Below are 288358 nucleotides of genomic sequence, written 5' to 3' on the forward strand. Positions count from 1 at the left end.
TGCTATGTTATTCTCCCGATAACCTAAGCTTGACACCTTAGCCACCTCACCATGACTTCTTCATTTCAAGGTGATTGAATCCCTGAGTCTTCTTGCAGCAAGGCTCTCTCCAGGTAGACCCTCAGGGCCAAAACTAGGTGAGGTCCTAGCAAGGCGCCTCGGGTGCGGCAAACTGGGGTGCGGCAAACTGGGGTGACAGCCGTTAAGGTGGCACCACTCCCAGGGTCGCACAAGTGTGGGGACAGCCTTGAGAGTGGGTGCCTCCTTAAGCTTTGCATCCTAGGGACCTCTCTGGCCTCATTTGTATAGACTGAATGCCCACACCCCCGCCCCCAAATCTGTATGTTGAAATCCTAACCCCAAGTATAATGGTGTTAGGAGGTGGAACCTCTGAGAGGTGATAAGGTCATGAAGGTGGAGCCTTCATGAATGGGATTAGTGCACTTATAAAGAGACCATAGAGAGCTCCTTCGCCCCTTCAACAAAGGACAAAAGACCGTTAATAAACCAGGAAGTGGGGAAACAAACCTATACAGTGTATTACAAAGCAGAGACATCACCTTGCCAACAAAACTCCATATACTCAAAGCTGTGGTTTTTCCAGTAGTCATATATGGATGTGAGAGTTGGACCATAAAGAAGGCTGAGCACTGAAGAATTGATGCTTTCAAGCTGTGGGGCTGGAGAAGACTCTTGAGAGTCCCTTGGACAGCAAGGGGATCAAATGAGTCAATCTTAAAGGAAATCAACCCTGATTATTCATTGGAAGGACTGATGCTGAAGCTGAAGCTCCAATATTATGACCACCTGATGTGAAGAGCTGACTCTTTGGAAAAGACCCTGATGCTGGGAAAGATTGAGGGCAGAAAGAGAAGGGAAGACAGAGAATGAGATAGTTGGGTGGCTTCACCAACTCAATGAACATGAGTTTGAGCAAACTCCAGGAGATGGTGAAGGACAGGGAAGCCTGGCATGCTGCAGTCCATGGAGTAGCAAAGAGTTGGACACTACTGAGCGACTGATCAATAACAACAACAAGAATGTGGGATCTTAGCTCCCCAACCATGCTGAGTCCCCTGCCTTGCAAATCAGATTCTTAACCATTAGACCACCGGAAGTCCCTGCTATGACTTTCTACCTGGCCTCCCCATTTCCACTCTTCCCCTCTCTTTTAAGAACGAGACAAGTCTACTGTTGTCGTCTTCTAGCATCGAGGCAGACTTTGCTATGCACCATTTGTGTTCTCACAACAGCATTAAGCGCTTACCACTCATCATGGTGGATGTTTCTAGACTTGTCTGGCCTGTCTTGAAGGCAGGGACTGTGACGCTCATTGCGTGTCTACAGAGAACACACTGGCACAGCCGTTCGTGACATGAGAGATGTAGCACGTAGCTGATTGTGAAGGGAGCTCTGGATTCGAATCCTGACATTTCTCTTTTTACTCACCAGTGACTTTGGACAAGTCACTTAACTTTTCTCACCCTTGGATCCTCCATCTGTAAAACGAGTATCTGGGACACCCTGGTGGTTCAGTGGTTAAGACTCCCAATGCAAGGGGCATGGGTTCAGTTCCTAGTTGGGGAACTAAGCTCCTGCATGCTGCATGGCACGGCCAAAAGAAAATAATAAAATAAAAATAAATACAACAAGTTACCCAAACTATCCTTATCATGGGACTGTAGGCAGGATTGAGCAAGTCTGTTGCAGTGCTTGCCTCCATAAATACTAGTGACCATAAATTCATTAATAAACATTTGCTGTACTGAACTGGCCCTACCGACACTTCACTGTCCAATTACTCCTCCTACATTGGCATCTGCGTCATATTCTCAGATCAAAATCCTCCTTGTTGGGTGAAATCGCAAACCCCTTGGCTTTAGTAGGTATTGATTTATCTTGATTTTAAAAACATATCTGTTATTGTGTAAATGTTTCTTTAAATACTATTTTTGTAAAGCTTGTTTTGTAATGACTAGTTAGTTGGTCACAAGAAAAGGACTCAATCAGAAACAGCCTTCTAGGGAACAATTCTGTGAACCTACCTTTAATCCAGGGTTCCCAGTCCCAGGCTCCCTGTTCAAATTCCCCAGGGAGCTTTTTAAAGCATTCCAACACACAACCCCCAGAAATTCCAATCTAATTTGTTTGGGGTGTGGCTAGCTATTGGGATTGAAAAACACTCCCCAGGAAGCCTGCTGAGTGGCACCCTTGCCACCTCTGCTTTGTCACACACGGTAGGACCTTCGCCAACTCACCTGTAACCACACTGTTCTCAGGTTCCTGCTGGCTTTTCCTGCTCCCAATTTGCCTGGTGTAAGCCCGAGTCACACAGGCTCCTGCCCTGAAGGATTCGTAAAGAGGTACCTTCTGATGCAAATAAGCCCTGTCTTCAAACCAGGCCACAAACACACCTTGACTCACACCCATGGCTTCCTGGATTCTCTGGATCTGGTTTATAGCTTACTGATAACATCCTGGATGGAGAACCAGTTTCTGCCTTGGAGTGACCTATTCACCCCTTGGCTGAGGCTGGGGCTGGGACTGAGGCTGGTTCTGGGTCCCTCCCTGGTCCCAGACTAGTGGGAGTTGATAACTTCTTTGGCATCTGATGTTTTGCCTCCTGATTTCTACCTTGATAGATCCTGCCTTGTGAGCAGACGTCTACAAACTCTAGCTTTCCTCCTACAGTTCTAACCCCATCTCAGTCCCCAGTCCTGGATCTTGGTGACTTTTGGGTGGCTGGTTTTCCCTTACCTTTTTGATAGAGAGCTGGGTGATAAGCTGAACACTGAGCAAGGAAGAGACATGTCTGGAACAGGTTAATCCAGTGTAAGGGGAAGGGGTGGTTTGGGGGGTTATTCAACACAGTTTACCTTTTTGTGGGTTTTAGAAACCTGAGGGTAATGCATAGGGTAGCCTAGTAGACTGTCAACAATCACAATACTTCCTTTTTTTTTTTTTTAATTTTGATGTAGCCCATTTAAAAAATCTTATTGAATCTGACAGTATTTGTCCACAGTCCATAGGGTTGCAAAGAGTCGGACATGACTGAGCTCGCACACATACATTGGATGATGGACTTTTCCAGGCAAGAGTACTGGGTTGCCATTTCCTTCTCCATCTTTTTTTTTTTAATTCATTTTTTTTTCCCATCTTATTTTTATAAGGCTATTCTTTTCACCATTAAAAGATGTGATTCAAAAAATTAATTAAATAAATACTATAAGGGAAAAAATCAAATATAAAGTAAAAAAAATTTGACTACAGAAAACTGGGAAAATTATAATAAATAATTAAATTTAGGCATTACCCTCCCACTCAAATGTACCATTCTGGGAATTCCCTGGTGGTTCAGTGGTCAGGACTCTGCTTTCAAGGCCCAGGGCCTGAGTTTGATCCCTGGTCAGGGAACCAGGATCCCATAAGCCTCAAGGTGAGACCAAAAAAAATTTTTTTTAAGTACTATTCTGGGGTAGTTCTAGTTTCTGTTTCTCTTTTTACTATATAGTTTTATATGTGTGTATAATAAATATAGATATTAAATGCATATTTAGGTAAAATGGAATTGTACTATAAATGCCTCAAAGTTATTGTTAGACTGTACTTTTCCACACCATTTAACATTCTCCCAAAACATGAATTTTAATGATTGCATTTAATTACTACATCTCACTGTAAACAGTATCACAGTCTATTTCCCTTTGTTGAAAGCTGAAACTCTTTTCAATTTTTAAATGTGATAAGTAAAATCCAGTTGGTTCTCCATAGTCACAAATGTTTATGACCTCCTCTCCTTATCTCCTTAAGATGAATTGCCTAGAAGTGGAATGACTGGTTCAAAGGTCTGTATGCTGCTGCTAAGTCGCTTCAGTCGTGTCCGACTCTGTGCGACCCCAGAGACGGAAGCCCACCAGGCTCCCCCGTCCCTGGGATTCTCCAGGCAAGAACACTGGAGTGGGTTGCCATTTCCTTCTCCAATGCATGAAAGTGAAAAGTGAAAGTGAAGTCGCTCAGTCATGTCCGACCCTCAGCGACCCCATGGACTGCAGCCCACCAGGCTCCTCTGTCCATGGGATTTTCCAGGCAAGAGTACTGGAGTGGGGTGCCATGGTTCTTGAAATTCACATCTAGGCTACCTCTCTAGAAAAAGTGCACCAATATATATACTTCTGACCAGAAATATCTCCAAGTGCTATTTTCACAGGGACTCTGCCCTCCTGTGGTTTTAGCAGTTAAAGTGCCATGTTCCAGGAAAACCAATTATTATACATGAGAAATGATGGTTTTCATGGTGAGTGTGAAAGATGGAGGAAAGACACAAAACCCGTTATGGAGACCAAAACCTAGGGGCTGAAACAACACCCTTCATGTCAATTGGATGTGGCATAGATTACCCACCTTCCGTGGTCACTGACTTCTGAGGTTGACCCCCAGGATTTTCGGTTCCCATAACCGATCATCCACTGGTACATCACTGGGTGTGATATGACTCATGTGTGCAACTCTGCCGTATAATCTTTAACAGACTGTCTTCAGCTCGGCCTGTGGATCACCTCTTGGGCTTTGTGTCTATTGAGAATTTGCTTGTACCAAATGCTAGTTTAATTTTTAACATCGTGAATATTGTGCTCGTGTTTTCTAAGAGTTCAGATTAGAATCACAGCACCAATATGACTTAGACGTCACAGCTAAAAGGACTGTGACGTTTTAATGACTAATGGAAGGACACGGGTGTGTGATTAGGGAGCTGACACGACCAAAACAGAGTGTACTAAACAGGTGCAGAAAATGCTGGGGGGGACTCCTCAGGTGGCTTAGTGATTACGAATCCACCTGCCAAAAGCAGGGGTCATGGGTTTGACCCCTGGTCCAGGAACTAAGATCCCATATGTCTTGAGGCAGCTAAGTGCATGGGCCACTGCTGCTGAAGCCCAGGCTCTGAAGCTACAACAGAAGTCACTGCACGGAGAAGCCCGGGCACCGCATCTAGACAGTAGCCCCACTCGTGGCAACTAGAGAAAGTTCATGTGCAGCAAGGAAGATTTAGCACAGCAGAAAAAGAAAATACAGTGGGGTTGAGCATGATGCAGAAGGGGATGTAAAGGCACACGTGGAAACTGAATGGTAAAGGTCTGCGTGAGATGGGCAAGTTCTTCTAAATCAATTCCCACCCCCCACCCCGGTGTTGTCTCTCCCTCCATGTGCACAAAGCACGCTGAGGAACACACACTCTCCTATTGCTCCTTGATTGCTCTGCTAAACCCGGTAAAGCTGCATTTCCTGATCCAAAGGTTAAGACTGAAGAGTCTTCTGGGGAAAACAAAAGAAGAAATTGTGATAACAAATGTCCTGGCCTCTAACAATGCAGGGCTAATTCTGGCAGAATTTACCAACCACTGTGCTTTCTACAGTGTATCAAGTATCACAGTAACATTAGTAATCATGAAGGGGGTCCGGATAGGCCACCTCAAAGTTGACTACTTTGGTATTATTTTGCACTAAAGGCACTTGAGTAACAGCACTTGCAGGAAGAACAGTCTGCCCTCTCCCATAGGCCTAAAAGCAAGGCATCAATTTCCTCCTCCGAGTCCTCCCTCCAACCCCTTCTACCAGGAAGAGCACTCTTATCAGGAAATAAGGAGTTGACACTGAGATAAATTTGCATAAACAGGCCTTACTAAAGTAACTATTCCTCCATATATTTTTCTAATTACTTCCCTACCATTTAGCATCCTTTGAAGTCCGAAGTCCTTTCCTCTCTAAAAATGGTATATAAGCTCCTGAACCTAACTGCTTCAAGTTTCACGTCTTTTCTGTAAACTCCTGTGCCTTTAATTATCAATATTAAGTAAAAATTGTGCCATTTCTCCTGTTAATCGGTCTTGAGCCAGTTTAATGCACTGGCCCCAGGTACTGGATCTAAGAGGGTAAAGGAAAAGTTTTTTTCCTCCCCTATAACAAACAACATATTCTTCAGTCAGTACAGTTGCTCAGTTTTGTCTGACTCTTTGCAACCCCACATAGTGCAGCATGCCAGGCTTCCCTGTCCATCACCAACTCCTGAAGCTTAATCAAACTCATGTCCATGGAGTCAGTGATGCCATCCAACCATCTCATCCTCTGTCGTCCCCTTCTCCTGCCTTCAATCTTTCTCAACATCAGGGTCTTTTCCAGTGAGTCAGTTCTTCACATCAGGTGGCCAAAGTATTGGAGCTTCAGCTTCAGCATCAGTCCTTCCAATGAATATTCAGTACTGATTTCCTTTAGGATGGACTGCTTGGATCTCCTTGCAGTCCAAGGGACTCTCAAGAGTCTTGTCCAACACCACAGTTCAAAAGCATCAGTTCTCTGGTGCTCAGCTTTCTTTATGGTCCAACTCTCACATTCATACATGACTACTGGAAAAATTATAGCTTTGATTAGACGGACCTTTGTTGGCAAAGTAATATCTCTGCTTTTTAATATGCTGGCTAGGTTGGTCATTGCTTTCCTTCCAAGGAGGAAGCATCTTTTAATTTCATGGCTGCAGTCACCATCTGCAGTGATTTTAGAGCCCCCCCAAAATAAATTCTGTCACTGTTTCCATTGTTTCCCCGTCTATTTACCATGAAGTGATGGGACCAAATGCCATGATCTTCGTTTTTCTAAATGTTAAGTTTTAAGCCAGCTTTTTCACCCTCCTCTTTCACTTTCATCAGTTCTTCACTTTCTGCCTTAACGGTGGTATCATCTGCATATCTGAGGTTACTGATGTTTCTCCCGGCAATCTTGATTTCAGCTTGTGCTTCATCCAGCCCAGTGTTTCTCATGATGTACTCTGCATATAAGTTAAATAAGCAGGGTGACAATATACAGCCTTGATGTATTCCTTTCCCAATTTCGAACCAGTCTGTTGTTCCATGTCCAGTTCTACCTGTTGCTTCTTGACCTGCATACAGATTTCTCAGGAGGCAGGTCAGGTGGTCTGGTATTCCCATCTCTTTCAGAATTTTCCACAGTTGTTGTGATCTACTTAGTCAAAGGCTTTGGCGTAATCAATAAAGCATAAGTAGATGTTTTCCTGGAATTCTCTTGCTTTTTCTATTATCCAACAGATGTTGGCAATTTGATCCCTGATTCCTCTGCCTTTTCTAAATCCAGCTTGAACATCTTGAAGTTCATGGTTCACATACTGTTGAAGCCTAACTTGGAAAATTTTGAGCATTACTTTGCTAGCGTGTGAAATGACTGCAATTGTGCGGTAGTTTGAGCATTCTTTGGCATTGCCTTTCTTTGGGATTGGAGTGAAAACTGACCTTTTCCAGTCCTGTGGCCACTGCTGAATTTTCCAAATTTGCTGGCATATTGAGTGCAGCACTTTCACAGCATCATCTTTTAGGATTTGAAATAGCTCAACTGGAATTCCATCACTTCCACTAGCTTTGTTCGTAGTGATGCTTCCTAAGGCCTACTTGACTTCACATTCCAGGATGTCTGGCTCTAGGTGAGTGATCACACCATCGTGGTTATCTGGGTCATGAAGATCTTTTTTGTATAGTTCTTTTGTGTATTCTTGCCACGTCTTCTTAATATCTTCTGCTTCTGTTAGGTCCATACCATTTCTGTCCTTTATTGTGCCCATCTTTGCAAGAAATGTTCCCTTGGTATCTCTAATTTTCTAGAAGAGATCTCTAGTCTTTCCCATTCTATTGTTTTCCTCTGTTTCTTTGCATTGATCACTGAGGAAAGCTGTCTTATCTCTTCTTGCTGTTCTTTGGAACCCTGCATTCAAATGGTTTATCTTTCAGTTTCTCCTTTGGCTTTAGCTTCTCTTTTTTTCTCAGCTTTGTAAGGCCTCCTCAGAAAACCATTTTGCCTTTTTCCTTTTCTTTATCTTGGGGATAGTTTTGCTCACTGCTTCCTGTACAATGTCACGAACCTCTGTCCATAGTTCTTCAGGCACTCTGTCTTTCAGATCCAATACCTTGTATCTGTCACTTCCACTGTATAATCATAAGGGATTTGATTTAGGTCATACCTGAATGGTCTAGTGGTTTTTCCTACTTTCTTCAATTTAAGTCTGAATTTGGCACTAAGGAGTTCATGAGCTGAGCCACAGTCAGCTCCTGGTTTTGTTTTTGCTGACTGTATAGAGCTTCTCCATCTTTGGCTGCAAGGAATATAACCAATCTGATTTCAGTATTGACCATCTGGTGACATCCATGTGTAGAGTCTTCTCTTGTGTTGTTGGAAGAGGGTGTTTGCTATGACTAGTGTATTGTCTTGGCAAAACTGTTCGCCTTTGCCTTGCTTCATTTTGTACTCCAAGGACAAATTTGCCTGTTGCTCCAGGTATCTCTTGACTTCCTACTTTTGCATTCCAGTCCCCCATGATGAAAAGGACATCTTTTTGAGGTGTTCTAGAAGGTCTTGTAGGCCTTCATAGAACCATTCAACTTCAGCTTCTTCAGCGTTAGTGGTTGGGACATAGACTTGGATTACTGTAATATTGAACGGTTTGCCTTGGAAACAAACAGAGATCATTCTATAATTTTTGAGATTGCACCCAGCACTGCATTTCAGACTCTTTTGTTGACTATGAGGGCTACTCCATTTCTTCTAAGGGATTCTTGCCCACAGTAGTAGATACAATGGTCATCTGAATTAAATTTGCCCATTCCAGTCCATTTTAGTTCACTGATTCCTAAAATGTCGATGTTCACTCTTGCCATCTCCTGTTTGACCAGCTTTAATTTACCTTGATTCATGGCTCTAATATTCCATGTTCTAATGCAATATTGCTCTGTAGAGCATCGGACTGTACTTCCATTGCCAGTCACATCCGCAACTTGATGTGAGTCTAACAATATATTCTTAGGTACTTTGATGTGAAAAACAGAATCTCAAATGTTCTTGATTTTTATGAAGATTTAAATGAAACTACAAAAAACATAAAACAAAAGCTTGTTGATATATTATTCGACTGCAAACTAGACCTTGCTTATCTATGTGTCTATTGGGAGCAGTCCAAATGTAAATTTTGACAGGTTCAGTCAGTACATTTGTTTTCAACCACAGACAATGAAAAAAAATCTTTCCTACTGAATGTTTCGCTACCTTATAGACCACACTGCTAAAGAGAAATATGATTTGCTCACTTGTGAAGTTAAGGTTTTCATTATGAAAGTTGTAGTCACTTTTCAGTTTCCTGAAAACTGCAGAATTACTTAATGAGATAGTTGACTTTCAGAAATGGAAAGAGATCGCTTTCTTAGACATATGACACATGTCTTAGACATAAGCTATCTTTGCTGCTAGCTCTAGAAAAGATCTTAAATACTGTCCATAAAGTTATATTTTCAAAATGAGGGCCAAGAGGCTGTCCTCTAATTTGAAAACACAATGGGGATACAAAAGGGAAAAAGGACTGTAAAGCAGAGATTTCTATGCTGTTTCTCCAAAAGTGTTTGATGGGTTTTTTAAAAAAATGATTTAATTAATTTATTTATTTCTGGCTGCCTGGATCTTTGTTGCTGTGAGGGTTTTTCTCCAGTTGTGGTGAGCGGCGGCTGCTCTCTGCTTCTGGTACTCGGGCTTCTCATTGTGGTGGCTTCTCTTGTTTCAGAGCAGGGGCTCTAGGGTGCACGGTCTCAGGACTTGCACTTACTGGGCTCTAGAGCACTGGCTTAGCTGTGGTGCAAGCTCTGAGGCACGTGGGGCCTTCCTGGATCGGGGGTCAAACCCGAGTTTCCTACACTGGCAGGCAGCTTCTTTACCACTGAGCCACCAGGAGAATCGATTTGATAATCTTTGAAGAAGCCATAAGGAGCCCAGCCAAGGATGGACTGAGCCCACTTGAGTTGTCTGGTGTGATGTGAGGGTTGACAAAAAGTTCCATAAGAAATATTGTGTAATTAAGACTGCTTCAGAACTCAGAAAAGAAAGTATGTCACCAAAAAAGGGCTACCAAATTAAATTGGACTTTCTCATTTCTTTCCTTAAGCTGTAATTTATTTGGAATCAAATTTTGATTTCACAAGTTCGGACTACATCCATGCTTTAATATTATTTTCCCTGAGAGAAATTTAGCTCATGATGTCATCCAAGGTGTTTTAGAGTATTCACAAATGATGGACATTTTTGATACGGACAGTCTGTAAGATGAATTTATAGGGACTTCCCTGGTGGGCCAGTGGCTAAGACTCCATGCTCCTAATGCAGGGGGCCTGGGTTCAATCCCTGGTCAGGGAAGTAGATTCCACATGCAGAAACTAAGAGTTCACATGCCGAAACTAAAATATTCCTGAGCTACAAGTGAGACCTGATACAGACAAAAAAATAAATACAGTTTTAAAGATTAATTTATAGGTGTAAAGGACATTATTGACAATCAGCTGACCTACTGAAACAAGCTTGTAAATACAAAGTTGATGAACATCTTTAGAAAGCTAGAAACAAATTGCCACAAGTTTAAAACCCCGCTATTACCAGTAAGTAAAATCCTACATAGTCTATGTCAAATGCTTTTGTTGAGAGGATAGTTAGCTTGTTGTCATCGCGTAAGACTGACAGCAGACATTAGAGTCATGGGCGCATGGTGAGAATCAACCAAGTTTCACATTTGAGTATATTCAGTCTGTAACTACACAAAAGTAAAGAAGGAGGCTCTGCTGCTGCTGCTGCTGCTAAGTCGCTTCAGTCGTGTCCGACTCTGTGCGACCCCATAGACGGCAACCCACCAGGCTCCCCCATCCCTGGGATTCTTTAGGCAAGAACACTGGAGTGGGTTGCCATTTCCTTCTCCAATGCATGAAAGTGAAAAGTGAAGGCTCTAGGTTATTGAAAAAAGGAACCTAAGAGTGAAAAAAAAGGGTGGGGGTGGGGGGGCTTCCCTGGTGGCTCAGACAGTAATGAATGTGCCTGCAATGCAGGAGACCCAGGTTCAATCCCTGGGTCAGGAAGATCCCCTGGAGAAGGGAATGGCTACCCACTCCATGCTTGCCTGGAAAATCCTATTGACAGAGCACACTGGCGGGATTATAGTCCATAGGTTCATAGAGAGTCAGACACGACTGAGTGACTATTCATTGTAAAGTGCAGAGTAAAAATATCCTATGGTACTTTGGGAGAAAAAGAACCATGTCTTTGAGCTTTTTTCTTAAATACAAGTTAACATTTGCTGAATTAGTCCTTTTGTATTTTCACTCTTTGTTTAAAAAGTATTACATTTGTGTATCTTAGGCATTGTTCACATTTCTCTCTTAGGAAATAGCCTGTTACCTGTGATTGGTCTCTTTATTTTTTAGTAAGTGTTCTTTACTATAGTTTTACATTACTATCACATATTGCCGAAACTTTCTGCTTTGTTGCTGCTTCTTTCCATTTTTGGTGAGCTCTTCGGGCATGCTTAAGAAATATTTGTTTTCTGAACTACCTGTTTTTATTTTCTTCTTAAAGGAGAGCAGGGCTCTGGTGTAGCAGAGACCCCAGTTTTGCCTACAGCCCTGGAACAAGTTTCTCAGCGCTTTTACTATTACTGACAACTTTTTTTTGCTTGAGCTCAGCTAAATATTCGCTTTTTCTTCTATTAGTTTCTCAGGTTTTTACAGCCTTGAATGTGTCTGGAGTCTGAAAGTTATACTGATGAAGGATGGCTACATCGTTCTCTATTCCTTTTTCCTTTTGAAACCATTTACAAATTTTGTTTTTTTGTGAGTTTTTTGTTAATTTTTTTTTAATTTTCATTATTGGAGTATAGTTGCTTTATTAATACAATGTTGTGTTACTTTCTGCTGTACAGCAAAATGAATTGGCTATGTGTATACACGTGTCCCCTCGTTCTCTAAGGCAGTTTTACTCACCTCCATAGGTGGTACCAAAGTGCAAGATGCTCACAGCTGCCCTGCTCTGTCCTGGGCCTTGTTCAGCTGCCCCTGAGTTGTGCTGTGGCCCTTGGGGAGGTGGGGGTGGGTGGGGTTATAGCCTCTGGCTTTCTAGGGGGCAGAACAACTTCCAGACTGAGTCCCAGCTGAAAAAAAAGCCTTCCTCAGTGGCAATGAACTCTAGGATCCTTCTGTTACTGAGCCCCTGGCAGCTGCAGCTGCCCTGGGTTTCACTTTAACCACTTCGTGCACGGTGTCTAGAAGATTCATACCACAGAGGCATGAATCCTGGCCAGGGGCCATTTCCTCTGCCCTCTCTTCCTGCCAGCATTATTGGCACTCCCCTCCCCTGCCCGCCTTCATGCTTCTTACAGAGGTGACCTCCTAGATCGGAATCTGGGGTGACTCAGAATGTGCCTTCTCTCTCCTCAGCGAGACTCAGGCCTCCACCCCAGCCACCTGCGGCTGCCGCATGTGACACCTTCCCTGGGAAGACAGGATCTTAATTCCCTGCCGTATCCAAGGAGGACTTTGATTGACAGTTTTTTCCTTCTACTGGAACAGCATCATTATTTTCTAGTAAATTCTAACCTGGAAACGCAGTGTATGATTCCTTATCAGGCAAGTACCTTGTGTTGATTACATATGCCATCAAATTTTGATTTTTTAAAAAATTTATTTATTTTTTAATTGAAGGATAATTGCTTTACAGAATTTTGTTGTTTTCTGTCAAACCTCAACATGAATCAGCCATAGGTATACACATATCCCCTCCCTTTTGAAACTCCCTCCCATCTCCCTCCCCAATGCACCCCTCTAGGTTGATACAGTGCCCCCGTTTGAGTTTCCTGAGACACAGCAAATTCCCGTTGTCCATCTATTTTAATAAGCGGGGAGAGTGTCTTTCACAGCAGGGATTCCTCCCCACGTACTTTTCTGGGGGATTTCTTTTTTTGTGTGAACTCTAACTTCATCCAGTATTTCTCCCGGGAGGTTTTGCTTCTCCGGATGGCCCTCCCTGTGAGAAGTCAGGCTACTTCTCCTTAGGGTGGGTTGTTACTGTTCCTGTTGTTTAGTCACTTCAGTTGCGTCTAACTCTTTTGTGACCCTATGGACTGTAACCCACCAGGCTCCTCTGTCCATGGAGTTTTCCAGGCAAGAATACTGGAGTGGGTTGCCATGCCCTCCTGCAGGGGATCTTCCTGACCCAGGAATCGAACCCATGAATCCTGCATTGGCAAATGGGTTCTTTACCTCTGAGCCACATGGGAAGCCCCTCAGACTGAGTTTTGTTCAGTTGCTCAGTCGTGTCCAGCTCTTTGCAACTCCATGGACTGCAGCACATCAGGCTTCCCTGTCCTTCACCATCTCCAAGAGTTTGCTCAAACTCATGTCCAGTGAGTTGATGATGCCATCCAATCATCTCATCCTCTGTCACACTCTTCTCTTTCTGCCCTCAATGTTTCCCAGGATCAGGGTCTTTTCCAGTGAGTCTGCTCTTTGCATCAGGTGGCCAAAGTATTGAAACTATGGCTGGGAGACCTGGGCGAAATAGTCATCTGCAGCTAATTTTCTCTTGCGGCCTCAAAAAAAAAAAATGTCTTTAAATTCTAAATCAGATTTGTTGATGAGCTGTGGAAACCTCTGAGTTTAAGGGAGCAGATGGCTGCAACCATGGATTTGACAAATCTCATCCCTTAGGCAGTGGGTCCCCTCAGAGTCGATGTATTTGTCCTACAACCTATGAATATTTTATGGATGTCCTTTTGTGTTCATTAATGGGGCCTGAACTGTACAGTCGCTTGGAATAATACCAAAAGAATACCCTCTCCTGACCTCGGCCCCTGAATGATTTATGGAGATGAGCTAGGCCTATAAGAGATTCCGTATTTCCAGACACTTTTCAACAAAGAGGGAAGTAAGTTTATGCTCGTAAAGAGAGTGAGCTCTTTGGGGGAGTTTAGTGTGAAATCTGTGTGTTCAGGGAAGGCTTTTAGTTCTGGATCTTCAGGGATGAGGAGGATTTTTTTTTCTTTAAATAATTTTATTTACTTATTTTTTGCTATGCTGAGTCTTCATTGCTCAAGCTTTTCTCTAGCTGTGACGAGTGGGAGCTACTCTCTAGTTGGGGTGGGCAGGCTTCTCATTTCAGGGGCTTCTCTTGCGGAGCACGGGCTCTAGAGCACAGGCTCTGCAGTAGTGGTACTGGGGCTTAGTTACTCCATGGCATGTGGGATCTTCCCAGACCAGGGATCGAACCGGTGTCTCCTCATTGACAGGCGGGTTCTTTACCACTGAGCCACCAGGGAAGCCCAAAATGGAGTTTACATTTCCTCAATAAGGAGGGCAACGTGATGTTTGAAAAGATCTTCCAGCCCATCACCCGTGCTTATTTTGTGCCTGGAATTTCTTGTCCCTGTAGAATATCAGTCAAAATAATGAATGTGAAGCCCTCCTCTTGTCTCCTGGCCTTTCCGTTCTGTGTCTTTTCAATTGAAATTGTTCAGTCTCCTGGTACAGATGGAGTTGGCTGTGCACTTGTCACCTGGAGCAATACCAAAGACAAGACATCATCATGACTGGGTTCTCCACATAATTAGAGATCAGACCTACACAGATGCGGGTTCAGTCTCTAGGTCAGGAAGATCCCCTGGAGGAGGACATGGCAACCCACTCCAGTATTCTTGCCTGGGGAATCCCATGGACAGAGGAGGCCGGCGGGCTACAGACCATAGGGGCGCAAAGATCAGACATGGAGCAACTTAGCACGCACACACACGCACACACGTAACTTACATCCACGTGTCACGGATGCTCATATGGGACAGAGCCAGAAGTGAACACTAACGTGTGTAGGACTAGCAGAGGGTGCCTATATGAAGAAAACCGGGTTCGAGTGGTTAGAAGTTAGCTGGCAGAGGGAGGGAAGACATCCTAGGAAAGATAGAAATGTGAGCAAAAGTGCAGGGTAAGAGAGACCTCCCAAGTCATGAGGGGCAGGCAAGGGGGTGTTTTTGTGTTTGTTCAGCTGTGTCCGACTCTTAGTGACCCCATGGACTGTAGCCTGCCAGGCTCCTCTGTCCATGGGATTTTTCAGGCAAGTATACTGCAGTGGTTTGCCATTTCATTCTCCTGTAAGTAAGCGGATGCCACCTTCTATAACGAAGTAAAATCCAGGGGTGTGTGGTTGGTATGAAGAGCCCTGGAATCTCAGATCTCTACTTCTGATTGACTTGTGTTGTGGTCTTTCCCCCATCCCCACCGCCTTCACCACATCGGCCTCAGAGGCAGAGTTCTTCCCTTTTAAAGCTCTGTCAAAAGTCCCTTCTTTTGCTTCCCCCTAGCATAGGTCAAATACACATACATTAAAGAAAAATTTACTAATGGGGGAGGAAGAAATCAGGAGTTTGGGATTAACACAGACATGCTACTGTATATAACATAATCAACAAGCACATACTGTATAGCACAGGGAACTCTACTCAATATTCTGTAATAACTTCTATGGGAAAAGAGTCTGAAAAAGAGATGTATATATATGAGATTATGTACCTATATAACTAATCCACTTAGCTGTACACCCCAAACTAGCACAACATTGTAAATCAACTATACCCCAATATGCGGACTTCCCTGGTGGTCCAGTGGCTAAGACTCCATGCTCCCAATGCAGAGGGCCTGGGTTCGATTACTGGGCAGGGAATTAGATCCCACACGCCTTAAGTAAAGATACTGTATCCTGCAACTAAAACCCAGGACAGACTAGATAAATAAACATATTAAAAGAAAGAAATTACAGAAAGACTATATTCCAGTAAAAATAAAAATTAAATTAAAAAAAATTATTACGCACAACGAGAAGGGGGGTAAAAAAGGAAACTAGGAGCTTCTCTGGTGGTCCAGTGGCTAAGACTTTGTGCTCGCAATGCAGTGGGCCTGAGTTCGATCCCTGATCAGGGAACTAGATCCCACATGCTGCAACTAAGACCTGGTGAAGCCAAATAAAAGAAAAAAGTAGTAATAAGCAAATACTTTTTAAAAAAGGAAACTAATTTGTTAAGTAATCAAGTTTCAGAGGTATACCTTGCTCTCTAGGGCTCATAAACCCTACCTCATTCCAACTGAAATCCCAGGGAAAGAGGGGTCTACCCTACCGAGCACACTTCAGGGGATACCTCAGCCTTCAACACCCAAGACAATTCTCCCAAACATTGAAATCTCTCACAATCCAAGCAATTCCATTCAGCTTCCTGAGCCCGAGTTGTGGCTTTATGATTTCAGGAGAAACCTAATTCGATGACCCCAAAGTGCATAACCCCTTGCCCAGGACGAAGGCTTGCTTTCTGCCCAGAGGTGTCTTTGGGGGAGGGGTCATGCAGAGTCTTTGAAAGCCAGAACTGTAGAAGGCTTGGAATAGGAGCATGGCAACAGGGATGGAATAAACAGGTATGAGAGACATGGCTTTTGATGGCAAGGCACTCATATGAGCTTTTTACAATTATATTATTGTTTTTTAAAGACAGAGCTTCTTTTTAAAATATTTATTTATTTCTTTGGCTCTGCTGGGTCATAGCTGTGGCATGTGGGTTCTTAGTTCCCCACCCAGGGATGGATCCCGGGCCCCCTAAACTGCTGGATCGCCAGAGAAGTCCCCTGCAATTTGTACTCCTGTAGCTACTCTTATGCAGACTGGTTTCTGTCCTTTGTCCCCTTTCTTTCATGCCAGCTTTCTATATCTCTCAGCTGCTACTTCAGCTATTGGCTTATCTCTTTCCCTGTCCCAACAGATCTGGAAATGGGTGGAGGACCCTTACCTTTGACCTCCCCATGATCTCCCAAAGCAGTCCACTGAAACTCCTCTTTTCCCAGCGCACAGCCCTTAAAGGGGGTTCCCACACTGAGAAACAAACAAAAGAGGCAGCAAAACAAATGAAGAAGTTACAAAATTTCCAGGAATCTAACCAAACTCATCTCACACGCCAGCAAAGTAATGCTCAAAATTCTCCAAGTTAGGCTTCAAAAGTACATGAACCAAAAACTTCCAGATGTTCAAGCTGGATTTAGAAAAGGCAGAGGAACCAGAGATCAAATTGCCAACATCCGTTGGATCATAGAAAAAGCAAGAGAATTCCAGAAAAAAGTCTACTTCTGCTTTATTGACTAAACCAAAGCCTCTGACTATTTGGATCACAACAAACTGGAAAATTCTTCAAGAGATGGGAATGCCAGACCACCTTACCTGCCTCTTGAGAAATCTGTATGCAGGTCAAGAAGCAAAAGTTAAAACCAGATATGGAACAATGGACTGGTTCGAAATTGGAAAAGGAGTACGTTAAGGTTGTATATTGTCACCCTGCTTATTTAACTTATATGCAGCGTACATCATGAGAAACGCTGGACTGGATGAAGCACAAACTGGAGTCAAGATTGCTGGGAGAAATATCAATAACCTCAGATATGCAGATGACACCACCCTTATGGCAGAAAGAGAAGAGGAACTAAAGAGCCTCTTGATGAAAGTGAAAGAGGAGGGTGAAAAAGCTGGCTTAAAATTCAACATTCAAAAAACTACGATCATGGCAATCTGCTCCCATCACTTCATGGTAAATAGATGGGGAAACAATGGAAACAGTGACAGACTTTATTTTCTTGGGCTCCGAAATCACTGCAGATAGTGACTGCAGCCATGAAATTAAAAGATGCTTCCTCCTTGGAAGGAATGCTATGACCAACCTAGACAGCATATTAAAAAGCAGAGACATTACTTGGCTGACAAAGGTCCATCTAGTCAAAGCTATAGGTTTTCTAGTAGTCATGTATGGATGTGAGAGTTGGACCATAAAGAAAGCTGAGCACCAGAGAATTGATGCTTTTGAATTCTGGTGTTGGACAAGACTCTTGAGAGTCCCTTGGACTGCAAGGAGATCAAATCAGTCAATCCTAAAGGAATCAGACCTGAATATTCATTGGAAGGACTGATGCTTAAGCTGAAACTCCAATACTTTGGCTACCTGATGTGAAGAATTGACCTATTGGAAAAGACCCTGATGCTGGGAAAGATTGAAGGCAGGAGGAGAAGGGGACGGCAAAGGATGAGATGGTTAGATGGGATCACTGACTTCATGGACATGAGTTTGAGCAAGCTTGGGAGTTGGTAATGGACAGGGAAGCCGGGTGTGCTGCAGTCCATGGGGTCGCAAAGAGTCGGACATGACTGAGTGACTGAACTGAACCAAACTTCTTAGCCCTTAAGGACAGTCACCAACTCTTTTTGATCTTTGTATCCCAAGCACCTAACACCGTAATGCTAAGCACAAGGTAGGGAAGTTTGTTGACTAAAATACTTTAAAAAATTAAAAAAAATTTTTTTTTGACTGCACCACCCAGCATGTGGGATCTTAGTTCCCCGACCAAGGATCCATCCTGCACCCCTTGCATTGGAAGCGTGTAGTCTTAACCATTGAACTGCCAGGGAAGTCTCAGCTGGCTAAAATAATAAATAGATTAAAACAAGGAGAACAGAGTGATGTTCTGATGTTCTGATAGAAAGTAGGACCATCAAGAAGGGGATGGTTGATAACACTAAATATCACAGACAAATCAAATCAGATGAGAACGGAAAGGCACTCTGCTGGCTTTGCTATTTGAGGCGTGATGGTACTCCTGGCCAGAATGGGTCTAAGGGGGCTGAAGGGCTGGCAGCATGATTGAATCAGTTGACTAAGGGAGGTGAGGAAGGAAGACAGAGAGTGTAGAGCATCTGGGGGCGCTTGGCTATGGAGGAGGCAGAAGGACTGGTAACTAGAAGTGGACTCAGGGTTGAGGGAAAGTGATGAAGATGGTAAGGGCTCTGGAGGACGGGGAGAGGGAGCTGAGGGCCACACTGAGACCAAAGAGCACAGATTTCTGTGGGCACCAAGGTGCTTGGGTGTGTGCTTCCTCCAGCAGGGTTTCTGGGCCCAATTCCAGCACGTGTGTGTGTGTCTGCGCGTGTGTGTGTGGGGGGGCTCCCCACACCAACAAGTGATTCTTGGACCCCAGCAGAGACTGAGAATTCACCTCAATTCTGACACCATCTACCTGGACATAGAATCAGATTCCATACGTAAAAGACTTGGTCTCACAAGACCTCCTGCCACCACAGATGCCAGTGTTGAAACCCAGGTTGTTACCTGTGCTCCTGACTCTCTGGGTTTGAGTTAGGGGTTCCAATGACCCTGTCTAACTCAGGATGCTAATTGCAAGTCCAGGTTGTTACCTGTACTTCTGACCAATGGGCTGTAGATAAGAAGTTCCCATGGCTCCCTCATTGGGTTTTATTCATTTGCTAGAACGACTCACAAAACTCAGGACAACACATTTACTCAGTAGATTTTGTTATAAAAAGATATTAAAGAATAGGAATCAGCAGCTAGATGAAGAGGTATAGAGGATGAGGTCCCCTGGTGGCTCAGATGATAGTCTACCTGCAATGCAGGAGACTAGGGTTTGATCCCTGGGTCAGGAAGATCCCCTGGAAAAGGGAATGGTACCTCACTCCAGTATTCTTGCCTGGAGAATCCCATGGACAGAGGAGCCTGGTAAGCTACATCCATGGGGTCGCAAAGAGTTGGACACAATTAACACTTTCTTTCACTTTTCCAGACAAAGGAGTGTCTGTCCTCATAGAGCTTTGGGGCCCATTTTTGGAGTTTCCACGTGGAAACTCTGGGCCCCAAAGCTGTCCTTTTAGGGGGTTTGTGGAGGCTCTGTTACAAACACATGGTTGACAAATCCTTGCCAATCATGGTGACTGATTTCACCTCAAGCCCCCTCCCTGGAGGTTAATCACAGGTTGGTCCCATTGGTAATCAACCCCCAGCCTTAGATGTTTTCCAAAAGATGCTTCATTAACACAACAAAAGACACCTAGATCATTCTCAACCCTTAGAAAATTTCAAGGATTTGGGGAGCTATGGGCCAGCAAAGCAATTGTAGTTGAAGGTCAAATACATATGAGACAAAGATTTTGGTTCTCTGAGTGACCACATATGTATTTCTTGTAAATCACAGCATGACACTGACCACGTGTGGGACCACGAGGGAAGGGAAGTGACCTAAGTTTGGGAACTTGGAGGGCATGAGTGGCGGTGATGGCTCAGTCGAGAGGGAGGTTTAAACTAGAGATGTAAGAAAATGGGATTTCCCGGGTGGCCCTAGTGGTAAAGAGCCCAACTGAGAATCCAGGTAGACCTAAGAGATGTGGGTTCAATTCCTGGGTCGGGACGATCCCCTGGAGGAGGGCCTGGAAAATCCAATGGACAGAGGAGCCTGGGGGATTACAGTCCAAAGGGTCGCAAAGACCTGGACATGACTGAAGCAACTTAGTATGCACGCGGGTAAGAAAACGAGCCCCCGAGGGAGCTCGAGTATGAGGAAACAGGTAAGCTGAGGAACTGAAGCTTAAAGACTGCGTTCATGCTTGGCAGCAGGACAGTGAGTCATGCTGGATGATGTGGAGGCTGTGGCTGAGTTATTGAGTTTCATAGGTGGAACCCTCTAGATCATGGCAAGATTCAGGTGTGGTCAGGAAAGGCTGAGGGACCCAGGGAAGCACCAGATGCCATGTGAAGCAGGATGGGTGGTGGCAGTGGTCTCAAGGCCTATGCAAGGGCACACAGGGGCACCCAGAATCTGTATTTAGGAACCTCTTACTCAGGCCAGTGTACAAGTTAACTTGTCCTGTGAACTCTCAGTTCCCCATCTGTCAAAGGCTGTAATAATATCACCAACCTCATGGGATCATTGTGGAAATTAAATGAGATCATGTATGTGGGGTGCTGAGCACAATACCTGGTAATAAGCACTTGATAAATATCTAAAAAATAAATGCTCTGGTGTATGTGCAGGAAGAACACTCACATGAAAAATACATAAGAGGGCATTTAGGGATTGTCTTCTTTGTGGAAACAGCGCAGATTTTCTGAATCAAATTTGTGTTTGCATTCCAACCCCGCAGCTTACCAGCCCTGTGATGACTTGAGGCAAGTCATTTCACCTGTCTGCGGTTAATCACGGTGCTCAGTTGTTAATATCTTTGCCCCAATGAATCAAGTGACTGCTTACTAAGTACCAGGGATTGTACTGGGAGTGGGAGAGAAAGAGACTTGAAAAAGACACTCTTCCATGCTCACAGAACACCAGAAGGGATGGGAAGAGACAGTTATCATTGGAGAAACTTAGAGCTTTGGCAAAGCTGAATTCGAGGCATGCGGACAAATCCTTAATTATTCTGGAGAGATTTTTTTTTCCCCACCCTGATGAAGATTAGCTCATTCCCTAATTAAAAAAAAAAAAAAAATATATATATATATATATAACTTAGCTTCTAGTTCCTCCTTTTTTTTTTTTTTTTTTAACTGTAGTAGGGTTTTAGATTTTGGAACGTAAAATGGTAAAAATTAGATGTCTCAAATTTCCAAGGGCTGAACAATCTGCACGGAGACACGTCATTTGTAAAGTATTGTAGAACTGGGGTCAGAGCGTGATAGCAGCACAGTGGCTCCTTCAGTAAGTTTATCAGGTCCAGTTTCCCCTTCTGTAACATGAGGAGAGTGGTCACTGCTTCATAGAGTTAGTGTGGGGATTAATGAGTTAATACATGTAAACACTTAGGACACTGCCTGGAGCAAGGCGATCATTCAGTTTGTGAGTTCTCCTTATTTTATAAAGTGACAGTCTTCCAGGGAAAAATGTCTTCCTCAATCTGCACAGGGACCATTAGAAACTGTGGATCAAAGCAACAAGATGATAAACTGGAAGCTGGTTTCATTTTTACATTTTTATTGGAGTATAGTTGCTTTACAGTGTTGTGTTAGCTTCTACTGTACAGCAAGGTGAATCAGTCATATGTATACATATATCCAGGCTTCCCAGGTAGCTCAGTGGGTAAAGAATCTGCCTGCAAGGCAGGAGATACAGGAGACATGGGTTTGATCCCTAGGTTGGGAAGATTCCCTGGAGGAGGGCATGGCAACCCATTCCAGTATTCTTGCCTGGTGAATCCCATGGCCAGGGGAGCCTGGTGGGCTACAGTCCATAGTGTCATAAAGAGTCAGACATGACTAAAGAGACTGAGCACACACACACACACACACACACACACACACACACACACAAACACACATGTACATATATTCCCGTTTAGTGTTTTTTGTTTGGATTTCCTTCCCATTTAAGTCACCACAGAGCATTGGGTAGAATTAACAATTTGTTTTAGAATAAGTAGATCTGCAAAGGGTCTGGGCAAAAAACCCGAGGGCCCTTCTTTTCAACACAGCCAAAATTCAACTGTCTTGACTGCAGCATCTACCCCATAAATATCGGTTGAGTTCTTCAGTCCTTGCTTTGCAAGACAATGTCCACAGGAGTGCCTTATATATGAGTTTTCTCATAGTTCAAAAGAGAGAAACCTCGACTTTCCCTCTCTCCTGGAGGGAGTCTGAGACAGCACTCTCAGGTGAGGGGAGCTCTCAGGTTACCTGGTGTGAAAGCCCCCAGGGTCCTGGGCTGGGCAGCAGGTTGTAACTTGCATCTCAGTCTTGCTCTCTATCTCAGGAAATTTTCCCTGATAAGATAAAGGCATTCCTAGTCTCTGGCACTTGCCTCACCTTTATTGCAGAAGTCAAAAGAGGGAGATGAGTGTGAAATAGAGGTCAAAAGGAAGTGTAGCTCACAGGGGTGTTTCTCTACAGTCCCTTGGGAAGCTTCTGTCATTTCTTCCAATCAAACGTTTCCAGGACAATTCAAATGGTTTTGGAACTTTAGAGAGAGTCCTCACCTCTTCCCTATTATATTCCCCCACCTCTTCAATTTCTCAGGGGCTTTCTCCTCTTGGAAATTTGAGCTTAAATTGAAATACAGTGATTCTGCAGAAACTGGAAGGCTTCTCTTTTTCTGCCTTCCTTGTTTCTGTTCAAAAAGCTAGATTCAAGTTGTCATCAGAACTGGCCTTCTAAAAAGAAAATTTATGAGTTCAGCTCAGTTCAATTGCTCAGTCATGTCCGACTCTTTGCAATCCCATGGACTGCAGCGCGCCAGGCCTCCCTGTCCATCATCAACTCCCGGAGCTTAATCAAACTCATGTCCATCAAGTTGGTGATGCCGTCCAACCTCTGTCATCCCCTTCTCCTCCTGCCTTCAATCTTTCCCAGCATCAGGGTCTTTTCCAATGAGTCAGTTCTTCACATCAAGTGGCCAAAGTATTGGAGTTTCAGCTTCAGCATCAGTCCTTGCAGTGAATATTCAGGATTGATTTCCTTTAGGATGGACTGGTTGGATCTCCTTGCAGTCCAAGGGACTCTCAAGAGTCTTCTCCAACACCACAGTTCAAAAGCATCATCTTGGGCGCTCAGCTCTCTTTATAGTCCAATTCTCACATCCATACGTGACTACTGGAAAAACCATAGCTTTGACTAGATGGACCTTTGTTGACAAAGTAATGTCTCTGCTTTTTAATATGTTAGGTTGGTCATAGCTTTTCTTCCAAGGAGCAAGCGTCTTTTAATTTCATGGCTGCAGTCACCATCTGCGGTGATTTTGGAGCCCAAGAAAATAACGTCTGTCACTGTTTCTATTGTTTCCCCATCTATTTCCCATGAAGTGATGGGAGCAGATGCCATGATCTTAGTTTTCTGAATGTTGAGTTTTAAGCCAACTTTTTCACTTTCCTCTTTCACTTTCATTAAGAGGCTCTTTAGTTCTTCTTTGCTTTCTGCCATAAGTGTCATCTACATATCTGAGGTTATTGAGATTTCTCCTGGCAATCTTTCATTCCAGCTTGTGCTTCATCCAGTCCAGCGTTTCTCATGATGTACTCTGCATATAAGTTAAATAAGCAGGGTAACAATATAAAGCCTTGACGTACTCCTTTCCTGATTTGGAACTAGTCTGTTGTTCCATGTCCAACAAGACGGTAGGTGCTGGAGTGTTGGTCAAACAGAAAATGCCAAGATTGAACATCGACATTTTAGGAATCAGCGAACTAAAATGGACTGGAATGGGTGAATTTAACTCAGATGGCCATTTTATCTACTACTGTGGGCAAGAATCTCTTAGAAGAAATAGAGTAACCCTCAAAGTCAACAAGAGTCTGAAATGCAGTACTTGGATGCAATCTCAAAAATGGCAGAATGAGCTCTTTTCGTTTCCAAGGCAAAACATTCAATATCACAGTAATCCAAGTCTATGTCCCAACTGGTAATGCTGAAGAAGCTGAAGTTGAATGGTTCTATGAAGACCTACAAGACTTTCTAGAACAAATACCGAAAAAAGATGTCCTTTTCATCATGGGGGACTGGAATGCAAAAGAAGGAAGTCAAGAAATACCTGGAGTAACAGGCAAATTTGGCCTTGGAGTACAGAATGAAGCAGGGCAAAGGCTAATAGAGTTTTGCCAAGAGAACCCACTGGTCATAGCAAAAACCCTCTTCCAACAACCCAAAAGAAGACTCTACTCATAGACATCACCAGATGGTCAATACCAAAATCAGATTGGTCATATTCCTTGCAGCCAAAGATGGAGAAGCTCTATACAGTAGCAAAAACAAGACCGAGAGCTGACTATGACTCAGATCATGAACTCCTTATTGTGAAATTCAGACTTAAATTGAAGAAAGTAGGGAAAATCATTAGACATTTCAGTTATGACCTAAATCAAGTCCCTTATGATTATACAGTAGAAGTGACAAATAGTTTCAAGGGATTAGATCTGATAGAGTGCCTGAAAAATCTATGGATGGAGGTTTGTGACATTGTACAGGAGGCAGTGATCATGACCATCCCCAAGAAAAAGAAATGCAAAAGGCAAAATGGTTACAAATAGCTGTGAGAAGAAGAGAAATGAAAGGCAAAGGAGAAAAGGAAAGATATACCCATCTGAATGCAGAGTTCCAAACAATAGCAAGGAGAGATCAGAAAGCCTTCCTCAATAATCAATGTAAAGAAATAGAGGAAAACAACAGAATGGGAAAGACTAGAGATCTCTTCAAGAAAATTAGAGATACCAAGGGAACATTTCATGCAAAGATGGACTCAATAAAGGACAGAAATGGTATGGACCTAACAGAAGTAGAAATATTAAGAAGAGGTGGCAAGAATACCCAGAACTTTATTAAAAAGATCTTCATGACCCAGATAATCACGATGGTGTGATCACTCACCTAGAGCCAGACATCCTGGAATGGGGAGTCAAGTGGGCCTTAGAAAGCATCACTACGAACAAAGCTAGTGGAGGTGATGGAATTCCAGTGGAGCTATTCCAAATCCTGAAAGATGATGCTGTGAAAGTGCTGCACTCAATATGCCAGCAAATTTGGAACACTCAACAGTGTCCACAGGACTGGAAAAGGTCAGTTTTCATTCCAATCCCAAAGAAAGGCAATGCCAAAGAATGCTCTAACTACTGCACAATTGCACTCGTTTCACACGCTAGCAAAGTAATGCTCAAAATTCTTCATGTTAGACTTCAACAGTATGTGAACCATGAACTTCAAGATGTTCAAGCTGATTTAGAAAAGGCAGAGGAACCAGAGATCAAATTGCCACCATCTGCTGGATCATCTAAAAAGCGAGAGAGTTCCAGAAATTTTCTACTTCTGCTTTATTGACTATGCCAAAGCCTTTGACTGTGTGGATCACAACAGACTGTGAAAAATTCTTAAACAGATGGGAATACCAGACCATGAGGTGATAAAAGAGGTATCAAGTGAACAGTGGATGCCCGGGAACCTCGGCACACTTCAAACCTTTATTTGTTATAACTTGCATATTGTGAGATAGTTAATAGGAAATATGTTTCAGTCCAGAATAAACTCTGGTGTCAGTCCAAGGGCCACAACAATGTTTTTCAGTGTTCCTCTGTCCATGGGATTTCTCAGGAAAGAATACTCGAGTGGGTTGCCATTTCTTCCTCCAGGGGATCTTCCTGACCCAGGGTTTGAACCTGCATTGGCAGGCAGATTTCTTTACCACTGAGACACCTGGGAAGATGTTTTCAATGCCAAATAAGGACAAAAGTGTAGCAATGAGGTTTTTTTTAGCCAAGAAATTATTTCAATATAAAAATACATTCTATGTGATCTGTCTTTTTTTTTTTAAAGAATGATATTGATAGTAAATAGCAATTTGTTGGTCCATTAATTTTTAAAGAATTTACTTAGTAAAATTAAAAAGCTGGAAAATCTAAATTGGTTCTCCTTATTTGTTTACTGGGCTGTGAAAATTAAAAGATTTTGTCCAGCTCAGAAGATCCTCTGAACTCTCAGAGGAAATGCCCCTAAGAAAGAAATTCCCTACCTGTAAAGAGTGCCTCTGGGGTTGCATTTTCTATTTTTAATCTTTTTCCATCCTTATTTTTAAATTGAGGTATAATTAACATATTAGTTTCAGGTGTAGAACATACTGATTTACTTTTTTTAGTTGTGGTAAAACATACATACTAAATGTACCATTTTAACCATTTGTAGGTGTTCAGTTCAATGGCATAAAATACACTCACATTCTTGTGCAATGATCACCACCATCCATCTCTAGAACTTTCTCTTTTTTTTTGGCCATGCTGCATGGCATGTGGGATCCTAGCTCCCCAACCAAGGATCGAACCTGTGTCCCTTGCCTTGGAAACACGGAATCTTAATCACTGGATCTCTAGGGAAGACCCTGTTGCTGCTGTTGTTCTGACGTTCAGGTGTGTCTGACTCTTTGCGACCCCCATGGACAGCAGCAAGCCAGGCTTCATGGTCCTTCACCATCTCCCAGAGTTTGCTCAAACTCATGTCCATTCAGTTGTTGATGAACCTTTCTAATCTTCCCAAAGAGAAACCCTAACTTCCTATTCCCCTTCCTCTCAGCCCCTAGCAACCCCCATTCTACCTTCAGTCTCTGAATCATGATTCTAGGTACCGCATATAAGTGCAATCATACACTGCTTTCTTTTGTGTATCAGGCTCATTTCATGTTGTGTTAATTTCTGCTGTACAGCCGAGTCTGCCAGTCATATATATTTATTCTTTTCTGTGATGGTTTATCATAGGATACTGAATATGGTTCCTCCTACTATACATCTCTTTATTATACTAAACATCTCTTAGAGGTGTTTTTAAACTTTTGGACAACTTTTATTTGTACTGAAGCTCTTTCAACAATAGGATGGTTGGCCCAAGGGCAAATCTTGCCAGCTTTCTGTGTTTACTCATCTGTAAAACTGTTCTGAGTTCTGTTCTATCATTTAAACACATCCAAGCAGATCTGCCTCTTATGAAGGTGGCCACTGCTACCCAGTTTCTATCAGTATTCCTAATATGTAATGTAGGCCCAGCATTGCATGTAAAAACTTCCTAGTTTTCATGCATTGACTAATTCCACTGGGCCAGATGTGACATATTTGCAGGCCCCATCTTGCCCACAGGCTACCAGGTAGCATCTCTGCTAGGGTTTAACAAAACCACATTTTAGTGTGACTTCATTGATTCATTGATGTAATAAATGTTTACCGAGTCTCTACTACAGGCTAGGTTACACATATAACATATAGTTTTTAAAATACAAGATAGGAGAGGCAGTGTTGCAGCATAAATGTTATAACTAAACAAAATAATGACTTTTATTAAGCATATATGTGCCAGGGAGTTTTAAGACCTTCATCTGTATTAACTCATTGAACCTGACTAGGAACCTATACAGTAGGCACTCTCAGCGTCTTCATTTTAAATATGCAAAAGACAAGCACAGAGTGGTCAAATTGCTTGTCCGGTCACACAGCTGGAAACTGTTAAGGATGGATTTGAACCCCGCTTGATGCTTGAGCCCAAGGTCTTGACTGGGACAGGGAGTGGCTGGTATAGGATAACCTGTGGATTTATGAAGATCTCTGGAAGAGGTAACTTTTGCTTTGCCTTCAAGGGCGATTTCAGCAAACAAGGTGGGGAGGGCAATCCAGGCAGAGGAAATAATTTGAGCCTGGGATTAAACACAAGATTGGCAGGAAATGAGTCTGAAAGAGGTCGCAAGGTCGCCAATGCCATTTTTCAACTGTTTGTTTTCAGGTGAGGTATCAGTTCATCGACACCTTATGTCTCAGTACTAACCGCAAGGGAGAGGATGGCATTGAAGCAGAAGGGTATTTACAAGCTCCAGAGAGCGAAGCGCGCCCGAAGCTCTCCCGGCCTACCCAAGACCACCGACGGGACTACAAGTCCCGTCATGCAGCGGGGCGCGCCAGGAGCCCCGGGCCGGCTCCACCCCTCCACAGGCCCCGCCCTTGCCCCGCCCCTCTAGCCCGTAGCCCCCTCCCGCCCGGTCAGCCCCAAAGAGTTGCCCGGTGGCCGCGGCAGACGGAAGCCGAGCGAGAACCTTGGCGGCGGCAGGATGGGAGACTCCAAAGTGAAAGTGGCCGTCCGGATCCGGCCCATGAACCGAAGAGGTGAGAGCCCAGATCGCCCGGGGCCGCCGCGGCGGAGGCGGCAGGTGCCTGGCGCGCCCTTCCCTTGGCCCCGGCCGCCGTGTGGGGTCCGGCCGGCCCCGCCCCTGAAATCCGCGTCCGGGCGAGGGGGGGGGCCAGCGCACCCCGAAACCTCGTCCCCCGCGCCCGCCCTGCCTGCGCGGGACGCCCCTCCCCTCGCCGGCACCGAGTCCCGGGGCGCCGCGGGCTCCACGTCCCATCCCGCTGCCCTTCCGCCGGTGCTCCCGCCCCGCTGCCCTTTCGCCCTCCCGTCTCCCTGCCCTTCTAGGAGTGCGCCCGCATCCAGCGCCCCGGGCTCGCTTCCTCCTTCCCCACCCGGCCCCGGGTCCCGTGCCCCGCGTGCCCCTGCTCGCGGCCCTCCAGCTGTCAGAGCGGCCCCGCCCCGGGGGTCCTCGGCCTGGCCGGGACAGCCGGGGACCCCCAGGCCTCACGTCGGTGGCCCAGGCGTCCAGACCCCGCACACCCGTGGCTCGCGGCAGGAAAAAGAGCAGGGAGTTGGGCTTACTCCTGAGAAAGCGCTCTAGAGAAAAACTCCTTCCTTTTGGTGTTTCACTTTAATATCCCTTTTAACCTGGACGGTCAGAAAGACTTGTAAATACTTTGATTGAACTTGGGGAGAGGAGTTGCCCGCCCCCACCCCATCCCCCGCTTTTTTTTTTTGACTGTTGAGAAAGTTTTGCTTTTGCTTGAAGTCATATTCGTCATCTCTCAACAATAAATAGCTTAGGTGCCAAGATTCTTGTGAAATTGTATCTTTCAGGCATTCTCTCAATTCTGCAGGGAGGGTAGAGAAAGCAGATAAACCAAGTACATTTTAAATCCTCTTTAGAGAGTCAGATGGAGTAGAGAAAACCTAACTCAAGTCAGAAGAGGTGGGCTGGGCCTTGGCTTTAATGCTTAACTAGGCTCGTGACGGGACAAGTTACTTTAAATGAGATATTGAAAACACCTCCTATACCAGGTAATACTAGTGGAGGGGGGAAAAAAATCATTAGAGTCCCAGGAGATGACTTTTCAATTGGTAAGGCTCTCAGTGCGAATCATTCGTGTAAGTAACAGAATCATTAAGTCGTTTTCACAACTTATTTGTTCATAGTTCAGTGTGGTTTAGGTCTGTGTAGAAATTGGTTTGCTTTCTGGTTGTCTTTGCTGTTTGTTGAGACGCACAGATCAACAGGTTGACTCACTGGCTTTTTTTTTTTTTTTTTTTTGAGTTGGTGATTCCTCCTGTCCTTGCTTGGTTGGCTAAAGGCTGTCAGATGACACACAAGAATTTTCCCCTAAGAACTTAATTACTTTACCTTCTCAAAGAGTGCACGTTTTGGGTCTTCAGTCTTGGCCTCACCAGCTGCACACTCTGACAAAATGAAAGAACTTGGATGAACTATGAAAGTTTCCGAAAGCTTCTGGTCTTAAAGTAGTTCAGGCAGCTTTATTTCAATTCGTTTCAAGCATATTACCATCACAGTGATTTAGAAACAAAACAAAACACGAAGCCACAGGAAAGGCAAAGTAGCTGGGATTTGATTCTGTAAGGGTGATTTCAGCACATTTAAAAAATTTCCTGTTCACAGAAAACTTGGGAAATGTCAGTGCTAAAAAGAGGCAGTTAACTCTCAATTGAAATTCTTCATTCTTCCCCTCCCCCTGCTTTGAATTTCAGTTTTCCAGGGGAAGTACTATCCTTTTTACTTATACATAGTCATTGATTAGATTGTAACTGTCAGTATTAGAGTTTCAAGGGATGCATAGAGTAATACTTACAGTTTTGGAGTAGACGTTAGCTGTTCTTTTGAACTCATTTTAAAATTAAGGTGTAAGCATAGATCCTTTACCCTTTAAATAGAAGTGCATTATTTGTGGTAAACTGCCTCTTTGATTTAGTGCCATCTCTTACAGTTCCTGAGTGCATGTGGACTTTTTTTTTTTCCAGTGATTGTTATAGATAATTAAAAGTGGTTCTATTTCTGTTTTGTCCTAAAGGAGTCATTTACATACATCTCGAGGATCTAGTGGAATACGATGGAGTGGAATTCTGAAGCCAGTGATTTTTAAACTGCTGTGTAGAGTTTGCTTAAAAAGGCTAAAACCAAGCCATATTCCTTTCCAGTAATTTTGAAAAAAATTATTTGACCAATTATTACTTCTGGGAAAACTAATGTATTAAGTAATAGTATATAATTATGGTGAATGGTAAACTTTTTGTCATAATTGTTTCTCCCTTGGCAGGTTAGTGCCAGAAGCAATCTCAGAAATGACTCTTCACCAGTGAGAATGAGATGAGAATGGGTTCCTGGGATGATGTAGTTTTACTCTATAAAGACTTACTTATTTTGTATAATATTTTTCTCTTTTATTTTTCTTCTATTTTTAAAACAATTTTAATTGGAAGATAATTGCTTTACAATATTGTGTTGGTTTCTGCCATGTATCATTCTGAATGATTCTTGGAATCCCATTAGCTACCTGTTGAGGAAAATCTTAAATTGGCAAGAAGTTTCTAGTGTACCATTAAGTTCTTCATGTGATTCAGTATCTGACTGGGCTTAGGTATTAAGGTGGATGGTTGGTTTCTTTCCATTTGCTAAACATTATGTGGGCTTGGGGAACTTAGTTATTTGAACATTCATCTTTAGGTCTGCTTCAGTAATAGCAAGAATTGTAATGATTAATGATTATGCATTTGTCGGGAATATTTTTCTTGTTATACATTTTAACATTATACTAAGAAAACAAAAAATAAAAAGGAAAAAGTCTCCAACATTCTTTCACCATAACAATTCACACTCGTTTTCTTATTTTCATTTCAGCCTGTGTAATTCTACATAGTTTTAATACTACGACTTTTTTTTTTTTGCTCTTCTTCCTCTGAAGTATGAACTTGAACAGCTGAAGTCAAAGGGGTTAAGCTTGTTTTGTCATGAGATCTGGGAGTTCTGTTTGCAGTTCTATTTGTTTGTCTTTTCATGTCATCTCTGAGACGTGTATAGCTCACCAAGTAACCTGGCTGTGTTCTGTGTACTGTAAGGAACACCTGTTCATACATTATTAACCAATCTAATTATTAAATGAGCCGAAGTTTTACACGAATAACTGATGGCACTAGTTAGGTCAGCAACATCTCCTGTTCAGTAATTTGATGTTTTATAACTTTAGATGGCTTAAAAAATATTTAATATTCTTGAATGCCTGCCAGGTGCCTACCTTATATTAGATAGTATGGGATTTTATTGCCTTCCCTCAAGGGACTTCCTGTGGCTTAAATGTGTGTGAGATTAACTATCAAAATAAATCTAGGTAAAAAACTGTTTGGGAAATATATTTGCTGTCTACCTAACCTGAGGTGTGATGAAACCAAAAATTACGTTAGAAATTTAGCTAGAAGAAAAAACAGTGAAATGGATTATTTTGGGTGTTAGGAAGCATGGTCAATACGTTTATTTTAGCAGGGATTTCTCAAGGGTTTGGTTTGCATTTCAGTACTTGATGCAGTGAAAGTCACAGAGAAAAATCATCATTATGGTGAAAGATACAAAGACTAATGTTAAGTAGAAGTCAGTGCTTAAGTGAATTACAGTCTAATATCTCAATGGATAAGATATTTATAGATGTTAAAAATGATGAAAATCAAAACCATTTAACAAGGAAGACTTCCTTATGTTAGAAAAAGCAGAATGTAAAACAGTATGTGTAACTGTATGGCTGGACCTACTATTATGATACTACTATGTAAAAATACCAATAGGAACAGGCAAGGGCTAGAAAGAAATGTGGAAAAATGAGATTGGGTGTTCTTGTTGGGGGAATTTTATTTCCTAAACACTTTCTCTTAGTGTTGGCTGCTATTAGAGCATTCATATTTTTAAAGTGTGCTTTACAGTGGGGCTTCCTGGGTGGTTCAGTCGTTAGGACTCCGGGCTTCCTCTGCAGTGGGCACAAGTTTGATTCCTGATCAGGGAACTAAAATCCTGCATGCTCCGTGGCATGGCCAAGACAAACGAAATAAATACAGTGTACTTTATGTTGTATGCTGATGAGGAAATGACTGTCCTATGAAAAGATAGGATTAAAAGGTAAAAACACCTGTAGCAGATTGCTAGTGACTAAACGCCAGGTGTATGAGAGGGAGATGTAGGAATTTAGAAAGATCCCTCAAAGCCTGGTGATTAGGGAAGTCTTCTTTGTGGAGGGAGGGAGCTTGTGGTTGGAACGGGTTTCCCGTGGGAGAAGAGAGGAGTCGGGGAAATTGGTTCTTTGAGAAGGAAGTATGGCCTGAGAGCAAAGGCACAAGGGTAGGAGTGAGCCGGCAAGGTTAGGCTCAGAGTTGAGGTAAGCCTGCCAGGGAGGAGGGCTCTGTCAAGGGGACAAGAGACAGGTGAGATTAGAAAGGTCAGGCGAGGCTGCAGGGGGCCCAAAAGTCTAGCTTCAGGGTGGCAGGTCCATGTGCCCCGTTCAGCTTTTTATTAATAGAACTTTGTGTGGGTCTCAAGACTCAAGCATGATGAGAAAGATAGCCAGATCTCAGGGCAGGTTGCAAAGCCTGGGTAAGATAAACTGATTTGGGGCATCGCTGGGCAATGTGGTGAAAAACGAAGCCACCAGAAGAGGAAGGAGACCAGTCAACACCAAGTGAGCAGGCGTGAATCCGAAGACAGATGAAGGAGGGAGGTCCAAAAGGGAGAGAACATACGTATATCTATGGCTGATTCATGTTGAGGTTTGACAGAAGGCAGCAAAATTCTGTAAAGGAATTATCCTTCAATAATAATAATAATTAAAAAAAGGCGAAACTGGGACTGTAGGAGGACCCTGTTGGAAGGACTGTTGGAAGACCCGGGTGGTCAGTGAGAAAGTACATGGTGATCCCCGGGAAGGCAAGGTGCGGTGTGGGGCGGGAGGATCTGTTTGAAACAGGAAGGTATTTTCTGACTCGGAACCCACTGCTGGTTCTTAAGCGTTCTCAGAGAGAGAGAACTGGTGTTGGAGTTAGGGATTAGGGGTGACTGTGGATGGAAATTTCTGATATATTTTCTGAAACAGAAGATTCTTGTTCTCTTAGCATCTGCTTGATATGCTAATAGAGGACGAGACACATCTATCACAACTTTCTTCTGTTTCTACTGTCAGCTCAATGACTGAAAGTGGGATTTATACGCATTGGACCAGAGGCTTTTGGGGAAGAAAGTACAAGTTTATCAAATCAAAATTTGTTTGAATTGGCATTTTATGTTCATCCCTCCCCACTGCTCCACTCCCCTACCCCCCTGCCTCAACTCACACTTCCATAAAACAGTGACCAGTGACAGCTTTCCCATTTCTTAAGTTCTGAAGATGGAAGAAACCACCGGCAAAGCTATTGGTTAAGCAGATGAATTGAGCTGCTTACTGGGTGGAAATGGATTTGTTATTGATCTCTGTGCTCGCTGATCAGTTTCCCTTTGTATTCAAAAGAGCATGTTATTAAAGCTTGGCAGGCAGAAGCAGTGTAATCATTAGAAAAGTGTCTGAAACTGGCTGGTGTAAGGGACATGAAGTTCACAACTAAACTGGTACGGGGCTTTAACTCTCAGAAGCTGTTGGTATCTATAAAAGCTGGTATTGGCTCGGAAGGTAAAGAATCTGCCTGCAGTGTAGGAGACCCAGTTCAATCCTAGGGTCAGGAAGATCCCCTGGAGGAGTAAATGGCTACCCACTCCAGTCTTCTTGCCTGGAGAATCCCATGGACAGAGGAGCCTGGCAGGCTACAGTCCATGGGGTCACAAAGAGTCAGACATGACAGAATGACTAATAGACGGAATGAATTAGCCTATTCAATTTAACATGTGTTGATTGGAGGAAAAAATAATAGCTACTTTTTGAAAGTTTTCTATTTGTGAGCTACAGAGTTCATTCCTTTTTATACATTGTTCTTGAAATAAGTTTGAAAGGTGGTTATAGAATTTCTATTGAACACAATCTCAGAGAAGTTAGGTAACTTGCCCAGAATTACAAAACCACAATGTTGAAGCCTGAATTTCTCCTGTTTTGCCATTAAAGCTTGTGCTTTTACTACTATATCAGACATGATGATCTTTAGAGGGATGCTGCATTCCTGAGTTTGCGTAATTTTCAAAGATGTGCACGATATATGAAAAGCATAAGTCATGATCTTTGACCGACAGAACGTACTGTCTGGTTGGTAGTAAGAGGTACACAAGGTGAGTCAGTTATAAGGATACAGTACATGCATGCTATATGCTACGTTGGCTTCAGTTCAACTCTTTGCGACTCTATGGACTGTGGCCCGCCAGGCTCCTCTGTCTGTGGGATTCTCTAGAAGAATACTGGAGTGGATTGCTGTGCCCTCCTCCAGAAGATCTTCCCAAGTCTCTTATGTCTCTTTCACCAGTAGGTGGGTTCACACAGACACACACAAGAATATAGTACACAAGTCAGCAATAGTGCTTTTTTTTTTGGCCTTGCCAGACGGCGTGTGGAATCTTAGTTCCCTGACCAGGATTTGAACCTCTGCCCCCTGCACTTGAAGCATGGAGCGCCAGGGAAGTCCCAACAGTGTCTTATGAATTAAAGAAATGGGGGTGGGACTTGAAAATGATGAGGAATGGGTTAAAGGCAATTGACCAGGAGGAAGACAAGGCAAGTGGGGTGCATAGCATGAGTTGTTGAACTTAGCAAAAGGTGGATGCAGGAATTAGCCAGATATTTGCAAGAACAGTGGGGAAGTTAGCTGTAAAAGTTCAAACAACAGGAAGCAGACAGTATCTGTGTAAATAACAGTTAAAGAGAGTACTGAACTAGATTATTTTGGTCAATCTTTCCAAAAATGCTAGGAGAATTTATACGATAACTCATTTTACAGACAAGAAAATGGAAACTTGGACAAAGTTACTACTTGCACCAAATCACATGATTATCAGGTAGAGGAATGGAGGATTGGAACCTGGTCAGTTCAACTCTGGAGCCACAGCCCTTAAATTCTGTGCTTTCTCGGAAAAGCTGGAAGAATGTGGCGAGTGGGGGACTAGAGGAGTGATGGAAGGTGGCTTCACTGAAATCAAGAGGTTTGTGGGGAGCAGAGCAGAATGAAGTTACTGAAGTGAGGTTTAGGCAGATTCAGGGGGGATCTCGGACAGGATAAGGGGTGCAGTGACTGTAGGTTTATTTTAGGTAAAATTGGTGTGTAACATATTAGTTCCAGGTGTACAACTTAACTCTTAAAAAGTGATCACTACAATAAGTCTAGTAACCATGTCACCAAACAATTAGCTCCCTTCACCCATTTTACCAGCCTCCAACCCTCTTCTCCTCTATAACCACTGGTCTGTCCTCCTTGTCTGTGAGTTTTGTTTTATATTCTTCATATTTATATTTTTTTATATAAATGAAATCATACCGTGTTTGATTTGCTTAGTACAGTACATTCCTCGGAGTCCATCTGTGTTGTCGCAAATGTCTAGGTTTTTGAAAGGGGCAGTGGCACTGTTACAGAGATGCTCTCGGAAGAGAAATTAAGGTCTGCATCTTTACCTTGCTCACAAGCTGATACACGAGCTTGTTACTGTTCGATGGATGCTGGTGAAAGACACAGGACTTTGGGGTCAGATTTTGCCTGCAAATCCCACAGGAGTGATGTGGAGGGGTCCAGCAATGTGGATGCTGAGCAATCAGTGGGTTTGGGTTGCATCTGAGGAGCACTGAGCTGGGGAACCTCATTGCTCTTAAGCGGTGAGCAAACCTGCTATTTGTCCTGAAAGTTGCTGGCTGGGACCGCACTCCTGAGAGGTGGGCGAGGCAAAGTGCCTGTGTGGCCTTGCATTTCAAGGTGGTGTGAAAGCAGCCAGGATTTAGGAAATATAGTGAAAGTTGCTCAGTCATGTCTGACTCTTTGCGACCCCATAACTATACGGTCCATGGAATTCTGTAAGCCAGAATACTGGAGTGGGTAGCCTTTCCCTTCTCCAGGGGCTCTTCCCAACCCAGGGATCGAACCCAAGTCTCCCGCATTGCAGGCGGATTCTTACCAACTCACCCACAGGGGAAGCCCTAGGAAATTTAGGACGACTGCAGAGCTTCCAGTTTAGATGACTCCGTGAATGAGTGCTGGTGTCGCCAACTGAGATCTGAAATGTGGGAGAAGCAGGTTGTAAGGTAGAGGTAGGGGCAGTTATGAGCTCTATTGTTAGACGTTCAACAGTATTTAGTCAGTGCTGATCACATGCCACCCACTGCACCTACAACTTCAGATAAGATGTGGTATATGCCTGGAAGAAATGTAACAGACTTGTTGAGTTTTAGGTTCTGAAGTGCAGCCAAGGGGTGGATTGAGAAAGCTGTTGTCCAGGAGGCTGAAAATAAGGGACTGGACTTTCGGGTAGATTTGGACATTGTTACTGTATTTAGAAGATCTTATAGAACACCAAATCAAGGCATGTTCCTGAAGGAGGAGGTCACAGAGGCTGAGAAGACAGGCATAGGAAAAGCAGGTGAAAGGAGTGTGGTGGCCCAGGGTGAAGAATGGCAGAAGAATAATTTTGACTGAATGAATGAATTGCTGTTGGTGTGTTGGTAGTGGGTCGAGAAATCAGTGTGTGTGCTCATATGGAGGCAGTGAGCATACGTGAGTTTTCTTTCAAGAAATGCCAAGAAAGCCATGGTAAAGAATGGTCTTCTGGAGATGAGCAACAGCCCCCCCCCGCTCCCCACCAATCCAAGACTGGAAATTGTTTGAGCCTTTTTATCAATAGAGAGAAATAGTCAATAGAGTGGGGAATTTTTGAAATATAAAGGAAAGAGGATAATTATACAATGGGGAAGCCTTAGAGTGTTTGATTTTCTTGATGAGGTAGAATGTGAGGTTATTAATTGTGAGTGAGAATTGGGTTGCCTGGGTTCTTCAAAGTAGTGATTATTTAGAAGTGTGGTTGAGGGACTTGAACCATGGTTTACATCCATCGATGGTAGTGGGACCATTCCTTCTGAGCTATTTTTGAGATGTAATTCACCTATCAAAAGTGTATAATTCAGTGGCTTTTAGTGTATTTGCGGAGTTGTGCAATGATCACCACTATCGGATTCCAGAACATTTTTTATCATCCCTATGGGAGACACTCTCTGGTTAGTGGTTACTCTCCATCCACCCCCACTCCCATCCCCTCCCCTCTCCCCACAACCCCTAATCGACTTCTTGTCTCTGTGGATTTCCCTATTCTGGGCATTCATATAAATGGAATCACATGATTTATGGACTTTTGTATCTGACTCCTTTCCCTTGGCATAAGTCCTTTAGGACTTATCCATGTTGTAGCATGAATCAACAGTTCATTCCTTTTTAAGGCTGAACGATATTCTGTGGGGCTTACCTGATGGCTCATATGGTAAAGAATCTGCCTGGAATGTGGCAGACCTGGGTTTAATCCCTGGGTTGGGAAGATCCCCTGGAGGAGGGCATGGAAACCCACTCCAGTATCCTTGCCTGGGGAATCCCCAAGGACTGAGGAGCCTGGCGGACTGCAGTCCACGGGGTCACAGAGAATCAGACTGAGTGACTAAGCACAACACAGCAATATTCTGTGACATGGATATGCTGCACTTTGATGCCCATTCTCAGTTGATAGGCATCTGGCTTGTTTCCAATTTTTGGCAATTAATGAATCATGAACATTTGTGTAATGTAATAATAAGTTATTGTGTATTTTCATTTCTCTCACGTATGTATAAACATAGAAGTGGAATTTCTGGGTCATGTAGTAACTCTAACTTCTGTGGAACTGCTTCACGGTCTTCCAGAGTTACTGCACCATTTTACATTTCCTCCAACAATGTGTGAGGGTTTCAGTTTCTACATGTCTTCCCCATCAGTTTTATTGTCCTTCTTTTTGATTGCCATTCTAATGGGTGTGGAGTCTCATGATTTTTGATTTGCTTGTCCCCAATGTCTAATAATCTTAATTAAGCATCTTTTCATGTGCCTGTTGGCCATTTGTATATATTTTCAGAGATCTCTATTCAAACCCTATTCTTATTTTTAAAATTGGGTTATCTTTTTTTTAAAAAATTATTATTGAATTCTTAGAGTTCTTTATATGTTCTGGATGCCAGTCCTGTAACAGATATGTGATTTGCAGATATTTTCTTGAGCATGTGGGTTGCCTTTTCATTCTTTCAGTGGTGTCCTTTGAAGCACAAAAGTTTTTCATTTTGATGTGGTCTAATTTATCTGGTTTTTCCTTTTGTTGCTTGCGCTTTTGATTTGATTGCTAAGAAACTAGTGCCTAACTCACAGTCATGTGGATTTAATGTGTATATTTTCTAAGAGCTTTATAGTTTTAGTTGATGCATTTATTTAGGTCTTTGATTTGTTTGGAGTTAGTTTTTAAAATTTATTTTTGTTGGCTGTGTGGCCTATGGGATGTCAGTTCCCTGACCAGGGATTGAACCTGGACCCTTGGCCGCAGAAGCCTGGAATCCTAGCCATTAGGACACCAGGAAACCCCTGGAATTAATTTTTGAATGAGGGGTGAGGTAGAAACCAATTTCATCTTTCTGCATGTAGATACCCAATTGTCCTAGCACCATTTGTTGAAATGACTATGTTTTCCCCATTGGATTGTCTTGGCACCCTTGTTGAAAATTAGTTGACCATAAATGTGACAGCATATATCTGGATTCTCAGTTCTATTCCATTGATTTATATGTCTGTTCTTGGGTTAGTACCCCGCTGTCTGATTAGTATAGCTTTGTAGTAAGTTTGAAACTGGTGACACTGGTCTTTCTGGTTCTTCTTTTTTCAAGATAAATTTGTTTATTCTGGTTTTGCCTTACAAGTTTTTAAAGACCTACTTCCTAACCCTGTGAAGTTGATTGGTTTCTTGAAAATAGACTCAAGAGTATTTCAGTTGTTTTGGTCTTATCATCTCTCTTCCCCTTACCAGGCGTCTTGTCTAGGATTTCCCCTCAGTCCTCAGTTATTTCTTTAGCCATATTAGAACTCAGTTATATTTTATCTTTTGTTTATTGAATAGATTCTCATGTTCAGTGGTAAAAAAACATAGAAGTAGGTGATTAGGATATTTTATACATCTCTTACTAGAAAGCAAACTACTTCTTTGTTTTTTTTTCCTGTGTGGCATCACATCCCTTTTTTTCTGCTTGGGTCATTGTTCGTGTCCAGTTGTGTCCAGCTCTTTGTGACCCCGTGGACTGCAGCTCACCAGGCCACCCTGGCATCACATCCTTTTTTTCTCCTGGGGTCAGTGTGCCTCAAAAGGGTCCCAAGCCACTTGTAATTATAGTAAAGAACTTTAAGTCTTACTCCTATTCTAATAAGACTACTACATTCCCTTTGGGAAAACAAGCTCTTCCATACACAGACATGTAAAAATACTAAGTTTATGACACAGATTATTGAAAATACAACTATATAAAGCATGCAAAATTTGCAATCTAAGATGTGACTCTTACAGATATCAATAATTTACTATCTTCCTTTTAAAAATGGACACTTGTGAATTTAACACTAAGTTATAGATAGGTAAAGGGATGTTTATTTGTATTTCTGAGTAGGTTTGGTCTGAAAATTATTATTAACTTTCTGGAGAATTAGGCAGATTACTGAATGGACAACTTGGAATTATTTTGTCCGCTCTGAGAATGATGCATCTCCCCAGACAGAACATGAGTTATGTAAAGGGAGTCTCCCAGGCCCTGCCCATCTTTGACTATGATGTCATTGGAGACGGAGCCATCGCATTGAAGACAGACTCATTTCAAATTATTGTTCACTTTTACAAGGTGACTAATTTGCTGGCTGAGTAAACTGAATTGTCAGCTGTTAATATTTTATTCATCTTGAGGAACTTGACCTAGAAAAAGATCCTGTTTGGAAAATAATATGGAGTCTTCAATGTTAGTGGAGTAAATTTCTACCTGTCCGTCTTTTTCTAAGGACCGTGGATACGTCAAAGCATTCATGGTTCTGAGTACTGTAAAAGTTGGTTAGTCATAACATAAACTTACAGCACTATTTAACTCAAGAATCACTCTCATTTTTTATTGGTTTTCAGACATAGAGCTGATTAAATACCAGTCTTACTATTTTATGCTTCCCTGGAAGTAAGCTGTTGTCCATGTGTTACTTATTATACTAATGATGAGTATTTGGTGCTATTTTTATATTGTGGTAAGATAGATATAAAATTGACCATCTGAAACCACTTTTAAGTGTACAGTTCAGTGGCATTAAGTACATTAACATTGTTATGGAACTATCACCACCATCCATCTCTAGAACTTTTTTCTCTTGCAGAACTGAAACTCCATGCCCGTGAGATACTAACTCCCTGGGGACCCTTTAGCCCCACCCCTGGCAGCTACTGTCCCGCTTTTTATCTCTGACTTTGACTACTGGAAGTGTCTCGTACAAATGGAATCCTGCAAGACTTATCCTTTGTGACTGGTTTATTTTTCTTAGTACAATGTCTTCAAGGTTCGTACATGTTTTAGCAGAATTTCATTCTTTTTAAAGATTGAATCATTTTCCATTGGAAAAAAAAAAATATATATATATACACATATACATATATATACACACACACCACATTCTGTTTATCCATTCATCCGTTGATGGAAAGTTGGGTTGCTTCCACCTTTTAGCTGTTGTGAATAATGCTGCTGTGAACATGGGTGTTCATGTGTGTTCATGTTCACTTTCACACTGTTTTTACATGGGTAGAGCATAACAGCTAGATCTTTTATCTTTTTAACCAAAGTGTTGTTCCAGACTAAGAGGAAGGTGTTTATCTTTTGGATTTTTGGTAGGTGTTTAAATTTTTTTCTTTTTTTAAATCCAGCTTAAATTTAAGGCCTAAATTTGGCATTGCAATTTTTTTTTTTTTGTATTCTTATAATTTATTAAAAAAAAATCTTTCAAAAAGAAGGAATTGGCATTGCAATTTAATCATGGCTTTGCTTTCTAAGGGACTTCCCTGGTGGCTCAGACGGTAAAGGGTCTGCCTGCAATGCAGGAGACCCGGGTTTGATCCCTGGGTTTGGAAGATCCCCTGGAGAACGAAATAGCAATCCATTTACAGTACTCTTGCCTGGAAAATCCCGTGGATGAAGGAGCCTGGTAGGCTACAGTCCATGTGGTCGCAAAAGAGTCAGACACGACTTTACTTTCACTTTCTTTGCTTTCTAAGAAGTATAGAGCAAGAAGTTTTCCATGGAGAAGGTGTCATATTTAGAATTTTGAAGCAGTATAATTTTATTTAAGCATTGATAACATTTAGATGTAAAATGCTTTTCATATATTTGACCCTTAATTTTTTGTGTATGTTAGTCACTCAGTCATGTCTGACTGTTTGCGACCCCATAGACTATAGCCCACCAAGCTCCTCTGCCCATGGAGTTCTCCAGGCAAGAATACTAGAGTGGGTTGCCATTCCCTTCTCCAGGGGATCTTCACGACCCAGGGATCGAACCCCTGTCTCCTGCATTGGAGGCAGATTCTTTACCATCTGAGCGACCAGAGAATCTGACCCTTAAACTCTCTTCACTGCTCTTATTTGCTTGGGTGTGTGTCCTGGATGTTCCACCCATATTCTAAACAGTCTGTGAAAAACCTTCTTGTAACAGCACTGGGGTGGAATTTTATTTGATAATTAAAAAAACAATAAAGAAGTGAAGATAGTTGTTTATAATTTTAAAGGCCACCTCCAGAGGGTTAAATATAGAGACTTTTGTTCGGGTTGCCCTCTTTAGGACAAAATGAGCTTAGGTTGACTATATTAGCTATTGGGTAGTTCTTTGAACAGAGAAGGGAATGGCACCCCACTCCAGTACTCTTGCCTAGAAAATCCCATGGATGGAGGAGCCTGGTAGGCTGCATGCAGTCCATGGGGTCACTGAGGGTCGGACACGACTGAGTGACTTCACTTTCACTTTTCACGCATTGGAGAAGGAAATGGCAACCCACTCCAATGTTCTTGCCTGAAGAATCCCAGGGACGGGGGAGCCTGGTGGGCTGCCGTCTATGGGGTCACACAGAGTCGGACACGACTAAAGCGACTTAGCAGTAGCAGTTCTTTGAATTATAAAGGATTTTCTGAGAATTGGTTCCTTAATCATGCCACTAAGTGTTTTCAAATTATTAATCTATCTAGAGAAGTCATGAGGGGTAAGATGGAGGAGCTGTGAAGAGTATAGGAGAAAAGCCTACAAATATTGAAGGAAAATGTTTGAATCCTTTCTCAATTCCAGATCATCTGAAATGAAGGCAAAACTCTGGTGGGGGTGGGGGAAATACTTGATTTACAGCTTTGCAGGCATGCATTTTAGATGTGCACTTCTGATACAGAACTATACATGCAGCTCCTTTGCTCAGACCAGACGTTCTTGCAAGAAACTAATATCTAACTTTGTGGTGGGTGGTGAGATAGCAGATTCTGAGTCAGTACAGTTTCCGGAGGCTTGATAATGCATTTGTGTATAATATACACATACGGGGCTGACCACAGCATGGTCAGAGGTCATAAAGGGGTGGTATTAACAAAGTACAATGTGTTCAAACTTGAGCTCTGGGCCTAAGGAATGTTGCGTGCATGCTTAGTCGTGTCCAACTCTTTTGCGACCAGTGGACTGTAGCCTGCCAGGCTCCTCTGGCCATGGGATTTCCCAGGCAAAAATCCTGCAGTGGTTGCTAATTTCTTCTCCAGGGGATTTTCCCAACCCAGGGATTGAACCTGTGTCTTATGCATTGGCAGGCAGATTCTTTACCTGGGGACCTCCTGGGAAGCCTGGGCCTAAGGAAAGGAAGAAGTAAAGATAAGGGCTTGAAAAGTTTCTTCATTGTGACTAAGGCTTTCTTGCAACATTTCTGTGACAGTATAGAGTGGATTTAAACACAAGTATTAGAAATAGACTTTAATACTAGTTGACCACAGGGAAATATAAGTCTTCAGGGGTTAGTCTTCCATACCTGGATAAAACATAGCTCTGTTTTCTTTTCAGTTCTCTTTGCCTAAAAAATGTACTGGCTAAAAGCCCGACCACTAAATTTTTTGTACTTATAGAATATGTCTTTGCAAACAAATGTATTGATAAAATAACTGATATGAGAAAAGTTGAGTTGTGGTAGGACGGGAAAGGAAATTTTTGTTTTGTTTGTTTTTCATTTGTCTCAGTTATGTAAATTAAAGCAGTCAAACAAAAAATAAATCCTCTTTCCTGGCAATGGGAATACTTTAAAGTTGTAATGTGTTTGACATTGACATTTGGCCAAGGTTCTTAGGAAAATACAAAATGACTCCAGTGGAGCACAGTTTCTTTCGTTAGAGCATATCTTTGCGTAGTAGAGATAAGGCAAACAGAAACTGTTGCATACTTTGGGTCAGAAATGTAGAGGAATATGAAAATAAGAGAACACGATGTGGCCTGTATACATTAAAAAAAAACAACCCCAAACTTTAAGATACAGTTCAATTTCATACAGTTCAGCCACAACAGTCGTTTTTACTGCACTCATGCAGTTGTGAAAACTATCAGCAGAATTTTAGTACATCTTCATCACCCCCAATGGAAACCTATACCCGCTGGCAGTCACGCCTCAGCTCTAGGTAATAACTAGTCTATTTTCCATCTCTATTTGCCTGTTCTGAATGTTAAAAATAAGTAAAATCTTACAATATGTGGTCATTTGTGACTGGCTTCTTTCACTTAGCACAAACTTCATCTGTGTTTTAGTATGTATCAGTTCAGTTCAGTTGCTCAGTCGTGTCCAACTCTTTGTGACCCCATGGACTGCAGCACGCCAGGCCTCCCTGTCCATCACCAACTCTCGGAACTTAATCAAACTCATGTCCATTGAGTCGGTGATGCCATCCAACCATCTCATCCTCTGTCGTCCCCTTCTCCTCCTGCCTTCAATCTTTCCCAGCATCAGGGTCTTTTCCAGTGAGTCAGCTCTTTGCATGAGGTGGCCAAAGTATTGGAGTTTCAGCTTCAGCATCAGTCCTTCCAATGAACACCCAGGACTGATCTCCTTTAGAATGGACTGGTTGGATCTCCTTGCAGTCCAAGGGGCTCTCAAGAGTCTTCTCCAGCACTACAGTTCAAAAGCATCAATTCTTCTGTGCTCAGCTTTCTTCACAGTCCAACTCTCACATTCATATGTGACCATTTGAAAAATCGTAGCCTTGACTAGATGGACCTTTGTTGGCAAAGTTCCGTCTCTGCTTTTTAATATGCTGTCTAGGTTGGTCATAACTTTTCTTCCAAGGAGCAAGCGTTTTTTAATTTCATGGCTGCAGTCACCATCTACAGTGATTTTGGAGCCCAGAAAAGTTAAGTCTGCCACTGTATGTATCAGTACCTACTTAATTGCTAAGTAGTGTTCTGTTTTATGGATATACCACATTTATCGATCCATTAGTTGAAGGACACTTGAGTTGTTTCCACTTTTTAGCTGTTATGAATAGCCAAATAACACTGCTATGAACTTCTATGTATAAACTTTTGTATGGACATAGGTTTCTCTTGGGTGTATCTCTATGAGTGGGAGTTGTTGGGTCATATGCTAATTCTATGTGTAACCATTAGGAACTGCCAGAGTGTTTTCTAAAGTGACTGCACCATTTTATATTCCCACCAGTACTGTATATAGGTTCCAATTTTTCCATGTCCTCACCTATACTTACCTGGCTTTTTTTGGACATGATCCAATTTACACTTTTATTATTTTTTCTTTTTTTAATTGCAATATCACTGACAGTATTTATATTAGTTATATGTCATTTTGGTTAGTTATTGCTAGTGGGTATGAAGTGGTATCTTGTGGTTTTCATTTGCATTTCTCCGTTGTCTAATGATGTTGAGCAGCTTTTCTTGTGGTCATTGGCCATTTTTGTATTTTTTTTTTTTTGGAGAGGTGACTGTTCAAATCTTTGCCCGTTTTATTTTATTATTTTAACTGTTCCATGTGGCATACGAGATCTTAGTTCCCCAGCCTGGGATTGAACCCGTGCCTCCTGGAAGCATGGAGTTTTACTTACTGGACTGCCAGGGAAGTCCCAGTCTCTGCCCATTTTAAAATTATTGAGTTGTACGAGTTCTTTATATTTTCTGATGCAAGTCCCTTATTAGATATATGATTCACAAATATTTTCTCAGTTCTGTAGATTACCTTTTTATGCGCTGATGGTATCGTTTGAAGCACAGACGTTTTCCCTTTGATGAGGTTGTGCTAGCAGCGTTTGTTGAAATGACTGGACTCTCCCCACTGGGTTTTCTTGGCACTGTTGTCATTTGGCCATAAATCTGGCTGTAATTGTGGACTCTGTTTCATTGATCCACATATCTGTCCTCTTACTGGTACCACGATTACTGTAGTTGTGTAGTAAGTTTAGAATTGACAAGTGCTGTCTTTGTATTTTGTTCTTCAAGGTTTTTTTTTTTAGCTATTCTGGGTCTCGTGCATTTTCACATAGAATTAGGATCAGCTTGTTAACTTTTGGAAAAAAAAAAAAAGTCGGCTGGGATTTTAATAGGGATTGCCTTGAGTTTTTGTATTGGGGAGTTATTGCTATCCTAACAGTATTAAGTCTTTTACTTCACGAATATAATTTCTTTCTATTTAAGTGTTTAATTTCTTTCAACAATATTTTGGAATCTTCAGTGCATATGTTTTGCACTTCTTTTAACATTTTACCTAAGCATTTAAATCTTTTTGATATAAATGAATCAAAAATGTTATAAATGAAATTTTCTTAACTTCATTTCTGGATTTTTTGTTGCCGGTATATGGAAACAACTGATTTTTGTGTATTGATCGCATATCCTACAACTTTGCAAAACCTGTTTATTCTAGTAGCTTTTTAGTGGATTCTTTAGGATTTTCTATATATAAGATCCTATCTTGTGCAAATAAAGGTAGTTTCATTTATTCTTTTCAGTTGGGATGCCTTATGTTAGTTTTTCTTGCTTAACTGCCCTGACCAGAAATTCTGGTACAACCTTGAATAGGCTCAGTAGTAGACATCCTTATCTTCTTCTTTTTTTTCAATTGGTGTATAGTTGATCTAAAATGTTGTGTTTCAGGTGTAGATATCCTTGTCTTATTTCTGATGTTAGTAGATACGCTGTTCAGTCTTTTACCATTAAGTGTGAAGTTAGCTGCAAGTTTTTTAGATGCCCTTTATCAGGTCAATTGAGGAAGTTCCTGTCTATTTCTAGTTTGTTGAGTGTTTCTGTTCTGAAAGAGTGTTGGTTTTTTTTTTTTTTTTGGTCAAATGCTTTTTCTGACATACATTGCTTCAAAAATGACTCATTTTTTGTTTTTCTTTTTTCAATCTGCAGAAATCGACTTGCACACCAAATGTGTGGTGGATGTAGACGCAAACAAGGTTATTCTCAATCCTGTAAATACCAACCTTTCCAAAGGCGATGCCCGGTAAGTTAAGAACCAGTGTTATGATTGATGGGTTTTTAAAAGACAGAAGGCGACAGTGGCTGCTGAACTGAATTCAGTTGAACAAATATCGAGTGCTTTCTACGTGGAGACATATTGCTGCCAGATCAGTGAGATGAGGTTTGTTAATATAATATGGAAGGACTGAGTGCCTGATCGAGTGTCATGGGTGGGACAGTGATGGTATTGGAAGTGCGGAGAAGAGAATGTTGGTTAGTACCTGAGGAAGGCTTCCTGAAGGAGACGATATTGGCTGGAGGCTTAGCTGAGATGTGAATGGGAAGAAGTAGGGAAGAAGGGAAGGCTTTTCAGTTGCTCCTCATCCTGGGTGGTTTTTACTTCTGCCAGTTCCTATCCTAGCCTGTCAGTCAGAACCCATTTCAAGTGTTCTTTTCTTCCTGAAGACTTTCTTGCAGCCCTTACTGGATTCCTCTCCTTACAGTCCCTGTGAGCTATAATCTGTGCCACCTAATTTAATTATGGTGTATTGTTTTGAATTATTAATTATAGCTCAACAGTAAATTTTAAGGTCTTGGAAGGAAAGGACTCTCTGTCAGGAGTTGGGGATGAAATACTTGAGCCTTACTTCTGGGTTTGAGTGATCATATGAACCAAAGGGGAGAGCAGGAAGGTATAAAGAAAGCAAACGTGGACAGGAAGGAAGAGATTAATTTGGTTTTTCTTAGCAAGTGCAGGGAAATTACCAGGTAAGTTAGAGTCAGTTTACAGAAGGCTTTGGAAGCAGATGAGATTTGGCCTCTCTTTTTATGGGAAGTTGTCATCTTTGACAGTTTTTGAATTATTGTGATTAAGGAAGTGGATTAGGAAGATTGTTGGATGGCAGTGTCAGAAGTGGATCAGAGTGGGGAAGGACTGGCTGTTTGTAGAGATCAGCTATCAGAGATGTTTTTGTGCCATTCTGACAGTGGAGAATGCATGGTGCCCACCATGATGCTTTGTGCCAAGCAGATGCTGCAGAGTACTTGCAGAGACAGCGTTGTTTGCGAAAGTACACCCAAAGGCACTCCATGAAAGTTCTTTCGAGTTGAATTAAGTTGAAAAGAGCACATGACATGGAGTCAGAAAATAGGAAATTGAATCCCTACTTATCTTATCGTAGGCAGTTTGTTGTTGTTTAGTTGCTAAGTTGTGTCCCACTCTTTTGTGACCCCATGATTTGTAGCCCACCAGACTCCTGTGTCCATGGGATTTCCCAGGCAAGATTACTGGAATGGGTTGCTATTTCCTACTTCAGGGGATCTTCCTGGCCCAGGGATCGAACCTGCGTCTCCTGCATTGGCAGGCACATTTCTTTACCACTGAGCCACCATCCTAAAAGATGATGCTGTGAAAGTGCTGCACTCAATATGCCAGCAAATGTGGAAAACTCAGCAGGCCACAGGACTGGAAAAGGTCAGTTTTCATTCCAATCCCAAAGAAAGGCAATGCCAAAGAATGCTCAAACTACCGCACAATTGCACTCATCTCACACCTTAGTAAAGTAATGCTCAAAATTCTCCAAGCAAGGCTTCAACAATAGTTGAAGTGTGAACTTCCAGATGTTCAAGCTGGATTTAGAAAAGGCAGAGGAACCAGAGATCTAATTGCCACCATCTGCTGGATCATCCAAAAAGCAAGAGAGTTCTAGAAAAACATCTATTTCTGCTTTATTGACTATGCCAAAGCCTTTAACTGTGTGGATCACAATAAACTGTGGAAAATTCTGAAAGAAATGGGAATACCAGACCACCTGACCTGCCTCTTGAGAAATCTGTATGCAGATCAGGAAGCAACAGCTAGAACTGGACATGGAACAACAGACTGGTTCCAAATAGGAAAAGGAGTACGTCAAGGCTGTATATTGTCACCCTGCTTATTTAACTTATATGCAGAGTACATCATGAGAAACGCTGGACTAGAAGAAACACAAGCTGGAATCAAGATTGCTGGGAGAAATATCAATAACCTCAGATATGCAGATGACACCACCCTTATGGCAGAAAGTGAAGACAAACTAAAGAGCCTCTTGATGAAAGAGGAGAGTGAAAAAGTTGGCTTAAAGCTCAACATTCAGAAAACTAAGATCGTGGCATCTGGTCCCATCACTTCATGCCAAATAGATGGAGAAACAGTGTAAACAGTGGCTGACTTTATTTTAGGGGGGCTCCAAAATCACTGCAGATGGTGACTGCAACCATGAAATTAAAAGATGCTTACTCCTTGGAAGGAAAGTATGACCAACCTAGATAGCATATTCAAAAGCAGAGACATTACTTTGTCAAAAAAGGTCCGTCTAGTCAAGGCTATGGTTTTTCCAGTCGTCATGTATGGATGTGAGAGTTGGACTATAAAGAAAGGTGAGCACCGAAGAATTGATGCTTTTGAACTGTGGTGTTGGAGAAGACTCTTGAGAGTCCCTTGGACTGCAAGGAGATCCAACCAGTCCATCCTAAAGGAAATCAGTCCTGAATATTCATTGGAAGGACTGATGTTGAAGCTGAAACTCCAGTACTTTGGCCACCTGATGCGAAGAACTGACTCATTGGAAAAGACCCTGATGCTGGGAAAGATTGAAGCCAGGAGAAGGGGATGACAGAGGATGAGTTGTCATCCACTCAATGGGCATGAGTTTGAGTAAACTCCGGCAGTTGGTGATGGACAGGGACGCCTGGTGTGCTGCAGTCCATGGCATCGCAAAGAGTCAGACATGAGTGAGCAACTGAACTGAGCCAGCAGGGAAGCCCTGTAGTTAGTTATTTTTACCTTTTTTGAGCCTTGTCTGTGTGATACCTGCCTTATCTCTTTCATAGGGGGGTTTCCTGAAGATCAAATTACTAATCCTTAAAGTGCTTTGTGAAGTGTTCTGTAAATGTTGAGGTTTATTATTATTGATGTAGTTATGTTTCTGACTGCGGCTCAGACCATGAACTCCTTATTGCCAAATTCAGACTGAAATTGAAGAAAGTAGGGAAAACCACTAGACCATTCAGGTATGACCTAAATCAAATCCCTTATGATTATACAGTGGAAGTGAGAAATAGATTTAAGGGCCTAGATCTGATAGATAGAGTGCCTGATGTACTATGGAATGAGGTTCATGACATTGTTCAGGAGACAGGGATCAAGACCATCCCCATGGAAAAGAAATGCAAAAAAGCAAAATGGCTGTCTGGGGAGGCCTTACAAATAGCTGTGAAAAGAAGAGAAGCGAAAAGCAAAGGAGAAAAGGAAAGATATAAACATCTGAATGCAGAGTTCCAAAGAATAGCAAGAAGAGATAAGAAAGCCTTCTTCAGCTATCAATGCAAAGAAATAAAGGAAACAACAGAATGGGAAAGACTAGGGATCTCTTCAAGAAAATCAGAGATACCAAAGGAACATTTCATGCAAGATGAGCTCGATAAAGGACAGAAATGGTATGGACCTAACAGAAGCAAAAGATATTAAGAAGAGATGGCAAGAATACACAGAAGAACTGTACAAAAAAGATCTTCACGACCCAGATAATCAGGATGGTGTGATCACTGACCTAGAGCCAGACATCCTGGAATGTGCAGTCAAGTGGGCCTTAGGAAGCATCACTACGAACAAAGCTAGTGGAGGGGATGGAATTCCAGTTGAGCTATTCCAAATCCTGAAAGATGATGCTGTGAAAGTGCTGCACTCAATATGCCAGCAAATGTGGAAAACTCAGCAGTGGCCACAGGACTGGAAAAGGTCAGTTTTCATTCCCATCCCAAAGAAAGGCAATGCCAAAGAATGCTCAAACTACCGCACAATTGCACTCATCTCACACGCTAGTAAAGTAATGCTCAAAATTCTCCAAGCAAGGCTTCAACAGTAGTTGAAGTGTGAACTTCCAGATGTTCAAGCTGGATTTAAAAAAGGCAGAGGAACCAGAGATCTAATTGCCACCATCTGCTGGATCATCCAAAAAGCAAGAGAGTTCTAGAAAAACATCTATTTCTGCTTTATTGACTATGCCAAAGCCTTTGACTGTGTGGATCACAATAAACTGTGGAAAATTCTGAAAGAGATGGGAATACCAGACCACCTGACTTGCCTCTTGAGAAATCTGTATGCAGATCAGGGAGCAATAGCTAGAACTGGACATGGAACAACAGACTGGTTCCAAATAGGAAAAGGAGTTCATCAAGGCTGTATACTGTCACCCTGCTTATTTAACTTATATGCAGAGTACATCATGAGAAACGCTGGACTGGAAGAAACACAAGCTGGAATCAAGTTGCTGGGAGAAATATCAATAACCTCAGATATGCAGATGACACCACCCTTATGGCAGAAAGTGAAGAGGAACTCAAAAGCCTCTTGATGAAAGTGAAAGTGGAGAGTGAAAAAGTTGGCTTAAAGCTCCACATTCAGAAAACGAAGATCATGGCATCCAGTCCCACCACTTCATGGGAAATAGATGGGGAAACAGTGGAAACAGTGTCAGACTTTATTTTTGGGGGCTCCAAAATCACTGCAGATGGTGACTGCAGCCATGAAATTAAAAGACGCTCACTCCTTGGAAGGAAAGTTATGACCAACATAGATAGCATATTCAAAAGCAGAGACATTACTTTGCCAACAAAGGTTCGTCTAGTCAAGGCTGTGGTTTTTCCTGTGGTCATGTATGGATGTGAGAGTTGGACTGTGAAGAAGGCTGAGCGCAGAAGAATTGATGCTTTTGAACTGTGGTGTTGGAGAAGACTCTTGAGAGTCCCTTGGACTGCAAGGAGATCCAACCAGTCCATTCTGAAGGAGATCAGCCCTGGGATTTCTTAGGAAGGAATGATGCTAAAGCTGAAACTCCAATACTCTGGCCACCTCATGCGAAGATTTGATCATTGGAAAAGACTCTGATGCTGGGAGGGACTGGGGGCTGGAGGAGAAGGGGACGACAGAGGATGAGATGGCCGGATGGCATCATTGACTCGATGGACGTGAGTCTCAGTGAACTCTGGGAGTTGGTGATGGACAGGGAGGCCTGGTGTGCTGTGAATCATGGGGTCACAAAGAGTTGGACACGACTGAGCGACTGATCTATCTGATGTTTCTTAAGCATCTCTAGGAGATGCTGTTACTAGGGTGGGAAGATATTGATGAGTCAGAGGTGCAGGTGTTTTGAGCCTGCTAATGGAATGACCTACTGTGCTGAGTGTTAACTGAAAACACTAATTTGGGGGAGTATATATTGCTCTTAGAGCTTTCAGTCTGAGTACTGTTGTTTTCTTTGGAAATGTGGGCAACTCTGAGCAAACTTGGAGGCAATACCCTCTAGTAGAAAAAAATTTGGGTTTTTTATATAGACTGACGATTCAAATTCTGCCTTTGCCACTTGCTGGCATGGTTATCTTCCTGTGTGTTTTATTTGTAAAATGTTTCCATTTTCTATTGTTGTATAACAAATAAATGATCTCAAAAGCTTTGTGACTTCAAACAACAGTAATCATGTACTTTTTTTTAAGGTTTATTTATTTTTGGCTGTGCTGGGTCTTTGTTGTGGTGCGTGGGCTTCTCATTGTGGTGGCTTCTCGTTGCAGAGCGCAGGCTGTAGGGTGCACAGGCTTCAGCAGCTGTAGGGCGTGGGCTCAGTGGTGGCACCTGGGCTTAGTTGCTCTGCGGCATGTGGAATCTTCCTGGATCAGAGATCACGAACATGTCCCCTGCATTGGCAGGGGTATTCTCAACCACTGGACCACCATGGGAGGCCAGTAATCATTATTATCTCATGGTTAGCGTGGCTTAGGAATTCAGATAGGGCTCGGGGGGATGGCTTGCTCCAGTCCATGCTGTTGGGGGTTCACCGGGAAGACTTAAAGGCGAGGGGCCGCAATCAGAAAGCTCACCAGGTCACTTGGGTCGGGTGGTTGATGCTGCCTGTTAGCTGGAGATGTCGCTGGGGCTGCAAGCAGAACCCCTGCTCCCAGTCTGCTGGCAGGTTCCAGAGGCAAGTGTCCTGAGAGCATGAGAAAGCGAGGTGGGAGCAGTATTGCATTTTTTTTTTTTTAATTGCAGTGTAATTGCTTTACGATGTTGTGTTTCTGCTTTACAACAAAGTGAATCAGCTGTATGTATACATACATCCCATATACGAAAGCTGTATGTATACATATATCCCCTCTCTCTTGAGCGTCCGTCCTTCCCCATCCGTGATGTTGTGACCTTGGCAGTCACGGTGACAGTTCTGTCACATATTCATGCTGAAGGCTGGTGTAAAGCTCTGCGCAGTTTCAACAAGAGGAAACAGGCCATCATCCCTGAGTGGAGAAACACCAGGGTCACCTAAGGGAAGCGCTTTTGGTGGGAAGTACATTGTTGTGGCTCCATCCACAAGTGTGTAATGTTAACTGATGAGTTAATTGTGAGAATCAAATGAGCACAGAGAATGTAAAATGAATGTTTTCTTTCCTTTAGAGATCTTTAAATCTCAGGGGTTTGTGAAAGAATTAAATAGCACTTTTTGGTTCCACAGAGTATCTTGGATGACTCTTTTTACATGTGCTGAAAATACAGATTGAATGTTAAGTCAGTACTATAGAGTGCTGTCTGATTTAAAAAAGACTTAGAAGTGATAGCTGTTAAAAACAAACCTACGTAAACGCTGGTATGTCGTGGCTTTTGGTGAGATAAAGTTAGCAAGCACAGGTTCTTAAAAAACAACTCTTTATTGAAGTATAAACTATATGTACATAAAAGTATATAGAGCTTGATGAATTTTCGTAAGTTGAGCACAGCCCTGTAACTGGTGCCCAGATGAAAAACAAGAACATTACTAGTGTGACCAAAGACCACCTCAGGGGAAGTACTTTTTTTTTTAATGTCAAGGTGAAAAGAGAAAATGAAAATTTGGGAATGTAGCAGTTTGGTGGTATATGTTGACTTCATTAAAAGAAAAAAATAGTAAGGAAAGCACAAATTACAAAGTTAAGATTAATTACAGTCTAGTTTGGAGAATGACTAACCCACAAAACAAGTTATGGTTTTATAGGAGCTATACTTGTAGCTGAAGCGCCAGGGATTTGAAACTAACATAAAAAAGTGGTTGGAGTCAGTTTCAATCAATAGTCAGAAAGACTCAAACTAATATTTTTCCTTTAAGAGCTACAATATCCTTCTTTTTAGAATAGTGTCCACCAATCTTATTAATCTAAAACTGATTAATTTTACATGTGTACTTAATAACCTATGTTAGTATACTTTGAAAGTGAATATGTATACTCTTAAAACAATAGTTTACATTTTTCTGATTAATTTTGCATTAACTTCTGAAAATTTCATGGTTTGATATTTATGCTTATTAAAGGCGATAGAAGGCATTTAAAAATGAATAGGTAGACAATTTTCAGCTTAACAGTTTAATCATGGGAATTTGGGAAACACTGGTATATGGAATTTCAAAACTGTTTTGAAAAATAAGATGCTTAAAATTCAGAAAATTGATAGTACACAGCTAACCGGAGATTAAGAAATGCTGACTTTGGAGTCAGACAGACTGAGTCTCAGCTCTACTGTTGTGATTGTTGAGTCCCTTAGTAGGGTTTTACCCTTTGTGACCCTGTGGACCACACACAGCCCGATAGGCTCCTCTGTTCATAGGATTTCCCAGGCAAGAATGCTGGAATGGGTTGCCATTTCCTCCTCCAGGGGATCTTCCTGACCCAGGGATCGAACCCATGTCTCCTGCATTGGCAGGTGGATTCTTTACTGCTGAGCCACCTGGGAAGCTCCAGCTTTACTGTAGGGTTGGCCAAAAGGTTCGTTCAGATTTTCCCATATGGTGTAACAGAAAAACCCAAACAAAACTTTTTCACAACCCAATACTTAACATGTGTGGTGTGGAGCAAGCTGCTTAATTGTCCTCTGTCTTAGTGAAGTGGAGATTATAGTAGTACCTGCCTATCGGTTGTTACGAGGAATCAGTTCAGTTCAGTCGCTCAGTCATGTCTGACTCTTTGCGACCCCATGAATCGCAGCATGCCAGGCCTCCCTGTCCATCACCATCTCCCGGAGTTCACTCAGATTCACATCCATCGAGTCAGTGATGCCATCCAGCCATCTCATCCTCTGTCGTCCCCTTTTCCTCCTGCCCCCAATCCCTCCCAGCATCAGGGTCTTTTCCGATGAGTCAGCTCTTCGCATGAAGTGGCCAAAGTACTGGAGTTTCAGCTTTAGCATCATTCCTTCCAAAGAACACCCAGGGCTGATCTCCTTTAGAATGGACTGGTTGGATCTCCTCGCAGTCCAAGGGACTCTCAAGAGTCTTCTCCAACACCACAGTTCAAAAGCATCAATTCTTTGGCCCTCAGCTTTCTTCACAGTCCAACTTTCACATCCATACATGACCACTGGAAAAACCATAGCCTTGATTAGACGGACCTTTGTTGGAAAAATAATGTCTCTGCTTTTGAATATGCTATCTAGGTTAGTCACAACTTTTTTCCCAAGGAGTAAGCATCTTTTAATTTCATGGCTGCAGTCACCATCTGCACTGATTTTGGAGCCCCCAAAAATTTAGTCAGCCACTGTTTTCCACTGTTTCCCCATTTATTTCCCATGAAGTGATGGGACCAGATGCCATAAGTGAGTTAAAATATGCTAAGTGTCAGTGCCTGATGTGCAGTAAATCTTATATAAAAGTTAGCTATTTGATTCTTACCGATTCTGTTACTTAGTTCAGTTCAGTCGCTCAGTCGTGTCCGACTCTTTGCGACACCATGGACTGCAGCATACCTGCAGACTGTCCATCACCAACTGCCGGAGTTTACCCAAACTCATGTCCATTGAGTCAGTGATGGCATCAACCATCTCATGCTCTGTTATCCCCTTCTCCTCCTGCCCTCAATCTTTCCCAGCATCAGGGTCTTTTCCAATGAGTCAGCTCTTTGCATCAGGTGGCCAAAGTGTTGGAGTTTCAGCTTCAACATCAGTCCTTCCAATGAACATTCAGGACTGATTCCCTTTAGGATGGACTGGTTGGATCTCCTTGCAGTCCAAGGGACTCTCAAGAGTCTTCTCCAACACCACAGTTCAAAAGCATCAATTCTTCGGCGCTCAGCTTTCTTTATAGTCCAACTCTCACATCCATACATGACTACTGGAAAAACTATAGCCTTGACTAGACGGACCTTTGTTTGACAAAGTAATGTCTCTGCTTTTGAATATGCTGTCTAGGTTGGTCATAACTTTTCTTCCAAGGAGTAAGCGTCTTTTAATTTCATGGCTGCAGTCACCATCTGCACTGATTTTGGAGCCCCCCAAAATAAAGTCAGCTACTGTTTCCACTGTTTCCCCATCTATTTGGCATGAAGTGATGGGACCGGATGCCACGATCTTAGTTTTCTGAATGTTGAACTTTAAGCCAACTTTTTCAGTCTCCTCTTTAACTTTTATCAAGAGGCTCTTTAGTTCGTCTTCGCTTTTGGCCATAAGGGTGGTTTCATCTGCTTATCTGAGGTTATTGATGTTATTATGGCCTGTATTTTAAGCTGTGTCCATGGTATGTTATGAACTATATTATAACTTCATAAAGAAAGTAAAAAATTTTGAAACCAAAATATATTTAGTACTCGAGTCTATATGCCTATCAAGAAATCCCCTAGTTCTAGAAAAATTTCAACTTGGCAAAGGCAGAAACTTTATCTAGTTTGCCCAGAGTTCATGGGGCTCGTAGGGACTCACATGCCATCAAAGAGATTGGCCCCTTGATTTTATGTTTACAGTGAACAAAATATTAATCCCTGTCATCTGGGCTTCTCCTTAGTATCAACTATAGTACTTGCGAAGCCAGGTCAAAACATTGCTTGTGAACATAGAGTAAGAACAAAGGGACGTTTTACTAAATACAGAGAAGGTTTTCTATTCCACAGCACTCAGACACCCTAGTGACGGAAATGCTTGTGTCCTCCAGCACTGTCTTCTTTCTCTCTATAGTACGGAATACACGCTGATGGGTCGGTCTTTTTATTTCCTCCGGCAGCCATACTGCCTGCGGTACTACTGCAGTAAGTGTGTTTTTGGAATTACCCTTTTGCACTAAATCTGTTTAGTTTTCTGGATTGGTCTTTGGGGTTTCCCAAATCTTCAGCAGCATATTTGCAAATCATCTTTTAGGGCTAATAAGTGACTAATTCATTATCTATTCTTAGTACATTTCTGGAAGTGTAGTTCTCAGTGTGTGATCTTTAACGTTTAGGAGCACTTTAAGTCCCTTTTATCACAAGTTACAATAATAATGTTATGTAGAACGGTCCTCCTTTAAATAACAAAATCTTTAAGCCTTATTTTGTTTGAATTGTCTTAAAACTTAATAGGCTTTTATCTTATAATAAAATGCTAATGATAGTGCTTGTTACCATGATAGGGCAAAATAGTTTCTTAGGCTCTTGTATATTCTGTCTTTTGCCTTCTTCCCTCCTGAAGCAACAGTTAGAACTGGACATGGAACAACAGGCTGGTTCCAAATAAGAAAAGGAGTATGTCAAGGCTGTAGATTGTCACCCTGCTTATTTAACTTATATGCAGAGTACATCATGAGAAACGCTGGGCTGGAAGAAGCACAAACTGAAATCAAGATTGCCAGGAGAAATATCAATAACCTCAGATATGCAGATGACACCACCCTAATGGCAGAAAGTGAAGAGGAACTAAAAAGCCTCTTGATGAAAGTGAAAAGAGGAGAGTGAAAAAGTTGGCTTAAAGCTCAACATCCAGAAAACGAAGATCACGGCATCCGGTCCCACCACTTCATGGGAAATAGATGGGGAAACAGTGGAAACAGTAGCTGACTTTATTTTTTGGGGCTCCAAAATCAGTGCAGATGGTGATTGCAGCCATGAAATTAAAAGACGCTCACTCCTTGGAAGGAAAGTTATGACCAACCTAGATAGCATATTCAAAAGCAGAGACATTACTTTGCCAACAAAGGTTCGTCTAGTCAAGCCTATGGTTTTTCTTGTGGTCATGTATGGATGTAAGAGTTGGACTGTGAAGAAGGCTGAGCGCTGAAGAATTGATGCTTTTGAACTGTGGTGTTGAAGAAGACTCTTGAGAGTCCCTTGGACTGCAAGGAGATCCAACCAGTCCATTCTGAAGGAGATCAGCCCTGGGATTTCTTAGGAAAGAATGATGCTAAAGCTGAAACTCCAGTACTTTGGCCACCTCATGCAAAGAGTTGACTCATTGGAAAAGGCTCTGATGCTGGGAGGGACTGAGGGCAGGAGGAGAAGGGGACGACAGAGGATGAGATGGCTGGATGGCATCACTGACTCGATGGACGTGAGTCTGAGTGAACTCTGGGAGTTGGTGATGGACAGGGAGGCCTGGCGTGCTGTGATTCATGGGGTCGCAAAGAGTTGGACATGACTGAGCAACTGATCTGATCTGTTGGAGGAGACTCTTGAGAGTCCCTGGGACTACAAGGAGGTCCAACCAGTGCATTCGGAAGGAGACCAGTCCTGGGTGTTCATTGGAAGGACTGATGTTGAAGCTAAAACTACAATACTTTGGCCACCTCATGCAAAAAGTTGACTCACTGGAAAAGACTCTGATGCTGGGAGGGATTGAGGGCAGGAGGAGAAGGGGACGACTGAGGATGAGATGGCTGAATGGCATCACCGACTCAATGGACATGAGTTTGGGTAAACTCCAGGGTTGGTGATGGACAGGGAGGCCTGGCGTGCTGCGATTCATGGGGACACGACTCAGCAACTGAACTGAACTCCTTTACCCACCAGACTGGGCTTTACTGATCCCTCCGGTTAAAAAATGTTTTCAAAGGGAGTGAGGTGTGATTTCCCATGGAGAGTGGCCGGTTTCACTTTATGAAACAGTTGTGTTATGAGAGTTATGTTTCTTTGACTTTGGAAATGAGAATGCATTTTCCTAGAGGAACTGACAGTTGTTTCTAGTAGAAATGCTAGTCTGTTAAAACAAAATGGCTAGTTTGGCCCACCATTCATACAGTAAAGTTTGTTTTTGCTGTGAGTAGATGAGATAAAGAATACATTGACTGTAAGTAACCTGTATAATTTGGTGTCACTGAGCCAAAGGTGCCAGCAGTTTTTTTTTTTTTTTTAACTTTTTATTTTGTTTTGGAGAATAGCCAATTAACAGCAGAGGGACTCAGCCATACATATATGTGTATCCATTCTCCCCCAAACTCCCCTCCCATCCAGGCTGCCACATAACACTGAGCAGAGTTCCGTGGGCTATACAGTAAGTCCTTGTTGGTTACCCGTTTTAAAAATAGCAGTGTGTACATGACCATCCCAAACTCCCTAACTATCTGCCGTCATTTTTACACCATCAGTGCAAATATGAACACAGTGAAAAGGGCACATGTCTTAGGATTTTATGAAAATAGTCTTGACCCCAGACCCACTGAAAAGTTCTAGGAAACACTGGGGAGTCCTCAGACCAAAACTACTTGACATATGCTAAGCATATGATATAATTCACCCCTTTAAGGTGAACAGCTCAGTGATTTTTATTATATTTACCAGCACCGTTATCTAATTTTATGACATTTTTATCACCCTGTTAATCTACGTTCTGTCTCTACACTTGAGGTTTGTCTCTTCTGGGCATTGGATATACATGAAATATAATTTGTGGTCTTCTGTGATTGACTTCTTTTTACTTAGGTTAATGTTTTTGAGGTTTTTCCGTGTTATGGTATCTATCAGTTCAGTTCAGTTGCTCAGTTGTGACGGACTCTTTGCGACCCCATGGACTGCAGCACGCCAGGCCTCCCTGTCCATCACCAACTCCCGTAGTTTACTCAAACTCATGTCCATTGAGTTGGTGATGCCATCCAACCATCTCATCCTTTGTCGTTCCCTTCTCTTCCTGCCTTCAATCTTTCCCAGCATCAGGGTCTTTTCAAATGAGTCAACTCTTCGCAACTGGTAGCCAAATATTGCAGTTTCAGATTCAACATCAGTCTTTCTAATGAATATTCAGGACTGATTTCCTTTAGGATGGAGTGGTTGCATCTCCTTGCGGTCTTCTGTGATTGGCTTCTTTTTACTTAGGTTAATGTTTTTGAGGGTTGTCCGTGTTATAGTATCTGTCAGTACTATTCCTTTTCACGGGGGAATAATTTTTCATCGTATTCTGTTTTGTTTATCCATTCATCAGTTGATGGATATTCGGGTTTTTCCCACTTCTGGGCTATTATGAATAATGCTGCTGTGAATCGCAGTTGTTTAGGTCTTTCAGTGGACCATGTTTCCGTTTCTCTTAGGTAGATGTCTAGGAGTGGAGCTGCTGGGTCATATGGTACCTCTGTGCTTATCATTTTGAGGAATTGTCAGACTTCTCTAAAGCGGCTGCAGTCTTTTACATTATGAGGATTCCAGTTTCTTTGGCTTTCAAAGAACTCTCCTTCACTGTAAGGAAAATGGTGGTGACTCTGGCTAATTGGCGAGTGCATGCCTTGCCCGAAGGCATTCGGATTACAATTAAAAAGCAAAACAAAACATCATGCTGTCCAAACTAACAGTCTTGGCTGGATACAGCTCTTGGCTACTGATTGGGAACCTCAGACTCTAGCATACTTTTCTGTTGAGTGGTAGTTCTTCGTAAGGTTTTAAAGAAATTGAGCAAAGTTTTTAAAAAATGTGTATAAAGTTTAAAGATTAAAACACTTTTATGTACCTGTCACTCAGCTTAACAAAGCATCATTATCAGTACAGTTTAAACCTTTTGTAAACAGTCTCCAGTTGGAATGCCTTTCTTCTCCACCACAGTTAACAACTTTTCCTGAATTTGGTTTTTTCTCTTTCCCTTGTATTTCTTTACATTTTCACTATGTGTATTTGGAAGTTGCTTGTACAATACTGTGTGTCCACAAATGCCTTTTTCTAGTCAAAAGTCAGAGAGAGATGTGACTCAAAAAAGATTGACAACTCATAAAGCATAATGCCTGAGTTTTAAAGGCAAAAAAAAATTGTATTAAGAGGAGCAAAAAAAAATCACAGGTTTAGCATGGGGAGGAAAGCTAACTGTTCGTATTTTATCAAATACCGTGTTCCTCCTTTTTTCTTTGTAAAAAACCAAAATAAAAAAAGGCTCCCCCTCCATCTATTGTTTGCAGTGAATTCAAGCAAAAGTGGCAGGAACATTGTTTTAGTGGGCTTCCAACTCTGAGAGACTGAATCAGTGAGCTGTGCCTGGTCAGGGGTGCTGCTTTAAACAACAGCACTGAAAGGGAATAGCCAATTTAAATTGTACCGAGAATCCCTTGGTCAGTTAACCCGTTTTCTTCTTTAGCCCTCTGTTTTCTTTGTCTTGTGTGTGTGTGTGTGTATTTGTATGTAGACTTTCTTTTATAATTCTTTATTATCCTGCCCCATCAAGTGTAAGATTTTATCATTATTATTATTGGTCAGGTGGCCTGTGGGATCCCAGTTCCCTGACCATGGCTGGAACTCGTGCCCACGGCAATGAAAGCGCAGAGCCCCAACCACTAGGCAACCAGGGAATTCTGCAAACTGTAAGATTTTAAAGACCAGAGTTTTCTGTAATAGAAAACATTTGGAAAGTGAGACCTCAAGATCGTAATGAACCTGAACGCTGATTCCTGTGGTGGTTTGTGAAATGACCTGTTCTTTAGTACATGTTGGAGAGACGTTCCAACATGGATGGAGTTAGCTGTAGATGACATATAGATGTGCAGATTTTTTGTGTTCTTGTACAACTATGGGGCCTTCCACTCCTTCCTGTTTGGTTATGCTTAACCTAATAATAAATTGATAGTGTGAAGGTTATAATGGCCAGTCCAGTGAAAAGAATGTCTGAGATGTTGCTTTTAACCAGTTCTTATCAGAAAGGTCATTAAAACATTCCTTTTGATTGTTTACCAGACACCAGATCTTAGTTATGATTATTAGATAATTAAGGAGTACCTAATATAAGCAAAATACATCCAGTCCTTCTTTGGAGGTTCAGTGTATTCTGTTCCTGGTAGATGAAAGAACATATGCAGAAAAAATATATATCAGATAGATGCAGAATTAAGTGGAGTTGACCTGTACATTTGTCTGACAAATGTATTGTGTTATACTACTGAAGGGAGGGCCTAATGCCAATAATTACTTTGAAATATATGAAGTCATTTTCAGACTAATTTCTTGTTAGTAGAAGTCATCGTTAGGTCATATTAGATAATGAGTTTTAAAATTTCTCTGCTGCTGTATGGATGCTAATTGAAGTAAGGATTTTAATTGAAGAAAGTCATGCAAAATGTAATTATGGTATATACAATAGACCTGCTTGTTCTCTCTGCTGTGAAATGACTTGAGTGAGGCTAATAATCCTGCCCAAATAGAATTTATTCCTCTGGAGAATAGTATGTGGTGTGTTTTAATTTCATAAAGAGGCTCTTCCTGGGGGAGTCTGTCCACCCTGATTATGTCAGTAAAGTGGGGAGAATGGTGTTCTACATACTCAGAAATTTCAGAGGATTCTTCCCCCTCTTTAAAAAAAAAAAAAAAAAATGCTGCAGACATTGAGTGTACTACTTTGGAATATAGTTGTGAAAATGAATCAGGAACACTCTTAAAAGCTAAAAAGGTAATAAAGTATGTGTGGTTCAATTCATATCTCTGTATAGTTAATAGAAGCAGATAATCAAATTAGCAATAAACCCAGATTTTTCACAATTTTACCAGCAAAAGCTTAGGTTGCTAAAATGAACTGTTTGATAGCTGATTAGTAAACTTAACAAGAATTAGACTGTTCTAGTAGAATTTGTGAAATCTTAGCCTTGTCATTGGTTATATAAGTATCGTGTTTATGCTTTTATTGGTCCAAAAATAAGAAGGAAAAAGTTTTTTTTGTTAATTTAAGAAAAGAGAGTCATTATATATGTGGTTGAAATACTGCTTAGCTACTAACATTGGATATGATGACGATGCAGAGTTTTGTGTGTGCGGCTACTAATTAGATTAAGATATAGCTAATAGGAATTAAATGTTTTGAATTTCCCCAGAATTCTGGATTTAGCATAAAATTATCTGATCCCATATGACATAATAGATAAGCTATCTAATTACAAATAAGACTTAAGTAAAACTACCAAGTCCCACTATTGATGTTTTTAAAATTTGTCTTTATTTGGCAATACTTTTTTTGTTTTAGGGTTCTCTTTCTAAGTCATCAGTGTAGGAGTTGTTGCTAATAAAACACATATTGTGTAAGAATCTAGATGTACATTTTAAAGATGGAGGTAGCAGTAATCTATGAGGAAATGTGACATGAGAAACCATTCTATCTAAAAGGTTGCTGTATCATAATATCACAATATCTTTAGGAATCTTTCTGATCCATTTAGCAGCTGAACATCAACTCTTTGCCAAGTACCAAGCTAAAAAGTTAGGATAATCTTTATTTAGTCTTAGTTCCTTTAAATTGTGATTAAATTATTTTTAGCATGTAATTTGTCTGTAAGCATACTAGTAAAACAAAAAACAAAGCAAAACAGAAAAACAGAAAGAGAAGTTGAATTATTGTGGACTTGGTAAGGCTAGAGTTTTGCGGGCTCAGATTTGAAATAATTCCATTGTTTAATTCTGATCATTGTGCATGTTCTTATGAGAGTGATATTTAGCTAAAAGGAAAAGTGGTTTCTTTTGCAAATTAATAGTGTAGTGTTCTGGAGCCCTTTATCCTACTTCCTTAGAATTTGTTAAAGAAGAATCTTGTGTAATGGTGAGTTTTACTTTTTATTAAATCTAATTTTGTGTATTTATAATTTAAAAAATCCTATAAAAAATCCTATAGAATGGGTAATAAGTAAGAGTGATAATAATCTTTGTGTATTGACCCACAGATGAGACAAATCACTAATGTTGTTTTCCACTTTTAGGAAAACTGAAGTAGAATTTACATAAGTAGGTAAAAGTTGTATTTGCCATTAATTTTTTAAAATGTTTTGTTACAGAGAATTTAAAAGATAGGCCATAGTAGCCATAGTGGTATAATGAACCTCCATGAGCCTGTTCCTCAGCCTCCAGTGCCATCACTCATGGCTAATCCTGTCCTGTCCACTCCTTCAACTCTTTCCATTTCTCATATTATTTTGAAGTAAATCCCATTTACCCACAAATATTTTAATATATCTTTATTATTTTTTAACATAGCCAAAATGCCATTCAGATCAGATCAGATCAGATCAGTCGCTCAGTTGTGTCCGACTCTTTGCAACCCTGTGAATCGCAGCATGCCAGGCCTCCCTGTCCATTACCAACTCCCAGAGTTCACTCAGACTCACGTCCATCGGGTCAGTGATGCCACCCAGCCATCTCATCCTCTGTCATCCCCTTCTTCTCCTGCCCCCAATCCCTCCCAACATCAGAGTCTTTTCCAATGAGTCAACTCTTCGCATGAGGTGGCCAAAGTACTGGAGTTTCAGCTTTAGCATCATTCCTTCCAAAGAAATCCCAGGGCTGATCTCCTTCAGAATGGACTGGTTGGATCTCCTTGCAGTCCAAGGGACTCTCAAGAGTCTTCTCCAACACCACAGTTCCAAAGCATCAATTCTTCGGCGCTCAGCCTTCTTCACAGTCCAACTCTCACTATTACACCTTAAAAATGAACAGTAGTCATGTAGTAGTATCAAAGTTTCAGTCAGCGTTCACATGTCCAATTGTTTCATAAAGTTTTTTCCTCAGAGTGTGATTTGAAGGGCATCCAAATATGGTATACCCGTTGAGATTGGGTTATGTCTTTTAATTTGTTGGTTCCTTGATTGTTGAAGAAATGGGTCATTCCTTCTGTTGATCGGTTAATAAGTGCACTTATTTAGTCAGATGGCAAATATTGATTTTTCCTGTAGATATTTTTCTTTTTAAAATTAATTTTTTTTTAAATTGAAGGATAATTGCTTTACAGAATTTTGTTGTTTTCTGTCAAATCTCAACATGATCAGCCATAGGTATACATACATCCTCTCCGTTTTGAAACTCTCTCCCATCTCCCTCCCCATTGCACCCCTCTGGGTTGATACAGAGCCCCTGTTTGAGTTTCCTGATTCATACAGCAAATTCCCGTTGGCTATCTATTTTATATGGTGATGTAAGTTTCCATGTTACTCTTTTCATACCTCTCACCCTCTCCTCCCCTCTCTCCATGTCCATAAGTCTACTCTCTATGTCTGTTTCTCCATTGCTGCCCTGTAAGGAAATTCTTCAGTACCATTTTTCTAGATTCCGTATATATGCATTGAGTTCAGTTCAGTTCAGTTGCTCAGTCGTGTCTGACTCTTTGCGACCCCCTGAATTGTAGCACGCCAGGCCTCCCTGTCCATCACCAACTCTCGAAGTTCACTCAAAGTCACGTCCATTGAGTTGGTGATGCCATCCGGCCATCTCATCTTCTGCCGTCCCCTTCTCCTCTGCCCCCAGTCCCTCCCAGCATCAGAGTCTTTTCCAATGAGTCAACTTTTCGCATGAGGTGGCCAAAGTATTGGAGTTTCAGCTTTAGCATCAGTCCTTCCAGTGATCATCCAGGACTGATCTCCTTTAGAATGGACTGGTTGGATCTCCTTGCAGTCCAAGGGACTCTCAAGAGTCTTCTCCAACACCACAGTTCAAAAGCATCAATTCTTCGGCTCTCAGCTTTCTTCACAGTCCAACTCTCACATCCATACATGACTACTGGAAAAACCATAGCCTTGACTAGATGGACCTTTGTTGGCAAAGTAATGTCTCTGCTTTTGAATATGCTATCTAGGTTGGTTATAACTTTCCTTCCAAGGAGTAAGTGTCTTTTAATTTCATGGCTGCAATCACCATCTGCAGTGATTTTGGAGCCCCAAAAAATAAAGTCTGACACTGTTTCCACTGTTTCCCCATCTATTTCCCATGAAGTGATGGGACCGGATGCCGTGATCTTCGTTTTCTGAATGTTGAGCTTTAAGCCAACTTTTTCACTCTCCTCTTTTCACTTTCATCAAGAGGCTTTTTAGTTCCTCTTCACTTTCTGCCATAAGGATGGTGTCATCTGCATATCTGAGGTTATTGATATTTCTCCCGGCAATCTTGATTCCAGCTTGTGCTTCTTCCAGCCCAGCGTTTCTCATGATGTACCATAAGCAGGGTGACAATATACAGTCTTGATGTACTCCTTTTTCTATTTGGAACCAGTCTGTTGTTCCATGTCCAGTTCTAACTGTTGCTTCCTGACCTGCATTTTTAGGGTTCTCAAGAGGCAGGTCAGATGGTCTGGTATTCCCATCGCTTTCAGAATTTTCCACAGTTTATTGTGATCTGCACAGTCAAAGGCTTTGGCATAGCCAATAAAGCAGAAATAGATGTTTTTCTGGAGCTCTCTTGCTTTTTCCATGATCCATCGGATGTTGGCAATTTGATCTCTGGTTCCTCTTCCTTTTCTAAAACCAGCTTGAACGTCTGGAAGTTCATGGTTCAGATATGCTGAAGCCTGGCTTGGAGAATTTTCAGCATTACTTTACTCGCGTGTGAGATGAGTGCAATTGTGCAGTAGTTTGAGCATTCTTTGGCATTGCCTTTCTTTGGGATTGGAATGAAAACTGACCTTTTCCAGTCCTGTGGCCACTGCTGAGTTTTCCAAATTTGCTGGCATATTGAGTGCAGCACTTTCGCAGCATCATCTTTCAGGATTTGGAATAGCTCCACTGGAATTCCATCACCTCCACTAGCTTTGTTCGTAGTGATGCTTCCTAAGGCCCACTTGACTTCACATTCCAGGATGTCTCGCTCTAGGTCAGTGATCACACCATTGTGATTATCTGGGTCATGAAGATCTTTTTTGTACAGTTCTTCTGTGTATTCTTGCCAGCTCTTCTTAATATCTTCTGCTTCTGTTAGGTCCATACCATTTCTGTCCTTTATCGAGCCCATCTTTGCATGAAATGTTCCCTTGGTATCTCTGATTTTCTTGAAGAGATCTCTAGAATACGATATTTATCTTTCTCTTTCTGACTTACTTCACTGTGTATAATAGGTTCTAGGTTCATCCACCTCATTAGAACTGACTCGGAGGTGTTTCCTTTTGATGGGTGAGTAATATTCCATTGTGTATATGTACCACACCTTCTTTATCCATTCATATTTCGGTGGAAATCTAGGTTGCTTCCATGTTCTAGCTATTGTAAATAGTGCTGCAATGAACAATGGGATACATGTGTCTTTCTCATTTTTGGTTTCTTCAGGGTATATGCCTAGAATTCAAATTCCTGGGTAATATGGTGGTTTCATTCTTAGTTTTTTTTAAGGATTCTCCATGCTGTCTTCCATACTGGCTGTATCAGTTTACATTCCCACCAACAGCTCTTGCAGATATTTTCACCCTGACATGCCTTTCTGTTCTCTCTGAGGTTACCCTAGTTGGGACCATAATTGCCTTCTAGCTGGTTTCTGGAACCTTCCTTCAAGCTTGCTCATGCATCCTATAATGTGTCTTTTGAATTTGGACCCTTTATTATTTCTACTAATTAAGAAATGTCAGTGTCTGGGAGACGTCTTTTATATGTTCAAAATGGCAACCCACTCCAGTGTTCTTGCCTGGAGAATCCCAGGGATTGGGGAGCCTGGTGGGCTGCCGTCTATGGGGTAGCACAGAGTCAGACACGACTGAAGTGACTTAGCAGCAGCAGCAGCTATCCTTTTTTAAAAAATATTTATATTTTATTTGGCTGTGCTGGATCTCAGTTGCAGTACTTGGGATCTAGTTCCTGGACCAGGGATTGAACCCAGGCCCCCTGCATTGGGAGCATGGAGTCTTACCCACTGGACCACCAGGCAAGTGCCCCTCCTTGTTTTCTAACTCTTGTACTGTTTCACTGTTTTGTTTGTATTTTGGGTCCCCCTCCCCTTTGAGGCTGTGACCTGGGATCACAGTTGGAACTGGGATCACTTAAACTTTGTGCCTCGTGCAGTGCTCTGCAGGCAGAAGTGCTCTGTAAACGTCTCTTGACTGATTCTAGTCCTGTGGTTCTTGTTCTCTAAAGCCCTCTATCCTCATGTTAGCCCAAATTAGTAGTTGGAAAGGTGATTTGTGAGTCTGGGAGTTACATGTTATGGAGAGTATTTCTCAAGACAATGGTAGGACCTGATGAGCCATCTCAAACCCACCCCACCACGCAGGGTGTGACTTTCTAGAGATTCTTGTCCAGTAGGTCCGATCGCCTGTTGACTCTCATGGCATTGTATTGCTTTTCATGTTTTGATAACAACCTTCTGTTCCAGTGCTGTTTCATTGATTCTATCTTAAGTATGCTGTTTCCTGGGGATCTTAGGACCATCAGTCAGTTCAGTTCAGTCGCTCAGTTGTGTCCGACTCTTTGCGACCCCAGGAATCGCAGCACGCCAGGCCTCCCTGTCCATCACCAACTCCCGGAGTTCACTCAGACTCACGTCCATTGAGTCGGTGATGCCATCCAGCCATCTCATCCTCTGTCGTCCCCTTCTCTTCCTGCCCCCAATCCCTCCCAGCATCAGAGTCTTTTCCAATGAGTCAACTCTTCGCATGAGATGGCCAAAGTACTGGAGTTTCAGCTTTAGCATCATTCCTTCCAAAGAAATCCCAGGGCTGATCTTCAGAATGGACTGGTTGGATCTCCTTGCAGTCCAAGGGACTCTCAAGAGTCTTCTTCAACACCACATACTGTGGGATAAATTTCCTTGGGAAGAATTTTTCAAAGATTAAACAGTTATTTGTGACATACAGATGTTGCAGACTGGGGGTGTTGTAGGCTCCATTTACATATAGATGTTTATTTGACCTGCAGTTTCAATACCTAAAAATTGAAGAGTTTCACATAAAAATTCAAATTTGTAGTTTTTCCTAAACAACTTGAAAATCTGGCATCACTGAGCTCTGTCTCCCTGATAAGGTCATGAGCTGTTTAGGTCCCCAGCTGGTGGATGTGGATAAATAACACTTATTTTATCTGCCTGGTCCCTGTAGACCTTTCCATGTAGACCTTTCCATGTAATCCTTGGTGTAGATCCTTACCAGCTTCTGTCACCATACATGTCCTTTCCTGACCTGGGCCCCAGGCTAGGGGCCTTTTTGAAACTCTTAACCTCTGTACTGGTACTGAATATGTTATGTTCTCAATTTTTCTTTAGTTGATTGTTTGCGTGTGTGCTCAGTCATGTCTGACTCTTTGTGACCCCAGGGACTGTAGCCCACTCGGCTCAATTGAAAAAAAAATAATGCTATTTTCAAAAACAAAAATACATAAATATAAACATATTTACTGAAGAGCATCATTTTATATTTTTGCAAATCAATGAGTTACATTGAACACTTGATAATTTATAAAGTCATATCAACAGAGAATTCTCATGGTTGGTTTATTGTTTAGCCATGTGAACTTGATAATTGTTGATATGACTTTATAAATTATCATAACACAACACACTGATTTGCAAAATGTAAAATGATGCTCCTCTTCAGTAAATATATATTTTTGCTTTTAAGAATAGTATTTTTCTTAAATATGTTATTTATGTAATAAATTTGCTATTTTAAATGAATTGATAACATATTTAAGAGTTTCTCAGCTTTAATTTCTAATTAAAATTTTCTCTAGGCTATAACCCATGTAAAAAGAAGCATTTTAGGGTCCTCAGTTGTTGAAGAGTGTAAAAGAGTCCTGATACCAAAAAGTTTGAGACTCTCTGATCCTAAAGGACAATGTGTTAGCCCAGGTCAATCAGAATTGTCTAAGGCACTCACCAAAATTTTAGAACATAATTATTTTTTCCATCATAAGCAATATCATATGAATCAACACTATGCTGTACTATGCTAAGTCACTTCAGTCGTGTCCGACTCGGTGCAACCCCATAGACGGCAGCCCACCAGGCTCTGCCGTCCCTTGGATTCTCCAGGCAAGAACACTGGAGTGGGTTGCCATTTCCTTCTCCAATGCATGAAAATGAAAAGTGAAAGTGAAGTCACTCAGTCGCATCGGACTCTTAGCGACCCCATGGACTGCAGCCTACCAGGCTTCTCCGTCCATGGGATTTTCCAGGCAAGAGTACTGGAGTGGCGTGCCATTGCCTTCTCTGAAACACTAGGTCCCTGCAAAAGTCTTTTGAACCTGTGATATTTCTGAAGAGTATAATGCTGTTTGACTAAGACCTTTAGGCAAATGATTCTGTGAATTTGGACTTCTAACTTAGAATGCCAAGAAATTTAACCCTGTATCTTCCGGAGTCGGAGGCCAGGGATTCCCTGGTCCTATTAAGCCTTTCTGGTTGTTCTCTTACTCATGGTAGAGAGAGTTTGTTGTATAAACAGTGGGAAGAGGATTTGAAGATCTGAGATGGAATTTTGTTCTGACTGGAGATTTTAGTGGGGAGACTTTCAAACAAGATTCAGATGCTAGAGGGCTAAAAGCATGATCAGTCATTGAGAAGAAAACTGGGGTTACTTGGAGGTTAGAGGGGCATGAAGTAATCTCACCTGCTTCCCTTTGTGGGGGAACAACCTGGAAAAGCAGATTCCTGCAGGCATCCTCTCTCCCAGTTGCGTCTTTTCATCCATCCACCTTTTACTGGTCCCCTGAAGCAAGGAGGGGATCCTTTTCCTTTCTCTCTGCACTTTGGCTTGCTCTGTCTTGTCATAGAGTCCTCACCTTATATCACTGGAGTAATTGAACAGTTAAAGCAAGATATGGGTAGAAAAGAGGAACTGTTTTGCTGTGGTGACATAGAAAGATGCGGATAGGCAGGATGGAGAGAAATTCCCAGCAGCCATAGCGAGGGCAGGGGATTCCTGGACCAGATCGGTTGGGCAGCTGTTCAAGAAGAACAGTATGTGTAGCTAGGACACATGGATCTCTCTTGTTCTCTAGTTGCAAATACCTATCTCGTCTCGCCAACTATTTTTTAAAATCACTTTGGTTTAGAAATTGAATCCTATCTAATTACCCTTCCAATATAAAGGATTTGTAGGATGGAGTGTCTGTATGTGTTTAAGGATCTAGCAGAGGATTAGGCTCCAAGGTGCTCCAACAATATTTTTAGATTGGAAAACACAATTTATATCACCATGTATATTGTCCTGTTGCCCTAAGAGGAGAGAGGAAAGTCCTTAGCATACATCTCATAAAATGCTGTAGAATTGGAACAGGCTCTGAAAGTCCTGCTAGAGTATATGCGGAGAAGATAAGATTAGATGTGATTTTGACTGTAGTTAAACCAGTTTAACTTACTATTGGAGGGGCTTGGCCTCAGTTTTCACTGCCTGAGGGGAGCTGGTTCTGATGATTGTCTTGGTCTCTGCTCTGCCTTTCAAGAAGGAGGTCCTAGGACTTCCCTGGTGGTCCAGTGGTTAGGACTTTGTCTTCCAATGCAGGGGTTGTGGGTTCGATTCCTGGTCGGGGAGCTAAGATCCCACATGGCTCTCGGCTGAAAAAATGACTTTAAGAATGGTTTGCATCAACAACATCTTCAAAAAAAAAAAAAAAAAAAAAAAAGAAGAAGAAGAAAGAACTCCTCTGGGTGTTAGACTGCCAGGGTAGGTCTGTTCTCCATAGGGTGGGTTATGTGACACTCCTGTGTCTACCAAGATATTTAAAGGAGATAGAAAAGGCAGGAAAAGAGTATGTATTAAAAAGAATGTGTATATTTCTGTATATGGATAACCGAATCACTTTGTTGTACATCTGAAGCTAGCACAATATTGTAAATCAACTGTATTTCAAAAAATTTTAAAAATTGATCTGAAAAAAGCAAGAAATCTTTGACAAAGCAAATATCTGGTTACTGTCAACAAGGTGGGCTTGCTTGATTATAAATTTATATGTCAAAAACTTTAATAAAGTTTAAAAATATTCCTAAGTAAAAAGATAGATAATTGTCAAGATTTCAGACGTCAGCAGAAAGTAGTCACTGTGAGGGGAAAAAGGAATGCAAGACTAATTTTATTTTTACTCATAAATACAGTAATTCAAATTTCAGGATACCTGTCAGTTTTTATGTAACTGGAAGGTCTTTGGAAGTTGACTTTGTAATGCATAAGCAGTTTTTACTGGAGTTCCTTGTTTTGCTAACTGGGATTTTTATAGCAATTTTATGCAATAATTCACATATATCTAAGCCTGCATTAAAGCAGATCTTTTTATTTTTTAGATGAAATGAACACTTAAATAATGATTGTTTTGTAAAAATTTATTTTTTTATTGAAGTGTAATTGAATTACTATATGTTAATTACTGCCATACAGCAAAATGACTCAGTTATGTGTGTGTGTGTGTGTGTGTGTATACACACACATTCTTTTTCATATTCTTTTCCATTATGGCTTATGACAGCATACACACACACACACACACACACACACACACACACACACACATACACACACACACTGTGCTATATAGTAGAACCTTGTTTATCCATTTGAATGTTTTAAAAAATAAATTTTACCCTATGAAATGAAAACCACTGTGAGAATCGGTACATAGTAGCTTATAATTGCACTGTATTGTTTTGCCAGACTTAACATATTCCTCTATGTAGAAAACTGGGCGACTTGGTGTTTTGGTCATGTGTCACAGACTTCCTTGCTCAACTTTATTCTCATCAGATGTTACCACAACAGAAACCCCATATGTAAGCAAGATCTTTGTTCAGTTTTTACTTCCACTTAGTCACTAGTCTAGTCAGCCACCCTTGCAATCTGCTATGTTCTTCAGGGGCTTGGAAACTGCCATGTAATGGGAGGAACCAGACATTGAATATACATTTGGTACAATTTCGCATGAGTCATTCTAATTAAGTTATGTAAGTGGTACAGGAAAACCCTATTGTATGAATGTCCTTTCTCTCAAAGTTCAAGATTTAATAGGACTGAGCACATGTGCTCGTCTTTTTATCTGCTCATATCAGGAAGGATGCTTAAAAGTAGGGAGTTGGGACAGAGACTGGTTGAGTCAGACCTTGGCACTGAACTTGGACTTTGTGCCTTGCCATTTCCATAGGCTTTCCTTAAGTTTTCTGATGTTGATTTCATCTTTATCCTCTGTATCACACACCTCTTCTATGCCACTTCAGAACCTCTTGGCCTCACTCTCCCCAGAGCCTTTAATCACTCTTCACCCCTGGCTGCTGCCAACTCAAACTGGACCCAGACCAGCTTGACGTGGACACACCCTGACACCTCACGCGCCACTCCCCTGCCCCCTCTTCCCTGGGGCCGCAATCCGTGACACGCCTGAGGCTTTGGTCTCTGAGGAATCCATGCTAAGAACATCCTTTTTGTGTGTCCTTGGTCTGTATACTAAACGAGTTCTCTGTGTTACATTACGGTTGGTCTGTTGTATTTTAACCTGACTCTGAATTTAAAAATTAGGAACAGGTTAGGTCTGTTCTTCACAGTGGGGATTAATTTTTAATTCTGTCCATCTCAGAAGCATTAAATAGGATCTAGGACTGAGGTGCTATCGGTGGAATTAGCCGTCGTCACTGCTTGTAAGGGTAGGAGAAGGCAAGAGTTGGTTGAAGGGCATCAGAGGAGAACGACTCAGGCTAAGGTTGGCATTCTGGATTTCCCATTACCAGTGGTGTGCCTTTGGGAGTTTTCATGACTTCCCTGAGCTTCAGTTTCCTTTTCTGTAAAATCGAGGTGAGGACACCATTATACGGACCTTGTCAGATCGCTGTTGGCATAAATGAGTTATTTATGTTGAATGCCTGCTACATGGTTAGGTACTTGGTAGATGGTAAGTGCTATTATTCATTGATTTGTTTGTTCTGATCATTTTTCATTATAAAAATTTTATTCATTGAAACACATCATATTTTAAGTAATTTTTTCCCAAGCAACATTGGTGCATACTTATTGGCCAAGTTAGACTAATAACCATGCCCTCCTCCAGGGGATCTTCCCAACCCAGTGGTCAAACCCAGGTCTTCCACATTGCAGGCGGATTCTTTACCATCTGCAAGCCTGAAGCCCAGGCTAACAACAGCAATAACAAATCATGCCCTTTTGCTTCTTAATTGGCAATGATAATTGGCAGTTATCTTAGGTGACTTAAGCTATAGCTCTAAGTGTGGTTTATTAACCCTCCAGATAGCAAGTACAAGATGTTTATTTCAGGCACTGTGGGTTTCCTCTAAAGAGCATCAATTTGCATAATATTGCTCAGAGTTGGTTTCCTTGTTCTGAGCAAAGAGCTATTATTATTCATAGTCAAAGAAACTTCGTGGTCAAGGTCTTTGAACACTTAGAAGGTGTAAATAATGCAGAGACAGCTAGGATAGTGTTCCTGGAAATACAAGAAGTGAACAGAGAATTTAGTTCTGGGATCTTCTCATTGATGATAAATAGCATTTATAGGCACTATTATTTCTTATAGTGTGTTGGATCCTTTGCCAGGGATTTTACCTACAAGTTCAGTAAAAGCACTTAAAACAGAAAATATAGGCACCATGATTATCTCAGATTTTTCAGAAGAGGAATGAGGCAGGAAGTTGTTATATCACATAGTAAGTGGCAGAACTAGGATTTGAACTCAGGTCTGCATGAGTTCATCTCTCCAAAGCCACCTATACTCACTGCTTCTTACTGCTTTGTAGGATTTCACAGAAGAGTCTTCTTGATCTTTAGACGTTTGAAAAATGTAATTGCTTTTGGAAAAGTAAAAAAAAAAAAGAAAAAAGAAAAATATAGTTGGTAAATTCAGATTAGAGCAAAACTGTGGGCATTCAACAATTATTGGTTGGTATCTAATATATGATACCCTGGCAAGGCGCCTGAGAAGGGAAAGATAAGTATGACCTGCTCTTTTTTTTTTTTTTTTTAATATTTTGTTATGTTGCTCAGTCACCAGGTTCTGTCTGACTCTTTGTGACCCCTTGGACTGCAGCATGCCAGGCTTCCCTGTCCTTCACTATCTTCCAGAGTTTGCTCAAACTCATGATCCATTGAGTCAGTGATGCCATTCAGTCATCTCATCTTCTACTGCCCGCTTCTCCTCTTGCCTTCAATCTTTTCCAGCATCAGGGTCTTTTCCAGTGAGTCAGCTCTTTGCATCAGGTGGCCAAAGTATTGGAACTTCAGCATCAGTCCTTCCAGTGAATATTCAGTGTTGATTTCCTTTAGGATTGACTGGTTTGATCTCCTAGTAGTCCAAGGGACTCTCAAGAGTTCTCTAGCACCACAGTTCGAAAGCATCAATTGATGCTCAGCCTTCTTTATGGTCCATCTCTTACATCCATACATGACTACTGGAAAAACCATGGCTTTGACTAGACGGACCTTTGTTGGCAAAGTGGTGTCTCTGCTTTTTAATATGCTGTCTGGGTTTGTCATAGCTTTTCTATAAGTGTATGTACTTGGCTAAGCTGCCTCTTGGTTGTGTCATGTGGGATCTAGTTCCCTGACTAGGGATCGAACCCAGGCCCCCTGCAGGGAGCTTGGAGTCTTAGCCACTGGACCACCAGGGAAATCCAGACTTGCTTTTTGTTTATTCTTTTAAAGGAATTACATGCTGGAGTTCAGGAAACACATACACAGCTAAGGATGTTACATTTGTTAATGCATTCAACAACAATTTGCTGAATGCCCTGTAAGTGTGTCAGTCTAGTATTGATCCTTAGAAAACGATGATGCATAAAAGGAAATTTGGTCCCAGGCTTCATGGAGTGTCTTAGTCTATCACGGGTATTACAAACTGGTCTAAGACATTTGGGTCATTTATAATCAGACATTAGCAACCTCCAATGATGAGAGCTGGGGCTTTCCCGGGTGGCACAGTGGTAAAGAATCCACCTCCCAATGCAGGAGACGTGGGTTTGATTCATGGATCAGGAAGATCCCCTGGAGGAGGGCAAGGCAGCCAACTCTAGTATTCTTGCTTGGGAAATCCCATGGACAGAGGAGCCTGATGGGCTAGTCTATGGGGTCACACAGAGGCGAGCACAGCTAAGTGACTGAGTGTGTGTGCACACAGACACACACACAGTATGTCAGCCATGAAGTTCTGATAAACACACACACATACACACACATGGTATGTCAGCCATGACGATCTGACGAATGCTGTCTCTCTCTCTCACACACACACTATGTCAGCCACGAAGTTCTGATGAACACATGCGTGCACACACACAGTATGTCAGCCATGATGATCTGATGGATTCCCTCTCAAAGGTATTAGCAGGCGCAGCGTTAGTCATACAGCCTGTTCCTGTGAGCTCTGTGAAGTCACAGCTCTCAGACAGATGCCTTGTCTGAAAGCTTCCCATGAGACCAGTGGAGCAGGATTCAGGACCCTCTGTTAGAAGTACGTGGCAGAGTCTGAATTCAGGTCTGCCTAGAGTCCTAAGCAGAGAACCCCAGACTAATGGCACAAGATGCCAGGGTTGCTAGGGTCTTAAATTTTGTCTCTCAAGAATGGAGGTACCTGTGTGAGATTTCTAGTCAGTGTGCAGAGTTTTAACATGGCACATTTTACTAGTTAAAAATTAGTTCTGATGTTCTGTGTGCTGATTAATGAACCCTGGAATGTTGTTCAGAAGAAAAGATAGCCGGACCTGTTTTTGCATGAACCTATATGGCTATCTGATAAAGTCTGTAGACCTTTCTCAGCATAATCTTTCAACAGCATAAAATGCAAAGGATTACAAAAGAAGCCAAGTATAATGAAATACAGTTTCCAGAATATTTTTAAAGGAAAATCTCATGGACGGAGGAGCCTGGTGGGCCGCAGTCCATGGGGTCGCTAGGAGTCGGACAAGACTCAGCGACTTCACTTTCACTTTTCGCTTTCATGCATTGCAGAAGGAAATGGCAACCCACTTCAGTGTTCTTGCCTGGAGAATCCCAGGGACGGGGGAGCCTTCTGGGCTGCCGTCTATGGGGTCGCACGGAGTTGGACACAACCGAAGCGACTTAGCAGCAGCAGCAGCAGTGCAGCAATATGTGCTGCTTTATTCCTGTATTGACTGTGAAGATCTAGTGTTGGGAATAATTAATTTCAAAGTTGTGATGAATATAAATACAACAATTGTAATGATAAAATAGCTGTAATGTTTGTTGGTGACAAAATCACTGCTAATTCTGTAATTTATTGCCTATATTAATAACTGAGGGTAATGGCTAAATTGCTGTTAGATAGTAAAACATGAAAGTGTAGCTTTTTCCCCCAGCCATTTTTGCAGATGCCCATTCATTCTATCAGGGTTAAGAATCCCTACTCTAGAGTGTGCGTTTTAAAAATAATTATTTATTTTTAATTGATGGTTACAGTATTGGTTTGATTTCTGTTATACATCAGCATGAATTAACTATAGGTGTACATATGTCCCCTCCCTCTGGAGTGTGCATTTTTGATTAGAATCTTCTGTCACCTGATGAAGCCTGGAGTGTATATATGTGATTAGGATACCGAATGTCAAGAAATTACCCCTACATGTGGATTAAAACTTAACACTTGCCTTTATTGCTATTTTTTCTTTTTAAAAATCATTTGTAGGGATAATGAGACTGTACAAATAACAAATGCAGTGTGTGGAAGTTCCCTAGGAGAGAGCTATGAAGTGCTATGGGACTATTCAGAAGTATTTTCAAATAAAGACAAGAGAATCTTAATAAAGACAACATGATAAGACGATCTAGACAGACACGAATGCAGTGTTAGGAAGAAGTTGGGGGGAGGAGGAGTGAAAGTTGCAAGTACTATAATTTATGAAGGTTGAAAAAGACATCGCAGAAAAACATGATTAGGACTTTCTTCTGTCTGGCTCAAAAATAAAGATATTTCAGATAGAAAGAATAGCATGACGGTTGGCATGGACGGTGGGAGAGCCTGGAAGGTTCTTCCACATATGAGTGACATAATTGTCCAGTCACGGTTTTAAGCACTTTATACATGTTATTTAATCCTCACAGCAGTCTTATTATTATTTGCATTTTTTTTCGGATGGAGAAACAGGCATGGAGAAATTAAGAATCTTGCTCAGAGTCAAAACTAGGCCTTGTTTGGCTCCACTGGACTCAAAATGACTCAGTATGAGATTACACTGATGACTGGAGGGTAGATTAGGCAGGAATGCAAAGGGAGATGGGAAAATCAGGTCAGAGATTATTAAAGTGATGTGGCAAGAGATGCTAAAGGTGGCCTGAACACTGAGTGTTGAGAACAGATGAAAAGAGTTTTCGTCTTGGAAATCTGCACATTGATGTTTTCCAGTGAGACAACACCCACAAAATAGGAAATGAAAGTCTAGTGTTTCTGAGTGGAGATTTTCCCCAGCCGGTTTAAATATGTACTTGGCTGAATGAATGCTTGTGTTACCAGTTCTCTCCTGAGTGCAGAATATTCATTACTGGCAGGATTTTCCTATAATCACCAGTTAGCATTTACAGTGAGCACCCCCGTGGCCCCTTGCCTGCCTCGGATCACCAGGGGCACAGTTTGCCAGTATCAGATTGTGTGGTGACTAAGCTTGCAGGTGTAAGAGGTACCAACGCCTTGTCAGAGCAGAGGAAGCATTCAGCACCTGGCTTATTTGCTAACATTTCGAGAGAACTCAGAGAAGTGGGAGGAAAAGCTTTAGATCAAGGGCTGACTAACCACTCATTCAGGGTCTGGAGTAGGGTTGTTTCATCTTTGAGGTGAAATACAGCAAAACCCCCCTCAGTCCTGACTTTGCTAAGCCCTGCAAAAGAGGTTTCTGGCAGCTTAGTGAGTTCTCCATTACACAGATTCAACAGGACTCCAAAAATGTGAACTTCCATGGATAAATAACCAGGGTCCATGGTTCTCCACGTAATAGATCATCAGAGCTATGTGAGAGTTTATAAAACATAACTAATCCACGTTCAGCATTTACAGAGAGGCGGAGTCTCTTGGTTCCTGGACTCAACGCTTTCCATTGGCCGAGTCCACATTCAGCTCCTCACTGATTGGACAGACGTTCCCTAGGAGCCTCTGGGCGGGCTTCCTTCACCCACACAATCCTTCTAGCCCTTTCTTCATTTTTGCAGGCACAGGAGATAAAGATTCTTTAACTTCAACTCCCTGATATTTCTGGTCAGAAATATCATTGATTTGTTTTTATTCTGCCGTAAAGCAATGAGAATTTTTGGGTCATTCAATATGAAGTGTTAACATTTTCAACCTCACAGTCACTCAAATATGCACTGTTCTACATCCCCATTTTTTGTTTCCATATTTTTATTTTTAACTTTCTTGTTGACAGACTAATGGTGTGATTTAAGCTAAGGTTTCTTAATATAGAACTTCTGTTTAATTGTAGTTATCAAATTATAGGTTTCCAGGCTGGAAAATAGAAACAATTCCTTTTTATTCTTAATACTTGTACCTAGGACAAGGCATTCATTGGAAGGCAATGTACTTTCAAACAGCAAAAGCAGGAAAATGGGAATATTTCTTTTTTAGGATGCAGTGGCTAAATGCACAGATAAAAACTTTATGCCATTTTCTCTCCTTATTGCATCTTTATTGAATAAGGTAGCTGAAATCTACTTTTTAAAATTGAAGTATAATTGATGTCCAGTGTAATGTTAATTTCTGCTCTACAGCAGAGTGACTCAGTTATACATGTGTATACATTCTTTTTGATATTTGTTCCATTATGGTTTATCCCTGTACATTGACTTACAGTTTCCTGTGCTGTACAGGAGGATCTTGTTTATCCATTCTGTACATGATAGTTTGCATTTACTAACCCCCAAATTCCCGGTCCGTTCCTCCTCTCCTCTCCTCCCCCTGACAGTCACAAGTCTGTGTTCTGTGTTGGTGAATCTGTTCCTGCTTCATAGATAGATGCATCTGTGTCATTTTAGATTCCACATACAAGTGGTATCATAACGACATGTCTTTCTCTTTCTGACGTAGTTCACTTCGTATGATAATCTCTGTGTCCGTCCATGTTTCTGCACATGGCATTATTTCGTTCTTTTTTATGAGTCAGTAGGGAGAAGGCAATGGCACCCCACTCCAGTACTCTTGCCTGGAAACTCCCATGGACGGAGGAGCCTGGTAGGCTGCAGTCCATGGGGTCGCTAAGAGTCGGACCTGACTGAGTGACTTCACTTTCACTTTTCACTTTGATGCACTGGAGAAGGCAATGGCAACCCACTCCAGTGTTCTTGCCTGGAGAATCCCAGGGACGGTGGAGCCTGGTGGGCTGCTGTCTATGGGGTTGCACAGAGCCAGACACAACTGAAGCGACTTAGCAGCAGCAGTGTTCCATTGTGTTTATGTATCCATTCAACTGTTGATGGACATTTAGGTTGTTTCCATGTCTTGGTTGTTTTGAATAGTGCTATGATCAGAAATCTGTGGATCAAATCATAGCTTCATGCTGCGAACATAGGAGTGTATGTATCTTTTTGAATTATAGTTTTGTCTGGATTTATGCCCAGGAGTGGAATTTCTGGATCATATGGTAGCTATTTTTAGTTTTCTGAGGAACCTCCATAGTGTTTTCCATTGTGGCTGCACCAACTTACATTCCCACCAGTGGTGTAGGAAGGTTCCCTTTTCTTCACATACTCTCCAGCATTTGTTATTTGTAGACTTTTTAGCGGTGTCCATTCTGACCAGTGTGAGATGGTGGTGGTGGTTCAGTAGCCAAGTCGTCTGCAGCTCCTCAGGACTGCGTGGACTGCAGCACACCAGGCTTCCTTGTCCATCACCATCTCCTGGAGTTTGCTCAGGTTTCATGTCCTTTGCATCGGTGATGGCATCCAACGATCCTATCCTCTGTTGCCCTCTTCTCCTTCTGCCTTTAGTCTTTCCCAGCATCAGAGTCTTTTCCAACAGTCAGTTCTTCACTTCAGGTGGCCAAAGTATTGGAGCTTCAGCTTCAGTCCTTCCAGTGAATATTCAGGGTTGATTTCCTTTAGGCTTGACTGGTTTGATAACCTTGCAGTCCAAGGAGTCTTCTCTAACACCTCAGTTCAAAAACATCGATTTTTTGGTGCTCAGCTTTCTCTGTAGTCCAGCTCTCACAACCATCCATGAGTACTGGAAAGACCATATCCTTGACTATATATAGACCTTTGTCAGCAAAGTGAGGTCTTTGCTTTTTAACACACTGTCTAGGTTTGTCATCGCTTTTCCTACATTTCTCTAATAATTAGCAAATTGAGCATCCTCAGAGTTTGGTATGGGGGGGATCTCTAACCCCACATGTACCAAGGGATGACTGTACTCTTTCATTAAATACGTAGGAAAAGTCAGATCTTGATTTTAAAAGGTTAATGGACTTTTTTCTCATTCGTATGTAATTATTAAAAGAAAGCTTAATATACCAATTTAATATACATGTTAACCCACGGAATACCATTTCTTCATCATACTCCTTGTTTTGTAAATAATTTCTAGTTTTGGTTACACATTAAATTTTATTATTAAAGATCAATTAATGAGAAGCAACATATTGATCCATCTTTTATCTGTTTTAAATTACTAGATGTATATAATTTAAATACTTGTTTAATTACTTTCAGTAATCTATCTTAGAAAATGTATTCTGTAATATAGGCCTCCTTGAAATGAATGTTAACACTTTTATTAGAATTTAAAAATGAAGTCAGGTTGTTTTGTATGGAAAATGTGTTTGACTTACTTGATTAATTTGATAAGATAATCAAGATTTGATAAGATATGTAGGATACTGATTTAATAATTAAGTCCCATTCTAGTTATAGTGCAAACTTTTCCATAAATTGAATCAGCTAAATGTGTGGCTTCAGTGTTTTGATGAAAATGTATTGAAAGCACATTGTAAGATGAAATAATTTTGCCAAATAGTATTCTTTTGTCAGAGGTATAATGAAGTTAACAAGATTTCATTTGTTTCCATCCTTTCTGAGTTTTAGAGGTTAAGCAAAGTTCCGATAAGTGAAACAATAGCAGGTGTGATTAACTTGAGAGGTTATGGTAAAGTCTTTGGCCTCTGTCCAAGAAACTGAGAAAATGAATGCTCTGTGACCTGGCTTACAATTCCTTTTGCCAGTCCAGTTTTTGCTTTCAGGAGACCTAATTGATTCATTAGCTTATAGATCCTTAAAAATAATATTTGATATTAGATCATTCTGTTTTTTTTGCTGTGTACCATGGCAGGAGTGTGAAGATTTGAGTGACGTTACTGTAACAAACCTCCTTCCAATTCAGTCCTCTTACATATTTTAGCAGGATCTTCAGTGCTCTGCGTCTGTGCTCAGTCTCTTCCGACTCTGACCCCATGGACTGTAGCCCGCAAGGCTCCTCTGTCTATGGGATTTCCCAGGCAAAAATGCAGGAGTGGGTTGCCATTTCCTACTCCAGGGGATCTTCCGACCCAGCAAGCAAACCCGCGTCTCTTGTTTTCTCCTGCACTGGCAGGCAGCTTCTTTACCACTGGCGCCATCTGGAAAGCCCTTTCGGTGCTTTACTTCTGTACAAAAGAAAATAGGAGTACCATTAATGCTCAGTGCCACCTCATTTCAGTAGTAAGTTACAGTAATCCCATGGACTTGTTTCATTATAAGATGCTTTTCCATTACGTTTTTACTTCATTGTGTTTATCAAAATTTGTAATATATTTATTTTGCTCTAGTCAATTATGTGCTACTAATAATTGTATTGATAGCTCAATGCAGAAGAGTAACCAGAGAAATTTAAAGTTTTAATTTATATAGATATTTTTGCAGAAACGCATGATAGAGGGTTAACAGAAGACTTTACATTAGGATAAAATGTTTTGTGCAAACTATCAGTAGAATGGAATTTGGAGACCAAATGTTTCTTTTTCATTGCCTTCAAATTTTCAAGTCAGTTCAGATGTTGGGTAGATGACTTCACATCACTGGGTGACTTGATGGGAAAGAAGTAAAGGTATGAAATTATTGGCTATTAAAGAAAAGAGTTTTTTCATTTAAAAAACAGTGGATTGTATCAACAATAAAATATCATTATTTAAATTTATATAAATTTATGGTACTTGGATTCCAGTGGATACATTTAGGAAACTCTATTTAAAAATATAAAAATTCAGGAATTCTTTGCAACTATTTAAATCCATTTTTGAATAACTTTATATGACAATTCAAATGTATGAGGAGGTTTTTTTGGGGGGTTCAGTTCAGTCGCTCAGTCGTGTCTGACTCTTTGCGACCCTATGAATCGCGGCACGCCAGGCCTCCCTGTCCATCACCAACTCCCGGAGTTCACTCAGACTCATGTCCATCAAGTCCGTGATGCCATCCAGCCATCTCATCCTCTGTCGTCCCCTTCTCCTCCTGCCCCCAATCCCTCCCAGTATCAGAGTCTTTTCCAACGAGTCAACTCTTCTCATGAGGTGGCCAGAGTACTGGAGTTTCAGCTTTAGCATCATTCCTTCCAAAGAAATCCCAGGGCTGATCTCCTTCAGAATGGACTGGTTGGATCTCCTTGCAGTCCAAGGGACTCTCAAGAGTCTTCTCCAACACCACAGTTCAAAAGCATCAATTCTTCGGCGCTCAGCCTTCTTCACAGTCCAACTCTCACATCCATACATGACCACAGGAAAAACCATAGCCTTGACTAGACGAACCTTTGTTGGCAAAGTAATGTCTCTGCTTTTGAATATGCTATCTAGGTTGGACATAACTTTACTTTCAAGGAATAAGCGTCTTTTTTGGGGGGTACATGATCAAAAAAAATTTTGAAGACTATTCCAGGTATGTGCATACCTAGATTTATTAATCTTAGGCATATATTCATTGACTCCCTGAAGAAGATTTTAGCTTAAGATGTACCACCTTTTTACCTCTTCTCCTACTGTTTGATTTTTATATTTAATTTCTTCGACCGTCATTTCAGGCTGCCTGGCTAGCTCAATAGGTAGAGCATGGGACTCTTAATCCCAGGGTCATGGGTTCGAGCCCCACCTTGGGCATATGCCCAAAGAATCTGCCTGCAATGCAGGAGACCTGGGTTCAGTCCTTGGGTCGGGAGGATCCCCTGAAGAAGGAAATAGCTATTTCCTTCAGTATTTCAGGAAATACTTCAGGAGTGAAGTATTTCCTTCACTCCAGTGTTCTTGCCTGGCAAGTTGCATGGACAGAGGAGCCTGGTGGGCTACAGTCCATGTGGTTGCAAAGAGTTGGACACAACTGAGTGACTAACACTTTCACCCTTTCATAGTCATTTCTGTGGTGTTTTTACAGAATATATTAACTTGTACTTTGAACATTGTCTCTTCATTCCTTGTTTACCAAGAAGAGATCCTGCCCTTCCCCCTTTCTGTGTCCTCTTATAGCCCACTTGCTTTATTCATAAGTTGACATTATTATATCCATATATATATGTGTGTGTATCCATCCATCCTTCCATCCATCTTTCACTGGCTTCTCTGCCCATCCATCCGTCCGTCTATCCCTCTGTCTCAGTGCTAGACCAAATGATGTGTTAGATTTCCTGTCCTTCTCTGGGATTGTTATCACAACTGGTTCAGAGGCTATTTGATGGGGTTGTTCTAGCATAAAGTTAAAACCAATTTCTCTCTTTCTTAAATTCAGTCAGTTGCATCAGATTGTACCACAGTTTAAACCATGACTCTCTTGAGTAAGCTATTTATTTTTCCTGCGGTTTTGTTTACTTTTTAACTCTGTCTTTGGAGATTTAGTCACTAAGTTGTGTCCAATTCTTGTGATCCTATGGACTGTAGCCCACTAGGCTCCTCTGTCCATGGAGTGAGTGCCATTTCCTCCTCCAGGGGATCTTCTGACGTAGGGATCGAACCCAAGTCGCGTGCATTGCAGGTGGATTCTTCTACCCCTGAGCCACCAGGGAAGCCCCAGTTCTGTCTTCAGCATATTCTTAAATTTTTCCCTTTCAGATCCTTAGCTATATGATTCTATTAATTTCCTCCAAAGATCTTTGTCTCTGAGCCTTCTGTCTTAGTTACTTTGTAGATAACTGTTACCTGAAATTCAGTGGGGAAGAATTAACATTTTCTGGCTCTTTTACATTTTTAGATCATGATTTCTTAAGGAAACTGGCAGTTTAGAGTCTAATGTGTAACAGTAAAGGAAGGACAAAGGTTGACAGAGAATATACATAGGAAAAGTAGTATCTGGAGATGTGAGGAGAGGCTTTGAAGAGTGAAAGTGAAGTCGCTTAGTCGTGTCCGACTCCTTGGCGACACTGAACTGTAGCCCGCAGGCTCCTCCGTCCATGGGATTCTCCAGGCAAGAATACTGGAGTGGGTTGCCATTTCCTTCTCCAGGGGATCTTCCTGACCCAGGGATTGAACTCAGATCTCCTGCATTGCAGACAGACTCTTTACCCTCTGAGCCACCAGGGAATCCCTGGAGAGGGATTATTTATCAGGAGAGATTTTATTTTAGACAGGATATAGTGATGGTTAACCTAACTCCTAGTCTGTCATTTCAGTAGACATTCATTGGGTGCCTACAATCTGGAAGGGCTAAATTTAAGCGTTGAGATGCGAAGATGAAGGAGCTGGGGTGGAGGCCAGGGTGGAGGCCTCCGGCTACTGGTGTACCTGTAAACAGTTCATACAATGTAGTTAGTGCCTGTTAGAAGGAAGCATATTCAAGGAATTCTGGGAACCTTGTGTTTTCATCTTTAATTTCTGTAATTCTCTTATGCCTTCCGATAAGCATGATATAACTGTGCTCATAATGTCCCAAGGCACAAGGGTGTTTTAGATAGGAAACAGGTTTCTGAACATCAATGGGGACTCAGTTGTTACCCATAAGAGAGAGGGAGCAGGAAGAGATGTTATTAAAAAATGCCACCAAACTTTACCATCTATTTTTAATGAATGATAGATTCGAATAATATAGCAAAGTACGATGAACCATCTTGGGGGGATGTGTCTTGACAGCCCTCCGCCCTGGAAAAAAAAAAATCATACTATTGCAAGTGAATTTTTGATAGATGGAAGATCTTAAAACTAGGCACCCTTAGTGCCTTATCGCCTCTGGACCAGCTCTTACTCTGGAGTTTTTTCCAAACTAGTTCACCGAGGAGAAGAATAAGACCTTTGCACCATCTTGCCTCCGTAGCCAAAAGGCATTCATCATCTCCTGCTTTTGAAATCTCTCTGTTGAGATTTTAGGAAATCCATACACAATATCCCCTCTTCACTTGGTACTTATTCTGTGCCAAGTCCTGTTGTAATCCCCATAGCGATCCCTGACATCGGTTCTCTTATTGTCTGCATTTTACAGATAAGGGAAGCTGGAGCACAGACTGGTTGGCTAAGTTTCTCAAGTCACGTAGTAAATGGTGCAGTCGGGATTCAAAATCAAGCAATTTGATTCCCGAGCCCAGTCTCTTTACCACTGTAAACTATGAAAGGTATGAAGAAATACTGACTTAAACTTGTAGAATGCTTAAAAATTTTTTGGCAGTTTCAGCAGTTTTACACAAGCACATTTCTTAGGCAAGTCTCTCTCTCAGCTCTCTGGGAAATGGAAATACCGGTTAATTTGTGGACATGCTGTCCTGTATTGCTGACACACTTGCGTATGGAGGTGAGTGAACAAAACGAACGTGCAGGCATCCCTCCTGTACACAGTTCCTCTTACTGGTGTGTGCAGAGTGAGTTTTAAACTTCAGTTCATATCCTCATTTACGGTTTTATTTCCAAGAGTCTAAATTTGTATTCAAAGCTTCCAGTGCTTTTTTCTTTGTCCTTCAAACTAATGCATTCTAAGATTGCCGCTGCTTTCTTTAAGACAGTTTAGTTCAGTTAAGAATACCTTAAATTCTGAAGCCATACTGCTTCTTAAGAGTTAGTTGGTTATATCTTGGAATGTGAGATAACCAAAGGATATAGGTGTGTTCTTTTCTAAGCCATTTCCCATGTTGTCAGTCATCCTTCTACCCTAGTCTGTGTTGTACAAAAAGTGCTGTATTTGCCTGTTTGTTAGGTAGGCTTGACAAGTCTTCTCTACCTGCTGCTGCCGCTAAGTCGTTTCAGTCGTGTCCAACTCTGTGCGACCCCATAGATGGCAGCCCACCAGGCTCCCCCATCCCTGGGATTCTCCAGGCAAGAACACTGGAGTGGGCTGCCATTTCCTTCTCCAGTGCATGAAAGTGAAAAGTGAAAGTGAATTTGCTCAGTCGTGTCTGACTCCTAGCAACCCCATGAACTGCAGCCCACCAGGCTCCTCCGTCCATGGGATTTTCCAGGCAAGAGTATTGGAGTGGGGTGCCATTGCCTTCTCTACCTGCACCCCCTTGCAAATGTACAACTTAGTCTCCTGGGAATACAACGTATTTCCTTAAGGTTTGTTTGCCTATTCAGGAAACCACACTTCATGAAGGAGAGAAGAACGGAAACAAAGCCTTGAAAAAATAATTCAGAGAAGGTTGAGCCATGAAAGAAGATTCAGGATTGATCTCACGTGACCTACATGTTTTTGATTATGTCACTTCCGCAGAGTATTGCTTCTGCCTTGGTTTGAATCTTTAATATTTAATTGTTGACTTGAGCAAGCAGCTTGATCTTGCTGAGCCTGTTTCCCCACTTGTAAAATGAGGATAATGGAATCTATTCTTTAGGGTTGTTGTGGAGATTAAAGAAAATAATATATGAAATGCAGTGTGGACCTGATAAGAGCACAAACCTTTATTGAATCTAGATCTGAACCCACGTCTGTCTAGTCCCCAAGCCACGTTCTTTCCATACCACATAGGATATTGCCCGGTGCCCTGAAGCAGATTATGTGGGTGATTGTCTGGTTCCTGAAGTAGCAGAGAGGTTTGATGAGGTTAAGTGACCACTGGGATCACAAAGCTAAAGCAGGGCAGAATGAAAACTGAACGAAGGGTTTCTACTTGCTACTGTAAAGTACTTTTTCCTACAGCGTCATGCCATGGAGACAGCATCTTCCATATGATCTGTTATCTTATCAACTATATTGCAAGCTTCTTAGGGATTTCAGCTCTGAAGTCCTTGGTACCATCCAATTATAAGCCTGGAATAGTTAGACACTCAAGGCTTAAACTTGGGCACAGTGACTCCAGTGTATATTTTGAATCATTCAGTGTGGACATTAGAAATTAAATAAAATTTACTAAAATTTTTACATACTGAGCTTGATCCAAAGAAGATAGACCTAAATTTCAGATGGGCAGTTTTGCACGTATGGGTCATAAAACAAATAGCAAATATGAAGTTAAATTGATGCTGAGCATATGACCCAGCAGTTTTACTCTTAGGTGTCCAAGAGAGAGAAAAATTAATGTCTCCACAAAAACTATGAAGAAAATCAAAAGTGGTTAAAGAGGTAAAAGCAGTGAACAAAGTAATAATTAGAAACGGTCCAGAGGAATAAGCATGAATGAAAAGGAAACAGTGTGTATTTGACCAGGAGTTTGTCATTTCTTAGACTAGTCTAAAAATAGGGATAGAGACTGGATTGTGAGAATTTTTCTGTTCTTTTGAGTGAAATATAAACACATGTTAAGACTGTCAACCTCTTTGGTCATTGTGGACATACAAATTAATATCAGCAAGATGCCACATCACATCCACTTGAACAGCTGTAAATGTGAAGCAGACACTGCTGAGAGCTGGCGAAGGTGTGGGGGACCTGTGGCTCTGACTTGCTGCTGGTGGGCATGTAACCTGCTGCACACATTTAGGAAAAAGGCTGGATTGTTTCCTGTAAGGACAGATACACACTTACCCTACAGTGCAGCAGTTCTTTGGTTAGATGTCTATACTTGCACAGATTTGTAGAAATGAAAATAAACGTCTATACAAAGACTTGTTCTTGAATGTTCATAGCAGCTCTGTTGATCGTAGCCCCAAACTGGAAACAGTCTAAAATTCCTGTCAACTGCCAGGAATAAAAAGGAACAGGGAACTGATAAATGATGAACCTCACAGCATGCCTGAGTTTGGGAATTCCCTGGTGGTCCAGTGGTCAGGACTCTGCTTCCACTGCAGGGGCACGGGTTCAATCCTTGGTTGAGGAAGTAAAATGCTGCATGCTGCACAGTGCCCCCAACAAACAAATGAACAAAATCACGCCTGAGTGATAGACACCAGATGCAAAAGACCACATATTGTATAATTTCATTTATATGAAATGTTCACAAAAGAAGGACTGAAAGCAGATATAATTGTTAAGTGGTTGCTAAGGGCTGGGCAAAGGACTTGGGATTGAGTACAGCCAGGCTTGAGGAAACTTTCCAGAGTGACAGAGTTGTTCTTAAAGTAGATTGGGGTAGGGGGCTCACAACCCTGTACATTTCCTAAAAGCCAGTGAATTGTTCCCTTAGAATGGATGACTTTATGGTATATAAATTATGATGTCAATAAAACTGTTAAAACTACATAGATATGTAGAATATATTAGATCTTAAAAACTTGCATTTTTAAAAGACAACAGCATTGGTAACTCTTAAGAAAATGCCAAGGTTTAACTGAACTCTCCCTTCTCTGCCATTTATTAGTACTTAACTCCTCATCCAGTCTTCCTTTAGCCGCCAGTTGAGAGCCAATTTCTCCTGCTGTTAACCAATTGGCTAGTTCAAGAAACCCGGGTTACTGTGCGGATGCATGTGGTTTAAGGAGTTCTTGCTGTCTAATGGGATTTCTGGCTTTTGCTGGTCCAGGCATATTTGGTTCCTCAAAATATCTATGTCTACAGCTTCTTTTCTTGAGCTGTGCTGTGCGACATGTGGGGTCATAGTCTCCCAACCAGGGATCGAACCCCACACCCCCTGCATTGGAAGCACAAAGTCTTAACCGCTGGACCACCAGGGAAGGCCCATACAGCTTCCTTCTTAGGCTGTGAAGTGTTAGCACTGCATGCTAGTGACCTCAACTTATGCTTTAATTCTTAAAGGATTCCACTTTCCACATCCTCACCTTTTTCTTCAAGATCAAGGCTTTTGTTAATTCATTTTACCTTCCCTATTATTCCTTTGCCTATTAAAATCAACAGTGACAAGCATGGAAATGTTGGAAGCATGGTTTATTTTGGGTGACATAAAGCATTTCTTTTGGGAAATGTTATGAGGTAAACAAACACAATTCCTGCTTCCAAAAAAAGCAAAAGGCTACGTAATTGTACACTGAAGAATAGGTGTCTTTTTTTCCTTTGAATTTCAGCCTTTACTTTTAGTTAAAAAAAAAAAAAAAAGGTGGGGGTAGACTATTTGTATCTGTGACATGTAGCAGTTAAAGTCAAGTTAGTTTTGGGGAGAAGAGATGAATATTAATACTGTAATTAAACTTGATTGAGATACAGTTTCAAATTTGACTTGAAAGCTTATGGTGAAAGTACTCTATTCATCCTGTGACGTTTACTTTTGTAATTTTCTAAGTTATAGCCAAATATTGTATTTCTTATTGCTTTATTCTCTGACATTTAGCATTATTTTAATATTTAATGATGTCTTCAGCACTTCCCTCCGAGGGTGCCCTGCATGAAGTTTCTTTTAATGAAGAACAGGAGTGTTGTGGTTCATTAGTGATGTTCACCGTGTGCTTGACCTGGGAAAGTGGCTGGTTGAGTGCCTTGAATTTGCCACCAGAAGCTTGAATGTGTGCTTTGAAGCGGGCAGACGCCAGTGTGAATCTTAATTTCACTTCCACTGGCTGTGTTAATTTCTGAATGCTGAGTAACTCAGATGTAACATGAGGATGTCTCATAGGATTGCTGTGATGAAAATGAAGTACTTAATGTAGGGCTTGGTGCTCAGTTATCATTCCATGAGAAAAAACTCTGTGAAGCTTGTGTCTACATGATTCCATGTCCAAACAGTCCAAATTGAATGAGGGTATTGCCCTACTTCTCGTTGGTGTGAGCAAGACCTAGGAAACTCCTTCTGAGTTATTTACCCCTGGATCAGTTGGATCTTGGCTTGCTGTTGAGCTTTGTTAGATCGGGGCCAGAAGAGTCCTTATTGTAGGGCAAGTGTAGCACACTACTCCTGGAGAAGGCAATGGCACCCCACTCCAGTACTCTTGCCTGGAAACTCCCATGGACGGAGGAGCCTGGTAGGCTGCAGTCCATGGGGTCGCTAAGAGTTGGATACGACTGAGTGACTTCACTTTCACTTTTCACTTTCCTGCATTGGAGAAGGAAATGGCAACCCACTCCAGTGTTCTTGCCTGGAAAATCCCAGGGACTGGGGAGCCTGGTGGGCTGCCATCTATGGGGTCGCACAGAGTTGGACACGACTGAAGCGACTTAGCAGCAGCAGCAGTAGCAGCACTACTCCTCAACCATGACCTTTCTGGGCTCTAAACCCAATGCCTCCTGGTGTTCAAGAAGATCTTTCCGTTGTGGCTGGTTGTACCTCTTCTCTGAGCCCTGAAGACTGTTCAGTGTACAGCAGCTTCTCCCACAGTAGTTATTTCCTGGATGGTTTTATGGCCTTTTGGGGCCTTACCTTCTGTATGTGCCGTTTAGCACTGAGTCAAACCATGGAAGGAAACTCCTTGCAGATTCCTAGAATTCTTCCTCTGGGTTGCTTCCTTTTCTCTGGCCAGCAAATTCCCACTGCCTCAGCTCTTCAGTCTCCACCATCTCTGCTCAGGCCACAATGTCCTGCCTTGGGTTTCCTCTTGGTGTCCCAAGCATCTGTAGGTAGGAAGCCTGAGCAGCTGTAGGGCCCAGTTCACTTGCTTTCCTTCTCTCTGAGTTATTCCCCCACACTGCCTCTTATCCATTGTCTGAAAACACTTGCTCCGTGTATTTTGTGCAGTTTTCTTGTCTATGGCGTGAAAGGTAGAGCCAGTTATTCTGTCATGGCTAGAGTTTTGGACTTACGTCGAGCACTGATCCTATAGCAGACAGCTTGGTGGCTCAGATGGGAAGGAGTCCGCCTGCAATGCAAGAGACCTGGGTTCAATCCCTGGGTCAGGAAGATCCCCTGGAGAAGGGAATGGCCACCTACTCCAGTATTCTTGCCTGGAGAATTCCATGGACAGAGGAGCCTGGTGGGCTACAGTCCATGGGATTGCAAAAACATGACTGAGGACAAGGAAAAAGATCACTTGCATTTTTTTATTTTGAATCACCATTGTCAGAAAAAGTCTCAGGGGTCCATTTTAATAAATATCTTAAGACCAAATGTTTCCTTTTCAGTTCTCAGTTGTTCAGTAGCTAAGTCATGTCTGACTCTTGGGATCCCATGGATTGTAGCCCACCAGGCTCCTCTGTCCGTGGGATTTCCCAGGCAAGAATACTGGAGTGGTTTGCTATTTCTGACTCAGGGATCAAACTCGAATCTCTTGTGTCTCCTGCATTGGTAGGTCGATTCTTTACTACTGTGCCTTCTGGGAAGCACATTACTCCTCTTCTTAAAAAGTGAGATGTAATTGATTTTTACCATTATATTAAGTTTCAGAACATTATATTAAGTTTCATCATGATTTGATGTTTGTATATATTGCAAATTGATCACCACAATAAGTCGTTAAAACTACATCCATCACCACACATAGTTACAATTTTGCATGTGTGTGTGAGATGAGAACTTTTAAGATCTATTCTTTTAGCAAATTTCAAATATATAGTACTCTGTGTCTTGAATACACTTCTTATTCATTCCTTGGTCCACTGTAGTCTGAAATACTGATCCCACTGCTTCCTGGCTCTCACAGGGCAGGTCAGTGATGCTTTAAGTGCTGACCCTGGATCCTTTTCAGCTCCACCAGCTAAGACAGAGCAGACGCGAGGCTCATCGCCTGGATACCCGCCCAAAGCTTGTACCGCTTCTTGCTGATGAGCTGTAAGGGAACAGAAGTGACTTGGGGTGTCTTGTGAGCTATGTTATATCCCACTCGGGGTTTCCTCTTTCGTTGTTGTTCAGTTGCCAAGTCCTGTCCGACTCTTCTTGACCCCGTGAACTGCAGCACACCAAGCTTCCCTGTCCCTCACCCTCTCCTGGACTTTGCCCAAGTTCATGTCCATGGAGTCTGTGATGGCATCCAGTCATCTCATCCTCTGTCATCCCCTTCTCCACCTATCTTCAATCTTTTCCAGCATCAGGATGTTTTCCAATGGGTTGGCTCTTCACATCAGGTGGCCAAAGTACTGAAGCTTCAGCATCAATCCTTTCAATGAATATTTAGGGTTGATAATCACGATGGTGTGATCACTCACCTAGAGCCAGACATCCTGGAATGGGAAGTCAAGTGGGCCTTAGGAAGCATCACTATGAACAAAACTAGTGGAGGTGATGGAATTCCAGTTGAGCTATTTCAAATCCTAAAAGATGATGCTGTGAAAGTGCTGGACTCAATATGCCAGCAAATTTGGAAAACTCAGCAGTGGCCACAGGACTGGAAAATGTTTTCATTCCAATCCCAAAGAAAGGCAATGCCAAAGAATGCTCAAACTACTGCACAATTGCACTCATCTCACACGTATTGGAGAAGGAAGTGGCAACCCACTCCAGTCTTCTTTCCTGGAGAATCCCAGGGATGGGGGAGCCTGGTGGGCTGCCATCTATGGGGTCGCACAGAGTTGGACACGACTGAAGTGACGTAGCAGCAGCAGCAGCACACGCTAGTAAAGTAATGCTCAAAATTCTCAAAGTTAGGCTTCAATAATACGTGAACTGTGAACTTCCAAATGTTCAAGCTGGATTTAGAAAAGGCAAAGGAACCAGAGATCACATTGCCAACATCCGTTGGATCATTGAAAAAGCAAAAGAGTTCCAGAAAAACATCATCTTCTGTTTTATTGACTATGCCAAAGCCTTTGACTGTGTGGATCACAACAAACTGAGCCACCTGGCAGCCCTCATAACTTCACATTACAGTTACAGTATTAGGTCTGTAGCTCTAGTCTCATCTGTGGAGAGAAGCCTGGCTTCTATTTTGTTCTGTTTCTAGAAGCATTTTTGCTTTTGTTTCAAGTATATTCTGAGTAGTTGCTGTGTATTTGTATGTTAGTCGCTCAGTCATGTCCGACTCTTTGTGACCCCATAGGGTATAGTCCACCAGGCTCCTCTGTCCATGGAGTTCTCCAGGCAAGAGTACTAGAGTGGGTTGCCATTCCCTTCTCCAGGGATCTTCCAGACCTAGGGATTGAATCCCAGTCTCCTGCATTGGAGGCAGATTCTTTACTGTCTGAGCCACCAGGGAATCTGGTGCTAAATGGAATTCTAATTACTAGTCTAAAAGGTATATTACTGTATATATCTAATAGTTAAGACTTTTTGGGTGAGTGTCAGGAATTACAGAGAGCCTGGGACAGGGTAAATCAGGAGCTAACTTAGCTACTGAGCAATTGAGACAAGCTCATCTGCTGCTGCTAAGTCACTTCAGTCATGTCTGACTCTGTGTGACCCCGTAGACGGCAGCCCACCAGGCTCCCGTCCCTGGGATTCTCCAGGCAAGAATACTGGAGTGGGTTGCCATTTCCTTCTTCGGTGCATGAAAGTGAAAAGTGAAAGTGAAGTCGCTCAGTCGTGTCCGACTCTTCGCCTCCCCATGGACTGCAGCCTACCAGGCTCCTCCATCCATGGGATTTGCTAGGCAAGAGTACTGGAGTGGGGTGCCATTGCCTTCTCCCAACAAGCTCATTATGTCTTGGTAAGTTCCAGCAAGCGCTGTGGAATGCCTACTTAACATCAGGTGCTGGGGAAGTGGAGAATGAAACTGCTCTTTGCTCTCTGGAGCTCAAAGTCCAGGAGGAGGCAACACAGCCATAGTACTTGCTGAGAAAAAGAAGGCCTAAGGGATGTGATAGTTCTTAAAAGAGGACAGAGAAGGTGACTGTTTTCTGAAGGACAAGAAGGTTATCACTAGGGCAAAAAGCAGGAGAGGTACACAGGTAGCCAAAAGTAAAATGTCACCACGCCTGCAGGACCGACAGCTACAAGTGAAGCGAGTAGTAGTTGGGGGAGGAGGACAGGTGGGAAAAGGTGATGTTGTGAGGAGCTTTTCTTGCTTACAGCTTTCTCCCCCTTTTTCACTTTATTTTTTTCATAGTACTTATTACACATTCATTCATTCATTCTGTTGTAAAAGAATTTAAGCTCTTAGCATTTTTTTAAAAAATTAATTTGTTTTAATTGGAGGCTAATTACTTTGCAATATTGTGGTGGCTTTTGCCATTCATTGACATGAATCAGCCATGGGTGCATGTCCCCGTCCCCCTCCCCCTCATCCTGAACCCCCTCCCACCTCCCCCTCTATTCTTCCCCTCTGGGTTGTCCCAGAGCCTATTTTACAGACTGAAGTAAGTCAGAAAGAGAAACACCAGTACAGTATATTAACGCAAATGTATGGAATTTAGAAAGACGGTAACGATGACCCTATATGTAGGACAGCAAAAGAAACACAGATGTCAAGAAAAAGCTCTTAGGATTTTTTAAGAAAGCTCTTGGCCCCTGTATGTGGGATCTGAGTTCCCCAATCAGAGATTGAGCCTGCACCCCCTACATTGGCAGTACGCAGTCTTAACCAGTGGGCTACCAGGGAAGTCCTGCCCTTAGGATTTTGTGCAGTGCAGTTTCTCTAGCATCACAATTAGCATCTGGCTTTTAGCAGGTACTCAGTAAATATTGCTGAGTGAAAGAGTGAATTTGGGAAGGAAAGGGGATGGGTTGGAGAGACATTTCACAGATGAAAACCATATCTTCAGCAAAGTGGTAAACGCTGCAGTCTTCAGTTAGTTAACCAAGCAGTTTAGACCTTTGTGAGTAGTGAAGTGTTTAGCTGGAGAATGCTTGGAAATTGAATTTGCACATAAGGAAGTTAAGTCTATAAGGAAGTTAAAGAAATATTTGCTAAGCAGTGAGTTTGGGGAGTAATTATAGTAATGGGTTAGAAATTTTAGTTTTTCTCAACCCACTGGCTGACTTGAACCTCAGATTAACATTGAATCGTGGATCAACCTCACAGTAACGACGGACCTAACATTCTTGATGCAGGAATGTAGGTGCACCAGTATTTTGTGTTTCTTTCCCCCCCTTGAAGCCCTCAGGCTTTCCAACTTTACGTCTGAATTGTAGAACTACCACTGCTTATAGTGAGGACAGGAACTTCACCTTAAGCTGTGTTTCATAGCTACTATTGGCTCAGTGGTCAAGAATCCACCTGCCAATACAGGAGATGTGGGTTTGATCTCTGGGTTGAGAAGATCTCCTGGAGAGGGAATGGCAGCCCACTGCAGTATTCTTGCCTGGAAAATTCTGTGGACAGAGGGGCCTGGCTGGCTACAATCCATGGGTCACAATGAGTCGGACATGACTTAGTGACTAAACAGCAACAATTGTTCCAAGTGACATTTGCGTTTAGGATTCCTTTTTGGGATTTGATACTTAGGATTCTTTGTTGGGATATTAAAGGGGACTGTATTCTTTACTAGGGTGGGGAGAATCTATAGGGTAGTCCTCATCAGATTGTGGTGGCCCTTGATTTTAGGTTCTTGGGATTAGATTTGGAAACATTGCCTTTAGTGGTATGAATTTGTAGGTCTCTGTTTTCTTTGAGTGTGAAGAAAACCCTCTTCTGCTTTCTTCATGCTGCTGCTAAGTCACTTCAGTCGTGTCTGACTCTGTGTGACCCCATAGATGGCACCCCACCAAGCTCCCCTGTCCCTGGGATTCTCCAGGCAAGAACACTGGAGTGGGTTGCCATTTCCTTCTCCAATGCAGGAAAGTGAAAAGTGAAAGTGAAGTCGCTCAGTCGTATCCGACTCTTTGCGACCCCATGGACTGCAGCCTACCAGGGTCCTCCGTCCATGGGATTTTCCAAGTAAGAGTACTGGAGTGGGGTGCCATTGCTTTCTTCATAGCAGGAATTTAAAACTCAGCCACCTGCCTACCAGCAGGTCGTGTGGAAGGCACAGCAGTGCAGGTCTAGCCAGGAGCTGCAGGTGCACATTTAGGCCTAGCGTTTCCAAATCTTCTGAATTTTCAGGAGGATTCTAATGTGAAATATTCTGATTTTCTGTTTTTGGTCAGTATTGTGAGGATTAAGCAACATACAGCTGTGAGCTGTACTGCCTGTGAACACTGAGTGTGTGCCCTCGGGTTTGGAGCCTGACATATGGCTCTGGGTCTGAAAGGGTAAGAGAACTGGAGAGTTAATTTCATACTCAGTAAAAAAAAAAAAAAAAAAAAAAAAAAAAATTTTTCCAGAGAAATCTAATCACATTAATCCATTCAGGGAAACTAGAGAAATATAGACTCATAAAATCGAAAACCAGCGATAAGCAAAAATACTGAAAGAAATAAAAATTTATAAGCATGTTCTTGGAATGAGTGCTTCAATAATCTATCCTAATCTCTGTGTACACCTTGACGTTATTTTCACATCTAATTTTTACAATGAATGTGTATTTCTCTGTTAACATAGCATGTGAATGTATTTTATTAAACCCACAAATGAATCAAGATTAATATAATTCTTTGGTTAGATTTTAAAGTTTCTTGTAGTAAAAGTGGACAGTGAATTAAAAGTTACTAGTGTGTTTGACAGATGAGAAGAAGCAGGTGATTTGCAAGTGATTAATTAATAGTGTATTCTTTGGTGCAATTTCAATATATGGTAATTTGAAATTATGGAATTTATTAACTTGAGTTTTCATCTTTCTAAAGTTCTGTGATTGGGAAATACGCCACTTGTGGCCCAGTGACTGTGTTCTTGGAATGTCCCTCTCTTCTCAACCAAGTACCGTTAGTGTGGGCGGAAGATTTTAATAGAGAATTGTCAAAACTGTCTTTTCTCTAGATTTAAAGACGTTTCTCTGAGGATGTATATTAGAGGTTGTGACTTGAATGCGCTTCCTGTGTCTTAGGCGCCCTCTCTCCCCCACCTTCTGGGATACTCAGCGCCACTCATTTCTGACCTTTCCTTGTCTTCAGTGAATGTGTTTTCTGTCTTTGTGTAATATGTTTCATGTATAATTATCTCCTAGTTTCATTGAAGATAGAATTTGTATTTGCTTCTTGTTTCCTTTATTGTTTGGGGGATGATTTTAGGGAGCCTGGATGGTGGTGGAAATGTTTTTATTCTATCAGGAGTATTGTGATTGAGAGTAACATGAGTGAGTTGACTTAGATTGGATGTTTCGGAAGGATACATGTAGAGAAATGATAAGCTAAGAAATGCAAATGAGTTTAGCCTCAAGATTTCAAGGTCGAAAAAAAACCACGAGTGAAAGCCCGTAGACCAGGAAGCTTGTGTACACTGGGCCAGTTAGAAGAAGGCCAATGAGGGTGAAAGGAAGATGGCCCAAGATGTGGTTGAGATAGAAGGCGAGGCCAGGTCACCTAGGGATTGTAAACATTCACTAAATAAGCAGAAAGCCTTGCGTTGGACACTGATAAACCCTGGAAGACACACTCTGTCCTTCAGAAGCTTGTAGTCTAGTTGGGGAGATAATCCATTTATATGAATATTAGAAAGTTTATATCATGTGACATTGATAGGTAATAAGTGATCTGTAGGGAGTTTTTGCTAATAGAAATGGGGGAAGGAAGACTCACTTTTGCTTGGGGTTCTTGTGGAGGGTGTCTCGAGGGAGATGCAATTTGATCTGAGCTTTTCCTGTGTGAGTAGGGTGTGAACAAATAGAGTTGTTAGAGGGAGTGGCTTTACCTGAATGCAGGCTTGTGGGATGCAGGAAGACACTGGCTCGCTGGAGAGGTGGGACCTTCTAAGGGAGTCGCGTGGGAGGTGATGCTTGACCTATAGCTCGGATGCACTGGTGCTCTGCACCGTGTCCCTGATAGAAGTACTGAAATATAACTTGTCGAATGCCTAACGTTGGCTTTCCCATTGTAAACACAGAGCTGCACAAATAATCCAGTGTAACTTCTCACTCCTTCTTCAACATCCTCATCAGACGCTTTCCTGTTCTCTCTCCAGATACCTCCACTAACGGCGAGCTGGCTGTTTAACACAGTGCTGATTACTCTTCTGTTAAAGAGCTCTCCCTTGTTTTCTTCTTAACTTTCTTCCATAGATCCTACCTGAGGTGGCATCCTGTCATCTTTTAGTCTTCCCTGGTCCAGGCTACATATTTCTATTCTTTGATTTATTCTTTCACTGGTATCATTTTTAAACCCCCTCTACATCCAAATACTATTCTCCAGAAAACTTTATCAATGATGCTTTAAAGTTTATTCTTCACAATTGAATGTAGTATTCCAGTTTTTGAGGAAACGATGACTAGGGCTTTTAATTGTCCATCTTAACGTTAGCCAGATAAGTAGAGATTGATAAGCTTCCTCTATGAATCTTGTCAATGTCTGAATTTTTAGTCAGGTCAGCTTTATTCCTGACGTGAAAAAGACTGACAGTGGGGGAGGGGAGACAAAGAAAAACGAATGATCGTCACACGGATTGTTGTTTGGTTGCTGGTACTGCCAGCTTAAGTCCAGAGAGGAAACAATATCATTACGTACTATGGCCGTATTAGAATAAACTCTTTGTGATGTAACACAGCCGTTACAGAGTGGATTGGAGAGGGATCTTATTAAAACAGATTCCAGATGTCGCAAATTGTAAGAGTTTCAGAAACTTAAATCTTTAAAATTAATAGAGTCAATGAGATCTGGATGTCATGTTTGATTTTGGTAGTTGATAGCAGTAATTGATTTGTAACTCATCATGCTGGTATAGCTTGTTTTACACCCAACACAGTACTGTTTGGCTTATTTTTGGACTCAAAATTCATTTTTGTCATGGTCATAAGTTTTAATAAAAATTTCCAAATTTATATAAAGTTGTCACTAAGTTTCTTCTTCTTATTGTGGCAGTCTAAGATTAGGACTATAATTCAGTTTAATTTTATGGTGTACTTTATTATTAAAAAGAAAAGTGAGGATAAGTCCCTAACCCAGGCCAGTAAAAAGAAGGAGGTGAGTGGCTTATTCATAGAAATAGTTCTATCCAAAATATATAATCAAATCATTTGCTGTTTCCCAAGCCACCCTCTTTCTAAAAAACGTATCTGCGTATGTTGCTTCACCTGGGCTGTTAACATCTTAGTGACTAGACCGCATTTGGGGAACAGTAATTGTATGCAAGATTCATCAATGGTCACTGAAAAAAGCTACAGTGGGAAAACTAGTAATGTTGCAGTGGAAAGGTGGATACACGTGTAACATGATCAGAGCTACCATCATCAGTAGTGAGATCTGGATATCATCATGTGCCTTCTGGCATTTTTTAAAAATTGAAATGTCGATTTACAATATTTCAGGTGTACAGCCAAGTAATTCTTTTCCATTATAGGCTATTAACAAGATTCTGAATATAGTTCCCTGTACTGTGCAGTAGAACCGTGTTGTTTATTTTGTATATAGTAATGTATATTTGTTGGAGAAGGGAGTGGCAACCCACTCCAGTATTCTTGCCTGGAGAATCCCATGGACAGAGGAGTCTGGCGGGCTATAGTCCATAGGGTCGCATAGAGTTGGACACAACTGAAGTGATTTAGCAGTGTTTATTTGTTAATCCCAGATTTCCTATTTGTACACCCCTCTTCACTTTTGGTAACCACAGTTTGTTATCTGTGCCTGTGAGTCTATTTCTGTTTTGGAAATACACTCATTTGTGTCATTTTTAAAGATTCCACATATAAGTGATACCATATGATATTTGTCTTTCTCCTTCTGACTTAGTTCACTCAGTATGAGAGTCTCCAGGTCCACCCATGTTGCTGCACATGGCATTATTTAATTCTCTTTTATGGCTGAGTAATAGTCCATTGTATATATGTACCACATCTTCTTTATCCATTCATCTGTTGATGGACATTTAGGTTGCTTCCATATGTTGGCTATTGGAAATAGCGCTGCTGGGAACATGGGGTGCATGTATCTTTTCAGATTAGAGTTTTTCTCGTGTCTGGTTATATGCCCAGGAGTGGGATTGCTGGATCATATTTTAGTTTTTAAGGAACCTCCATACTGTCCTCCATAGTGATGGCCTTCTGTTATTGATGTACTTAGAAGGGCTTCTGTGGTGCCTGCCACAATGCCTAACCTGTATTTAGTCTGGAGGAAGCATTAGACAGACCTGTAGTGAGCACATTCTACAGAATAACTGCCTGGTACCTCAGGTGTCAGGGTTATGAGAGACACACCGCCCCCAGTTGGAGGAGGCATGGCAACTCCATGAATGTGTGATCCTGAACCAGAAAAAGGACATCAATGAGGGCAGTTGGGAAGAAATTTATATGAGGTTTGCTCTAGATTATTTCATAAATCTTGTGTTGATGGTTAATTACCTGGTTTTGATCACTGTTACTGCAGTTTTAATAAGACGTTATCATTTGGGGGATAGGGTGAAGGGTACACAGGAGTTCTTTGTAGTATTTTTGGAACTTTTTGTAAGTGAATTTAACAACAACAAAAACTCAGAAATTCAGACTCTCATCCTTCTACTTTATGCCATCTCTCTGGTCAAGGGACTGGTTTTCTTTGCTTCCTAAATCTCCACTGTGATCTGGATAGCTGAGGTTTCTAAATAAGGGATTTTGAAGTAGTGAGGCATTGCCTTATCGGATTGCAGCTACAAGTTGAAAGGTTTTGTTTAATTAATTAATTTGCTTATTTATTTTTGTACAGAGCTGTAATTACAGCTTTGGGTTTCCAGTGACTCCAGGTTATTTGAGCGTTGCTGTTTGTAGCCACCAGGAGCCATAGCTGGAAACTTAGCTCTGTAATTAATTTACTGGTTTGTTTCTCTTTTTATTATCATGTTCTGGATTCAGGTTAGTCCCACAGATTCTTCTGCTGTGTGTCATATATTGTTGAATTCCGTATTTGTCAATTGTCTTTTAGGAAGAGCTGGTTTTTGTATAAAAATATTTTACCTAAAATGGAAATATCACACTGAACATCTTATTTTTCCTCCCAGCAAAGATGGTCTGGAGTTTTTATAAATATAATGAATAAGTAAACTTACACCGGCATAAGCACCACATGGTGGCCTTTTATTGGGTAATAATTAGAGTGGAGGAAATTAATACATTGGGAAATGTTTCTGTTACCAGGAGCAGTTGTTAATGTATGAGTCACAGATTCTTAAGTCTAGGAGAAACTTGACCAGGCTGTTTTGACCAGTGTGGTGGAAGAAGAAAACATGGACTTGGGAATCGGAAGACCTACTTTCGAATCCCAGATCTGTCACTGATTATTATTGTGACTTGGACAGGGCATTTAACTCTACGGAGCCTTCAGTTTCTCATCTGTAAAACTGGAATGATAATAGCACCTTTCAAAGTTACTGTGAAGATTCAGTGAAGTAGCTTGCAGCATATTGCAAAAAAGTTCCTTTTTGGGCCAACCCAATACTTGACCTCACACAGGCATCTTATATATCCTGGTTCTGTTCTTACCTTCAACTGGGTTTATAACTGGGCCTTCTGAAATGGATGAGATTCTGCTTTGTTTATAAAGACCTACAAAAAGGTGGTAGCATATGTCAGTCACCTCTGCTGGTGTTTCCCGTCTTTTTGTTGGGAAGTTTCCCCAATATCTCTTATCCCAGACGAATTATTTTCTATTATGTGCTAGTCACATTGGCTGTTACTCCAAAATCTGTTAGACAGGCGTCACTCATTTGCTGCTTTCCTTGGCGTTTTAGTGTTCAGACCTGAAATTTTTCCATACAAATGAATATTTAATTTAAAAGGAAATCTTATGCAACAAAGGCACAAGATGTCCAGACAATTGAAAGGAAGTGTTTCTGTGCACCATTTTCTTTCAAGTTGCAGGTCTGACTTGGCTTTTTGATTCTCTGAAAGACTAGTTATTCCTCTGGTTGTGGAGTGAACATCATTGTTTTTATGAGTTAACATGGAAATGTTTAGGGCTGAAGGGGCATGTCTGTACCTTACCCTCAGGGGTGTGTGTGTGTGTGTGTGTGTGTGTGTGCATCTCTGCACAAGAGCGGGAAGAAGGACGGGAGAACAACATGGCGGCTGTGACTGTGTTAGCAGTTGGTGAGCTTGGGTGAGGGGAGCTCTTTGTGCCTTTCTTACAGCTTTTCTCTAAGGTTGTTGTTGTTGTGTAGTCTGTAAGTTGTGTCCAACATTTTTGTGATCGCATGGACTGCAGCCCACCAGGCTCCTCTGTCCATGGGATTTCCCAGGCAAGAATACTGGAGTGGGTTGCCATTCCCTTCTCCAGGGGATCATCTGCACCCAGGGATGGAACCTGAGTCTCCTGCATCTTCCACGTTGGCAGCTGGGTTCTTTACCACTGAGTCACCAGGGAAGCCCTGCTCTGAGTTTAACTACCTCAAAATTATACTGGATTAAGTTATATTCTTATTCTCTGAGGAGATGTAAGCCAGTGGCATTTTCAGAGGAAGGGAGGTTGGAGGCACCTGAGTCAGCATAGAGGAATAAGTAGTAAATGAGTAATTCGGTTAGTAGTCACTCACTGGCAAAAAATTAGTTCTTTTAACCTTTTTTTCCTTAGAACAGAACTTTTTTTGTAGAAGGTCCTCTATAGAGAGAGTAAGCTGCTGCTTTATCAGAGCAAAGGAAACTACTTGGAAGTGGAATCAGATGCTAAGAAGTAAAGAATATTTTTATATTTACAAGTCATAGACAAGGATGAGCAAAATGTAGAAGGCAGAAATATTAGGACTTTAAAAATTATCTAGTGCTCAGACAGTCTTTCTTCTACCTGAAAGATACAAGTTAGTTCTCTGTAATTAGCATTCTATCTTACAAGTTAGTAGACATTAATTATCCTTTATTTCAAGTTGCTGTTTGATTTCAAAGTTAATATTTTGTGTTCTTAATAAATATCAAATAAATATTTATTATAATTTTACCCTTCAAAAGGCATCTTCTAACTAACAAATATTTTTAAACTCTTTTCTTTCATGTCAATGATGACACCTCTTTTGGGAACTCAGAAGCCAACCAAAGGTAAGAGATTTGGTTCATTACGGGATGCTTGTTCGAGTTGTATGTGTGTATTTTTTTGTACTGGTATTTTCTTCTGAAAAATAAAAAATATTCTCTGTCACTTTTAAAATGAAAAAAATAACGCAAGCCGTCAGCCTATTCATAAATCCAAAGCCCTTTATTGGCGTAAGAAGGACTGGAGGTTTATGGAAAAGCTGTTTTTGTACTTTGACCAACTCTGGCCAGTCTCCTGGCAACTACAACACAGATTCCTTTTGTGCCCTGCTGGTCACCACAGATTGGCTGGGAACTTCTCTTTCCAAACTGCGGTCAGAACCAATACTAGGCAGACTCATCCATGGTGCTCCTGGGACAGCCGGGGACACACACTCAGGCCAACAGAAACCTGCCCTGGCCCGCAGCTTCCTCAGCGAAACGTGCTTTCATCCTAGCTTTGAGCCCAGATTCTCAAGAAACTTCGGTTCCCGTGTCTCTTAGGAATGCGGTTGTGCCAGAGTAGGGACAAGGACTATGTTTTTGTATTGATCATTTTTGGGAACTTTCCAGGAAATTTATAGTTTTATCTACCTTCTTGGAGTTTTGTTTTAGAATCTGTGGTGGAACAGTAATTCCATTTAATATTACTGTTGCTGAAGTGTGTATAGACTTGGCTATTGGGACTCTGAATGAATAAAAAAAAAGTTTAATATGGCACTGACTTCTTTATACATAACAGAACTAATTTTATCAGTTTTATCTTTTGTGTGAAAAGATGGCTGGCTTATCTTTGTTTTCTTTTTTTTCTGATGGAGCAGAGGCTGGATATTGCAGTAATGATGTGAAGAAACATTACGTGACTGTTTTAAAAATATTCATGTTTTATTTAATTCAACTCGATCTTACTGTTTAGAGAAAATGTGTTGATGTCAAAGATGTGGAAGGGCCAACACTACATTCTTAACAGTGGTTCCCTCTAAGGAGAAATATGTTTGGTGAATGGGAGACCTTTATTCTTTATGCTTCTGTGTTATTTGCCTTGCTATAATGAATGTGTGTTTCTTCTCTGTTACTTGAAAAGAAATTTTTTAAAAAAATAAGGAAAAAAATGTTTATTTAGGGGGAAAAAGGGGAGCTTGTCTGCTTTAGGAAATCCATGGCTGGAAGATACCTGTAATAATTTACAAAACAGCTGAAAGTTAAAGAGGACCATTCAGTGTTGTTAGTAAACAAGACCTTAACATTCCTAGTTCCCGCCTTTGTACCAGGCTCTGGCGCCTTCCTGTTACTGGGGAGAAGAGCTCAGCCACTCTGTGATGAAGGGCCTGGTGTGAAGCAGCGTGGGTCCTAAGTCGCTCAGTTGTGTCTGACTCTTTATGACCTTATGGACTGTAGCCCTCCAGGCTCCTCTGTCCATGGAATTCTCCAGGCAAGAATGCTGGAGTGGGTTGCCATGCCCTCCTCCAGGGGATCTTCCCAACCCAGGCATTGAACCCGTGGTTCTGAAGTCTCCTGCAGGCGGGTTCTTGACCACTAGTGCCACCTGGGAAGCCCAGGTGGGGAGCAGACATGGGCTCCAAGGCTGAGTTCAGCCGCCAGCTCCCCACATCTGTTAGCCGCTAGGCCCTTGACTTCTTTGTATCCTAGGGGCTCCTGTGTAATACTAGCTGTTGCCATTACTTCTCTACTGGAATTGAGAATAATTGTTAAAGAAATCCCTAAATTTAAAAAAGAAAAGAAAAACCTGTAGTAATAGGGAGAAGAGAGCAATGTAGAGTCTGGTCTCTTGAGAAGTGCACTCATATGGATGGTTCAAGTATGAGCTAAGCTTATAAGCAAGCAAAGACTTGGGATGGTCTCTATTTAACATTGGTAAGAGCAGAATCAATAAAAGTGATAAGAAACGAGAGCTGAAAGCTGCAGCAGAAGAAACTTAATCTGAGCTTCACATTGTATTTAATCTCACCCTGCTGACAGATGTACTTTGAAAAGCAACTCCCACCGGAAGTTTTGATCCACAGTCCTTTGGGACCATCTTCCTTCTTCTTTCTTTCCTCTCCCTATTGTTGTTCAGTTGCAAAATTGTCTCTGACTCTGTGACCCCATGGACTGCAGCATGCCAGGCTTCTCTGTCCTCTGCTGTCTCCCACAGTTGCTTGACATGAGTCGATTGAATCAGTGATGCCATCTGACCATCTCATGCTCTGTTGCCCACCTCTCCTCCTGCCCTCAGTCTTTCCCAGCATCAAGGTCTTTTCCAATGAGGCAGCTCTTCACTTCAGGTGGCCAAAGTATTGGAGCTTCAGCTTCAGCATCAGTCCTTCCAATGAATAAGTCAGGGTTGATTTCCTTTAGGAATGACAGGTTTATTGCCTTGCAGTCCAAGGGACTCTCAAGAATCTTCTCCAGCACCACAGTTCAAAAGCATCAATTCTTCGGTGCTCATTTTTCTTTATGGTCCAACTCCCACATCCATATATGACTACTGGAAAAACTATAGCTTTGACTAGATGGACCTTTGTTGGCAAAGTGATGTTTCTTTGTTGGCAAAGTGATGTCTCTGCTAAGTTTGTCATAGCTTTTCTTCCAAGGAGGAAGCATCTTTTAATTTAATGGCTGCAATCACCATCTGCAGTGATTTTGGAGCCCAAGAAAATAAAAACTGTCACTGTTTCCACTTTTTCCCCATCTTTTTGCCATGAGGTCATGGGATCGGATGCCATGATCTTAGTTTTTTTGAATGTTGAGTTTTTAAGCCAGCTTTTTCACTCTCCTCTTTCACCCTTATCAAGAAACTCTTTAGTTCCTCTTCATTTTCTGCCAGTGGGGTGGTATCATCTATATATCTGAGCTTGTTGATATTTCTCCTGACAGTCTTGATTCCCACTTGTGCTTCATCCAGCCCGGCATTTCACATGATGTACTCTACCTATACGTTAAATTAGCAGGGTGACAGTAGACAGCCTTGATGTACTCCTCTCCCTGTTGGGGAATTGCTGACATAGTGAGCCTTGACTGCTGATAGACACATGATTAGCTCTGGGGAAATGTTGAGGATTAGTAATGTACGACATAGTGATGAGGCTGGGTGGTAGTGCTGGTCTCCATGCCTCCCACCTCTCTGGGGGTGTTGTCAGATACTAAACTTCCGTAACCCTTTTTATCCTTGCTTCGGCATCACCGTCCCACCCCAGGGAACAAATGCCTGGTGTCACTGTTTTGCACAGATGTGGGTGTTCTGATCCTTCCTTGCGCTAAAGGTGTTTCTAGCCAGTCATCTAGTTGGTTGCCCCCAGGGCCGTGACCACTCATCTGACTTTCCCCTGTCATCCTCCCGGAGCTGCTCTCAGCTTTGCAGCCATCTCCTCCTGCAGTTATTTGCCCTGTGCTCTCCCCATGGTCCCCACCCAACTCTACCTGCCATCCGTCTCATTGCAGCTGTGTTTCAGGGTTTCTCAATTTCTGGTCCACATATCGGCGAGCAGTCTGACTTTCCAAAACTTGCTCTTCTTGTCTCCTTTCTTTCCCTTTTTGGCTCTTTCCCTCACTCCCGCCATCATTTTGAATTAATTTCAGGTGGAGGTGGATATAGGCATGCATACTTCATTTACCAACCTAATCTAATTTCCTTATTTAAAAAACTTAACTCTTAGATTTAGGGTCCAGACAGCCTTGTGAGTTCACATAGAAACATTCTTCTGCCAACTCCAAACTCAGATCAGGGATAGATAACATATTTAAAAATATTAAAAATCATGTCCTTGTATTCAGAAACAACATATGTCACTTCGAGGGCTTGCAGAAGGCTGGGACTGAATTAGTGTGTTTACTGGGCCTTGAGATCAGACCCAGGTCCTCTGAGGTGCAGCCCTTGCAGACTAGAGGGGACCCTGATGTGTGGTTGAGGACCTGAGAAGTTCATCCATGTGAAAACTGATTTGGGTGAGGCTCCATCATGAAAGAAGGCTTAAAAAAGGCTTTTGGCCACCAGATTATATCAAATCAGTCGCTCATTCATGTCTGACTCTTTGCAACCCCATGAATCGCAGCACGCCAAGCCTCCCTGTCCATCACCAACTCCCGGAGTTCACTGAGACTCACGTCCATCGAGTCAGTGATGCCATCCAGCCATCTCATCCTCTGTTGTCCCCTTCTCCGCCTGCCCCCAATCCCTCCCAGCATCAGAGTCTTTTCCAATGAGTCAACTCTTTGCATGAGGTGGCCAAAGTACTGGAGTTTCAGCTTTAGCATCATTCCTTCCTAAGAAATCCTAGGGCTGATCTCCTTCAGAATGGACTGGTTGGATCTCCTTGCAGTCCAAGGGACTCTCAAGAGTCTTCTCCAACACCACAGTTCAAAAGCATCAATTCTTCGGTGCTCAGCCTTCTTCATGGTCCAACTCTCACATCCATACATGACCACAGGAAAAACCATAGCCTTGACTAGACGAACCTTTGTTGGCAAAGTAATGTCTCTGCTTTTGAATATGCTATCTAGGTTGGTCATAACTTTCCTTCCAAGGAGTGAGCGTCTTTTAATTTCATGGCTGCACTCACCATCTGTAGTGATTTTGGAGCCCAGAAAAATAAAGTCTGACACTGTTTCCACTGTTTCCCCATCTATTTCCCATGAAGTGGTGGGACCGGATGCCATGATCTTCGTTTTCTGAATGTTGAGTTTTAAGCTAACTTTTTCACTCTCCACTTTCACTTTCATCAAGAGGCTTTTGAGTTCCTCTTCACTTTCTGCCATAAGGGTGGTGTCATCTGCATATCTGAGGTTATTGATATTTTTCCCGGCAATCTTGATTCCAGCTTGTGTTTCTTCCAGTCCAGCATTTCTCATGATGTACTCTGCATATAATTTAAATAAACAGGGTGACAATATACAGCCTTGACCACCACTGAGCTAATTGGGCTTCCCTGGTGGTTCAGATGGTAAAGAATCTGTCTTCAATGCAAAAGACCCGGGTTCCATCTCTGAATTGGAAAGATCCCCTGGAGAAGGGAATGGCAACCCAGTGCAGTATTCCTCCCTGGAGAATTCCATGGACAGAGGAGCCTGGTGGGCTACAGTCCATGGGGTCACAGAGTTGGACATGACTGGCCATGCACACATAGGCATACTGAGCTAATTTCTGTATAAATAGGAGGGAATAGAGACACTGGGCTTTGAAAAGACCCAGACCTGGGCTTCAGTAGCTAGGAGTGGCAGTGTAAAGGTGGCCAAAGGAAGGGGAAAGGAACAGGCAATCACGTAAACCATAAAACAAGCTCCCAATTCAGATGTGCTTGCAAACTAACTTATAAAGCCAAGAGGAAAACTGTCATCAGGAAGTGAGGCAGCACACTCAAAGTGGAAGGGTTTGAAAGGCAAACTGAAATGAATTGAAAAGGAATTACCCTTAAAACTTTTTAAAGACTAAATTATTGAACATGAAATCCAAAAAATTTTAATCAGTGAAAAATACTTAAAAGATCGCTTTAAAAAAGAGCATATTTTAGAAAGTAATAAGCATAAAAGGTCAAGGCAAAGCATTTGTGGTATCTCACAAAGTAGCATTATGTATTACCAGTATTTCCATTGTATAGTCTTCCTACTTTTTATATGTGTCAAGTATTGTACAAAAGTGGGATCATGGTCCAGACTTTTTCATGTGCTGTGCTTAGTTGCTCAGTGGTGCTTCACTCTTGGCGACCCCGTGGACTGTAATCGTGCAGGCTCCTCTGTCCATGGGATTCTCCAGGCAAGAATACTGGGGTTGGTTATCATGCCCTCCTCCAGGAGAACTTCCCAACTCAGGAATCAAACCCAGGTCTCCTGCATCCCAAGTGGATTCTTGACTGTCTGAGCCACCAGGGAAGCCCCTCCTCTATGTTCTTAAAGCTACATAGTATGTTGACTATGGGTGTGTTATAGTTTATTTAAAGAATCTGCATTTTCAGTATGCTGTGATAATCATCTTTACATTTTTTTTGTTTTCTCTGAAGAATAGTAAGACTGTAGAGAATACATAAAAACAAAAGAAAACAAAGATATCAGTAATCTTACCACACAGTAATGAACTTTATATGTGTAACTCTGTGTGTTTAATAGCCATCATATTATACATATTGCTTTGTAACCTCCTCCCTTTTCACATCGCATTGTAAAGAGTTTTTCATGTGAATTCAAGATCTATATTATGTACAGGGTGCTTTGTCTTTGTAAGACTGTCCTGTAAATAACTAACCTCCATTGTAAGACAGGGAGTTGTTTTTATTCCAGTATTATGAACCATGTTATCAGAGTTATACCATTGTTATAACATCATGAGTACGTTACAGTTTTCTTAAAAAATATTTTAATTGATGGGTTTACAGTATGGGTTTACTTCCTGTCATATGTCAATATGAATTAACCATAGGTGCACGCATGTCCCTTCCCTCTTGAGTCTCCCTCCAGCCTCCCACCCATTCCCACCCCTCTAGGTTGTTCGAGAGCCCCAGTGTGAGTTCCCTGAGTCATGCAGCACATTCCCATTGGCTACATTTTGTTTTTAACACATACTTCATTATTTTTATTTTCAACAGGTATTTGCATATGATCACTGTTTTTGGTCTATGGATGAATCTGTCAGAGACAAGTATGCAGGTAAGAGTCCAGCATCCTGTAAACTACTGATAATATAGACAGGTGTTTTAACATGTTTTCTATACAGTTTCATAGTGGTATAATTTTAGCAACTGTGCAGCGACCTTCCTGCAGTCTTTGCTGTTAGAGTGCTTACCTAATTGGGAAATGGGAGATTACAGCGCGCTGCTGGTGATGTAAGATGGTAAAGGCAGATGAGCGGGGTTCACCGTCGAGGTTTTCTTAAACGAATGCCGGGCCGCACGTGGGACCATAGCATGCAGTAGCCACGTCGCTTCCCTTAGATGTTGGTGATGTGGTCAAGAGAGGCAGCTTGGTGAAATGAAAGAACTCTAGCCGAGAAGGAAAGGAAACCCTGAGTTTAATCCAAGCTCCAGTCCTGATTGTCTCTTTGAATAAATCACTTAGGCTTTCAGTGTTCCTATTTCCTCTTTAGTGGAGAGGAATATGCCATATTCTCTCTAAATTTGTTCTGGGATTCTGTTCTTTTATTCTCCTCAGTGATGACTGTCTCAGGCCCCTTTTCACTACAAGTTTAAGACTATAGCGACTGCCAAATTTAATAAAAAAAAAAAAATCTAAACAAGACTACAGTGGCAGCCTTGTATTTTCTTTATTCCTGATTGCTTGTGACACCTGTTTTCTAAGAAATCTTTTAAATATTGAATGTCTGTTGACCTTTATCATGAGAAACAGTTCATTCTACAGCTGTTTCAAAAAATTGAGGTTAATTTGGGCTGGCTGGGCCCTTTGATGAGTTTAAGGATTGCTTCAGGGAATTCCCTGGTACGCCAGTGGTTAGGATTCCATACTTTCACTGTTGAAGGCCTTGGTTTGATTGCGGATCACTATGATCCCACACGGAGAAGGCAATGGCACCCCACTCCAGTACTCTTGCCTGGAAAATCCCGTGGACAGAGGAGCCTGGTGGGCTGCAGTCCATGGGCTCGCTAGAAGTCCGACACGACTGAGCGACTTCACTTTCACTTTTCACTTTCATGCATTGGAGAAGGAAATGGCAACCCACTCCAGTGTTCTTGCCTGGAGAATCCCAGGGACAGGGAAGCCTGGTGGGCTGCCGTCTATGGGGTTGCACAGAGTCGGACACAACTGAAGCGACTTAGCAGCAGCATGATCCCACAAGCCATGCGGCATGGCCCGGGAAAAAAACAAGGATTGCTTCAGTATCGGAATTGTGGTGATGCACTAACCTGGTAAATTAATTAGGAAATGAGGCATAATGGAATGCTATTTATAGCGTGCAAAATATAACAAACATAACAGCATCCAGTTCTTCCATATTATTTTCAAGACTCAAAGAAGTTAAATAATTTGTCAAGGTCACTTGATTATTGACACATTTAATTTAGCCTGTGAAGATGATCTGACCATACTCTCTATGTTCTTGATTGAAAGCTACAGAAAACGTCCCAGACCTTCCTGTCTCTCCCAGCTGATCTGTAATTAAACATTATCATTGAGGGAAAAGGAGAGGGAATTTGATACATATCATTGTTTTGAACTTCAGCACACACTCAGTAGAAGCATTGGCTGAGTGGTCCATAGTTGAATTCAGGTCCACCCAGGTCCCAAGCATATATATCAGATTCTTTATAAAATAGAAGTTCATTGGTCTATTTTTTTGGCCAGTGTTTATTCAAGTTTATATCATCAGGAACTTTTCACTCATTTTCTGTCATATGCTAACTACAAATGACCTGCTTCCAAAGAAGCATTCATCAAGTTTAAAAATCTTGTTTGGTAGATAAACAAGCTGAAAAAAAAGATGCATTTTTGAGGGTTTTGTTTATTTTTAATTGTTCATATGTGGTTTTGGCTTAAAGCATCTGTTTTCTCTGTGTTTTTCTCTTTCAGGTCAAGATGATGTTTTCAAGTGCCTTGGTGAGAATATCCTGCAGAATGCTTTTGATGGCTACAATGCATGTATCTTTGCCTATGGACAGACTGGTAATTGTTACATAATCTATGTTTTTTTTTTAAGCTTTAACAATCCTAACAAAGAAAATACCAAAAAGAATACCTGTCGCTAGCATCTTAGCAGTTACGATTGATAAAGGAGTGCTTTGACTTTTGTACCTTTGTGGCCAACAAGAAAGGAAGGGGACAGTTAGGGAGTTTGGGATGGACATACGCACACTGCTGTGTTTAAAATGAATAACCAGCAAGAACCTACTGTGTGGCACAGGGAACTCTGCTCAATGATATGTGGCAGCCTGGATGGGAGAGGAGTTTGGGGAAGAATGGATACATGTGTATGTATGGCTGAGTCGCTTTGCTGTTCCCCTGAAACCATCAGCATTGTTAACAGGCCATATACCTCAATACAAAAAAAAAAACAAACCTTTTTTTTAATTAAAATAACAAAGTGAAGGAGTCTTTTTTATCTGAAGAAGGAAATGGCAACCCACTCCAGTATTCCTGCCTGGAGAATCCCTTGGACAGAGGAGCCCGGTGGGCTGCAGTTCATGGTGTCGCAGAGTTGGACACGACTGAGTGACACACACACAGGATTTTATCAGGATTTATTGTATAGCTTGTCCAGTTGAAAATTGTTCTTCAAGAGAAACATGCCTGTGATATATTCAAGACATAAAATTCTTTTTAGGACTATGAGTGATTTAATTTTTTCCTTTCTGTTTTCTTAGGTTTTGTAAACGTTCTCTAATGAATATATATTTTTGGTGCAATGGAAAAAATAAATTTGTACTAGAAAAAAAATGACTCTGATTTCTATGCTGTTGCCAGAGGGTAGTGGTAGAGAGTTAATGTGCTCTGGGGCCTGCAGAGACGGCATGTATGTTTTTTGTGCTATGATTAGTGGTTGGGAGCAAGCACATAGCATTCATCATATGCATCTTTCTAGTTCAGTTTTAGAGAGCTATTCAGACCTCACAATTTTTCAGTCATTTTAGGTAATTTTTTTTTTTTTTAAGTATAAGGGTGGCTAAAGAAGGTTTTTGTTTTTCTTCCTAAAGAATGTGTAGCAGTGACTTTTACATGTACAAATAGGAAAGCCAGTCTGCTTATGAGTGTCATCATGGTATTTGCGTATATTCCTTATTTTGGGCATTTTGCTAAGTGCTAGGGTTTTATTATGAGCAATGGAAAGAGGGCTGTGTATTTAAACTTCTCATGGAGACAGTAATAACTATGATTTCCACTTTTTTAGGATCTGGAAAATCTTACACCATGATGGGCACGGCTGACCAACCTGGATTAATCCCAAGACTCTGCAGTGGGCTCTTTGAGCGAACCCAGAAAGAAGAAAATGAAGAGCAGAGTTTTAAAGTAGAAGTGTCCTACATGGAAATTTATAATGAAAAAGTTCGAGACCTTCTTGATCCCAAAGGGTAAATGACTTTGAGGTTTGAATGTTATGATATTAGAGACTAAAGCAGACTTCGTGAATTGGCTTAAGTGAAATGTTTTATATTGAACTTTGGTAGAGAGTTATTTATCTAGTTCCTGTCTTTGGGATTTGTTTTTAATTTTATTAAGCGGCTTTCTGCAGCCAGTTCTGGGCTTTTGAACTTGGGCTCAGTTGGGCTGGGAAGCGTGGTTGAGCAGCATGTGTTTGGGCTGTATACCGCCTCTCTCAGATATATTCAAAACCACAAAGAAAAAATACGTAATGATAGTTAACTTACTGCGTATCAGGATAACGGGTATCCTTCATCAAGTAGGGTGTTTCTTTGTTTTAAAACAAGAAGTTTTGGATGGAATTCATCCATTTGTTTGCAGGCTGTGAAGTGAGGGAGAGGCATAATCAGAAATAGTGAAACCTGGACTTTTAGAGGGTTCGTTTTAATGATTCTCCGAAGAAGAGACTGTCCCATTTCATGGCCTAGACTTTGGTTTTTTCCTTATGTATTTAAATTGATTTTATTTAATACAACAGCGCTAACCTCATAGCCCTAATATTTTGATTTGACCCTCATTATTTTTGTGGCATAGACTTTGAAAGAAGTGGCTTCAAAGTGTTAGAAAGCCTTCAAAAATGATGGCTTCACTCTGCAGTCATAACTGAAGCTAATGAGGAAGATAAGTGGGTATCTGAGGAAATTTGCTCATTGCACAGAGTTCTCAGAGTTCACATTTTCAGGAAGTGCAACAATGGAGAGAAAGAAACAGATACTAACCGCAGCTTGTGGCTTATTGCTGTAAGAACAGTATTGGGGAGGTCAGAGAGCCACGTGAGCTGAGGCTTACAGAAAGTGTGGAGGATGCCTAGGGCACATCTAGTTATGTTTGGGTGAAAAAGATGATCAAGGAAAGCTGGTCTTAGAAGCAGTGAAGTCAGTGGCCCTCCATCAGGAGAAAACCAAACTGATCAACTCCTCACAGGCCTCTTGATTTCTTTAACAAAGATAACCATCTGCAGGCCTTTCTGAATGAGACTGAATTGGTACTTAGTGTTTCTTTTTTTTTTTTTTGGCTCCACCACGTGGCTTGTGGGATCTTAGTTTCTCAGCCAGATATATAATAGAACCTTGGCCCCTGCACTGCCACGGAATCCTTGGCACTTAGTGTTTCTATTCAAAACCTTACATGCATAACATTTATTGAGCAACCCCTGGATGCCAGGCACCTTGCAGTCATAGATGAAGAGCTCACAGTGGACAGAATGGGAGTTTTTCTTTATTTTTCAGACTTTAAACTTTTTGTTTTGTATTGGGGTATAGCCGATTAACAACACTGTGGTAGTTTCAGGTGAACAGTGAAGGGACTCAGCCGTATACATGCATCCATTCTCCCCCAAACCCCGCTCCCATCAGGCTGCCACATGACACTGAGCAGAGTTCCATATTCTACACAGTAGGTCCTTGTTGGTTATCCATTTTGAATATAGCAGTGTGTGCATGACCTTCCCAAAGCCCCTAGTGATCCCTTCCCCCCCAGCAACCGGAAGTACGTTTTCTAAGTCTGTGAGTGTCTTTCTGTTTTGTAAGTTCATTTGTAAAATTTCTTTTTAGATTCCACATGCAAGGGATGTCATATATTTCTCCTTCTCTGTCTGACTTATTTTCATTCAGTAGGACACTCTCTTGGTCCATCCATGTTTGTGCAAATGGCATTGTTTCATTCTTTTTAATGACTGAGTAGTATTTCATTGTATATATGCCCCACGTCTTCTTTATCCAGTCAGATTGGGAGTTTTGGAAACAAAAAGTTATGAAATCAATGCAGTAATGCTTTTGCATTGTAAAGGAGGCTTACACAAAATAGGTGAGAGCAAAGAGGGACTGACCAACTGTCTTTGCCCAGGAGAGAAGGGACGATTTCACTGGGATTGCTTGATGAATTTTGTGCTGAGTAGGAGTTTGTTACTGAGAAGCTGGGTGAGAACAATTCAGGCATAGAGGACAACTGTGCCCGAGTGTGGAGGCGTGGAGAAGTCGAGGATTTGAAAAGGGACCCAGCTGTTCAGTGGACTGGAGGACAGATGTACAGATGTCAAAACAGGAAACCAGAGTCCAGAGGGAGGAAGACCATGGCCTGGGTACCCACATTTGCTAAATATCGTGCCCCATACTTTTTCTGTTCTGCCTTCAGTACTTTTTCTTGCACCTTCATCTCTGAAGAGCATCACTTTCCTTGAGCCCCTAGACCTACTCTTCCTAGAAATTCTTAGCTGACTTCATTCTCATGTTTTATACTCCACAGTGCTTGTGTGAGTAGCTTGAACTTTGCGTGCATGCATGCTTAGTCGCGTCTAACTCTTTTGCAGTCCCATGGACTGTGTCCCACCAGGCCCCTCTTCCATGGCATTTCCCAGGCAAGAATACTGGAGTGGGTTGCCATTTTCCTATGCTAGGAAACCTTCCCAACCCAGGGATCAAACTCCAGTCTCCTGCATCTCCTGCATTGGCAGGTGGATTCTTTACCACTGAGCCACCTAAGCCCTAACTTGAGCTTCACTATCTATGATTTGCTAAGCCTTTAATAATATCTTATATGTTTGTCTTGTATATAGTTTAGTAATTAACTGCATGGGCTTTGGAATCACCTGGCGCTGGATTTCGGTCTTCTACTTGTTACCTACTGAGCAAGTTCCTTATGCTTTCTAGACCTCATTTGTCCAGAAGGGGTGATAACATTACATAATATCTCAGAGGGCTGTCATGAAAGATAGACTGAGATCTTAGAATATTTACTGGCTCATAGTAAGTGCTCAGTAAGGGTTAGTTGTGGTTGTTTCCTTCATGAGTTTCTTGAGAATTTCTGTAGTGTTTCTGAAGAGCCAAAGTGAGTGAATTAAAAGCTCTATGATTCCTTTTCAATGAAGGATTGTTTGAGACCTCGTTACTTTATTCAAGTACTGATTTTATTAATTCACCATGTACTATGTGTAGTAATGTAGTTATATTTTACTCAAGAGATAATGCAGTATGCACTATCTTTAAGAAATTGGGGAAAATGAAAGGAAAAAAGTTGTAATAGAATATGTATCCAGAGATCAGAACTAAGTTGAATACTCTTTATGCACTTTTATATACAGTTTTATAGTAGTAAGTTTTGGTGATTGATCCTAGGATACTATAGATTCTAAATCATTAGAAAATAATGAGTTACATAGAACAAGACTCATTTCTAATCTTACCATCAATATTCTTTTTAAAAGTTGCAGTGTTTAGGGAATTCCCTGGTGGTCAAGTGGTTAGAACTTGGCACTTTCAGTGTTGGGGCCTAGGTTCAGTCCCTGGTTGGGGAGCTAAGATCACAAAAGATGCATGGTACAGCCAAAAAAAAAAAGAAAAAGAAATGTTTATACTTTGTGAAGAGCTTTTTTCACATAGAGTTAGTCAGTAACATATATCCTTATTATTTTTTGGTTGATATCATTAAGTATGCTGTAAACTGTAGGGTTTTGGCAGGTTCCCTTTACTGGTTTTATTAGTTCCTTGTTTGTAAGAGGTTTATTTATTTATTGTTTAACTCATGAGTATTTAATTTTACTGAATCATTTTTCAGTTTATTGAAATCATTTATGGAAATGATATTTTTGTTTCCTCTTTAGTCTTATCATTTTGATAAAAGACATGAGTCTTTTCTCAATATTAAAACCACCTCGCAGCCCCGGGCAGTCCAGTTTTATGTTTTTGACTCGCTGTTAGATTCCGCCCGCTGTCTCTGTCTTTGTCTGTCTGTGTTTGTCTTTATTCACGATTGAGACTGGTCTGTCGCTTTCTTTCTGGCGCAGTTTACATTTATCTAGTTTTCTGCTCTATGTGCCGCATTCTGTGATGTGACAAGCAGATTGTTTGTATTTATTCAACTCTGCATTCTTTGTGGTAGTGGACATCCCACAGTGTACCCTTTTGAATTATGTGATATTTTACTCCATTATGAAGTTTTTCTTACCAGTCAAGAATCTTAAGTTTTGGTTTAAATTCTTCTGGGATCAAGTCTGTTCTGTTTATTTGGGATCTTTATTGAATTCAGTCTGTATTTTTATGGAGCCGTGGTTGAGTCCTTTCCTAAACAGGTTATTGTTTGAAAATCGTTTCTTTTGTTTTTAACGAGCAGAAGCCGTCAGACATTAAAAGTCAGAGAACACAGTGTGTTGGGACCCTATGTGGATGGACTGTCTAAACTGGCTGTCACAAGCTACAAGGTAACAGCATCCTTTATGTCAACTACTGAGATTCACGGTAGCAAATTTTGTTGTTGCTGAATTTGTGATCTTTTTTTTTTTTGCAATTGAAAAAGTTATAGCATCACTTTAATAAGTCAACTTTTTTACAAAGCTCTTTATTAAAAAGCTATATATGGTTATTAAGTCAGTTTAATTTTGAGAGAAGGTATACATGTTTGCAAGGCATACCTATTCATCTATTGTGAGACATTTTTTCCATATTTTATGAGCTCTGAAACTGATATTCCTTATGGTTGTATCTTAAAATGATAAATAGCAGAATTTTTTTCTTCCATAGTAATACATAAAATAATGATGTTGCTTATGATTTTGGTGATTTAATGAAATTAAATATGAGTTGAGTAGTTGGCATTCAAAGCCTGTTTCTAATTTAGAGAATCTCTCAATGGCCTTTAGTTACTAGTTCTCTTCATTTTCAGACGTCACAGTTATGCTTTGTGTGAATCTGTTAGCCTTCCCTCTTTGGGGAAACGGGGGTGGCGTGAGCCATGATGTAATATACATTGAATTAAAAGTTAGAGACTTTTGATTTGGTGACAGTCCTCTCATGTGACTCCTGTATGACTCTGGAACGTTTACTCCATCTCACCAAGCCTCTCTGTCCTAATTTTTAGAATGGAAATTAGTTTTATTGTCTTGACTATCTTTTGAAGTAGATTCAGGAGTTCCTTTGTTCATGGATCAAATTCTGTCATTCAGTCAATGATACTTCATTTAGTAAACATTTATTGAACACCTCGTGTGCCAGACATTGTGCTGAAGAAATAAAAAATGAATGAGGTCCATTCCCTCAAGATGCTTACAGATGTTTTAAAGGTATTATAAAAAAACATGATTTTAAGTGCAGTGAGAAATGCGTGTTTCAGATTCATGGTAGTTTGAATGTGGAGTTCCTAACTTAAATGGATATGTAGATATCTGGGGAGGTTAGTATCCAGGAAGGCTTTGGAAGAGATCAGATGAGTTGATGCATGTGAAAAGTCTTCAAAAACTCTAGGGTATCATATAAATGTTAGGTATTATTAGAAATTTACCTATTAGGTAAATTTTTGTCTCATTCGCACATATGGCCAGACTGAGTTGCCGCGGCCTCTGAGCAGTGCAGTCCCTTATCCACTGCAGTGTGCTGCCCTAGAGATGGGGTTCCTTTACGGGAAAGTACAGGAGACTGGATAAAAGGAGGCACTTAGTGGACTCTCACAAGTGTATCTTTCTTGTTTCTCATTGAATCCCTGGAAGGTAGATGATGTAGCTCTCTTGTTACTTGTGTGCTTGCTAAGTCACTCAGTCGTGTCGGACTCTTTGTGACGCTATGGACTGTAGCCCGCCAGTCTCCTCTGTCCATGGGATCCTCCAGGCAAGAATTCTGGAGTGGGTTGCCATTTCCTTCTCCAGGGGATATCTTTGCCTGAGGGGTCAAACCCACATCTCTTAAGTCTCCTGCATTGGCAGGCAGGTTATTTACCACTAGTGAATTGTAATGAAACTAAGTTTCAGATTGCTTAAATAAATTTTTTAGAACCTTTAACATTTTTTAAAAAATGAAGATCCCATGATCTTTCGAGTGTATTATACTGTCTCTGTTTTAGCTATAATGGTAAAGAAGTTTAGTAAATCCATGCAGAAAATGAGTCTTGTTCTCATTTTTAAAAACAGGTCTGGTAAGATATGCACTAATTTAGTGATCCAGTGCTATGCCTGCAGGGAGGGGCTACAAATTATTTTTGTTTTCTGTTTAGTCATACAGTCTAATTTGATTTAATAACTTGTATTGCTATAACTAAATAAGCTAAAGCTTTTCTAATTTCTAGGTGAGATGAGGACTGGCAAGGCATGTTTGTCCATCTTGTGGGACTTTGACATGCAGCTTCTACTCTTTTCTGACTCTTACTCAGAGCTGACACTTTATTCTACACCTACAGTAAATGTATTTTCTTTGTGTTTTCAGAGATAGTATTGGTTCTTGTACTCTATGGGGCTTCATGTTCATTGGAAAACAGAATATAAACTCTAGCTGTGGTCGACTAAGCAGTGAAAATTGAAATGCATTTCGTAGCATAGCAGAGTTTTCATGTTAGATAATAAGATGTGAGTCTGTGACTTGTTTCCACGTAGGATATCGAGTCTTTGATGTCTGAGGGTAACAAATCCCGTACAGTTGCTGCAACCAACATGAATGAGGAGAGCAGCCGATCACACGCGGTGTTCAAAATCACCCTCACACACACTTTATACGACGTGAAGTCTGGGGTAAGTATTCGGATGCATGACTTCTTTTTTTTTTTTTTTTCCAATTTCTAAAGTGAATCATGGTTTATCTTATTCCTTCTGGTGTTAGATGACTTAAAGTTGTAACCAGACATGTGTATCAGTTAGGACTCAGGACAAGAAATAGAAGCCGCTCTAGGTAAGCAGAAAGGATTGAATGGAGGGAATTGGATAATGACACAGGTGTTGATGTACCTTCTGAGAAGTGGTTTCTGGACTCAGTCTCTAGAAATAATCTCCAGAACAGCACAGATCTCTCCAGTGAGGATAGTACTACTCTGTGGCCACCCCTAGACCTGTGAGTTCCAGGCACATCCCAGGGCTGTGACCCAAGATACAGGAGTCAGGGAGGCTGCCCTCTTAGAGCCCTGGAAGTTGGAGAATGTGAGCTGGGACACTCTTTGGAAAACTCATATACCCATGCTCCTGCTTGCCCGCAGAAAAAGCCAGAATGGGCTTGACCTCTACTGTGTTTCTGCTTTTTAAATTTGAAGCAAGAGTATCTGATTGACAGAGTCTAAATCACATCCTGAACACTGGCTGCAAGGGAGTCTGAGAAATGTAGGTTTTAGCTCTCTACTCTCTTCACCCGAAGGAAGTTGGAACAGAAGCTTTACCAACTGATGGCCTATGGTCTCTGCCGCAGCATTTTTTGGACTTTAAACTCTGATGGCAGATTGTGTAAGCTAATAACACCCTAGTTGATTTAGTGAGGTTTCCTTTGAAGTGTTACCTTATGCTAAAAAGCTGAGTGTTAGAAGGAGAACTTGTACCCTAAGATTCTAGATTCATAGAATCATTTTTGAGCATTTGGTCTTGAAACTTATGAAGATAAACAGAATCAGAGATATATATGCTTCTACCACACTGAAAACTTCTGTGTTGACTCATACATTTGTGTTTTCCTTCTTTGTATGTGAATTTTTGCATATTTTATTATTACCCTGCAGTGAATCAGTTTCAAGTACCAGAAGCTAAAATGATCACCCTGGCAAAGTGCTATATTTTGGCCAGATTTTCATTTGCTGAGAGCATAGTTTTCTTTTACCATCACAGCAAGATCAGTGTAATGACAGAAAGTTCTTTGTTTTCTACTTCCTTTTCAGCATAAAACAAAAAACATTCTGACATTTTTTTTTTCAAACCAAAAGTACTTTTGATTTGGGAAGCTGAATTCCTTTTTGTTAGTAACATGTTTATTTATGGAAATAAATATAAATGTATATTTTAAAAGAAAGTTTTAAAAAATGATCCAGAAATGCGGTTTCTTACATTTCTTATATTGCTGCTAAAGTATAAAGTATTAGTTATGTCTGTGATTTGATAATAGAATATTTTTGATAAAAGAAAATGTCAGTATATATAAATACCTTAACTAGGAAAATATGTAAACTTCATACCTGAAATTATGGAAAAGAGAATTATTATATGAACAATATGAAAACATTTTAGAATGCATTAGGTTTTTGAGGGATCTTTCTGTTGGATAAAGTCAATTTCTTTTTTAATATAAGAAATGCAAATATTTTCCCTCGGGATTATTAGTATATATGAAATTTTAGGCACAGTTTCATATATTAGAATTTACACTTGTAATGCTTTTATATACTTCTCTGTGAAAGTTTTGTTAGGTTCCCTTCAAAATGTACCATTTTGGAGTCACAGTTTTTTTTTTTTTTGGAGATAATTTTCTCTCTGGATTAGCAGTTGTGTATGACTTTATATGTCTCTACCACTGGGCTGTATAGTTTTCCTACACTGTTTTATAGCAGCGCAAATTAATTTTAAAATGACAAATACGCTTTAATAAAGGATTCAGACAGTAAATTCATTTGGTAGAAATGTACCACTTTCTGTGTTCTTTAACTTTGAGTCTTTGTCATTGCTCCCTAGACTTCCGGAGAGAAAGTGGGCAAGCTGAGCTTGGTCGATTTGGCTGGCAGCGAGCGAGCGACGAAGACGGGAGCGGCAGGTGACCGGCTGAAAGAGGGCAGCAACATCAACAAGTATGTTGTCCGGAAGCCCCACTGCTTCAGTGACTTAGTAGCCCAGAAAGGGGACTGGTATAGTTTTTTAAAGAATAGGGTTCTGGAATGAATGAGGCTATAAAGAATAAATAGAACTTTTTTCATAGTATTTTTTAACGGCCGAGCCTGTTCTGTGTTTTGTTGAAGTGTCTACTGAGGCCCAGGAGCACAGCCTCAGTCAAGTCAAAGGTTCCCCAAGGGCAGCCCTACTGAGGTTCGGGGCCGGGAACTCTCTGTCCAAGGAGCAGTCCTGTGCCTGGTAGCACACCCCGACCTCTGCTCCCTAGGTGGCGCCGGCACCTGCCGTCCCCAGCCCCGAGCTGTGACAACCCGGGTTATCTACAGATACTGCCAGTTGCTCCCTGTGGAGACACAGTCACCCTCCGGTTGTGAGCCACTGGTCTGAGCTATAGAAGAGAACAAATATAAGCTGAGTAGCAGAATCTTGGCATGGGTGTGTCTGAACAAACAACAGCATGTGTACCGACCACATTGGACTTTTCCTTTTATGAGAACTGTGGTCCTTATTTATACTAAGATTTTACTTTACAAAATAATATTTGGTGCATCAAGTCCTACATATGGTTACATATTTTCTTACCGTAAGGTGAATTAAGCTAAATTGCTAGCCCGTGTTAGTGGGCAGGAATCTTTTCCATCTTTGTGGCTCCCAGGACACATAGCGAGACAGTCATCAGTAACCAACTGGAGATCATAGAACAGCATCGTCCAGATGCGACGCTGTTATGTATTTATATACGTAGGAATGCTTTTTCCTTGTACTATGTTTTAGTTAATTGCATTGTGTTCTTGGCTTCCTTTCTTAAAGATACATGGTATTTGTGTCATTATTTTGCCCTAGTGGTTTACAGCTTACAGTTTCTTTATACAAAAATGAAAAAAAATTGAACTAAGCGATTTTATAGCTTACAGTAGTATTATTATAGGGCTGTCAGCTTTTAGAGTTTGTGTGCTCTTAACCCGAGCAGCACAATGCTGGCAGAAGTGCTGTCCTCAGGGCGGCACAAAGGCGTCTTGATGTTCAGTCTTTGTGCTTAAGTGTGACATTTGATATACTCGGGTTTTCATGGTTATTACGGTTTGTTGCACCATGCAGGTCCCTCACAACCCTTGGTCTGGTTATCTCAGCCCTAGCAGATCAGGGTGCTGGCAAAAGCAAGAATAAATTTGTTCCATACCGCGATTCCGTTCTCACTTGGCTGCTCAAAGTAAGTTGTCTTCAACCCCCTTTCTGGGATTCTCTTGGTGGTTGGTAAAAAAAAGGAATAATAAAGAGTAGACTCTTGATTTCTCCCAATTATAATTTCCTACATCAGTGTTCAAATTGATAATCATTAGACTCTTCCATGGTAGTTGTAACTTTAATGGATTAAGCATAGATGTCTTCCTGATTTCACCCGAACCTGGAAGCAGTGGGGTTTGGGGTGCATGGAAGCCCTTGCACTGTCGCCTCTAAGCCCTGGGGACCAGAACAAAGAGCTAGTGCTCGTCTCGCAGCTGGGTGAGCCCTAAGAAAGGGTTTCCACCGCCTTCCAGGCTCAGCTGGACTACTCCAGCCTTCTTACTGACTCCTTTTGTCTGATGTACTTTTTGGACCTTGTTTTCCTGTTTAACTTCCAGACTACTCATGATCATTTTAATTTGCTTTTGGCTTCTTAAACGTGTCAAAGGGTAGAGAGTAGAGCACACAGTCATTCACTGGTTAACTGATTGAGCGTGAATGAGAGAGATGGAAATGAGGAAGGAAAAAAATGTATGAAGTGCTCTGAGGAGAATGTAAGGAAATGCTGGACACTCCTTATCCTGTAGTCCCTCAGAGTCTGGTAAGGGAGAGATGTGTGCACAGAACACTATACCACGAGTTGGTGATTCCATGGGAGAGACGGAAATGACATGTAGTAGGAGTGTGACGGGAGAGACTGTTTCCAGGTTTCTTCTAGTCCCCAGGGTTCCCTTTGTCTTGATGGAGCCGCCATGATGGATCGGGTATTGGACTGGAAGTTAGAGATATAAAATCTAGTGACAGTTTAACTCCTTATGAAGTTGCCAACCTCCTTATAAACTTGCCAACCTCCTTATAAAGTTGCCAACCCGGAAGAAGATATTTTACCTTAATACCTTAATGCTCTTTTTTTGTTGTTTTGTTTTCAAGGAAGTCTTTTTAGCATTTTTATTTTTAAATTTTCTTGGCTGTGCTACATGGAGTGTCGAACCCACGCCCCTTGCACTGGAAGCTTGGAGTCTGGACCACCTGGGAAGTCCTGTACCTAATGCTCTTTAAAAAAAAGTTTTTAAAATTGAAAAATAATTTTATAAGCCCTGTTTAGTTTTATGTTGGCCTGTTCTCTTGATTTTCTTGGTCAGGAGTTTATTGAGTACCTGTTGCCGCACTAGCGGTTGAGCTTGTAAAGGTGAGTGAAGTGCCGGCAGCATAGTAAAGCACACAGCTTCTGAGCTATTCTTGCCGTGTCTAGAGAACTGTGCTTATGAAGAAAGAAGGATTTCCTCCTAGTTTCTGCATCCTCTCAAAGGCTTGCTTAGTGTTCAGCTTCGCTTTCTAAAACTCTTAACACCATTCAAGCATGCCTGATTAAGTGAAATTTGCCACAGTAGAAAATCAGGTAGATTACTTCCTTTGGCCAAAATGCAATGAAAATAGACATTAAAAACAAAAGGATAAACAAAATTTGATTTTGAAACCACTTGTAGGCTGATTCACATTGACATATGGCAGACACCAACACAATAAAAAAGCAGTTATCCTCCAATTAAAAATAAATAAATTTTTTAAAAAAGAAAAAAAAAACACTTGTAAATAAAACACTTAATTACTGAGGAAATAATTGTCTGGTCTTCTGTGTTAGCAATTTATCTTGAAATCTCATTTGTTTCATTTCCAGAAGAAATTCTCAATGAGATACTTCTTCCTCACACTTTTCAATAGAAACATCTCCTGAACATTCATGATAATTTCTGGATGTGCCTGATTTAAAAAAATATTCATTGCTGTGTTGTTCTGATGTTGCTACTTCAGTCCATTTAACCTAACAACAAGAAAAATCTTCTGTTAATTGACATAGTTAACATGGCCTAGGTTAATTATTGAGTGTCCATCCCCAAAATAGGCTGGAAGTCAGGAGAGTTTGGGTCAGGAGAATCATGTACCATGCCTCCTTGGAAGGCAGATGATAGTGTTCCCGTTTTACAGATGTGGCAACATATGCAGAACCAGCGAGTGAGACAACCAAGACTGGGATCCAGGGCTGACTTTGCTGCCCATCTGCTGTTGCCTAGGCTGTGCTCTTCTTACCAAAGGTTTCTTTTCATTAGAAAGAGAAGCACTTACTTTTTTTTTTTTTTTTACCAAATGTGATAGAAACTGTTGAATATAATTGAACTTGAGCAAAACTAAACACTTCTTTTTTTAAAAAAAGCTCACTTTATCTTTGGTAGAATTAGGCTGTAGTTGTAACTGTTATTGTGTGACGTTGTTTGTTTGTTTTGGCTTTGTTGCTGCCTGGGCTTTTCTCAAGCTGTGGGGAGCAAGGGCTACTGTAGTGGGAACGCCGGGCTCTCATTGCAGCGGCGCCTCTCATTGCAGAGCACGGGCTCCTCCGAGCGCAGGCCTCAGTGGTTGAGGCACTGGGGCTCAATAGTTGCAGCTCCTGGACTCGAGAGCATAGGCTAAATAGTGGTGCGTGGGCTTGGTTGCTCCACAGCATGTGGGATCTTCCCAGATCAAGGATCAAACCCACGTGTCTTGCATTGGCAGGCAGATTCTTTACCACTGAGCCACCACGGAAGCCCTGTAATTATGCTTTCTATATGTTCATCCTTAGGCTAAAAAAAATGCATAGTTTCCTTGATGGTTATCTTTTCTTAAAAACTACATGATTTTTTTTTTCAATAAAGGCATAAGTAGGGCATTTATGTAAAAATACACCAGGGTTTAAATGGTTTTCCCCATAGCCTCTTAGAGCCCACTGATACACATATCATTCTCCTTTGAAGTGCCTTCTATGTCCTTGTTGATTTTTCCTTCATTAATCCTTACTTAGTCGAACTCTCCATCCTTGTTTAACTGGTACAATTCTACTATTCTCTAACGTAACTTGCATGGAACTCATAAAATTGCTTATCCTTTATAAGATTTGCAACTTCTTTTTTTTTTGCATTGTACATGCATTATAATTATGTTGTGCTCTCAGAAACTGATCACACTTGGTGACTTGAGGGGGTGGATGGATGCGATTGCTTTTTCTCACAGGTGTGTTTAAATGCTTACTTATTCGGTCAGTGGTCAGTAGAGAACCATTTCGTATTAAGATGATTTTTGCTTATCTCTGCTGCTAAGTCACTTCAGTTGTGTCTGACTCTGTGTGACCTCTTAGACTGCACCCCACCAGGCTCCCCTGTCCCTGGGATTCTCCAGGCAAGAATACTGGAGTGGGTTGCCATTTCCTTCTCTAATGCATGAAAGTGAAAAGTGAAAGTGAAGTCGCTCAGTCATGTCCTACTTTTAGCGACCCCATGGACTGCAGCCTACCAGGCTCCTCCATCCATGGGATTTTCCAGGCAAGAGTACTGGAGTGGGGTGCCATTGCCTTCTCCTTGCTTATCTCTGCAACTTTCTAAATATGTCTCTTTAACATCAAATAACTTCTGGTAATGAATGCTCCAAGAATGAATATCTTTCAAATTCATCTACTTGTAAAAGATTACTTATTTTTAAAATTATTCACGTATTTCCTCAGCTGCATCGGGTCTTGGTTGCAGCCCATGGGATCTTTGTTGTATCGTGCGGATCTCTCGTGGCGGGCGCACGGACTCTCCAGCTGTGCACGTGGGCTCAGTAGTTGTGGTGCACGGTCTTAGCTGCTCAGAGACATGTGGGATCTGAGTTCCCTGACCAGGGATGGAACCACTGTCCCCTGCATTACAAGGCAGATTCTTAACCACCGGACCACCAGGGGGAAGTCCTTCAAATTCATCTGTTTTTGCATCCTTACTGCCACTTCCCTAATGAATAATGAAGGGTTTCTTTTCTCTCCTGGATGATTGAAACTCCTTTCCTCAGTTTTCCTAGTCCATCCTGTTCTTTAGTGAGGTTGCTCTCTTTTGAAATCAATGCTCTTCTTAAACTTAAATCTCTTCAGTAACTCTCCAGAGGGCCTTAGTGAAGTGAAGTCGCTCAGTCGTGTCCGACTCTGCGACCCCATGGACTGTATCCTATCAGGATCCTCCGTCCATGGGATTTTCCAGGCAAGAGTGCTGGAGTGGATTGCCATTTCCTTCTCCAGGGGATCTTCCCAACCCAGGAATTGAAGCCGGGTCTCCCGCATTGCGGGCAGACGCTTTACCGTCTGAGCCACCAGGGAAGTCACCACCCAGAGGGCCTTATCTTAGTCCAAATTCTTTAAAGACTTGTGGTTTACTCGGCTCCTCCTGACTTCTCATTGTTCAGCTTTTGCTTCTTGACATGATCAAGTCTAGCCAAGTGATGGAGACTTTGCTCTTACTCTGCCGGGCACATCCTTCCTCCTCTCTTCCACCCGCTTCACACTTTCCTCTACATCCCCTTTACCCCAGTGATGCTTATTCATATTTAGGTGTCGAATGTCACTTTCTCTGGGAGTCTTTCCTAACCTTTGAAGACTGCTTTCTGCGCTTTCTCTGTTTTCCCTGACCGTATTATATTCATCCCTACTTTAGTTCATAGCCTATAGTATTTGCTCGCCAGCATCACCCTCTAGATGGTAAACTCCACGAAGAGCTAAGTGAATGAATGATTTCAGCTCTTCTCTGCACTAGCATTATGACCTTTGGTAAGCCTGCAAATCTTCCTGGGTCTCAGTTTCTCATCTGTAAAATGAAAAAATTTGATTAGGTGACTTCCAAGAGTTCTCTCAGCGTCACAAAATTCCGACTTCCAAAATCAAATTTCTTTCTTAGGTCCATTTAATTTGCCGTTGCTGAAACAAAGCTCATCTGATTTGGCTAATTAAACGATTAAAGAGTAAACAAGAGGCCTTCTACTTTCTTCTTGAACGAGTGCCAGTTCTTTTGTTGCTGTTTCCTTTTTGCTGGTGGCATGAGGCCATTTTTGAATATAAGCATATTGTTCCTCAGGCACAAGCTCTTTTAAGATATCAAGTATTTGTCGTTTGCCAGGTTTCCTTTCCTCAGCACAAATTGAAGCACAATACACATGCTTTTCTCCTGTGGTAGTCATTGTTAGCAATCTGCTTTTCCCCAGTAGCATTTGCTATTGGTGTGGGCTGAGAGAATGCCGTGCTTCTAGAAGGGCAGTCTTACATGGTGCTGCTTGTGGACTGAATTCCAACCAGAGGTGTAATTCCTGTGATCTTGGTATATAATATTTGAACTGCATTACCATGCATGGGATTCTTCTTGACATTTTTTCTGCAAATTGCCAAGACTGGGCACCGGCACTGTGTGGTCAGTGTCTGGAAGAGGAGTGAAGCAAGCAGTTCCATCCAGACTTTGTAGAAACTGCCTTTGCTTCCTAAAGCCCAGATTACTTTTATTTCCTTCCTTTTCATGCATTGAAGAGTACTTTCTTCAAAGATATAATTATCATAGCTATGTTTCCTGTGGAAAACCAAAATCTTAGTAATGGGTGAATAAGTGGACATATTGTTAGTGATTATATTGAACTGTTAGCAATATGTTGGGAATTATTTTGTTTCTGGCATTAGGACAGAACAATTTGGAAAGGTTTCAGGTCTGAACTCTCTCTGTGTTGCCAAGGGTTGTTTTGTTCTTGTGCTATTGTGGGCAGCTATAGGGGGATAGAAATTATCATGGGTTGGAAGGTAGAATACAACTGGGCTGGAATATTTTCTGTGGACTAGTTCTGGATCTATAGGCAAGTTGTTTAACCTCCTTTGTCACAACAAACCTCTGGTTTTTCATCAGTAAAATGGGGATAATAATTAATTCACACAAGGCTGAGGACTAAATCATCTACGCACAGAGTTTTGTAAATCACAGGTTGTTCAAACAAATTTTAGATATGTTGATACTGGAAAAAATTTCTGTCTTCAAAAGTGAGAATTTGGGAGAGCTTCCTGGTCTGATGGTCCAGTGGTTAAGACTCCATGCTCCCAATGCACAGAGCAGAGGTATGATCCCTGGTCAGGAAACTGAGACCCTCCATGCCGCACAGCTTGGCCAGAAAAAAAAAGAATTTTATATTGGTTGATGCTGCCCAAAGATAGGGTTGGCTTTCTTATATCCTAATGAATTCCTCTTAACTGGGCTATTTGAATGTTCTCTGTAATATTATGAGTCTGTAATTCAGTGATACTTCACTGGTGAAAGGGGGTGTTGAATCAAGTCTTCCGGGTAACTCTCATCCAGGGCTGGTGTATACCTATAGCTGTGTAATACACCCAAGACTTAGCAGCTGAGAACAGCCATCATCCGTTATCTCAGTTCCTCTGGGCAAGATTCTGGGTGCCAGCCAAGTGTTCCGGCGGGGGTGTCTCCCGTGGCTGCAGTCCTGGCCAGGCTGCTGGGGTTGGATCTGCTCACCTGAGTGCTTGTGGGCAGGCTTCAGATGTGTTCCCAAACTCCCCGCCGTGGTCTCTTTCTGGGGCTGCCTCACATCATGGCAGTGGTTTCTTTCAGAGGGAAAAACACGCACAAAAGAAGCCAGCCTTTTTTTGTTTTAAATTTTTAAATTTAATTTATTTTTTACTGCACTGGGTCTTTGTTACTGTGTGCAGGGTTTCTCTAGCTGTGGCAAGCGAGGGCTACTCGGCAGTACGCAGGCTTCTCATTGCGGTGGCTGCTCTTGTGTGGAGCACGGGCTCCAGGCTCACAGGCTCAGTAGTTGTGGCGCACAGGCTTAGTCGCCCCATGGCATGTGGGATCTTCCCGGACCAGGGATCGAACCCATGTCCCCTGCATTGGCAGGCGGATGCTTTATCACCGGACCATCAGGGAAGTCCCGAGAAGCCAGTCTTTTGTAACCTAGTCTCAGACATGGCAGGCCATCACTTCTGTGTTCTCTTCCTCAGAGGCAGATCAGCAAGTCCTGCCCACACTTGAGGGAAGGGGAGACCCTTGGATGTGAATTCCAGGAGGCGAGATCTCTGGGGGTCATCTTCGAGGCCACCTCCTGCAGTTGGAGTTCATGTAGGCTTTGTGTGGTAAAGTGGCATGGCGTAGATCTGACTTTCCAAGTCTCATTTTGTAATTCCAAGTTATATCTAGTTATTTTTAATGCTGTCAAGGGAAAGTCGGTTTTTGAATTGGTTGGAGCCCATTCTAAAGCTCATTTATTTAGTTAGCAGTTTGGTATAATGGAGATGAATGTCTTTTTTGGCACCCTTGTCTGAACTCGAGAAGCTGTTGTACAGAACTTGAGGCCTGTTTTAGTCGTGTTTGAAGTGCTGTCAGAGGGAATAAGATGTAGTACCTTCAGTGTATCTTTTGTTTAATAAGATCGTAATTGTTCCTTATGTCTTAAGACACTCCAGATGTATGGTGTTATGGAATAGATTGTAGGTAATCACTCTTTGATCAAATGTTATTAGGGTTGTTCAGTTCTCAGAAAGATTTTGCAGGTATTTAAGGAAGCATCCTTTTTTATTCTGAGCAGTCTCCTGACCTATGGTCTCATGTTGCCTGTTAAAAGATGACAAATTGACTTAGAATGAATTTTTATTAAACTGAAATAAAAGGGGGCTTCTTCATCTTACCATTTCCCTGTTCTTTCTCAAAAACCAAAGCTCCTTTTTGCAGAAAAGTAGCTTGCCAGAGAAGAAGAAGCAAGGGACTGGGAGTCAGTTCACCTGTATTTAAGTCCTGGCTTTGCCCTTAAATCTGTGTTTGACCTGGGGACATTATCTCACCATTTCTGACTTCAGCGTTCCCATATGATGCTTTCTTCCAACTTGAAAAAGCTTTTTAATTTCTCTCCTCCTCCAGGACAGCCTTGGGGGTAACAGCAAGACCGCCATGGTAGCTACGGTGAGCCCCGCAGCTGACAACTATGACGAAACCCTTTCAACCTTACGGTACGCGGATCGTGCCAAGCACATCGTGAACCACGCTGTGGTGAATGAGGATCCCAATGCACGAATTATTCGGGATCTCCGGGAAGAAGTAGAAAAACTCCGTGAGCAGCTAACCAAAGCGGAGGTATAAGGCCTAGCTGAGCCATGCCTGTGGGTCTAGGAAAATCTAGTAAAGCTAGAATCTGAATTGTCTTCCCCTTGGGGCCTAAATGATGAATATTCAACTCAGAATATTTGGATTTCCTATAGGAAGATAAATTTGAGATGAGTAATAAAGGAAGACGGATAAATTGTCATGGTTGAAGTTGAGATAGTTTTTACAGGTGTTAAAGGATTGACTAGAAGGAGAGAGTAAAGGTAACTGAGAAAATGTTTCTTTGCACTGAATAGGCGACAGACGAGAGAAGAGGTAGAATGGGGGAGAGAAAGAGAGGCGCTGGAAACAAAAACAGATACAACTTAATATTAGTGCAGCAAATGGTGGCCAATGGGCATAGGCTTATTAGAAAAGAAATCAAATAGATTTTTGTAGAATCATATGTTTGCAGGTTGAAGTCCAAACAGAAATACTGTGGTCTTGCACAGTATAATAATCTAGCTTTTTCATATTATGGGTTAATTACGTTCATAATAAAAAATGTTCTAGAGCAGAAATCTATTGAAGTGTAGTGTGTTTACAGTATTGTGTTCCTTTCCGCTGTCCAGTATAGTGGTTTAGTTATATGTGTTCTTTTCCATACTCTTCCATTATGCTTTGTCATAGGATATAGTTCCCTGCGCTCTACAGTGGGACCTTGTTATTTATCCATCCTGTATATAATAGTTTCAAATGCTTATCTTTTATCAAAAGTGGGATAAAATGTCAGATTCAGGATCCCTACTTTAATTAGCATTTCTGTTCCTATGATTTCCGAGCACTGTGGAATTCTTTCCTGGACCTGGGACCATAGCCTCTTTTTTCTCATGACCATCACTAAATTATGTGGTCAAAATAATTATCTTGATTGTATTTTTTGCCTATTGAATCTCACTCTGTTTTTACAGGAATAATTTTACAGGTCATCAAGATCCTTTGAAATTTTCTGTCTTCCTGGTATAATAATGCCATCAGTTTGTAGCATGTATATATTTAGTTTAGTCTGTGCATCCTTGAATACATACCCAAAGTCATCAGTGAAGACTAGGATGAATCACGTGGCTTGAGTCTAGACCTACTGGGATTTAAAAAAATAAGTCCTCGATAGTTTGAACTCTTTAATCTCCCTAATTGTAGTTAGACCTCAAAGTAGCAGTAGCTTAGAGGAAAAGGAGAAAGTGAAGTCTTCTTCAAGCCCACTGGATAACTGGATGAGTCTGTGGGACCCTCGTAGTCTGGATGCTGTGGGTCAGTGACAGTCCTTGTGTCTTAGGTGGGTCAGGAGCCTCAGCGAGCTGTAGAGCTTCGAGGGGGCACATTGTTCCTCTTGGGTTTAGTGAAGGTGTCCTTTTTCCAGGACATCGTACACACATTTCATGAAATAAACATTTTGCTTGTAGGCAATGAAATCTCCAGAGCTGAAAGACCGACTGGAAGAGTCAGAGAAGCTAATCCAGGAAATGACTGTGACCTGGGAGGAGAAACTAAGGAAAACCGAGGAGATCGCCCAGGTTCGTGATTCCTGCTTAAGGAGAGAGAGGCCTGGTGGCAGCTTGTGCAGTGCAGTGCTGAGCGTGTTTCTGGTTCCCTTTTAAAAACAATTTTATTTATTTTTAATTGAAGGATAATTGCTTTTCAGTATCGTGTTGGTTTCTGCCAAACAGCAGCACGAATCAGCCATAGGTATACATATGTCCCCTCCCTCTTGAACCTCCCTCCCATCTGCCTCCTCATCCCACCCCTCTGGATTGTTACAGAGCACCAGGCTTGAGTTCCCTGAATCATACAGCAAATTCCCATTGGCTATCTATTTTATATATGGTAACGCATGTTTGACTTTTAGCTTTGAATGTAGCAAATCTAGCAATTAAGATTTGTTTATTTGGCAAAACTAATACAATTATGTAAAGTTTAAAAATAAAATAAAATTAAAAAAAAAAAAAAAAAAAGGCTGTCTAGCTTCGCTGAGTTTATGTTGCAGCATGCAGGGTCTTCATTTGTGGCGTGTGGAATCTAGTTCCCTGACCAGGTGTTGAAACCACGTCCCCTGCATTGAGAAGGCGGAGTCTTAGCCCCTGGACCACCAGGGAAGTCCCAAATTGATTTAAACAAGACCTAAATCCAGGAGTCTGTACTTTACAAAGTTAATTTGAAGTTTAAGGAAAACATAACTATAGTTAATTAAGTATTCATTATGTAAGAAATACATTTGTAGGGCCATAAAAATTTTTTTAATGATATAACTAGCCACTGGCTGAGAACACCCAATTCTGTTAAATGTTTTCCAAACCGAAGAAACTTACCCAGCTACAAAATTATTAGTAGTGGATATTTAGGCTGTGAGCTTCTTGCTTCCTTCCATTTGACAAGTCAGTAAAAAGTAACAATGAAGTACCTAAGTCCCAAGTGACTGTGTCTCATTTTTAGACCATTTATTATAGAGCTGTGAAATCTTCCAGTGGGAATATTAGCGTTTAGAGAAAATCCTAAAATGTCCAAGTCTCTGCTTAGTAAAGATTTACTCTATGGCTTTCCTGTTGGAGGCTTATTTAGCCTGTCTTAGAAATGTTAATATATATGATAATGTGGATCACAGTACCGCATTGAACAATCATTTCATGGCTGGGCGACTCTGACAGTAGTAGCTATGTAACCGGAATCTTCTGTTCTTCCATTTTTGCTCACTGGCCTTAGTTTGTTCTTCCAAAGCTAAGAGAATAAGCCCACTTGTGCACAGTAACTAATAATAGCAATAATAACCAGCACTTATTGAGTACACTTCCATGTTGCACCTGATGCTAAGCACTTAAAAAATTTTTTTTATTTTGTATTGGGGTGTAGTCGATTAACAAACAATGTTGACTAAGCACTTTTAAATACAGTCTTTTATTTAATCCTCCCAATACCCCTGCAAGATAGGGCCTGTTATTACCCAGATATTTAAAGTCACCTCTGCCTCCTCTCTTCCTTTTCTAAAGTTAGAAAATCTCTAGTGTTCACTGTTCCTGGTGTTTGTGAATGTGTAGAACTGTTACTTCTTTCGTTACTCAGTAAGTTCCATCTCTCAGTGTGCTGTCCAGAATCAGTGGATACATTAGATGTTGTAGGACAGTACTACTATTATGTAGCATAAAGAGGATGTTAGATTTATATTAGTGCACACTAAGACTTAAAGTTGATTTTTAAACATTTTTATTACAGTCCTTTTCAAAACAGATGAAAACATGTGTATAACAAACCCACACATACCCATTACCCAATTTCATTAAAGGTCAACATATGACCAGTCTTGTTTTATCTGTATCCCTGCACGAGGTTATTTGAAAGCACATCCCTCACATTACACAGAGAATACACCAGTGTCTGAGCTTTATTTCTCATTACACGTTTAACTTTGTTTGTCATAGGTTAAGGTCATTCTGATAATTGTCCGATTTGGGACTAATGTACGCGCCTTTTTGAGCTGCTCTGAATAAGACCTTGACTCTGGAGTGCTGTCGTACTTGGGTTGCTGCGCTGATACCCAGCAGGGGGTCTAAGTGACGGTGCAGCGTGGTGCAGCTTTCCTGTAGCACCTTCCCTTCTCTGAGTGTCCTATCCCACCGTCAGATGCCCCTTTTGCAGACTGCCTGGTTTTGATCGAACACCACATTCAACACCTCATCTTCCCAGGCTTCAGTGCCTCCAGCTGTCTTCTCTCTGTCACTGGTTTATTGGTCATCAACCTCTTTGCAGTACAGACTAGCTTTCCCTAAAATGATTTCTGGCAGTTTATCCACCAACTGTTAGTACATCTTTTGAGGAGAAAAGAATTGGTACATGGTCAGGTAACTTTGGGGAAATCGGGGTGAACTGAGTCAAATGGACTTCTCTTGGTAAGAACTTTCTGGGATTGTGTTCCAAGCCAGCCAGGCTCTCAAGCAGTCCTCTGTGTTCTGTGGCATCTTCGTCTGGCATGCCAGCCCCGAGAGCTTATTCCTGACATTGAATCCTATGGAACCTACTCTCTTGACTCTTAAGTCATGTGATACTTTATTTACTGTTGTTCAGTTTTTTGTGTGTATACTTTTATTACCTAATGAATTTATAAAGTTCTCAAGGAAAAAAAGCCATATCTTTTCTTTTTTTTCTTTTAATATTTATTTTTATTTATTTATTTGGCTCAGCCGGGTCTTAGTTGCAGCATACGGGATCTTTAGTTGTGGATGTGGGGTCTAGTTCCCCAACCAGGGATTGAACCTGGGTCCCCTGCACTAGAAGCACGGAGTCTAGTCACTGGACCGCCAAAGTCCTCCTTTTAGTTTTTGAAAGTATGTGCTCAGTAATATTTTTGATTAAATAATTTGAACTCAAAGTTGACTAATTTCTCAGCCCAATGCCATAATCTTTGATACCAAATTCTTGAATTTCCATCTTTTATGTTCTCAGTAATGAAGTGTACACCTAAGTGAAATAGATCAGGGGTTAGCAAACTAAGCTCTTGGGCAAAACCTGGACTGTCACTTCTTTTCATAACTGGTTTTATTGGAATGTGCCATGCTTATTTGTTTTAGTATTTTTTATGGCATTAGCAGAGTTGAATAGTTGTGACAGAGACCATTGGACCTAGATGACTATAAGATTTACTGTTTGACGTTTTATAGAAAAAGTTAACTAGTCTCTGATATCAGAAGCAATACATAGTAAATGTCACTATATTTGATCATATAATACTTGCTTATTCTTGAAACTGACTCTTAGATGTTGCAAACTTTTATAGTTTATTAATAATTAAAAACCTAGAGTGTTTTTTGGTGGTAGATATAACAGTGAATTGATGGGTTTTCAATGTTGTGCCCTTCAGTTTAAACAAAAATTTTATGGTATTTCTACCATTATAAAGTCTCAAAAGATAGGAAAATGCTTAAGGAAGTAGGGGAAAGCAGTAGTTTATTATCTCATTTAAGTCCTGTCTTTTCCCTTACTCTTGAGTGATTTTACTTTTGTTAAGTCATACATTCTTTTTCAGGCTTACCTTTGCCTCTCTATGAATGAAAATTTTGCTACTAGATGACAGTAATGAAATTTCTTCTAAATTTATAATTATTTCCATAGTGAAAATTACTAGAGTCCACAGGGAACTCAGGACTTCCCTTGCGGCTCAGCTGGTAAAGAATCTGCCTGCAGTGTGGGGACCTGGCTTCAATCCCTGGGTTGGTTTGATCCCCAGGAGGAGGGAAAGGCTACCCACTCCAGTATTCTGGCCTGGAGAATTCCATGGACTGTGTAGTCCATGGGGTCACAAAGAGTTGAACACAACTGAGTGACTTTCAGGGAACTCAAACCAGAATTCTATCAACCTAGAGGGGTGGGATGGGGAGGGGAGATGGGAGGGAAGTTTAAGAAGGAGGGGACATATGTATACCTGTGGCTGATTCATGTTGATGTTTGGCAGAAACCAATACAATACTGTAAAGCAATTATCCTTCAATTAAAAAATAAATAAATTTAAAATTAAATCACTAGAGTCCTAAGAAGAATGTAAGTAAAAGGAACTGTTGTGTTGCAAAAGTAGTATTTACTTATAGAAAATACAGAAAGATTATTATGAAGAAAATTTAACTGATCCAGTCATCCAAAGAAAGCTACTGTTAATATCTTTGTGGTTTCTTCCTGGTTTTTCCAGTGCATAGATCCATGTACTAGTTATACCCTGCATTTTAAATTTAATGTTAGTTCATGACTGTCTACCTACTTCATTTGTAGTTTACAAAAAGATATTTTTACAAAGAAATGTTTCTTCTCATTATTGGAATTATTTTTTAATCACACAAATATCCTCATGTATTTAAAAGAGGTATCCCTCAGAAGGGACTGTACAAGCTATATTAGATTTGCTTTCTTTGCTTTAGGAACGTGGTTCTTTATCAAGAATAATAATTTCTTTGGATTGAGTGCTGAAAACTAATGACTCAGAACTTCTGAAAGAACCCAATAATGTTTTTTTGTTAGAAAAGAGACTCAATTCAAAGACCCAGAACCGAAATAGCCCATTCCCTACCTTTGCAATGGTATTCCAGGAGAGATTGCTTGGGTTGCAGTGGCTGTATAAATTAGGAGGTTGTGCCTAGAATAGCAAAATTCTAAGCCTGCAATTTAATTATCCTGCAGCCTTACTGTGTGGCCCTAGTTAAATAACACAGCTTGCCTTGCCTTTTGTCAGAATCAAAGGTTCTTAATGACTTGTTCTTATTTGCTGTGTATACACAGTTGAACACCCTGCTCTGCCCTGATCTGTGTGCGTTAATAACAGCCGCGGTTGCAGGAGTCACATGTGTCTTCGTATGTGCACACATGTATGTTGTGTGAATTCAGAGACACATAGGCACAGAAAGGAAAGGTCCATGTTCTTTTGCAAATAGGGCTTCCCTGAACATGCAGATTTTATTTTGAAAAATTCACAACACTGGCGATCTGAGTGCTCTTGTGTGTTACACACTGTGCGAGGTGCTAGGAATCCCCAGTGGGGAGACAGGGTACCTGCCCTCATAGAGAAACACTGGAGTAAGAAGTTACCAGGTTCGAGAATAGATGTGCTTCAGCTCGGAGGAATAGGTGTGAAACCCCTTAAGCTAGGGAGAGCGTTGTTGAAACTTTAGGGTCCTGGAAGACGCCCCATTAACTACGTATAGTTGAGGAGTGACAGAACATGACGGTGGAGTCAGTGGGTCAGACTGAAGGGCCTGTGGCTTTGAGGGAGTTTGGCCTTCATCCTTGCTGGGGACCTGCCAAGTGTATTAAATACTTGGCTTTTTAGGAAAATCATGGTTGAATAGAAAACACTTACATTTGCTCATATATAAAGAATTAAATGAGAAAGATTAATTCAGGATGTTAGATATTTTCAAGAATGAAAAGTGAGAGCTTAGTATATTTGGTGGTGATTTGTAATGGCATTACTTTTGAAATTAATAAGAGTTTTGCTTAACAAAGCAACATTAGAGTTTGTTCTCATTCTCAGCTATGGAGTTTATATAGTTTAGAAAGAGGACAAATGCAGTCATCTATATGATACCATGTCCTAAGAAAACATATTTGAGTTATAAAGTTATTTAACAATTACCATCATATATAACGTTTTATAGCTTGCTGCCTCAATAGCTGTGGAATTAATTCTTCTCTAATGCGTTTACAGGAGCGACAGAAACAGCTTGAGAGTCTTGGAATATCTCTTCAATCGTCTGGAATTAAAGTTGGGGATGATAAATGTTTCCTCGTTAATCTGAATGCTGATCCTGCTCTGAATGAACTTCTGGTTTATTACTTAAAGGTGAAGTCGTAAGCTTGTCTACTGTTTTCTGCTGTGAAATAGCAGTATTTCACAGTATCCTTTCTTTGTACTTGGAGAACCATGCATATTCAAAAAGGAGTTAGCAAATTGTTTTTGTTTGCTTCAGCTGGAGTGTAGAAAAATCCTGGGTTTTTGAGACCAGTCTCTCTTTTTCGTCTTTGAGTGATGTAAATATATTTTTCAACCTAGTTAATGTAAAAAATGGTATTCTGATATTATCTCCAACAAATTAAGTAGTTTGACTTCTTTCCCTTAGTGTGATTGAAGCAGGGAGTTAAGTAGGTAGCTTGAGCTTACAGAACGACCTGTAAACTAAATGATTTCATCAGCACTAAAGCTCTGTTGTTTCTGTGCGGCATACCGGTTGGTGACTGGTCCTGGTTTGCAAGAGGAAATGTTCTTAAAAAGTCATTAGGACCACTTGACTTGAACTTTTGTGTTTCCAGTAACTCTTAGGAAAGTTAAAAATTAACTCAGGAAAGTTAAACATTTTGGATTGTCAGTTTACAAAAAGAAGAGTTAAGTCACTTAGAGGCTGAGAGGGTCAGAGCCTGGAGCAGAAGAAACCAAATATACATTGAAATCTATATACATTCTATATATGTATATATTCACATACATTGAAAGCTATATAGGTTGTTGGACATAACAGGAAGATGAGACAGCTTCAGGATAAACATAAATCAGACACTATAGAAATTATGAGGTATTCACCAAATTGCCAAGCCCAGAACATAGATGAGTTACTCTGACATGCAGTTAATAAATACTAGGTGGAGAATTTTCCTCTCCTAATACAGGAACTGTCTCTGAGGGTTTAACTGAGTTAGTGACTGGGACAGCAAAGAAACGAGCTGGTACATTTGGAAGCAATGTGAGAATTAGAGATTTGTGTCCTTTCATTTCTAAAGAGAATGAAGAATTCATGATACGTTGGCTGGTTTCCCAGTTTTTATCAGACATACCTGGGGTAATTGCTTTGTAGTGTTTTGATAAGGCCCTGCTATTCTTAAGTATCTTGTATCATGCTTTATTACTCTGTGCATTAAATCGTGTCTCTAATGCATACACTCACGTGAGCATGCTCAGGTGCTGCGGGCAGTGGGGCAGAGCAGGGGTGGGAGGGAGACGCACCGGGTTTCTGCTCCAGCACCACTTGCCTGATGGATGTTTTTCTCTCAAGGCCTTTACCCCCGCAGTCTACAGATTCCTCCTCTATAAATGGAAGTTTTCTCTGTCTGGCTACCTCACAGACTTCCTGGAGGCTTAAATGGGAGTTGACCTATAGAAGCATTTTATAAACGGAAGCCCTACTGATATATACATTATGCACATACCAGTTTCTCACTTGATCCTCTGGTACTTTATTATATGACCCTTGTCCTTTGGGAAACAATGACGGATTAGCACATCTCTCGCTATGCTTCTAACAGCGTTGGCAGCTTTTTGTGTTAGAATTTCAGCTGGGGATACTCAGGCTTCAGGAGAGATGCAGTATTCGTATGGGACTTAAGTATTTTGCCCTTTAGATCTTCAGAACTGTGAGTTCTTTTTCTCTTCTGACGTGATGAAGTTCAAATTAGAACGCACAAACACGTATACTCAATATGAAAAAAAAAACAAAACCCAATTCCTATCTGTTCCTTCACTAAAAAATTACACAAAGAAACTATTTAAAGACTATTGGAGGGCAGTCAAAATATTTCTGGCTGTCTTGTGAGGAGGTGTTGGGACTCTGATTCAGACTGTGTGGTCAGCCCTGCTTTGGCAAAGTCTGAGGCAGTGTTGGTTTCTTACTGGCCAGGCTAAACCCATGACAAGAGTATATTCATGACAAAGCACATTCAAAAGGATGACCTCCGTCCAAGAACAGTCCTGCTTCAGTAAAGTGATACCGTGATGTGGGATGGAGGAATTTAGAGGCCGAGTGGTTTTTGTTTCTCTGCTGTCACATTCCCAGGTCAGTGTAAATGCTGGGCAGATGACTTCACATCGCTGGGTGACTTTGAGCGCCCCGTCTGTAAAATGAGGCCACTGGATTAAATTACCTCCAACATTCTTTCTACTTCCAAGTTGAATGGTTCTCTTCCAGAATAGAATCCTCTGTTTATCTGTTCTGTCTAGAACTGGCAGAAGCAAGGTATGGTGGCCAAACCCTAAGCAGAACGTAACTCATGGGTCTTTTTGCATCTTAGTTGTATAGACAGGCAGCTCTTGTGTGGCATGGTTCCAGCCTCGACAAATTCCAGTTGACACGATTTAGGAAGTAATGTTGACATTGCGGTCATTCATGCGATTCTAGATGGGCAGCCAGAGGAAGTTAGTGAAGGTGAACTTACGGATGTAAATGATGAAAGTGGTTGTGACGAGAAGAATGCAGATGTCGCGAAGGATTAGGGTTAAACCAAAGAGCGCGTCACGTGAGAGAAACTCTTGGAGATACTTTGCAACATTGAAAGCTCAAAGGATAAAGTGGTAGAGGCTTAAAGGAGTATGGCAGTTCACCAAGGCGTGGAAAATATCCTCACTCCATAGTTATAGGTTGAAAAAAAAAAAAAAAGGCAAGCACTCTTCCAACTACACTCAATAAGCTTTATATATATATCTATGTTTTGGTTGTTGGTTTGTCTGTTTACTTTTGGCAGTGCTGGGTCATTGTTGCTGCTGGGCTTTTTTCTCTAGTTGCAGTGGGCAGGAGCTACTCTCTAGCTGGGGTACACTGGCTTTCATTGTGGGGGCTTCTCTTGTTGCAGCGCATGCACCCTAGAGCACAGGGTCAATAGCTGCGGCTCATGGGCTTAGTTGCTCCCAGGCGTGTGGGATCTTCTTAGATCAGGGATCACACCTGTGTCTCCTGCATTGGCAGGTGGACTCTTTACCACTGAGCCACCAGGGAGGCCGTCTAAAAGCTTTTAACAAAGAAATAAAGTGCTTTCAATTTTAGTGTTTCTAATATTCTAAATGACACTGTACTAAATCAATATTAGTTTCATTGTTTTTTCATTTCCCTCTACATTATAGCAGTAAGAGAATTCTGCATGTTTTACAGTTTTAATTGTGACAGAATTATTGCCATTTCCCCCACGGATGGTTAAGATCTCCTTGCTCACTTATTCTTTACAATTCTGCTTTTTTGTGCAAAGCGAGGCCTGCCTGATAAGGCTGAGCGACCGTACAGCGTGTTCATGTGCTATTCTTCCTGCTCGCAGGGTGGGAAAACCCTTCCTGTGAAGTATGTCACTCTGTACCTCTCTCTTTTCAGATTGATCAAAGGGATTGTAACCTCAAATGAAACACTTAAGTCGTCCTTTATAATGTAAGCTGTACATTTGGGATCATGCCTGTCTTTTATCTCTAGTGGCACAATGCCTAGCTCAATGTAATATTTGTTGAAAAAAGAAACAGTTTTCCTTCTAGAATTTGAATTAGACCATTTGCTGTTTAGGGGCTTCCCTGGTGGCTCAGTGGTAAAGATTCTGCCTGAAGTGCAGGAGACCCGGGTTCCATCCCTGGGTTGGGAAGATCCCCGGGAAAAGGAAATGACAACCCACTCCAGTATTCTTGCCTGGAGAATCCCATGGATGGGAGCCTGGCAGGCTACAGTCCATGGGGTCGCAAAGAGTCAGATACGACTGAAGCAACCTAGCACAGCAACAACTTTGCTATTTAGTGTTTTACCTCTGATAGTTTTTGTTTTTAATTCAGTTTATCATCTGATACTTAGCAGCATCCACTGTGTATCATGGACTGTGCTTGTTGTTGAAGATGCAGGAGTCCTGGATAGGTTGCTGCCTAAATAGCCGGAAAACAACACTTACATGATAGTAAATTGAGGTGCTGACTCTAGATGTAGTTGGGGGTTCAGAGAAGGGAGAAGTCAGTGTAGGCTACTAGTGAAACCTGCAAGGAGAAGAGGTCAGCATTAAGTATTGAAGATATTAATGTTTTGTATGTGGATGAAGGGAAGAGAGTATTTTGGGCAAAGAGAACAAAAGCAGGGGCAGAGACATGCGAGTGAGCCTGTGTGCAGTCTTGGGGTGAGGCAGTTCACACTCCAGTCTAGGGGGTGGTTCAGAGCTTTTTCTGCATTTCAACCCCCAGGGACAAAAAGGCGTCCACAGTCACAGTTAGGATTCCTGCTGGAATTTCTCATGGGAGGAGGAAAATTGTATTTAGAAATAGCCTAAGCCAAGGGCTTTGGGTCATTGGAAAAAACTCTGATGCTGGGAGGGATTGGGGGCAGGAGGAGAAGGAGACGACAGAGGATGAGATGGCTGGATGGCATCACTGACTTGATGGACATGAGTTTGGGTGAACTCTGGGAGTTGGTGGTGGACAGGGAGGCCTGGCGTGCTGCAATTCATGAGGTCGCAAAGAGTCGGACACGACTGAGCAACTGAACTGAAGGGCTTTTTGGGGGGGGGGGTCTTTGTTTTTTTAGGCGATCTCAGCCTCTTTTGCTCTTTGGACTCTCTGTTTCTCCCTTTGGAACTTCTCCCCACCTTGTAGTGGGTGTGTTAAGACAGAGAGCAAAGATGGGAGATGGGTGTGGAACAGATTCCTTTGGCCTGCTACTGAACGTCACTAAAGCATTCCTTGTAGTTGACACTTGGTCAGGCCCCGTTCTCTGGATTAGGAAGGTCAATCCAGGGATTGACCAGGAAGCCTCAGCCAAAATCGAGGAGTAGACATTGGCCTGGAGTGTCCCTGTGTTTCTCGTATATATTCCCTGAGGACTGAACCGGATACCAGAATGCAATTCTGATCCCAGCTCTTTGTTTATTGGAAACCCCACTGCAGCGCACTGGAGAGAAGAAACCTCCAGAAGAGGGAAAGTGAAAATAATGTAAGGGAAGAGGCCTTTTTATTAGACTGGGATCCCAGGAGAGATGGGAAGAATTGGAACCAAGAGTATAATTATCAGGCTTGTGGACAAAGGAGGGGAGACCTTCCTCTGAATCCAAGAGGAATGCTAAGGGAAATGGTTGTTCATTTATCTTTCTTTTGTTTTTACTTAATGGCTCAGTGCAGCAGGCCTCTGTTACATGCTTGGAATATAGTGGTGAGGCGGTAGGTTGCAGGACAGGCTGCCCTCTGCTCTCTCAGCGTTTCCACGCTAGCTGTGGAGATGGACAGAAAACCCACAGTCAGTCAGTGCTACGTAAGGAATTCAGGCATGAGAGTAAGACGGTGGTTCTTTCTCATTGTCAGCTCAGTATACACCTCTCTGAGGATGTGCCCTTAAAAGCTGAGGTAGAAATGATCAGAAACTACCAGTATGACGATCAGGGGAGGAACTCTTCAGGCAGACGAAGCGGTCAGTGTGCTCAAAGAGTGGATGAAAGGCCTGTGCGGGTGGATCATGCTCCAGGAGAGGCAGAGTGCTGGGACCTGGGGTAGAAGCAGCAGCTAGGGCCCAGATCACAGAAGGTTTGTAAGCCTGCGTAAGAATTTGAACTTCCTAGAAGTTCAAAGGGAAGCCACTAGATGATTCTCTGTAGGGGGATTGTGTGATCAGCTCTTGATGGTGGAAGTAGGTGGGGTGTGGTGGGAAGGAAGTGGAGAAGCAATAGAAGGCTCTTATATTCACCTGGGCTTCCCTGGTGGCTCAGCAGCAAAGAATCTGCTTGCCAGTGCCGGAGACTCAGGTTTCATCCCTGAGTCCAGACGATCCCCTGGAGAAGGAAATGTGAACCAACTCCAGTATTCTTGCCTGGGAAATCCCAGGACAGAGGAGCCTGGCAGGCTACCATCCATGTCGCCAAGAGTTAGACACAACTTAGCGACTCAACAACAGCACAATATTCACCCAGGCAAGAGGGTGTGATAGTGGAGGTGGGAAGGGAGCTGAGTCTTGATACATGTCAGAGGGAGAGTCTGAGAGGATTTTGTGATGGACTTGGGGCTGGAAGTAGGCTGGTAAGACAGAGAGAAGACTGCAGAATAGCATCTGAGCTTTTTCACTTGAGCAGCTGGGCGGTGGTGGTGCCATTGGTATTGGGGAATGGAATAGACTCAATGGGGTGGGGAGGGGTGGAAGCAAAAGGTCTGCTTTGGCGCTTTAACTTTGAAATTTCATTAGACATCCAAATTGTACCAAGTGGGCAAGAAATAATGGTGACTGCGCCTGGGACAGAGGTGGTGGAGGCGGGAAAATGGTGGAACTAAAGTCTGTAGTTCCTGGGTGGTGGTTTTGGATAGATAGGTAGAGACATTGATATATATATTTAAACCCTGTTGGGCTGAATGAGATCATTGTGGCCAGTGGTTAGCAACTTACTTCCATGGGTTAAATCTTGCCCCCTGCTTGTTTTCATATGGCTCAGGAGCCAAGAGTAGTGTTTGCATTTTTTAAACGGTTGGGGAAAAAAATCAAGAGTCATAATATTTTGGACATGTGAAAATTGTATGAAGTTCAGATTTCAGTGTTCATAAGTAAATTTTTTTGGGAAGTAGCCATACGTATGCTTTTGTGTATTGTCTGGCTGCTTTCACACTATGGGACAGAATTGAGTAATTGTGTATGACTCACAAGGCCTAAAATATTTCATGTCTGACCCCGATCCAGGTGTATAGGAGAAGTGGGCTTATTAGGGACAGATCCCAGTCATATCAACATTTAAGTGCAGTCAAAAGTTGAAGCACAGAAGAGGGGGCTCGATTTTTATGTCCCTTTTTTTTTTCAGTTACTTGCCAAAAAGTGACCCTAGTGGTTGGGGCTTAGAGAATTGAAAAGTTGGGGGTATACGGTAAGAAGAATGCATCTGCTGTCTGCTGTATCTTTTATGAGGTCTTGGGAGACCACGTGATTTTAAAAAATAATTCAAACTCCTTGTGTTTGAATAGCTCTTTATCTTTGTCGATTCATCTTGATTGAGACCAGGTAGGTGATGTACAACTTGGGTACCTGTAGTTTTCAGATCCGTATTTTTGGTACAGAAACTGACACATCCTCTGTCATCTCCTTCTCCTGCCTTCAATCTTTCCAAGCATCAGGGTCTTCTCCAATGAGTCAGTTCTTCACATGAGGTGGTCAGAGTACTAGAGCTTCAGCTTCAGCATCACTGACTCAATGGACATGAATTTGAGCAAGCTCTGGAAGTTGGTGATGGACAGGGAAGCCTGGTGTGCTCTAGTCCAAGGGGTTGCAAAGAGTCAGGCACGACTGAGCAACTGAACTGAACTGACACTTGGTTTAGGCTTTGAAGTAGGATAAAATATTTTGAATCAAGATTGCAATGGAAAATAAAGAATATAGTATAGCCATTAATATAAACCTGTAGTTTTTAGGTTTAAAAGTTATATAACTCAATTCAGTGCCTTATTCCTTATAAGGAAATACAACTTGTATAATGAGTTCAAGAGAAAGCCAGGCATTCCCCCTACTATTCCATTTGCTTTAAAAATCTTTTAGCTAAGATCATGGGTAGAGAGCTGAGAGTTTAAGGTAATGTACTAGAGCTGAGAGTAGACAATTTCAGTTTGTGTACATGCAAGAATGCAGTATTAATCAGTGAATTTGATTCTTTTGTAGGAACATACACTGATAGGTTCAGCAAATTCCCAAGATATCCAGCTGTGTGGCATGGGAATTCTTCCTGAACACTGTATCATAGACATCACGCCAGAAGGCCAGGTTATGCTGACTCCTCAGAAGAACACCAGGTAATGTACTTTATTTAGTGGTAATGTCACAGTAATTTTTAAGAGGAAGAAAGTACACTAACGGAGGGTGGTATAAGGTCATTTGGCCTTGTTTTTGGCTTTTACGTCCACTTAATGAAGATAGTTACCAAGTCCTTAATAGTTAACTTTTTTTTTTTCTTTTTTCACATTTATTTTTAATTGGAGAAAAATTGCTGTACAATGTTGTGTGGGTTTCTGCCATCCAACAGTGTGAGTCAGCCACAAGTATACATGTGTCCCCTCCTCCTTGAACTTTCTGCGGCACCCCACCCCAGCCCGCCCCTCTTGGCTGTCACACACCGTGGCGCTGAGCTCCCTGTGTTCCACAGCAGCTTCCCACTAGCGGTCTGTTTTACACACGGTAATGTGTGTGTTTCAACGCTACTCTCTCAGCCTGGCCCACCCTCTCCTTCCCATGCTGTGTCCACAAGCCTGTTTTCTGTCTGTGTCTCCATTGCCGCCCTGCAAATAGGTTCATCAGTACCATTTTTCTATATTCCATAAACGTGTGTTAATGTGCAGTATTTGTTTTTCTGACATACTTCACTCTGTTACAGGCTCTAGGTTAACTTTCTAATACCGCTTAAACCCATCCTTCCTCTCTGTACATACTAACGTCACCTTATTTAAATAAGGCCTTCATCATCAAATCTTTTTTTTTTTTTTTTTTTTACCTTGCTGTGCATGATTTGTGGTATCCTGATTTCCCGATTAGGGATCGAACCGAGGTCCTGGGAAGTGGAAGTGCAGAGTCCTAACCATTAGACCATCAGGGAATTCCTCCCTGCCCCCCAGTCAAATCCTGATTGGCATCCCTGCCAGCAGCCTGATCTTCTTTCTGGTCCATGCTGCGTACAGCCAGATGGCTTTTGGGTCTTCTTGATACAAAGTCCTTTACGCCCCTCCTGTTTATCTCCTCTTCCTCTGCATCTGCCGTTCCTCTGGCCAGCTAACTCCTGTTTGACCTTCAAGGTTAAGCTCTGTCGTTATCTACTTGAGTCTAAAATACGGGCCCCCAGTGCGTGTTCCTAGAGCACTCTGTGCTTCCTGGCATGCTAGCGCTTCATGCGGTGCTCTTGTGGGCTGCTAGCCTCTGTTACCGCATGGGCCTGGGGGCCCTTTGAGGACGAGGACCTTTCTTTTTTGGTTTTCTATCCTTGGCACATAATGTCAGACTAATATTAGAGGAGGAAATGGCAACCTACTCCAGTATTCTTGCCTGAAAAATTCCATGGACAGAGGAGCCTGGTGGGCTGTATAGTCCATGGGGTTGCAAGGGGTCGAACACTACTGAGCACACGCACACGCACACGCACCAGACTGATAATACAAGTGCTCAGTAAGTAATGAAAAGGCAGAGCATTATGTAAACTATTTGTCGGTTTTCTCCTTCAGCTTTAAGATTGTTATTGTCCTGTTGTGTAACTGTCTATGTAACTATTGTACGTGATGGTTAATTGATATACTGATCTTCTGAATGCGGATTCATCATCATATAAAAAAATCATTAATATCATCACTGATTTCACCCATAAAGTCTTTAAATGTTTCGAAGCTATCAAGCTCATGGTGAAGGATGCAAATGAGGAAGAAAAAAGAGCGTAGCCTGGCTGGGCGCAGGCACGCTATTCTCCCATTAAATAATCTCACAGACACCAACCCCAGGGAAGGTTACTCTGAGGCTGTGACAGAATAAGATGAAACAGGTCATATAATAATTTTGTCTCCGCAGAGACAAAAACCAAGGTCACTGTGTGCTCACTCAGTCATGTCTCTCTCTGCGACCCCATGGACTGTATCCCTCCAGGTTCCTCTGTTCATAGAATTTTCCAGGCAAGAAGACTAGAGCAGGTTGCCACTTCTTCCTCCAGGGGATCTTTCTGACCCGGGGATTGAACTCGCATCTTTTTGCATCTCCTGCATTGGCAGGCAGATTCTTCATCACTAGCGCCACCTGGGAAGCCCATGGTCACTATGCCATACCCAAAATACCAGACACCTTCTCTCAGCCGATGTGAGTGGCTATTTCTTTACCAATTACAACTTCATCCTCGTCTCCTCTCTATGAATAAGATTTTTGACAAACCCAGTCATAGAATTAGTCCTGCTCTCTGACAGCATCCAGTATATAGAGGACTCCCACCTCCTCAGGCTGTCACCTAGGTTGTCCAGCTGAAGCTTGTTCCTTGCAGCAACCCCCCATCCCCATTCTCCCCTTTCTGACACCCCAGGCTTCCTGGGGTGGCTTCTCCCTTGGTATGAGTGATAAACCTAACCGGCTCAACTACGGGAGTGTTCCTGGTGGTCTTTGGTTGGAGGACATCGACACAAATTTCCCGAAACTCTAATTTTCACTTGAAAGCTTGGCAACAAATACTGTCAATTACTTTGGTCCAAGTGACAGGCTGCCTTTGTTCATTTTCAAGAAAATGTGCCAGAAAATCACTGTGTGTGTGTCTTTGCTCAAGACAGTTGTCATACTTTGGTATGCTTCAGCACAGCTTTGGTATGCTTCAGCACAGCGCTTGGTATGCCTCTCACGTTGTCACCTTGAATGTTTTAAGAAGTTGCGTACTACTCAAGGGTCAAGATTTACCAAAAGTACTAATTTTAACATTTTATCTTCATAAATTTATTTTTACTTTTTAATTAAAAAATTTTTTATTGGAGTACAGTTGATTTTTACTCCTTCATCAAGGACCTTTTCAAATGAAACATTTTTAAAAATTGTGAATGCACAGCAGTGAATAATCCAGTGACTACCAATAAGGGTTTGATGCCATTGCCTTGATTTGTGCAAAAACACCAATAGTTTTATTCTTTGCCAATGCAAATGTCAACACAGAGGAAAATGGCAGGTTAGTGTTGTTACACAAATAAATTTGATCTTTGGAACCTCCTGCAGACCGCACTTTGAGAACTGTTATTATATTCATGCTTTTATGTATTAACTGCTTGAGCTTTAGAAAATAAGCCTGTATATGTGTTTGCCTTTAATTAAACTCCTCACTGTATTTAAGGAATTTGTGTTATACAGGCTAAAATCTGCTAATTTCCATAGGCCCCCTCTTGTCATAACTCTATTTTTTGAGCTCATGCTTTGAATAAATCAGACTATAGGAGCATAGAGACCAATTGCCTTTAGTGTTTAAAGCCCACATGGAGCTTTCCTGGTAGCTCAGTGGTAAAGAATCCACCTGCCAATGCAGGAGACACAGACTCGATCCCTGGTCTGGGAAGATTCCACATGCCATGTGGCAGCTAAGCCCGTGGGCCACAACCACTGAGCCTGTGCTCTAGAGTCCCCCCATGCCGCAACTACCGAAGCCCTCACCCTGGAGCCTGCGCTCCACAACAAGAGAAACCACCCCGAAGAGACGCCCACTCACACAACAGAGTAGTCCCTGCTCACCACAACTAGAGAGAGCCCTCGCAGCAACGAAGACCCAGCACAGCAGAAAATCAAAAAATGTTTCAAAAGTTGTTAAAAGCCCACATGGTAAGCGGAGTCTAGATGCAGAGTAAGGTTCAGTGTCTGTGCATATACATTAAAAATAACTGTCTGCACAAAGCCAGATGAATGCTTTAGGAATTTAAAGATTTTAAGGTAATATAGGCTGGAGTGACCAAGGAAGTAGAAATCAAACTGGGCTTTGGACAAATCAAACAGCTTTGTGAGGAATCAAACTGAGTTGAGACTCAGGGGGATGAAGAGGAACAGGAGCCCTCTTCCCAGTTATAGGACTGGGACAACCCTCGCTTTGGAGGAAAGGAAAATCATTGTTTAGTGGACAGAGCATAACACCTCCCCACCCCTGCCATTTTTGATTTTTCTGGAGTTGAGAATTCACTGGAACAGGGAAAGAAGGAGATGAAGAGGGTTTCCTTTTGCAAGGCCTTTAATGTCAAGTTAAAGACCTTTATCCTCTAAGCAGATGAGTCATTCAGTGGGAGAGACGTGATGACAGAGATATTCCTGTAATATCAGCCTTATAATGGTATATGTGATTTTCTATTTAGTTTCCACCCCTCTGAAGTTTTTCCTTAATAATCTTCTACCCGCCATTTCTGTGTTGAACTCCATTGTCAGGGTGAGCAGTCAAGTGGGTCTTACAACTCTTCTGTATTGATAGGATATGGGCATTTTTCTGTGCTATAGGAAGTTAAGAACTGAACAGATCTCATTTCTTACTACTGCCACTGTAGATAGTTCTGAGTTTAGTTGGTTGATTGGCTTTTTCTGTCTGTGTAGACTGGACGTGCTTGCTCTAAGCTGTCGTGCACACTGCCACTGTCTTTGTATCATTAGCTGTAATGGTTCCATATTTACTCCTTAATATGCTATATAACAAATTTAGAACTTTGAAAAATAGAGGTTAATAATCTACAGCACTTGGTACCATAGGCATTTTATGTAAATCAGCAAAGAAGGAAATAAAAAAAATTATTCTCCAAGGGCGTTTTATTTTGGGGGAATTGGTTATTTTGCTTTTCCTGTATTGGAGAAATTGAAGGAGAGGATATGATAATCCTTGTTCACGTGTTTGGCCTCTTCTCTCCACAGAACATTTGTAAACGGCTCCTCTGTATCCAGTCCTATTCAGCTGCACCACGGGGACAGGGTATTGTGGGGGAACAACCACTTCTTCAGGTATGACGGTCATGCTCCTAAAGAGGGAGGTGCTCTGTAACAGAAGACTGTACATTAAAAAGTAAACTTAATGCCATAAATATATGTATTGTTTTGTGCACACATGTATATTGATATTTATTCAGTATACACATGCTTGTTCCCTATACGGCTTGAGCCTGAGGGGCACATGAACAATGGACTCAGGAGAAATACTGATTCAGTTACATATTTTTACATTTTATTTCCCAATGGAAGATGATTGTTTTGCCATCTGGCATAAGAATTCATTAATTATTTTTCTGACATGCTTATATTTTAATTTTTTATTTTTGAAAAGTAGTGGTTTTAGTTTCCTTGTCTGTGAAAGGAGGCTCATGTTTTATTTAGAAATGCTCTCGGCTGCATCCAATGGCAGATTTGACTCTGGGTTAAACAGTTCCTTTCTCTGACAAAACAGGAACTCCCAAGGAGGATGGTTATTGGCTTTGGCTCAGGCTCTCGAAAGAGTCATGGTAGAAGTCTTGGCATTGTCTTGCCTCTTCCCTGTGGTCTAAAGAGGGCCACGTCCCTCCGGGCATCAAAGCAGCACTCAGACACCCCGAAGAAGGCAAGGGTGAGGGGTGGCAGGACTAGCCCTGACTATCCTGAGCAGAAGAAGCAGGCATCTCCCTGGAGTCCCCGGTGACCTTCCTCTGACCCCTCACATACTAGAATTCGCCTCTCAGCTGCAAGGGAGGCTGAGAAAGTCTGAGCTGGAACTGGACATCTTTTCCCATACAAAACTGCTGTTGTGTTGGTGAGGACCAGCGGGCTGGCGAGAGTATAGAACTTAAGTCTTGATCTATTCCCCTTCCTGTCACTGGCACATGGGTTTCAGATATCAAGCTCGATCCTCTGCTGGTGGGCCAGCTGCTATAGCGATTATTTCTGAGAGAGTAGAGGGCTACAGAGTGTGTGGAAAATGTTTATCTTTTTCTTCTCAAATTAAATCAAGCATGGATTGCTTGGCTTAGTGTACAGAGCCTTCATAGTTTGGATTAGGTTGATTTTTCTACGATTCTGTCTCACAACTTTTGCTGTACAGATTTTGTGTATCTCTATGTTTTATTTATCATTTCTCCAGAGGCTGTGAGGGTTTCCATTTTGCCTCTGTCCTAACGCCCTGCTTTCTCTTCACCCCTTAAGGCTCAGCTCAGATGAGTTCCAATTCTTTCATCCCTTCCTCTCCTATTTGACTGTGAGGTTATTGTTGTTGTTCAGTCACTAAGTTGTGTCTGATTCTGTGACCTCATAGGCTACAGCACACCAGGCTCCTCTGTCCTCCACTGTCTCCTGGAATTTGCTCAGATTCATGGCCAAATGAGTTGAGTTGGTGATGCCATCCAACCATCTCATCCTCTGTCGCCTCCTTCTCCATTTGCCTTCAGTCTTTTCCAGCATCAGGGTCTTTTCCAGTGAGTCGGCTCTTCACATCAGGTGGCCAAAGTATTGGAGCTTCAGCATCAGTCCTTCCAATGAATATCCAGAGCTGATTTCCTTTAGGATGGACTGGTTGGATCTCCTTGCAGTCCAAGGGACTCTCAAGAGTCTTCTCCAGCACCAAAGTACAAAAGCATCAGTTCTTTGTCACTCAGCCTTCTTTATGGTCCAACTCTTGCATCCGTACATGACTTCTGGAAAAACCATAGCTTTGACTATATGGACTGTTGTTGGCAAAGTGATATCTCTGCTTTTTAATATGCAGTCTAGGTTTGTCGTAGCTTTTCTTCCAGGGAGCAAGCATCTTTTATTTTCATGGCCGCAGTCACCGTCTGTAGTGATTTTGGAGCCCAAGAACATAAAATCTGTCTCTGTTTCCACTTTTTCCCCTTCTATTTGCCATGAAGTGATGGGACTGGATGCTATGATCTTCGTTTTATGCATGTGGCATTTTAAGCTACCTTTTTACTTTTTTTATTGGCGCATGTGTCTGTGTGTTTTATTTCTACTACTGGAATATAAACTTCCGAGTATAGTGAAAAGTGAAAGTTAGTCAGTCGTGTCTGACTCTTTGCAACCCCATGGACTATACAGTCAATGGAATTTTCCAGGTCAGAATATTGGAGTGGGTAGTGGCTTTCTTCTCCAGGGGATCTTCCCAACCCAGGGATTGAACCCAGGTCTCCTGCATTGCAAGCAGGACTGCATTGGATTTTTTACCAACTGAGCAATTGCCTTCTATTTCTGGTATCCCCTTGGCATCTAGCAAATGCCACTATTGAATGACTGGAATGAATAAATGCATATCTTTCTTTAAAAGATAATATTCTATTTTCCTCTCAAGACTTAATTTGCCTAAAAAGAAAAAGAAAGCAGATCGAGATGATGAGGAGCAAGACATATCCATGAAGAATGACACCAGTTCTGAGCAGCTGGATGTTGATGGAGACTCGTCCAGTGAGGTGTCCAGTGAGATCAACTTCAATTATGAGTACGCCCAGATGGAGGTGACCATGAAGGCGCTGGGTAGTAATGGTGAGCAGACTGGTTTTGCTTTTTAGAATCTTTCAAAGTTGCTGGACTGGTTAGAGATATTTACATTGGACACTTTTTAAACATTAGCAAAAAGACATCTTCATGTTGTTCCTCTGTACTCAATTCTTTTGTGGCTTTGGCCTAAGTGTATTATACTTATAAAAAGTTACTCTTTCTGCCCTGATATATCAGGAGAACTAACACAACATTGTAAAGTAAATATACTTCAAACTGTTCTCATTGGTAGAATTTCTCAGGTCTGAGACTTTACTGTCCCTGGCTTATTATTGTAGTGGATTTCTGGAGTGTTGCCTCTGTCTTAGGTTATGTGTAGACCTGCTTTTTCTATACAGAAGATAGTTTAGCAAGTATCTGACAGACTAGATAATACGGTTGGTTAGTAATTGGGAGTAAGGAAAGCTAGCTGTCTTTAAGAATCTTACGTTATTTTTTTTTCTCTTTCTGACTGACCTCACTCTTTATGACAGACTCTGGGTTCATCCACATCTCTGCAAATGACCCAGTTTTGAGCCAGGCTCAAGAGTGAGGGGACATATGTATGCTTTTGACTGATTCACACTGTTGTACACCAGAAACTAACACAACATTGTAAAGCAATTATACTCCAATTAAAAAAAAATTTTTAAACAACTCACATTATTATTAATTGTTGTTTGTGACAAACAACAAAATAGAGCAGTGTTTGCTGTATATTGTGTTGTGCAGTTAACCTTTTGTTTGTTATTTGCCTTAAAAAAAAAAAAACAAAAAAAAACCTTGTTTAGATCCCATGCAGTCAATACTGAACAGCCTGGAACAACAGCATGAAGAGGAGAAACGGTCTGCGTTGGAGCGCCAGAGGCTCATGTACGAGCATGAGCTGGAGCAGCTCCGGAGACGGCTGTCCCCCGAGAAACAGAACTGTCGTAGTTCCGACAGGTTTTCTTTCCACTCCCCCAGCGCTCAGCAGCGCCTGCGGCAGTGGACGGAAGAGAGGTAGGTGGGTGGTGGGGCCCTTGTTACCGTCACTTTAACCCACCTGCGTAACATACAGAGGGGAAAATCTAGACTTTAATTTAAACATGAGCTATACTGTAAGTGTTACAGCTAAGAACCACTTGACCTTGTCTTTTTTGCCCCCGTTTTGGGGGGATATAAGGAATTATCCATTTATATTGATGTATTTAAAGCCACCCCTCTGAGGCGCCACCCCATTTTCAGTGGGTATAAATAGCTTTTGGATTTGAATAAACCGGTGTGTGTACTCAGAAGTTATACTTTATCATTGTATTATACTTTAGGTTCTGAGGCGTGGGTAGATGGTTTTTTAAAAAAGGACAAAAAGAGAGGTGGTATATCAGGTAGGTAAAGCATGGTGCCAGTAAGATTCAGATTGCAAGTTTGATCTTTATATGGGCTGATGAGCATTGCGCTAAATGTCTTCGCCATGGTTACAGAGTGGACTTAACTAACCTCCTGCTCTTCAGGGTTTGGTCAGCAGACAGGCAGCATCTCTGTCACCTGGAGATGGACAGAAATGTAGCATTTCAGGTCTCTCACCCCAGATACGGGCTTTCCAGGTGGGTCAGCAGTAAACAACCCACCTACCAATGCAGGAAATGTGGGTTTGATCCGTGGGTCAGGAAGATCCCCTGGAGAAGAAAATAGCAACCCACTCTAGTTTTCTTGCCTGGGAAATCACATGGACAGAGGAGCCGGATGGGCTACAGTCCATGGGGTTGCAAAGAGTTGGACTCGACTCAGGGACTGAGGATGCACAGCAGGGACCCCAGATATACTGAGTCAAAATCCTCAGTTTCTCAAGATTCCCAGGTGATTTGTATACACAGTCACGTTTGCCGAGCCCTACCTCTGGCCAGCCTCGCCCAGGAGCGTGTGCCGGCACTGGTGACGTAGCCACATTCGGGTGCATGCGCAGGGCAGTGCCGCGGATGTATTCTCTGTGTGCAGAAGACAGTCGTAAAGCTTGTTGGTTCGCAGTTTGGCATTCATGTTTTATGTGCTATATCATATTTCCATGTGCTGCTCTAATGGTTATCCCCTCCCCTTTTTATTTTAAAGAGAAGCAACACTGAATAACAGCCTGATGAGGCTGAGGGAACAAATTGTGAAAGCCAATCTGCTGGTGAGAGAAGCTAGTTACATCGCAGAAGAACTGGATAAGCGAACAGAATATAAAGTAACCCTCCAGATTCCCGCCTCCAGCCTCGATGCCAACAGGAAGGTGAGGTTGCTGTTAATGAAACGACCAAAGAAACCGTTGTATAAAACTGCTTCCTGTTTCACCAGGATTATTTAAACATGGGAGCGGGGAGTTTGCCCTCTTCCCCGCCCGCATCCTTCACAGTCTAGGTCATTGGGACCTGTCTGCCTCTCTCGATCAGAATTACTTCCATATAATTCTCTTTGTGCATAAATGGTTTTATCCACTAGAAACATCCTCTTCCACCCCCTTCCCCAGCTCTACCAGCTTTTTTTTTTTTCTTTTAAATTTTGGCTGTGCTGGGTCTTTGTTGTGGTGGGCGGGTCTCTCTGGGGGGACTTATCTGTCCTGGGAGTAGGATCTTAGTGTCCTGACCAGGGATTGAACCCATGTCCGCTGCCTTGGAAGGAAAATTCTCAACCACTAGACCACCAGGGAAGTCCCTGTAGCAATTTCTTTTACTTAACTCCTATTTTCAAGTTTGTTTAAATTATTTCCAAGAAGTCTTTCCTGATAAATCTTGCCCAAGTGGTTCTTCCCTTCATTCTGCTCCTCTGCTGTCCTTTCCTACCCACCCAAGTTAAGGGTTCATTTTACCTTCAAGGGGGGCTTCCCATGTGGAACAGTGGTAAAAGAACCTGCCTGCCAATGCAGGAGACACGCTGGTTTGATCCCTGAGTCGGGAAGATGCCCCAGAGAAGGAAATGGCAAACCACTTCAGTATTCTTGCCTGGAGAATTCCAAGCACAGAGGAGCCTGGTGGGCTCCAGTCCAATCCATGGGGTCGCAAAGAGTTGGATGCAACCAAATGACTAACACTTGACCTTCACACTTTACCAATAGAATGTTATCTCCTACTTGTCAATAGATGACATGGAAAAAATGTTCACTAGTTGTTCCATGTGAGTATCCAAGGTCACAGATTTTTTTTTTTTATAATGTTGTTGAGTCACCAAGTCATGTCTGACCCTTTGTGACCCCATGGACTGTAGCCCACCAGGCTCCTTTGTCCATGGGATTTCTCAGGCCAGAACACTGGCATGGGTTGCCATTTCCTTCTCCAGAGGATCTTCCCAGCCCAGAGGTTGAACTCAGGTCTGCTGCCTTGGCAGGCAGATTCTGTTTTTCTTCCCCTCCTTCTGCTCCTCTGCCATCTTTCCCTACCCTGCCCAAGTTGTGTTCATTTTACCTCCAGAATGTTATCTTCTACTTGTCAATAGATGGCATGGCAAACTGTTCACTAGTTGTTTCATGTAAATATTCAAGGTCACAACATTTTTTTTGTATTATGTAAGAAGTCTAATAAAAGTCTAATAAAAGTATGGGGGAAGTTCAGTTCAGTCACTCAGTCGTGTCTGACTCTTTGCGACCCCATGGACTGCAGCACGCCAGGCTTCCCTGTCCATCACCAACTCCCGGAGCCTACTCATACTCGTGTCCATCGCGTTGGTGATGCCATCTCATCTTCTGTCATCCCTTTGTCCTTCCACCTTCAATCTTTCCCAGCATCAGGGTCTTTTCTAATGAGTTGATTCTTTGCCTCAGGTGGCCAGAGTATTTGAGTTTCAGCTTCAGAATCAGTCCTTCCAGCAAAATCTCCTCTCCTTGCCATTCAGTGTTTCTTTCTTACATGGGTTTCTTTTATAGTTCTCGATCATGTTAGTACATAATTTTTGGTGGATTAGGTAGGATTTTGTATTCAGATATTCATTCCCTAGCTGGCTGAATATAAGGTAGAAGGGCCTTTACCATATGTGCTGCTGCTGCTGCTAAGTTGCTTCAGTCGTGTCTGACTCTGTGCGACCCCATAGACGGCAGCCCACCAGGCTCCCCCGTCCCTGGGATTCTCCAGGCAAGAACACGGGAGTGGGTTGCCATTTCCTTCTCTAATGCATGAAAGTGAAAAGTGAAAGTGAAGTCGCTCAGTCGTGTCCGACTGTTAGCGACCGCATATGTGAGAGTTTGGTAATTCTTGAATTCACAGTTCTAAAATCCTTTCTTCATTATGTAAATTCTGTTTCTTTGGAACAGAAGGGTTAGGGTTAGGGAACTAATAATAGGGCAGATGTTAAGGCAACATTGAGTGTCTTTCAGAATTCTCTAAAATTCTAAGCAGACAGAAGAGTTTTTTAAAAATTCTAATCTCAATTGATTAGTGATCTGCTAGATCCGTCTCTCTGGGGGAGATATACAGAGGCATTTTTACTTTCTGCTCTGTGATTTCCAAAAGTTTAAATTTTTTTCCTACATAAAAGCACATTGTTGGGACTACCCTGGTGGTCTGGTGGCTAAGATTCCACACTCCCAGTGCAGGGGGCCCGGGGTTCAAACCTTGGTCAGGGAACTAGATTCCACATGCCACAACTAAAGATCTATCATACCACAACCAAGACCCAGTACAGCCAAATAAATTAATAAATATTTTAAAAAGTAGTAAAAGTGTATTATATTTTTAAAAAAGCATGTTGCTTTTCTAAGCTGGGAATATTCAGGGAGTACTGTTTCTTTTTTTCCGAGATGACATTCACACAGCATCAAATTAATATTTTAACAGGAACAATTCAGTGTCCTGTAGTATATTCACAATATTGTGTACAACCGGCATCTCTAGCTGGTTCTGTACTTTTTTCATTTTATTTTTAAAGTATTTTTTGTTTGTTCATTTAGTTTTGGCTGTTGTGGCTGTTCGGCTGTCCTCGTTGCCGCACAGCTTTTCTCTAGTTGCAGTGAGCTGAGACTGCTCTCTGATGGCAGCGTGAGGGCCTCTCGCCGCAGTGGCTTCTGTTGTTGCAGAGCTCAGGCTCTGTAGTTGTGTTGCACAGGCTCAGCTGCTCCACGGCAAGTGGGATCTTCCCAAATCAGAGATCGAACCCGTATCTCCTGCATTGGAGGTGGATTCTTTACCACTGAGCTACCAGGGAAGCCCTTTAACTTTTTAATAATAAATCCAAACTGTGTATTTGGAAGTTGGTATCATTTGTTGCCTCCAGATGAGTAAACAGGATACTTTTCACAATTTACTCTTTCAATCACTTGCGTTTGGTACTGCATTAAGATATTAGCCATTCAAAAAAATTGTCATTCAAACTTTTGAAAGAAAAACATTCTTAACCACCCCTTCCAGGAAACTTGCCCTTCTCATTCACTGCTTAGGACCCTCTTCCTCCCCACTGGTTCTCTTTGGTCATATGATGGTCTGATTAAGACACTTGTGTTTTTGGCCACATCTCATGGAGTGAGGGGTCTTGGTTCCTCCACCAGGGATCGAACTCACATCTCCTCAGTGGAAGCACAGAGTCCTAACCACTAGACCACCAGGGAAGCCCCGCAGTTAAGACATTTTTGACTTTCCATTAAACGTGGTCTACTTTTCTGGGATTTAAATTTATATTTATTCTTAAATTTTGACTGCACTTAGATAGAAAGGATTATATTCAGCTTGTAAGATTTCTGGAAAGTTTAGCACTGAACAGATTAAAGAACGATATGGTTTCCGTTTCAGCTGCTGATGTCTGACCGGTGGGTGTATTAGTGGAATGTCGGGGTTGATGCCCACGTTGTGCCAGTGTCTCTGTGTTTCACAAAGTCATTCTCACTCTCTTCCACAGCGAGGCTCTCTCCTTAGTGAACCTGCCATCCAGGTGAGAAGAAAAGGAAAAGGGAAGCAGATCTGGTCTTTGGAAAAACTGGACAACAGGTTACTGGATATGAGAGACCTTTATCAGGAGTGGAAGGAATGTGAAGAAGACACCCCGGTAGGTTATTTGACAAAAATTACTGAGCTGATCGTCACAGAAGGAACCATGCAGGGATGAGTCTTAATCCATTTTAGGGAAGAACTGTTCAGTTTTCCAAAATCCAGTTTTATAAATAAAATATTTATTTTAATCCTGTAAATTATTTAGCCAGTCAAGAATTTTAATAACCTATTTTTCTGGCATCGTCTTTTGTTTTCTCTGCATCGGTGTTGTCTGGATTTCTAGCAGAATCCTCTGTGTTCTTTCTGGCTTCTCTTCATATTATGCATTTTTGAGTCCCATGGTTTTATTCAGGACAGAGACTGTCTTAGTATCTCTTTTTCCATTTCTCAGCACATTTAACCTTGCAAATAATAAACCTACGACATCTGTATTTTTAACTGAACATCTGTGGTGCCTTAATATTTACACTATGAGGAACATTTTTTGAACACGATTTGATCCTAAAGTAGGTGCTAAAAATCTCAATTCTGGAACTCTCCCCTCAAATTGTAGGTCTGCTCCTTTAGGTCAGCCATGAGCTTATACCTGTTTAAAACAGAAATATGAATTATTAGTACATTTTCAATGCTGCTGGTCCCAGTGCCCCACAGAGTTGTTCGTCTCCTTAGCCTCTTGTTTTGTGAAAGTGTTTGTCAATAAAAATGCCTTCTTATAGTTAGGTGGCAATTTTTTCTTACTTTCTTTTGTACTCCTCTCCTGTTTCAGCTCAGAAGTGAAACCATATTACCAACAAATAACAAAACACAAACCATGCTCCTGTAAAGAGGTCACCTCTCATTAACAGCATCATGTCTGATGTCTTGGTGGGAGCAAGTAGAATAGATGTGGATGAGACCTGAAGACTGGTTTCATTCACTCTGCTGTGTTTATCAGTCAGTGTATGTTTTGTCTGTTTTCACGGAAGGCTTCCTCATAAGGGAAAAGAAATGATGAAGTAAGAGGTGTTACTGGTGTCGCTGTCTCATGGATGAAGGGTGCTGACCGTCATTCTAAGTGGGAATGAGAAAGTGTGTGTGTGTGTGTGTTTGTGTGCGTGTATGCCTGCATCTGTAACACAGGGCTGTACTTCATCTAAGTTATTAGACTATCAAAAAGTGATGGGTTGAATTCTTCTGTTTTAAGTGATCTTCTGAAGTTGTATGTTTCATGTCTCCTCAAAGGTGATACGGTCTTACTTCAGACGTGCAGATCCATTCTATGACGAGCAGGAAAACCACAGCCTCATCGGGGTGGCCAACGTCTTCCTGGAGTCCCTCTTCTATGACGTGAAGTTACAGTACGCCGTGCCGATCATCAACCAGAAAGGAGAGGTTAGTTTTCTCCTCGTGCCTTATGTCCCGCAGAGGGCAGTTCAGGAACACAGGGTGGAGACAGCGAGCTGTCATTAACAGTTTCCCGTCAGTGACAGCGAGCGCCGTCTGTGTGTATTCTCAATGCCTGTGTTCGAACACCGCTCAACGGTGAGTATCCCAAGTACTTGGAGGAAGAGTCACCATTAGAGCCTGTTCCGTCGCTGAGCTGCCCTCCGCTTGACTCTTAAACAGATGAAGGCCGAAATGCAGAGCAAGGATCTTCTTTTGCTTTCCCTGCTGTAGGTGGCCGGCCGGCTGCACGTGGAGGTGATGCGCCTCAGTGGTGACGTCGGGGAGAGGATTGCCGGAGGGGACGAGCCCGTGGATGCCTCCTCGGATAAGGAGCCCCAGGAGAACAGGCTCGTGTGCATGGTGAGTCCTCGTCCCATTCAGCAGTAGTACGTGATTTCAGAATGTTTCCTGTGAGGTTATGCAATTATCAGAGAGGGAAGCATGGCCTTGCTGACTCCATCTGTAACAGCCCACTATAAACAGATGGACCAGACGTGCCACCCTGTGAAAGATGAGTGTGTGCAAGTTACCCGTAGTGAAGCCGCATAGGAGAATACTGTCTTCCTCGGAAGGTGGATTTCTGTCACTGGGTAACTTGAAAATAACAGTGAAAACGTAGTATGATTTGTTTATAGAAGAGATCAAACGTACAGAAAAGTAGTGAGGAGGATCTTACTGACCCCCCACTCATCGTCCCTTGGCAGCCATCAGCTCCTGCTCAGTCTTGCTTTGTTCATGTATACACGCTGCTTCTCCACTGTCCCCTTCCCCTGGATTATTTTGAAGCATTCCAGACATCGTATTTCATCAAGAATAGTTTAATATGTGTCTCAGAAGAAGAAAACTTAAAAAAAAAACCCAGCCTAGCCAGGATATACCACACGCAAAAATTAATACTTTTTTGACATTGTGAAATACTCATTTCCTGTGGTGGTCTCGGTTGCTGTGTCTCTGGCCTGTTTTATGTTTTATTCTTCAGGCTCTGGCGCTTGTGCTTGTCCCTCCCGTGTGTGTGTGCACCTTCTCTCTCATCTTACGCTTGGCTTAGTGTAGAAACTGGGCTGTCATCTCACGTGGTCTCATAGTGTCGGTTTTGCTAATTCTTTACTGGGTTAGGATGTACTTGCTGTAAATTGGGAGCTAGACATAAAGGTGACACGGAGAAGAGGAGTCAGGATGACACTTTACAGGGAGAATGAGGTGTCTGCTTCCATCAAAAGGCACGGCATGCCTGGTTTTCTTTGGGGAGTGTTTGCTATCATTGATGGTTATCACCTAGATATTTCATTAGGAGTTAGAAAAGAACAACACTGTGATTCTATCATCCCTTCATTTATTAGCTGGAATTGTGCTATAGAGTGAATCTTTCTGTCAAGTATCTTGCTATTCACAGATACAGTTTTTATCAGAGAGGCAGGATGAATACACCATTGTCTCCCTTTATTGACTACTTTTAAAAATAAATAGTTTTCCTTCTAATATCCAAAACTGACAAGCGAGGGTTTTTTGGTTTGTGTCTTCTTATCATTATATAAACTCTTGGATTTAAATATGCTTGATAAGCTGTGATCTCTTGTATTTATTATCTACATCAAGGCTCAAACAACCCCATCTTTGGCCTAGGGGAGCCTCTTCAGTGGGCTCCTGGGTCCTTTCAGTTCAGTTCAGTTGCTCAGTCATGTCTGACTCTTTACGACCCATGAATCGCAGCATGCCAGGCCTCCCTGTCCATCACCAACTCCCAGAGTCCACCAAAACCCATGTGCATCGAGTCGATGATGCCATCCAACTATCTCATCCTCTGTCATCCCCTTTTCCTCCTGCCCCCAATCCCTCCCAGCATCAGGGTCTTTTCCAGTGAGTTAGCTCTTCTCGTCAGGTGGCCCAGGTATTGGAGTTTCAGCTTCAACATCAGTCCTTCCAGTGAACACCCAGGACTGATCTCCTTTAGGATGGACTGCTTGGATTTCCTTGCAGTCCAAGGGACCCTTTGACACAACCCTCACCCCGGAGGCCATGCCAGCCTTCTTGCCCTGGTCTCATGCAGCCCGTACATTTCTCATCCCAGACCTGGAATCAGCCGTTTCTCCAAGGAACTGGATTCCTTCCAGTAGGAGGTGGTTTTTAGAGACCATAGTCTGACATGTAATAGCTTTTTGCATAAAAGGAAGACAAATAAACTATAAGACAGTAAAATATTTGTGGACAGAAACAAAAGAAACCCGTTTTGAGACACTGAAGGTATCACAGAGGAGGCATTCCCTGGTGGTCAGTGGTAAAGCCTTCGCCTTCCAGTGCAGGGTGTGTGGGCTTGATCCCTGGCCAGAGAACATGTTTTGGGGCCAAACACCAAAAGGTAGAACAGAAGCAATATTGTCTCAGATTGAGCAAAGACTTAAAAATGGTCCACATCAAAAAATATTAAAAGATCACAGGTGTGAGTATTATTGGCCCTTAAAAAGAAGACTAGATTTATTTTTCTGTGATAAAAAGTATGTACATATAAACATATTGATCATTTTAATTGTATTAAATGAAATCAGTATATTTGAAACTTCAACAACTTCACTATCTCCCGACGTTCCTGGGCCGTACACTTTGAGCAGCAGCAAGTCGAAGTCTGTGGTATTCTGCCACCTGGTGGTGATTCAGGCTTCTGCATGCAAGACCTTGAACCTGTGTTCTAGATAATCATTCCTGGTTTTGTTTATTCCCAATACTCTCTATTCCTGGCAGTCTCATTCTGAGAAGTTGCCTGTGGAGGAGAGTTCAGCATGTGAAATCTTGCTTTGTTATTCATTCCCATCTTGAGATTGATTTCTAAGAAGGAAAATTAGCTTTCAGATGGAATTCAATCACAATGAAGTATGTACTGAACATCCATCCAGTCAGTGCCTGGTGGCGTTTTCAGGCATTGTGTTTCACTGGTATGGTTAGTTCTCACACATCTGTCATTAGGCAGCTCTCCTGTTTTGTAGAGAAGAAAAACTGAGCCTAAGAAAACTAAGGATTTAAGTAATTTGTTTAAGAACAATTACTGTTAAGAAGTGGCAGAGATTTATCTTTAGATCTGTGTCCTCCAGAATCTTGCACTCTTCCCAAATACCACATTGCTTCAACTTAAAGAATAGAATAAGTATTTTAAACACTTAATGAGAAGGGGACGGTTTTTAAATGAAAATTCTAATGAAATTTTAATGAAAAATTAATACCAATCACTCTATTTGGTTTGGACAAATAGAATGTGTTGGTTGATCATCTTCCAGAGCCTGGGAATTGCCCTCTAGATGCTTCACAGTCTTGTTGCCATCATAGGAAAAACTGAATAATAAGAATCACTATCCAATACTTACCCATCATGTGCGTGGTAGAGAAGAAAATAGTCATTTGCTTTGCATGGTTTTCTGTGTCATTATTGGTACTTCCTGAAACAGTAAGATTTATATTTGTGGTTATGAAACTATGTAAACTTCTGCCACACATTCAAATCTGTTTTTGTTAAATTTACTCACTGGAGGTTTCGAGAGTATCATACAGCATGCAGGAAGTGACCAAGTGAAGGGTGTGAATAAATGCTCAGTGCGCAGTCTCATGGAGGTTGGCCTCATTGATTGTAAAGTCAGAATTCAGTTTGGCTTAGTTACTTTTAGGATTTAGTTTCCTTTGTAGTTGGAGGAGTTTTATCCTGTCACAGCTTATCACAAAAACTTCTGCTTAAAAATCGACCTGATGCTGCCTGCTGAAAGAAACGCGTAGACTGTTGGCTGCTTTAAAACCTATTCTAGGTATTTCTCCTGGGTCTGGTTTTGTTTGGGGCCAATTAAACACATATTCTAGTTTTATGTAGCTATCACAAAACCCTACACCCCTGCAGCCCAGGGCATGTTTCCTTTGACCCAGCTCTCAGTCAACAACCAACCAGTTGTTGGTGCAAGAGAGTGGTTAGCGGGCGCGATCTCTCTTTTCCTCCATTCACTCTCCAGAACTTCAAAGCATACTCCAAAAATGCTTTAGTAGCAAGTAACATTCCAGTTGAGAACCTTATTCCTTGTTATACACTAAAATATCAGATAAATATTTTTCTGGATATTCACTGCTCACTGGTGTGCCCACTGCTTTCATTCTTCATTCATCATTCTTAACAATCCTGTGTCCTTGTGCTATATCCATAGTTGGCCAGGTTTATATCGTTAAGTGGTGTTGATGTTTGAGAACTTTCTTCTTAAGATGATGATATAAAGAAACTAGAATTTTAAATGTTACTCTTCAGCCTGTAAATGCTTTAAAATGTCCACTTGTATTCAGTCTAGATTATTGCTATCTTAGGTCTACCTCTTGCTAAATATGGCATTTCACAGATGCAGAAATACAGCCCAGATTGAAAGGGACTGGGATGTGATCAACAAAAGCCAGCTGTTAAGGGCATAGTCAGGACTGGAACCTGTGTCTCTGACTCAGAGTAGTTCTTGGAATTATCTGGGTTAAAAACAGAGCCTTCCTTTTTCTTCAGGTGAAAATACTTCAAGCCACTGGATTGCCACAGCATCTGTCCCACTTCGTGTTCTGCAAATACGACTTCTGGGATCAGCAGGAGCCAGTCATCGTTGCTCCTGAGGTGGACACCTCGTCTTCTCCCATCAGCAAGGAGCCTCAGTGCATGGTTGTCTTTGATCACTGCAGTGTGAGTGTGTTTTCCAGACCTGGTCAGCATTTAATCACTCAGGCCAAAGCAAAATAAAAATAACCCATATTTTATTGAGTAATTTTGATACCTATGTATGGCTTGGATCAGTTTCTTCGAGTGGTGAGAAAGAGAAAACGTTCGTCACTCAGTCGTGTCTGACTCTTTGTGACCCCATGGACTTTAGCCCATCAGGCTCCTCTGTCCATAGGATTCTCCAGGTCAGAATACTGGAGTGGGTTGCCATATCCTTCTCCAGAGGATCTTCCCTACCCGGGGACTGAACCCAGGTCTCCTGCATTGCAGGCAAATTTTTTACTTTCTGAGCCACAAGGGAAGCCCTTGGAGTCAAAGACTAAGGTGTCATCAGTGCACAGTATGCACAGCTTACGCTCACGCAGCGCTGTGTGTCAGGCACATCAGTAACACAGTCCAGGGAGTTGCGGAAGAGTCGGACATGACTTAGCGACTGAACGCAATAACAACAGCTGGGGAAAACCCAAACTAGAGTGTCAGTGCTCGTAACTCCTCCACCACCAAAAGTTAACTTTCGTGTGACTGTATATGTATATATGGTACCCGTTTCTAAAAAAAATCCGTGTTTTGTATGAGTTACTGGAGAAAGTGTCATCTGGGAAGGTTAAGAAACTATTGTTTTAGAGAAAGTGAAGATAGAAGAGACAAGAACAAACATTTTAGAGCCCCTAACGCTCTGTTCAGCAGTTTGTTGATCTTTCCCATAGTGCTCTTTGATGACAGTGGTTTTTAAAAAAATGGAGGAAGCCAGTTCAGAGGTCATTTTGCCCACTGCTAATAACTAGCAGAGCTGAAACTGTCAGAGTCTAGATTCTTTTTTTCTACTTTGTCTCACTTGAGCTATCTCATTTTTTTTCAAGCGAGAGAGGTCTCTTAGTTCTAATCTATTTAGCATATCAAAAGTCTTTCTGTTTTAAAGATTGAGAAAGAGGAGATTCTATGACTTTTAAAATAAATTATTTAAAAACTTAATCCTAATTATTACTAGAGACTGTTTTATATCTATCTTACAAAGATGGATAGATTTTAAAAAGTCAGTTGAATTTTTTGCACAATGATAGTCATTCTTTCTTACTATCAGAGAGCATTAACTTCCTAAAAACTAGGAAAAATTGTTTGTCCATCACACTGCTGCCTTACTAGATGTAATAACTTTTATATCAAGACATTGTAGATCAGTGTTGTCATTCTTCATATAATTATTTATGCTTTCAGAATATTGCTCTCAAAATAGAATACAGTGCTGGTCTTTCACAATAGATGTTTCAAGGTGTAGAGTTTTAAGAAAAGCTGGAGTGAAAGTTAAGGACCTTGGGCCATCTGAGCATTCATTGTGGGCATTGGATGCCAGTTTTGTGCTGTAACTAAAACCTTCTCTTCCATTTCTCTTCTCCATGATGAAGTGAGGATATGATGTGAGGTGTAAGTAATCAGGTCACTGGAAGGTGTTTCTCTTCTGTACTTATTTCCTTTTAGGAGTTTTCTGTTAGCATCACTGAAGACTTTATTGAGCATCTTTCAGAAGGGGCGTTGGCAATCGAAGTCTATGGCCATAAGATGAATGATCCTCGGAAAAACCCAGCCCTGTGGGATTTGGGGATTATCCAAGCAAAAACACGCAGTCTTCGGGACAGGTGAATTTGAGATATCCATCCATCTGATACCATTTATAATTTTTTAAAAACTGCTAGAGATTAGTATTGCCACTTACAAAGATTACCACTTCCTGAACATTTACCAGTATTCCAAGGATAGATGATATTATGTTCACGGTATTAATAGCACAGTTAAACTTCCTTAGAGGAGTGAACTTTTGAAGACTGATGGGAAAAAGTTAAGAAATAGGTAATTAAGAATAAAGAGTAAAATGAATTTTTGGAGAATATGTTGCTTATTATTATGAAATAACTTCTAGTTAATCAACTGTAGAGAAGATGAATCAGATATTCTCTGGAATTCAGAATTTCTTATTTTTAGCTTTAGCTCAGAGTTCTTTTCAAGTTGCATCAATCATGAAAGGAGGAAGGCTTACTTGTTGACCAATATTTGAAACAGAAGAGTTAAAAGGAAAAGACTAAAAGAGCATATATTTGTACTGCCTCTAATTAATGATGAGAACCAGATATTCTTCCTTCTGTTTTTTTTTTTCCCATTTAAAAAGTTTTAGCAAATACTAAATTAGACACAGAGATTTTTTTGTTTTGATTCTCTGACCTCAGCAGAGGTACTTGTCGAGCCACCAAAGCATACAGCGCTACCCCTGTCTATGAAAAGATCATCCCTGCGAATTGCTTCTGTACTTTTGATAACAATGCTTAAATTTTTGAATAACCACACTGATATAGTTTGTAATTATCACACCTTTATGAATGAAATAAAGGCATCATCTTTTAGTTTTGTTACTGTGTGTTGAACTTCACTTTCAATCACATTTGCTAGGATGTACTTGTGTATTCCTCATTGAACCTCAGATTACTCTAACAACAGAGTTATTCTGTTTGGAGGTCATTTTCATTGCTAATTCTCATGTGTAGGGTCCTAAGCTGTTTGTATTGAAATAGAAATGTATGATTTTCCAAGAACTTCAACTATTTCCTAGGTGGAGCGAAGTCACCAGGAAAGTGGAGTTTTGGGTTCAAATCTTGGAACAGAATGAGAATGGGGAGTACTGCCCTGTAGAGGTGATTCCTGCAAAGGACGTGCCGACGGGTGGGATCTTCCAACTCCGGCAGGTAATGAAATTGCGAATGTTAGCATTGAATTCTTTGGTGTCATAAAGGTTAATATTGGATTCCTTTTAGTGGAAACATCAGTGATGATGAAATCTAGATTGGCCAAGATCATTTCTTCTGTTAAAGTCATCTCTCACTTCATGTGTATTTTCTTTCATTAAAAAAAAAAGTGCTATCTTTAGTATTTAAAACCAACTTCTGTTAAGTTGAAGTAAGAAAAAGATAAGTTTTAAAGTGACTTAGAATTGAATTGTTGGAAGTAAAAGGAACATATCAAGCAGCATTAGAGCATTTATAAAGACGCAGAGAATCCGTGTGATATGGTAGAAAGAACAAGCACTGTGGAGTCTAATATGCCAGGGTTCGGTTCCAGCTGTCCCATGGCCTCGCTCTATATCTGTGAGCAAGTTCAGCACCTTCTGGAATCTTGCCTCAGGTGTGATGTGGAGGGGATGATAACACTAGCCTTGTAGGGTTAGTGTGAGGATTAGAAACTAATTTCTAACGGGTATGCAGAGCCCATTGCTAGAGACTGGGGAGGCGAGAAGTAGGGAGGCCTAAAGCCCACCAGTTCTCTGCTTCTCCATAGACATCAATAGGGTGTCGTAGAATTCAGTTCCATTTGGACCCTAACCCACCGAGAGTGAGCCTCAGGCCACAGATTTAAGGGCTCAGAGTTAAGCACATGACCGCCTTCACTTCAGATGCTAGCTGGGGCCCTAGGTCACTTGCCTTTCTGTCTGACTTGGCTATAATCGAGGGTTCCTGCAACTCTCAGGTGGCATGATTTGCTGGTGTGTGTGTGCGAGCTCAGTCGTGTCTGACTCTCTGCAGTCCCGTAGACTGTAGCCCGCCAGGCTCCTCTGTCCGTGGGATTCTCCAGTCAAGAATACTGGAGTGCATTGCATTTCCTTCTCCGGGGGATCTTCCTGACCCAGGGGTTGAATTCGTGTCTCTTGCATTGCAGGCAGGTTCTTTACCGAGCCGCTGGGAAAGCTCTAACGACGGACATGTGAAATCAGGGCAGCTAGGTAGATGTGAATGCCTGCCAGCAAGAAACCAGTATAGCAAGTGTGTGAGAATTGTCACTTAACTCCAGACAGATGCAGTCTACAGTATCTGTGCTGCAAATGAAAGATGAGAGAGAACATCTTAATAGAATTTACATGTAAGACTTACAAACACTTTTTTTGCTATTCTTTACATGAAGTCAATGTTAAGTAGATTATTATATCCTATGATAGTTTACATACTTTAAAACAATAGTAAAATATTAGAATGGCTCAAGAAAATAAACATTGAAATCATTCAAAGCAAAATATAAGGTTAAAGGCAAAAGAAAGTTTGCTTAAATATTTCAGTTTCTGAATGTCTTGGGAGGAGGAAAATGATGAGCACTTGTTTTCTGACCCTAGTAAATGACTTGTAGCACATTCATTCATGTATGGACAAGGCACTAAAAGCAAAAGGAAATTAGTTTAAATTGTAGTGTGAGATATATACATAAAATAGGATTCAGAAAGGCGTGAAGAACATCTTTTCCTGAACATCTGTTGAAACTATATATATCTACTTTGGATGCCATAGAGATTCATCTCCTGGAAGGCAAGACCAGATAATATTCTGTGGTTTGGTATAAATTGAATATTTAAGTGTTTGTCACACTTCTGGCAGCCTTTATTGAAAGTGATCAAAGGTATTTTGAATTGATCAGAAAAGGCTTTTTTGAAGGATGTGTGTCTTGACTTGGATGTTGAAAGAATCATACCAAGCTGGAAAGGTTCTTCATATATAAATGGCAGAAATAGAGATAGAGGGTGGATTAGGCAGTTTGTGTAGAACGTAATATATCGAAAGACCTGGAAAGCAGTAACAGAAGGGGTTATATAGGCTTGTGGGCTTCCCTGGTGGCTCAGTGGTAAAGATTCTGCCTGCCAATGCAGGAGACATGGGTTCCATCCCTGGGTTGGGAAGATCCCCTGGAGGAGGAAATGGCAACCCATTCTCTTTGCCTGGGAAATCCCATGGACAGAGAAGCCTGGCAGGCTATAGTCCATGGAGTCGCAAAAGAGTCGGACAGGTGTTGGTGATTAAACAACATCAATAGAGGCTTGTGGCAGCTGGTTAATTCATGGAGGGCCTTGGATGGTAGGCATATTAGAATTTAATATTTTGGGTTGGCCAAAAGGTTCATTCGGTTCGAAGGCAATGGCACCCCACTCCAGTACTCTAGCCTGGAAAATCCCATGGATGGAGGAGCCTGGTAAGCTTCAGTCTATGAGGTCGCTAAGAGTCGGACACGACTGAGCGACTTCACTTTCACTTTTCACTTTCATGCATTGGAGAAGGAAATGGCAACCCACTCCAGTGTTCTTGCCTGGAGAATCCCAGGGACAGAGGAGCCCCGTAGGAGGCTGTCTATGGGTCGCACGGAGTCGGACACGACTGAAGCGACTTAGCAGCAGCAGCAAAAGGTTTGTTCAGGTTTTTCTATAACATTGTATGGAAAAACTCGAACATTTTGGCCAACCCAGTATTTCTAAGTTGGAACCTACTGTTCTTGAATAGGAAAGTTCCAGAGGAGAACTTAGGAGATTAACCATATGCATTTGCTAGTTTTGTAGTTTAAAAATGGTGAAATAGCAGCAGTTACAAGAAATTCAGTAGGTTACATATTCTGTCCAAGGCTTTTCTATGGAACATTAAGCCATTCCTGGGTCTTTTTCCCCCATTGCCCCTCTCCTTTTCCTGTATCCTTCCCCAAAGTGTAGATACCCTTCACATTGGGGTACACATTCAGAACAGATCACTTTCTGTCTCAGCAAAGTAAAAACAAGAGGTAGCCAATTGAAATGACTGAACTATTTTAGACAATTAAAATGTTTTTTGAGTTACTTTCTTCACAAAATATCTGATACATAGTCCTTGGAAAATATTAAATCAAAGACATCTGCAACCCATCTTCTTTAAATCTAGCTTGATAGGATCAATCATTGCCTAAGTTGATTTTCCTGATGATGCAAAACTCTTGGGAATTAAAATCCAATGGAAGAGGGGAAGAGTGACTCAAAATTACGTATTCTGGTTCTGTTTTTCAAATTCTATTTGACATTCCTAAAATTTATAAGCCAGCTTTGAAGTCAGTGATTGGGGGTACTGTGAACTTTCTTTTAAAATGCTACTTCATTGTAAATGTTCAAAATCATGTAGTATTTATTGTGAAAATGTGCTTAAAGAAGGAACAGTGTCTTTCTGATCAGTTGTTTATTTTGCAACTTGGTTTAAAATTATTTTATTGGGCATTAGAATTCAGGATAATATAATTGTTCTTATTAGTCTGATTACTTAATTTTTAAAGTGGATCTTTATATACTGAGTTTGGTAATCGGCTTTTTTAAAAAGAAGTCTAGTTAACATCTGCCACCATACTCTAACTTATATATCATGTATGTTTTTCTATAGCAATATTTTAATGTTTACAGTATATATTTCACTGATATACTATAGATAGTTTATTTCATTAATATACTAGAGCTTGTGTTATGAATATTGAACATTTAATTTACACCTAGTTTTTTGTTATTATTCATAGTGCTGTAAGATTCTTTATGTGCATGTATGATTATTAAAATAGATTCCTAGAAAGTTGAATAGCTGAGTCAAGTGAAACTTATTTTTTAAGGCAAACTGCCCTGCAGAAAGCTTTACCAATTTATATTCCCACCCACTGGTAAGTCACCTCAGTCGTGTCCGACTCTGTGCGACCCCATAGACGGCAACCCACCAGGCTCCCCGTCCCTGGGATTCTCCGGGCAAGAACACTGGAGTGGGTTGCCATTTCCTTCTCCAATGCAGGAAAGTGAAGAGTGAAAGTGACGTCGCTCATTCGTGTCCAACTCTTAGCGACCCCATGGACTGCAGCCTACCAGGCTCCTCCGTCCATGGGATTTTCCAGGCAGAAGTACTGGAGTGGGTGCCATTGCCTTCTCCACAGTGTCTGTAATTGCCTTTTTCATAAACTTTGGGCAATATTATAAATTGCCTTTCTAAACAATAATTACTAGCTTAGTGAAAGTAAACGTATTTCATGCTTATTTTAATTACTAGTTTAACATTTTATATTATTTTGCCGATTAGTAAATTGAACATTTTGTATTATCTAGCATTTTGTATTTCCTTGGTTAGAATGTTTTCTTTTAGTGTTTTTTTTTTTCTTCAAAAAATATGTAAACTCTAGGTTTGTTCTTGATTAGTTTTTTAATTTGTAATTTACTACTTAATGTGAAAGATACAGAACCTTGAAAGCTAAATGCTTTTCTCAACATTCGCCTGTAGGGGTCTCTCTAAACCCAAATTTTGGAGCTTAGACTCATTTTCAGAAACTCTTAAAAAATTGTGTGTGGTGCAGGGGCAGTCCCGGCGAGTCCAGGTGGAAGTGAAGTCTGTGCAGGAATCTGGGACTCTGCCGCTGATGGAGGAGCGTATCCTGTCGGTCGGCATCGGGTGTGTGAGAGTCAGGGCGCCACGGTCACCGAAGACCCACGAGACCGTCCATGTGAGTCTCGGGACAGCCAACCGGCCAGAGTCTTCGGGAACCTGTCAGAAAACTGCCTTCCATGAACAGTTCTTTTCAGTATTTTGTTTCCTTTGATATCTCTTTTTCTTTTCGTCCTCTTTTTTTAAAACTGTATTGCTTTTGCATAGAATTGCTGCCCCAGACTGTTGGTTGTCCCTGGTCCAGGGCAAGCTGAGGGTTAAAACATCTCCGCCTCCCGGAACTCCTCAGTGCGTGCTAGTCATTAACCCCCTCCCCCCATCACCCACATCTCCCCGGAAACCCCCTACTGGCTTATGAAGACTCTCTGCCAGCAGGTGTTTGATTTCCCCTGGGGAGTAGGACTATAAACCCAGCAGGAAAAGTATTGTACTGGCTCCTGAAAAGGTCAAATGAGTGTTCTTCACTTTCCTGTGAGAAGCTCGAGGTTTCACTCCAACTCCCTGAAAACTGTAAAATCGAGAGTGGGGGTGGAAGCTGGTGGGAGCTGAACAGGCATATTCATAAAATTAGAAAATATAAACTATAGGGCTAGGATTGGATTGTGTAGTGTAGCCTGATTCTTGGATAGATGCTGGTTTCGGCTCTGCATAATATATTTTTCCTTTTAGGAGGAAGAGGAGGACATGGACAGCTACCAGGTAATGAAGCACGGGTTAGCCTCATCAAATTAGCTTGATTAAAGTACTCAATTACAGGTTCTCGAGTCTTGCCATCCTGTCGCTTAATAATTACACAATTAGTTTTGATTCAAGTATTGCTTTTTCTCAAGTTTTAAAACAGAGTTGAGAACCACCCTTTGTGACTGTTTCTCCTTTTCCAAACCTGGGGCTCCCCATCCAGGCCCTTACAGACCCATTTCTTCAGATCCTTTTCCTGTTTCCCCAAAAGAGTGGTCTCAGACTGGGCTCCAGTGAAGCTGGACCCCCGTAGGCGTCTTCAAGCCACGCCCCTAGGTGTCTTCCACACTTTAAGCCAGGTCCCCTTTTCCCATTTCTTGGAGTCATACAGATTTTCTTTCATTTTCTCCCTTGCTTCATTCCATACTCTCCTGCAAGATTTTGTTTATGTCTGATAAGTTTTATTTTGCCAGTCTGGTTAGTCATCATCTAGGACTGTCAGAGCTCTTTGGATCCTGAATATGTCATCCAGTGTCGTCACCCTCATGATTTGGCCTCATTCTAATTGGATAAAAATGTCTGCCTTCCTATAAGTCACTGATAAAAGCCTTGCATTGGAGAGGGTTAAATACAGAGTCCTGTGGCACGACCGTACAGACTTCTTTTAAGCTGATGTTATTCCATGAATCACTGTCCTTTGGATGTGATATTTCATTCGTCCGTAATTTCGCCCAAGTAGATCCATTGCACATTTCTCCATCTTGTCCACAAGAATGTCAGGAGTTATTTGGTTAAGTGCCTTAGTGAAACCCAGATACGCCCAGTCTGCTCAGCATTCCCCTGATCTACCCGTCTCGTAACTTTATTACAGAAGGAAATGAGGTAAGATGGGCGTGTAGTCAGGTGTTGACTGGTAGAGTTTAGTCTGTTGATAACACACTCCCCTCCAGAATCCCACAGAAACAAGGAGAGAAGCATTTACGTGATGTACAGAGACTGGTGGAACATGTTGAAGACTATAGTTAAGAAATTTGAAAAGTTCTTATGATGGTTCTAAAGGAAATAAATGTGAGGATTATCAAATACTATTTGTGATTTTTGTGGGATCTTAGTTTGCAAACCAGGGATCAAACGTGCATTCCCTCCATTGGAAGGCAGAATCTTAACCACCAGACCACTGGAAAGTCCAAGTATTTGTGACTTTTATCAGCAAAGAGACCTTGCAGATGAGTTCTGCTATACAGATACTTGAAGTTCTGTTCTATCCTTTGAGCCAACAGAAATGCAACTGGTTCTGGATATCAGAGAATGCCCTTTCAGGAATGGTCTTACTATAGGACACATGCTTTAATTTCTGAAAGTTTCTGTTCTTAATAATGGCTGAAGTCAACTTACAGTGATAACAAAAATGTTAGGGTGTAATACTTTACGTCTTTGAAGCCTATTAGAGTAAGGTAAGATAGAGTTTCAGATGTACTGTCTTGACGACATATTTACTCTAAGTTCCTCTGTTTACTTCCAGGATCGGGATTTAGAGAGACTCCGTAGAAAATGGCTAAATGCATTAACAAAACGTCAGGAGTATTTAGATCAACAACTGCAGAAGCTTGTCAGTAAACATGGTACGAAAAGCAACTGGAACGTTTCCCTTCCCCCACATCAGAGTGTGGTTAATCCCCATTGGCCGTCACAGAAGGGAAAAGTAGATGAACTCACCCATCACGGGAACCGCGAGAGCACAGGAATGGTGCTGATTTGTGTCATATCCTTTCAGAAGGACAGTTCCCCTGTTCTAATGAGGTCTTTGAGTAGGTCTCCCTTCCCCCTCAATGACGAGGAAGCAGAGTATGTGCAATAAGCGCTGTCCCACAGACATAACCAAGGAAGAGGCCAGCATTTCTTGGTTTCTGGTCTAGAAGCCCCCGAACCATCTGACTCTCAAGATCATTTCTATTCTGTTCCTCTGTGGCCTTTGATGAACTGAAGGTGGCCCCTCAGTGAGAGCACACCAGCCCCGCCAGCCGGTAGTCAGTATTTTATCATGAGCAAATTTTCATCAGGAACTGGGGAAGTCATAAGTTGCTGGTGAACCCTCATCAGCCAGTACCTGGCATATACAGAGCGTACACAGAAGGAGGAAGTGGGCTACCTGTGTTTGATCCTGATTTCTAATGTTCTAGATAAGACAGAGGATGATGCCGACCGTGAAGCTCAGCTCCTAGAGATGAGGTTGACTCTGACGGAGGAGAGGAACGCAGTCATGGTCCCCTCGGCTGGCAGCGGGATTCCGGGGGCCCCGGCAGAATGGTATGGTGCAGCCATCTGTCTTCCAACGTTCTCGGTGCTCCCAGGGCTGCCCACTTCCACTGTGAATGTTGCCTCTGCTTTGATTAATGGATGAGTCATAGCATATGGGGAAAAAAATTGTCTGAATTAGAGGAAGTGTTAAATTATTTTCATGAGTTGGAATAGCTGTGCCCTAAAACTGTGTTTTATTAAGTAATATTGTTATTGGCCCAAGTAATTAAGATTTCTGAGAATCTAAATCAATATTTAGTACCATCGCACTTAGCATTTAAAAAAAATAGTTAATATGTTAATTACTTGGGTCATTCCCTTAAAAGACTATTCACTCCTAATAAAATTGCATCTCAAGGAGTTTTTGATTTTGGTGCTGGCCTAAACTTAACTGTCAGCAGATATTCTGTGCCACTTTATAGAAATTAAAAATATTGAATTAAGCCACAGGGGGCCCTTAGATATATAACTTCGTAAGAAGGTACGTTTAAACAAGGGAGCTTCAACTTCAGTTTTAAACAGGTACATGTGTCTCCTGGGTTCTGGTATCAGAGTGTATGATAATTTACATGAGAGCACCGGAGAAAAGAAACAGTGGTGATAGTCAAGTCTTTGTGGTACCTCTGATGTGAAATGATAGCAAATGCAGTACCCAGCATTATTATCGGTTGACCTCTAATAGTTCTTAATATATGAAAGCTGAGATACAAAGCATTGGGTTGGCCAAAAAGTTACTTTGGGTTTGTTATAACATCTTACGAAAACCCAAATGAACTTTTTGGCCAAGCCAATACATGCCACCGAGAAAGGCTGCTTTATTTGAGATGCTGTTGTTCATTATGTTTCAGGACCCCTGTTCCTGGGATGGAAACACACATTCCTGTCATATTCCTTGACTTAAATGGTAAGTGAGGTAGTCCCTTCTGAAGGCTTTCCTCTGAAAACTTCATGTCTGAGTAACACCTGTTGCTGTTCAGTCACTAAGTTGTGTCCAACTCTTTAGCGACCCCATGGACTGCAGCCCGCCAGGCTCCTCCGTCTGTGGGATTTCCCAGGCCAGAATACTGGAGTGGTTTGCCATTTCCTTCTCCAGGGAATCCTGCCAACCCAGGGATGGAATACGTGTCTCCTGCATTGGCGGGCAGGTTCTTTACCCCTGAGCCTCTTGGGAAGCCCAAGTAACATTTAGATTCTAACCAGGTATGCAGATAGGCAGTTCTGCAGGCCTGAGGTTCAGGTCCATTTTATGTGTGCAGAAAGACTCTAATACCTCAACAGAGAATGAATTTCCTGTAAGCTTAATGTTTTTATAACAGTGATAGGTATGTTTCATCGCGATGTGTTCTCACATTTCATTCTCCAGCCCATATTGCCCTGTGTGCTCTAGTCTCCCTTCAATTTAGGATGGTAGTAATGTTTTCCTGCACTTAATTCTCAGGAAGAGACTTCTCTCCGGAAATGACTAATAACTAGCGATGTTCGTGTAGCGTGTTTTCTTTTGTCTGGTGTCTTCTTAGCATTACCTAATGGATTTGTCACTTTTTCTGTGAGTTCTTGTGCCATCCATCCATGCATCACTCCCCCTGCCCCCGCACCTTTTAAAAATTACTGTCATTTTTTTCACTCGTGAAATAGTTTGGATACAGCTCCATTTTACATATATTCTGTCTGAGGAGAGACACTGAAATGAAAAGGTAAGATTAAAGAGCTAAAAATAATTTAAAAGTCAGCATTTAAATGCCAAAGACATCTGCAGAACCATGTATTAAAATGAACTATCCTAAACAGACAAGCGTGGATGCCCTCCTAGTTTTCTTTCACCCTGAGAGTGTGTTTCAGCATCTCAGGTATTTAGTGTCCTGTATCATTTGGCTTGGATTTACCTGGTGACTCAGCAGTAAAGAACCCACCTGCCAGTATGGAAACCCAGGTTCGATCCCTGGGTCAGGACAGTCTCCTAGAGGAGGAAACGACAACCCACTCCAGTATTCTCCCCTTGAAAATCCCATGGACAGATGAACTTGGCGGGCTGCAGTCCGTGGGGTCACAGAGAGTCTGATGGCCTAGCAGCTGCACACATGCACCATTTGGCTTACTTGGATGCATGGGCGATGTTTACATACGCAGGGAGTCAGAGAAGAACACTTAGCCACTTGCGCTGTCTGTCCACCCGTCGGGGTTATAAAGTCTTGCCACGGCACTCTATCCTGCCTTGTTCTCTCGAGCCTTGGAGACTGAAGGCAACTCTGTCCTGTCCTTACATTAGGTTCCTAGATGGGTGAGGGGTGTGTATGTGTGTGCAGGAGGGCTAGAAAGTGGAAAAGAACAAACTTAAAAAAGACCTAGCAGTATGGATATTCCAAGACAGGAGCAGCACCCTGTTCAGCCTTATGTCTGTTCTTGGTCCACGAAGCCCACGTCCTAGAAGAGAGACTTTTGATGCTCACCCCCAAGCTTAGATGGATGGGGAATTGGGAGGGCCAGGCTTGGACAGGAATAATCAGAGGACCACAGGGCAACCATTCCATTGCCAGCTCATGTAGCCAGTAGATTTGGTTTGTTAAATTTACCTGTCAGATCATTGGAATCACTCTCATTGTCATGTCTTCAGTGCACTGAAAGACAGGGAATTGGGGTTATAATCCTATCCTTAACATTTATGGGTTGACCTTGAGTAACCTCTTGGGTTTCTTGGCTTCCATTGCCTTCCATGCAAAATAAGGCACGGAGGCAGGCAATTGGATTGAGATAATTTCTTGCGGCATCTCCCATCTCAGATGTGTGAACTGTTTAATGGTCATCCTCTGTGTCATGTAAGATTTCAGAGCCAAAAGCAAATGAAATTTGAGGCAGGAGAATTCTGCTACTAAGCACATTGAAATGTAGCTGTTAGGGGTTATCCTTTAAAGTGATCTCCGTATTTAATGGAACAACTCTGCTTTTAGCTGATGATTTCAGCTCTCAGGATAATCTCGATGACCCCGAAGCTGGTGGATGGGATGCTACCCTCACTGGGGAAGAAGAGGACGAGTTCTTTGAGCTGCAGATTGTCAAACAGCATGACGGAGAGGTAAATAAAGTGTAACTCGGGAAGATTGGGTGAAAAGTAGTTCCTTTAACCTTTCCCCAGGCCTTTGGGAACAATCAGCAAAGTTATCATTTCAGTGCCTCCATTTCTCAAGAAATATAAACAAAAATCTTAATTGTGATTTCCGCGAAGAATGGAACCAGTTCCGGAAGGAAAGGACCGATCAGATTATGCGCATTCACTGTGGCACCGCTCTTGCTGGTAAAGGATCTCTGTTAGTATTAGCAGTTCAGATCAGCAGTGGTCCACTCTCTGGGGAAATGCTCCTGACGTACATGGAGGCAGAACAGCATGGTGTTTGGCACTGACTTTGAAATGCTTTAGTAAAGACTTGTGAATAAGGGGGAAAAGGACTAGACGAAGCCAGATGAAAATGTTTCAGTCTGAGTGATTAAGTGGGGCTTAGTTTCTAATTTTGAGTATATTGGAAAAATAATGAAAGATTTTAAGGAAGGAAAGTCAATGCAATACTTAGAAGGACATACCAACACTTAGCGTTATTCAGAGACGCAAAGCTTGAACTGGGGTGTGTTCTGTAAAAACAGTAAAACAGTCTGTAAAACAGTGGGCCTGTACCCTTCTTTAATAAGCCAGTGTCATGAATGGCAAAGAAAGGCTAGGAACCAGCCTAGATGAAAGTGGGCTAAAAGGACAGGACAGCTAAATGTAGTTTGAGGTCCCAGATCAGAACTGCTGAAAATCTGCATATGGACGCTGTATTATTTAATAGTATTGTATCGGTGTTACATTTCCTGAATATGATCATTGTTCTATGGTTAAGTCGGAGGAGGTCCTTGCTCTAAAAAGATACTTGCTGGGACTTCCCTGATGGTCCAGTGGTTCAGATCTTGCCTTCCAATGCAAAGGGTGGGGAGGTTCGATCCCTGGTCGTGGAACTAAGATCCCACATGCCTCGGGGCCAAAAATCCGAAACATCAAACCGATGTAATATTGTAACAAATTCAGTAAAGACTTTAAAATTGGCCCACATCAAAAAATCTTAAAAAAAAGAAAAAAGATACTTGCTGAAGTGTTCAGGGATAAAGAATTACACGTCTGTAACTTACTCTAAAGTAATTCAGCAAAAAAAAAAAACACACCTCAAAACAACAGCAATATTGAGTGTGTATGTGTGAGAAAGAGGAAAAAAGGGAAGATATTCACAGTTGATGAATTTGTATGGGAGAAACACAGGAGTTCATTATACTAAATTTACAGCTTTCCATTTGAGTATTTTTCAAAGTAAATTCATTTTTGCTGCCAACCAGGAACCTCCTGCTCTGTACCCGCCCAGGTAGGTACCTGAGGCCACGTCCCCGGGTTCCATGGTCTCCCAGGTCATGCTGCAGGCAGCACTGCCCTCGTGACTGGTCTGCTCCCCTTCCGCCAAGCCAAGACGTTTCCTTGTGAGGTTCTGTGTTTTAGGAGGAGGAGGTGACTCCGTCCTTCCCGTCTTCTCCGCAGGTGAAAGCGGAAGCCTCCTGGGACTCGGCTGTGCACGGCTGCCCTCAGCTGAGTAAAGGCACCCCCATGGACGAGCGCGTGTTTCTCATCGTGCGGGTGACGGTCCAGCTCAGCCATCCAGCTGACATGCAGCTGGTATTGCGCAAGCGCATTTGTGTTAACGTTCACGGCCGGCAGGTGGGTCGCTGATGCTCATTGAAGAGGTGACTTTGGGTCTGACGTAAGGGCGGGGCAGTGGAAGGATCGCTCCGGCCTCTGACCCCACAGGCTCTGTGGCCCTCTGAGCTTTTCTCCTCCAGGTGACTGTGGCTGTCCCGTGCCCGTGCTTGCTTCAGTCCCGGAGCCCTTCAGCCTGACTGCCTCCTACATGGCACTGCATTGTTACCCTGAATCTTTATGACTCCACAGTCACAGCTCTCAGCCCTTCTTGTGGGTGCCGTAGAGCCCTGTCAAGGCAAAGTTCACTGTTTTGTCTTTGACTTTCCACCTGGTTCTGATAAGATGAGAAGTTCACTGCTGATGAGCTGTTGTTTGTGCTCCTCACCCTTGGTTTTCCATGCTTTCCTTTCCGTTCTGCTGGTTCACTGATTCATGTATTTGGAGAGAGTCCTCTGCCAAGCTTTGGGGTAAAAAGATGAATGAGAAATAGCCTGTGTCCTTAAAGAGCCTGCGTCCATTGGCCCGTGAGAGTGTATAAACAGGGGCCGGTCTTCTGTGGTGGTGGCGCCGCTGTGCAGGTGCTCTCCAGGGCAGCGGCGAGAGCAGTCAGGGAGGAGGGGAGGGGCCATGGAGCTGCTCCACTGCGGACAGGGGCGGTTGGCAGGCAGAGAAGGACTTGTTGGCTGCTCCCCAGAGAGGAGGAAATGCACGTGCAGAGATGGTGAGGGAGGAACGGGCGTGGCAGGCTTGGGGACCATGAGAAGCATAGTCTGATGGTCAGAGTGTTCTGCAGAGGCCATGACCATGCCTGTCCACACAGTTGCAGCGAGATTATGAAGGACCTGGTGCCGTATGAACCGGTTTAGTAGAAAACTTCTAGATAAGAATAGAAAGCACTTCTCATATTGGTTTTGCAAAGATAGGATTTGAGAGGTTGAGTCTAGGGATTCTTCTCAATATACTGGCTAAAACCAGACAGATGAAAGTAAATCTTCTCATTTAGAAGAGTACAGTCATGGTTGACAGAGTCCTAGATGTAATCTCTACCCCTAAAAATTAATCTTTAGTTCTAAATGTCACACTGATATCAATCTTTGAATGAAGACGGGCCGTAATGCTGTTAAAATTCAGCTCTTCGGCTTGGCGCTCCAGCATCAGGACATATAGGTCACGGGGTAGCTGCCGATGTACGTGCTGTGTCTCCCATTCACTCTTTTCTGAGAAATCTTTGAGGAATTGGAAAAAGACACGTTGCTTTTGGGGAGCATTTTGAAGAGTTACTTGCCATTTCAGAACTAGGGGTTCTGGCTGCCAGGTGCTGAGACTGGCTTGGTTCAACTACCAGCCCCCACAGAAATTTTAATAGAAAGGTGTGTTGTGAAGTCACCAGGTTTCTTCTATTTTTTTTAATTAATTAAAAAAATTTTTAGACATGAGAAGTTGCTGCACTCCCCCCTGGTTAAAATGATTTGATATCAAACTGAAATTGAGATGGTTCATTAACTAAAATTTGCTTCTCTGTAGTGAGAGCAGAGACTTCCTCATGACCCTAATACATGCTAGTTAGCTTCAGTGATTCCCTATAGATGCCGGGGGATGGAGTGGGGAGTGGGGATGGGTCTTAGTGTTCAGTGGGGACAGAGTCTCAGCTTAGGAAGATGAAGGATTAGGGAGATGGATGATGGTAAGATATGGATTGTGCAACAAGGTGAATATTGCATAGTGCCACTGAACTGTGCAGTTAAATATGGTTAAAGTAGCACGTTTTATGTAACTTTTACCAAATTAAAAAACATTTAATAAAACAATAATTTCATACAAATAGAAAACAGAAAAGTATAAGATAATGGCGGCTCCCTCACCTCCTCCCACCACTCATTAAAAGAAAACAAACTGTAGCTGTACTTTGACCAGTGAATTGCTAATGGTTCAGCCTTGCAAGGCTGGAGTCAAGAGTGAAGGGATGAAATATATGCATTCTAAGAGGCTCTTGCATTCTTAGATGCTAAAATGTTCTTAAAAATTAACTAAAGATCACTTAATTATTATTAAATAAGTTTGTGAAAATACATACCTCTGAGACCAAACAGCTTTTTGTCTGTTCTGTTTGGGTTTTTGTGTTTTTTGAAAAACCTATATCCTACTTTGCTTTTGCATGGGGAAAGAGGTTCAGTGTTGGTTTAATATTCTCTCTCCTCCTTATCTTTATTCACCAATTGTATTCTGCCCTCATCCCTGCTCTCTTCAACCTCTACAGGATGTTCAGTCTTAGCAGCATCTTCAAATGAGTCATCTATGCATTAATTCAACAGTTCAATTCAAAGCATGCAGAGAGTGCAGTCAGCATAAACAGTGGCCATGCACTCCTAAATCATTCTCCGTAACGACCCTGCTTTGGTCAAGAATTTAATGCCTGAACTTGTCAATATTCATAGTGCAAGATGTCCATCGTGCTGGGAAAAAAAGGATTAAGAGTCACCAGCCTTTCTTTACATTTTAGTTAGAAGGTCATTTTATTGTGTAGAAGTCAACAGTCTTTTTCTGTAGCCTTTTTAAAGCAGTGTTGAACCAGATGCCTAACGTGGTTCCAGAGTTTAGGATCTGCATTTTTCATGTATTCGGTCTGGTAAATGCAAGCATCGTATAAATGGGTCTGTTTGGGGGCACTAAGAACAAGTTGAGGAACCTGTATATAGTGATTTGGGTTTTGACTTACATTGCAAATAATGTTCTTTTTCTTTTTGGCTAGTGTGAATATGGTGTCTTTTATGCTGCCTCTTTGTTAATGAAAACTCAGTTTTTGAGATGGGAAGCCATATCTTCTCTTCTGTTTTTCTCTAGGGTTTTGCTCAGAGTCTCCTCAAAAAGATGTCACATCGAAGTTCTATTCCAGGCTGTGGAGTGACTTTTGAAATTGTCTCCAATATTCCAGAGGTGAAGGATCATATGAAATTTGTATTTACTAAGAGTAAACATGTAACAAGAGCTAACTCCCTGAAAAGTCACCTACCTAAGAAATACCTATCAAATGAAAATGTGTATATACAAAAATGCTGTAGGCTTGTAGAGGAGTTTTGTAATCGTAACTTGATTCATAGCACAATGTGTGTGCATATGTAATACTTCTGTGGGCTTGAAGGTTCTTGTTTTAGTCTTTTGTTAAAGAAGGGTCTTTTGAAAAGCAAATCAGCACCATTTTACTCACAGAAGAGGATATAACCTTAAAGGGAGACAACACAGCATAATACAGAGTTCCAGGGTAACATATTGGAATCAGACAGAAATCTTGTTTCTGTCCCCTCTTAGTGAAGTGAACTTGGGTAAGTTACTTTGAGCCTAAGTTTTTTCATTTATCAAACTGGGTTAGTAATACCTCCTATACAGAGTTGTTTTTTAAGGATTAAATGAGACAATATACACAAATTGTACACATGTTAAACAGTAAATTGTAATTGCTATTAATTATAGTTAGCAATAGTATTACTATTGAATACTAATGGGGTAGTATTTTGTATATTTTTAATTAATTATTAATTACTATTAAATACTAATAAATAGTATTTATTACTGTTTTTCTTTTTGAGCTAATTGAGATATGCATAGAAATGAAACAAATGGAGCTGAGAATACCCATGACGGGCGCTTGCTAGAGAATGTAGGTTATATGCTTCCTAGTGCTTATTCCCTGATTTAGACAGATTTGTTCACCCGGTTATCGGCACAGCTACTAACCAGGCCTTCCTTACCGGGATAGGAGAAGTGGGGGGTCTAAGGAAAGGACTCTGTGACAAAGTGAGGAAGAGTGGTTCCCTCCGCCATGTTGACTACAGAGCACTGGGGAGTGAGTGAGGAGGTCCAGGCTGTGTTGCCCTTGGGGGTGGAAAATGGGAATGGGACCCTGGGGTGAGGACTCTCACCTACGCACACCGTCTACCGTGCCTTCATACTCTTCATTCAGGGGCTCAGTGTCTGTCGATTGATTCTGCTGAGTATTTGAACAGTAGATGGACAGTATATATTTGAAGACAGATTAGGTTTTGGAAGACTGAGAAGATTACACAGTACTTGGGCTTTGTTTTAGAGTTCTTTTATTGCAGAATACTTTTGCTCTCAAATAATGTCAAATAGTGACTAAATTCTTCTCTGGCTCTTCAAAATATTAGGCTTACAAGGCAAATATTAACTGTTTGATTGTTTGATTTTGAACCTGCCGAAACTTTAAAAATTGAACCCCTTTTCGAGTTAGACTAGCTGCAAAATCTTGAGTCTGTAATAGGTTGCTCTTTGTATGCTTGGAGGAGCCTGGTAGGCTGCAGTCCATGGGGTCGCTGAGGGTCGGACACAACTGAGCGACTTCACTTTCACTTTTCACTTCCATGCATTGGAGAAGGAAATGGCAGCCCACTCCAGTGTTCTTGCCTGGAGAATCCCAGGGGCGGGGGAGCCTGGTGGGCTGCCGTCTATGGGATCGCACAGAGTCGGACACGACTGAAGCAACTTAGCAGCAGCAGCAGCAGCAACCAGAAGTTTACTATTTATTCTTTGTATCTGAATGCTTTCTCTCTTTTTCTAGTGTTTCAGATCTTAACTCTATAAATGGTTTGAATGCAGTTGAGAAACACAACTGCAATGAACCATCCTTTTCTGCCTTCCTCTTTCTTCCCCTCCTTCCTTCTCATTGGCAGTTTTCTTTTTCTGTGTAACAGGGCTTTTATTCCTCAGGTGACACGGTTTTCAAAGGGCAGAAGTGTGCAGTAATCAGCGGAAGGATAAACAGAGGCCTCACGTGATGGGGCTGCCTGTTAATAATTCGCTAAACGACTAAGTTGGCAAGCGTTAGAGTCACATTATCAATTCCTGATGATAAAAAGGAAAACTGAGACTTAAAGCCTACAGTGTAAGGATTTGTTTTTATTTCAAAATAAGCTTCTTAAAAGCTGTGTTTCATCATGAAGAAGCCTGGAAAAGTTCTTTGTGTTTCATGTTACAGAGGCCATGAGGGCTCAGTAGCAAAAAGAAGTGGTCATAGACCAGAGAGCAACAGGAGATGGTTTTGCCTTTCTTTTTCTTCTTCCCTTTTTGTTTTTGTTAAAAGCAGCTAGAATGCTTTCATTGCTAATGGGGGTATAAAATGATACATTCACTGGCAGTTTATTATCAAGTTAAATAGACATCTACCCCATCACCCAGTAATTCCACTTATAGGCCCTTATCCAAGAGAAATGAAAACATGTATCCATAAAGATTTACATAAGAATATTCAAAGCTGCTTAATTCAAAACAACCTAAAGCTGGAAGCAACCCTAACATCCATCAACAGAGGAATGGGTAAATAAATTATGGCTTATCCATACTGTGGAATATTACTCAACCATGCAAAGTAACGAACTACGTGATGACGAAATCTCTGAGTCACTATGTTACGTGAACAACCAGATGCAGAAGGGTATAATTCCATTTTTGTAAACTTCTGAAACAGGCAAAATTAATCTGTGGTGAAAGAACTGATCTTTCCTTAGGGGAGGGAAGGAGTTGAACTTTGTGAAGTAATGGAAATGTTTTATATCTTGAGAGGGATGTGGATAACGTGGGTAAATACGTTTCTTTAAAACTCAGATATCTTCTCTCTCAGAAAACCAAGATATGTCTGTTCCCATCAGATACCAGAAAGTATTCCATGTCCAGTGGTGAACAGAATACTCTCATCAGGAGTCAGGAGACCTAAGTTCTAGTCTTGCCTCTCTTGCTAATTATGTGGCCTTCCTCTTTTCTTGTCTGTAAAACAAGAATGATTCCTAGGCCCAAATGAATTACTGTAGGAGAGAAAAGTTTTGTGAACTTAAGCTGACTTCTGAATTTTTCCATATTTTATCTGTTCTAAGGCTTATGTTAATTAAAAAAAAATAGTCTTGAAGTTAGACTGTGTCTTAAAATTGATGCTGTCTTAAAGTTAATTGGCCGAGTTTTTCTTTTTTTTCTCTCCTTAGTAATATATAAAATAATTTTCTCTTAAAGTTGATGGCATCTTAAGATGTAGTGGCATTTAGATACATTCAGTTCAGTTCAGTCGCTCAGTTGTGTTCGACTCTTTGTGACCCCATGGACTGCAGCACACCAGGCTTTCCTGTCCATCAGCAACTCCCGGAGCTTCCTCAAACTCATGTCCATTGAATCAGTGATGCCATCCAACCATCTCATCCTCTGTTGTCCCCTTCTCCTGCCTTCAGTCTTTCCCAGCGTCAGGGTCTTTTCCAATGAGTCAGTTCTTTGCATCAGGTGGCCAAAGTATTAGAGTTTCAGTTTTAGCATCTGTCCTTCCAATGAATATTCAGGACTGATTTCCTTTAGGATTGACTGGTTTGCTCTCCTTGCAGTCCAAAGGACTCTCAAATGAGTCTTCTCCAACACCACAGTTCAAAAGCATCAATTCTTCGGCGCTCAACTTGCTTTATAGTCCACCTCTCATGTCCATTCATGATTACTGGAAAAACCATAGCTTTGACTTGACAGACCTTTGTTGGCAAAGTAATGTCTTTGCTTTTTAATATGCTATCTAGGTTGGTCATACCTTTTCTTCCAAGGAGCAAGCACCTTTCAATTTCATGGCTGCAGTCACCATCTGCAGTGATTTTGGAGCCCCCTAAAATCAAGTCTGTCACTGTTTCCATTGTTTCCCCATCTATTTGCCTTGAAGTGATGGGACCAGATGCCATGATCTTAGTTTTCTGAATGTTGAGTTTTAAGCCAACTTTTTCACTCTCCTCTTTCACTTTCATCAAGAGGCTCTTTAGTTCTTCTTTGCTTTTTGCCATAAGGGTGGTGTCATCTGCATATCTGAGGTTATTGCTATTTTTCCTGGCAATCTTGATTCCAGCTGGTTCTCCATCCAGCCCAGCATTTCTTATGATGTACTCTGCATATAAGTTAAATAAGCAGGGTGAAAATATACAGCCTTGACGTACTCCTTTCCTGATTTGGAACCAGTCTGTTGTTCTTTGTCCATTTCTAAGTTTTGGTTCTTGACCTGCATACAGATTTCTCAGGAGTGAGTCAGGTGGTCTAGTATTCCCATCTCTCTAAGAATTTTCCAGTTTGTTGTGATCCACACAGTCAAAAGCTTTGGTGTAGTCAATAAAGCAGAAATAGATGTTTTTCTGGAACTCTCTTACTTTTTCGATGACCCAACAGATGTTGGCAATTTGAACTCTGGTTCCTTTGCCTTTTCTAAATCCATTTTGAACATCAGGGAGTTCTTGGATCACATACTGTTGAAGCCTGGCTTGGAGAATTTTGAGCATTACTTTGCTAGTGTGTGAGATGAGTGCAATTATGCAGTATTTTGATTGTTTTTTGGTATTGCCTTTCTTTGGGACTGGAATAAAAACTGACGTTTTCCAGTCCTGTGGCCGCTGCTGAATTTTCCAATTTTGCTGGCATATTGAGTGCAGCACTTTCACAGCATCATCTTTGAGGACTTGAAAGAGCTCAACTGGAATTCCATCACCTCTGCTAGCTTTGTTCTTAGTGATGCTTCCTAAGGCCCACTTGACTTCACATTCCAGAATGTCTGGCTCCAGGTGAGTGATCACACCATCGTGGTTATCTGGGTCGTGAAGATCTTTTTTGTATAGTTCTTCTCTGTATTCTTGCCACCTCTTCTTAATATCATCTGCTTCTGTTAGGTCCATACCATTTCTGTCCTTTATTGAGCCCATCTTTGCATGAAATGTTCCTTTGGTATCTCTGATTTTCTTGAAGAGATCTCTAGTCTTTCCCATTCTATTGTTTTCCTCTGTATCTTTGCATTGATCACTGAGGAAGGCTTTCTTATCTCTCCTTGGTATTCTTTGGAACTCTGCCTTCAAATGGGTATATCTTTCCTTTTCTCCTTTGCTTTTCACTTCTCTTCTTTTCACAGCTATTTGTAGAGTCTCCTCAGACAACCATTTTGCTTTTTGCATTTCTTTTTCTTGGGGATGGTGTTGATCCCTGTCTCCTGTACAATGTCACAAACCTCCGTCCATAATTCTTTAGGCACTCTTGTCTATCAGATCTAATTCCTTGGGTCTATTTGTCACTTCCACTGTATAATTGTAAGGGATTTGATTTAGGTCATACCTGAATGGTCTAGTGGTTTTCCCTACTTTCTTCAATTTACATCTTAATTTTGTAATAAAGAGTTCATGATCTGAGCCACAGTCAGCTCCCAGTCTTGTTTTTGCTGACTGTATAGAACTTCTCCTTCTTTGGCTGCAAAGAATATAATCAATATGATTTCGGTATTGACCATCTGGTGATGTCCATGTGTAGAGTCTTCTCTTGTATCGTTGGAAGAGGGTGTTTGCTATGACCGGTGGACTGGAAAAAATGTTCGGTTTTACCATATGATGGTGTGTAAAATCTCGAGCAAACTTGTTGGCCAGCCCAGTGTTTTTGCAGTTTTTGATGTTGTTATAACAAAATTCACAAGTAAAGGATCTGATTTTTCCCAAGAAGAGTGCTTTGTTATGAGCCATATGAGCTTGAGAGATCTGATTAATTATATTAACAAAATCCCTCCCGTGACATGCAAACATCCTATTTATATGCCTGGACCAGCTGTGTCCATGGAGCTGGGCAAGGGAGAATATGCCTGGGGGCTTCTCTGCTTGGTCGGCTTCCAGTCTTGGGCCTCTGTCTGCAGAGCTGGGGATTGGACTATGTGGAGAGTCCATGGGAGGCTGCTTATTGAAAGGCTTGCAGTCTCGCCCTTCTTCCCACTCTTACCCTCATCCCTACGTCTGCCTCCTGCGAGGGTGGTTTGGGTCCCACATGGGTCCAGCTGTCACCTCAGCTCCCTAGTCCTCCCTCTGGCCCCTCAAGATGTGTTCCTAAAGTACTGTTGTGGTCAGGTTTCCAGCTTGTCCCCCAGATCTTTCTAACCAGGAATGTCTTGGTTCACAATGGAAGTGCAGGAGAGGACAGTTTTGTTGAAAACGTGCTGTGTTTCCACTGCTCTGTGTTTAGCCTTTTGAGTGACCCCAGCCACCATGTATACCATGATTTCTGTGGGAAAATGCATTTTGAGTTCCAAGAGCTGACTTTAAAATGGAACTTGGAATATATCCCATTTGTTGGTTCGGTACGCTCTGTGGATTCATATAGATAAGATGCCTCTGTAGCATTTTCTTCTGCAAGGTACTTAATTTTAACGTATAGCTTTCCATTCTCCAGGATGCTCAGGGAGTAGAGGAACGAGAAACGTTAGCAAGGATGGCAGCTAATGTGGAAAACACGGCGTCTGCCGACTCAGAAGCGTACATCGAGAAATACCTCAGGAGCGTGCTGGCGGTGGAGAACCTCCTCACGTTAGACCGCCTTCGCCAGGTCAGCTGATGGGGCCAGGGCAGGGTGCCAGCCCAGTTCGACCCAGGGTTTGACTTTCCGCAATTCACAGTATTGTGACGTCTAAACTTTTGAAACCTCTTAAGTGGAGCATATTGACTTACCTTAAACTTGCCAGTGAGTCTTCGAAGATACAAAAGTGACATTTGGAAGTTACTTTTTCCAAGACCCTAAACAGTAGCTAGTTGCCTGGGCAGTGCTGTGCTGTGTGCTTGGTCGCGTCTGACTCTCTGCGACCCCATGGACTGCAGCCCGCCAGGTTCTTCTGCCCATGGGGATTCTCCAGGCAAGAATACTGGTGTGGGTTGCCATGCCCTCCTCCAGGGGATCGTCCCAACCCAGGGATCAAACCCAGGTCTCCCGCAGTGCAGGCGGATTCTTTACTGACTGAGCCAGTAGCGGAAGGAAATATGTCACTCTTGCTGGTTAAGAAGTATTTTACAAATTCCTTGACCCTGGACAGTCGCCAAAGAAAAATGTAGCCCTGAGGCAGAATGTTGTGTCCTTTCTTGGCCTCCACAGCCTCAGAGTGGATCTCTAAGAGGGAAAATAGAGGTGCCAGCCATAAACCCAAGGCTCAGAGAAGCTCTAAACGTCAGTTTATGTAGCTATGTTGAAACTTTAAAAAATGTTTTTAAGTTATTTATTTAGGATGTGCCAGGTCTTAGTTGTGGCCTATGGGTCTAGTTCCCTGACCAGGGATCGAACCTGGACCCCTGCTCTGGGAGCACAGAGTCTTAGACACTGTGGACTACCAGGGATGTCCCCAAACTTTTTTTTTTTTTTTAATAAACAAAGATACTAATGAAACATAAAAGTGAATGGTCTGCTTTTCATAATCTTTCTCCTGGGACTCACTTGTGGCCAGCTTCAAGGGAGCCATCAGTAGATAAGGAAAGGAATGAACCACATAACCTGTCAGCTGCTTAATTAACTTTGAATATTCCACAGTGACAGTAATTGGGTCATTCTGTTGTATGAAGTAACAGCTGTCATTTAAAGAACCAGGGAACTTCCCTGGCAGTCCAGTGGTTAGGACTATGTGCTTCTGCTACAGAGGGCACGGGTTTGATCCCTGGTCGGGGAGCTAAGATCCCACAAGCTGTGTGGCATGACCACGCCACTCCAGTAAGTAAAGAGCTTGGAATATGTCCATAGCTCAAAGCCTGCTTTAGACTCTGTTGCTCTGGAAGTGTGTGTCTCATGCGTGCTTTTCCTCTTGTGTTTTCTCTGACCCACAGGAAGTTGCCGTGAAGGAACAGTTGACGGGAAAAGGGAAGCTGAGCAGGAGGAGCATCAGCTCTCCTAATGTGAACAGAGTGAGTGCGCGGGACCCCAGCCTGTGCTCGGCCCAGGACCTGCTTTTGCTCCTCCTCTTTCCTTGGGTAACTCCTTTCCGTCCTTTAAGTCTCATCTCGGCATCATTTCCTCCTCTGCACTGGCTGTAGTGCCCACTTCTCTACCCCGTAGCATCGTTGCAGCCCCCATCTCTGACCTTCCTCATGTTACACGGTAAGCATCCGTGTAAGTCCCTCTGGATTTGTTTCTCATTTATCTTCATACCTCCGGTGCCTGGCACAGTGACTGTGTCAGGTGAGCATAGCGTTGTGCCTGGGGAAAGCCGTGTGAATTTTCTAGGCTGAACTTAATTACTTTCAGGTTGAGGAGAAGTCTGGACCTTGTTTATAAACTCAGTTGCTCAAAGGTCATCCAGGGAGCATAAGTGAGTCAAGTCAGTTAGGTTTGTTTTGTCACAGTGTTTTAAGTTTGTTGTTGTGTTTTAAAACATAGATAAAATTTACATGAATATGAAGCTTACAAATAATTCTTTGCATGAATATAAAGCTTACAAATAATTCTTCACAAAGAAATAATGCTTGAAGCCCTGTGATTTATCTCTGCTTTCCTTACTTTTGATAAAGAGGTGGATGTGAGAAATAGTACACTGTTGTCTGAACTTCACACCAAGGGAAACCACAGTATAAATGTTGAAATAAAGAGTAGCTGACCCTTAACCCTGGTGTTGGAGAGACCCCAGTGACGGACAGGACAGGATGGGTGTCAGGCTGGAGGGCATAGGTGGCTCCCTGAGACTGAGTGATGTCACTGGTGATCTCAGATGGGAAGATTGGGAACATTCTCAGACAGTAAACAAAACCTCCCTTTAACTCAGATAAATATCTTCTCACTCCTTCAGAAAATGAGGTACTAAAATGCACTGAATGATGTACTAAAATCTCTGTATGTGCAGAGATTTTGTACTTAGAATCCTATGATTTAAACTAAATAGTTTCTGTGTATACATTTACTGCAGTACCCAGAGAAAGGAGTCGTCAGATCAGGACACGATAAGGTAACCAGTGGGCTTCCCTGGTGGCTCAGTGGTAAAGGACCTGCCTGCCAATCAGGAGACCTGGGTTCAGTCCCTGGGTCGAGAAGATGCCCTGGAGAAGGAAATGGCAACCCATTGCAGTAATCTTGCCTAGGAAATCCCATGGACAGAGGAGTCTGGCGGGCTACAGTCCATGAGGTTGCAAGAGTCGGACACGGCTTTGCAACTAAACAACAGCAACAACAAGGAAACTAGTAGCCTGGTATCCTTTACATAGAAATGGATAAACAAATCAAGTGTCCCTTACTTGGGCCCAGTTGGCTGCTACTGCTATGTAAGCTGGACATCTGATCTTATACAAACCTGCCTTGTTAAAAGTGTTAATTCAATGAAAAACAAAAACAGAAACCATGCCTAACAGGGTGCCAAAGGCCACGAGTCTAGTCTGCAGCTTGGTCTTGGCAGCCTCTCTCATACCACCCAGCTTAACGTTCTGTTGATTTGGTTTTCTAAGCGTTGTATTTCCAGGATCGTGGATGTGTGTGCTTAGCACAAGGGCTAATTCTCCTCCGTTCCCTCTTCAGTTGTCTGGCAGCCGCCAGGATCTTATTCCACCCTCCAGTCTGGGTAGCAACAAGGTAGGTGCTCAGAACTATTTTCTGTCAGTCTTAGACCTGTTTCCCATCCAACTTTTCCTCCTCTCACGTATCACACGCTCGTCGTGCATGCCAAAATTTCTTCCACTTTTCAATGCTATGTGAAATTTATTGGAAAGTGTTGAGAGTTCATTTCTTTTTATCTGCCAGTTAAAATAATGTTACTGAAACCTTATTGTTACTCTGCTTTTTAAGGGTTAAACAATTTAGTTGCTTAAGTTCCTATTCCTGTTGAAAACATATTCTTCCGGTTTGTGTCAGAAAAGGAACTTCATTTCAGATTTTTAGTAGTTAAAATATGGATGAAGTAATTGAAAATTTGTGATGAATAAGACTATGTTTAAAAGTTAATATTATATGTTAGAACAAAGAAAAATAAGGGAACAGAAATTTTATTAGCTGGGATGTATTTATGTACTTGTTAATATAGCTTTCCCCAATTTAACAGAGTTTTAAGCATAGATAATTCATTATCATTTACTTAAAAGGATCACACTGAAAACAGTCATAGGTGGATGGTTGGATACAACTGAGATTGCGCTAGTTCATCAGTTCATTGACCCCCTTCCGTGAGTCTAAAAGTGTGCTAGGCTTTAGCACTCCTTGATACACGTCCACTGATAGGTGTGATCGGCATAGCACAGTTATAATCACCTAAACAAAGCAGAGTGTTTGGAAAACTCTCATTATTGATATAATAAATAATTTTAAGGAAAATATAAGAAAAACCATGACTTTTTTTTTAATCCATCTTACCCAAATCCTCTATCATAAATTCATGGAAAAAAGTGGCCAAAAGATTTTCAGCTTTTCTCTCTTGCTGGTTTCTTTATGTTTAAATGGAAAAAAAAAATACAAAACAGTAATATCTACTTGAAAGAAAATTATTGTCTCATCTATGTTCAAATAGAATAAAGGAATATAGATACTATAATAGAAGTATGCCTAGATAGAGTAGGAACCCAGAGGAGGAAGTGTTCACTTTTATAGGTATTATTCAAGGACCAAGAAAGGCTGCAAAGAGGGGAACTGCCCCCCGCCCCCGCTGCCATAAGCTTAATGCTGAAGGATGATAAGATCCACCCAAGCCGAAGGGATTGAAGCAAGAGTGTGAACAGAAGCATGGAGGGAGAAGGAAGCCCAAGTCAAGCAGAGCATGCAGTGCAGGGCAGAGCCCAGAGAGAGGGCCCTTGTTGCAAAAGTTCCTGTGTGATGTACTGGGGAGTTGTTGGGGAGCTGGGCCACTGTTAAGCAGTCCACCTCGACCCCACTCATGTTCCTGGCTGTGGTCCATAAAATTACATTAGAATAATGTATATAGTAGAAATGTGTACTGTTATCAACACACAAGTGAGGGTGGACGGAGCAGGTGGGGGGAAAGGTCTCAGCAGTGGGAGGAGAGGGGAAGGGAGTCAGGACCCGCTCAGGAGAATGGAGCCTCTAGAGCTCTGGGGACGAGAGTGTCGAGGTGGAGCTAGGGGGAGACTGGCTGACACAGGTTCTGGGGACATAGTAGAGAGAAGAATGTGAGGAGGCAGGTTTGAGGAAGAAAATGATTTAGTTCAACTTTGGCCTGAAGGTGTGTCAGCCAGTTCAGGGGTCTGGAAGCCCTAGCTGAACACAGATTGGGGAGCTCAGGGCCTGGCTGGAACAGCCAGGGATTCACCCGAGTCTCCTGAATTGGCCGTAAGAGGTTCAGACAGGGAGGCGAGGTTGTGTGGGGAGATGGTGACGCTTAAGGGCTTGTGCAGGGGGAGCAGCCGGCCAGAGTGACAGACGGGAGTCCTCAGAGACGAGAGGTAGTAGGAAGAGCAGCTGGGAACCTGGAGGAACTCCTTCTGGATGCTTCAGAGACTATACTGACTGAAGAGACTATTTTGGGTGTGAGAGTGAAGTTTATTGGAGGCCTTTTCCCAGGGCAGTCTCTGTGGAGGGTTGGGGAGAAGTTAGGACATGGGTTTTTGGTTGTTTTGGGTTTTGGTTTTTGTGGCCACAGTATACAGAATCTTAGTGCCCCAACCAATGATAGAACCTATGCAGGAGACACTAGTTCGACCCTGGGTCGGGAAGAACCCCTGGAGGGCAGGTCATGGCAACCCACTCCAGTATTCTTGCCTGGAGAATCCCACAGACAGAAGAGGCTGGCAGGCTGCAGTCCATGGGGTTGCAAAGAGTCGGACGTGACTGAAACAGCTGAGCACACTTGCACCCCTGCAATGAAAGCATGAGGTCCTAACCACTGGACCACCAGGGAGTTTCTAGCAGGATGTATTAAATGAGTAAATAATGTCGCATGTTTTTTGTTACTCTACCAAGACCTTCCCCTTTTCAGTCATCTTGATGTCCTGGGGCCCCTGGGTTAGGGATAGGAAACAGTGAAGATGAGGGAAGTCTGATTTCCACCCTCTCAGGTTGTACTGGTATCCTGGCGCCGCCCCAGCAGCAGAGGGCTGGCTCTGCCTGCTCTGTGTCAGCGTGTTTCCCGTTCTCATCAGACACCTCCAACAGTGAAGGACCCTTCTCTCCCACTGCAGCAGTTTGGAGTCTTCTGTCTCACCCCTCTGCATGGACAGTGTCCTTGGGCTCTGATGGACAGCGGCAGTCTTGTCAGGGAGAGCAGAAGGGCCAGCGTCCCATTCCTAACTGTGCCCCCAGGTCAGCCGTGGAGCCATCTCCTCATCTTCCTGTAGACTGTTGGCCCCCCGGTCCTGAACAGTGTCCGGGTACAGCCGGGCTTCCCTCCACCTCACCACTGTCACCCTGGATCCCTTGACTTCCTGCTGTGTCCATATCCGTAGGTTATATGAGTGTCCATGTATCTAAATCAGAGACCCTTGCTGTCACTAGGGGAGAGGTAGAGGGAAACTGCCCTAAGACAGGAGTAGTGGATGGACCTGTTGAATGAGTAAGGAGACTCAGGTGACAGAGGACCACACCTAATGTTAGGAAACAGAGCCATGAAACACTCGGCAGAGGATTTGACTCCAGGCTCACTTCAGCAGGGAGCACAGAGCGGCTGCCCCATTTGCGGATGAGGGGCTCTCACTGGTTTTATCATCTAAAGCAGAGCATCTTAAAAGATTTTGAGAGAGAATAAATATTTTTAAAATTGTGTTTTATTCCTAGAGAGTAAAGAAATCTTTCCCTCTACCAGTAGCAGCAAGGAACAGAAGAGTCCTCCCTTTGGCCTTTTAAACTAAACAGTGGTAAACTGCATCCAGAATGGCATTGCCTTGAATTCAGAATTGTTACAAAGCTGCCCGTAATAGAATTCCTAGGATGGGGTAGTGTTTAAACTAGTTGATGTAAGAATCATTTAGATCCTATTAAAACCCCTTTATACAGCAGCAGTGCTTATAGAGGTAAGAAATGACATGTACATGAGGGCCATCGCCATGCTGTTTATAATGGCAGAAGATTGGAAACAAGTCACATGTCTGTTGGTTTGACCTGGGTAAATATGTTTTATCTGTGTCCATGTGTGCATACACACACACACACAAACACAAATGGATACTATGCGCTATAAAAATTATTAGGAACCCCTCCAGGTACTAATATGGAAGGAACACCAGGATACACTTAGTGATTAAAAATGAAGCGCAGCACAGCATGCTGCTGTCTGTGCGGGAGCGGGGAGCACAAGAGAAGAGTGTGTGTGGGTTGCTAGGTGTACACACGCATGCAGGAACCCTGTAAGGATGTATCATAAACAGATGCCGCTACTTCCTGTCTAGGGAGAGGGCGGCAGTGTGTGGGGACCCAAAGCAGGAGGCTTCTCATGGTGTGCCTTTTTATATTACTTGGTTTTCGGATCATGGGAACAAATTACCTACTGAAAGAATTAAAAGGAAAAAATGTTATTCTCTACCCTTTATGGTAGGTAGATTTTATTCTCCTATAAGTAGTGGTTTGAGAAACTCTCCAGTTGCTTTATCTATAATAATTTTCACACAAAATCCTCAAGGAGCGATTATTGAAGAAATTATTTTGGAAAACCTCAGAGACTCATGCATTTTTCTTTTCTTTTGGGGACTTCCTGCATTCTTCAGTTTTCAGAGATCCAGGGAGAGGTAATTAACCCATTAGGTTTTTCTTAATGAGTGGGATACATGTATTATCCTCCTATTGAAAGCGTGCTTGCTTTTACCTTGAGAATGTGAATGCATTTTTAAATGTAGTTTTTATAAGACAACCGCATTTGACACTGTACTAGTTTTTTTTGGGCTCTTACCCTTTTGTAAAAATAACTTTGGAAGTCAGGATATACAGTTCTTCATTCCCTGGGACTATGAAAATATCTGTCAGAAGATGCTAGGAATGAAGGCATCTGATGGAGTGTAGGAGGCTCTGGGATGTGAGGGGGTAGAGTTAATTTATTAATGAAGCCGATGGTACAGTAAATGTTTGAGAATTTGTAATACGTCCTTTTCTCAAGCATGGGATGCAGGGGGAGAGGAGCAAAGGAAGAGCGGAAGTGCCTTGGGCCTTCCTTCAACACCACAGAACGTAGCCCAGTGGTTCCATCTTGGCCTCTTTGCATGGAGGTACTTAATACACAATGAAATTGAGTTGGAAATACAATTTTAACCTGGAATCACTGCTTAAAATGCTTGAAACTGTATTTTAAAATAATTGGAAATTATAATCCTGTTAGTTGCATCTACCTTGCACACTCATGGGGACTTCTTTCTGGGTTCTCTGTTCCATTATCTATATGTCTGTCCCTCTTTCCTTGATTATGGAATCAAAGCTATGGACCAGAGAACCTGGTGTGCTCTGTTGCCTGCCACGTAAATAACACAACAGTAAAATTAGTTCACATTACATAAAGAAGCGGGGAGAGGCCACAGAGGAGGTTCAGGTCTGCCTTCCCTCCTCATTTGCGTTAACATCATGGCAGAGATTAGTTGGGAGCAAAGTAACACTGAAAGCTGTGGCTGGGAGGCAAGAGCAGAGCTCACTAGGATCAGGGCTTCTGGGAGGTGAGAGCAAGTGGCAAGGTACTAAAACCTGCTCGCACCTTGGCCTCTAACACTTGGACTTCGGCCAGCCACATTTTGCTTGCCCTCATTCACTGATGTTCCATACCTATGAAAATTGGAATTGTTTACTGAGCTCCACCAAGATGGAATGGGTGAGCTAATTAATCTTAGAAAGATACATTGAATTTTTATTAGCTACCCTTAACTCTTAATTTCATCTTATGGCTTAAATCACTCTTCATAAGCTTTGCGATTAAAAATATAAAATATTCCTAATTGCAGTGATGCTTTTATTTACTGTTACTGGCTCTTTCATCATTATTGTTAGGCAGGTTTTTTTGTTTTTTTTTTTTTTAATAGATATAACGAAAACCTAGCAATCTTGTTGTGACCAGTCTACCAGATTAGACTCATAGTTTAGTTGCAGAATTAGTTCCAACAGATCGTTTTTCCATTTAAACAATAGCTGTGTGGTGAGACTGTTTGTGATTTAAGAAACTCTGTCAAGAAGAAATAACTGATAGTACTTACTAAAGCCATTTTAAATGAATCGTATATTTTAAAATAAGTTAGTGAGATGTTTGTCATCTTCCAAATGCAGTTTGAAATGCAACTAAAAGTAGCCAGGGACGTCCCTGGTGGTCCAGTAAGGTTAGGACTCCATGTTCCCAGAGCAGAGGTCCTGGGTTTGACCCTGTTCAGGAAAGTAGATCCTGCATGCCACAATTAAGACCCGATGCAGCCAAATAAATATTAAAAAAAAAAATTAGCCAAAAATCGGAATGACTATTCAGTTAACAAAGCTGAGTTGTATGTTTTGGCTCCATCGCTTTCCTGAAAACTGCAATCATTCAGCCCGGCACTGGTTATGGTTGGTGCCAAAGGCGAGTCACTTCTTGAGTTGCGTTAGTAGCCACCTGTGGACCTGGAGTGCCACTGGCATTTCATTTACCTCTTTGTCACTTTCCTGATCCAAGCCAGACCTCTGTAGAGAACACCCAAAGCATTTGTGTCTTTCTGGAGAACAGGAGCAGGAGAACTGGAGGTCCCTGCAGGGACCATCCATGTCCTCAGGTCAGCTGACAGCCTTCTGCATTTTTTCCTGTTGGGTTTTGCCTTTAAGCATAATTGTTATCTTGAATAGGGTTTTATATATTTGAATTCAGCCTGTTAGCACAAATAATTCCTACTAATTATGAAGCTAGTTTAGGGACCCAAAACGAAGCCAGAATTTCCACTCTCACATTCTCCCTTCGTGGCTGATCCTGAAGGCTGATAGAGGTAAAAAATGTCAGAAACATCTCAGAATCATCTTTCCAAGAGTTCTGTAATGGAGCATAGGTTACGGTGGTAGAAGTGGAAAGAAAAAAAAACACCATACTGAGAACTGAGCCCATATGATGGCAGAAAGTTCCAGTGTCTGGCCAAGGTCTTTTTATTCATTATCTTGAGTTCATCTCTCTCTGAAGTACCTTTAACTGGGGTGCTTCCTTTTTTCTTCCCCAACATTTCAGTAGTGGGAGAATCACCCTGGAGTGGCCAAGGATATAAAATTTATTGTTATTCTTGTTGTTTAGCTGCTCAGTTGTGTCCAACTCTTTGTGACCCCATGGACTGTAGCCCACCAGGCTCCTCTGTCCATGGGATTTCCCAGGGAAGAACACTGGAATGGGTTTCCATTTCTGTCTCCAGGGGATATTCCCAACCCAGGAATTGAACTTGGGTCTTCTGCATTGGCTGGTGGATTCTTTACCACTGAGCCACCTGGGAAGCCCTGTAAATTTTATTAGAAAGACACTAATTGCCTTGTCCCTGGGGGGCAGTGTGTGTTGCTAGGCCCTGAACCACAGATTCTGCTTCTGGAAAGAGAATGGATATATGCTGCCGGAGAAGAATCTAGTGAGTGAGGTCAGTGGAGTCTCCCTAGAGATCCATGGGGTCAGAAAGAGGAGAGGGCAGTGGTTTATCATCCAAATTTGCTGTTCCCTCGGAAGCAGAGCCTGTTCTGTCCCAGAGCGATTTGAGATACTCTGTGTTCCTGTCTCTGGTTGGCAAGACTGTGAGATTTCTCAAGGTTAAGATGACGGTTAAGGGAGATGGATGAATGAAATGTCTCCGTTTTTCATTCTCCAATAGAGTTAGCAATATGGCTGAGGCGCTGTGTAAGTACGGTGAGCATCCTTTCAAAGGTTCTCACTTGAGATATTTGAATATACGAGACAGTAAGAGTTATTGCCTCTGTTCAGATTCGAGAGTAACACTGTGTGTGGGAGTGCCAGCTGGGAAAAATTACCCGGGAAGCTAGCAGAGCCCCGAGTGTGCCTTGGGGAAGACGTGACACCTCTGTTATTTGTCATTGGACGCACACCGCACAGCCGAGGGGCTGGCTTCAAATTAGCTGCTTGGTTTTCCTAACAGCCAGAGTGCTACTGAGTCAGCTGCCGAACAAGGAAGACAAGTCTAAAGTATGGAAACAAATTTATCCTCAAATTGAGTAAGTTGTCTTCAGAACAGCCAGGCATGACCTTAATCCCGTGAACACGGCATGAAGCTTTACATCCCCTGAGAAGTTCCAAAGTATTGACCTCACTGTTCTGACACCCAATTATGACGTCCCAGGGCACACAGAGCTGCAGTTTCCCAGACAGATAATTGAATTCAAAGGCAGAAGGCATTAATGAAACCAAGTATGTAAATCAGCGTGTGGTTCATAGTAACACAAACGCTCCTGCAGTGACGCGCTCAGAGTCCATCGTCCTCGTCAGTTCTTCACGTGCCTTTTGGTCCCTTGCTTCCTAATGCTGAGCATCCTACCACATTTTAAAATAGAGAGTGCTGGGCTTCCCCGGTGGCTCAGTGGTAAAGACTTCACCTGCCAGTACAGGAGACATGGGTTCGATGTCTGGTCTGGGAAGATCCCACGTGCCACGTGACAGCCGAGCCTGTGCTCTAGAGCCCGGGAACTGAAACTGCTGAGCCCACGTGCTGCAGCTGCTACAGCCTGTGCCCTCTGGAGCCAGTGCTCCACAAGAGGGGCCCCGGCAGCGGAAAGCCCGAGCACCGAAACCAGAGAAGAGCGCAGGCAGCAACGGAGACTCTGCATAGTCCAAAATACGCGAACATGGGAAAAAAGTTTCAAGTGCTGAGAGAGTTCCCTCAGAAAGTGGCTTTCTTTAAGTAAACAGGATCCGAATCACTTAGGGCTTATTGATTTTATGATCGGTACTTAGGTTGCCGCTAAAAGCAAATAGGTTTCCAATACATGTTGGCAACCTAAGAGGGCTTTCTACCTCCATCCATCTTCAGGAGCAGCAAAGAGCTTACTTTGCAGGCAATTTACTAATATAGACGCAAGTTGATCGTCAGGGTCACTCATCTGGGGAGTAGTAGCTTAATCTAACAGAAAACACCGTTGTTTTTTTTAACTGGGGTGGAAAAGAAGAGTGACTGTCAAAGGATCTAAAGAGGATGTACAGCTTTGAAAAGACTGGCATCTCCTCTCCATTACTGGTTTCTGTGCTGGTAGCCTGGGCGGAGGTTTATTGCTTTACTGGGTGGGACTGATGTTCAAAGTGCTTTGGTGCGATGACCATTTTTATGGCTCACCACAAGTTCTAGAAAAGTAAATTACTCCATCACCTGACGGGCATTGTTCTTGTATTCTGCAACAGAATCTTTCATGAGAGTTTGAAAGACAAGTTAAAGTCAATCCTAAAGGAAATCAGTCCTGAATATTCATTGCAAGGACTGATGCTGAAGCTCCAATACTTTGGCCACATCATGCAAAAAGCTGACTCATTAGAAAAGACCCTGATGCTGGGAAAGATTGAAGGCGGAAGAAGAAGGGGACGACAGAGGACGAGATGGTTGGATGGCGTCGCTGACTCGATGGACATGAGTTTGAGCAAGCTCTGAGAGTTGGTGAAAGACAGGGAAGCCTGGCTGCCTGGAGTCCAGGTCGCTAAGAGTCAGACATTGCTGAGCGACTGAGTGACAACAAGACAAGTTGAAAGAACAATCAGATTCGTTAATTCAGAGACCTGTGTTATTGGGAACTTGATGACTCCTTGGTTTGGGCTTAACTAGAACTCATTTTTAGCATCTGTTAAAAATGAGAGGCTTGGTAATATCCTGTTCTGGAGTGTTTCTTTCATGAGTGGTATGTTAGCGGAGGAGAAGAAACCTGAACAGTATTAGAGTGGTTCCTGGGTTTCAGTCTAGAATCTGAAGTTAAAGAAGGTATCTTGAGACTTCCGCAGTGGTCCAGTAGTTAAGGCTCTGCACTTGCACTTCAGGGGGCGTGGGTTCGATCCCTGGTGGGGGAACTAAAATCCCACATGCCATGTGATGTGGCCAATAAATTAAAAAAAATTTTTTTAATAATTTTAATTTAAAATTAAATTTTAAAAAATTTAAATAAAAACATTCCTTTGGGGGGAAAAAGTGTATCTTGAGGCACAAAAGCAGAAAGGGCCTAAGGAGCAGGCAGAAGGAGCATTTCAAAAAATATCTTATTATATCCATGTTTTGTGAGACGCAGTATGATACAGGAGAAAGAGTGTTCAGTTCAGTTCAGTCACTCAGTCATGTCCAACTCTTTGTGACCCCATGAATCGCAGCACGCCAGGCCTCCCTGTCCATCACCAACTCCCGGAGTTCCCTCAGACTCACGTCCATAGAGTCAGTGATGCCATCCAACCATCTCATCCCCTGTCGTCCCCTTCTCCTCCTGCCCCCAATCCCTCCCAGCATCAGAGTCTTTTCCAATGAGTCAACTCTTCGCATGAGGTGGCCAAAGTACTGGAGTTTCAGCTTTAGCATCATTCCTTCCAAAGAAATCCCAGGGCTGATCTCCTTCAGAAAGAGTATTAGGAGACTATAAATTATAACTGAAGGGGATATCCAAGTGGGAAGTATTATTAGCGAGATCAATTCTGTAAAGAAGAGGAATAGTGTTATGCTGTTAACAGTATTATGCTCAGGTAATCAGATTTTTCATGTCTTCAGCAAGAATAAAGCTTTAGCAATGTGTAACATTTTTCTCTTCAATATCTTTAAATTTTTAAAAAATTGATTGATAAGTCAGAATGACCGATTTTGTCCTTAATAGGGCCGGTGGGAAAGTCAACAGGACGTATCACAAATTGGAGTTTCCAAAGGAATTGCTCCAGCTGCCCCAGCCCTCCGTTCTCCCCAGAGTAACCATTCTCCTGACCCAGGTCAGTAATGTTTTTGTTTTTCAATCACTCTCGTGAAATATGAGTATCTTTCAGAAATAGTTTAAAATTTTAAAAAATCATTTAAATCAGGATTTTCTACCAAGTCCTACTAGTTAATGCCTATTTGAGTTTCCCCCTTTTTTTCCTGTACCTTTATTGACTTACTTATCTTTGGCTGTCCGGGGTCTTCGTTGCTGCGCAGGCTTTTCTCTAGTTGCAGCGCATGAGAGCGCCTCTCTAGTTGCTGTGCTCAGGCTTCTCTTGCTGTGGAGCGTAGGCTCTAGACTGCACCAGCTTCAGCGGTCGTGGCTCCTGGGCTCTAGGGCACAGGCTCAGTAGCTGTGGTGCACGAGCTTTGTTACACCGAGGCATGTGGGGTCTTCCTGGCTCAGAGACCAAACCCACGTCTCTCCTGCATTGTCAGATGGGTTCTTTACACTGAGCCACCAGGGAAGCTCCTCCCTTTCTTATCATAGTATGTTGAGTCACATTGTTTTGAATGTTGACTTTATCTTGCTTTCCTGTGAGAAATGATGTGTTGATCATGGTGTGTTGTCCTTCGTATTTGTTTGATTCTGTTTGCTAACATTTTGTTTAGAGTTTCATGTATGTGTCCTACGGTGAATATATATACCTTTTTCATAACTATGTCTTTGTTTAGGGTTTTGGTATCATGATTATATTGATTTCATAAAGTGATAAGAAAGATTGAGGGCAGGAGAAGGAGGCAACGGAGGATGAGATGGTTGGATGGCATCACCGACTCAATGGACATGAGTTTGAGCAAATTCCAGGAGATAGTGAAGGACAGGGCCGGCATGCTGAAGTCCACGCGGTCACGAGGAGGTGGACACGACTTAGCAACTGAACACAAAATGATGAGAAAAATTTCGTCATCTTTTATGATGAAGTTCCTGAGCTTATGTGAACTTGGTCTTACTACTTCTTGAACGTTTGATAAGATTCACAGTGACACTCTCTGAGTCTGAAATTTTCACTGTGGGAAGATTTGAGATCATGACTTCAGTTTCTTTAAAGTTTAACTTTTTCTATTTCTTTGTAAGTAAGTTTTCAAAGATTGTGTTTTTTAGAGAAGTTTCTGTTTCATTAGATTACTTAATTTTCATAAATGTTACAGTTTCCTTTATTGATCTTTTAATGTTTATAGAATCTGTTAGGCTCCTTCTTTTTATTCTGAATAGGTAATTTTTATTTTCTGTTTTTCTTTAATACACTTGAGACTGGTTTATCAGTTTTCTTAATCTTCCCACAGAGCTAAGTTTGATTCTATTTTCTGTTTTGTTGATGTCTGTTATTTCTTCATTTCACAAATTTGGGCATGATGTGCTTTTATTATCATTATATTCCAGATATTCTAATTTCTCTGTGATTTATTCTTTCACCCATGAATTACTGGGTACCATGTTAATTCAGTTTTTTTTTATATCTCAAAGGTGTATTATTATTATTGATTTCCTTTTAAGTTCCATAATGTGCAGAGAACAGACTCTTTAAAATTTCAATCTTTTAAAATTTTTTGAGACTATATTCTGTCTTGGTGAACATTCTGTGTGTACTTGGAAAGGTCTCTTCTATTTTGGGCCACAGTGTCCTGTGTATGTCAGTTAGGTGTTGATGTCCTTGTTCAAATCTGCTGTAGTTTTACTTACTTTTCCCCCCATATTTGTTCTACCAATCATTGAGAAAAGGCATTGAATATCTATATATGCTTGTGAAATTGTCTATTTTTTCCTATAATTATATCAGTTTCTGGATGATTAATTTAGAATCTCTGTTATTGGGTATACACACATTGAGATTGTTTTGTTTTTTTTTTTGCTGATAAAGTGCTGTTTCTCCTTATGAAATGTCCCTTTGTCTTTCTGGTAATACTCTGACTTTGAAGTCTGTCTTGCTTGATGTTAGTAACACCACACCAGTTTTCTTTTGCAGATTGCTTGCATGGTGTATCTTTTCCTCAGTCTTTAAAATTTTAGCCTATGTCTATCTGTAAGAGTGATTATCTTATAGACAGCATATTTAGGTATAGAGTTTCTTTTTTAATCTTGTCTGACAATTTCTGTTTTTTAATTGGAATGTTTAGTTCTTTTACATAAAATATAATGTCTGCCATGTTGTTATTGGTTTCTATTTGGTCTTTTTATTTATTTCCACTATAATCTTTTTTGTTTTGTGTTAATTGAAAAATATTTTGTAGTATTTTATTTTATCTTTGGCTTTTTTAATACCTGTATTTATTTATTAGGGCTTCCCCGGTGGCTTAGTGGTAAAAAATCTGTCTGCCAATGCAGGAGACATGGGTTCAGTCCCTGGGTCGGGAAGATCCCCTGGAGGAGGAAAGGGCAACCCACTCCAGTATTTTTGCCTGGGAAATCCCATGGACAGAGGAGCCTGGCAGCCTGCAGTCCATGGGATCACAAAGAGTCAGACATTCAAAGAGACTTAGTGACTGAAAACAACAAACGACATTTATTTATTAATGTCTTTGTTAAAGAATTCCAGTAGGTACCCTTAACTTTACCACAGTCTTCTTAGAGTTAATAATCTATCATTTCACACAGCATAATTACAAGAATCTTGCATCAGTATAGTTCCATTTTCCTGTTCCTCCAGTCCTCTTATTTTATATTATTGTTGTATCTTTTGCTTTTACAGGTGTTATGAACTCACCTTACAATGTTATAAATTTTTTTTTCTTTAAAACAGCTATTTGTCTTTTAAGGAAATTAAGAGACTATAGATAATCATTTATATTTTCCTTTCTATTTATTATTTTTGTCACTATCTACTCCTTCCTGAAGAATCATATATTCATCTGATACTGTTTGTCTTTAGCCTGATGAATATCTTGTATTATTTCTTATTGTACAGTTTTCCTTGTGAAGGAAAATCTCTCCTTTTGAGAATGTCTGTATTTCATTTTTTTTTTGACAGATATTTTCCCTGGATAGAGAATTCTTAGTTGATAGCTTGTCTTCTTTTAGCACTTCAGAGACACTGTATCATCTTTAGACCCCTTTTCTGATGAGAACTCAGCCATCATTTATGTCACTTCCCCCTACATGAAATATGTCTTTGTTTACATAGTTTGCTTTTCAATTTTTCTCTTTATTTTTCTTCTCAGCAGTTGGGTAATGATGTTCTTAGGTGTAGTATTTTTAGTGTTTGTCTTACTTGGATTTCACCAATGTCCTTGGGTCTCTACATTAGGGTTTCCCCAACAATTTGGGGAAATATTCAACTGTTAGTTCATTACATTTTTTTCCTCTGTTCTTTTCTCTCTTTCTACTCCGTTTGAAAATCTAATCGCACACGTTATATTGCTTAATATTGCCCTATGAGTCGCAGAAACTCTATTCTATTTTTCATCTTTTTATCTTATTCTTGTTTCTTCTGATTGGATAATTTCTACTGCCATTTATAGTCTTCTATTAAGCACAAGCAAGAACTTTAAAATTTCTGTTATATTTTTAGTTTTTAGAATTTCCATTTGCTTCTTTTTTAAATAGTTTTAACTTCTCTGCTGATATTTCTTTCCTTTTTATATATTAAGGCTATATTACTCTTTCAATCCTTGTACCTATGTATAAAAAGCGCTTTTAAAATCCTTGTCTGCTGAATCTAGCACCAGGACCAATTTCACAGTCTGTTTCTGGCTGCATTTTTCTTGACTATGAGTCATACCTAATGAGTTTTGACAAATTTGTTTACTAATGTAACTTATACCACAGTCAAGCTGTAGACGATTGTATGACTCGGGTTACTCGCCACAATCGGTCAGTGTTCCGATCTCAGTGTTTCGCCTGTTCTTTGGTTTCATTAAATGGAATCATATTGTGTGTACTCTTTTGTGCTGGGCTTGTTTTGTTCAGCATATCTGTTGAAGTCATCCATACCTTTGCACGTATCAGCAGTTTATTCTTTTTTACGAGGGAGACTTCACTGTCACAGTGGAATTTATCACAGTTTTAACCAGCTCTCCTGTTTATCCACATTTGGTTTGTTCCCACTTTTTCGTTACTGTGACTAAAGCTTGTTTGTGTATCAGTGTTTTAGTAACATTTCTGTCCAGTAAATACCCAGGGTGAAATTATTTGGTCATAGACTACTACTTTGTTTTAAAATTCCATAAATAAAAAAAAAAATCTAATGAATGTTTATTTGGTTTATATATTTACTGCTTGGTTCTGCTCATGGCTGCTTCTTGCTCCTCCTCACTGCATTCTTCTGAGTTGAGTTTCGTTTTTAGTCATCATATATCCATCATCAGTGGTTTTAGCAATGATCTTTTTTTTTTAGTGACAAACTCTTTCTTTTGTATGTTTAAAGTTTTTATTTTGCTCTCACTCTGAAGAATCCTTCTACTGTGGAAAATATCAGGTATATAAAGTAGAAAGAGTGATATGAGGTGCCCTCAAGTGCCCCGTGCTGACTTCAGGATGATCAGACTATCACCGGGCTTCCTTATCTGTGCTCCCACTACATCTCCACAGCTGCTCAGGATGACTTTGAAGCAAATCTCAGACACTGTCTCATCTGTAAATGTTTGTACCTATATTTCTAAAGGAATACCTATAGCAACATTTCAAGAAGAAAAATTAAAAATAATCACAAAATATTATTAAACATCTAGCCAGTGTTTAGAGTTCCCCATGTGGATCCAAGAGTATTTCTTAGTTATTTTGAATGAAAATTCAAGTAAAGTTCACACACTATGGTTAGTTGATACGTCTTGGGGTTTCCCTGGTGGCTCAGATGGTAAAGAATCTGCCTGCAGTGCAGGAGACCTAGTTTCGATCCCCAGGTTAAGAAGATCCCCTGGAGAAGGGAATGGCTACCGACTCCAGTATTCTTGCCTGGAAAAGTCCATGGACAGAGAAGCCTGACGGGCTACAGCGCATGACGTTGCAAAGAGTTGGACATGACTGAGCGACTACCATACACACACACATCCGTTTAGTCAGCATGTGCCTCTTCATCTTTTTTCCCTGTTGCATTTGTATTTGGTGAAGAGACCAGGTTCTGTGCCGTAGACTCTGTACATTTTTATTTTTGCCGTCTTCACCAAGTTATTTAAGCATGATTGTCTGCCCAGTGTATTTCCTGTAAATTGATGGTTAGATCTGCAGCCGTGGTCAGATTCAGGCTAGTTTGAGGCAGGGGCAGAAGGTAGGATAAATGAATGAGCAGTTTTATGTACTTCCCTTAGGAGACACATCATGTCTGATTGTCTGTCCTTTTGTGATCAGCCTTTGGTTAATCAGTGACTAGATATGTATTTGATTAGGGATCATCCTCACTCTGGGCTTCTCTGGTGGCTCAGTGGTATAAAGAATCCACCTGCCAGTATAGGAGATGTGGGTTCAATCCCTGGGCCGGGGAGATCCCCTGGAGGAGGAAATGGCAGCCCACTCCAGTATTCTAGTCCATGGAGTCTCAGAGTCGGACAAGACCGAGTGAGCACACAATACACGTAATACTATTATGGTTTTTTAGTATTAATTTTTCCAGTATACCTTTAAAAATTTTTATTGTTTGTTTTGCTTACAAACAACACTTGGCCAGTTTACAGTAAGGAGAGCATCTCTGTGATCGCTTTTGCCGTATCTCTTTTCCTTTTGATATTTTCGGCAGGACTCAGTAGCCTCGCAGCCTCCTACTTGAACCCGGTGAAGTCTTTGGTGCCGCAGATGCCGAAGCTGCTAAAGTCGCTCTTCCCCGTCCGTGACGAGAAAAGGGGCAAACAGCTGTCTCCCCTCGTGCATCAGGTAAAAGCATCAGAGAGCGCAGGTGCTCCCTTCGGCTTGCTGGCCCAGCCCTGCTCCATGCGCTGAAGCTGGAGGGGAGAGGGGAGTGGGGGTGTCAGAGCTGGGCTTTCAGACCTGGTGAAAGCTCTGATAATTTCTCTTCCACTGTCGTCAAAGAGAACAGAGCTGTTTAAACGTATTGACACTCTCAATCCTTTTTGCTTTTAAAAAATGCCAAGTACGCTCCTAATGTGATTTATGGTAATATCACTTAGAGCAACAATAGTGAAATTTATGAAGTGCACTTAGTGTTGTTTGTATATTGCCAAACAGAAAATGTAATTCTATTTTTAATTCTTGATTTCATTTCTAATTTCAAACAATTTTACATCATCCCCGTCCTTGCCGCTCAACATTTTTCCTCTACTGTGGTCTATCTGTTCTTTTAGTTAAATATGAAAAGGGATCACTTGTCTCAGGCCTGTTTTTCTTGAAACTCTCTACCCAGCCTTAGAAGAAGTTTCAGAGAAGATGTGAAAGGGTTTTCCAGATCATCAGGAAACTGCTTGTATGTGATGGTGCATGGGAAGCCTGTTGGAAATGCAGTTTCTAGCCTCCTCTCGGTGTGAATTCAGCAGAAAATGATAAATGAGGATTTATTTATACTCATTCAAAAACACATATAATGCAAGTTCAGTTGTTGAAATAGGTCTTTTGACATCAGCCTCTCCACATTCACTGAAACATTCAAGTTGCAGAAGTGCAGGCGAGTCCTTGCCTGAGACCTTAACTCTTTAAAAGAATTTTCTAAGTTTATGAGTGTATATTCAAGGTAATAGTTTTGTAAGGCCGCTGTGCAGGTATTTTTTTCAAGCTAGCAGTATATGAGCATATTATATCAGCGTAGATTCATACTGGATGAAAAAAATTAAACTTTGAGATTTTGGAAATGTTTAAATTTAACTGGGCACATAAAGGGTGCTTGACCATTATCAGGATGAATCTGAGATGGTGAGAGCTAAAAGAAACAGCCAACCTGCTACTTGGTGGGGGTTAGGGTAGGTGAAAAGGATTTTTCCAGGGTTTGTTCCTGCGCACCTTATTCTGTTCTAAACTGCTGTGTTGTTGTTTCACAAAGTATGATTCATGGACTGTTTGTGCCAGAATTTCCATGGTAGCTTTTTAAAAAGGTAACTTAAAAATATGGCCTGATCTTAGAACCCATTCCTCACCTTGGGCCACCTGATAATCTGCATTTATAAGTACACAATGGAGAAGGAAATGGCGACCCACTCCAGTATTCTTGGCTGGAAAATCCCATGGACAGAGGAGCCTGGCAGGCTACAGTCTGTGGGGTAACACAGAGACGGAGACAGCTTAGCAACTAAACAACAACATAAGTCAGTTCAGTTCAGTCGCTCAGTCGTGTCCGACTCTTTGTGACCCCGTGAACCTCAACGTGCCAGCCCAACTCCCGGAGTCCACACAAACCCATGTCCATTGAGATGGTGATGCCATCCAACCATCTCATCCTCTGTCCACAAGGTGATTTTCAGGGCTTCCCAGGTGGCACTAGCGGTAAAGAATCCATCTGCTAATGCTGAAGATGGGGGTTCGATCCCTGTTTTGGGAAGATGCCCTGGTGTAGGAAATGGCAACCCTCTCCAATACTCTTGCCTGGAAAATCCCATGGACAGAGGAGCCTGGCGGGCTACAGCCCAGTCCATAGGGTCACAAAGAGTCAGACGCGACTGAGCACACACACACGAGGTAAGGTGATTTTCATTCACATTTAAGTTTGATAGCCACTGTTTTTCAATTGCTGTTTGGTGAAGACAAAGTTACGTAAGCTAAAGGAAATTGGAGTCGCATTAGAAGTCAGTGACTCAGATGACCAGAGTTACAATTTTTCTTTTAAAGTTGGTTCGAGGTTTTGATGTAAGTCAGAGCACCTGTTACCATAAGAAGTAACCTTCCTCTCTTGCCAGTGAGTGATTGGTTCTTCCGGATCTGACAGGGAGAGCAGTGGTTTAGAAAGCAGTCTAGTGGTTGGTGGAAACTGCAGTGCACAGTGTCCAGGTTAAGAGAGGTAACCTTGAAATACTTTGAAGATACCTTAAGTAATATTCATTCAGTTTATTTTATTTGAGCATATATGTGCAAAGGCCTTCCCAGGTGGTGTTAGTGGTAAAGAACCCCCCTGCCAGTGCAGGAGATGTAAGAGACCCGGGTTCAAGCCCTGGGTCAGGAAGATCCCCTAGAGGAGGGCTTGGCAACCCAGTCCGTTACTCTTGCCGGGAGAATCCCATGGACAGAGGAGCCTGGTGGGGTATAGTCCACAGGGTCGCAGAGAGTCAGACACGGCCGAAGCAACTTAGCACGCACACGCAAAGGTGTTGGAGAAAGTGGCCCCCATTACTTCATATTTCATAAATAAATGAAAACGTAAACACAAAAGTAGCCTTAATGAAGGTGCCCAGTGGTGGATCTGAACTGTTCCCAGTTGGTTTATGAAACCACAGTCCTTGAAGGACCATTGCTCAAGGTCACGAGAGCCGCATCTCTCTCGCCGCACTTCTCAGTCCTCCTCTGACTTGACAGTCATGCAGGAAGCATTTTCATCTCTGGACTTCAGCACTGAGCCCTTCACCTGGCTTCCCTTGTTGACTGCTCCGTCTTTCTCAGTTTCTGCCTGTTCTGGGACCCTTTGTTCCGTCAAGCTGCTAACATTCAGGGGTTCCAGAGCACCCTCCTGGAACCTCATCCCCATCCAACTCTGTGGCTTATACTGTTTATGCAATGATGATGCTCACATTTCTGTCTCCAGCCCAGGCTTCGCCCCTGAGCTCTGGCCTCGTGGAGCTAACTGCCCGTTCAGCTTTTCCACTTACAAATCAATTAGACATTCACATTTTACAAGTTCATATCATTGCTGTCGGTTTCAGCTCACAAGTCTGTTTACTTCCAGCATACAGAATACTCTGAAATATTAATATATGCCCATCTCAGCGTATAGCACAGATGTCCACCGCATTGCTTCACCTCACAAATAGACCATCAGTAAAATTTTATAGGTACCACTTTCAGTGTGATGACTGCATTTCTCATCACTCATCCAAGCCATCGTCTCTGGCCCTGATGGTGCAGCAGGCTACCAGCTGATCAACTGATGCTTTTTGCCTCACTGAGTCTGTTATTCACAGAGAAGCCAGAAGCCAGAGTGAGCTCCCAAGGCCTTATATTAGTTCATGGCTTGGAACCTTCCATTGCTTCTCACTGAATAAAATCTAAATTCCTTACTGTGGTTTACAGAGTCCTGTGTGATCCAGCCCCTGACCTTTCATCTTTATTCCCTTTTTTTCTTCTTTGTGCACCATGCTAGGCCATACTGATTGGCCTTTTTGTTGTTTGTTGATCTCATGAACACATGAAGCTCCTTTTGGTCTCAAGAGTTTTCTTACTTGCATTTCCTTCTACTCGGAATGCTCTTCCCCAAAGTCTTTGTGTGGTTAGTAAGTCTCTAGTAGACTGGTCTGCTACTGTAAGGGTCAAGAAAGGCCACGTAAACAAATATGCTTGAATTTAGAATGTGTTGGACCAACCAAACTAAAACAGCAGCCTCTACCGTACATAATACAGTGTATTCCCTTATTTAATTTTTTGTTAGGACTTACATTTATATGTTTACTAGTTATCTCCTCTACAACGTAATCCTTGAAGGCAGGTGCAGATTTGATGGAAAGTGTATGTTGGTTGACCATTGATGTATGTTCAGATGTTAGTATTAGATAGTTGGAATATACCCAGTGTAAAGGACTGTGGTTAATGATCAGAGGTGAGAGAATTGCATCCAAGTGGGGATTTGAGATATCAAGGCTTATTCAGGAAGTTTCTTTCTTAGACTGATGCAAGTTCCACTGAAGAACTGTTCTTAAAGTTGTTTAACTATTCTTAGTTGATCAGAGATGCTTCTGTTCTTCTCATTTTTGCTATCTTTACTAAAGCTTTTAGAAAAGTAAATTATAATTTTCACTATCAGTATGGAGACAGGTCAATCTAGAGAAATACAGAGACAATATCAATATAGAGGTTTCTCTTACTAGGGCCACTTTAAATATGCTTTAAGTCATTACCACCTAAATGATGTTTCATCCTTGGAAATGGGGCACTTTTGCAACAATGGAATCTCAAAATAACACCCAGTACATTGCTGTACCGACGAGACTTTTTTTTTTTAGTGTTCCCCAGTTTTTCACAGTAATCATCTCTATAATGGCATCCTATTCACTTGGAAATCAGACTTGATCCCCCAAAGTTGAAGTTCTTACTTTTTTCTCTTTCTGTGGACCCTCTGAGTCCTTCAGGAAAATAGTTGGCTTATTGCCACCCAGTCTTTGCCTCTGCTTTTTTCTGCTGTTGCCCAGAAGTTAAGGATTCTTTACTCTCCTAGGCTTTCTCCAGTCCTAACAGCTAAAGATGTCAGCTCTGTCTCTCATAATAAATGCCACATCATTCTTCAGTGGTCTCGCCAGGGTCTTGCTAAAATGGGGAGCCTAGAAGTGATATTGTAATCCCTTTGCTTGAAAACAGTGCACCTATCATCATCCTCTTCTGACTAATGTACTTCTACCAAAGCAGCCCATGAGAGCACTTTTGGGTTTTTTTTTTTAAGAAAAGTTTCAGTTCATTGTGCTTCTGGTCAGTTAATGTTCCCCCTTTTCATTTGCTTGTTTATTTGCTTACTCTCTGGCCAGTGCACTTCTCTTTCTATTATCACGTTGACTTCCCTAGTGGCTCAGACGGCAAAGCGTCTGCCTGCAATGTGGGAGACGTGGGTTCGATCCCTGGGTCGGGAAGATCCCCTGGAGAAGGAAATGGCGACCCACTGCAGTACCCTTGCCTGGAAAATCCCATGGACGGAGGAGCCTGGTGGACTACAGTCCATAGTGTTGCAAAGAGTCGGACACAACCAAGCAACCTCACTTCACATGTTGTTTAGTCGCTAAGTCATGTCCGACTCTTCTGTGACCCCAATTGACTGTAGCCCACCAGGCTGCTCTGTCCATGGGATTTCCCAGGCAAGAATACTGCAGTGGGTTGCCATTTTATTATCCAGGGGATCTTCCCAATCCAGGGGTTGAACCCAAGTCTCCTGCTTGGCAGGCGGGTTCCTTACCACTGAGCCACCAGAGAAGCCCCTTCATTGAAGCATAAAAATACTTAAATAAGAATCTTCAGGTTCAGTCCTAAAATTTGTCAGCTTGATTTTGTTTCAGCATTCCTAGGTTAGCAAGATATTCTTTGAATAATTATTTTAAAGATACATTTGTTCTTATTAGCATCTGCAAACTTTTGAAGGGCATACTCTGCATTTGAGTCACAAACAAAATATGGAACATTAAGTGTGAGAGAGAGCTCTGTCCTACGTGACTGGAGCTTACTCCCCAAGCCACAGAGTGGCCAATGGACGTGTTTCAGCTCTGCCTGTTCAGTAACTGCCACCTCCTACCCCCGTTTTCCCCTCTCTCTACCAAGGAGATTATAGGAGGTTTTGTTAGATGCATTATGGAAACAGAGGGACACCATGCCTTCCTCTGTATCACTAATCTAGTGAGACTAAGATAAAATTTATGCTGATGCACATTCGCCACCACCCTGCCCGCTGCCTGGCTTTGCTCTACCCCAGTGTGAGGTGTCTAGTGTATCATAAAGAAATACACATATACCTCTAAGTTTGCTCTCTATTTTGATTCTCGTTTTTATTTGCTTCTAGTGACTTGTTAGTGCATTAATTTCAATGGCCTATATAATCATTAAATAATTAATACCACACTAAAAAACTTAACACACATTTTAGAATAACATGTAAGATAGAACCCAGAAAAATAGAAATCGGTGCATATGCCTAAAAGAAAGCTGGATCAATTCTCCCAATACAGGAAGGGATAAATATTGATATGAACATTGCATACAACTTAGAGACAATAAGTAGATAGTAACACTGCTTAAGATTTGTAATGTGAGATGGTACAAAAAACTAAACAGAGGGGGAGCTTCCCTGGTGGCTTCAGTGGTAAAGGATCTGCCTCCCAACGAAGGAGACACGGGTTCAATTCTGGGTTGGGAAGATTCCACATACTGAGGAGCGACTGTGCTCTAGAGCCTGGCTGCTGCAACTATCAAAGCCTGAATGCCCTCATGCCCATGCTTCCCAACAAGAGAAGCAGTGAGGAGCCCGTGCATTGCAAGTAGAGAGCAACCCCGATCACTGCAACTGGAGAAAAGCCTGCATGCAGCAGTGAAGATCCAGCACAGCCAGAAACAATAAAGAAATAAAATTTAAAAACTAAACAGAAATCCCCTAAAAATCCATTAAATCTACTACACAGTGGAACCGTAGAGACAGCACAGAGTAACCCAGCAGGCCACAGAGTAAGGTAAGCACACTCATTTCTTTTCGTTTTCAAAGCCATTTCTCTCTCTCTGTTTCCCACCTAACTGTGATGAAAGATCTTAAAGCTTCTTGCTTTTTCTGTTTCTGTCCCAAGTTAGTTTGGAGACTTAACCTCCTCCTCTGGAAGAGTCACAGTAGCAGAGACACAGCAACCTAAACACACGCCTGGATTCTCTCTGGCCTCATTCGAGGACACTTAGATCATTGCACGTAGCTCTGGGTGCCTTACTACTGGACGTCCATTGACCAACTGGAATTATTTCAGAGAATAACATCAGAAATGATTTATGAGGAAGGATTAAAGAGTTATTTATAGCTTGACCGAACAATGACTGAAAGAGCTGACTGTATAAGCATTCAAGGGATGGCAACACAGAAGGCAGGGAAGAATCGTATAAGGATGGTTCCAGGAAAACAGCAGAATGAAGGGCGCAGAACAATGGAAGTGATATTAACGAAGAGAAAGCAACAACCGTGCACCAGCACAGTGATTTATAGACAGCAGGGTCCTCTCCCAACACCGCCATGGTTTTCAGTCACTTCTGCTTTTTAAAAAATAAGATTTTGAAAATGTAAAAATATTCCCAGTAAGAACCGAGGAATGAAATAGGTCCTGTTTCTACCAGTCATATTTCCTCTTTTCTTTGTTAGATTAGGTGAGAAGAAGAAGTGATGAAGGAATGATTATTAACAAAAAAGTACTTTTAATCAGAGTGTCCTTGACATTTTCAAACAAGAATGTTCAGTTCCGTCCCTCATGCAAAGATACAAACACACAATCACTAATGAAAAGATTAGTGTTTATTAACTTGTTCTTTGGAATCAGCAGGTTCTCAGATCAAGATTCTATTATTTGGGGGGCATATTTCAGTATTTGAGAAGATGCATGGATCTTTTCTTGTAAGATCAAAGTTAACAATTCATCCTGAGGAATAAATACATTTATAAAGAAAGAAAATAACAATTTTAAGGAAGTCTTTAAAGACAGAGTTTCTCATATTTTCAAAATCATGGCTTGAACATATTTATAAAACTTATGTTTCTCATTTTTATGGAGTTTTTTTTTTTTTTGTAATCAATTTCTGTCTGAGTTCCAGAAATGCAAAAGATACAAGCACCGAAAGAGGTGGCAGCTGACAAAATTGCTGTCTTTGACCTTCTGATGCAAGTTTAGTAACGAATCTGGAAAATAATGAACTGCAATTAATGAAATCTACACTCATATTCAAGTGTGTTTCTCAGACAGCACATAAAATAATTGAAAGAACTTCCTGCTCTCTAATTAGTTAGATTGAATTAATTTGGCATAATAGCTTTTTTCATGTGTCTAGAAGTTGGTGTTCAGATGAAGCTATTTATGTACTTCTAACTTCTGAATTCCAAATGGCATCTTTGGTTCATTTGGGGGATTAAGGAGTTAATGAAAGAAAAAAGTGCAAGTATTAGTCGCTCGGTCGTGTCGACTCTTTGCTGCTCCATGGACTGTAGCCCTCCAGCCTCCTCTGCCCATGGGATTCTCTAGGCAAGAGTACTGGAGTGGGCTGCCATTCCCTTTTTCAGGGGATCTTCCTGACCCAGGGAGTGAACCCAGGTCTCCCGCATTGCAGACAGATTCTTTACCATCTAAGTTAATGCTCACATTTAATTTCCACCATCAGAAACACAGCCACATTTCTGGCCTATCCTTGCTCTACTGTTAGCTCCTCTCCAGTGTCCTGGGCTTTGCTTAGGCCTACCCTGCTGACCACAAGGGTTTCTGTCTCCAGTTTCAACACCACTTCCAGTGTGGTAGGTGGACAGAGCCTTGAGTAGAGAAAGCAGTGCCCTACACATCTCTGACCGAGCTGGAAAGGTGCTTAGGTAGTTCTTTCAGCTTTCATGTGAGTGATTATTCTGTGTGTAAAATGGGAAGAAACAAACACAGCTACTGGTTCTTCCCTTGTGCGCTAAGATGCTGTTTTAGACTCTTCAGTACTCGGGCTCCTCTGATGAAACAGGCTGTATAAATGCTTGCTGTGGTGTCTTAAGGGTTTATCGTCTTTTTTTTTTTTTTTCTTAAGTTCTATTTCAGTTGGTTGAGGTGTAGGAATTAGTCTCAAAGGAAGCTGCTATTAAAAAAAAAAAAACATTATTTATTTGACTGCTCCAGGCTTAAGTTGTGGCATGTGGGATCTAGTTCCCTGACCAGGTATTGAACCCAGGCTTCCTGCATTGGGAGCCTGGAGTCTTAACCACTGGACAACCAGGTAAGTACCAAGAGTTCATCATCGTAACTAACTAAAAATAAGAAAAAGGATCTAGACCTTGTTTTCTAGCCTTGAGTTTTCCTTAAGTATTCAGGTTGTTTTTAAAGGTTCTTTCCCCTGTAGTTTATATTTGGATATGTTATGCTATATTGCTTGTTCTTGTATTAATAAAGGGAACTTTGTACAGACCTTTTGGAATACAGACTTTTTTAAAAATTCAAGGAAAATGATTTCTGTTCAGTTGCTTTGTGGATGAATTCTTAGGCAATTCTTAACTGCTTTACAAAATGAGACTCTTATCTCTGTTTTGTTTTCCAAGATCATAACATTTTAACATCTGTCTTTGCCCGAGAAATGTATAGATATTGACATACTTAGACACTAAGTTGCCTTCAGAGGCAACTTAGAGTTGTCTTCAGAGTCAGGGTTAGTAGCTAATCTGTAGAATAATGAAAAGAAGATAGTTTCTGAGGCAGGATAGGAGTTGATTTGAGAAGGCCGCATCTTCCACTTATTTTTCAGAAATGGGCTTTGTATACTTCTGTATGAGTCTGTAGACCCAGGGTTGGCAGGCTTTTTTGGTCAAGAGCCAGATAGTTTTATTTTAGGCTCATTTTAGGCTTTGCTGGCAGAACTGGCTGCAGACAATGCTAAACAATGGGTCTGGTTTTGTTCCAATAAAACTTTATTTATAACCCTGAAATTTGAATTTCATATAATTTTTACATGTCACAAAGTATTCTTTTATTGATATTTTAATAATTTCAAAGTGTAATAACCATTCTTAGCTTGTAGGACATACCGAGCTGGGGACAGTCTAGATTTAGACTCCATTTTTAAGTTTTTAGATTAACAACCATTCTATTGACTCAGCTGGTAAAGAATCCTCCTACAATGCGGGAGACCTGGGTTCAGTCCCTGGATTGGGAAGATCCCCTGGAGAAGGGAAAGGTTACCAACTCCAGTATTCTGGCTTAGAGAATTCCATGACAGTCCATGGTGTCGCAAAGAGTTGGACACGACTGAGCAACTTCACTTCATTACCTTTCATAAAATATCCTTCCTTCTTCATGGATACTTGAGAAACTGAGTGGATAGAGTGACTTATTTCACCCTATTTTTAAAAGAGAGACACCTTTTTCCACATAAATACTTAAGTTTTACCAATTATCATGCAGAAGTTTAAAAAGTAAACTAGCTAAACCCTCATATGTAAGAAACTGTTTCTTTCCTGAGAACTTCCGAAATATTAGTGTTTAAAATTTTCCATATGTAGGATCTCAAGTATGTTGAGCTAACACATATATTGTTGTTCAGCCACTAAGTCTTGTCCAACTCTTTGTGGCCCCATGGACTGTAGCACGCCAGGCTTCCCTGCTCTTTAGTATCTCCCGGAGTTTGCTCAGACTCATGTCCATTGGGTCAGTGATGCCATCCAACCATGAAGTCTGTTAGGACAGGCTCGTTCACTTTTATCAACTGATAAATAATTTACTTGTTGACAGAAGTGTGCCTTTTAGTTTTGGGTTTTTTTCCTAAGATTGATTTATTTTTGCTGGGTCTTTGTTGCTGTGGGCTTTCCCTAGTGGCGGCGAGCCGGGGCCACTCTCTAGCTGCCGTGTGAAGGCTTCTCACCGTGGTGGCTTCTCTTGTTTGGAGCGCAGGCTCGGGGGCATGCGGGCTTCAGTAGTTGGAGCACGTGGGCTCAGCAGCTGTGGCCCGTGGGCTTAGTTGCCCCGCAGCGTGTGGGTTTCCCTGGACCAGGGATCACAGCTGTGTCCCCTGCGTTGTCAGGTGGGTTCTTAACCACTGGACCATAAGGGTAGCCCTTTTAGTTGTTTTATGTAATTAAAATTAAATAGGAATATCAGGTATTAGACCCTGAGTGCCTGTTTCTGAAGAGCAGGACTGTGTGTGTGTTTGATTTTGCACATATTGTATCCTCAACTCCTGACACAACCTTTAGAATACAGAAGGCTGCCTGGAGCCTGGCAGGCTACAGTCCATGGGGGTCACAGAGTCCAGCGTGACTGAGCGACTTAGCACAGGCACCTAGTACGTGTTTTACTTAGATCTAGAGAAATACCTTGGAAGACAGTGCATGGAATCCCAGTAATTAGGGTTACCATGGTGCTTTAGACATGTACGGGTGCGTACTGTGCCAGGGATTTTATATACATCAGCTCAACAACAGTGCTGTCTGATGAAAATATAATACGAGCCATCTGTGTCATTAAAAATGTCTAGTAGTCACACTTGAAAAAGTAAAAAGAAACAGGTTGAATTAAATAATTTACGTAACCCAGTATATTCATAATATCATTTCAACCTGTCATCAGTATAAAAAACAATCTGAGATATCCTCCTCTTTTTTTTTTTCTATACAGTCCTCAAAATCAGGTGTGTAGTTTACATTTCTAGCATATCTCGATTCAGATACTAAATTTTCCTTGGAAATACTTGATCTGCATTCAGAGTTCATAGAATTGAAAAAATAAATCCACATGCCCAAGACGTTACAAAAAACATACTAAAAGGCACTTTAATTTTTAAATTTATGTTATTAATTAAAATGAAGTAAAATAAAAAATCCACTTCCTCAGTCACACCAGCCGCATTTCAAGTGCTCAGAAGCCACCTGGCTGGTGGCTGCCATGCTGGAGGCACAGAGTTAAAGGGTAATGTTAGGCGCTGACTTAGAGATGAAGATGAGTCTCAGGTAGGTAACACCTTGTCTAAGGTGACACTGTGTAGTAGGAGCAGAACTGAGACACAGTCAAGAAACAAAATCTAACGCACGATTGTGATCTGAAGAGATTTCACTGGATTTGATTAAAAACAGCAAGTGATAATATTTATGGAATCAAATCTATAGCGTATTTGAAGGAGGAACTAGTCATGCTGTGGAGAAACACTGGGTAGAATCTCTCTTCAGGTTTTTTGGCCCATTTCTTTCTAAAAACAATTATTTCTGGGCATTGACAACTTAAAGCAGGAAAGTGACGTGGTCAAATTTGTGTCTCAGGAGGCTCCTCTCGCTGCAGTTTGGAAGGTGGATTTGGAAGAGGATAGAACTGGAGGAATCTACTCAAGTGAATGTACAAACCTCATGAGGGATTGTGATGTTGGTCAGAGAAGGGAAGTCGCCGTCCCGTGCTGACACGTGGACGCTTGCCGCTGGCCGGAAGGAGCATGTGGCAAGTAGGGCAACAGTGTCTCTGGCAAGGACCAGCTGGTGGCCACCCACCATCCTCCCTGGCTGACATTGCTCAGAGAATTCCTGTGGACTGGATTGCCACTTCCAGAGGTGCAACCCAGAGGCGATCAGGTTTACCCAAAGAACTGAGGGAGTGATTAGAATGAGAGTTACTCACTTAAACTGAGAACTCTGACTGCCAGGTGGAGACAAGGGCTGGTGTCATCCGTGGCCAGCAGTCTCAGCCGGATCCTCCTGGAAAGCCAGAGTGCAGATCATGAGGTTGATCGCAGACCCCTGGCAGAGGCGGTGGGGGTGCTGGCGGTGTGAGCCGGGGTGGTCCTGAGGGGTGCCCCCCCTCCGCCCCCACAGTGACTGGAGCCGCCAGTCCCTGCACGGTTGCTGGGGGCACTGGCAGCTCTCCCTGTCCCTGCCGGCTCAGCACCCTGCCTCTCTGATTAACATAACCTTTCAAAATCTGTTTATATTGATTAAGCTATTGCTGATTATTGATCTTTAGTTAATTGTACATGTCTGATTTTGTCTAATGTTTGTTACTTTTACCAGAATGTATTCAAAGATGAGGAGGTATTCAGCTTGGTAGTGTTCTTTATGTTTTTCTCACTTGATCAGCATGAAAATCAAAGGTTGGCTATTGAGTATTTATGGCAAGAATAAATCTTACATCTCTTGTTGTATTTTCCTAGGCTTGGATTAAAATGATTGGTTAGAGTTTAAAAAAAAAAGATTTAGAGGATCATATTTACTTAGGAACCATTAGAACATGACTTGTAAAGAATTTATCAAATTCATGGTAAGAGGTGATTATTAGCAAAGGTTCGTTTTTAGACAAAAAAAAAGGTATCAGAAAATTCAGTGTTTTTGAACAAAGTGTTAATTAAGTTGCTTCAACAGACATCTTTTCTCCCCTCTACCTACTCCTGTGCTCAAAATTTGGAATTTGATAGGATTTTTCCAAATCCTAAGTGTACAATTCAGCCTTTATATCACTTAAGTCATTCATTCACTTATTTACTTGTTCAATCAACAGACATTAAGTTCTTGTTTTATGGATGAGATGAATGAGACATAATCCTTACCCTGCAGAGAGCTTGCAGTTGAGAATGACCCCCGTCAAGACGGATTGACAGATAATTAGGTTATATATATAAATAGGTTATAGGTGGTGTGTTGAGGTTATAGGTGAAGGTGTGGGGAGGAGGGTGCATTTTACCTGCAGTTTCAGGAAGAGTAGATCATGCTCCAGCTAAGACTTAATGATGGCTAGGTCTTCACCAGGTGGGCGATTATTCCCTCAGGTAAGGGACAGTGCGGGGAAGTCTCTGGATAAGAAGCATGCCCAGCCTCATGAGAGGTGATGTGCTTGCATATCATGTCAAGGAGTTAAGACTTCATTCCAGGCAAATTAGCTCTTATGTCTAGTTAGGACATCCGAGCTCTGGTGTGCCATCATTGAGGTGGCATATGAAAGCCTGAGCTTAAAAATGACGAGATAGGGTCTGAGAAGTGACTGTCACCTTTTCCCCACAGCACTTCCACGCCAACCCGTGCCTCTCTCGTGCTGGTCCACTAGACCTGACCCACACTCAGGACAGTGCCCTGGTGTAGCTGTCCAGCCTTAACTGTTAGGTGAATGCCTCTGAGCCTCACTTTCTGAAGTGTGAAATGTAGATAATTATACTTATATTCACGTGCCTCATAGGACTTCTTAATATTTATAGCTGCAAAACACTTTGCAGTCATTTTTATTAATAGTTACCAGATGTGTCTTAAGGATTAATGAACTTATGATCTGAAATGTTTTGAGCTCTCAAAATAGGCAGCCGCTTGCATGGGGGCTATGCAGAGGAGCATTAAAATGCAAACAGTACCATTTGGAAATGTGAGCCCCTCTGTGTGAAGGACAGATGACAACTGAAGAGTTCAGCACACTCTGGAGGTATTTTTGGTGCCCGCAGTAAGGTTGCTGAATTCACCGGAGGCCATCGCCCGATCGAGAAAGCGGGTGTGCCCTCCCGGTTGGGCACGTGTGTGGGAGCGTGGCACCTTCACGCTGCTCCCTCTGCAGCTGCGTCCCGCTTGCCCTGTCTCCCGTTCTTCCTGGGCGCCGTCTCTCACTCTCGCCCCTGGTTGTCTCCAGGTGTTCGCTGGCCGCCTTCCTATCTCTGAATTCTCCTGTTTCCTTTTCCTCTTATCATCCAAATTCAGTCTCTTACAATTCTGGTGCTCTGCCGAACCGTTGATGCAACTGCTTAATTGATTTCTCCAAATTTTCTGTCTCCTCCTTTAGGGATATCTTCTGTAAGCCTAGTTCTTAGCACCGCTTCATTCAGTTCCTTTGCTAGCTCTTTGTTGCCTGCGAAAATCCACCATAAGCTCACAAGGCCGCCTCCGCACACCCTGGATCTCCTTTCCCTCTGCCCAAGTCTGGTCACTCCAGATCCTTCCCTCTCTTGAAGACCTCCTGGAAGGTTGACAAGCTTTTCCCGGGCAGGGAAGTGAGAAGAGGGAGCCTCCAGACAGAAAGGGCAGCCTGCCTTTGTCACGCCACTCTTCATGGGTCGCCTGCCCCCCAAGGAGCCACTGTGTCTTCAAGGTCTGTCTCCAGGTGAAGTCACCCCCACGGAGGTGTTCTTGGTCTGGTCCCTGGATAACCCCTTCCTCCTCCTCATCTTCTCTGCTTGGAAACTTTCATTCCGATACCTGTCATCTTCCTTGATGTTTTCATTTTTTTGCATACCCGTCCTTCCCCCAGACTGGATTGCTGCCTTGTTAAGAGGGATCCCCTATCCTTCTGGTCTTCATATTCCCACAGCACTATCGCAACACTTTGTGCACCTGAGACTTGAGTCCTTGCTTCTTTTTTTCTGTTTTAAGTATTTAAAATATTTTAAAGTTATTCACTTATTTTTTGGGGGGAGGCTGTGCTGGATCTTCAGTGCTACATTCCGGCTTCCTCTAGTTCCGGTGAGTGGGAGCTGCTCTCTGGTTGTAGTGCACGGGCTTCTCATTAGCACGTCTTCTCTTGTCGCAGAGCACAGGCTCTAGAGCACAGGCTCGGCAGCGTGGTACACCAGCTCAGCTGCTCCGAGGCATGTGGAGTCTTCCTGGACCAGGGATTGAACCCATGTCCCCTGCATTAGCAGGTGGATTCTTAACCACTGGACCACCAGGGAAGTCCCTGAGTCCTTGTTGAGCTGAAGGAGAGCCCCACTAAAGCAGAGCCCCAGTTAAGTCTGTCATGCAGGGCAGTATTGTGGGGAAATTTGAAATCCACAAAAATAGAGTGAATACTGTGGTGGATCCCTATGCACTCGTCACCCAGCTTCCATGGAAACGAGTCTCTGGCCAGTCCTGTGGTCTGTGTGTCTGTGCCCCCACCCTCTTGAGCATGTCCTCTGCTGGAGAACAGTCTACTGTGATGCTCTTTCATCCAGAGCTGCTGTCCGGCAGCCGTTCCTAGGAGGGGGGCACCATGAAGTGCCTGGTGTGTGAAGCAGAGAAGTAGGTGTGGCTGGAGTACCTGAGTTTGCACTCAGGACCCACTCAGACCTGATGTGATCTTATTGTTGACACAGGTTCCAGCCATTTCAGGTGTATCTAGGGGTTGGGCGGGTGTCTCTACAGAGCAGATCTGTTGCCTGATCAAGAAGTATAAGTGTTAGTTGCTCAGTCATGTCCGACTCTCTCTGGTCGCATGGACTGTAGCCCGCCAGGCTGCTCTGTCCATGGACTTCTCCAGGCAAGAATACTGGAGTAGGTTGCCATGTCCTTCTCCAGGGGAAATCCTGACCCAGGGATCGAACCCAGGTCTCCTGCATTGCGGGCAGATTCATTACTGTTTGAGCTACTCAGGAAGAAGTGGTTGTGGCGGGGGGGTGGCGGAGGGTTGCAGAAAGAAGTGGTTGTGGAGAATGAGGGACGGTGCGGGGAAGCGTGAGGTCTTCAGCATAGAAGCCTGGAGCCACGAAGCTGGGGCCCTGTCCTCAGGAAGCCCTGTGGCTCCGCTGGATTCCAGTATTGCATCCCAGTCAAGCAGGTACTTTCCCATTTACTGGATTTAAAAAAAAATTATTCTGAATCACAAAGAAAAGTATATTTTTCTGTACCCCGTTTAGGAGGACGCAGAAAAGGTTTCATCCTGGGTGGCTGTAGTTCCATCTTGGTGGGGTTTTTACATTTTTGTGCTTTAAAGGAGAATGTTTCATCTCAATCTCGTCTGTTTTAAATAAGATATAACTGAAGAATGTAAGTATTTCAGGGTTCCAGCTTAACAAACTTTTTTTCTGCCCTTACTGAGAGAGATGGTCTGAACACCTTTCCATTTGTGGGGGGCTTCGGACGCAATGGGGAAAATAAAAATGAAGGTACTAGCCCCGGCACTGAAGGGACCGTAAGACAGAGGGGAGGGTACATGCTTGAAGCGGAGAATCCCTGACAGGAGGCCTGGGGCAGGCAAGATGTGTGACGGGAGCTGGGTGGGAGGCACGGGGGTCTTTCCTGGTCAGGGAGTCGAGGGAGAGGCTGGGGGTTCAGGCCTTGCTGCTGGCAGGGCGCCCTCCCTGGCTCTGTCCATTGTCTTTCCTAAACCCACGTCTGACCCTGGCTCTCCCGGCCTTTGCCCCAAGGCACTCCCCAGTGTCTGCAGGGTAGAGCATCTTCCCTTAGTTTATCCCCATGTCTGCCCAGCTGTTTGGCTGTATCTCCTGCCATGTCATACTTCACTGTCTCTGGGCCTTTTTCTCAGATGCTGGTGCTGTTCCCGTACCCCTTAATCGCTTCTAGCACCTTTCTCCCTGGGGAAGGCAATGGCACCCCACTCCAGTACTCTTGCCTGGAAAATCCATGGATGGAGGAGTCTGATGGGCTGCAGTCCAAGGGTCGCTAAGAGTCGGACTGAGCGACTTCACTTTGACGTTTCACTTTCATGCATGGGAGAAGGAAATGGCAACCCACTCCAGTGTTCTTGCCTGGAGAATCCCAGGGATGGCGAAGCCTGGTGGGCTGCTGTCTATGGGGTCACACAGAGTCAGACACGACTGAAGCGACCTAGCAGCAGCAGCAGCAGCAGCAGCACCTTTCCCCCAGAGGCTGTCCCAGGGTACAATTGGCTGTAGCAGTACCTTTGCTAAAACGCAGCTGTTTGGTGTATGAATGTAGGTCGACACCCTTCTCAGTGGGCTGTTTTGTTTCCAATGGACTTTTCTCCCTTCAGTTAAGAGTCTGGGCTGCTAGAAAGTAAGCACAGCTTTGGGCGTCAGCCTTCATGCCTGCAGACTCTTGGGGAGTCACGACAGCAGAGGAGCCCTGGCACCCAGACACACCAGGGACCTGGGAGGAACCGGCTGCTCAGGGCTGGAGGAAGGGACTTGAAAAGGTTCCCAGACCAGGTAGACTAGATAGATCAAGGTACTGCATGGCAACAAACCCCGACACCCAGCTTTGATGCCTCCTGTGAAACGGGATTGAGGGTAGGTATTTGGCCCGGATGGAGCCCTCTTAGAGCCGAGCTTTCTAAGGTGACCTCCAGACCTGAGCTTCGGAGCAGGCAGGCCCAGGAGGCGGCCAGACCCTGGTTGGGGAAATAAATGCAGAGCATGGTAGGCCCCAGGGTTCTCCAAGGTGGTCGCGTCTGCTCTGTGCCCGCCTACTGTTGTGAACACAGCAGCTGCCGACTCCTTCAGGGTTACCAGATCCTCCTCCCGACTTTTCTTTCTTCTAGTTTTTGTGTGGTTTTTAGCTCTCTGTTTTAAAGAGCTGTTGCTTGAACCACACATCTGTAAGTAACCAGCTCCGCTCATGTGATACCGCTTGTGCCCATCAATTCAGGCTCTTACCCCGTCAACCCTGCTCTGTTGTTGGCACCTGTCGTTTGCCCGCCTCACTCTTGCACTGTTTCTGCAGCCAGTCTGCCTTCCACCGGCAGGTTGGTTTTCTTCATGTCCTGCCCCCTCTGCCCAGGACCTGTGGGGGTCCTCGCCATTGCCCAGGAGCTTGGCTCAGACCCCAGAGCCTCTGTTCGCATGCCTGTCCCTCTGTGCTCCAGCTACACTAGCGTCCATCCTCATCCCCCTCGCTGCCTGTGACGGCTCCGCCCGACTCCTCTGGACCAGGGATCTCCCTGGCTGCGCAAGGCTTAGTTTGTACTCCACCTCCCCTGAAGCCTTTCCCGATCTTCCTGTCCTGTCACATCTCTCTGTCGGGTCCTAAATGCTCCCATGTACAGATAATAAGTGATACTCAGGCGTGCTCCGTCGTGTCTGACTCTGCAACCCCAGGGACTGTAGCCTGCCAGGCTCCTCTGTCCCTGGGATTTCCCAGGCAAGAATATGGGACTGGATTCCCATTTCCTTCTCCAGGGGATCTTCCCGACCCAGGGTTCAAACCCACGTCTCCTGCATTGGTAGGCGGGTTCTCTACCACTGAGCCATCCAGAGAGCTCCATGTACAGATACAGCCCTTGGCTAACACGTGCCGTGCGCAAGCGAAGAGAGCACCTCCACTCCTTACTGTCTTTAGCCCATGTCTGGTGTCGCTGGGCCACTGACTGCTCCTGGCTTTGTATGTTTCCGGCACAGCATCCCCGCCCAGCCCCTGCCAGCCCTGCCAGGCAGTGACTTGTCAGAATCGCTACAAGCTGTAGAAGTTCCCTCTGGGTGGGTCCTCCTGACAGCTCTCCTGTCTGTTCAGTGGAAGGCTTCTCTGGTTCTGTCTGCCCTGCTCCCCCGAGCCCCGAGCCCACTTGCTCCCTTGTTTCCTCAGCCCGTGCCCCGAATCACTGTGCAGTCGGCCCTTCCGGACATCGGGTCGCCCAGGATGGCGGAGGTGAGTTGGTCGGGCCGGGTGGTGCCTTCTCTGTGGCTGTCCCACATACAGTGGGTGGCCCCAGTGCTGCGACTGTGGAGTCCTCACCCGTGGCTTTTAATTTTAGCATTCCCATCTCGATAATGAACTGTAATGTAGGTCACTGTCTTCTCCCTCTCTGTTTTGCTTGTTACACTTTTCTATTTTCAACTTGTTAATCATATGATTGCTAAACTCTTAGGTGCTTGACTGCTAATGTAGTCTGCTGTTTTAATAGCCCACTGCTAGGCAGAGGCGATTTCTATAAACAGAACCATCTCCTTATCCCAAGTGTTGGCTTAATTCTCAGTTTTACATTTTATTCTGATTCATGATATCAGCGTGAAAAGACTGACGCTAAGCTGGGGGAGAAAATCATCTCTTATGATCTCCCACAGATGAACAGCACTTCTCATCTTATGAATAGCAAATCTATTTTCTCCCACTGTGCCGTTCATCCTCTGAGGAGATGCTGTGTCTTCCATAGGAAGTTTTTTATTTATTAAAACAGGAGCTGCTGCTGCTAAGTCGCTTCAGTTGTGTCCGACTCTGTGCGACCCCATAGATGGCAGCCCACCAGGCTCCTCTGTCCCTGGGATTCTCCAGGAAGGAACACTGGAGTGGGTTGCCATTTCCTTCAATGCATGAAAGTGAAAAGTGAAAGTTAAGTCGTTCAGTCGTGTCTGACTCTTAGCGACCCCATGGACTGAAGCCTACCAGGTGCCTCCGTCCATGGGATTTTCCAGGCAAGAGTACTGGAGTGAGTTGCCATTGCCTTCTCCGAAAACAGGAGCAAAAGAGGCCAAATAATTTGAAAGATAATTCAGATGTCCAAGAGTTCACTCCTTTCTGCACGGCCCATTTCAATCCTAGGTGTTCACAAATTTAACCAAAGGTAGAGCTGCCCCCTCCCCAGCCCCCATGAGTTGGGTTGATGATTTCTCAAGGCAGAACTGGGTGGGACTCCCAGGCCAGTAGGGCAAAGGGAGACCCTTACACGAGGGTGCTTCCCTGCGGGCTTGCTCAGATCCAGGCTTTCCAGTAGCCTTAGGAATGTCTGTGCTAAACTGTGACCCAGAGAGGCAGGGAGATTCCCACTCACATAGCAACTCCAACTGAGTGGGAACCCACAGTGCCAAAGCGGAAGGATCGGAGCTGCGCTTGGCTCAGCGTGAAAGAACCAAGAACCGGGGTAATCAGAGCTCACCTTCTGCACCACCCCCCCCCAACTCCCCCTCCCCACTCCCCCCCTCCAACCGTCTCCTCTTTCCTGTTGCTGTGGATCTGACCTCTGATCCCCAGCTTTTCCCTTACTGGAGGCTTTGGGTGAATAGCCTCTCTGGGCCTCGTCATAAAGTCCTTCCTGGCCCGCATCAGAGGACACAGTGAAAACTGATGGGGTAGAAGCTGATGGGGCTCTGAGGCACTGTCCCTGGGCCGTCCACTCCTCAGGACTAAGTCTTTCCTTCAGCAGATCCTGCAACTGGGGAGGGGTGGTGGGGGACGGCCTTATCCCCAGGGAGTAGGGAACTGCAGACTATGTCAGAACCATGGTTACTGTTCAGATTTCAGAGTCTCCTAAATTTTGCTTGTGTATTCTTCCGTGCCTGGTCAGTGAGATTAAAAATAGAATAGAAAAGGATAAATAAAACATGTACAAGTTGCGAAAGAAAAATGATTGAAGGATTGCCTCATCTTTTAGAGTATTTATACTGGTGACAGTTATTGATCTACTGGATTTAGTAAATTTTGCAGCCCAGAGATCCATCACAGAAATGGGTTGTTAATCTCAAGAGGTGCCGTTAATTTCATACCCTGAGAGTGTGCCTTGTGGGGGGAGGAGGGCCTCCGGAGACAGGAATATAAATGACAATTCACGTGAAAATGCATGATTTATCAAACTGCTGAGTTAAGCCAAGTAACTGTAAGAGACTTATAGATCTCAGCTGTTTCCCAGGTCAAATAAATCCTGTATTTCAAATGGAAAATGGCCATTCCTGTAAGATAAATAATCTTTCCGTAAATATTGAGAACATATTTCTTTTTTTGAGCAGCACCCTTCTCGCCCCACAGCCCGCTTCCCACTCCGTCTCCCATTCCCTGTCAATGTGCACCGGGAACAGAAAGATAATTTGCCGCCTTCTCCGGTGGCTGCAGTTATCACGGCAGGAACACCCGAGAGCACGGCAGGGCCGTGGAGCTCTGCTGGAGTGACTCAGACCCAGGGCTGAGAGGCGGGGAGCCCAGCGCAGCTCCGGCCTCACTCAGCCCTGCTCGCCGGGCTGGCTGCTCCTCGGACCACGAGTCTCCAGATCGGAGACGCTGATGCGGGCCGTGGGACCAGCCTTAAGCAGCGTCTCAAAAGACAGCCTCTCGGGAAGGGGACAGCCTACAGGCAACCTCTGTCCCTCCTCTTCCCCTGCCTCCTGGCCCCGCAAGCCCCAGGGTTGTTGCTTCCTGCTGAGCTGTGCTCTGGCTCGTCCGGATCCCTCGCTGAGGCCACCGTTTCAGTTCTGCAGGAGCAGCGTGCTCTGCTGGCCTCCAGTGATCCTCTTAGCCTCCCCAGGAAGTTGGTGCTGGGCGGGGGGGTCCATTCCCGAGAGAGGAGCTCCGGGCTTGAGTGCAGGAGGTGTAAGAGGGAGTCTGGCATTCACATGCACCATGCTTTATGTGAAGGCTCTCCTGCCCAACTTGTACCACACTGCCCAGCTGCCACCCCGCATCATCGTTCCCACCACCAGGCAGGCGTGTCCCACAGTTAACTCCGCCCCCACCCTGTCTACCTGGTGACAGTATCCGATCCCCGCAGCTTGAGGGCTCTGCCCCACAAGACTGCCCCTACTTCAGATGCCAAGTCCTTGCAGGGTCCAGACCAGAGGATCCCTTGACCCCTCCCTCAGGTTCAGTGAATTTGCTGGAGCGAACTCAAGAGAGGTATTTTACGTACTAGACTATCAGTTTATTAGGGATGTAACATAGGAGCAGCCAGGTGGGAGAGACCTGCAGGGGAAGGGCAGGGTACTGCCGTGCTCTCTGGGCACGGTGCTCTGCCCCCATCGCCACGTGTTCTCCTGCCCAGAAACTCTCCAAACCCTGTCCTTGTAGGGGTTTTGTGGAGGTCGTTACATAGGCATGGTTGATTAAAGCGTTGGCCACTGGTGAGTGAGTCAGCCTCCAGCCCCTTCCAAGAGGTCAGGGATGGGATGGAAACTTACACCCTTCTAGTCATGTGATTGGTCCCCTTGGCAACCAGCCCCTCCTTGGGGGTTTTCCAAATGTCACCCCCCTTAACATAAACTTAGATGTGGTCGTAAGGGGCTTGTTAGGAGTATCAGGAAACCTTTATAGCATTTGGGAAACCCCAGGGGTTTTAGGAGTTCTGTACCAAAAAATAAGACATTTAAGACCAAATGTGTAATTCTTGACTAGAAACCATACTATCATAGGTAGCTATAGGAGCTGTGCCTTATGGAAGGGGGCGGCGATCAGGGGCACTCGGGGCTGCCTTGCTCAGCTCGGGTCAGGGCAGGGAGGGGCAGCAGTGGCTTGCAGACCATTGGCCTCTGTTATCTGTGCTCAGAGTTTGCACGGAGAGCTGATGTGGGAACCTTCCGCCCTCTGCAAGGCCACTCTAGTCCCACCATCAGAGCTGTCTGTCTCCAACGACAACAGGATTGGCCTTGAGGCTTTGGGGAGGAATGCCTAACTCTCAGCTCTCCCCTTTCCAGGCTCAGCGGGAGAATGGGGGGCTGCGCGTGGCCCCCAGCATGCCTGTGGCCTTGCCAGCCACCCCTGCGCCCAGGACCTGTGATGGGCCCCCGAGAGTGACACCCACCTCCCCGGCCCCTGAGGGTGGGGATGGGCCCCCCAGCCCCCTGAGCGAAGCCTCCAGCGGCTACTTCTCACACAGCGTCTCCACCGCCACCCTGTCGGACGCCTGTGGCCCGGGTCTGGATGCAATGGCCTCGACCCCTCCGGGCCCCGGCCTGGCCGCCCTCGAGCCCCCGGCCGCCTCGGTGGAGGGAAAGACACCGGGCAGCGGGGCAGCCCTGGCCCCAGCCGGGGCATCTGCAGAGAAGCAGAACCAGGCAGCGGGCCCACCACCACCCAGCCAGGCGAGCCGGAACTGCCCTGCCGCCCCCCAGAAGCCAGAGGACACCCAGCCCCAGGGGAAACCAGTTGCCGGCCCAGAGCCTGACGTCTCCAGGCCACCGCCGCCTTCAGACTCCTGGTTCCAGCCGCCCGCTCCCGCCTCTCCGTTCAGGATCAAGAAGGTGCGGACTTCGGAGCTGAAGTCGTTCACGCGCATGCTTGGCGGGGACCCCGGTGGCCCCTCGGGGACAGCGGAGGACCCACTGGCCTCAGGGGACCCAGGGGACGGCAGTGCTGGGGCTCAGGCCCTGGGAAAGCTGGAAGTGTCCTCGGATTCTGAAGAAGCCAGTGAGGTCCCAGAGTGGCTCAAGGAAGGAGAATATGTGACGGTGGGCACCAACAAGACGGGCATCGTGAGATACGTGGGGCCCACCGACTTTCAGGAGGGCACCTGGGTTGGAGTGGAGCTGGACTTACCTTCAGGTGAGTGATGCTAGTTTGGGACAGGTGCCTGCCCCCATGCCCACTGCAGTCTGGCCGAAAAGTGTGGGCGCTGCCAAGCACCTGCTCTGTGCCCTTGGGCACATCGTTGACCTCTCTGAGCTCCGCAGTTACCACTTTTCAAAATCAGGAATTTTCTCTAGATAAGGCTCTCCTGAGTGTTTTAAGAGTCAGATTCTCTCTTTTTTTAACCTGCAGAGATTAGTCAGAAACGTACGACATTCATTGAAAGCTACTAAACATTAATTCGACAATGAATTTAACTTCTGGAGTTTAGTTTTTAGTCACAGGAACAGCTGCATTTAGCTGTCACGGCAGCTCTGTGTGCTGTGTTAGCTCAGGCTACAAACTCAGATGCCCGTGTGGAGGTTCAGATGCCTCAGGTGCTCCCCAGACACCCCCAGGCTCCTGGGCCCCCAGCAGGAGGACGGAAGGAGAGGTGAGTCTCCTGTATAGAACGGTTCACCTCCAAGCCAAGACATCATCATTTGCAGAAAAACTGAGGGCAGGGCTTAAAGAATTATTTTCCTGTTTTTTAAAAATTGAGATACAGTTGATTTACAGTGTTAGTTTCCAGTGTACAAACTGGTGATACAAAATTTTTATAGATTATACTCCATTTAAAATTATTATAAAACACTGGCTGTGTTCCAGGTGCTGTATAATGTATGCTTGTAGCCTATTTTACACATAGTAGTTTGTGCCTCTTCATCCCCTACGTCTGTCTTGCCACTCCCGCTTCCCTTTCTCCAACGGGTAACCCTCAGTTTGTTTTCTGCACCTGTGAGTCTGCTTCTGTTTTGTTATAGTCCTTTATTTTTTCAGTTCCACATGTAAGATATAACATACAGTATTTGTCTTTCTCTATCTTATTTCACTTAGCATAATGCCCTCTAGGTCTAGCTACACTGTATATAGCAAATGGACTGCAGGTTTTTTTGGAAATAGTTTTATTGTGATGCAGTTCACATAACAAAAAAATCCAGAAGTTTAAAGGATACAGTTCAGTAGTTATTACTATATTTCGAGAGTTGTGCAACCTGATTTTACAATGGGTTTATTACCCCCCAAAAGAAGTGGTATGTCGGTTAGCAAGATACTCACCTCCCCAAGCTCCAGGTAAACCATGAATCTATACTGTTTGTTGAAATTGATATGAAATGTCCTAATCTGGACTTTGATATTCACGGAGTCATAAAGGCCCGAGCTTCCGTGGCTGACTTATCTCACTTCTCGAGCTCCCCAGGCTCAGCCGGTTGCGGCCTGTCAGCGCTTCGTTCCTTTTTATGGCCCATGCGATCCCGTTGTAAGGATGCCCCGTGGTGTTCATCCACTTGTCAGTTGATGGACATTTGGGTTGCTTCCACTTTTTGGCCATTGCAAGTGAGGCAGCGGGGAGTACTCATCTAAGTTTCCTGTGGACGTACTTTCTCTTGAGATACAGGGGGCTCTCTGCGTCCAACACGCTGCGCTCTGCCGGCCTTATTGCCTTTCTCCCCCCGGCCAGTGTATCCCAGGGCGGGGCAGCCGTTCCCTGAGCGGAAGCTTGGTGGACACGAGGCATCAGGGACCCACTCCTCATCCCCCTGCCCTGTGCTGGCCTTCACCCTAAAGCATTTTGTATTTGCTTTTATGAAGGAAACATCTTCTCCCCACCTTGACACACCAGGGTGACAGGTCAGTAGCTGCTGCTGTTGAGTTTCTCAGTTGTGTCCTGCTGTTTGCAACCCCATGGACCACAGCCGCCAGGCTCCTCTGTCCATAGGAGTGTCCAGGCAAGAATACTGGAGTGGGTTTCCATTTCCTCCTCCAGGGGATCTTCCTGACCCAAAGGCTCAAACCCGAGTCTCCTGCGTGGCAGGTGGATTCTTTACCACTGAGCCACCAGGGAAGCCCATTTCTCTAGCTTCAGTTCGGTAATTTGCCAGTTCCCATCCAATAGATTTAGAAAAAATAATCATTCTACCTTACGACCTCCTTGCTTTGTTTGCATTTTGACTGTCCAGACTGAAAACGGTCAGTGCTGAGGGGGAAGAGGGGTTCTGCTTTGGCACATGGGCATCAGAAGCGGCCAGGCCTTGACCGTGTCTGAGGCCACAGGGATCTGTCTGCAGTGATCACCGGTGCTGCTTGGGAGGCACTGCCCAGGCCCCAGGCCTTCCACAGGGCGCAGCTTCTCGGGTGCACAGGGGTCCCCTGGGGCTGGGAGCCACCTCCACACCTTCCTCTCTTTCCGCAGGTAAGAATGACGGCTCCATCGGCGGGAAGCAGTACTTCAAGTGCAACCCTGGCTACGGGTTGCTGGTGAGGCCGGGCCGCGTGCGCAGGGCAGCAGGCGCAGGGCGGAGGCGCAGCGCGGGGCTCCGCCTGCAGGGTGCCCCCGAGCCCCGCAGGAGTGGCCCGCTCTCCAGCTCTGCCACCAACCTGGCCTCGCTGACGGCAGCGCTGGCCAAGACCGAGGGCACGGCGCTGCGGGCCGAGCGCGGCCATGGGAACCCCGAAAACCGCAAGTCCTGGGCCAGCTGAGCGGCGGGGCAGTTGCCTCCCATCCTTCCGGGGTGATGGGCAGAGGGCACCGGGCGCCGGGCCCCTCCGAGCCTTTGTGGGGACAGTCCTGGGGGGCCCTCCAGCCGCTCTCCCTGGAGACAGGCCAGGAATGCTTTTTGCACGGTGACGTGGGGCTGGTGACCTCCCACCCCCCCCCCCCCCCGTTTTGCCCTCTCCCCAGGGGTGGGGGCACATCTCAGCTGGACCTCAGGCGGAAGGTTTCAGGAGCCCAGAGTGAGGTCCCCGCTGTGTCCCTGGGCCTGGGGCTGCCCACTCACGGCTGCTGTTGCTCTTTGTTCTATTCTGGTGACCCTGTTAACCTCTTAATTTAAAACATAATTGTTAACTAGTGCCTTTTCACTTCCATGGAGGTGGCCCCCAGCGCCTCAAGTCCTGGCTTGCACCCCAGTTACCCCAACACCCCCCAAGTGCTGGCTCCTCTAAGTGCCTGGGCCCTGGGCCTGTCCCTTCTTTCCCTCTTTCTTTCCACAGGGTTTCTTAGAGGTGTCTTTGTGGGTGTTTCAGCATCTTTATACCTGGAAAGTTTTCTCTTTTTGCCATTTATTCCCTTAACAGAGTTCCTGGAATATATTTATTTATATTTATTTTTTCAAAATCTAAAATTGTTTGCGAGCCACAATCGTCCGCCCAGCACCAGTGCCCAGGGCCCACCTTGCACATCACTGGCCTCCATGACCGCTGCGGAACGGCCAGCCTGGTGCCTCGCATGGGGGTCTGGGAGGGGCCAGAGGACACTCAGCTCCTCCCTGTGTCTTAAACACAGGCGCACAAGTGGCCTTACTCTCAGCTGACAGCAAAAATGGGAGGAGGTGGTAGTTGTGCTCTGCATTCAGAGGCCTTACGGCCTTCCTTGGTGCAATTTGGGGTCTGGGAGGGTCCTTAGACCAGTTCAGCTTCATGGCAGTTCTGTGCCCTGATGCCCGCTCAGCCCAGGGCTGCAGCCTGGCGGGGTTCACCCCTGGGGACCTCTAGGAGCCATGGGCTAGACAGCCCTGGCCCTGAGCCCTTTTTCCATCAGTGCGTCTCGGATTACCAAGGTGGTGGTCAGTGGTGACGAACATTCGGCTGCCTTCCCTGCCTGTCATCGCGGGAGCCACTGGGCCTGTGCTGTGAGCAAGATTTGGGGACACCGTGTAGTTGGGGGTGGAAGCTCGGAGCTGGAGTTTGCACACAACATTCTAGGCTGCCTCTTCAGTTCTCGTGTTTAGACTCTTAAAAATGATAGCCAGAAAGCTTGAAAAAAAAGAACAACAAAACTCGGTTCTCTAGCAACGTGAAGCCCCTCACTTGAAGGCGGCCCTGGTTCCCTGCCCCTGGGTGGGGCCATGAGGTCCACAGGAGGAGCTCGGATGAAGTGGCCTCCACGACCCGGCGTGCTGATGCCAAGGCACCCTCCTGTCGCCTCTGGGACCGCGGGACAGGATGGAGCTGCGTGCAGGCTCTGCCGGCCGTGGGCTCGCCCACCCAGAACAAGATCTCATTACCCCAAGCTGCCCTGGCCCTATTTAGAATGGGGGACAGGCCCGGGAGTCTAAAATCGCACCCCTTCGTCTCAACAAATACTTCTAGCTTGGGACCTGGAAGGGTTCTCACAGTGAGCAGGCTGAAACCAAGGAGAGTTACTGGTTTTTCCAGTGTGTGGGAGCCCCAGGCTCTGATTCCCCGTCCCGGCTCTTTCTGTGTCCCCGAGAAGCGGCTCCCAGCCCACCTGGACCTCCGCCTGCCCAGGGCACAGCAGCCCGGCATGGAGTCTGCAGGTTTTAGTGACCTGGCCCGGTGTGCCCTTGCTCCCATCTGCTGCCCCAGCGGACAGCTGGCTGGGGGTTCTGGGGAGGGGTGGGGGGCTCCCCCATGACAGCTGCCCTGACCTGGGCAGAAGGCGTCTTCCTCATCCCTTGGGTGCAGCTCCCAGGCTGGTGGTTTGCCCTCCGCCACAAGAAGCCTGTCTCCTCCTTTCGGGGCCAGGGCTGCCGGAGCCCCAGGTCTGCAGGGGGCCAGGGGTCCCATCTGTGGGGCCACCCCTGGCACTCCCTTCCTGTCCTCCACTGGTCTGCTGGGGGAACCTCTGCCAGGCAAGGTGTGTGCCTGAACCAAGTGCTCTTAACTCTGTGTCAGCTTTTCTACGCAACCTCCTTCCCAGCATAGACGTTTGCCTTCAGACCTGTTTCCAGTGTGAGATCCTCCTCCATGGACACCCTCCTGTCCCTGGGAGGGCGGCCCTTGCTCCCAGAGCCCCCGTGAGCTGCCTGGGGGCAGAAAGTCGTGCACCCCACACTTGGAGAGACAATGTGGGGAACCAGAAAGTGGTTGGGGTGTTTGTGATCCTCATGGACGGAGCCCAGTACTTGCTGGGGCCCATCTGCCCTGCGACGGGCGTCACAACCTCGCAGAACCGGCCTGGGGTGGTCAGCTGGGGGACGAGGGGCTGTGCTTATTTTGTTGCTGGATGAGCTAAAGTGGATGAGACGACAGCAGGGTCGCTGCCCTGAGAAGGTTTTTGGCTGGAGCTTGTGGGGCTGAGAGGAGCCTTGGGTGATGTGGGTCAGCTCCTTCTAACCCTGTTGTCCCGGGAGGCCTCAGGACCCCCTTCTCCTCCTGGGGCCTGCCTTTCAAACATCCCCAGTTCCCTCTGCCTGAGCGTCTCCCACCGGCCCCGCTCTGCACTCAACGGGGCCTGGCGTCCCTACCCAGCGAGGCAGCATCTCCTTAGAGCCCTTGGCCTCGTGCTGTTGGGACTGGGGGCTGCGGCCAGGGCCCCTGTGTGCAGAGGTGGTCCTTCCTCTCGTGAGGAAAACTCTGTCGCTGCTCTCAAGTCTGTAGCCCCCGGCTCGCCTGGGGTTTTCTCAGAATGAAGCGAGTTTGGGCCCATGCTTGTGTTAGGAAGGCCATGTCACTGGTCCTCCTGGTGAGCTGTCCCCGTGGCCAGGAGGTCAACACGCAGGCCGCCCCAGGCACCCTCATCCGTCAGCACTGCTGGCAGGGCAGTGGCTGGCCTGGCTCTCCTGGCCCTGCTCTGGCCCTTGGGTGGCCTGGCACCCTTGAGGGCAGTGAGGGAGCTCTGGGAGAACACAGTGGGGTGTGGCGGGAGAACACAGTGGGGTGTGGCGGGAGAACACAGTGGGGTGTGGCGGCCTTGCAGTGTCCTCACAGCGTGTGGGGCCAGCCATCTTCGCGCCCCCCTCGTCCCCCCCGGATCACTCCCCACTTTGCTTCACGACCTCACATCGCCTTGGGTCAGTGTGTATGGATGGAGCAGGCTCCTGGGACGCCCTGGCCCCTCTGTCGCTGTCGCCGGCTTCCTGGGGGCTTGGGGACTGTCCTCTTGTAGCTGGGGCAGGCAGCTCGCCCTGCCCCAGGCTGTCATGCCTCTTCTCGCTCCTCGGTGCAGACTGATGTCAGCTTGTGAGTTGAAGGGCTGCGGTCCCTAGAGCCAGGAGCCAGGCAGCCCTTCGCCCTGAGGTTTTTGGGGGTAGGGTGTGGCTGGAGAGTGTTTGGGCAGGAGGGAAGGGGGCCCCCTTCCCTCTGTCTTCCGTCCTCGACTTCCTGACAGACAGACCTCATTTTAAATGTCAGCCAGTCAGGCCCTGGGATTTAGTAAGACAGCAGGAGTGGTGCGGGGCTCCAGGCTGCCTGAGGACAGTCAAGGCCGGGCGGGAGCCCTCCTGCTTTGCAGACCCCAGGGGACTGGGGTGGGGAGGCAGTGGGCGTGGCTGACTGAGATGCCCAGAGGGAGCAGGAGAGTGAGAAAGCCCAGCTGTGGGGCTGAGTAGGGCGGGCCAGGCTGGCACGAAGGGCCCTGTGTGCTTAGTGAGCTGTGAACGGCCCCTGAGGAGTCTGAAAGGCTTAGGAGATGCTCAGCACACCCCCCGCCCCTTCCTTACTCTCCCTCCTCTTGGATTAAGCTCCCTTGTCTGTGAAACCATGGGGAGGTTTTCTGGGCTAAGATGAGCCGCCCTTGACAGAGGCCTGTGCTCACACCTCTCTAGCTCCCAGGGTCGCCGCTCCGTCTGTCTGTCTGTCACTCCTCACCTCCAGGACAGGTTGTGCAGCCTGAGACCCCAACTCCATTGTTCCTGTGTGCACCCTTCTCGGAGGAACCCTTCGTGCCTTCTGTGTGCTGCTCATTAATCGTGTTGGGGGCATTTTGGAGCCTTTGTTTGTGTGGAGTTCTGTAAATACGATGGGTTCACACAAGGAAGTGATTTTGATTGGGGGATTGTTGATTTCCTACACGTCAAATGGGAGTTAAGAAAAATCCAAAGACTCTGTAATGACCTGTAAAGACTTAATGATTTGTATTGTATAGTGAACTAAACATCTGTAATTTTGTACCTTATATGCCTTCCCACCATATGACCAACAGCCTCTAAATAAAACCAGATGATCTCCTGCCTGCGTCTGTGGTCTTCCTGTTGCTTTCCCCTCTCCCCACCAAGGCAGGGGTGTTTGGGCTCATTCCAGACTGTCCCCCAGGGGCCGGGGTGGCCTTTTCAGCATGGAGACTGGAAGAGGGGAGGCTCAGGGCAGAGGCAGGTCCCCTGAGCACACACCCCCAGGCCCGGCGGTCTTTGTCACATATGTGGTTTTGTGGCCAGTCGGTTGAGATATCTTTCAGGAGCCAAGGACCAACAGAAACTCCTGATGACCTTAGACTTGGAGCTTCTGGGCTAACTCAGTGGAAGGCCACTTTTGGGAGCAGGCATGTCCCGGCTCTGGGCCTCGGCTTGTGTCCCCCTGGATCTGCGTGCCGCACCGCATGTCAGACGCTGCAGTCAGGGAGCAGGGCCTCCTTGCATTGCTGCACAGGTGAGCGGACCTTCAAAGCCTCTGCAGCAAGGGGCTCGGGGGAGGAGGATTAAGGCTGTGGGCGCCAGCAGGTCGCATCTCCACAGGTTGTGGAAACTGATGGCAAATTTTTGGGTCCTGCTTGCCTCAGGCCAGCATCCTCAGGACGTGGCACCCAGCGAGGACCCAAACAGCACTGGGGAGAGGAGCAGGCCTTCTGAGGTGGCCCCAGGGTCCCGCCCTCCCCGCGAGGACGTGGTCAGCCCAGCACGCTGGTGGCCCCACATCGGTGAGTTCCTCTGCCAGCGCCTCGCCTGAGATAAAATGTACTTGCAAATGGAAGGGCCACAGCCGCCGGGAGGGCTGACGGGGAGGTGGCCAGCAGTCAGAGCACGTCCTGGCGGGACTTGTTTATATTCATAAGCGCCCAGGACTTGTTCTCAGAGATAAGCGCTGCCAAATAATGACAGAAATTTGGCAGCCAGGAGCTGTCCTGCTCCGAGGCAAGCGTCTCAGATGGATCTGGCTCCTAGGATAAATCTCGTTTTTTGAGCGGCTACTTACTCTCTTGCAACTCAATGAGCTCTCCTTTGCCTGAGGCTGTGGGGTTTCTAGTCGCTCAGACCCTAAGATGGTGCCAGTGGGGGTGTCACATTCTGTCCGTTCGCTCACTCGCTGGGTCACTCGGAACAGCTGCGTGCTGTCCTGCACTGGGCCTCGTGTTGCCGGAGGAGCCCCATGGTCATGAACTAGAGCGTGGTGCCCACCAGCTGGGGGCCCTGGAGCTCTGGGGGGCGGAGGAGGTTCCCTCCAGGCAAATGTGTTTGGAGGACTCTAGATGTGCAGGGATGGGATGCTGTGGGCACAACCGGAAGGAGCAGTCCTGGCCCAAACAGGAGCAGCATGGGGTGGCGGTGGCCTGGGAATCGCCCTCCTCCGCAAGCCTGCTCATCTCTCTACTGGCAGCCTAAAGCTTGGAGCGTAAAGCCTAAAGCCGGGACGAACCCTGGCTCCCTTTTCTGAGAAGGGGTTGGTAAACCTGTCAGGTGAGATGGGAGCTTGGGCACCTGGTCCTTTGGTCCTGCTTAAGAATTTGCTCCCAACCATTAGATGCCTTAAAGAAACGCAGGGAACGAAGCTTCAGCTTTCTCTCACGTTGAAGGTGAAGCCCCAGGAAAGAGGGCTTCCATAGGAAAGCGAGGTGCTGAGGGTGCAGCTCGGCCAAGCAAGGGCTGTGGGCCTCGGGGAAGAGCAGCTGCTGGCATCCTAGTGATTTCAGGACGTGGGCGTGCGGCCTGTGTTGAGGGGACCACGGAGGGGAAGCTACGGGAAGGCACGGCTTCTCCTGGGAAATTCAGGCAGACATGAAGGGAGCGCAGGCTGGAGGCAGCAGGGCCCAGATTCCCGGCAGACATTCCCTCAACTAGGAGATGCCTGATCATCCCCTGAACCCCTTCCCAGCGATCTCCTGTCTCTGGGATGCTAGACTGTTCTTAAAGCATGAAGGGACCGATGTTCAAGACAGAAGGGTTGGGCACTTCCCGAATGACAGTTCTTACTCAAAGAAATCCCGGCCAGCTTTTGTTCAGTTATACATTTTATTCTCTAATAGGTACAATACTAAAATAAACACAAATTAAAAAAAAGTTTTATTAAAACAAAACTGTACAAAAAAGCAGTATACTACATTTTAATTACAGAACAGTCTACTGTCCAAAAGGCACTAATCCAGAATAGGAGATACAAGGATACAGGACTCGTTGGAACTATTTTAATCAATACAAGAGAGCGCTTGTTTCTCGGACCATGTACATCCAGAAACAAGGGCTGTTTGCTACAGTCATCACACATTGTTATAAATATGAGTCCCACAGGCGAAGGTGCAGTATCGCTCTCCCTAGAGAAGGTTCACGTCGGGGCTGGGGGGCGCTGGCTGGTGGGAGCACGCCGAGAGGTGGGCGGGAGTGGGGCAGGCCGGCTGTCCGGGGCGCGCAGAGCCAGCGTGAGGCTCGTTTCTGGCCACTGCTGGCAGCCGCACTACCGCCTCGTGTGTTAGCACCGGGAAGGTGGGTTCCGAGACCCTCCAGGGAGCTGGGGCTGGAGGCCTGGGGGATGAGGCGCCAGCAGCTCGGCAGAGGGGAGGCATTTTGTAACCTGATCTGAAAAAGGCAGCAACTAGGTGGAAGAGGGGCCAGAGCCCAGGGAGCCAGGCTGGCTCCCTGGGCGACCTTCTGGCCCTCGTGCGCACCCCCTCCCGGTGGGGAGTCTGCCTTAGCGCTGACAGTCTTGTTTTGGAAGCTGATTTCTAGAAAGGGGAGTTCTGGTTCCCTTAGTCTCACCTCAGGGCCTCCAGTGGCACCCGGGCAACCTGGGCCCCTGCCCCATGTCCGATGCCCAGGACGGCTCTTTCCACCCCAGGTTTCATTCTCTAGAGGACACTGGCCCTAAGGAAGAGAGATACTGCAGATTTCCAAACAGTGTCATACACGTGAGACAAAGACAGGCATCTGATGTTAACAAAAATAAGTAACAAAGAAACAGGATTAAACCGAATCTCTTCTCACAGCATCCTATACTACATCCTCCTTCTGCTTAGCAGAAAATTGTACGTACACAAAAATACAAATACACAATTTTGTAGAACAGTCTGATTTTAATATATTTATATATATTTATATTTATACGAGTGGCAGGTTAGTTCATTATATAGAGCTTTTTGCACTTTTGGCTCATATGCAACAAGGCTTATAAATTCAGCTTTAGCTTTCATTCAGGTTTTATAGCTTTTGAACAATTGTTTTCACATTTAAAGCAGCATCCAATTTGCACTAGGAGTTTGTGGTGACAGAGGAAGAGATGGGGTCAGGAGGGTGACTGACGAAGGTGGGCCGGGGCCAGGGCAGATATACATTCCAGTGTGTGTGGCGACGTTGGAAGGACTGCTACGGGACAGAGCTGACCATGACGACCCCTTGAGGTAGACTGAACACCTTACAGCAGACTCAAGACACAGGTGCGACTCCCCTCAGGGACGCATGGTGCACAAGGTGGGGACAGAGACCCAGAGACGCCAGAGGGAAACACGAAGACTAGGACGTGGCAGCAGGGGCAGAGGGGTGATGTGCCCTGCAACACCCGCCCCTGCTGGGCAGGGCCCCCCGGCCTGTCACAGGTACTCGACTATTTGGTGGATGCTAAATACTTTCGGGCAGTCCCGAGGCATCTGATCAAATGACCATCGTCAACTCACTTTCCACTTTAGAATTCACTACACCAGTAGCTCCCATCCCTGCAACGAATGCCCAGGAAGACGGAACAAACCGTCACCCAGTGCCAGGCGACCCAGAGCCCACATCCAGTGAGCTGAGAGAAACCAGCCTCTCCCCCATTCAGCCTTGCCACAGCTACAACCCAGGGAGCCGATCGGCGCTGGTGGAACCTGGACCCGGCACCTGGAGAACCAGGGGCCTGTGCGTGGCCGCCCCACGGCAGACTTGCCCACCCACTGCCTCCGTCAACCCCGCCCCGTGCCACTTGCTCACAATTCCTCCGGCAAATGCCATACATGTTAAATGGGAAGGCCCAGCGTGTGGGTTATTCCACTGTCTGAACGAAAAGCCTGGATTATTCATGAAAATAAAGTGCCTGGGTATGGACTGTCCCATTCTGCACAACCTTGGAGCACACCAGCCCCCATCCGAGCACAGCTCAGTGCCTTGATGTCAACAGCGCGGTCCCAGGACAACCCTCGTCCACCTGCCACGTGGCCAAGGCCCCGAATTCAGCTCAGACTCCACGTACTTTAAAAGAGAAGCAGACGAATACTCTCACAGTCATCTTCAAAGGCGCACTTCTGATCTCGTTTCCCCCTACTGGTGACGGCTTTCCTCGGCCCTTGTGGGCAGACACCTCGATCCCACAGACAGAACAGGATGAGCCAGGCAGCCAGGGTTCCGGTGACCGGCAGGTGAGTCATCCTGGTCTTAACTCTGATTCTTTGCCCTCTTGGGTCTGGATGCACCTGCGGCGGCTGCCCCACTTCCACTCTGCTCACTCGCTAGCTAAGCAGGCGCCTCCACAGTCTGTGATCGTGACCGCAGCGGCGCAGGCAAGAGGGACACAGCCAGCCTCAAACACTGCACCCCGCGCGCTCACCTTTGGAGTTGTCCGGCCTGTGGAGCCCGGGGACCCTGGCAGGGGGCAGCTGCCACACACCCCCCAGGGGCCCAGTGCAGGGTCGGGGAGGGAAGGGCAGGGCACAGGCCGACTCTCTGGCAGGTCCCAGAGGTCTGCACCTTGTGCAGGCACTTAAAAAACAAAGAGAAACTGACCCTCGGAAGGTACTGCGTACCCAGAGTGGCCGTGGGAGGGAGGGGAGCCCAGGGGGTCAGAGAAGGCTGTGGGCTCTTCCAGGGAGGTGGCGAGGATGTTCTTGGCATCTTCTGGTGGGGACAGCGGGTGCACCCAAGGTGGGCAGAACATATGCAGGGGCAGGCCGAGGGCCAGAGGGCTAGGGGGAGGCGTGGGCTGCATGGACTTGCCTTCTATGACCAGTGTGAGTAAAACTATTAGGCAGAGGAGAGACCCTTCTGAGAGGAGCGTCCGAGGAGAACCGGCACACCATCGAGAGCAGCCTTGCCGGAGTGCCACCCCTCCTGCCCCCAGTAACTTTGGTTTTGTGGTGCCCGTTTTCAGAGATGCATGATTAAGGGGTTCACTAACTAACAATACTGAGATGTATTTCTCAAGGCAAATGACTAACACTCCTGCTCCTGACAGCAGCCCACGCCTGAGCTCTCTCACCTCCGTTCAGTCCATCGCTAACATGTACTGCCCGCCTCCCACGGATCCGGCATTAAAAACTAGAGACTTCATGGTAATACCACTAGATGGGCTGCTGTTTACTTTAACACAGCACTAATGTTCTATTTCCAGTTTAACTGCTTCAATGAATGATGAGTTGGAAAAATCACCCTCACCACTTTTTGCAGGGCTCATGGTTCCAGTAAAGCAGGAGGTGTCCGTGCTCCACGGAAGCCTGACTGACGTCAGACCCGACCCGGAAGCGCCGGGACATTAGGAACCGAGTGCTGTGACCAGCTCGGCATGCACATCACCTGGTGAGTCACACTCGCCATCCTTGGGGAGAGTCCACGTCTCCCTTTTCACATTTCACTGCCCCCACCCCCAGAGATGTCAAGTCAGGACCAGTACCTTCTTCCCTTCACTCTAAGGGTGGGCTTATTTGGTGGGGAGTCACAACCCAGCTAGTGAAACAAGGTGCCAATCCCAGGGGCCACCGAGCCCTCTTGTCAATCTGGAGACCCTCTCCCGGGGCCACTCCCAGTGAGGCATTGCTCCTGGCGTGGCTTCTACTCTTGGGGGCTTCAATAATGCATGAAAGTGCTAGTTCCTCAGTCATGTCCAACTCTGTGCGACCCCATGGACTGAGCCCACCAGGCTCCTCTGTCCATGGGATTCTCCAAGCAAGAATACTGAAGTGGTTTGCCATTTCCTTCTCCAGGGCATCTTCTCAACCCAGGGATCGACCCTGCGTGTCTCACGTCTCCTGAGGGTGGGACTAAGCGGCTGGAAGAGAGGTGACAGAATCCACTTTGGGAGGCAAAGAGCTGGAGCAGAGGGGAAGGAGGGAGGTGAATTTTAGTCAAGTTGAAGTCCTCAGGCCACCTTGGAGCCCATGTCCCTGACAACAGTCACTGAGGTGACACACGAACATCCAGGCAGCTGGCCCCTGGGCTGAACCATGGTTATCAGAAAGCTCTGGCTGCCGGAGAGCCCACGGCGGAGCAGACACTTACCCAGCACTGGCCCAGCCCCACTACCTCTTGTGACTATGGTGGAGGGCGCGGCAGAGTGAGTTGGAACGGCTTAGCGAACCTCCCAAACACAGGCACTGAAAAGATGCTCAGAATAGAGAGAGAACAGGAAGAGTGACCTTGGATACTCTGCCTCCACAAAGTGCAGCCACACCCGAGAGCTGGGACATTCAGGTTCCCCCCCAGAAAACAGAGCCAAGACCTTCCTTCCCAGCAAAGGGCAAGACCTTCACATCTGCCTCCTAGAGGTGGAGATGGGACAGCGGACTTGAAACGAGGGCTTACGCCACGGGTGCTAAGTGCCACTGTGTGCCCGTCACCATGAGTGGCAGAGGAGAGGTGCCAAGGAGAGCCAAAGAGGGGTGACCTGGTGTCCAGATCATCATGGTGACGCTGGCCCCGTGTCGGCAAAGAAATGATGGCAACAGCGGGGACCAGCCTGCCCTGCCCGCGAGAGAGGAGCAGATGGAGTGCAGAGAATTCATCAACAAGGCCAGGTGGACGTCCTGCTGCTAAGTCACTTCAGTCGTGTCCGACTCTGTGCGACCCCATAGACGGAAGCCCACCAGGCTCCCCCATCCCTGGGATTCTCCAGGCAAGAACACTGGAGTGGGTTGCCATTTCTTTCTCCAATGCAGGAAAGTGAAAAGTAAAAGTGAAGTCGCTCAGTCGTGTCCGACTCTTAGCGACCCCCTGGACTGCAGCCTGCCAGTATCCTCCGTCCATGGGATTTTCCAGGCAAGAGTACTGGAGTGGGGTGCCATCGCCTTCTCCAGGACATCCTGCTATCTTCCTACTAAAATGAAAGCAGCACCTAGAGAGTTTACTTGACTCCATGCAGAGGGTACTGCTTCAAGAATAAACAAGACAGTGAACACACTCAGCGCAGCGCCAGGCACACGGGACAGGACAGGCTAGGGCATGTCAGCAGCTACTACGCACTTCAGATGCTTGGGTGGTCTGAGCGTTTATGACAGTTTAGGACGGCGGCTTGTACTCTGGTTACTTCTGGTGTTTTATTCCCAAAAATACATATTCAGGGATAAGCACTATCTATGTTTTCACTGATTTTGGTAAGTTGGCTCTACTTTCTTTTTAGTGGGGGCTGGGGTGATGAAGGGTTTCCTGAATCACCAGAGTGGCTTCTGGAAGCATCTGGGTAGGGAAATGTCTCACCAGCTCCAGTTCTTTTTAAGTAGAACCATCCTTTAAGCAGCACATCTAAGACTTTGATCCCTAAAATACTGTGTTGGAAGGTTTTAACTGCAGTGATAGTTCTATTTTCTTTGAATGTAAGCAGATAATCAGAATGTTCTGCTCGCTGGCTGAATGCATGGCTCACAAGTCATAGACTCAGCTGGTCAGTTCTCTGAATCGCTAATCTTAAAACGGATTCTCTGTTCTAATGGAGACACTTAGCAGTTGGGAAGACAAGATGCAATACCGTGGTCCTCATAAACCTGCAACCATTCCAACCGTCAGAAGATGGCGGGGATCCCCAGAGAGGCACCATGGCTGTGCATGGATGGGGAAGCAGGGGTCAGTTGCTTCTAATCTTGTAGGAGAAGCGGCTCTGAGGAAGAACCTCTTGTGGCATTATCTTCCCTGACTGCTGTACACTGGACTGTAAGTATTTTGAGGTGGGGAAAAAAAGAACCCCAAGGCAGCAACTATCCCGATTGTGTGTGTCTGTGTTTGGGGATGAAGGGGGAGGACGGTTATGAAGCAGCAGCTTACCTCAGCAATTTGATGGAACTGACCTTTAATGTTTGGAGTAGGAGTCCCTCTGCTATGTGGAGGGGGCAAGGCTGCTACACAAGGGTCAGCAGCAAAGTGTGAACAAAAACAAGAGCTGTGTTTTCTTTAGGGTGGCTGCTGCCCCACCCTGGAGTGTCCAGGCCTGAAGAAGAAAGGGCTTAGGGGCCAGGCTCACCAGCGCGGTCAGGAGCCTCCGGTGAAACAGCTTGTGAGGGGCCCCTGGCACTCTGCTGGTGCTGGTATTCACATAGACTCACTCTGCATCGTGCAACTGAAGTGACGGGGAAACCAAACGAGGCCCATTCAGACAGCGAGGCGGCGGCTCCCGTCCAGCCTGAGGCCTCCAGGTGAGAATGCGGGCTCTGTGGGCAGGAAGCCGTGTATGGCGTCAAGACCCCACAGCGTTCAAAGGGACGAGGTGGGAGGGAGGGAACGTGGGTGGGGAAGGGCCGGGGGACTATCCCACTGACATGGCAGTACAAGGGGGGCAAGTTCGAGAACCAGAGGCTGCTGACACGAGGAACCGCCAGTGACGTGAGCAGACCTGGGTGGAACTCAGGCAGGCCCTACCCTGCGGCAGTGGCGGGGCGGGGCCGACAGCAGCACTCAGGCCGCACCGTGCTTCTTTCAGGTGTGTCCAGGCCATGTCTTCTGCCCCAGGTTATGAAAATCTCACTTAGCTCAAGTGCAAGCTCGTGTCTGAAAAACACGTTCTGATGGTGACAGCAACGGGGACCGCAGGCGACCAAGGAGCAATGGAGAATTCTCCGCAGTCTGTTAGGCAGGAAGCCTCAGGTAAGGCCAGCGCGGCACCTGAGCTGGTCAGCACGTGGGACAGAGTGACCTGGAGGCGCCGCAGTGGTGGACTCTGTTTGGCAGAAACTTGAGTCAGAATCCCAAAGACGGAGCAGGCTGAGACTGGATGTGAGGGAGAGGTTTAGTGCGACTTAGAAGTCAACTGGGGAGCACTAATCAAAGGCTTCCATTTGGGAGCTGAAATCACTCCAAATCCTTTCCTTTCACTTTGGCGCGGACGCAAACACTATGTCATTATTTCAGTTTACTGAGTTGCTGTTCCAAACGTTCTAGGGAGCATTAGAGCTCAAAGGGAACAGGGAACGGGAGATCTGCCATCTCCAGTCTCATAAAGGACAGAAATCCTTTTAATTATGACCATGCCAATCTACATCTTGCTAAAACAGCTAATTACATGTCAGGAGGACACTCAGTCATTCAGAACAATTGTCATTATATTTTTATATATTCATTCTTCTCCACCCCCCTCAATTACCATGGTTACACTTTGAAAGGATTCAGGCAAACCTTCATTTGATCACAGCACACCAATGTGAATTTGAGAGTTAATTATGGCTGTAGAGAGCCATTTTTATTTGAGAGAAAATGAGAACGGAGTCAAGGGAGCCAGTGTCCCAAGGTGTGTGAAGCGCCAGGCGAGCTGGTGTCCCCGTCCCCCTGCTGCCCCCACACCCACTGGCGGGCACGACACTGCTGCCCAGATGGGGCGAACGGCTCCCAGAGCTCTCCAAGTAAGCGGGATGCCAGGAGACAAGGGCAGAGGCCCCGCCAAAGCGCCCTTCTGCTTGGTGTTTGGGAGCTGGCTAGTGAGTCAGTGGGTGTGAAATGCGGGTGGTGAACTGAGCTCACTTGAATGGAATGAACTAGATTTAGTTCTGCTCGCTGCTTGGCCCCAGGTGTCACGGAAAGAACGAGGTAACTAAGTCCAGGACAGACATGCCTGCACTCCCAGGGTGCCTACCAGAGTCCTCGAGGTCTCTGGGTGAGCACAGGATGTAGGGTCCTGGGGTGCAGCCAGATTTTCCCTCTCTTCTCTCCTACATTTATTCCCCTCTTGATTAGAAAAGAAAAGCATTATTATAGAAACCTAGATTTCTCAGGTTGTTAGCTTTCCTTCTGCTGCTGTTTTTCCTCCCCACTGAGGAGGAAGAATGCAGCTGATATGGAAAGTTCTCAATTTATAAGCGTGTAGCGAGTCAGCCTCTGAGATGGCAAGATGAGCAAGCTGGCACAGACAGCCAGCGAGCATGAAGAACGGCCTCTTGTATGGCTGGTTTGGGAGGGGGTTTCTGTGGGGGAAGATGGGCTTGTGGGCTTCATGCGTTTAGAAACCCACCACCTGAGCGTGGGGGGTTCGCAGTTTCTCTTAAGAGGGATAAAGAGATCTTTTCTCTAAAGTGATTAGCATTCTTTTGGGAAGAGAAGCATATAGTGAAGGAGACCACAGGACTAGAAAAGGAAGGGCCCCCTCAGCTCTGGGGAAACTTTCCCTCAGGAGAGCCTGGGCACTCATTGCTGCCTCGCAGGTAAACCCTTCTGCTCTCAACTGGGTAACTTAGGTGTTAGCGGGTAATGGTCAACTAGACAGTATGGAGATCAGGAAAAAGAAGAGGGTTTTCAGAGCACACAACTCAGTTTGCCAAACTTAATGTGGCTAACATCACCTCATGGGAAACAGACGGGGAAACAGTGTCAGACTTTATTTTTTTGGGCTCCAAAATCACTGCAGATGGTGACTGCAGCCATGAAATTAAAAGACGCTTACTCCTTGGAAGGAAAGTTATGACCAACCTAGACAGCATATTGAAAAGCAGAGACATTACTTTGCCAACAAAGGTCTGTCTAGTCAAGGCTATGGTTTTTCCTGTGGTCATGTATGGATGTGAGAGTTGGACTCTGAAGAAGGCTGAGTGCTGATGAATTGATGCTTTTGAACTGTGGTGTTGGAGAAGACTCTTGAGAGTCCCTTGGACTGCAAGGAAATCCAACCAGTCCATTCTGAAGGAGATCAGCCCTGGGATTTCTTTGGAAGGAATGCTGCTAAAGCTGAAACTCCAGTACTTTGGCCACCTCATGCGAAGAGTTGACTCATTGGAAAAGACTCTGATGCTGGGAGGGATTGGGGGCAGGAGGAGAAGGGGACGACAGAGGATGAGATGGCTGGATGGCATCAATGACTCGATGGACATGAGTCTGAGTGAACTCCAGGAGTTGGTGTTGGACAGGGAGGCCTGGCGTGCTGCAATTCATGGGGTCACAGAGTCGGACACGACTGAGCGACTGAACTGAACAACTGATCCCCAAATCCTGAGTAAACACCCTTGTTATTTAGAGAACACACAAAAAGGAATGTTTTCTGTAACTCCTCCCCCCACCCCGCATCCCACCCCTAAACAGATACCACCAGCAGGAGCTGGTCAGTGCGCCCAACTTTCACTTGGGAAATCCTGACAAACAAATGCGGCTCAGTAAAGCTATAAATGGATTTGGCTGGTCTCAACGCAGCCCAATGAATACAGTAGTAAAACACTGGTGTAATCACAACAACAAAATGACAAGCTCTATCAGCACTCTGACCTAAGATTCAAATCACAGACAGGCTAGCACAGAAAACCAATGCACAAGTAGAGGGTCAGGCTATTCAATGCAGAGTGCACACGACTGTGCACAAAGTCATCAATAAGAGAAATTATTGCCTAAGAATCTGTTGAGACTCACTGGGGAAAAAAATCTGGTGGTTCTCTGACAACAACAAAAAGAAAAAGCAATTCAAAAAGGCAGAGCCATAGTTGCATGGGAAGACTGCTTCTACCCAAATTGTTCTTAAGACCAAAGAGAGAGAAGGACTTGATATTCACATTTTTAGGACGGGGGTCGGGGCTCATTTATGAAAAAAGGGATTATTCCCACTGGGTGGGCAGAGAGAATGGCTGGTCACTGGAATAAGTAGCTAGTCAAACAGGAGAGCCGCAAGACAGGAAGGAGTAAACACTCCTGTGTGACGAGATGGACCACACCCCCTACTCTGCCTGCTGCAGAAGATGAGAAAATTCCAGCAGGAAGTCAGCTCAAGAGGAGGCCTTGGTTTGGAGCCCAAAGAGAAGAGGAGTTAACCACAGACAGAGAGGATGTGCCTGTAGATTTCTGATGAAATGAAAGACGATTTTCTTATACCTGCTAGTTGAAATTGTACAAAGGCCAAACAGGGAGAATTGAAACAACTCTGTCGCTAGCTCTTCATGAGTTGTCCCTTTTGAGGTAAAGACATACCTGGACATCTGGATAGAGGAGCTGCTGGTCACAGACTGCTGCAACCCTATAGGCCTGGGTACGGACTCTCCCATCTCCTCGATTGGACTTAAGTGGTCTTCCTGTGAAGGACAATGGGGATGTGGGGAAGATCTACCCTGCCAAACACCAGACTGTGGGAACTTTACAGACCCCGAAGGTGGGAAGAAGCTAACCACACTCCTCTAATACTCAAAGCTAACACTCAGAGGACCGAGATTTATGAAGAAAACTGCCCTAAGCTTTACTCCAGCCTTACAAACCCTTCTGAAATAAGCCACACTGTTTATTTGGTACCGACTGGCCTTCATCTGGTGTTAAGGTTCTCATTTAATGCAAAAATGGCATTAGGATGGTCCACCTTTAAAAGCTCCCTCTGTAAGGCTCTGTTTTAAGAAGGGGAGGAAGTTTACGCATGTGACTGCAGTAATTCAATGAAAGTGTCTTAAAAAAAAAATAAGTTACCTGGAACTGCTTGCAAGGGTTCCTCACCTGGGAAGCAGCAGCCCCTGAAACAGTCCTCTGGGGCCTGAAAAATGTACAGCAGGAAGTGAGAAAAGAGGACAGAAAAGCCACAAGCACACAGTGGAATTGTTTTCAAAGAGTCTATCTTCCCTTCAGAGAGCAACTTAGGGTTTCTATTTTAATACCACCCTTTAAACCTGAAAAAGCTGAAGAAAAAAATTTACTCCCCAAAGATATTACTCATTAGTGGCAACTCCACACACATGGTAAGAACTAAGGTAGCCCGGAGAAGACAGCGGAGTTCAAGCTGATGACCAAAAGCCTGTAGTAGATTTAAACTGAAGACCCAAAGAACTAAATTTTCACTCTTGGTGAGAAAGCTGAAGTTAAACATATGGCAGTGGCAGTTAAGAGCAGACCGGCAGCTGTCTTTAATGAAAGGGGTGAAGGCTTCTTCCTCTTGCTCCTACTGAACCCAAGGAGCTGCTACCCTGCCTGGCAAACACATTCTTTCACTTTTTCCAGATTTCTGGGTAGCACCTGGTACTCCCTTCACAGATACTCACCTTTATTCTCTGAAGCTTTCTTTCCTTCCTGAAAGGTCTTAAAACACTGAAACCTTTTGGCTCTTCTCTGGAAATCACTCTGTTTCTTTAGAAACTGCAGCTGCCTTTATAGTTTGAGTCTGCTTCTTTAAAAGGAACCAGCAAGAACAGATGATACTAGCAATCCCATCATAAAGAAGCTATCAATTATAATAATCTCCTTACAATAAATCATGGATGCAGCTTGTCAGACAGTATATTTTTCTCTCTCCTTTTCTTTCTGATTTAACTGAAAGTAAGTAGACAAAAATTCCACCGAGATGGAAAGATAGATACATTTTTTTCTAAATAATATCAAAGGAAAGAAAGCTAACACAGTCTAATTGCAATAAAAAGTCAAACACACCAAGAAAGAAGATGAATGTGGGGGGTGGGGGAGGGCGGGTCATTCCTGAGAACAACAAATGCTACTCTTGAATTTGTTGGTTCAAGTAATACAGTGAAACAGAAAAAGACTACTCCACTTTACTTCAATTCTGGGAAGCTGGAAAAAAATATATACATTTTCCCCCTGAAATCCTAGAACAAGAGCAGGTCCTGCCTGTAGCTCTATAAAGTCACGGACCCACAGAGGCAGCACCTCCATGCCTCCCAAAGGCCTCCTCACACTGACATAAGCAGGATGGACAGACACGGAGGCGAGCGCATCAGCAGGTGCCTTAGGTGGAGCAAGACCAGCCGGAAGCTGGCGGATACTCAGAATCTCACTGACGAGGAAGGGAAAACAGGAAGGCCAGTCATTCTCTCTCTCTCTCAATGGTTTTAAGTTGAAAACATTTGGTGGGTGAGGAAGGGTGAAGAGGTCAGGAAATACCCCCTCCTTCAATCTTACAAATCATTTTCAGGTGACGGACAGACAGACGAAACCTTGCTTAAGAGCCAGCCCTCTGCATATACCCCTTTAAACAAGGTTTTGTCGTTCACAGAGGTGGAGTGAGGCAGGAAATACAGAGCGGCCGTGCCTCTTTCAGACGCAGCCTACACTGGAAGCTGTTCCTCTTACGCACCGTGACACTGTGTCCTTTAATCGAGATGCCAAGAGATCATTTTCATACGAGGCTGGCAGATGTAATATTCTTGGATGCATGAGTAGTTCATCATTTCGCTACTGGATGACAAGGTGATCACAGGGTGACTTTTCTAACCAAGTTCACTGTTTGGTATTTTGAGTTCTCAAAATGAAAAAAAGATTTATCAAATATAAATATCTTTAAAAAGTAACAAAAGTGCTACATATGTGATCAAGGAAAAAAATTCCATTAGTTACTGCTGCTTAAAGTAGATTAAACTTTACAAATATTACCACATCCATTATCAATATGGCTTCCAATTATTAAATAAATTGCCTGTAGCAATATAGCTTTTCACACCTCTACAAGGACAGAGTAAAGAGAACACCTAAGCAAGTCACATCTCGCAGACCCGCCACGGAAGTTGCAAATGTCCCCTGCTTTTTTCTGCTCCTATTTAGGAAAGCATTTGCGCTTGTGACAGTCAGCAGGCATAATCCCACTAGAGTCCTCTACCAGCCTCTCATGTTGAGGGGCTTCAGTTTAATGGCTACAGGGACTGGAAGTTCGTTCACTTACTTTTGGCCTTAGCTCCATCCTCGAGTCACCTTTCTGTGTTTTTGGTAGCAAGGAAAGGAGACACAGACAGGAGGCAGAGCCGCTTCCGCGGTGACTTCCGGCACCTTCCCGGTGGGCGTGCCTGTGCCACGCACTGTATAGTGGTTCTAATAACATCCACCATTATTACACCTTCGGCTCATGGTTTTTCCCAATGCTCTCAAGCTGGGTTTTGTGGGTTTTTAACTTTTTTTTTTGTTGTCATTTTTCTGTTTAATCATGGTCCCAAAGGCAGAAGGCAGTATTTTATCTACTCAGTCACACAGCTTGTGAGAGGAAAGGATGTCTGTGTCAGGCATGTTAACATCAACCAAAATCTGAGATCGAGTTTTTCCACTGACATTCTTAGCACAGCACCCAAAGAAGTATAATCTAGCCACGGTGTGACTATTATGAGGCACGGCTTATTGCAGCTGGAAATCAATTATTCCCACGTGGAGGGGGGGTTTCTAGTGTTCCTTTTACTCTGCGGACACTCCCCAAATGCCGTCTGTCAATCTTGGCCACACTACCTCAGCTTGCATCCTACCAGTCTTGGGGAAGGAAGAGGGGTAGAGACTAGTGTTACAGGAATCGAAAGGTACCCAAGGTTTGACACGGAGCCTACTATTTGAGAACTGAGGGCTAGCTAAATACCTGGAAGCACTTTCTTGAAATGCTAAGACAGAGCAGCAAGATTTTCTAGCCTCGGGGGCTGGGAGAGGGAAGTTTGGTTGGTTGGTTGGTTATTAGTTACTGGGAATTAATACTGAGAGAGTATATGCAAAGGCTGAGGGCACCATGCCATCTTCACAGAACAAGACCCTAAGGGCTAACTGACATACAAGAAACTGCAAGTTATACTGTAAGAACACATGTTAAGGACCGAGGAAAGTCTGCTAAGGTGCTACATCTAAACTAAGTTAACTTCTTGCGTTCAGCCCTCCCTCGTCAGTCGTCATCCAGGGCCTCTGTCTTGATTTCGTTGGCTCCTTGTCGGGCCAGTGCCAAGATAGTGTGGTTGACTGCCGCCATCTCCACAGCTAACGAGATGGGGTCCTGGTGGTCGCTATGGCTAGTGCTGTCGTCCTAGACGCGCAGAAGGGAGAAGCAGATGTTACTGGGGCCTGGGGAGACCCTCCAGCTCACAGAAAAGCATGCTGGGGCAAGGGGGAGCAGAACATTTGTGGGAGGGGTCATGACGGGGTAGAGGTGAAATGTATTTAAGTAGACACTGAATGGATACAGGTCCAGAGACTACTGGTTGGCATTTCGATGGTTCAGCAGATAAAAAGCACTAAAGTGTTTTTTTTGGCTGAGAATTTTTCCTTCTGTCAGAAAGACTGCTGGGATGACGATCAAACCTGGACCATTCCAGGCGTGCAACCACCATGGCACTAGTGATTGCAGGCTACACTAGTGAGCTTACATCCTGGATGGGCGCTCTTACACATTATTACGATTCACAGGATGTCTCCACTCAGTTGAGAGAACCAGACAAAATTACAGATACCAACACCTTACGGATAAAAATGCATTTTAGTAGAAAATAAGCCAAAACCCTCCTAAAACTCCAAATTCTCAGTTACAACAGGAGAGAAGGGTAACTGTCGGAAGTGGCTACGCACTCCGGCTGTAAGGGGAGCTGGGGGAGGGAAGCGCAGGTGTCTTACTTGGAAGATGTGAAGCCTGCCTTCCACATCGCTGTGTGATAAATACAGCTGTAAAGGAAGCTGCACTGGAGGGTGTTCATCAGGCACTGAAGGCGGTGTTACAAATAAGGTGGAAGTTTCTCACCTGTCATCTTCAGGGGACTCTACAGCAGAAAGCTTTGGGAAGGGCAAGTCCCTTCCTGGGAAAAAAGCATGGTATGTGCTGCCCTTAGGGCCTCTGGAAAAAGGATGGAAATGATCCATCTACACTGGTAAACTAACAAGGATATTTCTGCTTAGACTCCCAGAACATTCTCTAGAGTGAAATGTGCAGCTCTGACTGGGGGTCCTTGGTGGGGGGAGGTGTGTGGGGGAAGCCTTGGGAAGTATAGGCAGCACTGTTCATTCTCACAGGCTGCTCTTTGGTTTAAACAGGGATCAGCATGGAACTGCAGGGACTCTGGCAGTGTCTACGCTCAAGCTGCAGGATGGTGAGCAGAAGGAGAGCATGGTGGACTCTTGTTTACGAGCTGGCTGAGCGGGGTACACTGACTAGGAAAGAGCAAATGTGTTCCCGCTGGCGCCTAGAAGCGACCACACATTCTCTTCATATTCCAAATGGAGTGAGTTTAAAATCCTTAAAAAATTTGTATCTTTAAGTGAGGAAAAACCCCCACATTCTTAGTTACTGAATTATTCCATCCAGTGGCTACAATTAAATATATTTTCCCCCTTAAGCAATGAAGAGGAAGTCAGGGTGAGGTGAGCAGACATGCATTTATGAGAGGGTGTGTGTGTGTCCATGTTCCAGAGACTCTGGACGGACCACGGTCTCAGCACGAGGGCTCCCACGGCACGGGGCCGAAGCGGGTAGGCCCTTCCACTGTGCGGGTGGGTTCATGTCCAGGCAGGGCCGCGGCTGCCCGAAGCCCCTAGCACCTCTCAGACATTGAGTGTGTGTGTGGTGGATGGTGGAACTTGCTTGTTTGGATCAGATCCTCCTCTCTTCTTCTACCTTCTCTGCTTCTCTGCCTCCCTCTGAACTTCTTCCCTCCTCCTCCTCCCCATTGCGTACTTGCCAAGTATCCTGTTGTATGACAATAAATCCGTGTGGGTGAATAAGGATTTCTCACAAATTCAACAGGACAACTGAATCTTAACCACATTCAAGTTATATGAAAATCTAACTAGACACATGAGCAGAGCTGAAGGGACCTTAGCTCACCCCCACCCCCCCACCCGGGACAAAGCGCACCCACAGAATTGAGTTGTCATACGACCCCACCCGCTCTGTACCCAGCAGCACCTGCTCCGTGGCTCACCTGCTCCGAGTAGTCATTCCCATCCACGTCATCACTGTTGGAGTGGCCTCCCGGACTCTGTACATCTATCCCATGACTCTCCAGGATTGCTGCTTCTTCGAAAAAAGCAAACAGATCCCTAAATTATCTGTTACCATATCATAAAGGTCTAAACACTGAATCTGTATTGAGGAAATGAGAATGCAATTAAAACAAAACCCTAGACTAAGTCCTATTTCTTCTCAATTGCAGATAGGTGGAATTCAATGGCACAGAGGTCGGGGGAGGAACAACACATTTGCCCTTCTGGAGCCCCTGCTGCTTCGTGTGTACATCTGAGTGGCTGACTGGTAGGTGCTTCATACTTACCAGCTAATTAAATGGCTCTCCTGTCTTGGGGTTCTATAAAGCATTTGAGGATTGTCATGATGAAGAAGTAAGTTTATAAGTGAAATACAATTTAAGAAGCTCAAAACCAGCCCACCATCCTGATCTCATCAATTCATGTTTCTTAAATGCTTTTTTTTTTTCAATCTTGCTTTTTACTAGGTTCCCTGTATATTAAGACGCTTTTATTCCAGTTCTGTTAATCAGCTGTTTCTTAGCCTCTGGGTCATAGCCTGGTAAGAATGAAAAGGCTTCGGGTGTCACATTCCCCCTCTCAAGGCCTTATAGGTAGCTTTCATCTGCACACAGGAGTAACTGATCAGAGATCATGTCTAATTCCAGATTCCTGCACATTAAGAATGATGAGGTTTAGAAATAATGCCATTCTTAGTACAATACAAATAGTATGATTAATATTAACTTCACATTATAAAAATACAATGAAGAAAAACATAAGGGCAGTTCTTGTTAGGCTTAAAGGGTAGTCTCATTTAGACCTGCAGTTCTAAACTGAAGTCACTCTTAAACACAAGGCCCAGGACTGCCTTCAAAGAGACAGCAGCCTCTCCGGGTACATTACCGATATTGGCTCTTCTCTTGATCTCCTTCCGCCTGTTAGCAAACCAGTTATATACTTTCAGGGAGGTAACTCGTTCCAGATCTGACAGTTTTTTGCCTGTGAAGACATGCAGTAAAATTCAGAAAATCTGTATCTGAGGCTAGTTTTAAGGGACAATACTTTTTTTTTCCCCAAATGTTCTTTTCACTGCATTTATTGCCAGAATAACAGATATAGAATTTTTTTTTTAGCATGATCTAGTACTATATATAGACTTAATTATTGAATGAATAAACATATGGTGGTGGTGGTTTAGTTGCTAAGTCATGTCCGACCCTTGTGACCCCATGGACTATAGCCTGCCAGCCTCCTCTGTCCATGGGATTCTCCAGGCAAGAATACTGGAATGGGCTGCCATTTCCTTCTCCAGAATAAACATATAAATAGTGGTAAAGAACCCACCTGCCAATGCAGGAGACAAGAGACATGGGTTCAGTTCCTGGGTTGGGAAGATCCCCTGGAGGAGGGCATGGCAACCCACTCTAGTATTCTTGCCTGGAAAATCCCATGGACAGAGGAGCCTGGCAGACTACAGTCCATAGGGTCACATAGAGTCAGACACGACTGAAGCAACTTAGGATAGGATGGATAAATAAACATACAGACAGCTCTAATAACACAAAATGCTTCAATTCAGAAAGTCACACAATATGAATTCCAACATAAAATATTAAAGGATTCAGCCTGCTAGCATTCAAAGTTCACATGACAGTAACATGAAAGGTTCATTTAATTAGCATCATTTACTCAGATGAATCTATTTCTTTACCACATTCCCAGATAGCTGAAGTCCCCTTACATCTTTAAGGCCCTGTATAAACTAGTTTCCTGCTGTCTTGACAGGGACCACTCTCCATGGGCTCTTAAGACTGAGGTCACTATGCCCATCTGTTATTGTAACTAGACTGGAACACAAAGCACAATTCAGGTTGCAAATTGCTGTCAAATGTGACGGTTTACAGATAACACCACGGTTACCAACATGGCAACCACCCTTCTCCTTCATCGTTTTCTGTTTTAGCTTTTAGCCCTCAGTGGGTAGCGGGACCAGGAAACGGGTCAGGCGCTTGATGCACGGAGGTTAAGTACTTTCCAGGACGAGTCTGAGTTCCATCCAGCACAGCCTTAGGGCCAGGGCTTTGGCCTGTGAGAAGTAAGGATACCGATGTCGTTGTAGCTGAGTGTGTATGTTCTGGACGGTTAGAAGTCTGGCTTCTAACTAACGGAGAATAAATTAGTATTTAACTATCACAAAACAGTGATAAAACTTAAAACATAAAAAAGTGATACTTCTGTATGTATCCTTTAAGCCAATCCAATTAACTGGCCAAATGGAGATCAATTCTTCTTCACTGAGAATGGTTTCTTCTTAAAAAAAACACCACCACCACCACCATAATCTGTGGAAGAACATTTTAGCACACGACGTATGAGTGTTTCAGGGGCTCTGCTGACTTGCACAGGAACAACTGGACTTCAGAATGGAAATACTCCAAGCTAAGAAGTCATCCCAATGTAGAAATGGGAAAGAAGTCCGCTCCAAAAAGAATTCTTTCTTTAAACAGAAATACAGAATTATACAATTTTCAAGTTACAAAACAAAACTATCTTAATATTTACATTAACAAATCTTGTTTAAGTATGCCAACTTTCAAACTATTTTGAAACTGGTATGTTTATGCTGTATTTTTGGAAAAAGAAATCGATACAGTCTTTAAAACTAGTAATTTCAAGGTTGCGCATCTCAAGCAAGGACACTCACTGGAACTTTCCCACATGAAGCCTAATTTGGAGTAGTGTAATCACCCCCTCAGAAGTACAGTGTGAACAAGACAGAGCAATGACCATCCACAGGAGGATGGTGGGAATGGAGCCAAGAGCACCACCAGGATGAGGAAGAGACTGAGGTCCCAAATGCTGGTCTGAGCGCAGCCCAGAGCCAGGCGCGCTCACTGCCTTACCTGGCTTCTGTATCACTGCGTTGCAAGCATTTGCAATTTCTTCTCTCTTTGCTTCATCTGGGTATTGATTCTCATTGAAGTAACTGCAGAGGCAATCAATTAAGACACAAAGTTTGTACTTTTAGAAATGTGCTCTCCTTAACACACAGGCTCACTGAAAAAGATGTCCTTTTCTAGGATGTAACATTAATGTCTAGTCCAGGCTGTCTGATGGAATTTCCTATGAGGATAGAAACAGTCTGTCCAACCGGGCAGCCACTACTCACATGTGGCTGCTGAGCACCTGAAATGACGCTGATGTGATGGAGGAAGTGGATTTTTGATTTTAGTAAATTTAAACAGTTACATGTGACTGGTGGCTACTATATTGGATAGGACAGGTTTAGCCACTGCTCGGCTTCGATAAAAGATGTACTGGATACTGAAATCACAGACTTCTGCTCCAGAGGCACTGGTGATGACAGGACTCTTTCGCGTCTTGTTTGTGGTAGCAAAACTCGGAGATTACCCAACTGTCCATCAATAGGAGAATGACAGAGCAAATTATGAGACATCTGTATTTACACACAGCTATTTAAAAAGGACTAGAAAAAACTATTCACTGGCCTGGGGAGATGTTCTTGACATGGTCCTAAGTGGAAAAAAAAAAACCCAATCTGTAGAATAATGTGCATGTAAAAGTACTGTTAAGAAATTTTTAAAATTCCTGTCTAACTTAGAGAATGAACTTATGGTTGCCAGGGACAAAGAGTGGGGGAAGGGATAGTTAGGAAGTTTGAGATGGACCTCTACACACTGCTGTTTTTAAAATGGATAATCAACAAGGACCTACTGTATAGCACAGGGGACTCTGTTCAGTGTTACGTGGCAGCCTGGATAGGAAGGGAGTCTGGGGGAGAATGGATGCATGTGTGTGTGTATACATATATATACATATATGGCTGAGTCCCTTTGCTGTACACCTGTAACTATCACAACACTGTTAATCTGCTATACTCCAATATAAAATAAAAATCTAAAAGAGAAAAAAAATTCCTGCATATGTGTAATTAAATCTGCATGGATAAAGGGTGGGGGGAGGGGGACATACGCATACTTATGGCTGATTTGAGTTGCTGTATGGCAGAAATCAACACAGCATTGTAAAGCAATTATCCTCCAATTAAAAAAAAAACTTAAGTGACTAAGTATCAGAATATTGATATACTTATCCTCTAATAAAATGTCCTCATAAAAAATCTGCATGGATAAAACTGGAAGGGTACACATCAAGGTTGACTACCTTATCGTGGGGAAAGGGATAAGTAGGAAGAAATTTAAACATTTTAAGATTTATTTTTGCCTTTCTCCATATGCTAAAATGCATGTATTACTTCTGTACAACAGTACTTAAAGAAACTGGGTTTATTGAACCCATCCTTGGCATTATCAGACCTGTGACCCTATATGTGGAAACAGAATGCTTATTAGTACTACTTGTTCTGTCACCTAAGAGTTTTCAAAAAGGAAAGCAGAATTTCTGTGCTTTGAACCTGGAAACGTAAGGTCAGGAAGTGATCCCTTGTCACATCCTTTTCCTCTCACTTCCTTGGGGCCTCCCTTCCCCCATCCTCGGTCTGCACCAGTGACGTGCCCTTCTGTTGGGAGGCCCCTAACCTCGTGAGAGCCCTCCTTCTGCGGTGCAGCTCCTCTGCCCTGCACCCTCTCCGTGTGGAGAGCATCCTTCGCTGGAGCCCCGACACAGCGGCTGCCGTCAGCTAACAGCCCTTCCTTCTCTACAATGTAAATGACTCCATCAATGCAGCTGTGCAACCACCACCCCACACAGCGGTCTCCTGCTTCAGTCCGGGATTTACACATCTCTTTCCACATGATTTTCTGCTATCATTTTTAGAGCTTCCATGTTCATACTGAGGATTCTTCCAAGTCACTGATGCACTTCCACATTCCTATTGACTTCATCTTAACTCCACCTCTGCTATTTATTTGGGCAAAGACACTGGATTAGTTTCCATTAACCAACAGCACAGTCATTACCCAGGGGCTTGTTAGAAAAGCAGAATCCCAGACCTTGCCTTAGACTAAATGAGAATCTGAATTTTAACTAGATCTCTAGGTAATGTGACTGCACATTAATGTTTGAAAAGCACACGATCAGCGCATTCATTTAAAATCCAGCAACAAAGACAACAAAAGCAGATACTAAGTATCTAATGTTATATGCACCCACTGTGGGTCAAGAAGAGAATGAGAAACCACAAGGAGTTTATAATCTACTGAAAGTGAAGTGAAAGTGTTAGTCGCTCAAGTCAAAGTGTTAGTTGCTCAGTCGTGTCCAACTCTTAGTAACCCGCCAGGCTCCTCTGTGCATGAAATTCTCCTGGCAAGAATATTGGAGTGGTAGCCATTTCCACCTCCAGGGGATCTTCCTGACCCAGAAACTGAACCTGGGTCTTCTGCACAACAGGCAGATTTTTTACCATCTGAGCCACCAGGGAAGCCCATAATCTACTGAAGAGACACATATTGCTGCTCTTGTAAAGAGATTCCATAGGCTGTCTGAACACAGGAGGTGGGAGCATGGAGGAAAATGTGCTCAGTGTTGCTGTGAGACTTGGCAGAGGAGTGCCATCTGAGTTACCTCTCGAAGACAAGCTAGGAGTTTGCAAAGCAAGGAAAAAGAACTTTTCATGGAAGGGAAAAAGCATGAGCAAAGGCAAAAAGGTAGATTAAAGTCTTAATGATTCTGGGTATGGAGAAGAGTTCAGTGTGGTTAGAATACAGGGTTCACAAGAAAAAATGAGAGATGCTAGTCTGGAGGAGTAGGATGGGGCCACCTTGTGATGTTCCATACGTAATAAAGATTTCATCTTGAAATAGAGGTTTTACAAGCCACAGAGATACACTCCCAGCTGTGTTTTAGAGAGATAGCACATTTCAAGACTCAAGATGACTTAGAACTCTATGTCTAAATCTGAAAATCTGAAATTCCCTAGTCAACTTTCTACTTACCTACCCCACCTCTTCAAATTTCTTCTTCTTTACACTACTCTCGAATCCTTTAAAACCCTTCCCCAACTTAAAAAACCTGTTCATCTATCACTCTTCTTCTGACTTCATCTCGCTTCTCACCCTGAATTCCATGGCAAGCTGAACCAACAGTATCTCTTAGGAGATACCATATGATTCAGGAAGCCCACTCCTGGGCATACATCCAGATGATAATTCAAAAGATACATGCAGCTCTATGTTCATAGTAGCACTATCTACAATAGCAAAGACAAGCAACTTAAATGTTCATCGACAGACAAGTGGATAAAGAAGATAGGATACATATACACATTTCACAATCAGTCATAAGAAAAAACAAAAATAATGGCATTTGCATCAACATGAGGACAACTAGAGATTATCATACTAAGTGAAAGTGAAGTCGCTCAGTCGTGTCTGACTGTTTGTGACCCCGTGGACTGTAGTCTGCCAGGCTCCTCCATCCATGGGATTTTCTAGGCAAGAGTGCTGGAGTGGGTTGCCATTTCCTTCTCCAGGGGATCTTCCTGACCCAGGAATCGAACCTGGGCCTCCTGCATTGCAGGCAGACTCTTTACCATCTGAGCCACAAGGGAAGCCAAACTGAAGTAAGTCAAAAAGAGACAAATAGCATACAATATCACTTAAGTGTGGAATCTAAAATATGACACAAATAAACCTGTCTATGAAACAGAATCAGGGGACTCAGAGAATAGACTAGTGGTTGAAGGGTTAGGGGGTGAAGGAGGGGAGGAGTGCGAGTTGGGGATTAGCAGATGCAACTGGCACACACAGAATGGACACACAACAAGGACCTAGTACAGCACAGGCCACTGTATTCAATATCCTGTAATAAACCATAATGAGGAAGGATATGAAAGAGAATGTGTGTAGATGCATATATATGTATGTGTGTGTATAACTGAGTCACTTTGTTGTACAGTAGTAGTTAACATTGTAATTCAACTATACTTCAATAGAAAAAAACAAACAAATAACAGTATCTCTTAGGAGAAATTCTGGTTACTCAGCTTCTGTGTCCTTCCACCATACCTGTCCTGCCAATCTCCCACCCTGCAGAAAGCACCTTCCACTTGTTTTCTTCCATCCTTCAATCAGGGTACCAAGAGTTCCTGGGCAAAGTTATAAAATAGGGCCAAGTGATTTCTTTATAACCTTGTGTTTCTCGGCCTTAACTAGGCCCTTTGTTTCTGATGGGAATGCTTTTTGTTCTTCTAGCCAACTGTCTATAACCCTCTGTTTTTCATGCCCCTCTTTCCTGAAACCTTTCCACGCTTAATCCCAAGCCCTTAGACTTACCACTGTCATTCTTTTTGCAGATGCCCTGGGCACCCACTCCAGTGCTCTTGCCTGGAAAATCTCATGGGTGGAGGAGCCTGGTGGGCTGCAGTCCATGGGGTCGCGAAGAGTCGGACACGACTGAGCGACTTCACTTTCACTTTGCCTCCTCTTTTACCAAAATGGAGATTACTAGGATTTGTTTAATGTTTTTAGCTTCTCAACTTCTGTATGTCTCTGAGTCACTGCTCGTTGACCTCTGCATCTCATGGAAGAGGAAGATGCAGTCTCCTCTTCAAGGTCTACTTCTCCACTTGTGTCTCTGATCTCATCATCCTGCCCTGTTTCATTTTCTCATGTCTCCTTTCTTTCCTGCATATCTTTTCTTTTTTTAAAAAAATTTATTTATTTTAATTGGAGGCTAATTACTTTACAATATTGTGGTGGTTTTTGCCATACATTGACATGAATCAGCCATGGGTGTACATGTGTCCCCCATCCTGAACCCCCCTCCCACCTCCCTCCCCATCGCATCCCTCAGGGTCATCCCAGTGCACCAGCGCTGAGTACCCTGTCTCACCTGCATATCCTTTCCCTGTGCCCTCATAATTTACTCTATTTCACTCATTTTATGATACATATTTCTTCATTATTATGATTCTAAAATTAGGATACATCTTATAATTCATTGTGTCTGAAAATTAACTGGCAGCATCCCCCCCACCCCATGCCAGTATATAAAATAAAGGTGTGTCATACAATCAAAGCCTTCCTAGATTTGATGGAATGTGGTAGCTGCTAAGACCTAGAGGTCCCATTTCGGCAACAGCTCAATGGCTGCTATACCTTATTGTGCTAACTCTTCCAAATCATTGCAAAGCCTGTGACTGACACTCTACTCCATCTAATGTCTGATTAATATACCTAATGTATATCTCCAGTCATGCTGCTATTCTATTAAAAATTTTTTAAAGATTTATTATAGAGGTGTTCAGAGTCCCTTCTCCCCCAAACTGCCTCTGCAGCTTTATCTACTGCTGCTCTCGTATATGCATGCTAGTCTGGGGAAATGGAACGGCCTTGTCAACCCCTGCATCTCTGCGCCTTTCTACTGTCCGTTTACGTGCTCTTTGCCTCCCTGCCTCCAAACCATCTTGTCTTTCACCAGCTCCACTGTCACCTCTTGGCCAGTCAAAGGTAATTCCTCATCCTGTGAATCCAGCACTTCACCTGTTCCTCTCTCAGACCTTTTTCATCCTGTATTATAGTTATCACTGTAAACCTCTCTCCCGTGCTACACCAAGAGCCACCTGAGACCAGGTCCAAGTCTGACTCACCCTCATCTGCACTCCTCAATGATGAGCTGTCCTCCTCAATAATGATGGACAGAGTCACCACCAGCCCAGTGCAGGGGCCTCCTAAAGAAATGGCTATCACTGTAAATGAACTGCTGACCATCAAGGGTATATGTAGAGTTATCACAACACAGTTTTAAAGGGTACATATTAAACTGTTACAAATGATGATTATGTCTTGGGAGCAAGAATCCTGGGGTTGGGTGAGTGGGGGTTGGGGTAGAAGACAGGGAAACATTGGTAGTAATTAAGATGGATTTTCACTTTCTGCTCTACATATTTACTTCTCTATTGAATTTCTAAAATGAAAATACATTATTTTAAAATAAAAGAACATTAGGAAAACATTTAAACAATTAACAAGTAGCTTATTAATCTAACTCCCTAAATAACTCGTTTTGAAAAGTGGATTTGAATCATCTAGAAAATACTAGGATTGTGACTGCCATTCTAGTGACTAACAGAATAAAGCCACAGTATTTCTGGAACCTAGCACGACAGGGCCTGAGGAGGTGACAAGTCAGAAATGGGCTTTGCGGAGGGCACCGGACATGTCGTCCTGCTACGTGGAGTGGCTGAGGGGCATGTCCCTGGTAGTCAGGGCCTGACAAAACGTGGTCCACTGGAGAAAAGAATGGCAAGCCACTTCAGTATTCTTGCCTCGATAACCCCATGAACAGTGTGAAAAGACAGATATGACACTGAAAGCTGAGGCCCACCAGGTGGTAGGTGTCCAACATACTACTGGGGAAGAGTGGAGCGACAGCTCCAGAAAGGATGATGAGATGAGCCAAAGTGGAAATGATGCCCTTTTGTGGATGTGTATGGGGTGAAAGCAAAGTCCAATGCTATAAACAACACTACTGCATAGGAACCTGGAATGTTAGGTCCACGAATCAGAGTAAATTGGATGTGGTCAAACGGGAGATGGTAAGAGTAAACATTGACATCTTAGGAATCAGTGAACTAAAACGGATGGGAATGCGGGAATTTAACTTAGATGACCATTATATTTACTACTGTGGGCACAAATCCCTTCAAAGAAATGGAGTAGCCCTCACAGTCAACAAAAAAGTCCGAAATGCAGTACTTGTGTGCCATCTCAAAAACGACAGAATGATCTCTGTTCATTTCCAAGGCAACTATCCAACATCACAGTAATCCAAGTCTAGCCCCAATCACGAATGCGGAAAAGGCTGAAGTAGAACAGTTCTATGAAGATGTACAAGACCTTCTGGAACTAACACCGAAAAAAGATGTCCTTTTCATCATAGGGGACTGGAATGCAAAAGTATGAGGTCAAGATACCTGAAATGACAGACAAGTTTGGCCTTGGAGTACAACACAAAGCAGGGCCAAGACTAACAGTTTTGCCAAGAGAACACACTGGTCACATCAAACACCCTCTTCTAATCTAACAACACAAGAGACAGCTCTTCACATGGACATCAGCAGATGGTCAATATCAAAATCAGACTGATTATATTCTTTGCAGTCAAAGATGAAGAAGCTCTATACAGTCAGCAAAAACAAGACCCAGAGCTGACTGTGGCTCAGATCCATCAGCTCCTTATTGCAAAATTCAGGCTCAAATTAAAGAAAGAAGGGAAAACCACTAGGCTATTCAGGTATAACCTAAATCAAATCTCTTATGATTATACAGTGGAGGTGATGAATAGATTCAAGGGATTAAATTTGGTAGACAAAGTGCCTGAAGAACTATGGATGGAGGTTCATACCACTGTACAGGAGGTGGTGTTCAAAACCATCCCCAAGAAAAAGAAACACAAGAAGGCAAAGTGGTTGTCTGAGGAGGACTTACAAATAACTGAGAAAAGAAGCAGAGTTCCAAAGAATATCAAGGAGTGATAAGAAAGCCTCTTAAGTGAACAATGCAGAGAAATAGAGGAAAACAACAGAATGGGAAAGACTAGAGATCTCAAGAAAACTGGAGATACTAAGGGAACATTTGGAGAAGGCAATGGCAACCCACTCCAGTACTCTTGCCTGGAAGATCCCATGGATGGAGGAGCCGGGTGGGCTGCAGTCCATAGGGTCACTAAGAGTCAGGCACGATTGAGCGACTTTACTTTCACTTTTCACTTTCATGCAATGGAGAAGGAAATGGCAACCCACTCCAGTATCCTTGCCTGGAGAATCCCAGGGACAGAGCCTAGTGGGCTGCCGTCTATGGGGTCACACAGAGTCGGACACGACTGAAGTGACTTAGCAGCAAGGGAACATTTTGTGCAAAGATGTGCACAATAAAGGATAGAAATGGCAAGAACCTAGCAGAAGCAGAAGAGATTAAGAAGAGGTGGCAAGAATACACAAAGGAGCTGTACAAAAAAGGTCTTCATGACCCAGATAACCAGATGGTGCGTTCACTCACCTAGAGCCAGAATCCTGGAGTGGGAAGTCAAGTGGGCCTTAGGAAGCCTTATTAGGAACAAAGCTAGTTGGAGGTGATGGAATTTCAGCTGAGCTATTTCAAATTCTAAAAGATGATGCTGTGAAAGTGCTGCACTCAATAAGCCAGCAAATCTGGAAAACTCAGCAGTGGCCACAGGACTGGAAAAGGTCAGTTTTCATTCCAATCCCAAAGAATGTTCAAACTACCGCACAACTGCACTAATTTCACATGCTAGCAAGGTAATGCTCAAAATCCTTCAAGTTAGGCTTCAGCAGTACGTCAACCATGAACTTCCAGATATACAAGCTGGATTTAGAAAAGGCAAAGGAACCAGAGATCAAAATTGCCAACATCCGCTGGATCATAAAAAAAAAAGAGAATTCCAGAAAAACATCTGCTTCATTGACTACACTAAAGCCTTTGACTGTGTGGATCACAACAAACTGTGGAAAAATCTTAGAGATGGGAATACCAGATCACCTAACCTGCCTCCTGGGAAACCTCTATGCAAGACAATAAGCAACAGTTAGAACCAGACATGGAATGAGAGACTGGTTCAAAATTGGGAAAGGAGTACATCAAGGCTATATTTTGTCACCCTGCTTATTTAACTTATATGCAGAGTACATCACGTGAAATGCCAGGCTGGATGATTCACAAGACAGAGTCAAGACTGCCGGGAGAAACATCAATAACCTCAGATATGCAGATGACCACCCTAATGGCAGAAAGAGAATAGGAACTAAAGAGCCTCTTGATGAAGGTGAAAAAGCTGGCTTAAAACTCAACATTCAAAAACCTAAGATCATGGCATCCAGTCCCATCACTTCATGGCAAACAGATGGGGAAAAGTGGAAACAGAGATTTTATTTTCTTGGGCTCCAAAATCACTGCAGACCAGGAAATTGAAAAATGCCTGCTCCTTGGAAGAAGAGCGATGACAAATGTAGACAGCATATTAAAAACCAGACATCATTTTGCTGTCAAACTTCCGTCTAGTCAAAGCTATGGTTTTTCCAGTAGTCATGTACAGATATAAGAGTTGGACCGTAAAGTAGGCTGAGTGCCAAAGAACTGATGTTTTCAAATTGTGGTGCTGGAGAAGACTCTTGAGAGTCCCTTGGACAGCAAGGAGATCAAACCAGTCATTTCCTAAAGGAAATCAACCCTGAATATTCGTTGGAAGGACTGATGCTCAAGTGAAGCTCCAATACTTTGGTCACCTGATGCAAAGAGCTGACTCATTGGAAAAGATCCTGATGCTGGGAAAGTTTGAGGGCAAGAAGAGAAGAGGACAACAGAAGATGAGGTGGCTGGATGGCATCACTGACTCAATGGACATGAGTCTGAGCAAACTCAGGGAGATAATGAAGGACAGGGAAGCCTGGCGTGCCACAGTCCACGGGGTAACAGAGAGTTGGACACCACTTGGCAACAGAACAAAACAACAAATAAGACGTTGCAGTTGTGGCATTTATGATTGTTGTGTTAGCTGCTCAGTCGTATCTGACTCCTTTTGACTCCATGAACTGGAGCCCACCAGGATCCTCTGTCCATCAAATTCTCCAGGCAAGAATACTGGAGTGGGTTGCTATGCCCTTTCCCAGGGGATCTTCCCGACCCAAGGATCGAACCCAGGTCTCCAGCATTGCAGGCAGATTCTTTACTGTTTGAGCTACCCAGGCATATATGATTAATGTGTTAAAAATTTTTGTAAAAATCTTATTTAATTTGTACTTAGTATTTAACTATATAAAGTATAGTCAGAATAAAAACAAATTGGTAACCTTCCAAATCAAACCTTCCAAATAAAAGGTTCAAGAATATAATGTACTAACTGTAGTTCTAAATCTCTAAGCTTGGCAATTAATCCTTTCTTTTCTGCTAAAGACTTATTATAAGAAATGTAGGCCTATCAGAAATATCAATTTTCTTTAAAATGTGCTAATACAGCTGCAGGTGTGTACACTGGACTGTGATTACTACTTTCATCTTTCTGTAATGTTTCAATGTTTACAATATATTAATTAAATATATACAGTATAAGGTAAACTGATAAAGTAATATATTTTAAAATACCTCATGGTAAATATTTAAATTTAAAATGTAATAGTTAAAATTTTTTTGCAAAGAATTACAAAGCTCTTAAAGCTTTCTTCTTGGTGGTGGTAGGGGGCAGACAGCTACACAATATTGATGCAAAGTGAAAGAATTTTCAGGAAAGACAAAGGCAGGTCAGGAAATAAAATGTTCACCCAGTATGTATTACATGAGCATGAGTATGTGTTTGAGGGGTAGATGTAAGTTCAAAAATGACCGTGATCTTAACAGTACACAGTTCAGTTGAGGACATCAGATATGAAGTTAAAACAAAAGGAGTCAAAAGAACAGTCAAAACAGTAAAACAGTGACAAGTCAGAATATGTCTAGCTGCTAATTAAATATATAAATGATATGTTAAATAAATCCAGGTTAGAGAGAGATCTCTATGGACTACACTGCTCTGGGAAAGCTTACTGCTTTGGATCTCTTCTGAGGGATGCACAGGCTTCCAGCATTGGAGAGGAAAGGGCAAAGTTATCAATAAAAACAAACATAAAAACCTAAGATGTGCTCAGACAACAAAAAGCAGCTAGTAATGCAATCTGATTAGCCTATAAGGATTATATTCAGGGTTTGCCTGAAATAGTGCTTTTATCCTGGATTATTAACAACCCCTGGGCCCTCATTCCCAGGTGGTGCTAGTGGTAAAGAACCCACCTGCCAATGCAGGAGACCTAAGAGACACAGGTTTGATCCCTGGGTTGGGAAGATCCCCTGGAGGAGGGCATGGAAACCCACTCCAGTATTCTTGCTTGGAGAATACCATGGACAGAGGAGCCTGGTGGGCTATGGTCCATGGGGTCGCAAAGAGCTGGACATGACTGAAGTGACTTAGCATGCACTCTCATTCCCCTAAATTATCCCATTTAGACAGTAAATTATATCGTCAGTCCAGGACCGTATTACATTATTGGCTCATCTGAGTTTACTGTTAACTAAAAACTCTATGTCTTTTTCACAGGTATTTTGTGAAGGGGACATGGCAACTGTCAGAAAAAAGGAAGTATCGAAGAAATTAGTAACTATAGTTTCTATCTAGTTACCTGTAAGAGGAGCTATGTAAGTCCAGAGAACCTGCCTGGCCTGTAACAGACACTCAGTAAGCAACTGTCTGATCAAAAGATGGCTGAATAAATGTATATGTGAAGGAATAAATTAATGTAAGAAAGAAACAAAGGGGAAAACAGAAAACACTGGTTTCAGTTAAGGCCTTTAGTGAAACTGACAATACTTCTTTCAGGAGAAAGGCAGTTGGAGTCTTACCGTATTGTACAATGCACTGTTTTCCCTTGCTTCATTCAGAGGTTTTATACTAAGACATAGCTGAATACAATTATGTTAGCAGTGTTTATTTTTGAACTATACATAACCAATAGACTATCAGTAAAGTTGAGAAATAAGTCTAATGACTGATTTTAGATGTAATTAATCATTTAGTCAACTCAAAATGTTGACTGAGTCCTAGTTTATACCAAGCAATTGGCAAAATGGTAGCAAAGATAAACCATGCAGAGCCTCCTAATGTAATCACTGGGGATATATGTATGTTACAAAACACACTCTAGAGTTCACTGTAAGATGCACGGTATTCGTGGAATGAATGTAGTATATGGGAACAGAGAAGAATCAACATTTGTGCAGGTTTCTTGAAGGCAGAGCGTGGAGGGTGGATAAAGTAAAATAGCATGAGGCAAAGGAAGCAACATATAAAAGGAAGGGAGTTACAAAAGAGCTTAAAATGTTCTGAGAATGAGGAGTTCAGTGTGGATGAAACGTACATGAGATGCGTGAAGTGAAGTGAAGTCGCTCAGTCGTGTCCGACTCTTTGTGACCCCCATGGACTGCAGCCTCCCAGGCTCCTCCGTCCATGGGATTTTCCAGGAAAGAGTACTGGAGTGGGGTGCTATTTCCTTCTCCAGGGGATCTTCCCAACTCAGGGATTGAACCTGGGTGTCCCACATTGCACACGGATGCTTTACCCTCTAAGCCACCAGGGAAGCCTGAGATGGGTGACTGGGGATCAAACTGAAGAAAAATATTTGGTCTATATTTTAAAGAGTATAATCGAGTTTGCACTTAACTTCAGGCAACTGGACAAAGGTTTTTAAGCAAGGGTATTATATGATCAAACACATTTTGTACGGCACTATCTCTGGTGATACTAGAGGTAAAAGTTAGTTATGCAGCTGTGGTAAAAGCCGAGGAGAGGATCTGAAGTAGGCTAAGGCATGGGAATACAAGGAAAGATAAAATTCAAGAGACACTGGGATGGTAATAAAAATTCAAGACACCCTCACTTCCTGGGTTTAGGCACCACTTCCTCCCTTCCACCAAATGAAGATAGCCTTAGGAATAGTACATACTATCTATTATTCACCTTCTGGAATTTCATCCTTAAATTATGTTAAAGGATTAGATATTTCTACTGTTACCAGGTGGATAAATTGTGGGAGAACTTGGCTTTAAGACTCTGAAAGGGACCTGTTTCTGAAATACACTTCTGTCCCATATAAGAATGTTTATAGCCCTAGACATTTTATAAGACTAAAAAGGGAAAGACATGTAAACAGAAATCTACAGGTAGTAATATAAAAGCCAATAAAATAAATCCTAAGGGCACTACACTTTACAGACAAAGGACATTGTCAGCCGAATGATCAGTGAATATCTTCAGAGAGAAACCAAATGATCACTTTGCAAGACAATGACAGCAAAGAATTAAAATGAAAAGTGGCAAAATCATTTACATGAGATGAGACACCATAAGCTGGTAACAAATGGAAATGTCCTTGAAGCACCTTCATTTCAGTAGCACCTAAGTCTATAAAAATAACAACCGGAAAGTTCCTCCCATTGTGTCTCAGGGAGCACATAGAAAAGACCGGAACTGGCTCTCTAAGCAAGAGGGTTGTGTGTGTGTGTGTGTGTGTGCGCGCGCGCGCGTGCGTGCGTGCGTGTGTCCCACCCCATGGAGTGTACCCAGCCAGGCTTCACTGTCCATGGAATTCCCAGGCAAGAATACTGGAGTGAGTTGCCATTTCCTTCTCCAGGTTATCTTCCCGACCCAGGGATCGAACCCAAGTCTCTTGCATTGCAGGCAGATTCTTTACTGTCTGATCTGCCAGGATAATGCCATGTAAATGAACTTATTCCCGCCCCGCCCCTCCACCCTGTGTTTTTAAATGAACTATCTCCCTTGAAGAGAGATTTAAACCTCATCACCTTAGTAATTAAAAAAATAACGTTTCAGGATTGTTAGACACTGCTCACTATCTACAATCCAGTGTGTATTTCTTTATCACTAAGTATAATTACTGAGTGGAGGGCAGGAAAGAATACCATTAAACTGAAATAGTTTGGAACCTAGTTGTCCCATATCCACTTTGAGAGCATCTGTGTGTTAAATGATCTTCAGCAACAACAAAATAACTAAAATATTTCTTTTTTTTTGGTGGGGGGAGTGGTGGTGGTTGTTTTAAATAACAGAGGGAAGCAAGAGATGACAGAAATGGGAACACTTTCTCCAAGTACAGCACCTCTCTTTGGTTAATCCATAAAAGCCTAACGACATCCTCAGTTCAGTTAAAAACCAAGAAAGTGACACCCTGTATTTTATCCAAAGATCTCAAAGCTCCTCTGATACTAATCATACCTTAAAATATCCCTGAGAAACAACCAGGAATCAGAGAGAAACAGGAGAAGCAGAGCTGGAAGTCAGCCATGCATACAACTGCTCGTCATTTACTGTGAACTTGAGGACAATCAGGGACTTGGAAAGATGGGGACAATGATAAGCTTACAGATAATAAGCTCCCCAAAGTTACAGAGCTGGCTAGGATTAGAACCAAGCTTCCTGACCTCCAGGCCCACGCTCTTTTCCATTCCTGCTTGCTAAGGAAGTTGCTGGGTGCAGTGGGGGTGAAGAGCGTCACCTGAAAATTCACGTCCACCTGGAACCTCAGGAAGTGACTGTATATAAAATTGGGTCTCTGCGGATGTAATTACGGGAAGGATTGCGATGAGGTCACACTATGCCCTAAATCCAATGAGTGTCCTCATAAGAGAAAGAAAAGAACACATACAGAGAGAAGACAATGCAGAAATGAAAGCAGAGTGATGGGTCTGCAAGTTCAGGAATGCCAAGGACCTCTGACGGCTGACCAACGCTAGAAGTGTGGAAGGGTTTCTACCCTCAGAACCTCCCAAAGGAACCCACTCTGCTGACAGCCTGGTTTCAGATTGTGGCTTCCAGAACTGTGAAATACACTTCTGTTGTTTTAAGCCACCAAGTTTGTGGAAATCTTTTATGTCAGCCCTACAAAACAAATACTCTGGGTAAACAGAATCAGTACAAAAAGAATGGGATGGTCTTAAGAGATACTGTGATTCAACTCATAGCTTAATGGACACCATTTCAGTATAGAACTACACCTGCAGGCCAACTGAAATAAGCAGCTATTTCTGATTTCTGAAAGTAAACACGTGAATGAGGCATTCTCCTGAAATACAGAAAAATTCTAACTTCAGTTCTTTTTCCTTCTGTAATCCAAATTGGCTGCAACCCTTCTTTTGATGCTCAACACTGTCCTCCATTTGAACAGGTTTCATACTAAATCCCTATTTCAAAGCTTTACTGACTTTTTAGATTGGCTACTTCATGATAACAAATGGAGCTAAGGGACTGCTATATTCATCTCTATCTTCAGCAACTAATTTAGCAGTGCTTATTTTTTAAAATCTTGGAACACTCAGTACAGATAAATATTTCTGCAATACAACAACGACTACTATCAATAGTGAAAAACAATCTGCTAAGAGATGTATAAGAAAACAATACAGTATGTAAAGTTTAAAAATAAAATAAAATTAAAAAAAAAAAAAAAACAATGGTAGAATCTAGGTGATAACTGTAAAATTCTTTCAGCTCTGCTGTACGTTTAAAATTTTCCACAATAATATGTTGGAAAAATAGTAACTGGTAACATTAATAAGATGATAAAATGCTAGTGGTCGTGGTGGTTTAGTCACTAAGTTGTATCCAACTCTTGCGACCCCATGGGACTGTAGCCTGCCAGGTTCCTCTGTCCATGGGATTTCCCAGCCAAGAATACTGGAGTGGGCTTCCATTGCCTTCTCCGGGGGATTTTCCTGACCCAGGAATCGAACCTGGGTGTCCTGCACTGCAGGCAGATTCTTTACCTATTGAACTATGAGGAAATACTAGCAGCATCTAAATTAAATCAGAAACTGGGCAACAGAGCCCACCATCCCCAATACAACCTTTTCTCTTGTTGCAATTTAATGTTTTTCTAAAAGTCCTAGTCATTACAATAGGACATGAAAGAGAATTAAGACACAAACTGGGAAGGAGGGCCACAAAAATATCATTTGCATATTATGCTATACCAAGAAAACCAAGGGGTAAATTCAAATTGTCTCAGAAATAATCAATCAGATTGCTGGGGACTAAACAGACCAACAAAGATACTAAAACTTTCCCGTGTATCAATAAGCAGTTGGACAACTTAATAGAAAAAAGGCCTCTATTCATGAGAGCAAGAAAAATGAGGATTAAAATAAAAATATCTAACAAGAAAAATATATAAAATATACAAAAAACTAAAACTGTTACTCATTTCACTGACAGGTATAAAAAAGACAAGAAATGGAGAGGCATACAGCACATTCTTAGATAAGAATAAATAATATGACAGTGACAGTTCTTCACAAATTAATGTCTAGGTTTAACTTCAATCATATATTTTTTCCCCTCTTTTTTCTCAGTGGGAGTGGTATGTCAACAACACTATTTTCATGCTCACCTGAAAAAACAGATGAGGATGGTTAAGAACATTTTAAAAATAAATATTAGTGAATGGGCCCTCTCATCAAATATTGTGAAATTATATGATAATCATAATTGTGGTCCAAGGATAGGAAATAGAACCAAAAAACATAATAACTTCATATGCGAGAAATAATTTTAAATCTTAAGAAAGGGAAACCTGGTTATTTGGAAAATAAGACCAAATTAGATCTTCACCTTACAAACTCAATGCTTTATGGCTAAATGTAAAAGAAAACATCTGAATGAAGAAGTGTAAGGGATGGAGGCAGTCACACAAGAATAAAGTGGTGCACTTATCTACATTTAAATAAAAGTGAAATAAATCGCAAATATATAGCAGAAAGGGTTAATGAGCTCATTCCATAAAGAATTAATATACAAGTCAAGCAGAAAACATGAATACACAACAGAAAAATGGGTAAAGGAACAAATACCAAAAGCTGAAGTATGAATGATTAATAAACATGTAAGGCTGGTCTCATTAGTAATCAGAGAAGTTTAAACATAGACAAAACTAAAATAGTGCTTTCTCCCCTCCAGATAAGCAAAATGGAGGTTTTTCACTGACTAAAAAGATAGAGTACGCACAGAGGGCAGGCCGCAGTGGGGGTGGCAGCGCGTGCTCAAGGCCAGTGATGTGCATAGATTCAGCTGTTTGGGAGAAGTTGGCAATATTATTTTTAGGACAAAAGGTTAAGAACAAGGCTGTCTGTGTCAGTACTGTTTAACAGGGCAAAGCTAGGAAGACTTTAAATGTCTCCTACGGTAATAATTGTTAAATATGATTATGGTATAGACATTTGAAGAAAAAGGAAGGAGCCGTTTAAAAAAACCATGTTTTCAAAGAGCACTAAATGACACTGTAAAATGTCAGTGAAGAAAAGCAGGTTACAAAACCAGGTATGACTTATTCTAATCATTTTCAAAGTACACATACATAGAAATACTAAATGTAAATGTACCAAAATATTTTTCATGGTTATTTATGAATGTAAATATTATTTTCTTCTTTACAATAGTTTACAATCTGTTACTATTAATTTTCTAATAAAAAATTACCTAAGATAAAAATAAACTGGGTTATGTAGTATTACAAAACCTAACTCTGATTTTTTTTAAAAACTGCATTTCAAAATACTTTTCTTTCATTTACCATCCCTGTATCTATTTACAAACTGGCAACATCAGCAGGTATGAAGTGAGGACCTGAGCTAGACACAGCTGTCAACACACATGTTCAATCGCAGGGGACTAGGTAACTAATTTAGAGAAGGCAGTGGCAGCCCACTCCAGTACTCTCGTCTGGCAAATCCCATGGGTGGAGGAGCCTGGTGGGCTGCAGTCCATGGGGTCACTGAGAGTCAGACACGACTGAGCGACTTCACTTTCACTTGTCCCTTTCATGCATTGGAGAAGGAAATGGCAACCCACTCCAGTGTTCTTGCCTGGAGAATCCCAGGGACGGGGGAGCCTGGTGGGCTGCCGTCTATGGGGTCGCACAGAGTTGGACACGACTGAAGCGGCTCAGCAGCAGCAGCAGCAGCATGTAAAAAATTATGGTATATTCTTATACAACCTTCTTCTGTTTAGAAGATATGCAGATACATACATAACAGAAAAATGGCTGAAAAGAAACACACCAAAATATTAATGATTATCTGTGGTGTTGAGGGCATTTCAATTTTCTTCTTTACATTTTCCTGCTTTTCCCCATTTTTTATGTAGTGAGTATGTACTAATTTTGTAATCAAAAAAGCATTATTTGAAAATAAAGTTTGCTCTCCCAAAGCATGAACAAAATAGAATTGCACAAAATTATTTTTAAATAGATGTCTTAGTTTATCTTAATGTTTTCTGGCAACAAACATTCACACTTTAAACATTTGTTACGTAAACACACTAAAGTATGACAAAAGATGTTCTACACTAATGTATGTTTTAAGAATAAGGGTTCACTTTTAATTCTACAGACTTAAATAATGGCTCCCTCTAAATCAGACTTTGGGGAGGTTCACATGATCTACCAAGTAAAAGCTAAAATATACAAATGAAGCCACTGACAAACAACTAATCTCAAAAATATACAAGCAACTCCTACAGCTCAACTCCAGAAAAATAAATGACCCAATCAAAAAATGGGCCAAAGAACTAAATAGACATTTCTCCAAATAAAACATACAGATGGCTAACAAACACATGAAAAGATGCTCAACATCACTCATTATCAGAGAAATGCAAATCAAAACCACTATGAGGTACCATTTCACACCAGTCAGAATGGCTGCGATCCAAAAGTCTACAAGCAATAAATGCTGGAGAGGGTGTGGAGAAAAGGGAATCCTCTTACACTGTTGGTGGAAATGCAAACTAGTACAGCCACTATGGAGAACAGTGTGGAGATGCCTTAAAAAACTGGAAATAGAGCTGCCTTATGATCCAGCAATCCCACTGCTGGGCATACACACCGAGGAAACCAGAAGGGAAAGAGACACGTGTACCCCAATGTTCATCGCAGCACTGTTTATAATAGCCAGGACATGGAAGCAACCTAGATGTCCATCAGCAGATGAATGGATGAGAAAGCTGTAGTACATATACACAATGGAGTATGACTCAGCCATTAAAAAGAATACATTTGAATCAGTTCTAATGAGGTGGATGAAACTGGAGCCTATTATACAGAGTGAAGTAAGCCAGAAAGAAAAACACCAATACAGTATACTAATGCATATATATGGAATTTAGAAAGATGGTAACAATAACCCTGTGTACGAGACAGCAAAAGAGACACTGATGTATAGAACAGTCTTATGGACTCTGTGGGAGAGGGAGAGGGTGAGAATATTTGGGAGAATGGCATTGAAACATGTATAATATCATGTATGAAACGAGTTGCCAGTCCAGGTTCGATGCACGATACTGGATGCTTGGGGCTGGTGCACTGGGACGACCCAGAGGGATGGTATGGGGAGGGAGGAGGGAGGAGGGTTCAGGATGGGGAACACATGTATACCTGTGGCGGATTCATTTCGATATTTGGCAAAACTAATACAATTTTGTAAAGTTTAAAAATAAAATTAAATTAAAAAAAATAATAAATAAAATAAAATATAAATCAATCCTATTACAGAAGCTAAGTTTTTGAGACTCTGCAGCATCTTAAAGTTTTAGAATAGAAAAGCCTGTGAAAAGGGAAGACTTTAAGTAGAAAAATTAGTACTGACCTATAAAGGATTCATATATGAAAGGCTGACTTTTGGAATCTTAATTCATAAATGCAATGAAATCCCATAACAGAGTTCATTACACATGGATTTAGATATACCACAGAGTATATTCTTACAAAGAATCAAAGAACTTTAAGCTGGAAGGAGATATTACCAAGTCAGCCTCTTCATTTTGCAGATGAAGACATGGACTTGACAAATGAAGAGCCAGAAAGGAGACTTGACTTGTTCAAGGTCACACAGCCCAGAACTCAAGTTTCCTTACTCAGTTCTTTGGCTCAAAGGGCCCACAGGAATGGTGGTCATTATTTAGCTATGATATAGTATTGTTTCAGACTTCCTTTAAGATGCCAAATCTCCGTAGCAACGAATCACCTAAACCAAACTCCTATAAATTTCACAAGAGCTCCCAGAAGCAAAACTGTGACAGCATTAGTGAGAAGCCCTTGACAGCCCCAGGACCGCAGCTACACCTAAGGGCTTTTCCCTCCTGGGAAAGGAAATGTAATTGCTCTGGAGACCATAATATCCATAACAACACCGAGCTACCTTTTTAACTGGGGCAGGAGAATTTAATAAACTTTGGGACTTCTCCTTTGAAACACAACATCCATACACATTTGAGGGATATATCTAGCAGTTAATTGTGGCTCAGCTGGTAAAGAATTTGCCTGCAATGCGGGAGACCTGGGTTTGATCCCAAGGTTGGGGAGACCCCCTTAAGAAGGGAAAGGCTACCAAATCCAGTATTCTGGCCTGGAGAATTCCATGGACTGTTTAGCCCATGAGGTCACAAAGAATCGGACAGGAGTGAGCCACTTTCACTTCACTTCACCCTGTTGTAGAAGAGTAAGTGGTACCTCTTCAGACACTGGCACCAAAAAAAGCTTCCAAGTCCTCACAATGGCTTTTCTTCACTAATATAAAAAAGAAAATTCCATATATGACAAAATTATAGATACCATGGATGAAACGTGCCCTGAGATAAAATTTTCATCACCCAAGATCCTTCACTGCAAAGGTTCTATGTTTAAATGTTATATTTACTTGCAGCATACTAACTGCCACTAGAACTTACTTGCTATTTTATCAACAGATTTCAAGGGTAACAGTGAATTCAGGAACTGAGTGTTTAATACATTTTATCCTGTCATTTGGTGTGAGTTTCTATGTGACAATGTAGAACAAGTTTGCCTTCTAATATGTATTACCTTTTAGTCATCAGTCCTATGAAGACTGAAAAAGAAGAATGTAGGCAATTTTCTGGATTTGTCAGGCAAAAACAGTAAAATCGACAAATTCTAACCATCTTAAAGAAAAACAACTGAGAAATGGTACTTCTCTTAAGACATGTCTCTCGATTGCATACCACTGAATTCATTAAATGTTTGCTCCCTCTACATTTTATTTTAATAAGAAAAAGAACATGCATAAGAGGGCAGTGTTTGGTTTTGCTGGCCTATGGATTTCCTTATTTCCTAATGAAACTATCAAATGCCAGTGATAATTAGGTGAACTTCATACCAGCGGAAACCATGTTACCTGGGAGAGTGAACCGCATCTACCACATCTCAGCCAAGGCGTGGTCAAGGCCCCTTGCTGCCTCTGCTTCCCCTCTGGCTGAGAGCAGCTGTATCTTCCTATTCTGTCAGCCTTTGTTAGTAGGAATTAGCAAAGATTTGCAAGGTGATCTGGAGGGTTCCCTGGTGGTCCAGATGGTAAAGAATCCGCCTGCAATGCAGGAGACCCAAGTCTGATCCCTGGGTCGGGAAGATCCCCTGGAGAAGGGAATGACTACACACTCCAGTATTCTTATCTGGAAAATCCCATGCACAGAGGAGCCTGGTGGGCTACAGTGCACAGGTTTGCAGAGTCGGACTGAGCAACTAACACACACAAGGTGATCTGGAGCTGTCAAGTTTCTTACACTTGGTGTACAAGTAATCCTGAGGCAGAGAGCCTATTTTTAAATATAAAGCACTGAATTATAAACTCGCCCTTTACCAATCTGACACTACTGACCAACAATTTACTATAATATGAAGATCAATAGAACAAGATTGATAAAATCAATCCACTGATTCCTGCATGTTTTTTCTTATGATCAATACTATGCTTCTACAAAATGACCACCTCTTGCTAAAAGGATATGGCCTGTATCTAAAATGAGAATCTGTCCTCTCAGGGGAATCTCAACAAATAGCAAACCAAACATGGACAACAGCCTACATTCTTTAGAGAATCAGGTTCACCGGTTGGGATTATTCTGATACCTCTCTGAAGAGGGAGAAACAATACCTTGTATTTAAAGGTACTTGCTACTTTCTCTTAAACCTACTTTTTTATTTCCTGTGTTATGGGTTTGCTGCTGTTTTTAGTTTGGTCAATCAAACTACCCAGGATATACATAAATGACTGCTTAATTGCCTTTAAAAAGTCAAATTAATTCTGATAACACTTGACCAAAAACATGCTATTTATAGCATTACTGTCAGAACTGAAAGGTTATCTTACTAATTGTACACAATAAATTTCTTCACAGTGATATCAGAGCAAATCTGGCATACAGTCGTGTTCCAGGGAAGGTATTTTGAGGACAAATTAATGTTTCTGTCCCCAGAAGGATGGGAACTATACGACAGTCTCAAAATGGTTAGAACTATAGGTTTGTCTCTGGCTTTAAGTGGACAATGTGACAAAGTAGGAACCAATAAAATAGAATATGTGGATGAGGCACCATTATGATTGAGATTTCTATGATATGCAGCTTTTCAAAAAGACCACTTTTGTATGCTACCACTGAAATTACAAGGTCCATACATGGTTCTTCAACCAAAAGGCAACTAAAACAGAAGTAGAATATTTACCCACAGGTTCATATTACACTACTTTGAGATGTTCAAACACCAAACACAAACAGCAAACTTGGTCTGTGCTGTGAATGTCTATTCTATCAACAATGATTTCCATATCTGTATTGCTAATCACTGTATCCCAACCAGTGTCTATCATAAGGAGTGGTATGAAAACGAAGCAGGTCAAATGCTAACAGAGTTTTGCCAAGAGAACGCACTGGTCATAGCAAACACCGTCTTCCAACAACACAAGAGATGACTACACATGGACCTCACCAGATGGTCAATACTGAAATCAGACTGATTATATTCTTTGCAGCCAAAGATGGAGAAGCTCTCAACAGTCAGCAAAAACAGGACTGAGGCTGACTGTGGCTCAGATCATGAACTCCTTACTGCCAAATTCAGACTTAAATTGAAGAAACAGGGAAAACACTAGACCATTCAGGTATGACCTAAATCAAATCCCTTAGGATTATACAGTGGAAGTGACAAATAGATTCAAGGGATTAGATCTGATAGAGTGCCTGAAGAACTATGGACGGAGGTTCATGACACTGTATAGGAGGCAGTGATCAAGACCATCCCTAAGAAAAAGAAATGAAAAAATGCAGAATGATTGTCTGAGGAGGCCTTACAAATAGCTGAGAAAAGAGAAGCTAAAGGGAAAGGAGAAAAGTAAAGATATACTCATTTGAAAGCAGAGTTCCAAAGAATAGCAAAGAGAGATAAGCCTTCCTCAGTGATTAATGCAAAGAGAGAGGAAAACAATAGAATGGGAAAGACTAGAGATCTCTTCACAAAAATCAGAGATACCAAAGGAACATCTCATGCAAAGATGAGCACAATAAAGGACAGAAATGGTATGGACCTAACAGAAGCAGACAATATTTAGAAGAGGTGGCAAGAATACACAGAAGAACTGTACAAAAAAGAGCTTCATGACTCATTTAACCACGATGGTGTGATCACTCACCTAGAGCCAGACATCCTGGAATGTGAAGTCAAGTGGGCCTTAGGAAGCATCACTACGAACAAAGCTAGTGGAGGTGATGGAATTCCAGTTGAGCTCTTTTAAGTCCTCAAAGATGACACTGTGAAAGTGCTGCACTCAACAGGCCGGCAAATCTGGAAAACTCAGCAGTGGCCACAGGACTGGAAAAGGTCATTTTTCATTCCAATGCCAAAAAAAGGCAATGCCAAAGAATGTTCAAACTACTGCACAATTGCACTCATCTCACACGCTAGGAAAGTAATGCTCAAAATTCTCCAAGCCAGGATTCAACAGTACGAGAACCGTGAACTTCCAGATGTACAAGCTGGATTTAGAAAAGGCAGAGGAACCGGAGATCAAATTGCCAACATCCGCTGGATCATGGAAAAAGCAAGAGAGTTCCAGAAAAACATCTATTTCTGCTTTATTGACTATGCCAAAGCCTTTGACTGTGTGGATCACAACAACTGTGGACAATTCTTCAAGAGATAGGAATACCAGACCACCTAACCTGTCTCCTGAGAAATCTTATGCAGGTCAAAAAGCAAGTTAGAACTGGAACTAGAACAACAGACTGGTTCCAAATCCGGAAAGGAGTATGTTAAGGCTCTGTATTGTCACCCTGCTTATTTAACTTATATGCAGAGTACATCATGAGAAACGCTGGGCTGGAAGAAGCACAAGCTGGAATCCAGACTGCCAGGAGAAATATCAATCACCTCAGATATGCAGATGACACCACCCTTATGGCAGAAATTTAAGAGGAACTAAAAAGCCTCTTGATGAAAGTGAAAGAGGAGAGAGAAAACGTTGGCTTAAAACTCAACATTCAGAAAACTAAGATCATGGCATCTGGTCCTATCACTTCATGGCAAATAGATGGGGAAACAATGGAAACAGTGATGGACTTGATTTTTTTGAACTCCAAAATCACTGCAGATGGTGACTGTAGCCATGAAAATTAAAGATGCTTGCTCCCTGGAAGAAAAGCTATGACCAACCTAGACAGCATATTAAAAATCAGAGACACTACTTTGCCAACAAACATCCATCTAGTCAAAGCTATGGTTTTTCCAGTAGTCATGTATGGATGCGAGAGTTGCACTATAAAAAGAAAGCTGAGCACCAAAAAGTTGATGCTTTTGAACTGTGGTGTTGGAGAGGACTCTTGAGAGTCCCTTGGACTGCAAGGAGATCCAACCAGTCAATCCTAAAGGAAATCAGTCCTGAATATTCATTGGAAGGACTGATGTTGAAGCTGAAACTCCAATACTTTGGCCACCTGATGCAAAGAACTGACTCACTGGAAAAGACCCTGATGCTGGGAAAGACTGAAGCCAGGAGAAGGGGACAACAGAGGATGAGATGGTTGGATGGCATCACCAATCTGATGGATGTGAGTTTGAGCAGGCTCTGGGAGTTGGTGAGGGACAGGGAAGCTTGGCATTCTGCAGTCCATGGGGTGGCAAAGAGTCGAACAAGACTGAGCAACTGAACTGAACTGATGAAAAGAAAGAAAGAAAGTTTCTCAGTCGTGTCCAACTTTTTGCGACCCCGTGGACTGTAGCTTACCAGGCTCTTCCGTCCATGGGATTTTCCAGGCAAGAATACTGGAGTGGGTTGCCATTTCCTTCTCCAGGGGATCTTCCCAACCCAGAGACTGAATCCTGGCTTCCTGCATTTAGGCAGATGCTTTACCATCTGAGCCACCAGGGCAGTTGAAGCTGAACCTCAATAAATGTTGGTTGAGTTTATAAAAGAAAAAGCTCACTCATTTTCTGTGAATATTTTCTAGTTAGTCTGTAAACTGATTTCTATCAGTATTAATATTTATAATATGATGCATATAATTCTGCTTCTGGGATGAATCATACCTTCACTGGGTGATTCATTACATACAACACCAATACTTACCCAACTATACTTCATTTCTTTGTAAACTGTCGCCACAGGGCAACATGAGGAACACGGAGTCTTTTGTCTGGTTGAGTTGGCTCAGGGACTAGAGAAATGAGGGGTCTGTTGTTTGCACAAAATAAAACTGCTGGCAGATATTCCAAATAAGGATTGGGGGAGAATTTTTAATCTGCCTCAAAAAAAAAAATCATGATAATTTCTCTTCTGGCTATTTCTGGTTGACCAAAAAGGAACCAGGAAGTGTAATTTGCCAATTTTAAAATGCATTTAAGGACAGTTCATCTTCTTACTGGCTATGAGAAATGGATTGGGATAACTTTACTTGTCAATAAGTGGGAAAGTTTTGTTGTTTTTTTCCTCAAATAGTCTAATGGATTGAAATGAGGTCATGTTCAGGCTCTTGCTGTCTTATATAAATGTTAAGAACTTCCTTCTATTTGCAGAGATACGGGAGGTGTAGTTCATTATGTTCTACCAGAGTCATTCCATAAGGAGTATTAAAGAGGTTAAACTCTTTTTAAAATTCATCTTCCAGCATCCATTAATTCCAAAATTTATAATGTATTCTTGCAGCATTTTCTATCCTAGAACAGCAATGACATCAGAAGAGAGGAAAAGGAAGACCAGCTTGCCAGGGGCTGCAGTGAAGGCAAGACAACCCTTAGATTTTACAGGACCCAATTCAAGCCCACAGAGCTGTTTCTGTGGGGGGAAAATAATACAGTGATCAGGCTAAGGAAAAATGACATTGAGGCATTTAGAAGTAAATTTTCTGCTGTTTCTGAGTCATTTTTAGTGGATCACTTTAAATGATCAAATTATTGTTCATTGTTGAATTCAATGCCTTACAATTTAACAAAATCAGAAAATATTGTATTACTCTATACTCTCCCCAAGTCTAATATGTCTGGTGGAGGAGATGGAAACCACCATTTTCTAATATTGTTTCAGTTGTAGAGTCTTCTTAAGTAGTCAGTTCCATCAAGTTCAGGCAACACTTACCGATGTCAGACTTTATGCAGAGCAATCTGCTTGCCTCTGAGCCAGCTGGTTGTAACCAAACCCTAGGCTGTAGGGGCACATGAACTACGTCACTGAAGTACCAAGTAAAATTTACTTAACAGATGAATAATTCATTCTGGTAAAGTTATGGCTCACATTTTTTTCCTAACAATGTACTGCTATAACAGAAGTCACTAGGAAAACTGGATTTTATAATTTTATAATAATCCACCTTTATAATACAGATTTTAGCAGGGAAAAACAATGGGTCAAAAAGTTGAAGTGAAAATGGCTGGAATTACAACGTATTTCCTTGCCACATAGAAAAGGGAGTATCACTTTGGCTCCTGTCTTTAAAAAGGAAGGCTGAGAAGATTTTCAAAACAGTTTCAGTTTTTTTTCCTTCAGTTGTAGCATGCAGTAGGATCTTAGTTCCCCGACCAGGGACCAAATCCAGGCACTCAGCAGTGAAAGGGCAAAATTCCGGAAACAATTTCAGCTTTTTGATTCCTAGGATGTTTTACAGATATTAGACATGAAGACCCACCCCCATCCCCACAAATAATTTGAGTCCTTATCATAAAAGGACTATTGTCAACGCTTTACAAGTGAGAGGACAGCGGCACAGACAGCATGAACAATGGCTTTAGAACAACCGTATTCCGGATGGGTGCAAATGTGATGCTTGAGGAAGACCGATGTTGCAGCTGTGGTGATACAGGGGTTTCCCGAGTCTGGCTGCACCCCCAGCGTCATTTCCCGCCTGCCTAACCATACACTCCAGTGACCTACTTTTCTCCACGTCTGTGTCTTTGCACATTCTGCTTCCACTGCCGAGAACGCCGCTCTTCCTTTTCCCAGCCTTCCGCCCTGTAGGGCCTCGCTTCAGTCACCTCGTGGGGCCCTTCCGCACACCATTCTGTTCTGTGTCCTGCTGGACTTGGTGCCTGTCTCTTCTGTGAGTATTTTAAAACCAGACTCCTCCACTAGACTGACACTTACTAGAGCAAAATCTTATCTTTAAATATGTTTCAGCACTTGTGCAGTGACTGGCACAGAGGTGATTAATGACTTTGAGTAAGGAAATGCTAAATAGATTTTTATTGGCTGAGGCTTAGGAAAATGGTAACTCTTCAGAAAATTCCATTTGAAGAAACCCAGGATTCTGTTTGAAAGTTCTCGTTTTTCTAGTAGGAATGTATTTATTAAATACCTATTATGTGCGTCATGTACCATGGGTAGTACTTTACATGCCCTGCTGTTCAGTAAGGATACATACCTAGTGAGTAAGATAGTTGAGACCAGAATCCCAGTCCTTCTAACTAAAAATTCCATGTTCTTCCATAAATGGCCCAGAATTCCCAAAGCAATCTTGAGGAAAAAGGACAAACAGGAGGCATAACCCTCTCAGACTTCAAACAATTCTACAAAGCCACAGTAATCAAAACAGCATGGTATTTGTACAGAAACAGACATATGGATTAAAAAATAGAACAGAATAGAGAGCCTAGAATTAAACCACACACCTACCATCAATTAATCTTCACAAAAGAGGCATGAATATACAACGGAGAAAAGATAGTCTCTTCTGCAAGTGGTGCTGGGAAAGTTGGATATGGGTATGTAAATCAATGAAGTTAGAATACACTCTCACACTATATATAAAAATAAACTCAAAATTGATTAAAGACTTAAAATATAAGACATGGCACCATAAAATTCTTAACAAGAGAACATAGGCAGAACATTTTCTGAGATAAATTGTACCAATGTTTTCTTAGATTAGTCTCCCAAGGGAATAGAAATAAAAGCAAAAATAAACAAGACCTAATCAAACTTAAAAGCTTTTCACACAGCAAAGGAAACCATAAACAAAACAAAAAGACAAGCTACGGACTGTAGAAAATGTTTGCAAATGATGTGACCAACAAAGGCTTAATTTCCAAAATATAACAACAGCTCACTAACAAAAACAACACAACCCAATCAAAAAGTGGGCAGAGACCCAAACAGACATTCCTCCAGAGAAGAGAGAAGGCTAACAAGCACATAAAAAGATGTTCACCATCACTTATTATTAGAGAAATACAAATGAAAACTACAATGAGGCAACACCTCACACCAGTCAGAATGGCCATCTTAAAAAGCCTACAAATAATAAATGCTAGAGGGCGTGTGGAGAAAAGGGAACCCTCCTACACTGTTGGTGGGAATGTCAAACGGTGCAGCCACTACAGACAGCAGTACAGAAGTTTTGATCCTGCAGTCCTACTCCTGAGCATACATCCAGAGAAAAGTGTAATTCAAAAAAAAACATGCACCCCAGCGTTCACTGCAGCACTATTTACAATAGCCAA

The 288358-nt window shown here is 42.9% G+C and overlaps 2 protein-coding genes, 1 long non-coding RNA gene and 1 other non-coding gene across 24 annotated transcripts in view; 3 read left to right on the forward strand and 1 right to left on the reverse strand.

The window, feature by feature from the left end:
* The first annotated feature begins 27668 nt into the window (after positions 1–27668).
* KIF13B (kinesin family member 13B) lies at positions 27669–239268 on the forward strand. 3 transcript variants are annotated; one of them, XM_044939710.2, is made up of 41 exons: positions 27669–27780; positions 27947–28323; positions 46711–46804; positions 103672–103681; positions 110230–110290; positions 112166–112258; positions 113481–113661; positions 117839–117926; positions 120084–120218; positions 122130–122242; positions 123381–123492; positions 131243–131455; positions 132868–132978; positions 138642–138776; positions 146332–146462; positions 151048–151134; positions 153440–153630; positions 154416–154626; positions 155713–155875; positions 159463–159609; positions 160776–160925; positions 161211–161339; positions 165490–165660; positions 167173–167330; positions 168296–168428; positions 172837–172983; positions 173595–173624; positions 175126–175225; positions 175784–175910; positions 176750–176805; positions 178847–178971; positions 180454–180630; positions 183454–183546; positions 189826–189978; positions 191238–191315; positions 192913–192966; positions 203080–203188; positions 208844–208977; positions 227636–227698; positions 231445–232291; positions 234549–239268. In XM_044939710.2, the coding sequence occupies exons 2-41, from the start codon at positions 28269–28271 to the stop codon at positions 234833–234835; spliced, it is 5652 nt and encodes a 1883-aa protein (XP_044795645.2). In that variant the 5' UTR covers positions 27669–27780; positions 27947–28268; the 3' UTR covers positions 234836–239268. The 3 variants fall into 3 exon arrangements, with proteins under 3 accessions (XP_044795645.2, XP_044795646.2, XP_006064370.2); XM_044939711.2 differs by lacking the exon at positions 227636–227698 and having other exon boundaries at positions 27670–27780; positions 103669–103681; XM_006064308.4 differs by lacking the exon at positions 27669–27780 and having other exon boundaries at positions 103669–103681.
* Positions 83652–83724, forward strand: TRNAK-CUU. The gene has a single exon. It is a non-coding gene; the product is annotated as a tRNA-Lys (tRNA).
* An 11619-nt stretch (positions 239269–250887) lies between the features above and the next one.
* Positions 250888–288358, reverse strand: part of HMBOX1 (homeobox containing 1) — a 195810-nt gene continuing 158339 nt past the window's right edge. For 2 of the 18 annotated variants that reach the window (XM_045165001.1, XM_045165004.1), the window contains 5 exons: positions 259959–260041; positions 257959–258054; positions 257013–257107; positions 256706–256777; positions 250888–255127 (listed from right to left, as the gene is read on the reverse strand). In XM_045165001.1, coding sequence (XP_045020936.1) covers positions 254990–255127; positions 256706–256777; positions 257013–257107; positions 257959–258054; positions 259959–260041 — 484 coding nt within the window. In that variant the 3' untranslated portion in view covers positions 250888–254989. Of the gene's footprint in view, positions 255128–255558; positions 255891–256350; positions 256778–257012; positions 257108–257958; positions 258055–259958; positions 260042–288358 lie in introns of those variants that run through there. The other 16 variants (XM_045165003.1, XM_045165002.1, XR_006640838.1 and 13 more) reach the window with 16 other exon arrangements.
* LOC112583843 lies at positions 256175–272063 on the forward strand. 2 transcript variants are annotated; one of them, XR_003108116.3, is made up of 3 exons: positions 256175–256313; positions 257244–257341; positions 271120–272063. It is a non-coding gene; the product is annotated as an uncharacterized LOC112583843 (long non-coding RNA). The 2 variants fall into 2 exon arrangements; XR_006549755.2 differs by lacking the exon at positions 271120–272063 and adding an exon at positions 259308–260811.

Source organism: Bubalus bubalis, chromosome 3 (assembly GCF_019923935.1).
Source record: "Bubalus bubalis isolate 160015118507 breed Murrah chromosome 3, NDDB_SH_1, whole genome shotgun sequence".
NCBI lineage: Eukaryota > Metazoa > Chordata > Mammalia > Artiodactyla > Bovidae > Bubalus > Bubalus bubalis.

Bases quoted from the DNA above. Each gene is read 5' to 3' on its own strand.
- KIF13B (XM_006064308.4), top strand. From the start codon at position 28,269: ATGGGAGACTCCAAAGTGAAAGTGGCCGTCCGGATCCGGCCCATGAAC. The intron at 122,243-123,380 runs GTATGTTGTCCG...TGCACCATGCAG, and splicing joins GAGGGCAGCAACATCAACAA to GTCCCTCACAACCCTTGGTC. The intron at 153,631-154,415 runs GTGAGCAGACTG...AACCTTGTTTAG, and splicing joins GAAGGCGCTGGGTAGTAATG to ATCCCATGCAGTCAATACTG.